This window comes from Agelaius tricolor, unplaced genomic scaffold (assembly GCF_023055355.1).
Source record: "Agelaius tricolor isolate 1412-34295 unplaced genomic scaffold, bAgeTri1.0.p SCAF_70, whole genome shotgun sequence".
Taxonomy (NCBI): Eukaryota; Metazoa; Chordata; class Aves; order Passeriformes; family Icteridae; genus Agelaius; species Agelaius tricolor.
This window is the reverse complement of record NW_027269330.1, coordinates 936,757-1,173,773: the sequence shown is the minus strand read 5'-3', so window position 1 is coordinate 1,173,773 and position 237,017 is coordinate 936,757. Positions and strand designations below refer to the sequence as shown.

At 49.9% G+C, this 237,017-nt stretch overlaps 9 protein-coding genes and 1 long non-coding RNA gene across 20 annotated transcripts; 4 read left to right on the top strand and 6 right to left on the bottom strand.

Moving 5' to 3' along the window:
* Positions 1 to 6,038: 6,038 nt before the first annotated feature.
* AAK1 (AP2 associated kinase 1) lies at positions 6,039 to 61,462 on the top strand. 4 transcript variants are annotated; one of them, XM_071417766.1, is made up of 22 exons: positions 6,043 to 6,438; positions 6,527 to 6,829; positions 25,104 to 25,222; positions 26,635 to 26,743; positions 29,000 to 29,142; positions 32,329 to 32,450; positions 33,797 to 33,878; positions 35,530 to 35,662; positions 36,590 to 36,693; positions 37,576 to 37,655; positions 38,331 to 38,485; positions 38,572 to 38,855; positions 39,035 to 39,238; positions 39,859 to 40,079; positions 40,922 to 41,079; positions 41,582 to 41,689; positions 43,225 to 43,320; positions 47,132 to 47,233; positions 48,089 to 48,190; positions 48,955 to 49,065; positions 50,469 to 50,573; positions 51,612 to 53,628. In XM_071417766.1, the coding sequence occupies exons 2-22, from the start codon at positions 6,667 to 6,669 to the stop codon at positions 51,704 to 51,706; spliced, it is 2,796 nt and encodes a 931-aa protein (XP_071273867.1). In that variant the 5' UTR covers positions 6,043 to 6,438; positions 6,527 to 6,666; the 3' UTR covers positions 51,707 to 53,628. The 4 variants fall into 4 exon arrangements, with proteins under 4 accessions (XP_071273869.1, XP_071273867.1, XP_071273866.1 ...); XM_071417765.1 differs by having other exon boundaries at positions 6,046 to 6,438; positions 38,566 to 38,855; XM_071417768.1 differs by lacking the exons at positions 50,469 to 50,573; positions 51,612 to 53,628 and adding an exon at positions 57,106 to 61,462 and having other exon boundaries at positions 6,039 to 6,438; positions 38,566 to 38,855.
* A 7,872-nt stretch (positions 61,463 to 69,334) lies between these two features.
* On the top strand, positions 69,335 to 76,554 carry NFU1 (NFU1 iron-sulfur cluster scaffold). Of its 4 annotated transcripts, none has more exons than XM_071417830.1 (8): positions 69,388 to 69,449; positions 70,361 to 70,467; positions 70,737 to 70,872; positions 71,405 to 71,471; positions 71,925 to 72,039; positions 72,236 to 72,299; positions 74,676 to 74,850; positions 75,346 to 76,554. In XM_071417830.1, the coding sequence occupies exons 1-8, from the start codon at positions 69,403 to 69,405 to the stop codon at positions 75,391 to 75,393; spliced, it is 759 nt and encodes a 252-aa protein (XP_071273931.1). In that variant the 5' UTR covers positions 69,388 to 69,402; the 3' UTR covers positions 75,394 to 76,554. The 4 variants fall into 4 exon arrangements, with proteins under 4 accessions (XP_071273929.1, XP_071273931.1, XP_071273930.1 ...); XM_071417827.1 differs by lacking the exon at positions 69,388 to 69,449 and adding an exon at positions 69,510 to 69,814; XM_071417828.1 differs by lacking the exon at positions 71,405 to 71,471 and having other exon boundaries at positions 69,335 to 69,449.
* Positions 76,555 to 76,892: 338 nt separating this feature from the next.
* On the bottom strand, positions 76,893 to 77,937 carry LOC139585238 (uncharacterized). Of its 2 annotated transcripts, none has more exons than XR_011676990.1 (2): positions 77,783 to 77,937; positions 76,893 to 77,299 (listed from the first exon to the last, which is right to left on the bottom strand). It is a non-coding gene; the product is annotated as an uncharacterized lncRNA (long non-coding RNA). The 2 variants fall into 2 exon arrangements; XR_011676991.1 differs by having other exon boundaries at positions 77,584 to 77,789.
* On the top strand, positions 77,938 to 107,717 carry GFPT1 (glutamine--fructose-6-phosphate transaminase 1). Of its 2 annotated transcripts, none has more exons than XM_071417787.1 (19): positions 77,938 to 78,079; positions 84,403 to 84,510; positions 84,949 to 85,056; positions 86,366 to 86,491; positions 87,118 to 87,176; positions 87,967 to 88,101; positions 89,342 to 89,403; positions 90,049 to 90,128; positions 92,619 to 92,724; positions 93,676 to 93,839; positions 94,719 to 94,814; positions 95,302 to 95,399; positions 96,447 to 96,567; positions 97,079 to 97,236; positions 98,946 to 99,060; positions 99,701 to 99,828; positions 99,919 to 100,086; positions 100,579 to 100,740; positions 107,154 to 107,717. In XM_071417787.1, the coding sequence occupies exons 1-19, from the start codon at positions 78,073 to 78,075 to the stop codon at positions 107,181 to 107,183; spliced, it is 2,031 nt and encodes a 676-aa protein (XP_071273888.1). In that variant the 5' UTR covers positions 77,938 to 78,072; the 3' UTR covers positions 107,184 to 107,717. The 2 variants fall into 2 exon arrangements, with proteins under 2 accessions (XP_071273888.1, XP_071273887.1); XM_071417786.1 differs by lacking the exon at positions 107,154 to 107,717 and adding an exon at positions 102,063 to 105,895.
* A 7,016-nt stretch (positions 107,718 to 114,733) lies between these two features.
* ANTXR1 (ANTXR cell adhesion molecule 1) lies at positions 114,734 to 161,102 on the bottom strand. Of its 3 annotated transcripts, none has more exons than XM_071417794.1 (18): positions 160,445 to 161,092; positions 152,270 to 152,341; positions 151,444 to 151,515; positions 149,220 to 149,301; positions 148,484 to 148,517; positions 147,722 to 147,801; positions 146,787 to 146,855; positions 145,613 to 145,693; positions 142,293 to 142,353; positions 140,640 to 140,738; positions 137,235 to 137,304; positions 136,252 to 136,330; positions 135,368 to 135,463; positions 126,132 to 126,173; positions 121,971 to 122,066; positions 120,935 to 121,102; positions 118,905 to 118,985; positions 114,734 to 116,108 (listed from the first exon to the last, which is right to left on the bottom strand). In XM_071417794.1, exons 1-18 carry the CDS (start codon positions 160,594 to 160,596, stop codon positions 115,845 to 115,847), a joined length of 1,698 nt encoding a protein of 565 aa, XP_071273895.1. In that variant the 5' UTR covers positions 160,597 to 161,092; the 3' UTR covers positions 114,734 to 115,844. The 3 variants fall into 3 exon arrangements, with proteins under 3 accessions (XP_071273895.1, XP_071273896.1, XP_071273898.1); XM_071417795.1 differs by lacking the exon at positions 114,734 to 116,108 and adding an exon at positions 117,034 to 117,261; XM_071417797.1 differs by lacking the exons at positions 114,734 to 116,108; positions 118,905 to 118,985; positions 120,935 to 121,102; positions 121,971 to 122,066 and adding an exon at positions 122,086 to 123,828 and having other exon boundaries at positions 160,445 to 161,102.
* A 2,677-nt stretch (positions 161,103 to 163,779) lies between these two features.
* On the bottom strand, positions 163,780 to 165,782 carry GKN1 (gastrokine 1). The gene is made up of 5 exons (XM_071417845.1): positions 165,735 to 165,782; positions 165,454 to 165,594; positions 165,209 to 165,319; positions 164,464 to 164,605; positions 163,780 to 164,073 (listed from the first exon to the last, which is right to left on the bottom strand). The coding sequence occupies exons 2-5, from the start codon at positions 165,538 to 165,540 to the stop codon at positions 163,985 to 163,987; spliced, it is 429 nt and encodes a 142-aa protein (XP_071273946.1). The 5' UTR covers positions 165,541 to 165,594; positions 165,735 to 165,782; the 3' UTR covers positions 163,780 to 163,984.
* A 2,314-nt stretch (positions 165,783 to 168,096) lies between these two features.
* LOC139585143 (uncharacterized) lies at positions 168,097 to 181,088 on the bottom strand. Its single transcript, XM_071417613.1, is given in 26 exon segments — positions 168,097 to 168,619; positions 169,199 to 169,337; positions 170,322 to 170,432; positions 170,656 to 170,799; positions 171,242 to 171,336; positions 171,904 to 172,042; positions 172,559 to 172,669; positions 172,887 to 173,066; positions 173,182 to 173,270; positions 173,545 to 173,683; positions 174,186 to 174,296; positions 174,514 to 174,645; positions 174,800 to 174,888; positions 175,300 to 175,438; positions 175,938 to 176,048; positions 176,268 to 176,363; positions 176,756 to 176,895; positions 177,307 to 177,445; positions 177,945 to 178,055; positions 178,275 to 178,427; positions 178,803 to 178,891; positions 179,297 to 179,435; positions 179,930 to 180,040; positions 180,259 to 180,390; positions 180,545 to 180,644; positions 181,048 to 181,088. Coding segments are annotated over 26 exon segments (3,069 nt in total). The 3' UTR covers positions 168,097 to 168,530.
* An 11,348-nt stretch (positions 181,089 to 192,436) lies between these two features.
* Positions 192,437 to 194,990, bottom strand: LOC139585135 (gastrokine-1-like). Its single transcript, XM_071417599.1, has 4 exons — positions 194,598 to 194,990; positions 194,265 to 194,375; positions 193,214 to 193,355; positions 192,437 to 192,701 (listed from the first exon to the last, which is right to left on the bottom strand). Exons 1-4 carry the CDS (start codon positions 194,799 to 194,801, stop codon positions 192,595 to 192,597), a joined length of 564 nt encoding a protein of 187 aa, XP_071273700.1. The 5' UTR covers positions 194,802 to 194,990; the 3' UTR covers positions 192,437 to 192,594.
* A 4,358-nt stretch (positions 194,991 to 199,348) lies between these two features.
* LOC139585142 (probable serine/threonine-protein kinase tsuA) lies at positions 199,349 to 222,537 on the bottom strand. The gene is made up of 41 exons (XM_071417611.1): positions 222,475 to 222,537; positions 220,113 to 220,277; positions 219,816 to 219,926; positions 219,249 to 219,390; positions 218,341 to 218,430; positions 217,590 to 217,723; positions 217,259 to 217,369; positions 216,011 to 216,152; positions 215,481 to 215,833; positions 214,878 to 215,030; positions 214,547 to 214,657; positions 213,895 to 214,036; positions 213,629 to 213,720; positions 212,999 to 213,151; positions 212,668 to 212,778; positions 212,021 to 212,159; positions 211,420 to 211,838; positions 210,813 to 210,965; positions 210,482 to 210,592; positions 209,829 to 209,970; positions 209,563 to 209,654; positions 208,932 to 209,084; positions 208,601 to 208,711; positions 207,954 to 208,092; positions 207,394 to 207,776; positions 206,787 to 206,939; positions 206,456 to 206,566; positions 205,804 to 205,945; positions 205,538 to 205,629; positions 204,907 to 205,059; positions 204,576 to 204,686; positions 203,929 to 204,067; positions 203,441 to 203,751; positions 202,833 to 202,985; positions 202,502 to 202,612; positions 201,850 to 201,991; positions 201,584 to 201,675; positions 200,953 to 201,105; positions 200,622 to 200,732; positions 199,972 to 200,113; positions 199,349 to 199,788 (listed from the first exon to the last, which is right to left on the bottom strand). The coding sequence occupies exons 1-41, from the start codon at positions 222,535 to 222,537 to the stop codon at positions 199,349 to 199,351; spliced, it is 6,471 nt and encodes a 2,156-aa protein (XP_071273712.1).
* A 5,550-nt stretch (positions 222,538 to 228,087) lies between these two features.
* GKN2 (gastrokine 2) lies at positions 228,088 to 231,656 on the top strand. Its single transcript, XM_071417610.1, has 6 exons — positions 228,088 to 228,150; positions 229,106 to 229,159; positions 229,652 to 229,783; positions 230,260 to 230,370; positions 231,108 to 231,261; positions 231,565 to 231,656. Exons 1-6 carry the CDS (start codon positions 228,088 to 228,090, stop codon positions 231,654 to 231,656), a joined length of 606 nt encoding a protein of 201 aa, XP_071273711.1.
* Positions 231,657 to 237,017: the final 5,361 nt, after the last annotated feature.

Here is a 237,017-nt window from a genome sequence, read left to right as displayed (position 1 = left end):
TGTGTTTCTCCATCTTACATTGCCAGGGATGTTTTTAGCCTGGGTATTTTCATCCTTCTGTTTGCTTCCCAGTCTCTTCAGCCCTCAGGACTGGAAGGCTCTGTCACTGCACTCACTGGTATATGCAATAGTAATTATTTAATACCATAAGTTATTAATTTTCTTTACAAATTAGTTAAATATTGCAGCAATCCTCCCATTCATTATTTTCACAGTTTAACCTTTTCTTTCCCCCTGGGAGAGGCACCAAGTAGGAGGAATACTTGAAGATACAAAGTGTTTGTGTGGAAGTTTTTGGCTGCCTGGAATGAGTCATGTAGGTGTATTCCATGCAGCAGCCAGATCTGACACATCACACAGCCAAGTTCCCTGTAATCATGGCTGGTTATGGGTGCTGGCTCCAAAGCCATCTGATCCAGTCACGGATATTTGGACCAGAAAGGAAAACAAAAAGGCACAAAAGCTTCTGAGCATGCTGAGAGCTGTCTGAGCTTCTCTGGAAGGTGGATAGAATGGCAGGGGGTTTAAGGAACTCAGCTGTACCTTGCTCCAGGAGCTGCTCCCTCCAGGAAGGTGAAGGGTTGGTGCTGTATTTTCCTAGACAAGGTTCAGGTGACAAAGCTTTGTCTCTCCAGGGGTCCTTTGTGCAGGGTCTGCTCAACTTTCAGCTTTGTCTTCATCTCTGAGAGGATGGGAAGGCTGTGGTTATTCTCCAGTACCTCCAGCTGAGGGATATCACTGGCTGGCTTAGTGATAGCTTTGCTGTCCTTGCATGAAAAGAGGGACAGCAGGGGACAAGCCCACAGTCCCTCTCCGTGCAGTGACAGGGCACGTTGCTCTTCTGTTCACAGATACTTCATTTCTCCTTTCAATGATTCTAACCAGCCTTGGTTTAAAGCCCTTGACCCCCCAGACTTTACTCAGTTACACACATGCTTCCTATTCCCATTCCATCCTGCTGTTCTCCCATCTACAAGAGACCTAATGAAAGTTAAAGGTCACAGAAAAACAGGGAGGGCAGTGTGCATGAAGTAAATAACTGGGGCTCAAGCAGCAGCCCCTCAGGTAGGGATATTTCCTCAGTCCCACAATGAGAACAGAGCTGAACCTCTAGGAAATGGCAGCACTTGTTTTTGCCTGAAGGACCTGACCTTTTAAATGTGCATCTCAGAGAGCAAAGGAGCCTGTGTTGGAGGAGAGATTTCAGTGTGCCCTTTCACCAGCAGGTACCTGCCTTTAGCTCTAGAGGAGCAGCCTCACTTCACTCACTGAGCTCCAAATTCTGACACTGATGAAGCCATTCACCAATAGAGGGTCAGAATCTGGCCCTTTGGGGATTAAGCCAGTGTTTTTAGGAGGCTCACAAGGGAAGTGCTCATTTTCATACCTGAGCACTGGCAGTTTGCAAGCAGCCCCTGAAAATGGGGTTATTTAAGGGTTGCACAAGGGCTGTGGGAGTGTGTTGGATGCTGTAGCTCAGTCAGTGTTGTCTCCATAGCAGCAGTACCCAAAGGTAGGGTGGAGGCTGAAAACCAGCCCTTGCTTTTCCCAAGCACTGAGTTCTGTGTGCTTTTAGGAGGGTGAATTCTCATTCTGTGCATTAATATCACAATAGTCCCAAAGTGAACTGCAGACATCCAGGGGCACTTCTGACCCTTAGAGCAGGGGTGTGTCCTTACCTGCTGCTCAGCACTGTGGAAGGTGAAACAGCACAAGACTGAGGTGTTTTGGGGAAGAACTCAGGAAGAGGCAGCCTGGAGCTGTTGATCCATGACTGGAGTAGAGCCCCTTTAACACAAAGAGAGGAAGGAAGATGAAACACTCCCAGACCTAGGTAAGCAGTGCTTATTTGAGTGGGAAAACTGAACTATTCCCACTCACATAAGAAACTGGAGTGTTCTTAACTCTTCAGAACCACTAGAAACACTGCTTGTGCACTCAGCATTATCAGGGGAATGTGCAGCACTCTCCCTTTCAGCAATCCAGGCAGGATTTAGAGCCCTGAGCACGGCATACCAGCACTGCTATGGAAGTCAAAGGCTCTCTGGGTGGATTACATAAACATAAATGTCACACAAGGCCGAGAAGGAGCTGGGGAGCAGAACTGATTTGAGACAACCTTTAAAACAAGAGTCCATTTGGACACGGGGAAGCCCACACGGCTGAGACAATGAGCTGTAAGGGGAGACAGCGATGAGCACTGCAAGGATGAGGCAGGCAGGAGTCGAATTGCCGTTCAAGCGCGCTTCAATCAGCAGGTTCCCAAGGTGGGCATGCTCGCGTTCTGCAGGCACAGGAGGGGATCCCAGCTCTCTCGCAGCTCCTCACGCTCACAGCTCTCACAGCTGCTCGGCGCCGGGGGCTCTCCGCGGGGCTGTCCCCCAGCATATGCTGTGCTGACACTGCTCGGAGATGCCCACCCACTCTGCCTTTCTCCTGCTGAGAAACCGAGGGCTGCACTTGGCCACGGGCTCACTCTGCTGTTTTCTTTAGTCACTAAAGCTATAAACAGCAGGCAATGCAAGCAGCCCGGGCCATCGGTGGTCTGATGGCTTCACTGGCTGCCTGTGGCCCAAAGGGGAGCAGGAGTCAGCAAAAACCTCCAGAGAGGGAGGGGGCTTAACCAATGTTTACTTTAATTAGCATACATATCGTTCTGAAGAGGAAATGAGTAGCTTTCACTTTTTTCTTCTTCATTAATATCTGCCTCCATGTAGTTTAATCTCACTTAGCTGCTCTGTAATTTGGCCATGACCCAGCTCTAGGGGATGGAAACAGAGCCATGACTGCCCAGCTCCATGAGAGTGTGCTTGAGAACCGACCTTTTCTTGGGGGTGATGGAGATCAGTGATGGTTTTTCTGGTCATACTAATAGTGTTTGGGGACCACTACTGTGCACTTGGGAAGAAATCCAGAAAATCACAAGCAGAGAGATGATTGAACAGTGGCTCTATTCCTTGCTGGTGAGAAGATTAACAGAGTTTTTTGCAGTAAATGTACATTTAAAGAAACATAGGATTGTGGAATGCATTGGGTTGGGAGGGACCTTAAAACTCATCTTGTTCCAAGCTCCATGGCAGGGACACCTCCCACTATCCCAGGCTGCTCCCAGCCCTGTCCAGCCTGGCCTTGGACACTGCAGGGATCCAGGGGCAGCCCCAGCTGCTCTGGGCACCTGTGCCAGGGCCTCATCCCCCTCACAAATTCCTTTCTTATATCCAATCTGAATATCCCTTCCCTTACTTTGAAACAGTGACCCCTATCACTGCGTAAAAAGGGCTCTCCCAACATCCTTATCAAGATAAACACTGCCGCGTGATTAAGACCTCATTACTATGGGGTGAATTCAGGAAAATGTGACGGTGGCTGCGTTTCCCCTGGCCGGTGAAGTGACAGCGAGCACAGGAAGCTGCGCCAGCTCTGCTCTCTGTCGCTGCCTCTCCCCGAGCTCTCCAGAAGGGGCCAGTGTGCCCTCGCCTTTCGGGGGCCGCAGGAAACCTGCCCAGGCCTGTGTTTTTATTTAGAAAATGCTGAGCTGTCTGGAAAGTTTGATGAAGAGGGATGCAGCTGTATTAATGTGCTTCTTCCTGGGGATTTGAATGCATTTTCTGAGCAGCGCAGGAGGAGCAGGCATCGGGGAGACAAAGTGCAGGGAAGCAGCTCTGCTGACCACACTCGGATATTTTAAACCTCTCGTCATGGGATTTCAGCAGCTTAAAAAATTCAGTGTCTAGGACTGAGTGCATTAGTCAGAGGTTCCTCTCTGCAGCACGACGAGCCTGGGAGCGCTCTGGAGCCGCTGTGGCACGGGAGAAGCCCCAGGCCCGGTGTGCGCTGTGGCCACGGATCAGCTTTTCTGAGGCTCAGGTCCCTCTGATCCCTGTGAAGGTCACTGGGATTGCAGCAGCGCAGCCGAGCCCGGGGCCTGCTGGAATGAAGAATTTCCCCAGCGTCTGCAGCCCGGGATGGCTCCTGCGGTGCTGCTGCTCCCCAGAACGGTCATGGGTGGGGTTTGTGCGCCGCGGGCTGAGCCGCGCGTGGGTCTGGCACCGCCTGCATTGCACTGCAGGTACGGTTAAAAAAAGGAGCCAGGGAGGAGGCTCAGCAGTGCATCTGCAGCTCTCTGCATGCAGTGGCTTTTATCTTCTTCACTTGGAAATGACTCATTTCCCTGTACTGTACAGAGATGCCCAATTTCCTTGGAAATGGTTCAGTTCTGCAGAGTCCCCAGAAATCCCCAGTGATGGGGCCCAGTTTTTGCACTGGGTGTTTTACCTGTCTTGAGAGATGCCTGGGGATTTTCACATTAAAAAATAATTTAAAATAATGGGCAGAAGCAACTGAGACTTTACTCAGTTCATATTTATTCCAAAGGGCACGTGAACCTTCTGTACTGAGCACTGGAAGTTAATTCATCACAGAGCCCCAAAGCACAGCCAAGCATGTTTCATGCAGATTGGAGGCTGCAAATGAAAAAGGACTGTTTGCACACGTGTGCTGGCAGCCTGGCTGAAATCACTGCAGCTCCAGCTCTGTGGAATTGGGGTGTACTTGGAAATGAGGGGCAGCCAGGAGCCACCCTACAAATTATGGGTGACTGAAGGTGGTCAAAGGAGGACTTTGGGGTCTGCAGGGTGGGCTTGTGAGCCCATACCTTTAGGACCTGCTGAGGATGAGGATGGGGAAGAGGTGTAGCATTATCCCCAGTGAAGAGGCACAGAACAACAACTGTAGTGATGTGCTGTCAGATCTGTGTATTGCTAAATGTTGCCACCAGCAATTTTACCTGCCTGTTCTCAGAGCCATATGCATCTTCAAAGCCTTCAAACACTGTGAGGAAAAACCCAATTAGACCCATTTACAACAGGCTGATCCAATCTCGCTGGCATTGCTGGAAGCCCAAAGTGAGGCCAAGGGCTGTGGGAAGGACAAACATTTTTGTCACCCCAAAGTAACCAGACCTGGCCTACCCTGGGGACAGGGGCTGGAGAAGGATGGCTGTAGTTATTACCATCATACAGGAAATAATAGTCATTGGGAAAATGGGAGCATGCTTTGGTTTCCTCTTCCATCCCAGCCAGAGGGGAGGAAGGAGAGTGGTGCTGTCATGAAGGTATTCATTTGGCAGCCAGGTGCTGCTTGGGTTTTGTATTCTGGTGCTTCATTCTGGAAAAACCAAATTTTGCCATTTTAACATTTCCCTCTTCTGTTTGAAATCCCAGCTCCGGCCTTCAGTAGTGCACGAGGAGTCGGCAGCTCTGGATGCCATAAACTGGGAAAATCTCCTCATTTTTGAGGAAAAAATGCTTAGAAGAACCCAAAGTGCATTTAAACTGAGTTTCCCAAGATCTGAGCTAAACTAAACCTTCCAAAGCCTGACCCAATGGCTTTGGGCTCTGGAGGAGCTGCAGTGCCACTGAGGAGCATCTTGCCAGGCAGGAAGGAGGAGGAAGCTGTAATTTAACAGCAAATCCAAGGCACAGGTTTGGTACAAAACCAGCTACCAGGTGTAAAACACTAAGGATATTTTAAGGGCTTGGGATATCTGCTTTCAGGATTTTTTCTCAGGCTCTCAAGGCAGGCGCTAGCAGGGCCTGTGTGAAGATAAGCCTCGTGCTTCAGGTTAATCCCAAGAGGTCACAGAAGTGGCCCTTTATTATTATATCACAAAACCATCGATTTAGCGCATTATTTCAAAGATAAACATAAATACCCGTCACCATGCAAAGCCCGAATGTGGGCCGTGGTTCGTCACGGGCAGGATTTCTGCACTCATCCCTCAGGGCCACGAGGACGCAGAGGCCCCGGGTCCCCTCCGCTGTCCCTGGGGCGGCCTCCGGTCCCGGCCGGTCTGAGGGGCGACCCCGGCCCGGGCGCTCCGCCACAGCCCCCTCAGGCCCCCGCGCCACAGCGGCCCCTGCCGGCCGGAGCCGCGCCGCATGCCGGGACTTGTAGTCCCCACCGCGGCATGGCCCCCCCTCCGCCCGCCACGGGGAACTACCGCCCCCAGCGTGCCGCGCGCGGCGCCGCCATCCCGCCGAGCCCCCGCTCGCCCTCCCGCCGCAGCGTGGGGCGCTCCGAGGGCTGCGGGACGGGACATCCCGGGACGCGACATCCCGGGACAGGGCGGAGCGGGACGGGACGGGACAGCCCGGGGCGGCGGGGCCGGGCCCGCCGCTGGCGGAGGCGCGGGGGCGGTGCTCCCGACGGCAGCCGGGACTTCCTGTGACGGCCCATTTCCTGGTCGGATGGGGCCGGCGGGGGGCGGCGGCGGCGGGGTCGGTCCCTGTCCCTGACGGGCTCGGTGGTCGCCGGTGACGCCGCCAGGCAGCGATGCGGGCCCCGGGCCCTGCCGGCAGCCGGCCCCCGCCGTGACCCGCTGGGGCTGCGCAGGCCGGCCCCGCGGGGCGCATGGAGGCACCCGCCGCCCTCTGCGAGGTACCGGGCAGGGTCTCTGCGGGCCGGGGCTCGCGGCGGGGCCCGCGGGGGTAACGCCGCAGGCCCGTTATCCCCGCCGCTTTTGCAGGTGTGACTCCCCGGGGGACAGCGCGGCTCGGCCCCGCCAGGTCAGCGGCCCCGGGCCCCCTCAGCGGCCGCGGCAGGAGCCGGAGGGCTCGGGACCGACACCGGCATCGCCCCGTGGCCGGCACTGCCGCCTCCTGAGACATGAAGAAGTTCTTCGACTCTCGCCGGGAGCAGGGCGGCTCCGGGCCCGGGGCGGGCACCAGCGGCGGCGGCGGCGGCAGCAGCGGCCCGGGCAGCGGCTACATCGGCCGGGTCTTCAGCATCGGCCGGCACCAGGTCACCGTGGACGAGGTGCTGGCGGAAGGTAAGGTCCCGGAGCGTCCTGAGCGCTCCACGGCTGCGGCTTTCCCTCCCCAAGCTGGAAGGGAGGCCTTGCGCTGTCCCGGGCACCCAGCCTCCTCCTTGACCCCCAGATTCCTGAATATTTCATTGTCCTTGGCAGAATTGCAGTCCAGTGGTGTCTGTAAGCTGATGTGTTTGGTATTCCCATCTGTAAATCCAGTGTGGGTTTGCTAGATTTGGCACTTTTTTTTAATGCTTTAGAAATTGGGGAATATTTACAAGTTGTTTCCCACTTCTCTTAAAGTGGGAGTTAAAAAAACCAAAAGAAACACCTAAACCAAAATTGTGAAATATTTTGGTGCAGAACAAGGTGCTGCAAATAAAGAAAGCAGTGTCCTTCACTCTTAAACTTTGTTCAGCTGTTACCTCCTTTCCTGCCTCAAGCAGAGAGGATTAAAACACTGGAGTAAATTCCTTGTAGCTATGTTATGCACATAGGTAGGCTGAGCAGGACTGGCTGTGACCTGGGATGAGGGATTTCTCTCTGTGTGGGATGTCTGCAAGGCAAAGTGGTGATCCCAATTGCCTTTTTTCTTTTTTTTTTTTCCCAAATAAAACTAAAAACGAATCCTAGGGGTTACAGAGCTCATGACGTGTGCAGGCCTTGCAGTGCAGCGAGCTGCTGGTGGCATTTGTTTAATTGTAACCAGCTCTGCTGCCTGAACTATCATTTTACATTTCATTTGTTGGGGCTGTGAGGAGCCTCCTGAATGGCTCTGCCTGGTAACCTTAGCCTCGACCTTCAGAGGGATGTTGGCCTCTTTAGACCTGCCCCTGGTGCCTCCTGCGCAGCATCCTGGGCAGATTTAGTCCAAACAGTGTTTTGTTTTGATGGCGAGGGAGAGGAGAGCTGCTGGGAGAGAGCTGAGTGGGAGGACCTGTGTTGGCTTTTACAGAAAGAGCCCTAAAATGGAAAAGGGACTCTGTGTACGCTGCCTGTGTTCAGATTTGTAAGAATTCACCATGGTGTACAAGAAAATAGGTCTGTGGCTGTTTTTCAGACTTGGTTTCTGATGTGTCCTGCTGAGAGGAGCACTGAAACCAGGCTTTTACCTAGCAACTACAGTGATTTTTTTTCCCCCCTTGAAATTTGCTATATAGCTTTGCCTGGACTGGTATTTCCAAGGCCCTTCTGGCCCTGGAAGCCGAGGACCTACATGAGCTAAACTTGAGAAGCTGTCAGTCTCCCTTTAATGCAGGATGGCCTCATCCTGGTAACATGGGAAGGCAGAGGCTTTTTTTGCTGATGAGTAATGTGCTGGCAGGTTCTGCCCTGGGAAGAGGAGCCGTGTGTCACCGGGCTCTCCTGCTGCTGCAGAGGTGGAGGTGGGAGCACAGATTGCCTGGGGGGGAAGAGCCTCCCTGTCCTGGGGGAGCTGCTGGTTCTGGGGGCTTTTCCCTGCGTCTCCTGGCTCCTGTCTGTGGGGTGGAGCGTGGCCTGCAGCTCTGGGTGCCTTGCATGCAGGCTGAGCCCCGTGAAACAGTTGCTGTGAGGCACAGAGGGAGTGCTTCTGGTGAAAGGTGGTGCCCAGGTGTCTCCCTCCTGTTGAGACTCTGCTGTGGGCACTGTGAAGTCCTTCTGTGTGCAGAGTGGGGCCTCCCAGGGGCACGAGCAAGGCGGTGTGTTGGTCTGCAGGCTGCTTTGTGGGTTTTTGTGCTGGGGAGCAGCGTGGCTCAGGAGTGCTGCAGCTCTGGGTGTGCTGGTAAACAGCCCTTTCTCCCTGACTCAGCTGGAGACCTGGGGAGCTCGTGGGCAGCCCAGTCCCTGCACTCCTGACGTCTGAAACTCGGCTGCAAAGCCTCTCTGTATCTGCAGTGGTGTTTCAGCAGTGCTGAAGAGGCAACTCCTGGCTATTTCTGCTGAAAGGAAAAGTCCCCTGGGAAGCACTTTGTAGGAGGAGTATCCTGTCTGGGAAGGAAGGACCTCTCATCCCCTTGCTTTAGGAGAGAATGGGGAGGGCTGTGCTTAGGTGCAGCCTGTGAAACATGGAAAAAAAATGAGCTGTAAAAGTGCCTTAAAAGAGAGAACCAATGAAGTGATGAATGGTGTGGAGGAGACAAAACAGAAGTTTTGGAATGGAAGTGTTGGGATTTGGCTCTGCCTGTCAGAGCTGTGCCTGGTCACCCTGAATTCTGCTGAGCAACCCTGCTGATGAGGAGTGTGCCCTGGCTGCAGCAGTGCCTGTGCCAGCTGCCAAATGGCTCCATGTGCCTCTGGTGTAGATCCCCCAAAATACCTGCTGGTAAAGCTGCTCGGTTTAACTCCTGCACCCCTGAAAAATAGTTCTGATTGGATACTTGCCTGTCTGGGCAGGGAGGAACATCCCCTCCTTTTGGAAGGAAGGAGATGGGAGTAATGCAGAAGGAATTTGAGGGGCTGGTTGTGGTGTTAGGACGTGGTGAAGCAGTGGGTTCTTTACAAACAGGGTGTTGCAATAGGTGGTTCCTAGTTGGGTCCTTGGAGCTCCTGCTCTAATCTATGCAATAGCACAAATAATCTCTTGAACAATTCCCCCCAAAGTTTGCACAAGGATTATCTGTGGTGGGAGGACAGTGCTGCTGGCCCTGGGGTCTGCAGGGCCAGGTTTAGTTACACAGTGCCCCAAGGGGTGTTGTGACTGCTTTTGGGGTGAATGGTGCTTCACAGAGCTGAGTCAGGCTGCTGTCTTGCTGTTTTCTTTCTGAAAATAAACCAAAACAGCGCTGGCCCAAATCAGATACTGCTCTTTGGTTCTGCCTGTGTGTAGGGGAAAAACCAAAACAACAGAGCCCCATGCTGGAGCTCTGGGGAGGTTGGTGTCCCTCTGGTGGGGGTCCAAGCAGCAGGAGCATTGAGAAGGATGTTGCCATAAATGAGGAATTTGCTGAGGAGTTTGGGAGAGCTGTGTGTGTGGCAAGGTACCACGAGGCACAGGGGAGCTGAACCAGGTTGGGGATTGCCCCAGTGTCCCATTTTTGAGGGCCTCTGTGTTTTGTATGACTTTACTCACAGTGTTGTGGGAGAGTGCTGAGCTGAGCCAAGGTGTGTAAACATTGATGGGGCACATGTTTGAGCAGGGTTTTGTTTATCTTGCTCTGCTTCTAGCAAAAAGCACAGGCTGAGTTTCTGCAGGCCTGGGAAAAGTTACTTTTAAAATGAGTTCTACTTTTTTTAAGGTCTTTCCCCCTTCAAGTGTGTAAGGGGGTCAGGTTTAATAATTGTTGGATATCTCGCTGGAGTTTTTCAGGTCCATGCCTGTGTGCTGTAGCTAGTGTTGATTTGGAAGCATTTGGTGGTTGGTATTACAAACCAGTGCAAAGTCACAGAGTCATCCTACATTTGCCAGCTGTATTTTTTCCTCTGTTTTGAAAGGAAGGGCATTGTGGGATGCACCTTGGCTTTCCTTAGCAGACCTGCAGGGCAGTGCACGTGCCAGCAGCTGGGAGAGGCTGTGGATGCCCAGGCTGTGCCCTGAGCTGCCCTGAGTGCAGAGGGTTTCTGCTGACCCCTGCCCTGCTCTCCCTTGGCACCTCCTTCCCCTGCAGCACCATCACCTGAGGTCACTGAAAACACACGTGAGCCTCTTCTGAAATAATTTCACTTTAAAGCAAACCCCATCTGAGGAACGTTTTGCAGATTTATGTGATCCTCAACCCAGTTCCAGTGTGGTTGGGTTCCAGACATTGCTTTGAAGTGTATTTTGTGAGTTACTGCTTTCCAGCTTCAGCCAGGGGCCAGCTGCTAATCACCTGAGCAGGGACATTTGGATTAGGAATTAAACTGTTTGTCCTCTTGGAATGGCACATGGGATTTTTATTTTTTTTAATTTTTTCCCTGTTTCTTGTGAGGCAGAACATGTACTCTGCTCTGCCAGGTAGGATGTTGGATTCTGTGTTCCAGCAGTCTGTTTTTCTGAGAGTAGAAGCCAGAGGAACTTGTGAAGAATCCCAAGGGAGTTCTTTGCTAAATGCTGAGGTATCCCAAGTGTTCTGGTGCTTTTAGCAGCACAGCTTTTGCTGGGACAGTGTGTGCTGTGTCCTAAGATGTAATCAGGGAGGAAAAGCAGGTGTTAGTGGATTTAAGTGTGGAAGAAGTTGTGTGGGCCAGAGGCTGGGCTTTGTGGGCCTGTCACAGAAGGGGTCTGGGTTGTGCCTGTGGGGCTGGTGCCTTATGGCAGCTAAAAGCTGGTTTAAAGGCAGTGCTGGCCCAGCCAGGCACCATCCCAGGGAGGAGCTTCCATGGGAAACCAAGGGAGTTTCTGTTTCAGCAGTCCTGCTATGAAGTTGTCAGTATAAGAAAGCCTAGCTGTGGGATTCTGGCTGGGGTAATACATGGTTTAACTCCAGCTGGGGTCCTGCAGAAGTGTTCTGGTAGTTTTAAAGGAACAGGTTGCTAACTCTGGTTGCATGTGCATAATGTTTTTATGGTGGCATGGGCCTTCTCCCCTTTGTGCAGGAGCTTGTCAGCAGCTCGAGGAGAGCAGGTGGGAAGTTACAAATGTGCTGAAGACAAGCTGGAATCCACTCTGCATTTAGCACTTCTTGCCTTCCCAGCTGACCCACCTGCATTAATCATGGCTAACAAGGGGTCAGCCCTGGCTGGGTGCTGCACACTCGTGTTGGGGCTGGGAGCTGCTTCCCTTGAAGGTGACTTTATTCAGGGTAGATGTTCTGGGCAGGCTGAGGCTGTGCCCGTTGGGAAGGCAGTGTGCCAGCTGCAGGGCTGGTGCTGCTTCTCTGGAAAGTCACAACCAATTTGCCTTCTCTTGTGCTAAGTGTTTACTTGTGTTCTGCATGTGGAAGGAGACAGGAAGTCTCTGAGGAGAACATGCCATGAGCAGAATTGGTTTATGGAGGAGTTATCTGCTGATAACAAGAGGTGACTGAGTGAGTTTCCCAGGAAGGGGTGCTGCCTTCCTTGGGTGGGGGAAGCACAGGCTGTCCTTGTGCTGGAAACAAACCTGCTTGCATCAGATACTGGCTGCTGTGCTTCTTGAGAGCAGGAACAATACTGACAGTGATTTACAAGCACAAGGAGAAGATTTGGAAAGGCTCAAGTGAGGCACTGCAAGGTAATTCTCATTTGTGGCTTTTTGTCATTATGGAAACTTTCTCCTTTTGTAGGAGGTCCAGGAATTGCCACTAAATGAAATGAAGGTTATTGTTAGCTGCCCTGAGTGTGATGCAGCAGAGTGAAACAGAGGGGAGCTGCTGCAGCTCCTCTAATGCCAGGAGCTCTCACTACCCAGAGAATCTGAGCCCTGGCACAGCCTGTGGATGTGTCCTTCCACCCCTTTTAGGGCTGCTGGGAGCTCAGATAGGGAGGTGAAGCAATGCAGAGCATGTGTGGCCAAGTCAGGAGTTGATCTGTGCCCTTCCAGACTGGGTGCTTGAATTGCAGTCTGTGTTTCCTCGCTGTGGTTTCACTGGAGCTCTTGGCACACGGGTGATTTGGGTGTGAATTCACACTTGCTCTGTGGCAGAACCCCTGCTGACACCAGGACCCCGGGCCATGTGTTGCAGGATTGGATTAAAGACATTTCTGGAACAAGATGCTCATAGCATCTGGTTTGCTTCATGATTTTGCAGAAAGAAATTACGTACCAGTGACGGGTGATCTCATAGATTAAAAATAAAAAAAGCCATCAGCAGCTGAGTTCCCTGAGCAGGGATTTGCGTGTGCATCCCCTCACAGCTGAGCTGGGAGCTGCCTGGTGCTGTGATGAGGGCAGGTAGAGCTGATCTCCATTCACTGTTAGTCACACTGCAGTTTCCCTTCACATGGGCCTGTGGTAGGGGGCCCCAGAATGTGCCTGTGTGAGCCTGGAGCAATCTGACAAGCTGTTCTCGAGGGTGTGAGAAGAGCAAAATGCAAGATCTTCTGGGGCTCTCTAATTGCACAGCTGTTGTTCAGATATCATCTTCGCTTGTTTCTCCTTCTGCAAGCACAACGATGCTTGCAGGGCTGATGTGTGCTTTTGCTGCACAAGTGGCAGCAGTGAAATAAACTCAGGCTTGTCTCAAGATGTGCAGAATGCTCCATGAGGACACGATGTGCCTGGTTCCTGTGGCTGTCACTGAACATCAGTCTCTCTCCAAGGACCAGAGCAAGCAGGAGGAGCCCTTGCTTTGGTGTGTTATACGTGTTTTTGTGACTCCACTGCTATCCCAGGTCCTGGAGGGGTGCTCTTCAGGTGTTCATGAGAGTGATGCAAAATGTGCACTTCCAGAGCAGTTTGAAATTCTTAAAAGGAATACAAGAAATCAGTGCTGATGTGAAAAGCACAGAAATTAAGACCTTTTGCCTTCTGTGCCTTCTCTGCATGACCTACCTGCTAATTCCAGTTACCTGTTGTGACCCTCTGGAGGATTAATGGCTTCTGGCTTGGGCCACAAAGACCTCTCTGGCACTGAGCTGCTGCTTGTGAGGAGGGAGCAGGATCGATGGGAGAGGCTCCCTTATGGCCACAGGAAGGTTCTTGGTGGCTGCTGCTGGCCCAGGGCTCTGCTCCAATGACTCTTCATGACCTTTGGCAAGGAGTGTGTGACACCAGGGGTACGCAGGTGGCTGCTGGCATGGGCAATACCCTGAGATTGGCAAAGGAAACACTCTCTGCAGTTGGAAGGATCTGTGGCAGCACCTGTGTGTGTGCAGGGACTCAGGTGCTGCCACACTTGCCTTTTCACCCAGCTGCTGGGATCCTGCTGGTTCCTATGTTTGTGGCTTTGATTGGCTGTGTTTGTAAGGAAATGAAGAAATGCATCCCAGGGCCCTGAGGTGGGGTGGCAAGGGCTGGGAGGGAGGGCAGGACAGGCAGGTCACACTGTCCTGTCATCCTTGGGGACATTTCTGGGAAGAGCAAACCTGCTGAATGTCAGAGCCTTTCTTTCAGCCTTTACCTGTTGCTTCTGAGTCAGCAGATGTACTTGGAAATGTGAACATTTCACATGGAAACGTGAGCTTGGGAATGTGAAACCTGCTGTTTCTGTGCTGCACTGCCAGTTGCAGTTTGAAGTGCTGAGCTGTTCTGCAGAACATGAAGGCTCTGGGTGTGAGGTGTGCCCCAGCCTGTGCCTCTGTGCCCCAGCCTGTGCCCCTGTGCCCCAGCAGAGCAGACACACAGATGGTGCCAGGGATGCTTATCAAATTATTTCACAAATGAGAAGCTGAAGCCCATGAAGATGAAGCCATTTGATAAGGGCTGTGTAGCAGAGCAGGGACAGTCTTGTATTAAATGCAAATAGAACTCCTTGCCTGGTGTTTTAATCACAGGGTCATTAATATTCATGTCACCATAGTACCCAGGAACTTTTATCATGGACCTGGGCCCCGTGTCACATTGTGCAAATACAGAACAAAGCCTGTCCCTGCTCCTTGGGGATTCCTGGCCCTTCCCTTGGTACCAGAGCACACTGGTGTGCTGCTGCTGCTCTGCCTGTTCAGAGAGGGTGTGAGGAACAGGCAGCTGTGGTGGTCGGTACAGCTCATCATGGTGTGAGAGCTGACACACAGCAGCTTCTGGAGACTGGCATTATTCAGAGACCACAGAAACACAGACTCAGCCTTGCTCACCCAGCCTTCAGCAGCACATGTGACAGGATTAAATGTATTGGACTTTTAAAAAATTAAAATGATGCTAGTTTTGAAGGGGGACAGGTGGTTGTTTTCTACCTTTTGCTTTTGTTTTAAACTTAACATAAGAAGGCCTTTGAAAGTTTTTCTGCAACTGATGCATTTAGTGATATATTTATTATTTAAGTTGGGATATAAATAAGTAAAGCAGTTATTTAAGTTCATTTGAACTGATGGATTCAATCCCCAGTGGTTCCAGGCTTGGTGAGTAACAGTCACAAGACTGCAGGTTCTGGACCCCTGCAACTTTTCCTGTTCCTGGACTTCTGACAAATGAACAGACAAATAGTTTGTGCCTCTCCCTCTTCACCTGTGCACGTGTGGAAATCTCAAAGCCCTGTTTCATGTAGAGCTGCTATTTTTTCCCATTGAATGCTGAATGATGGATCCTTTGTGCTCCTGGCTGTGCCTGGGGCTGCCTGGTGGGATGGTGGATACCTCTCTGCATGCCTGGCGTGTACTCAGGAGTTGCCAGGTTCACTGCTGTCTCCGGGGCTGGATTGGCATCTGCCTGCAGAGGAATGGGATGTGTCCTTCAGCTGTGCTGTCCTGTTACTCAGGGGGATGGCACTCGGTGGCCCAGGGCTGCCTGTGAGCTGTAGTTACACAGGTACACAGGTGATGACCTGTAGGTATCTGCCCTTCCTGGAGAGGTGAGCCATGCATTCCTGGGGCTGAGGAGAGGAAGCCTCCATGGGCTGCTGTGCAGCTCTGGCAGGATCCTGTGGGCTGTGAGCTCGGGCTCTTCCTGGCATGTGTGGAGTTGTGCCCAGGAGCCCGTCCGGGTGCTGCCTGAGGAACCAGGATTCCTGAACGCCTGACTTGTGTGTTGCTGTCAGCTGTCCTAGGATCCTTGCATAATTGCTTCCCAAATGGGGTGTGCTGTTTCCATGACACCTCTCCACGGCCTGCTCTGCCTGGCCCTTGCAGCCAGCCCAGTGAGTCCCAGCCCTGGCCTTCATCCTGCTTTCTCCCTGCTCTCTGCTTGGCTGGTTTTGCTTTTTGCTCTGCTCTGTGATTCACGGCTTCCTTGCCTTTCCAGGGAAGCTCTTGAGCTGCCTGCAGTTGCTGCAGCTTCTTGCTGGCTTTGCAGTTCCAGCCGTGTTGGCTCAGCCCGTCATGCTCCACAGCATGTTGATGCCAGTGCTAATTTCACTTGGAGATGAACAAGGGCTCAGATGCTATTAGCAGCTGCTGGGAATAATAGCAGCTGAAATGTGCTTTTTAAAGGGCTGACTGGTAACTAAACAAATGATTCTTTTAAATTTTTTTTTAAGCCGTGAGTTATTCATGACCCATTAATTTTTATTTTTTTTCGGGCTTACAGTGGAAGTTCAGGGACTAAAATTGTTACAATAGAGAGGGACTGAGCCTGCCTTGCCAAGTAATCTGTTTGGAGGCAGCGTGTCTTGCTGCATAGTAATAAAACACTGTTCTATCAGCTTTGGGTTTGCAAGTGTGCCTGTCAGGGAGTCATGGAGTGGATGCACAGGGCTGTGCACAGAGCACATGCCCAGCAAATCCCCCCACGTGAACACCTAAACGTGCTTCCTGCTGTGGCAGCCAGCACGGGGCCAGAGCCTCCAGTGAGCTGCTGTTTGTTATGAAATTGCTGTCACAAATACTGCAAACACTGGGAGACTTCAATGCCCCTGACTTGGGGTGTCTGGGCTGCTCTGGGAGTGCCAAGCTCCTGCTGCCCTTGGACTGGAGCTTCTGACAGCAGTGTGGCTTTAATGCACAGCCTGGATCTTGCCCAGTGATTATTTTAGGCTTCTAAAATGCTGCTGCATGGCAGAGATTAATTTCCTTCCCCTCCTTTCTCTGCTGTGTTGTGATTTACAGCTTCCTGTTTGTCCTTCTCCATGGGCCTGGCAGGGAGTTGCAGGAGGATTGTGTGGGGAGTGAGGTCTGTAATGAGTTGGGGTCCTGAAACATGCAAAGAAACGAAGCTGGGTGGTTTTAAGGCAGCCCCAGAGAAGTGACAAGAGGCAGTTATGCTTTTCCCGTGCTGTCCATGCAGTGAAAATGCCTGTGACTGTTTAATTATTTTGTGTCTGTTTGTGGTTGTGAGCATCACAGCTGATAGAATGTTCACTGCCAAAACTGCCACAATCCCTGGACAACCAGTCTTGTTCTCCTGGAATCAGGAGAGGCAGAGGCTGTGCTGGTGTTGTGGGGGTTTCTGGCTGTATTATTTTGCACAGTTCAGGCGCTCCTGGCTGGGGCTGCCACACCAACATTAACCGTGGTGATGTGTCCTGCCTATTTAAAAGGAGGGGGTGGAGCTTGTAAATCTAAATCTGTCCTGTCATGGCCTAGATATTGCAGCAGTGACATTAAGCAAGGGCCCTATAATTATGTTGGTAATATTGGATAATCACATTAGGATTCTCAGCTATGGTAAATCTGTGTAGGGCTGACTGTGGCCCTGCTTTCCCCTGGCTGAGAGTGACCCATGAGCTCTGTGTGAGCTTAAGCCTTTGTTTTACCTGGGGAGAAGTCCTCTGCTCAGATGTGCTGGGTGTTCTGTTAGAGTTTTCCTGGTGGTATTTAAAGGCTAAAGCTTAAGCAGTGCTGGAGCTGGAGGAGCTGCAGCTTTCTGGGGCTGGGGTGGGAAGGGTCTGTGATCAGCAGGGCTTTGCCTGGGCTGTTCTGCTCTCTTGGCATCACACCTTTGCCCTGGTGATGGATGCTGTCTGATGGACTCTGGAGGAATCTTTGAAGCTGGTTCTTTAGGTTTTTTCCCTTTTTCCTCCCGCCTCCCACTGAGTCCCAGCTGCATTTTGTGTGGGCAGGTGCTGGGCTTTGCGTGCCTGGGGAGCTCACGCAGCCTCAGGCTGGCTCAGGGGCTTCTGCTGGCCAGCCTGGGCTCCTCTGCTTGCTGCTTCTGTGCAGATGGACTTTGTGCAGGCCAGATTCTCCCCAGCTCGAAGGGAATGTGTGGAGAATTTCTGGCTGCTTGAAATGGTGACTATTGGAAGGGCAGGGCCCAGCTTTGGGAGCTGTGGGGCTGACGTGTGTTTCTCTTCATGCACCATGAGGCAGTGAGTGTTTACCTGCCCTGCTCAGAGCTGCTGCTGCTGTGAGTATGGACTGGGTGAGCACAGGATCCACCTCAGGTTCCCAGCACTGCTTTCCTCTGGCAGCAGGATGAGGGCTGGGAAGCCCCAGCATTTGCTAGGAAAAAACAAGCTGAGCACATTGCTCTGCAGGGAGGGAAGGGGAGCTGGTGGTTTGCCCAGCAAAGCTTGAGTATTCTTCAGGAGTTTGTCCTGTGCCAGGAGGATTCTGCCTTTGGCTGGCTTGACACACAACCTGTGTCTGTGTCCCTTGTGTTTCTTGCACTGAAGTATCATCACTAGAACCACTCACAAAATAGCTGCGTGTCCTGTATGTTCACTTTAGCTCTGAGCTCTCCTGACTTTTTGCAGTTGTAACTGGTACAGTCTTCTGTAGACTATGTTCACTATTAAATTCCTGATCTTGTTGCAAAAATACCTTTTGAGCTCATTTTCCATTTGGGGAGATGCAGGATTCAGCTGATTCTCCTGATACGGTGCATGTTTCAGGTTTCCTGTCATGAAATACTAGATGTCCTCGCTGCTTTATCTAGGTGCTATCTACTTTCCCTGCAGTTCTGGAGCTCTGATTGCCTCCTACAGCCAATTAAAATGGTCAGAACAGGGCTGAAATTTGAGTTACTGTGACCATTGCTCCTTACACAGACGAAACTCTTTCAGCTGGAGTTAGTGGTGTGCCCTTTCTTTTTTGCCCTCAAGATAAAACTCAAATGTTCAGACTATTTAATTGGCGGTTGATGTTTCAAGATCTGATCTGATAAGTTTCCCAGAGCTGTTCTATCTCCACTCCAGGATGAAACCTTTTAAAGTGCTGTTTAGGGGCATGGAAACAGCCCAAAGGAGCAGATGAAGCCACAGCTGAAAGCTCAGTGAACCACCCAGATTTTTGTTTGGTTTTAGTGTGTTTGACTCTCTGTTCAGATGAGTATGGTCAGGTCAGGCACTGAGAGCTCCTTGAAATTCTGCTTTGGGAGATGCTGGGACAGCCTGAAGCAGTCCCTTCACCTTGGCACTGTTATGCTAGGATAAGTCAAGGGACTTAATACAACAAAAGCCAACTAAGTAAAGCTTGTTATTTCCTTTGAGGTAGAAAGTCTGGGCTGAGAGGGGCCCTGTTTAGTTTAGTGTTATTATCTGCTCTCCTCAGCTGGGGAGGCTGCTGGCAGGACACGAGGGTTTGTTCTGTTCTGGTTCAGAACTGGACTCTGGTTTATAACACACATGTACACAAACACATGCACTGTTTACAGACATTTGGGTGCAGTAAGAGCAGGAGATCCACGTTCAGGCCCTCCTGGAGCAGAGCCTGCTGCTGCTGTTGTGTGTGGGGTGTGTCCTGAGTGTCACCTCTGTCCCCGCTGCCACCTTCAGACAGTTGTGCAGGTACCCCTGACCCCTGTGGGTTTGTGTGACAGACACACCCTGGCAGTGCTTTGTGCTTCAGTGTGCTGACTGTTGACACAGTTTACCCCAGGTGCAGAAAATCCTGTTTTTTTTAGCCTGGGTTATGGGGAGCAAACACTGGTTTTATCTTTATTTTATCTGTGTACTCCTGAGAGGTGATGCAAGCCTGTGCCTTGGGACAGACTGTGTGTTTTCTGTGCCTGCAGCTTGAGGGTGAATAATCTTCACTTATATGGCTATAAAATGGCATGTAAATACCCCACTGTAAGCAGAGGATTATGGAATTGGGTGGCAGAGTGAGTCACAGGCACTAATTAAATCCCAAAGCCCAAGTGTCGTGTCTCTCCAACATGTAGTACTAAAACAACAAAATGCAAGCACAAAGGAGAGCATTCGTACAACCACACTGCTTTGAGTCCTCCAGCCCTGTGGTGCTGGATCATCTGGGAACGAGTGGAGAGCATCCTTCCAGGGGGAAAGATGGGTTACAGCTGCCCTGGCATGTGGGGAGAACTTGGGGTTGAGATCCAGAGGAGATTTTGGAGAGATGACCTGGTGGTGACAGGATGACAGCAGCCAGGAATAAATTGGTGCAGAGCACGTGGGGAGTGTGAGGAGAGCGGTGGAAGAACAGCTCAGAGCAGGTGCTGGGAGGGACTGTGGGCAGTGCCAGTCCTGCCAGAGGGGCTGGCTCAGGTGCAATCCTTTGTGCTTCAGGGAAACCTCCACAGGGTTTCTCCCTGTGGGTGACACGTTCTGCCATGGCCAGGGTGTCAGGAGAGGGGAGCCTTCAGTCCCATCCTGTTGGGATCACTTGTTGCTGTCTCTCAGCAGGAGATGCTGTGGTTTGGGGGTCAGCTCTGGGCTGGAGCCACCTGGAGGTGCAGATTTTGCTTTCTGGAGCCAGGCTGCAGAGCCCCTGTGGGAGAGGAGGTCTGGGGGAGCAGGGCCTGCAGCTCACCCTGCTGCTCTCAGTGGTGTTGGCAAACTGACCCAAATGTTCTCTGGTCAAGTTCTAAGTTTTTTGCCCTTCTCTGTTAATCTTTTCCTACCCCAGTAACATCCTTTTTAACAGCATGGCTTGAAAAGCAGAGAAATTACTTGCAAATTGCTCGTGTTTCTGACTGTCTCCATCCAAAGGAAGGAGGAGCAGAGATAATGTTCCAGGTTGAACTCAGTAAATCATGGATTGTACCAGTGTTGTCTTCCCTTCCTTTGGTATTTTCGTGATGTTGGCTATTACAGCCCTAATGCAAAGTCTGCCTCATTACTGTGCCTTCTGAATTATGCCTCAGATGACTTTCAAAACAAAATGAGGCAGTTGTATTTTCCTGTAAAGATGTTAATGCTGACACACTGTGACTTGAAAGGTGTTGCAGATGCTTCATAAAGCAGAAAAAGCAATGTGCAGTGATCCTGTTCATTCCAACCCCTCGTTCTGGATCACACAGAACACTCCACAGTGCTGCCTCTGGTTTGTGGGCACATTTAGGAATAACAAGGAATAATGCTGGAACAGAAAGCTTAATTTGGAGTGAAATATCCTGTCCTGGAAACAAAGAGCTCCGAAGTGGCATAAAAGTGGGGAAAATGGGATTTGAAATGGTGTGTTTTCAGCAGGTGTGTGCAGCAGGACCCTCCTGCTGGGCAGTGGGAGAGTGGAATAAAGGCAGCAGAAAGAATACATTGGTGCAGATTAATAGCCACAAAAATAGCACTGTAATCCTGATGCAAATCATGGGGAGCTATTATTGAAATAAAAAGCCCATATTAAAATGCAGCAGCAAATATTTACTTGTGTGGAGGGTCACAGCAGAGCGTGGCACGAGGCAGGGTCAGTGGGGCTGCTCCCCTTGGCTCTCCTCCCTGGCCCTGCTGGGTTTGTGGGGCTCTGGTGCTTTTTGTAGGAGCTGCTGGGGAGTCTCTGCAGGCTCCTGCTGGGTCCCAGTGCCACTTCCAGCACTCACAGGAAGGCTTTGTTGGGGTCCCTGCAGCTCAGCTGCTCAGAGCATCACAGGGCACATGGATCTCTGGAAAAGATGCCCAAAACCATTGGTGCTTTGGGATCAAGAACCACATCACAGAATGATTTGGGTTGAAAGGAGTGACTACTGTGTGTACACAACTTGGGGAAAAGCTTTTTTCTTTTTTAATGACTGTATGTGCTCCAGTTAGAGGAGCCAGAGGTGCAGGATGGCTTGCTCAGGACAGCAGCAGAGAGAAAATGGTTCAGGTGGTGCTGCCCAGTGATGGGTGATGTGCAGTGTCTGTGTGACAGCTGCTTGTGGCTGTGGCTGGGGGAAAACCTCATCACTGAGTGTTTTAGTAAAGCTTTGGGCATGGTGAGCTGGAAACACCCCGTGCAAGGGAGTCACCCTGGTTTTCCTGCAGCTGCACCACAGCATCCTGACTGGGGGGAGAAAACAAAACCTGAGCGGGCCTGCCCTTGTACTTGGGAAGGTAAGTGCTAAGGAAGTTCTTGTGGCTGGTGAGATAAGGCAAAATATGACATAATTCTTGATGGATAAGGATCAGTGAGTATTGGAACTGTGCAAATGGAGTGCCTTTGTGCCTGGTTCAGCAGAGCACTTAAAATTAAGTGCCTGCTGGTACAGCTGGAGCTTAAAATGCCTGGCTGGCTGTCCCTGGAGGCTGAATGTTCCTGGGGCAGTTCTGGGGACATCTGAGCAGCACTTGGCTTCCCCTCAGTGCTGGGGCACAGTGGGGTGTGCGTGCAGAGCATGGAGGGGGATCAGGGGGTGCCCTGGTGCCAATCCCTGCAGCAGCAGTGCTGGGCTGTGGGCATGCACTGCACTCAGGGATCAGCTGCAGCAGCAGTGCTGGGCTGTGTGCATGCACTGTGAGGAGTTGTGCATCCTGCTGAAATTACAGAAGGGCTGAAAACACAAGCACCAGAGCTGGCAGCTGGCCAGTGCCCTGACACAAACCTGCATGGAAAATTGCTCTGGCATCTCTATTGACTGGAGATAATTGGAACTTCCCAGTATTTTTTCAGCTTATCCTAAAGCCTTTTAGCAAGAGCAACAGTCAGGCAGCAGTGTGTAGCTTGATAACCATGTTTCCGTGCACTTGAGGGAGGCCTAAAACACCAAAGAGACACAAAAAAAATTTCCCCAGAGAGACCCATGTATCTGGTGGTGGCTCTGAGCTGATGGTGATCCCAGTGCTGGCTGTGTGCTGCCTGCTCCACAATATTCTTATGTCCTAAGGGTGAACACAGAAATAACTTCCCACGTTTTAGAATGGGTATTTTAGCTTTTGCTGGCTGGTGTGAGATGAGAGTTGAATTTCCTTCAGACCCTCAAATCAGAGGCACATGTGCAGGGGAAAGCTGTCCTCTGAGGTGACTCTCAGGCTCAGCTCTCGCTCCTGTCCCTTCTGGCACTCGCAGGTCTCTGGATTTATTTCCTCTGTTGCAGCTGAAGCCCGCGCTGGTCCCGTGCCTTTGCTTTCCCCACGTGCACTGGCAAAGAGGCTTTAGCACAGGGAGACGGGGATGTTCCTGGTGCCTGGAGTACTTTGAGCTGTGCCTGAGCGTGGCCCAGCCTCCCTGGCACGTGCAGCACAGCTCCTGAGCCGACCTTGGCTGCTCAGATCCCAGGGGACCATCTTTGCTCTTGTCTTGCTGCTCTCTGAGAAGGAAACGGTCCTGTAATGTGCAGCTGGCAGGGCTCCATCATAATTGCTTGTAAATTTGTCTTTGATCTGTTTCCTTTCAACTTTACCAGGATTTAGCCAAGTTGGGGGTTGGACTGGAATAATGAGGGAGAAATTGGTTGTGGTCTGGAGCTCTGGAGGCTGAGGAGGCGCTGGTGGTGCTGTAGATGTGCAGTGGGCAAGGAGGAAGGGTTAGGCAGCTGTCAGCAGTCAAAAGATAAGGTAAATGTATTTTTGATGTATTTTTGCTGCTCAGCTCGTGTTTGTTTCTGCTGAGCACAGCACTGTAAACAGAGATCCCCTATCCTGCTGGCCAGAGCTGGGAAAGGGGAACTGAGCCCTGGGGTGGAGCTGTTATTAACAAAACCAAAACTGAGACTGTAATCAACTTTGAAAAAGCAACTCTTTGGGGGTTGTTTTGTTTTGGGTGGGATTTTTCTTTAGTTGTTTTTTTTTCCCTAGTATTTTTCTGAGATCCATGGAAATACTGTATTATTATATTATATTATATTATATTATATTATATTATATTATATACAGTATTATATAAATACTGTATTATTATTACTGTATATTGGAAATACAGAAATTTAAACAAAAAAGGGATTCCAAGCCTGATCTCTCCAATGATTCTGAAAAATATGAGCTGTTAGCAAAGTAGGGTTTGGGAAAATTATGTTGGTTATGGTCCCTTATTTCTTCCTGGCTCCATTGTGGGTTATAAGAGGGGGAAGGAAAATCAGGGCAATGCTGTGTTACTCTTTTCCACAGGCACCCTTTGGGCTGCAGATTCACAGCGGGATGTGCAGATTTGCTCTCCAAAAACGAGACAAATGTGGCTGGGGAGAACAATGAGGCTGCTGCTGTGGGTTCAGGAGCTCTTAAAAACGCCTTGTAATTTGAGATCCTCAACTTGAAGCAGCTTCAGGGAGAGTCAGGGTTATTTTTGGGTCTGAATTGAGCACTTTGCACTGAGGCCCCTCCAGAGCTGCACGGGGGCTTGAGCAGCTGTGGCTGCTGCATGCCAGGGCCATGGCCCACTTGGCTCACTCTGAGTGTCCATTTTGCAGCCTGGCCGTAGTTTCAGGACCTTTAATTGAAGTCTTGATGATGATTATATTTTGTTGTGGGGGGGCAGGGAGGAGCAGTCATTTTTGGTTTGTTTCTTCTTCCTGTCCCATCTTTCTGCTGTGTGAAACTGGGGTTGACCTGCCAGGAGAGGTCACCATGCTGGCAGGTGAGGTACCTGTGTGTGTAACTCCTGTGGAAGAAGGAGCTGTAATGTCATAAAAAGCATTGAAAACAAGCAGGGAGGCTCGTGCATTACACACAGCAGTGTTGTCTGGCCATTTGCTGCTTTTCATTCTTTCCTGTCAGTAAACTTCACCCGAGCGTGGCTTTGTGTGTCATGGGATGGGTGCAAGTGCTGGATAACCACGGGCACAAACACATCTGGAGCTGTGTGTGCTGGGCCCTGCTGCTTTCTGGCACCCTGTGAAGAAAAGGGGAACTCTTGGGGTGTGAATTGGGTTCTGTAGTGTGTACCTGCTGCTCCCCTTGTAGTGGGGCTTCTGGAGACACATAAATCACCCCTGGGCTGGGCCTTTATGATGAGTCCTTGGACATGAAGGAATTTGTGTAAGGTGCTGCTGGGCTGTGGCATCAGCAGTGTCACTGTGCCTCCCTTTTCACCAGTGTGCAGCACTGGTGGCTGCTGGATCTGTGCCACTCTGCCCAAATCCATCCCATCTCCAGAGCCAGGTGTGAAACTTCTGGTGCCTCTACCCCTCCATCCTCCTTCAGCTCCTATTTCTGCCAGGACTGCAAATGCAAACCTGTGTGTTTGGATGGAGAGCTGACAGAGATTAAAGGCTTTCATCTGAAACAAGTCAATTTATCCTGGGAATCCTGACTTTACCAATAGCAATGACCACAGAATGAATTGTGGGTTTTTCCCTTGTTCTTCTGTCCCGATTTAAAAGCATTAACATCAAACTGCATGTGGGAGATGTTTCTTCTGCTTCTTGCACAAATCAGCTTTGTAATGTAACTGAGATGCTTCAAAGTTGCAGAGCCTTTTAAGTTTAGGCCTTTGGTGGTTCAGTGGGTGATCTGTAGCTCTGATTTCTGTCCAAGGCAGTATTGCTGTCCTTCAGCTTTCTTCTTCATAATGGGAATTAATGGAGCAACGAGGGAGTGTCTGGCAGGAGCAGGAGCTGGTGTAATTGCTTGTTTTTATGGAGATGTTAAGTGTTGACTTGGTTGCCATTAATTGAAGATTGCCCCCTTGGATCCCTGTGAGTCCCTGGGATAAGTGTCCAGGCACAAAAGGAGCATTTCCACTGTGGAGGGTGGGAGCTGCTCGGTGCCCCCTGGCCCTGCTGCACCCCCTGGCAGGGACAGGGCTGGCAGCAGAGAGGTTTCTGGTTAATGAGCAGGTGCTCTTGTGTCCTGCACAGGTGGCTTTGCAATCGTGTTCCTGGTGAGGACGAGCAATGGGGTGAAGTGTGCCCTGAAGAGGATGTATGTCAATAACGAGTACGACCTGCAGGTCTGCAAGAGGGAGATCCAGATCATGGTGAGTGCCTGCCCTGGGCAGGAGCCTGGGCAGTGAGCTCGTGGGCTCTGTGCCATCAGCTCACAAACCCTGCCTTCTCCTAGCAAAAATGGCTTTTGTGTGGGAAATCCTCACCTCTGGACTGTGTGAAAATCTAATATTGAACTATCTCAAAAGTTCCTGTTCAGGGGACAAGGAAAATCTGAAAAACCCAGGGAATGCCAGGAAAAGGAGGGGAGAACGTCATGGTTTATTGGGAAAAGGAAGGGCAGGAGATGTGAGCATGGCTGGGGTTTTGGAATTCAGTCTCACAATCTTGAGATCTCAAGACCTCAGCCTTTTAAACTTGATGAGAAAAGGCTGATGATTCTGGTATCTCTGAACTGCAATCAGTGCATGAATGGCAGACCTCCATCCTGAGATAAATCTGTATCACAGCATCTTCTAATCCTGGGTTGGGATGAAGGTTATCTCTGCATCACTGAGGGTGGTAGATTAAAGCAGTATTTGTGGGGTAGCTGCTGCCAGGGCTTTTGAAATGTAAAGTGTTTGTAATAAGCTCTGGGATGTTTCTCCAGATTATTGGGCACAAGGATTTATATGATGGAATAGCTATTTTTAATAGCTGTTTCAAACTTAGCTTCCCTAAACAAAGCCAAAATGGAGATGATCCAAATAGATTTGCCTAATCTTGTTTGCAGCATGGTAAACGTGGAAGTGCCACTTTTGAAGTTGTATTCAAAGATACTGATAAGAATTGAGAGCAGCTGCCAGGTGGGGAAGGAAATATAAAATCCTCATTTTGTGAGTTTACCACACGAGATGCAGGTTTGGGGTGGATGTCAGAAACTCCTACAATTCTGTGTGTGATTCCTGCAGTAGCTTTAAATGAGGTTAATACCTTTTAAGTGAGCTGCTGCAGTTTGTGATAGTGCAGGGAAGCTTTGGGCTACGTGGGAAAAGGTGAGATTAGATCTCACATTACAGCTTGTTTACTTGGGGTTCACTTGCTGCTGCCTTCTCTTGTCTGCCTGTCTTTGGTGCCTTTGCAATGGTGGTTAGTGGAAAGTTAGGGTGGGGCTGCTCCATGGTGAGGATGGGGCTGCTCCATGGTGTGATTTTGGCTGGTAGATGGGGCTGGTCCATGGGTGATTTTGGCTGGTCCATGGGTGATTTTGGCTGGTCCATGGTGTGGATGGGGCTGGTCCATGGGTGATTTTGGCTGGTCCATGGGTGATTTTGGCTGGTCGATGGGTGATTTTGGCTGGTCCATGGGTACATTGATTTTGGCTGATCCATGGGTGATTTTGGCTGGTCCATGGGTACATTGATTTTGGCTGGTCCATGGTGTGGATGGGGCTGGTCCAGGGGTACCTTTGGCTGGTCCAGGGGTACCTTTGGCTGTTGCACGTGTCCATTTGTCTGTCTTGCAGCGGGATCTGTCTGGCCACAAGAACATTGTGGGCTACATCGACTCCAGCATCAACTCCGTCAGCAGTGGGGATGTGTGGGAGGTGCTGATCCTCATGGACTTCTGCCGGGGTGAGTGGGGCTGGGCAGGGGGGGTTTGTCCTTCTGTGCCTGCAGGGGCCTTGCACATCCTCCTTTGGAAGCAGGAGCTGTCCCTGAGCTGCCAGGAAGCTGCTCTGAGCTGGGCAAAGCCAGGACTAGGGCTGTGCTGACTCTGCCCGTGGGATTGGGGCCATCCTTGCTGCTGCCCAGGGTACCCCTGGACCCCTCTGTTGGGAAGGAGAACCCTCAAATACATCTTGCTGTTGTCTTTAGAATGCTCCACACAAGAAATGGCTCCTCTTAAAGCAGTCAGGAATGTAATTTTTCTTCACTTTAATCTCATTGCAAGCTTTGTTCCACATCGGCCTGGCCTAGGATTGTTCTGGAAGAAGCAGGACATGGCTAATGGGAGGCCAAAAAGCATTCCTCTTACCTCTGACCTTTTTGCTTGGCTGTCTGCAGCCAGACAGGCTGTTCCATCTGTCCCAAAGCTTTGATCTTTGTGGCTGGGGTGTGGTGTTTGGAACATGATGCATGTGCTGGGCTCAAGTTCTGTCTTCTCGCAGAAGAGTGTTCAGCAAAAATAATGTTTTGGCCAGGTGACTTCAGGAGCCTGTGGCTGGTTTGGGTGGTGGCAGCTGATGGAAATGGGTATTTTTGGGCCTGTCTGGTTTGAACTCAAAAGCATTATAGCATTTACACACGTGTAGATGTGTGTGAACAGGCCCAGTGCAGGCTTCTGCTCTGCCCCGTCCTCTTTGCTGCTTTGTTTGCTGCAGGAGTCTGGCCTGCCTTGCCCTGGGTTGTTTGCTGGTGAGAGGAGGAACTTTTTGGGCAGTTTTGCTGAAGGAATCACCCATAATATCTCTTAAAGCTTCAAGCTGCTGCTGTTAGCAGTGCTGGCAAATCCCTGCTCAGCCCCATGTGCAGAGCCCAGTGTGAGGGAGGTACAAACCTGAGCTCTCCACAGGCACCCCCAGCTGCAGGACCCACATTTTGGGCTGATGAATAAAGCCCATCTTTCTGAGGAGTTTCCTTCCATCTGGAGGGAGGTGGCTTTCCTCACGTGGCAGCCCTCCCCCTGCAATGCTTGTTACACACTGATTTTTCCCTTGTTACTTTCCTTTTGTGGCCAGCAGTTTCCAAACCAAATCAGTGCCTTTGTGTGCAGAACTGCATTCATTTTGGGTGTAAAATGTTCACAGCTGTAGTATTCATTAAACTGAGCTTTTCTTTCCTACCACGAAAGTTTTCCAGCACTTGTGATGTGGAATGATGCAGTCCTGCTTCACCAGAGCTTCAGAAAGGAGCTTTTCTCTCTGTCTAGGGCATTTAGAGGAGAAAAAACCCTCAGGATTGTTTTGGAAAGGCCTTGACAGCAACAAAACCCCAAAGCTGAGACAAATCCAGGGCTCGTTCATGAAAACTTGCTTTTGTTTGTCCAGAGTTTCCCTTGTTACAGATGGATTTTTAATTCTTTGCAGCCAAGCCACTTAACCTGTGGGTTTTCTGAGTGTCTCCCTTCCTCTCTCCTCTTGCTTACATGAGGCAGACTAATCTGTGGACTGTGGGTGCCCCAAATCCAGCCTTTTATTCCTCTAGTCAGACAAAAGAAATCCTATTTGGAAGAAAAATAAGAAAATTAGTCCAGGGCTCAGTGTCCCTGCTGTGGTGTGGGGACCCCAGAGCTCCCTGTCCCTGCTGTGGTTTGGGATGGTCACAGCTCTGTCCCTCCTGTGGTTTGGGATGGTCACAGCTCTGTCCCTGCTGTGGTTTGGGATGGTCACAGCTCCCTGTCCCTGCTGTGGTTTGGGATGGTCACAGCTCCCTGTCCCTGCTGTGGTTTGGGATGGTCACAGCTCCCTGTCCCTGCTGTGGTTTGGGATGGTCACAGCTCTGTCCCTGCTGTGGTTTGGGGTGGTCACAGCTCTGTCCCTGCTGTGGTTTGGGATGGTCAGAGCTGTCTCCCTGCTGTGGTTTGGGATGGTCACAGCTCTGTCTCTGCTGTGGTTTGGGATGGTCACAGCTCTGTCCCTGCTGTGGTTTGGGGTGGTCACAGCTCTGTCCCTGCTGTGGTTTGGGGTGGTCACAGCTCTGTCCCTGCTGTAGTTTGTCACCCCACACCTCACTGTCCCTGCTGTGGTTTGGGGTGGTCACAGCTCCCTGTCCCTGCTGTGGTTTGGGATGGTCAGAGCTGTCTCCCTGCTGTGATTTGGGATGGTCACAGCTCTGTCCCTGCTCTGATTTGTCACCCCACCCCTCCCTGTCCTGCTCTGTGTCCTGCAGGGGGGCAGGTGGTGAACCTGATGAACCAGCGCCTGCAGAGCGGCTTCACCGAGAGCGAGGTCCTGCAGATCTTCTGCGACACCTGCGAGGCCGTGGCCAGGCTGCACCAGTGCAAGACCCCCATCATCCACAGGGACCTGAAGGTGAGCTGTGGCCCCAGGGTGCAGCAGGGAGCTGCTGGCATCCTCCTGCCTGTCTGCCAGCTGCCCACGCTGTGCTGCTCCTGCTGGTAATGAGGGAAAGTGGGCACAGGCACACCTCTCTGCTGGGAGATTAAAAAAGAAATGAGCCTCTCAGTGCTGCTTACCATATGTTTGCCATCTATAGATCTACTTAAACACAAATGTTTGTGAATAATTGTGGCTTGCACACGTGCCAGAATGTACCTGATGAATTATTCACAGTGGCCTGAAACTTATTTGAGATAGCTCACAGAATTGTTTCCAGATTAAAAGGAGCTGCTTCAGAAGTGTTGGCCTTGGGGCAGGAATCCTTAGGAGCTTTTGAAAGTGGCCTCTGGAGCTCTGACCATGAAAGTGTGTTGTAAAGCTCTGTGTGCTGAGCTGGGCCAGCTTGGGGAAAATCCCACAAACAAAAAGATGTTCCCTTTGCTCTCAAGGAGCTGGAATGAAACACTCAGCCAGGGAGGAGGCTGCAGTGTGCATTTGAAATTTAGATGTGCTTAGTGGGGCAGGTTCTATTTTCAGAGCCCTCACAGATGTTTGTTTGTGCCACTGGCCATTGTTTTACATGCCACGTGTACCAAGGAGAGCCAGGTAGAGCAGGGGAGAACCTCCTCAGGGTCTGATGTGCTGTGGCATGTCTGAAATGACAGTGGAGCCACTCTCAGCCAGTTTGGGCACAGGAGCAGCTCTGTGTCTGTTCCCAGGGGTGATCTCTTACCATTAGGCCTGGATTGAAGGCTGTGAGGTCTGTGGGCAGCTTGCAGGAGTTTGTCGAGGTCAGGAAAGCAGGGTGAGGACCCAGCTGACATTAACCCTGCCCTCACCTTTGTGGTGAGCCCCTGGGGGGTTAATACAGAGCAAACTCAGTGTGTTGCAGGGGAGTAAATCTGGGACATGTGTGCTGGATTAGTGAGTTGCTCTGTGGTGTAACTTTCTGCCTGAGTTGCAGCTGAAATGGGCTCTTGGGGCTGGTGTCCAGCCCTCTGCTGCCTGCCTAGGCCAGGCCGGGTTTTGCAAGGCCTGACTCCGGGTAAGCTGTGCCCAGAGTCAGGCTTGGCTCTTCTCTGCTTGGAGGCGTTTTCTGCTTGGGTAGTGAATTGTTTCTGTCATGGGGACCTCTGGGGATCTAAGCACGAGCACTGAATTAATATTTATATATATTTTGTCTTTATTTGTGTTAAAATGTAATATTGTCAAGGGGCAGTTGCAAAGCCAAGAGAGATGAGGGGCCAGAGAGGTTTAGTACAAGTTCTGTGTGTAAGGAAGAACCTGTAGATGTTTTCTTGGGGTGAATATCACCCTGCTGAAGAGGGGGCAGATGTTGGCTTTGCAGGCAGCTGGGGCCCTGGAGCCCTTTTCTGCCTTGCAGCTCTTTGGTGCTGCTCTGGAGCTGGAGGCTGTGAATGAGCTCTCAGCCATTCACACAAGTGCAGCTGGAGGAGTTTCAGTGGCCCCTGGCTCTGATTTTGAATTAACCCAGAGGCTTTGCCTGAAGCAGAGCAGCCTCCTGTTGGCACAGTCCCCAGCTGGTGGGAGGTGACCAGCAGCTGGGGACAGCAGCCTTTCCCCAGCATTTCTGTAGGCAAGGGGACATGGCACTGAGTGAGGATCCTGTGTCACCCCTGGCTGTGCTCGGGGCTGCAGCTTTCTGAGTGTTTCACCAGAAGAAGGCACCTTCATTCTCCTTTTAAAGCCACTTTTCTCTGGCCTGGCAGTGGTAGCAGCAATTCCTTTTGCTGTGTTTATTTTTTCCTCCTCCTGGCATTTGCTGATCAGACCTGGTTGCTGGATGGTCCCGTGCTGATGCCTGACCAACCTTTCAGGGTGTCTGAGTGGGAAATCAGCCTGCTCAGGCAGATGGAGTGGGAGGACTCCTGGGGAGATGCTGGAGGAGTGCTTGCAGGGAGCAGGGAATAACAGGGCCAGTGTTGCTGTGCTGGGGAGAACATCTGTGTGCAGTGCTTGATTCAGAGCAGATGGATGGCACAGGGGAAGGGGCGTGTTTAACCCTTGGTTTCCAGCCAGCCTTCTCCCCCTCAGCTGCTCTAATTTGGCTGCGTTTTCTGATGCTTAAAATGCTGACTCCTTCTTTTTCTTTCCTTCTTGTAAAGACCATCCTTGATGGGGAGCTCTGCTTCCAAAGGGTTTTGTTAGCAAACGCTTATGTGGTGATTTTTTATTTATTTTGAGCTCTATGAGCAGCATGTTTTATCTCGTTGTTGTATCTGAGCATTTGACACTGATTGAAGATAAAGACATGAAAAATGGTGTGTTCCCTCCAGAGAACATGCTGTTAGTGCTGCTGCACAGATGAGGAGCTGGAGCACAGGGATGCTCTGCCAAAGCAAAGATCTGAACACAGGGGGTTTCATGCATTTAAAGTCAGTGTTGGAACAGGCAATTTCCTTAGGTGGGTGCAAGGTAGAGTTTTGTTAATGCACAGGAGGAGGTTTCTGCTGGTTTCATTTGTTTCTGTTGCCTGATTGAAGGTGCCAAATCGTATTTGAAAGAAAGGGGTCTCAGCAGCCTGGGGGAGCCTTTGCAGCTACAGCCCCTGTTCAGGGCCTGTGGGCACCCAGCAGACTCTGAGAACCAAGCAAATCAATGTGAGCATCAGCTGAGGTTTGTTTTGAGTGAGACCCTCAGGGACAGGTAAGATGCAGGCAAAGACCTGGAGATGTGTTTTAATTTCATGAATATGGAAGTGTGTGTGTGTTATTGTTTGCCTGCCCCATGGACTGTGAGGAGTTACAGCCCTTGGTAAATCTGGGGCAGCTTGGATCTCCTGTCCCCAGTTCAGGTGCCAGAGCAGGGCCACAGTAGCTCAGGAACCTTGAGCTCCAAAGGCACTGGGACACTGAAGTCTTGCAAGAGGCAGGGAAATGTGCCTGCAGGAGGAGAAGGGAGGGCTGGCAGGATGGAAGGCAGTGTTGTAGCTGAGCCTCCATGATTTGATGTCTATTTTAGGAGATGTGACAGTTTTGATGCCTGTTTTCTTTGCTGTCACTTTTAGACTTCAGTGTCAGATATGTCTGATATCTCTTCAGGCACTTAAAACCTTGACTCATCTGAAAAAAAAAAAAAAGCCAAACCCTGAATATTTTTTTGTCTGAGTGATTCTGTGTCTGTCTGTGATGCTCCCAGGTTGAAAACATCCTGCTGCATGACCGTGGCCACTACGTGCTGTGTGACTTTGGGAGTGCTACCAACAAATTCCAGAACCCTCAGACAGAGGGGGTGAACGCAGTTGAGGAGGAGATCAAGAAGTAAGTGTGCTTTTCCTTTGCAGCCCGCTGTGATGGTGTCTGAAGGGTGCTTTTCCCTTGTGCTGGGCTGGTTGTGCTCAGCAGATTGCCTGTGCTGCATGGCAGTGGCTGCTGCTGCAGGTGAGCAGGTGCCTTGGGGCAAGGTGAGACAATAAATTGAGTTGATGTCATTGCTTTGGAGCTGAGGTTAATGCAGAGCAGCAGCCCCTCCTCGGCGAGGCAGTGACCTGTTCTGTCCTGAGCAGGGTCAGCCTGTCTGTCCTTCATCTGTCTTGGCTTCTCTGAGCTCCAGGCTGGGCTGGCACAGTCCCATCCTGGCTGAGCTCCGCTCCCCACGGCTCTGGGCACTGACTGGGGCTGATCTGGGCAGTGCCAGCCCCTGGAGGGGTCCAGTCCAGCTCCTCCCCCTGCCCCAGCACTGCCAGCTGTCCTGGCAGCATCCCTGGTGCCCCTTGGTGCTTTTTAAAAGGGCTTCACCTGCAGGTCAGTGAGCCCTGGGCCAGGGGTGCAGCACACTCCAGGTCCTTGGCCTTGCTTTAGTTCTAACACCATCACTGCTGCAGACTGGCCACTCCTGTTGATCCAGTTAAAAATGGCTACAGATGCCTCTTTTTTTGTTGGGATTCAGCTACACCTGCCTGGATTTCCTGGATTTGTTTGAATGGAGTTTTCAGAGCGCTCCTAATCCAGCCTTGCAGTCCCCCTGGAGTGCCCTACTTGTACAGCTAAGCCTACAAAACCTTTGCCTTTGGCAGTGCTTTCCTGTGCTCAGGGCAAGCAGCAGTGACAGACCTGCTGGCAGGAAATCTCATCAGAGGAGCCTCATCATCTGTGGAACAGTTTCCAGCTTTCCTGTTTGTTGTGATCTCTCAAGATGAGGCAGATTCTCACTGTGGTTTGAGGTACACAGTGACCCATCCCTTGCCACAGTGGCTCTGAGCAGGACTCCTGGTGTGGAAATCTAATTTTTGGGAGCCCCATATCCAGTTACAATCTCTGTAATACAGCTGGGCACAGCCCTGCAGTGAGGGCATTGCAGAGGACATTCGATTATTGACCTTGTTGATGCTTTGAATCCTTGAATGTTTCTGTTCTTAAAATGACTGCACATTTTGTGGTGAATTCTGTGCTTTAGGGAGGATTGTGGTTACTTCCCAGGGCAGTTTGAGGGGTGTTTTACTGTTTGAGGTGTGTAGCAGGTGATGCTGTTTAGAACATTTTTCCAATAGGTATCTTTAGCATCTCTTTCCTTAAAATGAATAAGGAAAAAGTGAATTTTGAGTTGTTTGGGAGTGTGACAAAGCTGCTACCCCCCTTTTGAACCCCTGACCCACCTTCCCCTGCAGGTACACGACGTTGTCCTACAGAGCCCCAGAGATGGTGAACCTGTACAGTGGCAAACTCATCACTACAAAGGCAGACATTTGGGTAAGTCTGGGACCCCTGGGCATCCTTTCACTGCCAGGGCAGGGAGACAGGGCTGGCCTGCTTTTCTGGGAGCCTGGGCAGTTCCTGAAGGCACAGTTCCTCTGATGATGTGTCTGATGGGTTCCTGCTGCAGCAGATGTGTGTGCTCCTCCTGCGTGCTTTGAATTTAGAGATGGATCAAACTCCAGGGCTGAATGGGGCAAACCTGATTTTATATCATAAGAGTTAAACCAGAAAATTCAGAGTGTTGTGGCTCATGGTGCCTGGGCTGGGTTGCTGGTGTGTGGAATCAAAGTTCTGGTCAGAACTGAGTACAAACCTGAGAAAATGGCCCTGCCCCAGCAGCAGCAGCGTGCAGATCTGTGTAACACAGGGCTGAGGTGTCAGCCTGGCCAGAGGCCAAACTCTGCACTGTTTCTGGTGATCAGGGCAATCCTGCCATGCTCTTCCTTCGTGCTGGGAACAGAATCCAGCTGTGCTGGAATCCATTCCTGCCTCACCTGGTCCCCTTTGGTGGGACACACGTGAGGAAGAGTCTGTGCTCTTTGGAGTGGCAGTTCAGCACCTTGTTTAAAGGTGTTTAAAATGCTAACTGGGAGCTTGTTTTGTGTTTTTGGAAGCCCTGATCTAGGAGGTAACATGGTAGAAGCAGAGAGTTTTGATCTATGTTCAATAGTTCTGCATCTGCAGGAGGGAGAATTGCTGGTGAGACATCTGCTGGAAGTGCCCTCAGTGAGCAGCTCCTGTGGTGGGAGCAGGTTGAACCAGGGGTCAGCCCTGGACTGGGCAGGGTCACGGGCCTGCAGGTCACAGCTGTGCCAGTGGGAAAGGACAGGGCCCCAAGGCAGCCAGAGCAGAACCAGGATCTGCTTGAGGAGATCCAAAGGCTCTGCTCTTCCTGGCAGGGCAGGAGCTGTGTTCCAGTGACACTTGGAGCATGTCCAGAGCAGGGTATGGTGCTGGGGCCTCAGCTTCCAGGCCTGCTCCAGTGCTTGTCCTGCTGGGAACCTCCCTCTTCCTGAAATCTTACCAAGGTTGTTTTAAGCCAGCCTGCAGTTTCATTGTGAAATCCTGTGACAAAAAGAGATGAGCTGATGGGGAGTTTCTTAGGATTAGGAAATGTTTCCTGCTCCCCCCTCTGAGGTGGTGGGAGTGTTTCATAATTAGCCCTTTGTGCAAAAACAGTTTTCTTTTGCAATGGGTGGTGGTTCTTGGTGCCAAAAGCAGCGTGGCAGTGGAGGGAAGGGTGGCAGAACCTGGCAGCCTGCAGAATGAGCTGTACTTCCCTGGCATTTATTTATAGCAGCTGAAAGGTTGTTTGGACTTAATCTTGGAAACAGTTTGGGTTTCTCTTTGTCACAATGGATGTATTAATGGTGATGGTTGCCATTTATTTGTGCTGTTGCTTTGCTCTTTGCTCCCAGCGTGTGGCAGAAAGGCTCTGCCTGTTCACTGACACTTGGGGTCGTGTGATGATGAGCAATCCCCCAGAGCAGTCTGACAGAGGAGAGCTCTGCCTGTGCTCATCTCCCCCTGCAGCTGAGCCTGTCCCAGGTCCCTCAGAGGGTGCTGGGGCAGGCCTGACAGCAGCAGGAGCCCGGACCCTGCCGTGCTCCGCGTGGTGAATCCCTGCCCTGTTCTCTCTCTGCAGGCCCTGGGCTGTTTGCTGTACAAGCTGTGCTACTTCACCTTGCCCTTTGGGGAGAGCCAGGTGGCCATTTGTGATGGCAACTTCACCATCCCAGACAACTCCAGGCACTCCCAGGACATGCACTGCCTCATCCGTGAGTGTCTGCAGGGCTCTGCTCCTGCACCCTGCCCCAGCCTGGGAGCTCTCTGCTTTCCAGGGCTTTCCTGCACACAGGGGAGGTTTCAGGGATCTTGGGCTGCTTTAGGAGATCACTTGGAGTGGTCAGGACAGAGATTTCAGTCTGGCCAGGCTGGAGTGAGCTCGGTGGAAGGGCAGCAGCACACACAGCTGTTTGGTGTGAGCCCTGCAGGAGCTTGCACAATCAGCCCTTGGTGCAGAAATGTATTTCTGCTGTAATAAATCTGTTTGGATAAGGAACTGAAAAGACCACAGGGACTTAGGCTAGTGATAAGAATTCATCTCCTGTGAACTGGGAAAGAGAACTGAAATGATTTATAAATATCCCACTGACTGGAGTGCATGTGTAATTAAGTGTACAATGCACTACTCTTGGCAAAGCTGGGGCAGCTCTCTTGTTTCCAGCACAGCTTTTGATTTTTTTCCTTTCCCTAGCCACAGCCTTGACTCACACAGGGTTGGATGTGTTTGCAGAGCAGGCTGGTATTTTCTTTGCTGCTGCTGTGGGCTGTCTGCAGTGGTGCCTGTGGCTGCCCTGTCTCCCTGCCCTGCTGGCACTCCAGCATCATCAGCCCTTTGTGCTTCACCTGGAAGTGCCCAGTCCCACCCAGTGCTGTTCCCTGGCCAGGCAGCCTTTCCCCTCCCTGCCCCAGAGCCCACCCAGTGCCACCCCTGCCATGGCAGGGACACCTCTCAGTGTCCCAGGTGACCCCAGCCTGGCCTTAGGCACTCCCAGGGCTCCAGGAGCAGCCACAGCTCCTCTGGGCACCTCTGCCAGGGCTCCCCACCCTCAGCACAGACAATTCCTGTGTTGTGTCCAGTGTGATGTGCTGCCCTCTCTGTGGTCCTGCTGCTCTGATCTCTGCATCTCCATCTCTTCAAGGGTACATGCTCGAGCCAGACCCTGATAAGAGGCCTGACATTTATCAGGTCTCCTACTTTGCATTCAAGCTGGCCAAGAAGGACTGCCCAGTGCAGAATGTCCAGGTGAGCAGGGGGTGGCCTGAGGGGCAGCTGATGGACACTGAGCATTTGCCCCTGTCCTCTTGGTTGTTCCCCAGTCCTGTAATCAGGAGGGTCTTGTTTGTAACAGCACAGTTTGGTCTGGATTTTTGTGTCAGAAATCAGGGTTTCTCATTCTGTCTGTCCCTGATTTACCTCCTCACCCAGTCACCAGTGTGAGGCCAACCAAGAGATCTTGTGCATGTGAACATGGAAAATTAGGCCATGCTTGGGAAAGCAATTTGATTTCCAGGCACTCTGATCATAGCCTGTGTAATTTGGCCTCCACTTGGGTTTGAGCAGCAGTTCTGGGACATGGCATTTGAACTGCATCAGCATCAGCCCTTACACAACCATCTGCCCCTTCCTGGTGTGTCTTCAGAGACTTCAGCTGGAAAATGCAGTGGACAATTATTTTCTTACATTGTTATGGACACTGTGACAGGCATTTTATTATGTTGTTTTATCATGAATAGAATCAGGGCTTTTCCCCCATGTTCAGGTGCTTATTTATGGTCTTTCTGAATAAGAGGTAGTTTGGGTTCTATTATGCCTGTGTTTTTATAGCATCATTAATAAATTTTGTCACTACTGTCCCCTGGTTGTCTTTTAAACCCAACTTGTGCTGTGGAGCTTTGTGTTCATATTCCATGTTCAGTGGTCAAAGAGCTGAGCCCTCTTTTCTTCCCCCCAGACTCCTGTCTCCCATGACTTAAAACCTTGTGCTGTTTGTTATGTGTCCCCTTGAGGAGTAATTGCTTTGGGAATCCCCAGATCTCTCTGTTTTATTGTGATGTTTTTGCACATTATTTCTGACTCTGTTTTCTGCCCTCAAAATACCAAATTGGGCATTTTTGGGATCTGCAGAACTCTCCAATCCCTGCTAAACTCCCAGACCCAGTTAAAGCAAGTGAAGCTGCTGCAAAGAAGAGTCAACCAAAGGCCAGGTAACTCCACCTGCTTTTTACTCCCTCTTTTGTTGCCTGTTGCCTCTGCTGTTTATTAGCAAAGGTGGATTCAGCTGCTTCCTTGGGGACTTCAGTTGCCAAGTTATTCTCCCTGACTCAGAAACAATCTGATATCAGGTTCATTAGTTATCAGTTTGGTATCTCCAAACCACAGAAGGCTGGGGGCAAGGCTGCTCCTCTCTCTTGCTGTGCATTTTTGGAGCTCAGTAAACCCTGAGCAGAGATCAGGAGAGTTCAGTGGCCTGATTCTGGGGTGGATGTACCAAAGTTAAAGTGCATCTAAAGATGGCAGTTCACACAACTCTGCCCAAAGGGACCAGCTGCTCATGAGCTGCTTGGTGTCCTTCATGTGCTCATTCAGAAGTCTGGGTGGTTTCAAGCAATATGTTGTAGGAAATAGTTGGATGTAAGCTGAGTGGTTTTGACAAGTCCCAGCTGTCCACCAGCAGAAGATGCCACGACTGGCAGAGAAGCCAGAAGGACAGGGTTGGATTAATTGTGGTGAATGCATGCAGGAGCTTTCACTGTGCCTGGGTGCCCACGAGTGTTTTACCTTTGTCACTCACACCCAGCTGAGGTGTGGGTGAGCGTTTCCCCCTGCTGTGTGTTCTGTGTCCCAGCTCACTGCCCTTCCTTCTCCTCCTTCCCTGACAGGCTCACAGACCCCATCCCCACGACAGAAACGTCCATAGCACCCCGGCAGAGGCCTAAAGCAGGCCAGACCCAGCCCAACCCTGGCATTCTGCCCATCCAGCCAGCCCTGACGCCCAGGAAGAGAGCCACAGCCCAGGCAGCCATTCAGCCCCAGGGTGAGTGGTGTGTCCGTGTGCTCCCTGCCCCCTGTGTGCCTCAGGCACTGAGCTAACCCTGCCTTTGGTTCTTGTGCCAGCTGCAGGCCCGGCTGCCCTGGGCAGTGCCCAGCCCTCCAGCACCCCCCAGGCTAAAGCAGCCCCCCAGCAGCCTCCAGCCCAGCCCCAGGCCAAGGCAGCAGCAGCGGCCCAGGCACAGCCCCAGGTGCCCTCCACGCAGCCCCAGGCCACCCCTCAGCATCAGCAGCAGCAGCAGCAGCAGCTTTTCCTGAAGCAGCAGCTCCTGCAGCAGCAGCAGCAGCAGCAGCAGCAGGCTGCCTTCTTCCAGCAGCAGCAGCAGCAGCAGCCACAGATGATGCAGGCTCAGCAGGTGGGTGTGTGCACCAGTTCATCACATCTGTGTCTGCAGGGCTGTAGCTCTGCGTTTCCTGCTCTTTTAGGGGGAAGAGGTGCAGCTTGTAGGAATTTTCTGTGTGTCCCCAGTCCTCTAGCAGGATTTGCTCTAGGTCCTCCACACCTCCAGCCTCTCAACCAGCAATTGTTTCCCAGTTCCCAGTGATGCAGCAAGGAGCGCCCGCGCAGCAGCAGCAGCTGATGCAGAACTACTACCAGCAGCAGCAGCAGCAGCAGCAGCTGCTGGCCCAGCAGGCAGCTATGCAGCAGAAGACCACAGCAGCAGCAGCAGCTCAGCAGAAGCAGCAGCCCCAGGCCCAGGCTGGCACAGCACCCCCAGCACAGCCACAGGAGCAGGGGGTGAGACCTTGGGGCACTGGGGCTTGGGTACAAATGCTCCTCTGCCAGCTCCTGAATGCTGATCTGAGCCTTTCCACTTCTGCTCTGGGTCGCAGCCTCACTCCCCCTGAGCAGGTTTGAGCTCAGCCAGCCTTTGCCAAGTCCTAATGGAGGTTTTACCTCCAGAGCTGCACCACAGAAGGGGAGAGACTGCCTGTGCACTAATCCTGAAACACTGCAGAGCAACAAATCCCTTTATCTGGTTTTTCCCCTCCAGACCATCCCCAGTCCATGGCTGCCATGCTGGGTGCTGTTTTCTCCCCAGTCCATGGCTGGGGCACTGGGTGCTGTTTTCTCCCCAGTCCATGATGTGGACACTGGGTGCTGTTTTGTCCCCAGTCCATGGCTGGGACACTGGGTGCTGTTTTCTCCCCAGTCCATGGCTGGGACACTGGGTGCTGTTTTCTCCCCAGTCCATGATGTGGACACTGGGTGCTGTTTTCTCCCCAGTCCATGGCTGCCATGCTGGGTGCTGTTTTCTCCCCAGTCCATGGCTGGGGCACTGGGTGCTCCACCAGGAGCTGTTTTCTCCCCGTGGCTGCCGTTCTAAGCGAGGTCCCTGTGCTTTCCTCCCCTGGCAGGCGCAGGTGCAGGCTCAGAGGCAGCAGCAGCAGCAGCAGCAGCAGGCTCAGGGGCAGAAGCTGGGCTCCCTGACGCCGCCCTCGTCGCCCAAGGCGCAGCGCGCGGGGCACCGCCGCATCCTCAGCGACGTCACCCACAGCGCCGTGTTCGGCGTGCCCGCCAGCAAATCCACCCAGCTGCTGCAGGCTGCAGCTGCTGAGGCCAGCCTCAACAAGTCCAAGTATGTGCCAGGGCCTGGGGTCAGCCCCAGCAGGTCTGAGTAGGTGCCAGGGCCTGGGGGGTCGGCTCTTGGTCAGCCTGAGCAAGTCTGAGGTGCCAGGGCCTGGGGCTCAGCCTCAAGACATCCAAGTAGGTGCCCAGGGCTTTTGGGGGTCACTCTCAACAAGTCCAAGTATGTGCCAGGCCCTGGGGGGTCAGCTCTTGGTCAGCCTTAACACATCCAAGTAGGTGCCCAGGGCTTTGGGGCTCAGCCTCAGCAAGTCTGAGTAGTCCCAGGGCCCCATGTGGGGTGTGGAGTGAAGGCTGGGTCAGGCTCTGAGAGGTGTTGGATGCAAAGCTCTGAATGGAGGTAGGCACAAAACTCTGAGTGAATCTTTGCCTTCAAGACCTCAGTTTAGGGCTTGGCAGGAAGCACTGGGAAGTGTTTGCCCCTCATGAGTTGCCTGAAGTCCCAGAAAGCTTTGGGTGACCAGGCCCTTCTCTGGCTCCCAAAAGGCCACAGCCCTGGTGTGCACTTGAGTCTCACTGCTTGACACCAGCACTTCCTGAAGGTTGGACTTGATGGTCTTGGAGATCTTAATGGAGCTCTGATTCCCTAGGAGTGTTTGCTAGGTCACTTTGACAGTGTCTACAGGCAAGAAGCCTTTTGGCTGCTGGTTTTAACCCCTGAGATGCTGGTGCTCAGCCTCAGTGCTCCCAGGCTTCTGAGCGGGGACTGCAGTAACTTACACTGCATGTTTTGATTGGGAAGTCATCAGAGTGTAGTGGCTTGCAGCAGCTGATGGTGCTGGCCAGGGGGTTTCAGGTGGGTTAATGGCTCTTGTTTGGGGTGACCCCATCCAGATCTGCTTCCACCACGCCCTCGGGCTCGCCAAGGACCTCGCAGCAGAACGTCTACAACCCCCCTGACGTGTCCACGTGGAACCCCTTTGATGATGACAACTTCTCCAAGCTGACAGCTGAGGAGCTGCTGAACAAGGACTTTGCCAAGCTGGGGGATGGTAGGTGCCTGGGTGCTGTAACACCTGCCTGCTCTGGAAGGGAAGGTGCCATGGGCTGGGGGTGCTTTTGGGCAGGCACTGCTCAGGGATTATTGGGGATGCTTTTGGGCAGGCACTGCTCAGGGATTATTGGGGATGCTTTTGGGCAGGCACTGCTCAGGGATTATTGGGGATGGTTTTGGGCAGGCACTGCTCAGGGATTATTGGGGATGCTTTTGGGCAGGCACTGCTCAGGGATTATTGGGGATGCTTTTGGGCAGGCACTGCTCAGGGATTATTGGGGATGGTTTTGGGCAGGCGCTGCTCAGGGATTATTGGGGATGGTTTTGGGCAGGCACTGCTCAGGGATTATTTGGGATGGTTTTGGGCAGGCACTGCTCAGGCACTTGTGGAACAGTGTCCTGGAAATAGAGATGAGCAGCCTGCTTTCAGAATAGAATAGAACAGAAGAACAGATGTTTCCAAATGGAGGTTTCCCCCTAACTCTGGGTGTGCTTTGCAGGAAAAGCTCCAGAGAAGGCAGGCAGCTCCACAGAGAACCTGCTCCCAGGGTTCCAGCCCGCAGCCCCCACGGATGCCTTCGGTGGCTCCTCCTTCCCTGCTGGGCCAGGTGAGCCTGGGGGCATGGACAGCATGGGAGGGCAGCTCCTGGTCAGAACCTCTTTGAAAGGGAAGGAAAACTGGTACAAGCAGAGTGTATGGGCACTGAGAGCTGCAGGGAATGGGGCTCGCACTTCAGGAGGGGAGGGAATGACACAGTTGGGTGGCAGAGACTGTGTGGAGGCAGAGGTGGGGCTTGTGGTGAGGGAAGAAGCTGAGCCCTGAGTTCCCAAGGAAGGTTCTTAGTGTGAGGAGGTTCCATGGAGCTCATCACAAGGAGTAAAACCTGCCATGTGCAGTGAGGGAGCTGGCTGGGGGTGTTGGCCAGGCCTGCTGCTCTGTCTGGAGGAGCAGAGGAACGAGGATAACACCTCTGCAGCAGGGAGAGCCCTTGGAGGGGAGCACAGCCCCATAACTGACACGTGGAGTGATGAAGGCAGTAATTTCTGCACTGGCTGGGCTGTGTGGCTCCCCCTTGGCTGCTCTGAGGAGTTTCTCTGCCTGTGGGGCCTTGTCTGGTTCTCCTTTGGCCCTTGTGTCTCAGGGGTTTGCTGTGAGTGGCCCCTTCTATGCCAACCACCCTTGGTGAGTGCTGCTGCTCATTTCTACTGCTTCAGCTTCAGTTCTCGCTGGGGGCAGCTCAGACCTGCCAAGCAGAGGTGGAAAGCTGCTTCCAGGAGCTCCAGAAGCCAGGGATCCTCCCCTGGTGACAAATACTCCTGGCTGATGCCTCCCCACCGAAACAAAACAACTCTTGGTGAGAGGAGCCTGGGAAAAGGCTGAAGAATCCTTTGTGGGGCAAGGAGTGACAAATCCATTTGTGCTTATTTCTGTTTATAAAAGGAGGTTCAGGGGAGCTCATAACTGAGCCTGCTGTGTTGGTTCTTAGCAGAGAGTTAGGGAGTTGAAGTCCCTGGCACAGGAGTGCTCCTGGGGGGTTGCTTTCTGGGTTTGTCCAGCTGTGAGCAGTTTCTGGTGTTCCATCAGCCTGCCTGGGTGATGCTGAGCAGCAGCAGCAGCAGCTCCACGTTGAGCTGTAAGGCACCTTCTGCAAAGCCTGAGGAGCATCTGTGTGCCCTGGGCCCTGTGGCTGCTGTACCATGGTCAGTTCCTGCAGTGCTTCCCAGTCCTGGGGCTTGGCATGGGAAGGAACCTTGGGAATTTTGGGGCTGGGCACTTCCAGCCCTTCTCTTTCTTTCCTCAGAGACAGGAGCCTGTCCCAGCCTGGTGCTGCACAATTTTATTGCAGATTTTATTGCAGACTGTGTGTGCTTTGTGAAACCTTTCACCTTTTGTGCTGCTGTGAAGGCAGATAGCAGTTCTTCCCTGCCAGGAAATGTTCTGAGATCTGTGGGTCAAACTGTGCTGGAGAGCTGCATGGTAACAGGAGTTTTGTTTGGGTTTTTATTCTTTTCAGTGGCACACTTGGTCAGAGTGTGCCTGTGTGTGGCTGTGCCTGTGCTGGGGTTTGTTGTGTGCTTTCTCCTTTTCTCTGTTCACTCTGCCTTTTCTTTTCTTTTCTTTTCCTTCCCTCTTCTCTCCCAGCTGAAAAAACGAAAGACATTCTGAGTCTGGACTCTAGCCCTCCTCTGCTGACTGTGCCTGATCCTTTCACTCCTCTCCCGTTATCCGACACCCCAGGTAACCCGAGCTGGGGCACAGTCCTGCCCTTTGTTCTGCCCTCTGGAGCTCCTGCTTCTCTTGGGCACCCCTGGCACTGCCAGGCTCTGCTGGCCTCACTGCACTGGGGCTTTGCAGGGCAGGGCCTGGGCTGATCTCAGAAATGGGGCTGGGTCCCTTCAGGGGCTCCCAAAAGGGGTGGGAGGGCTGGAGCACCTCTCCTGGAGGGAAGGCTGAGAGCTGGAGTTGTTCAGTCTGGAGCAGAGGAGGCTCCAGGGACGCCTCAGAGCCTAAAGGGGTCCAGGAGAGCTGGGGACAAGGCATGGAGGGACAGACCCAGGGAATGGCTCCCAGTGCCAGAGGGCAGGGCTGGGTGGGAGCCTGGGAATTGGGAATTGTGCCCTGAGGGTGCCCAGAGCAGCTGGGGCTGCCCCTGGATCCCTGGCAGTGCCCAAGGCCAGGCTGGGCACTGGGAGCAGCTGGGATGGTGGAAGGGGTCCCTGCCATGGCTGGGGTGGGATGGAATGATGGTGAGATGGGCCTTAAGGTCCCTCCCAACACAAACCATTCCAGAGAGAAATGATCCCCAGGTGATTAATTACCTGCCTCTGACTTTAAGCTGTTTTCAAATGGCTTCCAACCATGGAATTGTAGGTTTTATTACTGTTAATCTTTCTTTCCTCTAAGAGTCAGTGTTTCTTTGGCTTCCAAAGTCTGTTGCAAATCTGAGCATCTTGAGAAGCACAAGTTCCATGTGACCTTTTCTGATTTGGCAAGGTTTTCCAGTGCAGTTGGTGCTATTTCATTTACTTTGCAGTGCTGCTTCTGAGCCTTTTCTGTGCACATTTCTGACTGCAGCAGCCAACACTTTTTAGCACAGATTATGTAAGTGCTTAGGAGCTTATTTGCAAATCAGTGGGATTGGGAATGTGGGGATGTTTTTATCCTGCAGCCTCTCTGTGAAGGTGTGAGGCAGGTCCCACGTGTGAGCCCCAGAGCACAACTGCAGCTCCCATCCTCGTCCTTAGCCCAGCCCTGGGTCTTGGAGGACCCAAAAGAGACAATTTCATTTGTTTGTTCTTTTTGAAGGAAAACCTGAGGTCTCATGAATATTTCCAAGGACTGGGGCTACAGAGCAGCCCTTGGCTTGGGAACTGAGAGGGTCTGCTTGTAAATTCAGCAGAAAGGACCAAACTCCTGGGTTTGGGCTCAGGTTTTCACCTGGCCAAAGCTCAGCTCAGGCCACCAACCTCCTCCCCTTGGCAGCTGGAGGTGCAGGTGGCATCACCTGAGTGCCTGTCAGACCTTGCAGAGGCACAGCTGCAGGGGTGGTGTCACTGTGTCCCTCCTCTTCCTCCCCTGTGTCATGGCTGCAGCTCTTCATGGAACTGTAACTAGGAAGAGGAGCTGGCAAGAGGGATGTAAAAATATGGCAAAACATCTGTTAAAACAAGGGAGAATTAAATATTCATGCTGAAAACATATTTCCTTGTGTATGTGCAGGAAAATGAGCCAAGTTGCTCTTAATGAGCTGATTTCAGGCTTCAGCTCTGACTGATCCTGGGCTTGGTCAGGGGAGCTCTCTCTGGGTCACTGACTGATGGAGGGAGGGTATTTTATTTTTTTGGGAACACAACACTGGATGAGATGTTTTTAATGACCATAACTCTGCTCCAGGCCCATAAATTCTGAGTAGATAACTGGGTGCCCAGCTCTGCCTGGGTGTTTAGAAGAGCTGTGATAAACAACTGTACTGCTGCTGAGGCTTTATTTGCACCAAGATGACACATTGAGATAAAGTGATTGCACATGCTCAATTGGGCATGCACAGCAGCTGTGGGTGTGCACTAATGATCTGAGTTTGCATCTTGAGTTGGGAAGATGCAAAAGGGCAGCTGCTCATGTGGGAACCTGATGGATTTATTGCTGTGTTCACTGGGAGCACAAGGTGGGGGTGTGAGGATTTAAAGCCACAAAGCCAGCAGACCATGAGAATCCAGCTAAATGAGTGTAAAGAGCATCCAGTGTTCTTCTGCCTGGGCTTTCAGCTTGATCTTAGGGGAGAATTTACTGTTTTACAAATATTTGAGGTCTTGAACGTGAACCTGAAATTGCTTGTTTTGCTCTCTTAAGGAGCCACTGTTTGTCAATGTTTAAAAAGAAATGACACAGAGCCATCAGAAGGCTGAGTGGCCTAAGGGCCTCAGCCTGCACTGAACTGCTCCTTTTGTACACTGGCCTGCACAGGTGGGCCTGACTGGTCATTTAATCAGTGCATTTCACCTGAAAGAATAATTAATAGTATGATTGGTCATTTACTCAATGCATTTCACCTGAAAGAATAATTAACAGTATGATTGGTCATTTATTCAATGCATTTCACCTGAAAGAATAATTAACAGTACGATTGGTCATTTACTCAATGCATTTCACCTGATTGAAAAAGTTACAAGATGCCCATTTGTAAACAATCTTTGAGAATAACAAGAAAACCCAGATATTAGGAAAACAACACCTGCAGGTTATCAGAATTTGCTATCATTGTTTATCTCCAGCTCCCTGAAGTCTCCCAGGCCAGTTCTGGGAAAGCTTTTCTCGCTCTCTGAGCAGGCTGCCACATCCACAGCTGCTGAGTGCTGTCCTGTTACTCTGTGATTCCATTTCCCTTTGCTGCCCTTCTGTCCCTGCCCGTGTTGTGTGGGACCCAGCCCCGTTTCCCAGGCAGAGAAATGTGCAGTGCCTTGCCTGGCCTGGGCCATGGCTGGACACCAGGCAGGGCCGTTTTCCCTGCTCAGGCTCCATCAGTCCCTGGCAGAAGCCCTGGGCAGTGCCAGATCCCTGCCCGGCGGCGATGCCCTGCCCTGGCAGGATTTTCACAGCTGTGTCTCTCTCTCCCAGCCGGCCCCCAGAGGAAAGGACTCTGCTGTGTGCTCTGCTGAGCTGGGCGTGCTGCCCAGGGCAGCCCTGCAGTGGGTGCCAGCCCTGCAGTGAGTACAGCCCTGTGTGTGCCCCCCGTGCCTGCTGGGCACTGCGTCCTCACCCTGGCACACAGCTCTGCCCTCTGCTCCCTTTTAACGTGCAGCTGGTCAGGAGTTCTTTCTAATAGCCTGCTCTAACCCCAAGCCCCTTTGCCTCTCTCATCTCTTGATTGGTATTTCTGATGTTGATATTGTTGATATTACCTTGATTGGTGTTTTTCCCTAACTCTGGTGTTTCCTAAACTGCTTCCTGAGTGTGTGTGGCTGGAGGGGTGTGTGGGCAGCAGTAAAAGCAGCATGGCAGCAGAGTCTGTGGCACTGGAGGCTGCAGGTGCAAAGTCTGAGCAAACTGACTGAGTAAACTCCATCAGGGGTGTGCATGTGCTGGAAAAGGGTCTGAAGGAAAAGCTGAGCTGAAGGAGCTGGGGATTGGGTTAAAGAGAATCTTTGCAGTGAACCAGGTGAGGGCCTGGCACAGAGCAGCTGTGGCTGCCCTGGATCCCTGGCAGTGCCCAAGGCCAGGGAGGCTCGAGGGAGGTGACTCTGGCATGGCAGGGGTGGCTGAGCTCTGACTCTGCAGCCCAGGGCACTCAGGGCTCTGCTCAGAGCTCTGATTCTGCAGCCCAGAGCACTCAGGGCTCTGCTCAGCCCAGGGCACTCAGGGCTCTGCTCAGAGCTCTGATTCTGCAGCCCAGGGCACTCAGGGCTCTGTGCTGCAGCCATTTCCCACCCGTGGTGCAGGTCCTGCTTTGGGGCTCACACACAGCACTGCCAGCCCTCATTAATGGTGTCTTCTTCTTTCTTCTGCTTTTCTCACTGTTGCCTCCTTTCCTCCTTTTTCCTGCTTGCCCCAGAAAAACTGATTGAGGGCCTCAAATCTCCCGAGCCTGCGCTGCTGCTGCCCGAGCTGCTGCCTCTGGCTGACCCCTTCGGCAGCACGGCAGACCCTGCCAATGGTAACTGCCCCCCTGTGCCCCCCCTGTGCCCCCTGCATGCTCCCCTGGCTCCCAGAGCAGCCCCTGGCTGGTGCTGGGCCTGAGCTGCCTTTTCCCTCTGGGGTGGGCACTGAGCAGGGGGAGTTTGTGGCTGCTCCGCTCTGCTGGGTCTTGGGTGTTCTCTTGGGAGGAGAAGGTGATTGCTAGTTGAGGATGGCAAAAACGCCTTTATGTGCTCAGGAGTTGGTGTTTAAGCATGGCCCAGGCACTGAGCTGGGCTGGGCCCTTGGTTCTCAGCAGGATGAGGAGGAAGGGGAGGGTTCCTGGAGCTGGGGATGGAGGTGGGCAGCAGCAGCTCCAGGCAGGGCAGGGCTCTGGGTGCTGCAGAATTGGGTTTACTTGCCAGGTGCCCTGCAGACAGGGAGTGCAGGCTGCAGCTCGTGGCCATGAGCTGCTGCTGTGGGGTAGGTGTGACCTGGGGCTCTGACAGAAAGGAAGGACATGACTCCTGTAACAGTAAAACTTCTGCTTTGGCAGTTTCTGGCAGTTGTCTGAATTTTAATGATCAGCTCCTCTGAATGCAAGGGGACTCCAGCGGTCACTGCTTTCCTTTTGCTGGCCAAGGATCTTGTGGATATTTCCTTCCTGTTCAGCTGCAAGGCAGGTGTTAGCACCTGCTGTTCCACTCTCTGGGTATTTCAAATTGGGCTTGTACAAATCCAAACAAACAAAAGCCGAAACCAGGCTTCAAAACCAGCCAAACCCTTGAGCTGACACTCGCTGCAGGTCAGGAAAGGATTCAGACAACTCCTGCCTCAGTTTCCTCCTTCTGCTTTTCCTTGCAAACCAACCTCTGGCTGCTGTGCCCGTGGGAAGGCCAAGCTGCCGTGGCTGTGGAGAGCCTGATCCCGGGGCTGGAGGCCCCCCTGGCCCAGCGCCTCGTGTCCCACAGCGACTCCGTGGCCTCCAACAGGACAGGTTGGTCAGGCCCGGGGCTGGGGGTGCCACTGCTGTCCCCTGGGAGCTCTGGCTGTCCCCTCGGGGGCTGCTCTGCCACTGGGGCTGCTCTGGGCTTCCTCCTCTCCTTGTGGGAATGGAGAAGGTTCTTCCCCAGAGGGTGCTGGCACTGCCCAGGCTCCCAGGGAATGGCCCAGGGGCTGCCAGAGCTCCAGGAGCCTTTGGACAGCGCTCCCAGGGATGCCCAGGGTGGGGATTTGGGGTGTCTGTGCAGGGCCAGGGCTGGGCTCTGATCCCTGTGGGTCCCTTCCCACTCAGGAGATTCTGTGGTGGTGTTCCCTGAGCCCACCCTCCCAGAGCTGGAGGTGCTGGTGCTGTGCTCCATGAAGTGGTTCAGAGCTCAGGAGCAGTCCCTGGTTTGTCCCAGGGGGGAGCAAAACAGCTCCTGGCCCTTTCTCCCTGTGCAGCCTTGGTTGGGCCCCTTCCCACTGCAGAAGGACTTGAGCTCTGCCCAGAGGTGTCTGCTGGGAGTGCCCTGGGCCTGCAGCTCCTCTCTGCCCCTGTCCTGGCTCTGTGGGATTGCCCTGCTCAGCTCCAGAGGGACAGAGAGCCCTGCTGGAGGGGCTCTGTGCCCTCCCTGGGGGCACTGGGATCTCCTCCATCCCAGTTTCTGTGCTGGCTTTGCTCCCACCCTGCCTGTGGGTGAGGGGAATGTGGCAACGACGAGAGCTTAACACTGTTTGTGTCCTGTCCAATGCCACCCTGGGATGCTCACCTGGATGCAGACTCTCTCACTGGGGAAGACTCTCTGCTTGACTGTTCTCTGCTCTCTAACCCTGCTGCTGACCTCCTGGATGAGTTTGCTCCTGTAGCTTTCACAGCTCAGCCTCACAAAGGTAAACTCTGCTCTCAGCCCTGGCCCTCCTGCTTCACAGGGACAGCTGCTCTGACCCGTTCTGGTGCTTTATTGGCCCCAAGGCACTGCTTTGTTTTCTTCCCAAGCTGCTCAAACTTGGCATGTGCACTGATGTACTAAGGGAGGGGAAAAAATCAATTAAAGACAGAGTTTGTGCAAAGTGGTGTTGTTTTCCATGGGGGTGGGCTCTGTGTGCAGCCCTTCCTCACTGAGTGCACTCTGGGTTTGCTTTTTCCATGTGCCATTTGAGACTGGTGGGTTTTTCTGCATTATTAATTCCAGAGGGGAGCCTGATAATCATCTGGCACAAGGTTTTGGAACAAAAGGAATTTTTCTGTGGTTTTTGGAGTTGGCATCCCAGGCTGATGAACTCTTCCAGCCCTAGAGGACATTGTCCTTATCAGGAGAAGTTCTTGAGTCCAGCTGTGGTGTCACAGCAGACGTGAATGGGAGCCTAAGGGGGAAGGCCAAGGGGTTCCCTCAGGGTTGTTTTCCCTGGGTCTGATCCCCCAGAGCAGTTCCACAAGTCCTTTCTTGCCTCACCTCTCCCCAGACCTGTTCAGTCTTGGTCAGACAGGGATGTTCTGTTCATGGAAACTGTTGGGTTGATGTGCCCTTGCTGGGCTTTCAGGAACATTTCATGCAGGAGCTGAGGAGCAGATCTGGGAGGGTATTTGAGGTGTCTGAAGGAGCAAGGAGTGATGCCCAGGGAGTGTGAGAGGCTCTGAAAACACATCATTGCCTGATGAGGTGCATAAATCATCTCATCCCTGGAGATGGTTGGCAGTGCCTCTCCCACGTGTTGAACTGCAGCTGATGTGGTTTGAATCAGTGGAATTATCTCCCAGAACTGCCCTAGGGGCCTCTGGAAGGCCTCTCACAGCATCTGGGCACTCTCCAGGCAGGTCAGCTCCTTGGAAATCTGCCTTCATGTTGCCCTTCTTGTTTCATTGCTCGGGTAGAGCTCGGGGTTTGTCTCAGGTACATGACTGGGGTTTCCTCTGGGGTTTGTTCTGTTCCCCAGCCCTTTTCCTCTCCCTGTGCACGAGAGCCAGCCTGAGCTCTCGCCATGCCCATGACCAAGAGCACCTTCAGTCTCTGGCAGCTTACCCAGGCCTGTGCCACAGCTTCCAGCAGAGCCCTCAGACTGCTCAGGTTCTGTTCTGGGTCCTGCCTGGTTTGCTTTGATCCCCTCCACTTCTGTGTTTCATGGCCTCTCTTCTTTCCTGCCCAGCCTTACCAACTTCATTTCGCTTTTTAAATTGAACTCCTGCTTCTAAACGCTGTCTCTGAAAACATTAAGGTGTTCTAACACTTCTGCAATTCTAACCAGCCTCTCTGCTGTCTTTGCTTCTTTACCCTTATTTCTCTTCTATGCTGCAGAAGATACTAACCTGATATCAGGCTTTGATGCTCCTGAGGGCTCTGAAAAAGTGACAGAAGATGAGTTTGACCCAATTCCAGTGTTGATATCCAAAAATTCACAAGGTAAGCCAGGATGTGGGAGTGAAAAAGGGAAGGAAAAAAGGCAAGCAGTGGATCTGTAAATTAGTTTTGGGGCAGTGGTGCTGCAGCAGATGGTTCCAGTCTGTGGAATAGGGGTCTGGTCCCTGTCCCACCTCCCTGAGGAGCTCTGGGGCCTATGGGGCAGGGAGTGGGCACTGCTGGGCTGACAGAGCAGCTGTGCTGAGGCCCTCGTTCCCCAGGGAAGGATCACTGGGCTGGGTCCCCTCTCTGCAGTCACCCCTCTGGAAGGATTTTGTGATTTCAGCCTTTGATGTACCTGGGGAGGTGTAAAGACAAATCCACGACCTTTTTTTTTGTGTGTTTTTTTTTAAGGCTTTTTTGCCTTTTCTTTTTTTCAGTTTGGTCACAGAACCTTTTGGCTTCCCTGACTCCCATTTTTGGTCTCAGCAGGAATGTGCTGAACCCTGCTCTGCACCAGTCTTGGCTTTCAGAGGCTGACACTTGTTAGGAACAGTTCAGACATTACAAACTCCTCTGGAAGTCAGGGATTTCTCCCAATTCTGGGCCAAGACAGCCCCCCCTGGGGGGTTTGAACCAGATGGACTTTAAGGTCCTTTCCAGCCCAAACCATTCCCTGGGTCTCTCCTTTAGTGCCCAAGTCCCAGTCCCACGATAGCCCAGTTCTGCTGGGAGCAGCTCAAAGCACCCAAAGGTGCTCCTAAAATAGATTTCAAGATTTAAAATTCTGGCCTGTCCTTTCTGTGGGCTGTGGGAGTCCTCGAATTTGTTTTAGAGATCCCTTAGCAAGGACAGGGTTCTGGATAAGCTTTGTGGAAAGAATGGGTTTGTAGGGATTTGCTGTTCTGCTTTGGTTTGGGGGGAGAGGGTGAGCAGCAAGCAGGGGATTCATTGCTGTGCTGGTAAAATAACGAGAAGAGCTTGAGCAAATTCTCTGTTTTGCTTTGACTTTTTTCTTTCCTTCTTGATCTTGAACTTGTGAAACTGTCGTGTGTGTGTGTGTCCTGCTCAATACTGAATTCCTATCTCTCACACTTTCAGGTGGGCATTCTAGAAACAACAGTGGAAGCTCTGAGTCCAGTCTTCCCAACATAGCCAGGTCTCTGCTGCTGGTGGATCAGCTCATAGACCTGTAGCAGTGACACAGTAGCAGTTTCTGTAACGTACCCACACCTCCGGTTTCCTTGCCAGAAGAGTTTCCTTCCTTGTGCTTCTTTGGGGCTTTTTTTCTTTTCTTTTCTTTTTTCTCCTTTAATTAAGAGAAAAATCTGCCAACAGGAGACAGTGACCCAGCTCTCTGCCTGTCCTCCCGTGGCCTGGGGAAGGTTCTGGCTCAGCTCTCCAGGCAGCCTGGTGGGGCCCTGTGGGTTCCCTCTGGGTTCCTGTCCCATGGCCAGGGGAGCCCCCTGAGAGCCCCCCTGGCCCTGCTCAGGGAGCTGGGGCTGCTCTGTGACCCTGCCCCAGCCTCCTGGCCCCGAGCAGGGCGTGAGCAGGGCAGCCCCACCTTTGCTTTGTGCTTTGGGCTCTGGTTCTGGTTCTGTTCCCCATGGCTGGGCAGGGGCAGGGGATGGTGGCAGGGCCATCCTGAGCTGCAGGACACGGGCCAGGAGAGCTGGTGGCTCTGAATTGCTTCAGAGGAGGGGGAAGCCCCAGGTTCCTCCCGGCCATACTCTGGTGATGGTGCACATGAAGAGTTTTCCAGCTGCCCCCAGCTCATGGTTTGCTGTTTGACAATCCTGCTGGGATCAAACTGCTCTTCCTGGGGGAGGGAAAACAGAGAAAAGGAAAAAGAAAAAAACCCCAGATTGTTAAAGCTGCAGAAATGACCCTAAGTGAAGCGTGACGAGGTTTTGAACCAAATCCATGTGAGTATGGCTGTGACCAGTGTTTCACTGACCTTTTTTGGGGTGAAAAGGGCGCTGTGGCAGCAGCAGATGTATTTTCTGTGACTTCTTTTCTGTGTTTGACTGGAAAAAAAGAAACTCCCCTCAACCTCCTGTAAATGGTGTATGAAACAAATTGTCCTACGGCTGTTTGTCTATTTTTAATCCTGGTTTTAGTCAAGCAACTGGTATCTGTTCTGGGTTCTCCATTTTCTCTTGTAACTGCTATAGTGCACCCCGGTTCAGTATGGAGCCATTGTTTCAGTAGACAAAGATTCCTGTGGGCCTCTCTCCACCCCAGTCTCTGTGACCACGCATGCCCTGGGTTCAGGTGGTTTGAAATCAGTGCTGCTACAACTCGATGGGTTCTCCCTTTTCCTCCCCCCTTGCTTGGTTTGTCCGTAGCTGGATCCGCTCAGCTCGTTCTCCTTGGCTTCCCGCCGAGTCTGGAATTTCTATCTCGTGTTTGAAAGCCCTCTCTGAGCAGAAGGACTCTCTCTGTAGTGGAATTCTCCCCAGCTTCCTGCTCCCCGTGTTTGTGTTTGTAGCTGTATTAGTGGCGGTGCAGTTCCCCCGTGCGAAAGTGCGAGCGACTGAATGTGTCTGTGCTGACCTCGCTGGGAAGGGAAGAACCCCACGTTTGTGACTCCTCCTCTCCTCTCTCCATCTCCTCCCCCAGCCCAACACTTAGTTGAACAAATTCTGTACATAGAGCTCCCATCGGTTGTGTCTCTACATTACTCTTCTTTTAAAACCTACACTTAATAATAAAAGTATTGCTTACGTGTGTTGTATCATTACATGTGTATACTGCACTTTCCAAGAGAAGCTTTACATGAGAACTATGGAAATGACCTTAGTAAAATTGTGGATAGAACTTTATTATTTTTTTGTTTTATATTCCTAAAGCACAGGCGAGCTGGACTGGAAAACACGAAGATGCTATAGATAGAAAGTTATTGTATAGTCAGATACTGAGATTATATGAAAAGAGAATGGATTTTAAAAAGTAACCATCTACTGTATATTAGAAACAAAGATTTCTGTGAATTAAAGTACTTTTAAAGAATGTTTAAGATTTTAAATCTAATGGCGCTTGTTCAAGGGTTCTGGAAAAAATGACAAATGCACTGGGTTGTTAATAATGCTATTAAATAAGCAGATGTGAATGTTTATTTTATTGCTTTTTCAAGTAGCTGTTCCTGGGTGTGGGTGGAAATCTGATATTTTAGAGACTGTTCTTAGACCTCCTTCATCAGCAAATACTCACCATGTGCTTGCAGAGCGAATGGAATTGAGAGATGAGTGGAGACTGGGGATTCATTTTAACTCTCCAGAAACTGTGAGTGTCCCGTGGCTCTGGGCTGGTGCTGGTGCTGCTCAGAGCTGAGGAGTTTGTGTGAGAGCCTTGCCGCTGTCCCACGGACAGGTTTGGTGTCCCTGGGGAGGATCAGTGCTGTGGCTTGGTTGGAGCCTTGGCTGGGGCCAGGGGAGCTCTCCTGGCCCCTCTGAAGGGCTCAGGGCTGTTCTGCTCTGCCCATGGCAGGGTCAGACACAGCCACAGCACCTGCAGCCATTTCCCTTCGCCTCAGGGCCGTGCTCCGGGTGCAGGAGCGAGCTCTGGGTTTGGGTGGCAGAGGTTCAAAGGAATGGTTGGAATTTTGGTGTTGGTCACTCTGAGGGGCTCAGGCTGGGAAGGGCCCCTGCCTTTGGAATCCTCCTGTTCATTTTTAACCAGATGAGTTCAGTCAGCCTCCTCATTTCTGACACCACCCACTGTGCTGGGAGCACCTGTCCCAAAGCAGGAGCTGCAGCTCTCTGGCTCTGGGCTGTCCAAGTCTTGTCAGGATCCCCTGGGGCCTCCTTGGCCAGGGCTTCAGGTGCTGTGCAACGTGCTGGGACAGTGGGTGGGAGAATCCTGGCTTTGTGACAGATCTTCATCCTCCTCCAGCCTCCTCATCACAGGCCAGGGCAGCTGGAGCCAATCTGTGTGGAGCAAAACCATTTTTAGAGGGAGCTTCTTGTAAAGGAGCCATAACGGTGTTCTTTGGCCTAAAAGCTGTGCAAAACCACCTTATTTAAAAATTCACTCACTGTGCTGGCCCTGGGGAACCAGGAGGGGCTGCTGGCTGGGCTTGTGCTGGGGCCATCCCTGCTCTGGGGCCATGTCCCAGAGTGAAGCTGCTCCTGGTGTGCAGGGTCAGGGCAGCTCATCCCTGCTGGGCTGTGGGTTGGTGTGCTGAACTCCTGCCAGAACTGCAGCATTAAATTCCCCATCCTCTGGGACTGCAGGCTCTGGATCTGCCTCCAGGTGTCCCACTGCGAGTGGCTTTGAGCAGACACCTGATCCTGCCAATTGTGCAGTGCCACAGGTGGCACCGACCTCTGGGGCTGTGCTGTTCCTCCTTGTGCTGGCTGGGGACAGTTCTGGGCTCTTGTTTAATGGGATTGCTTCTAGAAACTGGAACAGTTTGCTCTGGGAATTGGAGTAGAAGGAAAACCTGCACAGTGCGGGGATGAAGGAGTGATGAGCCTTAGACCCTTTAAAATTCCAACCTAGTAATTCTGCTGCTGGTAACTGTGCTGGTCTTGAGCTGCCCTTTCCTGGATGCTGAGTCCTGCCTGACCCTGCCTTGATGAAATCAGGGGAGTTTCCTGGTGGAAGGGGAGCTTTGGACTCCAGGAGTTTCTCTGTCTCCCCTGACCTTTTCTTTTTGGGCTCTGCTCCAGAAGTGAGATCATCACCATTGTGGTGACTGCTCTGCCTCTTGTTAACAGGGAGTGAATATTTTCTAGTTTTCCTCTTGGTTATTTCAGTGCTCTGCCACTTCAGGGCACTGTTTTCCTTGGGAGCTGGGGAAACTCCAGGTTTCCTGGGGTGAAGCTCTCTCAGTTGCTGTCTGGATGCCTGCAGAGTGTGTTCCTGGGGTACTGAGTGATCAGAGGGTTTTAAAGGTTCTCCCTCTTGAGAAAGAGCCTGGGTGTAGTTTGGAATCTTCTTTGGTGTGTATATCTGACCCTGGAATCAAATATTACACACACTGCTGTTGTGCAGGAGAAAACTGCTGTGAGCATTTGGTGCCCTTTTCACATCAGTGGGCAGAGAGAACATCAGAAAAAGGGATTTTTCCCAGAACAGGGCATTCTGCTTCTTGTGCAGTGTCCCCACATTGAGAGCTGTTGCTGCTCAGCAGATGGGTTCAGATGCTGTCCTGCCTGTCCTGCTCTGTCCCAAATGGCTGGTTTGGCACAGTCAGGAGGTGGCAGCCAGCTGTGCAGTTGTTGTGCAGAGCGGGCCCTGGCTGCCCTGCTCTCCATGCCCAGTGCCCTGGATCAGGGGCAGCTGGTCCTGCTCTGGCTCAGCCTGGCTCTCAGGGTGTCCCAGTGACCCCTGGCTAGGCTGGCACCCGTGCTGCTCCTGGAATGCGAGTGGCCCTGGGGGAAAAGCAGTGTGGAGAGCAGGGTGCAGGAGAGAGGGGATTCTGGGCAGTGACCGGCCCGACGTGCTCGTACCTGCGCTGCCTTTCCCTAGCAGAGTGCTGTACCCAGGGGCAGAGTTCCCAATAAACGCTGCTTCTGATGCCTCACGAGTGCCTGCTGTGTCTTTCCTTGTGAGCAGTGCTGGAGGAGGGGGTGTTTGGTGTCTGTGGTGCCCGAGGGCTGTCTGGGGGTGTAAACATGCACAGTTAACCCGGGCAGGTTTCCCTGGGTGAGGTTCTGGCACTGCAGGGTGTCTTGGTCGGTGCCTTGCTGACACCCTGGGTACCAACCAGCCTCCTCACCCTCCTCGTTCTTCCTGCAATTCCTGCTGTTTTAGTTTTCATGTGATTTTCTCCTATCCTCTTGCTAACGAGTCCAATGACACTTCTAAGCTGCCAGTAGTTCTGTGAAGGTAAGAGATCTTCTGTTTTGTCTGTGTGAGTCCTAAGGCAAACCCGGCCTCCTGGTGGCTCCTGGAGCTGGGGAAGGGCAGAGCAGCCTCTCCCTGCACTGCCTGGTTATGCCAATGCAGAAACCAGCCAGGTCATTGGAGCTCTGAGCCTTGATTTGAAGTCATGCTATGGAGTGCTTAAAAACCATTTGTCTGGCAGTGGTTAAAAAGAATAGCTGCTACTAAAATAGCTGCTACGTAGGATTCACTGAAAGCTGTGAGCTGACCTTCAGTCCTTGAAATGGGCCTGTTATTTTAGCAGGTTTTGGGGCATCCCCACCAGCAATTCCACGTATCTGTGGGCTGGCCCCCAGGAAGAGAGGCCAGGCCAAGCAGTAGATGTGCTGGGGGAGCAGCAGTGCAGGATGGAAGGACAGACCTGTCTGTCTGCTGGAGCTTCCCTCGGGCAGCAGCGTTGGGAAGGGAAAAACTCCATGCTGGTGGCTGTTGTCAGGGGTGGGTGGGAGAGAAACCTGGTGGGATGGTGCTGAGGGTGCTGTGTGTGCCCATGCGTGTGTCAGACATCTCCCATCCTCTCTGCAGTGGTACCCGTGTTGCCAACACTTCCCTGGCATTGTTTTTACATTGATTTGCCCTCCCTCTCCTGCCCATTTTCCATTCATGGTGGTGGTTTCCATCTGAGCAGCGTGACGTTCCTGTGCAGGGTACCTTGCTGTGGCTGCTGAGCTGCCTCAGTAACTCCCTTCTCTTGTGTCTGTAGGTGTGCAGAGGGACCCGGGCCGGTTCCCAGCCGTGGCTCTCGAGCTCTGCAAAGGAGATCCTGGCGCTGATGGACTCACCTTGTACAAGGGCCAGCCCGAGATGCTGGAGGTGAAAGTGCAGCACAACTCAGAGTACCTGGCCAGGGATGGTCCTTCAAGCAACAGCTCCTTCTACAGCAGCGAAGGGGAGGGGACCGACCACGAGGGAGATATCCTGGACTGCAGCGGCTCCAGGCCTTTGCTGATGGATTCGGAGGAGGAGGAGGAGACGAGCAGGTTGTGCCCAGGGCTCCTGCAGCCTGTGCCCAGGCACGAGGCCTCCAAAGAGGATCCCCAGCCCCAGGCCAGGGCAGGGGAGCCGCTGTTCCCGGCCTTCCAGTCCCACAGCGGGGAGGTTTTCAACGAGCCCGACGTGTTTGCCACGGCTCCTTTCCGGAGCTCCAGGAAGGTCCCCGATGAAGTGGATGTCTTTACCAAAGCTCCTTTTATCTGTAAGGGCAACGCAGCTCTGCGGCACCCAGAGGAAGCAGATGTGTTTCTGAGGGCCCCTTTCACCAAGAAGAAGAGCGTGGAGGAGCTGACTCCCCACAAGGAGCCGTTCTCAGCGCCCGCTTTCCTGAGCCAGGCGGGCGACGGCCGAGCTCAGCCCCCGTTCCCAGGCCTGGACCCGGCAGCACACGGCCCCGTGGCCTCTGCGAGATCCCCGCACGCTTGTGCTGGCTTTTCTCAGCCAGGCAATGTCCAGCCCTGCCCCGCCAGAGCTGTGGAGGCCCAGGAGGGCAGCCCCGGCAAGGCGGCGCTGCCGGAGCAGGGCGACGCGCTGGGCTGCGTGGCCAGCCAGCCCTTCCGTCCGCAGGCCCTGGCCAAGTATTCCCGGCACTACGGCCCCGAGGATGGGCCCGAGGCCCAGCCCATAGCTGCTTACAAAGTGGTGTCTCAGACCAACAGGCAGGCCATAGCGGGCTCTGTCCCTCTTGTCCCTCTGTCCGCCAGGACTACGGAGCTGCCCGGCGCGGATCCCTTCGCCTCGGCGCCCTTCCCTTCCAAAGCCGCCAAGCAGAAGCCTTGACGTGCTGGGGGCTGTGCTGGCTGCAGGAGCACCCCGGGAGGACCTCGCACCTCTGAGCTGGACTGAATGACATAGCAATATATACATATATATATATAAAGTAATTATTATTTTTGGTCAGAACTCTATTTGCAGTGATACATAGGTGAAGCATTTAAGTTATGTTTGTCCGAATGCCTGGCTCTCAGGATCCTCGTATCCTTTCCAGTTGCTTCTCACCTTCCTCCTCTCACTGTCTTCACTCCATTTATTTCTTTTTTTTTAGATGCTTTTCTCAAACCAACAGTATTCCATATTTTCTGGTCCCGGGTGGAGAAATGCACTACAAGATAAATTACAAAGGTTTATTAATTACAGAGCCAGTCAAGCAGGACTTGCTAATGCTCTGGAAAGGACATGATTTCACAGGTGAAAGGGTTGTTGTGACCTTTGCTCTCGGAGATATTCCTGCTGCAGCTCTGGGTGTGCAGGTGGGTGCCGTGCCCACAGAGCCAGAGCCGTGCTGGGATGTCTGGTGCCAGTCTGGGCAGTGCTGGTGGAGCAGAGCCAGGGCAGCAGCACAGCTTTGCTCTCCCAGGATGGGAGCACCAGGCAGTGCTGCTGCCCCAGGCTGGAGGCAGGGAGGGTGTTGTGAAGCCAGTGAAGCAATCAGTCTGTTACTGTTGCTGGAAAATCAAAGGGTCGTGCAAACAATCAGGCAGAGCTTTCACTTTTACACTTGTATTTCCTGTCTGGTCTATGCCAAAGTGTAGGACATGGAAATCTACTTATGGTGAAGGAGAAATGTGTATTTACAGTATTAAAAGTAGACCTTATGGGACATTTGTGATGTAAACAGCTCCATAACCGTCCTGATGTACCTCATGTGCTGTGACTCAGCAGAGGCCACAGCCCCCTTAGACTGGTTTATACTGGCAGAGAGCTTCAAAGTCAATTCTGCCTGTTGCTTTCCTGTTGGTTAAGGATGAACCCAAACAGAATCCATTTGCTCTCCTTCTGATGTGATGTTTTCTATCCTGTTCCCAAGAACAGGACTGTGATGATGGAGGCATGGACTCAGCCTGGCACAGAAACTGAGGCATTTATTAGGAAAGGCAAACTCTTTTTATACCCTTCTTCAAGATACAGTATTTCCTTAGATGGTAACTCTCACTGTGACACACATTGCCACTTCTGTAAGACCAAATCAGCAAGTCAAAGCACTTGATGGCTTTGGTGGTTTTGGTGCATCGTGGTGGCTGTGGGGCTCTCTGCCCTCCATCACCACCTCCTGAAAACAGAAGTACTGTAGAGAACTTTCTGGGTTTCCCTTGAGATGTTTCTTCAGCAAAGCTGACGCTTTTATTCTGTTTTGTTGTTTAGTTTTCTGTTTAAATATACACCCGAAAGGTGGTTTTAGTTTTAATTATGTGCTCCCCCAAGTCGGTTGTTGCTGGAATCAGCGAGAGAGACAGAGAATGACTGTGACAGCAAACTGTGAATTCAAGGAGAGCGAGTGTGAGGGTCACAGGCACACTGAGCCAGGAGCTGCCCTTGAGCTCTGGGATGTGCTCAGAAGCTGCTGAGGGGAGGCCAGGCCTTGGTGCTGTGGGATGAGCCTGTGCAACAGGGAGATGCTTTGCTCCTGCGTGAGCCACGGGGGTTCAAGGCGTTGCCTCTGCTCACTGCAGCTTCTCCTTCCTTCTCTTCATTTTTACTTGAAAAATTGCCTCTGAATGCTTCAGTGCAGCTTCTGCCGGCGCCGCGTGCAGGTGCATGGAGCCTCAGCTGGAGGAGCCTCAGCCTGACCCTTCCTGCTGGGAAGGGAAGGTGCCCGGAGCTCTGCAGCTCCTCTGCAGCCCTGCTGGGCCCAGGGCAGGCTCAGCTCCCAGCTGGCCTTTTGGAATGCACTTTACACCAGGGGTAGGCTGACTGTGCCCCAGAGCTCGGGATCCTGCAGACACATCCAGTGCTTAAACGGTCTGAAATCTCTTCTGGGAGTGGAGGCAGCTCCTTTGTATCTCTGCATGTGTCTCATAAGGTAATGGGACTTCTGGTGATGGCCAGAAAACTCAATTCCAATGCCTGTCAACGCTAACACCGGTCTCATTTCCAGCCTGTGTTCCTCCTAATCCTGCACTACCACTGCTGCAGCCTCAGCGTGATGGGTTTAAGTGGAAATTCAATTTCCATAGCATCTGAAGCTTACTGTTTTAATGAATGTGGAAGAATCATGCTAATTATTTGCCACACAATCAGTGATCTTAATGAAGTGAGACTTATACAGGCTCAATGGGGTGTTTTGAAATCAGTTTTATGAAAAGAATCACTGGTTTCACATCTTTTTGGATGCTGTAGTAAAAGGTGTTCACTGCCCTGGGTCCTCTGGTTATCACATCCCTGTGACAATCCTGGATTCCTCCTGGGAGAGGGGCTGGCTCCTGGTTCTCACCCACTGAATGCACTAAAGTCTCTGTTCCAAGTGATCAATCAGAGTTTCTGCGTGAGTAGAACGAGCAGCTGGCTCTGTGCTCACTGCCGTGAATGCTGCAGGACTTGGGGACTGTCCCCGTGTCCCCTCTCCTGCTGTGACCCCGACCCCGTGTGACACAGCAGCAAAACCGGGTGAGATCTCCTTAAGTGCTGAACTCCACCACTCCAAAGTGCTAATCGGTTACTTTAACTCAGCTTCCACCAAAGACTCTTGTGCTGGGGAGTTGAATTTTTGTGGGTTTTTGTTCCTTTCCTCACAGTGTTAAATCAATGCCTTGGAGCACACTGACAGACCCCAAAGCACTTTCACAGTAGTGTCATGACACTGAAACCCTGCTCCAGTTCTGAAACACATTCCTGATGATCAGCTGCATTAGCGTTTCTAGAAATAACCCCAGCCTGCAGTTTCTGCTGTAGGTGGGTGAATACCCTCACACACACCCAGGAATCCCCCTGTGCAGTCAGAGGGACGAGGCTGCTCAGCGTTCCTGATCCCTCGCCTCCAAAGGGATGGGCTGGGAGGGCAGGGGGCTTGCTGTGGTGTGGGATGCAGCTGGTGGAGCATCCCAAACACTGAGTCTGGCTTTGGAAAAACTCCTTTGTGTCCAGGAGGAGCTGGGGGTGTCCGTGGTCCCCACAGTGACCCACAATGAGACACTTGTGTCCCCCAGTCCCCTCTGTTCCCCCCATGCCTGGCAGAGCCCCGGGCTCCAATTTTGCACTCTTTGGTTGGGATCGTCTGTTCCTGGTAATCATGAAGAAATGTTCCGCTTGTAAACTTATGTACATTTTATTAAAACTATATCTGATGACAAGCACCATCTCCACTGTGCCTTCCTTCTCCCCTCCCCGGGGAAAATATTTCTGCTGGACACAGGGAAGCTGGGTTTTAATGAGTTCTTCCTACCTAAGTGCTGAACTGGGTTTGGATGTTTAATCTGGCAGCTGTGAAGTCAAACTGATCTTGCTGCTTTAAGCAGAGGATATTTCAGTTTGTATCCAGTTTATATTTCAGAGAGAACCCTTCCCATCAAGGGCAGGACAGAGCCCTGAGCCCTCGCTGTGTGCTGGTTAAACGTGGTTTTTGGTATCATTCAGCTGCCAAGACTCTCTTAAGTGCAAAATATTAATTGGGCTTTGCTACGCTTGTTAATTTAATTTCTCTCTTGGTGTAAATGTCACGTCTCATGAGGTGGGACAGCCACCCGTGTTCTAAGACCAGCGGGTCGCTGGCTGAATGGCACAGGCATAGCTAAAGGATTTGGACTTTCTTCTTTGCAAATCTGGCCTCTGACTTCATCCCAGTCTCTTAGTTGAAAATTATCAAAAGATTTTTGTGAGTTTTCTAATTTTGGGATTAATGCTGGGGAATTTTCAGGATTTAGTGTCTCTTTTTGGGTCGAAAAATCTGTCCCAGACACTGGGGGGACTCTGGGGCTGTTTGGGAACTGTTCTTTTTGGAAATTCTTTTGTGCTAGGATCAAAGGGTTGGCATTTGCAGGGGAAAAATAATTCTCTGTCCTGTATTAATTAAAGCAGCTGTCATATTCCAGCCTCCCCCTCCTCGTTACACGGTTTGCGTGCGTGGATGTGGCTGTGCAGACGAATCGTGACACAAAGTAGTCCCACTTGGTGCTAGGGGTGCGGAAGGCGAAAACGCGGAGGGATACCAGCTGTCGGTTAAGGATACACGCAAGGCGCTGCAGTTTTCCCCTGCTGTGGTGCCGTGTATGGACCCAGTGGCGGCGGAAGCGGCATGCCCGGGCACAGGGGTGCCGGCTGTGGCCGGACAGCGGCACGCGGCGGCTCGGAACCGGGACCGGGCTGCACCCAAAGGCAGTGCGGGGTGGCGGCGGGGCCGTGGGGATAGAACCGCGCATGCGTGCGGCTGATCCCGGAAGCGGCGCTGTGGTTGGATGAGTCGGCGCGGAGCGATATCGCTGGTGCGGGGTTTGTAGCAACTGCCCATGCGTGGGTCCCGTCACTATGGCAACGTGGGGACAGCCCTGATGGCGGCGGGGGGGGTGGGGGGTGCGGGAGGCGGCGGAGCTGCGGGAACGGGAGCCGGGGCTGCGGCTGCGGAACGGAACGCCGGGACGCCCGTGGTTGCAGGAGGCGGTGGAGCCGCGCCATCCAGCAGCTCTGAAGAGCGGGGCCGCGGTGGGGAAGGCGCGGCTCGGCCCCACGGGCGGCGGCGGAGCGGCCTCGTCAGCAGGAGATGATCCTGGGAGGCGGGAGGAGCGGCGTGGAGGCGGCGGGAGTCTGCTGCGGGGGGGGGGGGGGGGGCATGGCGGGCGCCGGGCCAGGCGGCGGCTCGGCCGCGGCGTGCAGCCGCTGGGGGCTGCGGTGGCTGCCGGCCCGGCGGGCAGGGGCGGCGCTGACGGGAGGCGGGGCTGGAGCGGCCGCAGGCACGGCAGAGGCTGCAGACCCCGGTGTAGGCGCCGCGGCGCCGGCACGGGGGGGCTGGAGCGGCCGCAGGCACGGCAGAGGCTGCACACACCGGTGTAGGCGCCGCGGCGCCGGCACGGGGGGGCTGGGCGGGCTGGGGCGCCCCGGTCCCAGCGCAAGCGGGGCCGTGCCGGGACCGGGGGATTGCTCCCAAACGCTGGCAGGGACAGGGTCAGCCATGGGCGTGTGCGCTGCCACGGGGCCCGTGGGCAGCTCAGGGTGCGCTGCAGGTGCTTGGAACGCCGGGGGGGGGCGGGCTCCCGCGGCAACGCGCACAGGGGGTGCTGGGGGCGCAGCGCGGCCGCGCCAGGCGCGCTCGGCACCGCAGATCCGGGAGCCGCAGGGAACGGCAAAGACGCAGCAGCGATGGGACGCGGGCCAGCACCGGCCCCGCTGTGTCGGCGAGGGGGGCGTGGGGGGGGCAGGAGCGGCCGCACTGGCAGCGGGGGGGAAGCGGTGGAATCGGGGGCGGGGCCGCGGTGACGGCGGTGGGCGGGACTGAGGGGCGGGGCCCGCGGTAGCCGGGACGGCCGGGACCGACGGGACGGCAAAGGCGGGGCTGGTGGGAGGGGCGGGGGCGGGGCTGCGGGTGCCGGAGCTGTGCGGTCAGCAGGGGGGCGTGTCCCGCTGGAGACTCGCGGCGGGAAGGGGCGGGCCCGCAGGAGGGGCGGAGCTCGGCGGGGCGGCTGCTGCAGGCAGCACCTGAGGGCTGGGACCGGCCCCGCGGCAGCCATGGCCCGGCAGGAGCTGCAATTAAAGGGTTTAAACACCTGCGTCCCAAAAGTCTCTGATAAACACGGCTGAACGGCCAGCATTGGGGAAATTCATTAAATTCCATTCTATGAGGGCTAAAACTCCTGTTGTGGTACTTTACGGCAGTCGCGTTTTACAGCAGTCGCGCTTTACGGCGCCTTTTGCGACAGTCGCGCTTTACGGCACATTTACGACACTTTTACGACAGTTTTGCTTTACGGCACCTTTTACGACAGTTTTGCTTTACGGCACCTTTTACGACAGTTTTGCTTTACGGCACCTTTTACGACAGTCGCGCTTTACGGCACCTTTTACGACAGTCGCGCTTTACGGCACCTTTTACGACAGTCGCGCTTTACGGCACCTTTTGCGACAGTCGCGCTTTACGGCACCTTTTACGACAGTCGCGCTTTACGGCACCTTTTGCGACAGTCGCGCTTTACGGCACCTTTTGCGACAGTTTTGCTTTACGGCACCTTTTACGACAGTCGCGCTTTACGGCACCTTTTACGACAGTTTTGCTTTACGGCACCTTTTACGACAGTCGCGCTTTACGGCACCTTTTACGACAGCTTTGCTTTACGGCACCTTTTGCGACAGTCGCGCTTTACGGCACCTTTTGCGACAGTCGCGCTTTACGGCACCTTTTACGACAGTTTTGCTTTACGGCACCTTTTGCGACAGTCGCGCTTTACGGCACCTTTTGCGACAGTCGCGCTTTACGGCACCTTTTACGACAGTTTTGCTTTACGGCACCTTTTACGACAGTCGCGCTTTACGGCACCTTTTGCGACAGTCGCGCTTTACGGCACCTTTTACGACAGTCGCGCTTTACGGCACCTTTTACGACAGTCGCGCTTTACGGCACCTTTTACGACAGTTTTGCTTTACGGCACCTTTTACGACAGTCGCGCTTTACGACACCTTTTACGACAGTCGCGCTTTACGGCACCTTTTACGACACGTACTACATTCGCGCTTTACGGCACCTTTTGCGACAGTCGCCTTTTCCAGCAGTTTTACGACAGTCGCGCTTTACGGCACTACCTTTTATGGAACTTTTACGGCACTTTATGGCACTTTACAGTTTTTATTTTGTTTTTCATTTATTTTTAATTTTTCAAATTTTATTTCTTATTTAATTTTTATTTTTAATTTTTCTATTTTTAAAGCTTTTTATTTTATTTTTTTTATTTTTTATTTAGTTTATATTTTTCTATTTTTAAAGCTTTTTATTTTATTTTTTAAATTTTATTTATTATTTAGTTTTCAGTTTTAATTTTTCTATTTTTAAAGCTTTTTACTTTATTTTTTAATTTTATTTTTATTTTGAATTTTTTTATTTTTAAATCTTTTTATTTTATTTTTTAATTTTATTTTAAATTTTATTTTTATTTTTAATTTTTCTATTTTTAAAGCCTTTTATTTTATTTTTTAATTTTATTTTTTATTTAATTTATATTTTTTATTTTTCTCTTTTTTAAGCTTTTTCTTTTATTTTTTAATTTTATTTTTAATTTTTAATTTTTATATTTTTAAAGCCTTTTATTTTATTTTTTTAATTTTATTTTTTTATTTAATTTATATTTTTAATTTTTCTTTTTTTAAAGCATTTATTTTAGTTTTTTTATTTTTATTTTTTATTTAATTTATATTTTTAATTTTTCTCTTTTTTAAGCTTTTTATTTTATTTTTTTTAGTTTTATTTTTTATTTAATTAATTTTTAAAATTTTTCTCTTTTTTAAACTTTTTATTTTATTTTTTTAATTTTATTTTTTATTTAATTTTTATTTTTAATTTTTCTCTCTTTAAAGCATTTATTTTAGTTTTTTATTTTTATTTTTTATTTAATTTTTTTCAATTTTTCTTTTTTAAGCTTTTTGTTTTATTTTTTTAATTTTATTTTTTATTTGATTTTAAATTTTTCTATTTTTAAAGCTTTTTATTTTTTTTTTATTTTAATTTTTATTTAGTTTTCAATTTTAATTTTTCTATTTTTAAAGCTGTTTACTTTATTTTTTAATTTTATTTTTTATTTAATTTTTAATTTTTCTATTTTTAAAGCTTTTTATTTTATTTTATTTGGTGCTGTCCAGACCAACTCAAGCTGGTGATTGTGGTGGTGTTTGAGGGTCTTGCACTACCTTTTATGAAACTTTTACGGCACTTTACAGCACTTTACAGTTTTTATTTTGTTTTTCATTTATTTTAAATTAATTTTGTTATTTTAATTTTATATAATTTTTATTTTTAATTTTTCTATTTTTAAATCATTTTATTTGGTGCTGCCCAAACCTGCTGTAGTGCATTTTTATACTTTGTAATACTTTGAAGTCATTTTGTTTTGTATCCCCATATTTTTCCCAAATGGTTTATCCCAAACTGTACCCCCCTCCCTTTACCTGTGTTATCCCTCTCCCGGGATGAGATCATCCCCAAACCCCACCCTGGCTCTCTGTCAATCACTCAGATCCCATCCCCTCCATGCAGAAGTTTTGGTCCAAGTGTCGAGTGATGAGCCAGAGGCCAGGGGTCAGCCCCCCAAGCCTTGCCCCATACACTGTCCTGTATGTCTGTCCCCCAGCATCCATCCCTTAGGGTCACTTAATGGTTGGTAGGATGTTCTCTACTTTTGGTTTCCACCTCCCTTTAAATGTAACCTTGGCACATCTCCCGGGGCTCTCGGCAGGAGCCCCCTGAGGGGCAGGAGCTCCTCTGGGACTCCTAATAAAGCCCTGGATTAACCCCTGCTAAGAGTCGGCCCTTTATCATCTACCGATGTCTCTGGTGTCTCTGCTGCTGCAAAGGCACCAGCCCAGGTGCCCTCAGCACCCTCGGGGCACACACAGAGAGTGTCTGCCCCCAGCCCAGGTGCCCTCAGCACCCTCGGGGCACAGAGAGTGTCTGCCCCCAGCCCAGGTGCCCTCAGCACCCTCGGGGCACAGAGAGTGTCTGCCCCCAGCCCAGGTGCCCTCAGCACCCTCGGGGCACAGAGAGTGTCTGCCCCCAGCCCAGGTGCCCTCAGCACCCTCAGGGCACACACAGAGAGTGTCTGCCCCCAGCCCAGGTGCCCTCAGCACCCTCAGGGCACACACAGAGGGTGTCTCCCCCCAGCCCAGGTGCCCTCAGCACCCTTGGGGCACAGAGAGTGTCTCCCCCCAGCCCAGGTGCCCTCAGCACCCTCGGGGCACACACAGAGAGTGTCTCCCCCCAGCCCAGGTGCCCTCAGCACCCTCGGGGCACACACACAGAGTGTCTCCCCCCAGCCCAGGTGCCCTCAGCACCCTCGGGGCACACACAGAGAGTGTCTCCCCCCAGCCCAGGTGCCCTCAGTACCCTCGGGGCACACACAGAGAGTGTCTGCCCCCAGCCCAGGTGCCCTCAGTACCCTCGGGTGTCTCCCCGCTCTCGGCCGTGTCGGGGCTGCCGACTCAGGACCGGCCCAGGGTCACTGAGAGGCTCGCACGAACCCGCTCGGCCGCTGATTGTGGTGGTGTTTGAGGGTCCCCAGGACAAGGGAGGAGACAAGAATCTTGACTCCACCTTTCAGAAGGCTGAAATATTATTTTATAATCTCTATTATATTAAAAGAAAATGAGATATTAGAACTATACTAAAAGAGCAAGGAGACATCAGAAAGCTGGAAAGGAATGAATAATAAAAACCTGGGACTGCTCACAGCCCCGACGCAGCTGGACCATGATTGGTCATCAAGTAGAAACAATGCACAGGAGACCAATCCAAGATGCCCCTGTTGCTAAACCATCTCCAGCCCACACTCCACAGCCAGCAGATTGTTATTGGTTCCATTTCTGTTCTGAGGCTTCTCAGGAGAAAAATCCCAGCAAAAGGATTTTCATCAAACACGTCAGTGGCAGGTGATGGCACAGGCAGCATCGGCCAGCCGAGGTCACTGTGTCATCCCTGCCAGCCCAGGTGTCACAGCAAGGAGCAGAGAGTTCACCCTGTGCTCAGCCTGCAATACAGAGCAATACAACACAACACACATATTAACACAAGATGATAACCTTTTCCTATTTTCATTACATGTTGATTTTTTGTTACAGAAAACCCAAAACAACAAAAGCACACAGAAAACAACACTCATCTACCATTAACACCCCCTTCAGATGACACACGAACTCACCATCCCTCTCATCACAACTGCTAAATTACACCTCAGCAATCATTGGTCCTCAGGAACGTGGTTCCCGGGAGCCTCCAAAAAATCCTCCTGCCTGACGAAAACCCCGGTCCCTGGACGGTCCGCGCCCAAACTTTGGCGATCAACAGACCGACCCACTGCTGTAGGTGGGTCAATACCCTCACACACACCCAGAAATCCCCCTGTGCAGTCAGAGGGACGAGGCTGCTCAGCGTTCCTGATCCCTCGCCTCCAAAGGGATGGGCTGGGAGGGCAGGGGGCTTGCTGTGGTGTGGGATGCAGCTGGTGGAGCATCCCAAACACTGAGTCTGGCTTTGGAAAAACTCCTTTGTGTCCAGGAGGAGCTGGGGGTGTCCGTGGTCCCCACAGTGACCCACAATGAGACACTTGTGTCCCCCAGTCCCCTCTGTTCCCCCCATGCCTGGCAGAGCCCCGGGCTCCAATTTTGCACTCTTTGGTTGGGATCGTCTGTTCCTGGTAATCATGAAGAAATGTTCCGCTTGTAAACTTATGTACATTTTATTAAAACTATATCTGATGACAAGCACCATCTCCACTGTGCCTTCCTTCTCCCCTCCCCGGGGAAAATATTTCTGCTGGACACAGGGAAGCTGGGTTTTAATGAGTTCTTCCTACCTAAGTGCTGAACTGGGTTTGGATGTTTAATCTGGCAGCTGTGAAGTCAAACTGATCTTGCTGCTTTAAGCAGAGGATATTTCAGTTAATATTCCAGAGAGAATGCTTCCTATGCAGGGCAGGACAGAGCCCTGAGCCCGCGCTGTGTGCTGGTTAAACGTGTTTTTTGGTATCATTCAGCTGCCAAGACTCTCTTAAGTGCAAAATATTAATTGGGCTTTGCTACATTTGTTAATTTAATTTTTCTCTTGAAGTAAGTGTCCATTGAGAGAGATTTTGTGCTGTCTTCTGGCTCTGCACAGCTCCTGACAGGAGGGGACAGCCAGGGGAGGGGACGGGAGAGGGAACGGCCTCAGGCTGGGCCTGGGGAGGCTCATGCTGGAAATGGGGAAAATTCCTTCCTGGAAATGGGAAATTTCCTTCCTGGAAATCGGGAAAATCGGTGTTAAATTTTTCCTTTCTGGAAACTGGCAAAATTCCTTCCTAGAAATCAGGAAAATTCCTTCCTGGAAAGGGCTGCCCACCCAAGGACAGGCTGCCCCGCGCAGGGCTGGAGTCGGCACCCTGTGTGCGTGTGGCACTCGGGCCCAGGGTCCGTGGCGGCCTTGGCCGTGCGGAGAGCGGCGCTCGGTGTCCCGGCAGCCCCGGTCGGAGCCCGTTCCCTCACGCCGCCGCCGCCATGCCCGCTGTCCCCCTCAGGCGCAGCCGCCAGAGGGCGCCGCGGTGCCCGCTCGGCCGCGGGGAGCGCCAAGATGGCGGCGGCGCGGCGGCTCTGCGCGGCGGTGGGGCTGGGCGGGCGGTAGGTGACCGCGGGGCCCGCGGCTCCCGCTGCCCCGGTGCGGCTTTTTCCCGGAGGGAGCTCGGTTTATTCCCGGAGGGTGCCCCTCACGCCCCTTCCCCACGCGATTGAAAGGGGGCTGCGTCGCAGTTAGCGGCACCGCGACCTCCCGGGCCGCCCCGGCTGCTCCTTGCTCTTCCCCTTCCTTTTTCCACCGCGGACGGGGGTGACGCTTCTTCCTGGCAGGCAGCGGGAGGCTGTTTCTCCTTCTCAGCCCGTTCCAGCCGCGAGCTGGTAGTTCTGCAGTTCCTGGGTGCTCGGTACACCTGGGGAGAACCATGAGGGGTAATTCCCCTCAAACCCCTCTCGAGATGCTGCACCGAGGGGTAATTCCACACACACATCCTGCACCGAGGGGTAATTCCACACACACATCCTGCTCCGAGGGGTAATTCCCCTCACGCTCAGGACACTGCAGCCGGGTGTAATTCCCCTCACATGTGCTCACATGCTGCTGTAGGGGATAATTCTGCACCCCCCCGTGTGCACAGGATCGGGCAATGAGGAGCTGTTACACCCTTCCCACTCCTGTATGTTCAGGGCTGTGAAATAAGAGGAAATCCCTCCCTCACGGTTAGCTCAAGATCAAGCAGTGAGGGGGATTTAGAGGACCCTGTAGTGCTGGGCACTGTGAAATGGGATATAATCATCATTAGCTAAAGGGAGCTTCCAGGGCACCTTCCTTGCACATCCTGTTGTGGTTTCTACTTGCTCCCAAGCCCACAAAAGTAAGCAAATAACGCAATTTAGACCTTTTCTGTGTTGGTGTGTCATGTGCTCACAGTAGGGATGTTCATTTCGTGAGACAGAGCTTCTTTGGGACAGTGGAAATGTGGAATTTGGAAATTGTTAGTAAAGGTATTTTTCTCTAGGTTCTGTCACATGCTGTTAAAAGATCATAATCTGACAACTCGCCAGCCTTTCCACCAGCTCCTGCAGAAGAAACCATCTCTTCCATCTGCAGCATGGCATCGTGCAGGTAAACACCAGTTAAAAATACACAGATGAGCACATTGGGGGTTCTTCTGTCCCGTGGTAATGCTGAAAGTTTGCTTTTTAGTAAATAAACGTTAGCAAAAGAGCCAAGGTTCCTTTCATCCTGCTGTCTCCTGTGAGATGATGTGCCCGTGTTCAGCAGGGTTCCCATGGGCTGGGATCACCCTGGGCTTGCTGAGTAATCAGGACTTGACTTCCACTTAAGCTCCTTAGGTTTGATTATATTACTTTTCTTTGTTTTTGTCTTTGCAGTGAGAGGCATGTTTATTCAAACCCAGGACACACCAAATCCAAACAGCTTGAAGTTTATTCCAGGAAGGGAAGTGCTGGGGTCCAGGACTATGGAGTTTTCCACGCCAGCTGCAGCCTATTGCTCACCTTTAGCAAGGTATTATTATTCCCTTTTAAACAGAGTTTGGAATAAAAATTTCCAAAGAATTAACAGAAGCTCCCTGGAGGAGAGGAAGGGAAGAGAATTATTTGATTATTTCAGATGGTTTGGTGCACTTGCATAATTCCATGGTTTAAGTATTTTCAAAATCCAGCTGATTTAGTGATGCAGATGCTCAGTGCACGTACACCCGTTTCATGTGTAGAAATTCTTTCAAGTGGGTATTGTGAAATGACTTTTATCATGTTCCATTACACATACTTTTGTGGTAGGATTTCTGATTCTTTCATTCATTGCATTTTTGATGATTTCCATTCTTCCAAGAGAATATATATTTTTTTTTCCCCTGTAATTACAAAAAACACTCTTAGAGCCTTACACTGTATTTACTCCAAGTACACCACAGTTTAATATTTTTTTCTGTAGATGAAATTGTTTGGTAACCATATTGTTAATTGGTAAAATTAAAACTTAACTTGTCAGATTGAGTGCATTTTTGCCCACTTTTCCCCCCTGGTGTCCTTAACAGACAGTTATTCCGGATTGAAGGAGTGAAAAGTGTTTTCTTTGGGCCAGACTTCATCACAATCACCAAGGTAAGCAGAGCAGGGATTCAGCTGTGCTCAGAGATGAGCAGATCCAGGCAGGCACAGTGGAGTTCCAGAGAAGTGTCCACGAGTGCCTTTAATACAGAACAAAATAAGTTCAGGGAATGATAAATAGCTAAATTGACAATCTTGAGTCTCTGAAAGAGTTGATAAAAATATCTGTCAAATGATAATGCATTTTGGAGACTTGCACACCTTTTTAGCCAGTATTTTTAAAGCACTTGCTTGGCTTGCAAACAAGGAGAGCCTTCTTTGGCTGCCACAGTCTGAGTCTGACTGAATGTCTGTTTAAAGCTGGACTTGAGAGAACATGAACCCAGTCTGTGCATCAGCTGGGACAGTCCCTGGTGGCATTTGAATGTGAGGATCTCTGGGAATGTAGCAGCAGCAGGCACGTTCTCTTCCTCATTCTTTTTCCTTCCCCTCCTCTGATTCTCACAGGAGAGTGAAGACCTGGATTGGAACTTACTGAAACCAGATATTTATGCAACCATAATGGATTTCTTTGCCTCTGGCTTGCCTGTAGTGACTGATGAGGCACCCAGGACAGACACAGGTAAATCAGATCTTCAGGGGCAGGCCAAGTCTGCCTTTGGGTTTAGCTTTTGTGGCATGCAGAAGAGCCTCCCCTTCTCCCTCAGAAAAGCAGGCAGGAGAATTTAAATTTAAAACCCGTTAAGGTGACTGCAGGCAGGAATTTGCAGCCTGGAATTCTCCCAGTGTTCTGACTTGCACGTTTTTCTTTTCCTAAGCTGCTTCAGAAGAAGATGATGAAGTTGTACTGATGATTAAGGAGCTGCTGGATACAAGAATCAGGTAGTTTATATTCCAGAGGAAGATCTCCTGGAAAATCCTGGCCCTCAGCAGATTTTGGCCTTGCACTCTGATTTTATTGGTGCTTTAACACAGCTTGAATTTAGAAATGGTGGTGACTAATGGAGTCTCAAGAGTGGCTGTGGATCCTGTTGTTGACCTGAGGAGTATTTTGGAGCTCATTAATTGCCTTCCAAAGCAAACTGAAAGCAAAAGCAACTTGACATTTGAGGTGCAGGGGAAGATGTCTGATGTCTCTGTGATATCTGATGGTGCCATCTTCCCCAGCTCACAAACTGCAGGGACCAGAAACTGTATTTTTTATTTATTTTTTTTTTTTAGCAGCTGCATTGAAACTGATATCACGTTATTTACAAATTTTATCTCAGAGCAGACACACGGTGCTGGTTAATTTTCCTGAAAAAGCAGGAAAAGTAGAAATAAGCTGGAACATCTTTCCCCAACATTTGCACTGAATGTTGAAAGCAGAAGCCAGGTAGTGTTGTATAAAGCTGACAGAAATGTCCATGCTCCTGCTGGCTGCCTGGCTGTTCAGTGTCAGCCCTTGATCTTCCAGGGCCCTTTTGTAACAGGTGTGGAATTTCTGCCCAAAATTCTGCTTTTCCCACCTTTTCATTTCTTCAGTTTCCTCCCCCTGTACCCATCAGTGCACCAATAAGGTGTTGATGAGAATATCAGCAGTGGTGTAGCTTCCTTCATTTTCTAGCAGGGCATTCTCAGAAATTATCCATCAGCCAGGCTACACATAGAGCATTTATTGTCCAGCAGATCCAAATTAAATGCAGAGGAGTTGTCAGAAGGTGCAGGATGGGGGGAATGTACATCTAAAAGGTCCTGTAGTGTGTCAAAAAGTTAATTCAAGTAAGCAAAATGGAATTTTAAATCATGATCTTTGGCTTTCTGGAACGGAGATAATTTGCTGTGGTGAGTTTATAAATGTGTCAGGTTCACAGATTTTTCTGTGAGGACTGTAGCTCTCAGAGAGTTATTTTGGAAATCAGTATAAAGAGCTTCTGTTAGAGGAACTTGATGGTTTTAACTTGGTCTGGAAAAATGTTGCTATGGGGACAGGGCTACAATGCTGGGCATTTGTGGCTGCAGAGGGGGAGCAGGCTGCAGAAATGCTGTGGCTCTGGGGTGAGCTTATCAGGAGCAGCTTCCTTCACCTGGGAGCAGGATTAACCTTTTAGAGCTGGGGTTGTTTTCTGCCCTGCACAAATTGTGGAGAAATGCATATTTATTGATGGAAGCAGGGCTTCTTATCACAGGTGACAGCTGTGCTGCACCCGGGGGGGGACACACCCCACACCCATGAGGTGTTTGTTGGCAGCACCTGGGGCAACCACAGCCAGGGCAGGCTGAGCTCTGCCCCAGGGTGTTCATTCACCCTAAAATCTCCAGGTAAGGCTGAGCTCTGCCCCAGGGTGTTCATTCACCCTAAAATCTCCAGGTAAGGCAGGCTGAGCTCTGCCCCAGGGTGTTCATTCACCCTAAAATCTCCAGGTAAGGCAGGGCAGGCTGAGCTCTGCCCCAGGGTGTTCATTCACCCTAAAATCTCCAGGTAAGGCTGAGCTCTGCCCTGGGGTGTTCATTCACCCTAAAATCTCCAGGTAAGGCAGGGCAGGCTGAGCTCTGCCCCAGGGTGTTCATTCACCCTAAAATCTCCAGGTAAGGCAGGGCAGGCTGAGCTCTGCCCCAGGGTGTTCATTCACCCTAAAATCTCCAGGTAAGGCTGAGCTCTGCCCTGGGGTGTTCTGTATCCTAAAATCTCCAGGTAAGGCAGGGCAGGCTGAGCTCTGCCCCAGGGTGTTCATTCACCCTAAAATCTCCAGGTAAGGCAGGGCAGGCTGAGCTCTGCCCCAGGGTGTTCATTCACCCTAAAATCTCCAGGTAAGGCTGAGCTCTGCCCTGGGGTGTTCTGTATCCTAAAATCTCCAGGTAAGGCAGGGCAGGCTGAGCTCTGCCCCAGGGTGTTCATTCACCCTAAAATCTCCAGGTAAGGCAGGGCAGGCTGAGCTCTGCCCCAGGCTGTTCTGTACCCTAAAACCTCCAGGTAAGGCAGGCTGAGCTCTGCCCTGGGGTGTTCTGTATCCTAAAATCTCCAGGTAAGGCAGGCTGAGCTCTGCCCCAGGGTGTTCTGTACCCTAAAATCTCAATGCCTACAGAGGAGGTTTCTGTGTTAGCTAGTCCAGCACAGCAGGAGTTGTTGGAAATGTGGACCAGGTGGTTGTAAGAAACAGTGACTAAACCCCTCTGTGTCCACAGTTACTGTAAATGTTGAATGTTGCTTTCCTGAGGGTTTCTGGAAGGATCCCTGTTCCAGCTCTGAGCTTTAGGGTGAATGTTGTGTTCCCCCAGGCCCACGGTGCAGGAGGATGGCGGTGATGTCATTTACAAGGGCTTTGAGGATGGCATTGTGCAGCTGAAGCTGCAGGGCTCCTGCACCAGCTGCCCCAGCTCCCTCATCACCCTCAAGAGCGGGATACAGAACATGCTCCAGTTCTACATCCCTGAGGTGGAAGGCGTTGAGCAGGTGGGTTGGGAGACATCACTGAGGTTTCCTTTTCAGTGGCAAAGGAGCTCTTTGTCCCTAACCCTAACCCTTTCCAGCAGGCTGGGGGCAGTTAGGAAAACCAGGGCTGTGTGGATGCAGGTGTTCCAAGGCAGCTGGAGAACCCAGAGCTGGACACACTTGCTGATGCCTTTGTGCTTTGGTGACTGCATGTGATAAAAAGCAATGACCTTTGTCCCCTGGAATGCAGATTCTTTGGGTTTCTCATGAAATATCTGATCTCTGGAGCCATTGTTCCATGCCCTTTGTGGTGGCTTGACCAGCTCCTATAATTAAAGCTCATTTCCTCCTGGCATTTTGGATTGCCAGTTTTTCTTACCTTCCTCCTGAGCCCGTTGTTCAGTGGTGTGGAATAACTGCTGCTCTCCTTGGGCCCAGCAGGGATTTAATGTAATAAGTCCTGCAGGACTGAGAGCTTAACCTGTTTATCTAAACTGCTTCTGGGTTTGGTTTCAGGTTGTTGACGATGATGATGACGCGGAGAAAGAAGCAAATTCAACTTGAGCTTCGTCATCTGTGGCCAAATAAACATTCACCTCCTGCTGTATGTAAACCACCTTTGTGCTGAGGAGCAACCAAGGCTGCCTTGTCAGAAAAACAGTTGTAGCTACTGTGAGAATGCACCATCAGTTCAAGCAGTTCACCCACTAATTTATTAAATGCCCTGGATTACAAAAAGGTTCTTCTGCTATGTCTTTAGAAAGGAATGGTGGGCTCAGAAAACAGTGATGTGTTTGTTGTTTTTTCATACAGATCTTCAATACTGGAAGAAAGAGAAGGCAAAGTTCCTTGGCTTTTTTGTGCAATAGCAATATTAAATGTTTATTCCCCCAACCTGTGGGACTGACAGGACTGGCTGCCCTTACTCTGTAAGTGGGAGCTTCAGGAATGTTAATTTTATCAAGTCTTGCTAAAAAGCTGCTGATTCCTATCAAACTTTTGTGAAAGATAACCTATAATATCAACTGTTCATTTTGGGGGCTGTAACACTGCCATGGCTTTGTGGAAAGTTACCTCCTTGCTCATTACCACTCTGCAAACCATAGCAACAGAAACAAAAAAGGTTTGTTGCAAAAATCATGCCTTCTAAAGCAAATGTTAGAAAAGAACGATCCTTATCAGCTTCAGCAAGTAGACTGATGAGTTCATCTAGCAGTAAAATCGTCCAGCCACCATGCAGCAGCTGATTTCTCAGCACTGGGAGGAAGGAGGGCCTGTGTTTGTGCTGCTCCTCCACATCCTGTTTGCCTGGTACGTGGCAGAGCAGGGCTCCTGCAGTCCTGCACACATGGCAGGGGCTGTTTGCTGTTCTGAGTTGGAGCACATCAATGGGGCTTTGCAAGGAGCTCTGTTTACTTTGTGTGTGGGGAATGGTTTCTTCCTGGTGCCGGCTTTGTCACCAGGAATTCTGTTCCTTCCTTGTGCTGCCACCACGGAGCTGAGGTCGTGCTCCTCGTTGGCTTGAGAGCCTCTGGTGTGTTCCCCTCTCTCACCCCTTCCCAGTGTAATTATTCCACTGATAAGGTCCCTAACCAGGCTCAGTTCAGCCAGTGGAGAATCCCCTCTGCAGCACCACGTCAGCATGTGGTAACTGTCAACTACCTATTACTTGGTAGAAATTTAAAAATAAATATTTTAGCTAAATAAGCTAAATATTTACTCAGATTTCAATAATAACCCGCAGTTGTTTGACTCTGGAAATCGGTGTGAAACGACCACGTTTTCTTTGAGTCTCTGGTGAAGGACTCGGGGGTATTGATGGCAGAATTCCCTGCTGCAGGGCAGGGAGGGTGTCCTGCTTTGAAGCTGCAGGCTTCTCGTGTTCCTGAGACCTCCTCCTCCTCTCTGCTCTGTGCCCAGCCAGGTTCTGGCAGCAAGCTCAAAATACGGTTCTGTGTCCTGATGTTGTGGGTTGTTTTCTGAGCTTTTGAGGGAAATAGTTCTTTATTGAAATTTTAGTGTCATATAAAGTAGAATGAATGGCATTTCTCTTAAGGCATTGCTCTCTTTTGTAGCCTTAGGTTTTTATTAAATTTCCAGGCAGGGTTTGATGGGGGTGGCTGCAGACAGACAGACAGACAGACAGCCAGCACACTGAGCTCTCCAGCTGCACGGATGTCACGCCTTGGTCAGCTATGCCTGTCCCAGTTTGCTCTGCAGATTCATCTTAATGGTTTCTTTCTGTGCCTCTGAATGGGAGCTGTTGTCGAGCGGGCTGGGGAAGGCAGGAGGCAGCTCGGGGAGCCCGCGGCGCCGCTTCGTCCCTGCCTCGGTCGGCACCCGCTGATCGCCGGGCACCGGGAGCGCCCGGGGGGATCCGTGCGTGCTGCCCTGCCTGGCGTCAGTGGGAATTACCGGGGCAAAACACCTCCCGTCCTCCGTCCGGGGCCGGGAAATGCCGGGAAGGGTTCTGGGCAAAGGGATACACTGTTCTGGGGTTAGGAATTACCGGGAAGGGACTGGGAACGGGCATCCCCCGGTGTGGGGCTGGGAATTACCGGGAAGGGTCAGGGAACGAGCATCCCCCGGTGTGGGGCTGGGAATTACCGGGAAGGGACTGGGAACGGGCATCCCCCGGTGTGGGGCTGGGAATTACCGGGAAGGATGCGGGAGCGATCATCCCCCGGTGTGGGGCTGGGAATTACCGGGAAGGGTCAGGGAACGAGCATCCCCCGGTGTGAGGCTGGGAATTACCGGGAAGGATCCGGGAGCGGTCTCCCCCGGCCCGGTCAGGGGGCTGGGAGTTACCGGGAAGGATCCGGGAGCGGTCTCCCCCGGTGTGGGGCTGGGAATTACCGGGAAGGATGCGGGAGCGGTCTCCCCCGGTGTGGGGCTGGGAATTACCGGGAAGGATGCGGGAGCGGTCTCCCCCCGGTGTGGGGCTGGGAATTACCGGGAAGGATGCGGGAGCGGTCCCCCCGGCCCGGCCAGGGGGCTGGGAATCGCGGGGTCTCTCGGGGAGCGGGCCCATCCCCGTGTGCCGGGGGTGTTTCCGCCCCTCGGCCCGCCCGGCCCCCGCGGCGGACGCGGCCCCGGCAGCGGCTGCCACGTCCCGGGGCGGGCGGGCGGCGCGGCCAATGGCGGGCGCGGCCGGGGCGGGGCGGGCCGGGGCCTGCGCCGGGCCTGGCGCGAGGGGCGCGGCCCCGGCGGCACAGACAGCGCGGCTGCGGACCGGGACGCACCATGTGCGGTGAGCACCGGCCCGGGGACGCCGCGGGGCCCGGCCCGGCCCCGGCGCGGCGGGAGGAGCCGCTGGGGCGGGCGCGGTGAGGCCGCGGCCGGGCGGGGACGCGGGCACGGCCGGGCCGGCTGAGGGGAGAGCGGCCCGGCCCCGTTATCCCGAGTGCGGGCGGCGGCTCGCTCCGTGCCGGGGATTTAAAGGGCCGATTGTCGGCGGAGCGTGGCGACAAAGGGCCGGTGCCCCGGGCTGGGCGCTGTGCCCTGTGCCGGTGCGGCTGGCCCGGGGACACCGGGGGAACGGGCGCTCCGGGGCCGCTCCAGCCGAGCCTCTGCTGCTGTCGGAGGCACCGCTCCCACCCGGTGCCGCTGGTGGTTTTTGGGCGTTGCTGCTCCGGTAATTTGTCCTCCGCAGGTCGGTCCGGGCTGGCCCGGTGTGGCACGGAAGGGTCCGGCCTGGCCCTGACCGTGCCCGAGCTCGGCCCAAGCCCGGAGTGAGCTCGGCCCGAGCCGGTCCCGGTCCCGGTGCCGGTCCCGGTCCTGGTTCTCCGCTCCTTCCACTCCGCTTCCCATGGCAGTGCAGCCACCCTGCCCATCCTTGGCGCACAGGAATGTCAATTATCCTTTCCCTATTCCCTTCTCTTCCTGTTTTTCCATGGAAATTTATGCAACAGCATTCGCTTGGATTTTCCTATTTTCTTTCCACGCTACCTTCTTTTTTTTCCCCTGTATTTTTGTGTGCAAAATTACGCTCTCAGCGGGACTGTGCGTTTTACACTTAACGTGCAAGTTGCCATTTCTCTCATTGTTTTTGTGGGATGGAACCGGCGTTGCCTTCAAGCTGTCAAACTGTGGAGAATCAGTCAGAGACTCGTACCTCAGCTCACATTTAACACCGTGTTAATTCCTGTTTGAAAGTACAAAGCGGAGCAAAGCTAAGAATAGAAAGGATAATTATTATTATTATAAATAGCTTGCTGCAAGAATAGGGGTGGTTTTGGTGCCTCGTGCTTGCCGTATTCGAGGTCCGGCCTTTGAAATGTGCAATATTTACATCTGCTCTTTGTCTTTTCTGCCTTGAAAACACCGGGCAGTTCCTCAGCTGTGCTCAGGATTTAAGGTGTCTCCCCCCTTTTGGATACAAGTGAAGTTCTTCCTGGATGTTGAAACATTTCACAGGAAGAGTGAGGAAAGCACAGGGCATTATTGTCTCTGTTGCTGAGGGCTGCTCTGGGATGTATCCTGGAGTGAGAGAGTGATGGTTTGTCTGGGTCTGATTTCCCAGGCTGTGGCAGCTGCAGGGCCTCAAACACAACATTTCTGTCATGGAATTGTGGCTGGGGATGGACAGACCTGGCTTTATCCTGCCACCCACCTTCACAGTTTTACCCAGTTCACACAGAAAGGTTAAGGTGGGTTTTAAAAGAGATAAATGTGACAATGGTGCTGTTGTTACCTGAGTTCTCAGACACCTCAGTCTGTGGCACTGAAGGGATTCCAGCCTCCAGACTGGAGTTATCAACACAGTGTTTTCAGCCTGATGTGCAGGTTTGTGACTTACAAAATCTGATGGGCTGGTGCTGCTGGACAGGTAAAGGAGAGGAGCCTCCAAGTGCTTTGGTGCCTGCTGTGAGCACTGTTTGGATGTGCTGGGTTTGTTTCTAACAGTGAAAACCAGGGTTTGTCCTTGGCTGTGTGTTACACACCTGCAGTTCGAGCACCTGGCCAGGTGTGAGCTGGGTGTGCTTTGGTCCGAGGGTTCAGTGGCATCTGCGAGACACTTCAGGAAACTGGTTTTTCCAGGGCTGTTCTGTAAATCAGTAAACCTGTCATCTGCCATGGCTGAATTGAATGAGCAGAAGGGACACAGAGTTCAGGTCTGGGGTTGGGACGGCAGAATCCAGGTCTGGGATGGCAGAATTCAGGTCTGGGGTGGCAGAATCCAGGTCTGGGATGGCAGAATCCAGGTCTGGGATGGCAGAATTCAGGTCTGGGATGGCAGAATCCAGGTCTGGGATGGCAGAATTCAGGTCTGGGATGGCAGAATTCAGGTCTGGATGTCAGAATTCAGGTCTGGGGTTTTAGAATTCAGGTCTGGGATGGCAGAATCCAGGTCTGGGGTTTTAGAATTCAGGTCTGGGATGGCAGAATCCAGGTCTGGGATGGCAGAATTCAGGTCTGGGGTTGTGGAATTCAGGTCTGGGGTTGCGGAATTCAGGTCTAGGACAGAAGAGTTCAGGCCTGGGGTGGCAGAGCTCAGGTCTGGCTTTACTAGTGATTCCTGAAGATAAAGATGGGCTTAGGAAGGACTTGGGTTTCTAGTTCTGGGCTTGCATGTACCTCAGTGGGGACATTGGGCCCCTCCTCATCTGTTGCCCCTGCTGTGCCTGGTTCTGCCTTGCAGAGCTGTGGCCCAGGGTGAGTCCTGGGGCTGCTGCTCTGCTTGTTTACTCTGGGCAGGAGAAACCCTGCCCCTTTTAGCTGGAGAGGGAGCGTGGGCAGCAGGCACCAGTGGACAAGTGTGGATCCCCACTGGGTGGGTGTTTTTCTGGTTTTGCTTTTTCTCCCAGCCCGGAGGTGATGAATTGAGTGTCAGCTCCCAGACACAACAGTGGCCTGGCCCTGTGCTCCTCAGACTGGGCAGAAAAAGGGACCTTTTGGGACTTCAGGAGCTCCTCCAGCAGGGCTGAGCAGCAGCTCTGGCATCAAGGATTCCTTGGAATTGCCCGGTGGATGTACTGGTAACAAGGTCTATGGAAATGAGTGAACAGTAATAGGAAAAGGAATTTGGGAGTAAACCCAGCCTGAGGGCTTTTCTGCTTTTGTAGGGAAAGGATTGCAAGAAGCAATTCCTTCAGGTATCTCAGTCATTTACCTGGAAGGGGTAAAAGCATTTTATTTGCCTGGGAATGTGAAATTAAGGAACCTGAACTCCAAAAATGTTCGTGAGGAAAATAAAGTTCTCAGAAGAAGTATTGTGACTGTCAGCCATAGAGATCAATAATGCCCTGGAAATGTTGGAAATGTTACTCTGTTAAAATGACCAGCTCTTTAGAGAGAATTCTTTATGTAGCTGGAGGCCTAGGATTTGTGCTTGAGTGTTAAAAATCAGCTCTGTGAGAGAGCTGAGTGTCAGGAGCAGCCAAACGCCTGTTCTGGTGCTTCCCCAGGTGAGGTGTTTAAGGCAAACCTGCAAGAAAGGAAATGTTTTATATTCTAAATTATATTGTTCAAGGGATTGCACTGGAGAGAATCCATTTCTGTGGATCTCAGTGTGGTCCAAGAGCTGCCTGATGAGCTATGAGCTTTGGGTTGCTCTTTCCAGTCCTCACATGCAAAGTTCTGTGTGGGGTGAGCAGCTGAAATGTTTTATTGTGCTGTGGAGTGTCACTTCTGCCCTAATTCTGAGTTGCACTGGGGTTGAGACTGAGTTTGTCAGAGTGTTCCAGACAGGGGAGCTGTGATTTCTGCCAGCTGGGGATTCCTGCACCCCTGGCTGCTCCCTGTCCTCTTGTATGGGAATTCCTGCACCCTTTGCTGCTCCCTCTCCTCTTGTTTGGGAATTCCTGCACCCTTTGCTGCTCCCTCTCCTCTTGTTTGGGAATTCCTGCACCCTTTGCTGCTCCCTCTCCTCTTGTTTGGGAATTCCTGCACCCTTTGCTGCTCCCTCTCCTCTTGTTTGGGAATTCCTGCACCCCTGGCTGCTCCCTCTCCTCTTGTTTGGGAATTCCTGCACCCCTGGCTGCTCCCTCTCCTCTTGTATGGGAATTCCTGCACCCTTTGCTGCTCCCTGTCCTCTTGTATGGGAATTCCTGCACCCCTTGCTGCTCCCTCTCCTCTTGTTTGGGAATTCCTGCAGCCTTTGCTGCTCCCTCTCCTCCTGTATGGGAATTCCTGCATCCCTGGCTGCTCTCTCTGCTCTTGTTTGGGAATTCCTGTCCCCCTGGCTGCTCCTCTCCTCCTGCAGCTGGGGATTCACCATTGCAGAGCTGCAGCAGGAGGAGGTTCCCAGGGCTGGGTTTTTGTGCCACCTCCAGCAATGCCAGCTCAGAGTGGTTCAGTGTCCCTGGAGGTCCTGGCTCCTCTTGGGGCTGGTTCTGTGGGCAGGTGTGGAAGGCAGTGCCTGGACAAGCATCTAAATGCACAAAACTGAAACCAGAACTGTGCTGGGCACCTGAAACTCAGCTCTGGGGAACCTTCTGCCCCAAGTTTGTGCATCCTCAGCATCCTCAGCCCCTGGCATCCAGGCTGGAGGTGCCCAGCTCCTTGGAGTTCCACCCAAATCACATTTCCACTGAGTGATGTCAAGGAGCTGTCGCTGTGAGGGTGAAATTGTCCCTGCTGGAGGGCTCCTGGCAAGGCTCTGTGCACTGTCTGTGTTTTCATGCCTTGGTTGATTTGGGTATCAGCTCAGGGGGAGGGAGAGCAAGGCTTGAGCAGGGCACTGTGGCTCTGGGCTGTGACAAAAGCCTTTTCTGGGCTGGGAGGTGCCTTTGGGAACTGTCCTTAAAATTAGAAGTGGTTACAAGGTGTGATTGCTCAGATGGGAATGATCCAGCAGTTAAGAACAGAGAAAATGCTGTTTTCTACGTGGGGATTCCAACTTTCCCCAGCTGTGAAGTATTGCATCATTACAGGACGTTTGGAAAGGGCAAAATTAAACACATTTGTAAATATTTCCAATAAATGAAGTTTATTTGCACATAGTTCATGATGATAAGTATCACAAATGGGTGATAAGCCTTCAAATATTGGATATTAGCCTGCAGATTAGTAAGTCATGCATTCAGGAAGACTTGTGTTCTTTTACAGGAGCCTTATGGTCTCACTTTTTACTTTAATGATGCATCATTTATGCATATTCTATTTTTATTTCATTTTTTCCTGTTTTCTCCAAGGTGAATTTTAAACATCCCTGTCTTACTTGCCTTCTCATTTGTAAGATGTGTTGCTCACGATGAGTACTTAGAATTTGATCTTCCCAGTGGCATCCCCACTATCATTCTCCCTATTTTCCTCTCAGGATCTAAAAGCTGAACTGAATCAAAACCGAACCTCCCAGGGTCTGGTTTTTGGAAGAGCATGTCCATATTTCACAGCATTAACACTGCATTTGTGTTTATTCTGGTTTCCTTCTTTTCATAGTCTGTTTTCTGAGAAGCACTGAATTCCTTGGGTTGGTTTTTTTGGTGAGGTTTGGGGTATTTTTGTGTCATTCTTAGCCTTGGATTCAGGGTTTTTTTTTCCCCCCCAGGCCTCATGAATAATCTTAATATAACTGTGCTGTAATTAATAGCTGTTAGCAGTGCCAGGCTGGCTCCTTCCTGGAGGGAGTTCAGTGTTTGTGTGCACTGCAGGCAGGGCTGAACCCTCTGCCTTTCTGCCTTTCCCTCTCCTCCCTGTGGGGAGGCCGCTGCCTCTTCGTGCCCCTCTTGTTGTGCTCTGCCAGCATTTGGGATCTGGGACAAGGAGCAGGCTTTGGGCTGTTGGGTGGGGTTTTCTTAGTGCAGGTGTGACTGAGCTTGCTGAAATCTGCAGAGAAAGCAGCGTCTGAAGGCACTGTCTGGGTTGGGTTCAGCTTTAACAGAGGTGTCCACAGCCAGCCCTTCTGGGGGGAGGCAGATGGGCTTCAGAGCAAGCTGCAGGGCCAGAAGCCATCCTGTGCTTGGGGAGCATTCCCTGGCACCCTATATCCCTGGAATCTGGAATCCCATGGGCATGGAGCATTCCCTGGCACCCTATAACCCTGGAATCTGGAATCCCATGGGCCTGGAGCATTCCCTGGCACCCTTTATCCCTGGAATCTGGAATCCCATGGGCATGGAGCATTCCCTGGCACCCTATAACCCTGGAATCTGGAATCCCATGGGCCTGGAGCATTCCCTGGCACCCTATATCCCTGGAATCCCATGGGCATGGGGCATTCCCTGGCACCCTATAACCCTATAACCCTGGAATCCCATGGGCCTGGAGCATTCCCTGGCACCCTTTATCCCTGGAATCCCATGGGCATGGGGCATTCCCTGGCACCCTTTATCCCCGCCATGCTGTGATCCCAATCCATCCCCTCACACCTCTCATCCCTTGTTCCCAATCCATTCCCTCTGTCCCAGTTTGCTGTTCTCTGCTTCCCCTCCACCTTCCCTGCAGCCCTCCTCCTCTTCCCCTCCTGGCACGACCCAGTGCCCCTTTCCCAGTTCCAGAGGTGCCCCAGGGGTGGGGCTGGTGCCCATGGGGTGGGACTGGTGCCCATGGGGTGGGAATGGTGCCCATGGGGTGGGACTGGTGCCCACCTGAGCTGGGTCCTGGTGGCACTGACTCTCCTGTCCCCCCCAGGCATCTTTGCTTACCTGAACTACCATGTGCCCCGGACCAGGAGGGAGATCCTGGAGACCCTCATCAAGGGGCTGCAGCGCCTGGAGTACCGGGGCTACGACTCTGCAGGTACCTCAGCTCTGCTGGGCTCTCTGGGGGGCTTTCCCTGGGTGCTGGGAGTGCTTTCTGCTGCTGAGGAAAGCTGGAACACAAACTGGATGTGCCTGTGGGCAGAGGTTTGCATTAACTTCAATATGCAGATTTCTATAAGCATTCTTGATGTTTGTGTTTGGGGTTTTGTTTTCTCTGTTAGGGGTTTTTTTGTTTTGGTTTTTTTTTTTTTTCTTTCCCCAAAGGTTTTAAAAATACTGACAAGATGACAAAGGGAAAGCTGAGTTCTAATCTAACCTTAGTTCTAATCTAAAGGGTTTCTTGCCTTTATGTGGCAGCCCAGCTCTGGGAGAAAGGGCTCAGGGAGAATCAAAAAGGGCAGAATTTGTTGACAGAAAATCCTGTAATAACTTCTGCACTTGACCTTCTTTCCCCATGTCCCCCGGGGGGGTTCAGGTGTGGGACTGGACGGAGGAAATGACAAAGACTGGGAGGCCAATGCTTGCAAAATCCACATTATCAAGCAGACGGGGAAGGTGAAGGCTCTGGATGAAGAGGTTCACAGTAAGTGCCTCCCTTTCCTCCTTTCCCTTGCTTCTGTTTTGAATAGCCCCTGATTTAGCCACAAACACGAATTTCCAGAGGTGTAAAGGCTCAGGGATGAGCTGTGAAGAGCTTGGTGATCCTCTGGTTGTTGGTGTGGACTTACAGAGAAATCCTGATTTTTCCAAGAGAAATGATTTGCAGCTACTGAAGTAAAATAGATCTGAAATACACCGTGGGAAACAGACAGGAAAAACTCCAAAACAAACAACCAAAAAGCTCCTTGAACTGGGGATAGAGGGATTAGCAGGAGATAATTATCAAGACCTAGAGCTTGGGCAGAAGGAGAAATCTGGAGGAACCTCCCCCTGTTCCCTGTAGGAATCTCCTTCTGCCCTTTATTTAAACCTTAATTCATTAAATCTGAGCTCAGTGCAAAGATGCACGAAGGTGTTGGGGGTGGAATAGAGGCTGGCTGAGGGTGGGGAGATCTTTTCTTCTCAGCTTCACACTCAGAAGCTGCTGTGTTGGTGAAATTGGAGTCTTTTTAACCCATTCTCGTGTTCACCTGAGGCACAGAGTGCTGAGCGTCCAGGGGCAGGTGGGTCAGTGTTATCTCAGTGTAAACCAGCAGCCAAAAAGCTCAGATGTGGTGGGGTGTGTGCTACAGAACCAGGGGATGGGCAGAGCATTCCTGAAGGGAGGTTTGAGAAGAAAGAACGAAAGGAAACATCAGGATGCACAGTTTTGAAGAGATTGTGGAAACACTTGTGGAGTGTCAGCAGGACTTTTTCCCCAAGAAATTTTTTTTTCCCAGAGATATTTTTTTTCCCAAAGAATCTTTTTTTTCCCCAAGAAATCTTTTTTTCCCAAAGAATCTTTTTTTCCCCAAGAAGTCTTTTTTTCCCAAAGAATCTTTTTTTCCCAAGAAGTCTTTTTTTCCCCAAGAAGTCTTTTTTTCCCCAAGAAGTCCTTTTTTCCCCAAGAAGTCTTTTTTTCACCAAGAAATCTTTTTCCAAAGAAATGTTGCTGCTCATGGTAGCTTTGCAGAGACAGGGGTTAGGGGTGCCTGAATAACCATAACAGGATGGCAAGGACCCAGGCTTGGGCTCTCCCTTAGAGGCTGCTTTTTGTTTGGGCACAGTGAGGGGTGCAGGGCTGTTTTCTGTGTGTGTCCCTCAATCCCCCTGAGGTTTTGGTGGTGTCTGGTGATCCCAAAGGTCTTTTCCAGCCCCAGTCCGTGTCCTGTGGGCTTTGCTGGCCCTGCCGGCATTGCTGCCCCGCTGAGGCTCCCCGGGCAGCCCCTCAGGGCTGAACCTTTGCCGTGCAGAGCAGCAGGACATGGACCTGGACATCGAGTTCGACGTGCACCTGGGCATCGCCCACACGCGCTGGGCCACGCACGGGGAGCCCAAACCGGTGAACAGCCACCCGCAGCGCTCCGACAGGAACAACGGTCTGGGGCTGCCCTGGGGAGCTGGGGCTGGACTGGGGAGCTGGGGCTGCCCTGGGGGAGCTGGGGCTGCACTGGGGGAGCTGGGGCTGCCCTGGGGGAGCTGGGGCTGGGCTGGGGAGCTGGGGCTGGACTGGGGAGCTGGGGGGCTGTGCCTGCTCTTGGGGGGCTCCTGGGGCTGGCCTGGGGGCTCCTGGGGCTGGGCTGGGGGCTCCTGGGGCTGGGCTGGGGGTTCTGGGGGGGCTGGGGAGCTGGGGCTGGGCTGGGGGAGCTGGGGGGACTGAGATTCTCTGCTGCTCCTCCTGGGGTCACTGCCTGCTCCTGGGACCAGGCTGGGGGTTCTGGGGAGGCTGGGATCCTCTATTGCTCCTCCTGGGGTCACTGCCTGCTCCTGGGGTTGGGCTGGGGGTTCTAGGGGAGGTGGGATCCTCTATTGCTCCTCCTGGGGTCACTGCCTGCTCCTGGGGCTGGGCTGCTCCTCTGGGGGCTCTGGGGGTGCTGCTGGCCCTCCTGCAGCCCTGGGGTCCTCTGGGGCTCCTCCTGGACTCCTGGGGGGGCTGCTGGCCCTGGGTGTCCCAGGCAAACTGCTGCCAGGCTGGGGCTGAGCAGGGCCTTTCCTCTGTCCCCAGAGTTCATTGTCATCCACAACGGCATCATCACCAACTACAAGGACCTGCAGAAGTTCCTGGTGAGTGGCCCTGGGGGTGAGACCCTCCCTCCCTCCTTTCCCTTTGCTCTCACACCCTGCCCAGCTCACTCCTGTTGTATTCTCACTCTCCCTTCCCCACTTCCATTCCCCACTCACCCCTTCCTTCACTCACATCTCCACTCACTCCTCTCTCCTCTCTCACAGTGATTTCCCTCCTCACATCCCCTCTCACCTCCGTTCCTGCACTCCCATTTTTGCACTCCCACCCATATTTGCTCTCACAGACTCTCCTACTCTGGGAGTTCTCACATTTACACCCCCATTCCCTCCCTGCCCCACTCCCCACATTCCCTCATTCAATATCCTGGCATTCACACCCTGCTCACACCCCACAACCCCCTCCTCATCCTCACTCCTTCTCCCAAGGAGACCTTCCCCCTCAAACCCCCTCCCTGTGTCCCTCACACTCCTTCTCACTGCCCTCTCCTCATATTCTTGCAATTTAAAAGGCAGGAGGGATGGAAGGAAAATGTGAGAAGAGAAAAAGAAGGGGAAAAAAAGGCAGGAAAGTAAAAGGAAGAGGAAAAGCAGAGTGAAGAATGGGGGAAAAAAGAGGGGAAAAAAGAGTAAGAACAGCTGCAGTATGGAAGGGGGAAAGGAGAGGGAAGGAAAGGAGAGGGAAGGAAAAGGAAAGTTGAGGGAGGAAGGCAGGAGCAGAGAAATGGAAAAACATGAGAAAAAAGTAAGCAAAAGGTGAAGGCCAGGGAGTAGTGAGAGCAAAGAAAGGGAAGGAAGGGAGGCTGGAGAGCCACAGGAGCTGTCCCTGCAGGAGAGCAAGGGCTACGAGTTCGAGTCGGAGACGGACACGGAGAGCATCGTCAAGCTGGTCAAGTACATGTACGACAACCGCGACAGCGACGACATCAGCTTCTCCACGCTGGTGGAGAGGGTCATCCAGCAGCTGGTAACCATGGGGCATGGGGGGCATGGGCATGGGCACCACCCAGGAACACCCCTGCACCCAGCACTGCTGCTGTGGGGCTGGGCACTGCTGCCTCTGCCTGCCCGGAGCAGGGCTGGCTTTGCTTCTCTGGGCTGTTTGTCAGTGTTCAGCTGGGAAAGGGCTCAGCTCCTGGGCATGGCAGCTCTGGAGGCTGCCAGCCCCTGGTGGGGTGGTGGGAGTGGGGAGGGAGAGTCTGTGCTGCTCCCAGTCCTTCCCAGAGCTCCAGAAATCCTGGGACAGTCTGTGCTGATCCCAGTCCTTCCCAAAACCCCAACCTGGGAGAGTCTGTGCTGCTCCCAGCCCTTCCCAAATCTCCAGAAATCCTGGGAGAGTCTGTGCTGATCCCAGTCCTTCCCAGAGCTCCAGAAATCCTGGCAGAGTCTGTGCTGCTCCCAGTCCTTCCCAGAGCTCCAGAAATCCTGGCAGAGTCTGTGCTGCTCCCAGTCCTTCCCAGAGCTCCAGAAATCCTGGGAGAGTCTGTGCTGCTCCCAGTCCTTCCCAGAGCTCCAGAAATCCTGGGACAGTCTGTGCTGCTCCCAGTCCTTCCCAAATCTCCAGAAATCCTGGGACAGTCTGTGCTGATCCCACTCCTTCCCAGAGCTGCTCCCAGTCCTTCCCAGAGCTCCAGAAATCCTGGGAGAGTCTGTGCTGCTCCCAGTCCTTCCCAGAGCTCCAGAAATCCTGGGAGAGTCTGTGCTGATCCCAGTTCTTCCCAAAACCCCAACCTGGGACAGTCTGTGCTGCTCCCAGTCCTTCCCAAAACCCCATCCTGGGAGAGTCTGTGCTGCTCCCAGTCCTTCCCAAAACCCCAACCTGGGACAGTCTGTGCTGCTCCCAGTCCTTCCCAAAACCCCAGCCTGGGAGAGTCTGTGCTGCTCCCAGTCCTTCCTGCAGATCTTTGCCTCTGCAGGTCCCCTGAGTGCACCCTGAGCTAAAGCAGGAGCCCTGGGGTAGCCAGGGGAGTCTGGGTGTCTCTCTGCGGGTTCAGGAGGCTCCAGCAGTGGCTGAGGATGCACTGCCAGGCTCAGGGGAGGGAAATCCTGCCAGGGTGGGGGGGCTGGAGCTGCAGGCAGTTCTGGAAACATCCGTGAAGCCTCTTGGGTGTCTCTTCTGTGTCCACAGAAACACAGGAGCAGTTTCTGTGCTGGGAACACTGACACAGTGCCTGGGCCTCAGCTGAAGTTTGTTTTTCTTGTTGCAGGAAGGTGCTTTTGCCCTTGTGTTCAAGAGTGTTCATTACCCTGGGCAGGCAGTTGGTACCAGGTGAGTGTCCCATGGGAAGGGACATTTCTGCACCCTGCCTGGTGCTTGTGTTTGTACCCCCAAGTTAGAAGGCAGAGGGGAGATCATTCTCATCACACTGTATATGCTGGGACAGGGTGGTTGTTGTTTTTCATTTCCTTTCTCTTGTTTTCCATCTGTCACGACAGAAAGCTCCCAGAAGTGTTTTGGAAGTGCCTCACTGACCAGCTGTAGCACACCTGGTCTAGAGCAGCTTTGTTTTGGTGTCCTCTGGGGATGATCTGAAGGGAGAAGGTTTTACCTTTTCCTTTGTGCTTGCCCCTGTGGCAGCACTTGGGCAATTCCTCCACTTGGCCTGCAATGTGGGCCAGCCTCGTGTCCAGGTTTTCTGTCCCACTTTTCAACACCAGCACCAGCCAAAACCTGTATGTGGGTGTGTGCAGTGAGGGGCAGTCCCTGTTCAGGGCTGCAGTGACTCTGGGCGAGTTTCTCCAGCCCTGATGCAGCTTCCTCCCGTCCTTGTGTTCTTCGTCCTGGGATTCCTTCTGTGTTTGCAGCAGCTGCTCTGGGGGTTCTGGCTGTGCCCCAGTGCAGCTGAGGGGCTCACAAGGGCCTGGGGGGCCGTGGGGGTGTCCCCAGGGCTGAGCTGTCCCTGTGTCCCTGCAGGAGAGGCAGCCCCCTGCTCATCGGCGTGCGCAGCGAGCACAAACTGTCCACAGACCACATCCCCATCCTCTACAGGACAGGTGAGTGGGGACAGCTGAGCCCTAAACCTGACCCTAAACCCTAAACCCTAACCCCAATCCACAGACCACATCCCCATCCTCTACAGGACAGGTGAGTGGGGACAGCTGAGCCCTAAACCTGACCCTAAACCCTAAACCCCAGCCCCAATCCACAGACCACATCCCCATCCTCTACAGGACAGGTGAGTGGGGACAGCTGAGCCCTAAACCTGACCCTAAACCCCAGCCCCAGTCCACAGACCACATCCCCATCCTGTACAGGACAGGTGAGTGGGGACAGCCCCAGCCCTGGGGACCTTACTGAAAATTCCTGAGAGTGACTCTGTAATTCCCTGTGGGCAGAGGGGTCTGGATTTGTGTTGTGAGCAGTGCAGGGGTCCCTGCTCCTGTCCTGCTGCTCATCCCCTGCTGCAAGAGCCAGTGCCAGCAGCTCTGCCTTCTGGCTGATTAGCAGTAGCATTAATGTATTTGTGTAACACTGTGGTTTTTTATTCAATAGCTCAAATTTGGTTTGTTTGTTTTTGTTTTTTTTTTCCCAATTGCACTTCCAGCCGTACAATCTATGGATCATTCTTTTGATGGAATATCCATAAAAATGGAGGAAGGTGCCCACCAGAGAAAAAAAGCTAACACTTGAAATTTCAGACAAATCCTCCAGCTCTTTAGGAGAGGAATCATAAATATGCATTGTCCTTTTAATATGTGGCTGTTGCTTTCCATGTAGTGCAGTGAAACATGTGGGAAAATCAAAATTCCTTCCTGATCAGAAGCACCACGAGCAGCACACAGGAAAATCCACCTATCCCACTTCAAATATTGGGACATAATGCTCAGCATATGTGCAAAAACTGATGACAGTGCAGCTTGTACTGAGTGTTCCTGCAGCTCTGGCTGCAGAAGGAAACAGTGAATTACCTTAAAAATAAACCCCACTAAAGCAGGAGGCTGCTGCCAATCCTGCTGCAAGCACTGCCCAAAATTCCTGCTGGGGTTTGGGTTGTAAGAGCCCCGTCCTCCCCCTGAGCAGGGTGAGAGCCTGAGCTGCAGCCCCTGGAGGCTGCACTAAGCTTGGCCTGAGCTGGGCCTTCCTTCCCCTGTGCATTTATCAGGGGAACCATCTGGCTCTGTCCTGAAGGGCTGGAAAGGCCAGCCCAGCTCACATCTGAGAGGATGTGCCTGCCCCTGCAGAAGCTGTCCTGCAGGAAAGCAATGCCACATAATGAAGGCAATGCAGGGAAATGCTGTGTTTTGAGAACCCAAATTTGCATGTTCTGATCAGGTCTGGGTGTTTCTGGTGGGGAGTGGCCACTGGCAGCTCTGCTCTGTCCCTTCTCAGCACCAAATCAGCCTGTCCTGCCTCAGCTCAACAACAAGGGCACTGTTCTCCTCATTTACTGGCTTGATAACTGGACTGGAAGGCTCTGACTCGCTGCCTGAGTGGCTCTTCTCACTGAGTATCAACATGAAAGCAATATTTCCCCTTCACGTTTCCACCTGCAGAAGTGGAAGCCAGAGCACCGCGAGCTCTGCTTGCATCCCTGAATCAGATCAGTGTCTAGCAGGTGAAACAGCACCAGGACTGTGCAACAAATATAGAATGGAGGAACTCCAGTGTTGCTGTTCTTCAGCAATAGTCCCATTTTGGGAGATAAGCTGATTAATCCACCCCCTCCCTCCCCATACCCTGCACAATGACTGGCAAATCATTCTGCTGGAGGCTGGTGCTGAGCAGTAGGTGTTGGGTGCCTCATCTGCATCCCTGATGAGCTTCAGCACTGAGCAGCAGTTTGGAGGAGGAGGAGACAGTGTTGGGAATTTCCAGAGTACTCCAGAAAGGATCCCTGGTGGAAGGCTGAACTTTGAGGACAGGTTTTTCCCAAGCTGGCTCTCAGTCCTGTGTCCCCCTGGTGAGCCCAGGGGTGATTTCCTCCTGAGCAGGGTGAGGTGGTTTTGTTTGCTGGTGCAGGAACAAGGCCGAGTTCTTAATCCTGGATGTCCTGAGCTGTGTCTGCCAGTGAGCTCAGCCAGACAGAAACAGGTTTGGGTTCCACCTGTGGTGCTCAGGGTGGGCACACAGAGGATTCCCCCAGAGCTGAGGGTAACAGACAGAGAAGGGGCAGTGCTGCTCCATTCCAGAGAGGAGCATGGGAGAAACTTAAAATGAAAACAGGGCAGGTGTAATGGGGAAATGTGGCTGCTCATAAAGCACCTTGAATTCTCTGCCAGTGGAGCCACACAAAACATTCATTTGGATTTTCTCCTGATACTTTCCTCTAAATTTCAGAGACACTAGTAACACACTTGCAGGCTTGATAAAAAGCAATCAAACTCTTGCAAGCCAACCGAGGACGGGCACAAGTGCTGCTGCTCCTTTTGCTGTGCAGGCATGAAAATAGTGCTTCATGTTGGTGCCGTGCTTTGGGGGCTCTGCTGGTGTCACCTGTGCCCGGGGCTGTCACCTGGGCAGCCCCTGAGCCTCCTGTCTCCTAGGGAAGGACAAGAAGGGGAGCTGCAACCTGTCCCGAGTGGACAGCACCACCTGCCTCTTCCCCGTGGAGGAGAAAGCTGTGGAATATTACTTTGCTTCTGATGCCAGGTAGGGCTTTCCAGCACCTCTGGTGCGGGGAGGAATGTCCTGTTTAAAGGAGCAAGGCATGGGGAGGCTGGGCTTTCTTTGTGAATTACTTTGCAAATTACTTTACAAATGCTAACCAAAACAGAGTTGCTGTTAAAATAATGAGCACTGGCCTTGGAATAGAGTGTTACCATTCTTCAGGCTCATTTGTGAGTAAGATTTCCCAGTGATGGGAAACCTGAGGGAGCCCTGACCTAAATTAGCAGACGAGGTGCTAATTATGAGAGAATTGTGTTGATTCTCCAGGGATCTCTGCACCATCATCAATATATTATTATAATATAGTATAATATATTATATATCTGAATATATAGTATAATAGAGTATCTATTATATACTATATAATGTAGTATAATATGTTATATATCTGAATAGTATAGTATAATTATTTTAATAAAGCAGTGGATCAGCCCTCTGCAATCATGGAGTCAGTGCTAATTATTCCTGTTCAGGGCACCATTGCCACGACAGAAATGCACAGTGTTATCTTTTTATACTAAAAACTCCCTGTACAATATTTCCAATTACTTCCCAATACCCATCACCTATGTTAGACAGTGAGCTTCTACTCTAAACCAATCTAAAAGTGCCACCATCACAGCAGAAGATGGAGGCCAAGAAGAAGAAGGAGAAAGGCTGGACAGGCCCGGTTTCCTCCATCTTGCCCCCTGAACCCCCATTCTAAAAACCCCCAAAATCTGTTTTTCACCTTGTGATAAATTCACTATCATTCTACTTAAACTGTTGTGGCTTGTAATTCTTCATTATAAGGTTGGTAATTATTTCCATGGGTTAAAATCAAAGTCACAGGGGTCTTGGGCTCTGAGCCAGGCTCTCTGAGCCCCTGGCAGGGGTTTGGGCAGTCCAGGGCAGCCAGAGGGGTGTCCTGAGCTCAGTGTGATGTCCCCACAGCGCTGTCATCGAGCACACCAACCGTGTGATCTTCCTGGAGGACGACGACGTGGCGGCCGTGGTGGACGGGCGTCTGTCCATCCACCGCGTCAAGCGCACGGCCGGGGACCACCCGGGCCGGGCCGTGCAGACCCTGCAGATGGAGCTGCAGCAGATCATGAAGGGTGAGAGCTCCTGCCTGCCTGCCTGCTGGGCTGCTGTCACCCTGTGCCACCCCTGCCCGAGTGGGGACAGGAGCCCGGAGCGTCTCCAGAGGTGCCACAGCCTGCTCTGGTGCTGGAGCATCCTCATGGGGAAAAAGTCCTCACAGGTCATGGGATTTCCCCTCTAGTCCACAGTTGTGGGGCTCAGGATTTTACCTCCTGCTTGGGGGCAACATCCTGAGCTTGGGGCTGCAGTCACCCTGTGCCACCCCTGCCCCAAGTGGGCACAGGAGCCTGGAGCGTCTCCAGAGGTGCCACAGCCTGCTCTGGTGCTGGAGCATCTTCATGGGGAAAAGGTCCTCACAGGTCATGGGATTTCCCTCTAAAAATCTTCATCTTGGGACTGCAGTCCTTTTTGGAGACAAAATCCCCAGTTTGGGGCTGCAGTCACCTGCTGCCATCCCCGCCCTGAGTGGGGACAGTCTCTGCTCTGCTCTGGTCTGGAGGTGCCACAGCCTGGTTTGGTGCTGGGTCATCCTCATGGGGAAAAGGTCCTCACATGTCATGGGACTGCCCCTCTAGTCATTGACACCTTATGAGGAGAGCTGTGGGGCTCAGGATTTTGCCCCCTGCTTGGAGCCATCTGGTTTTTCCAAGACTGATCCCTCACAAAGTTGCCACTCTGGATCTGCCCTTCGCTGACACCTTCCAGGAGCTTGAATCAAGCTCTCACCATGAGCTGGTGTTTTGGCAGAAAAAGAAGGATCAGTTTAATAATCTTTGGCTGGTCCAAGCTTTTCTCTACATACACAGGAAAAATGGCAATTAGCAGGAGGTAATTTAAAATTAAAGTTACCAGGTGGTAAAGTGTTCTAATTTGTTTTCCATCTTCCTTCATAGGTAACTTCAGCTCGTTCATGCAGAAGGAAATATTTGAGCAGCCAGAATCTGTTGTTAATACCATGAGAGGAAGGGTCAACTTTGATGACTACACAGGTAATTGAGCTGGAGCCTCCCTCACTGGGTGTCCATGGTGGCTGCAGGGCAGGGAGGGGTGGAAACCTTGCTGGGCTGGGATGAAATCTGTGTCCAGTGCCTCCAGAATTCCATGTGCAATGAAATCTGTGTCCAGTGCCTCCAGAATTCCATGTGCAATGAAATCTGTGTCACAGTGCCTCCATAATTCCATGTGAAATGAAATCTGTGTCCAGTGCCTCCAGAATTCCATGTGAAATGAAATCTGTGTCCAGTGCCTCCAGAATTCCATGTGCAATGAAATCTGTGTCCAGTGCCTCCAGAATTCCATGTGCAATGAAATCTGTGTCCAGTGCCTCCAGAATTCCACCTGCTGCTGGCAAGGTCCCACTTGTGATGGTTTTTTGCACATCTGGTGATGGAGATGGTGACATTCTGTTAGCAGCAGTGATTCTGGGAGCCTCTCCTCCCTGCTCACCCTGACTGGGCTCTCTGCTCTTGCCCACAGTGAACCTGGGGGGGCTCAAGGATCACATCAAGGAGATCCAGAGGTGTCGGCGTCTGATCCTCATCGCCTGTGGCACCAGCTACCACGCAGGAGTGGCAGTGAGTGCTGGGCCCAGGGCCACAGGCAGGGGCTGGGCTGGGCTGCAGGGACCTGAGGGACACCCCAGGGACACCCCAGGGACACCTCCCACTGTCCCAGGCTGCTCCAGTGTCCAGCCTGGCCTTGGCATGAGGGCAGCCACAGCTGCTCTGGGCACCCTTCTCCCCACCCTGCCAGGGAAGAGCTTTGCCCTAATAATCTCATCTCATCTCATCTCATCTCATCTCATCTGCCCTTTTTCGGTTTAAAGCCTTTCCCCTCTGTCCTGCCACTCCATCCTTTGTCCCACGTCCCCCTGCAGGAGGCTCTGAGCTCTCCCTGGAGCAGATTAAGGATTGATTTCAGGGTAGGGATTGGTTCTTAACCTCAGTCAGGTTAGGAGTAAGCAAGTGCACACAGGTGAGTGAAGGAGGGCCCTTGTGAAGGCTGCAAACAGCAGGCTCAGTTCACAGCAGCAGCAGCAGGAAATAAAAGCTGGTGAAGCTGAGCTTGGGGCAGTGGTTCCTGTGACTTCCATGGCTGTGGAAGGCTTTGGGAAACAAAAGCTGCTCTTTAAAAAAGGGCAGCTGGCAGGGGAGGGACGCTGCAGGAACAAAATGCAGGGGCTGCCAGGGGCCAGGTGGGGTCCAGCAGGGCCTGGATGTAGGCTTGGGGCTTTGGGTTCTTCAGGCTGGGACACACTCAGGACACCCAGCATTACATAATTTATGTGGGGGGTTATGTAAGCAGTGAGACTTACTTAGAGAAATCTCCATTTGAGGGAGGAGTAGGCCCCACAGACCAATGTGTTTTCCCCCCATACCTCCCTGCCCAGGTGAATTTTTATTAAAAATCAAGTTGGTGGTGGTGCCAAGGCAAGGTTGCTTCTCACAGGGGTTGGTGGTGACTGGAGTGTGGGCAATATGAGCAATTAAAGTGTAATCCAGCACTAATTGTCACATGGAGTTCAACAGTAATATTTTCCAGTGTGTGTGGCAGCTAGAAAGCTTTTTTTGTGCCTTTATAAACATGATGTAATCCCTGCCTTCCTGCCCCTGCCCTGCCAGACCCGCCAGGTGCTGGAGGAGCTGACTGAGTTACCTGTCATGGTGGAGCTGGCCAGTGACTTCCTGGACAGGAACACGCCCGTGTTCAGGGATGATGTCTGCTTCTTCCTCAGCCAGTCAGGTACTGCTGGGCTCCCCTCCCTGCCCAGAGCTGAGGGGGAGGCAGAGGCCACCCTTGGGTGCCTCTCTGGGGGACTGGGAGGGCTGGTGTTGGTGCCTTGGCAAGGCGCCCTAGAGCTGAGTTACAGAATAAAGTGGGGAATTATTGAAAGGATCTCCTCCATGGATCCACCTTGGGCGCTACAGGAGCCTGGCCCAGATGAGTTTTTATTAACCAGGAAAATGAATAAAGTTGATTTTTGTGAAAGGGGGACAGCCCCAGAGCTGCCTTGTGTTAACCAACAGCTGCAGGTGGGTTCTGGGTGGCACTGACCTGGTCAGGGCTCACACTGGGCGTGCAGGGGCTGCTGCACCTCCCTGGGGCTGCCTCTGGGGCATTTCCCAGCAGCAGCAGCAGCAGCAGCACTGAGCACCCATCCCTGTGTCCCCCCTTTGTCCCCCCTGTGTCCCCCCTGTGTCCCCCCTGTGTCCCATTGTGTCCCCCTGTGTCCCCCTGTGTCCCCATGTCCCAGGGGAGACTGCAGACACGCTGATGTGCCTGAGGTACTGCAAGGAGAGGGGAGCCCTGACCGTGGGCATCACCAACACCGTGGGCAGCTCCATCTCGCGCGAGACCGACTGCGGGGTGCACATCAACGCGGGCCCCGAGATCGGCGTGGCCAGCACCAAGGTGGGCGAGCCCCCAGGGCTCTGGCTGCATTTGGAGTGGATTTATTTTATTTTATTTTATTTTATTTGATTTGATTTTATGTTATTTTAATTTTATTTATTTATTTATTTATTTTTAACCTTTATTTGATTTTTTTATTTATTTTTTAAAATGATTTATTTTTAAAATTTGATTTTTATTTTATTTTTATTTTATTTTGTTTTATTTTATTTTTAATTTTTAAAATTTGATTTTTATTTTATTTTACCTTTTAAATATTTTTAAAATTAATTTTTTTAATTTTTAAAATGTGATTTTTATTTGATTTTTATTTTTATTTTATTATTTTATTTTTATTTAAAAATTATTTTATTTTATTATTTTTAATTTTTATTTTTAATTGTTGCTTTATTATATTTTCTTTATTTTATATTATTTTAATTTATTTTATTTTTATTTTAATTTTAATATTTTATTTTTAAAATTTCATTTTATTTTATTCATTTTTTATTTGATTATATTTTTAAATTTTTTAATTGATGTTTTAATTTTTAATTGATTTTGTTTTTTTTTTTTTTATTTTATATTTATTTTATTTTTATTTTTTAATTTATTTTTTTAGATAAGATAAAGGAAACTTTGTTTGCATGTAACTCCCTCACTGGCTGTGCTTTACCAAAGAAAATGGGATATTAAAACTATCCCTTTAACAAATGGGGGAAATGTTTTTGTACAGAATCCCACAGTTTGTGTCCAGGTAACAGGATTGTTCTGGCTGGGGGAGATGCAGTATAGGAGAACTTACTTTGCAGCCTTTCATTTGGGTGAAGTGCTGAAATCTGCTTTGGTTCAGTTAAATTTAGAGACGAGATGATGTCAATCTGTTACATAAATTCAGCCAAAAACCACATTTGAGTTTAACAGTTCATGGGGGAATTTGATAATGGAAAATTCATGAGTCTCTTACAAGAAACTCTTGAAGGAGCTGTTTGTCCTGTTGTTTTCACATGGCCAGCACTTCCAGCTTGGAGAGAAATGGAATTTTTCATTTTTTCTCTGACCATGTGGGGTGTCACCAGAGGCCAGACTGCAGCTTCAGGGTCCCTCAGGTGTCCCTCAGGTGTCCCTGTGACCATTCCTGCCCTGCTGTGGCCCCTCCTGTCACCTGCCTGGGCAGGGGTTGCCCCCAGAGGCAGGGCAGGAGTTCAGGCTCAGGTTTAGGCTGTTCCTAAAGAAGGGAGCTGGGACATCACAGCTGCCTTTGTGTTCCCCTGAGTGTGGCCCAAGGAAATCCCAGCTGGCTGGGAGTGGTGCTGGTGATGGGCTTGCCCCAAACACCTCCAGGCAGCACCTGCTGCTCTCAGGAGCCACTGGCAGTGAAGCAGGACAGGGGCACGGTCACAAAGCAGGGCTGGCAGTCAGCAGGGGATGGAGAATACAAAATCAGGGGATGTGGGATATAAAATCAGGGGATGTGGAATATAAAATCAGGGGATGTGGAATATAAAATCAGGGGATGTGGAATATAAAATCAGGGGATATGGGATATAAAATCTTGGTTGTTGTGTCTGAATCCCCTGGGGTGTGAGGAGGTCACTGGTGAGCCCTGCCCGATGAGCCCAGGTCCATTGCTGCTGCTGGCTGGGAACCAAAGCTGCCACTTGGAGAGCAAAAGCTGGGCTGAGATTTCCCGTGTTTGGTGCAGCAGTGGTGTTCTGTGTCCCCTGCAGGCCTACACCAGCCAGTTCGTGTCCCTGGTGATGTTTGCCCTGATGATGTGTGACGACAGGATCTCCATGCAGGAGCGGCGCAAGGAGATCATGAGGGGGCTGAAGGGGCTGCCAGGTAGGGCCTGGGGCAGGGGGAGCCCAGCTGGGCTGGGCCTGCAGGGAGGGACTGAGCTTAGGGCTGGGCCTGCAGGGAGGGACTGAGCTTAGGGCTGGACCTGCAGGGAGGGACTGAGCTTAGGGCTGGACCTGCTGAGCTTAGGGCTGGGCCTGCAGGGAGGGACTGAGCTTAGGGCTGGGCCTGCAGGGAGGGACTGAGCTTAGGGCTGGACCTGCTGAGTTTAGGGCTGGGCCCTGCAGGGAGGGACTGAGTTTAGGGCTGGACCTGCTGAGCTTAGGGCTGGACCTGCAGGGAGGGACTGAGCTTAGGGCTGAGCCTGCAGGGGGGGACTGAGCTTAGGGCTGGGCCTGCAGGGAGGGACTGAGCTTAGGGCTGGACCTGCTGAGTTTAGGGCTGGGCCCTGCAGGGAGGGACTGAGCTTAGGGCTGGGCCTGCAGGGAGGGACTGAGCTTAGGGCTGGGCCCTGCAGGGAGGGTGGCAGAGCTGTCACAATTCCTCACAGCCGCGTTCCCTCAGGTGTCCCCGGGCCACCAATGTGGGCCAGTCAAGCTCTGAGCCCGGGGTTTTGTGGTCCCTGCTGGCTGTGGGGGTGAGGGGGGTGTGAGCACACTCAGGCTGGGCTTTCCCTCCCCTCCAGACCTGATCAAAGAGGTGCTGAGCATGGATGATGAGATCCAGAAGCTGGCCACGGAGCTGTACCACCAGAAGTCTGTGCTCATCATGGGCCGGGGCTACCACTATGCCACGTGTCTGGAGGGAGCCTTGGTAAGGGCCTGAGATTAAAGAATCCCCAGAGCTGGTTAAAAACCACGACAGGGCGGCTCAAAGTGTCATGAATTCTTTCCCCCCCTGCAGAAAATCAAAGAAATCACCTACATGCACTCGGAGGGGATCCTGGCTGGGGAGCTGAAGCACGGGCCCCTGGCCCTGGTGGACAAGCTGATGCCTGTGATCATGATCATCATGAGAGACCACACCTATGCCAAGTGCCAGAACGCCCTGCAGCAGGTCATTGCACGGCAGGTGAGGCTCTGCAGAGCTCCAGAGGGGCTGCTTCTGACAGGAAAGGCATTCACAGCCCCCATTCTGCTCCCCTGGGTGTCTGCAGAGCTCCAGAGGGGCTGCTTCTGGCAGGAAAGGCATTCACAGCCCCCATTCTGCTCCCCTGGGTGTCTGCAGAGCTCCAGAGGGGCTGCTTCTGACAGGAAAGGCATTCACAGCCCCCATTCTGCTCCCCTGGGTGTCACTGCCCACCTGTGGGCTCCCTGGGTGCTCTGGGCATCTCACAGCAGTCCTTGCAGCAATTGCAGAAGCCTGGCATGGTCTGTTAAACCCTTAAATACCCCCCAGGGCACCTGAAGCTGTTTGGTTCTAAATCAAGCAGTAGATTTTGCCACTGGCAGGGAAGAACCCTCCAGATGTGCTTCCCTTCAGGGTAGAACCCTCCAGATGTGCTTCCCTTCAGGGAAGAACCCTCCAGATGTGCTTCCCTTCAGCCCCTGCCCTGTGTTGCAGGGCCGGCCCGTGGTGATTTGTGACAAGGAGGACATCGAGACCATCAAGAACAACAAGAGGACAATCAAGGTGCCGCACTCGGTGGATTGCCTGCAGGGCATCCTGAGCGTCATCCCCCTGCAGCTGCTGGCCTTCCACCTGGCCGTGCTGCGGGGCTACGATGTGAGTACTGCACCTCCCGGGGCTGCAGGGCTGCTGCAGGGCTGCTGCAGGGCTGGGGGATGCTGCAGGGCTGCTGCAGGGCTGGGGGATGCTGGGGGATGCTGCAGGGGCTGCAGGGCTGCTGCAGGGGCTGCAGGGGTTGCAGGGCTGCTGCAGGGCTGGCTGTGACCGTGTTCACTGGGGCACGAGGATGAGGGGAGAGATGAGAATGTTGACTCCATGTTTCAGAAGTGATATATATTATCATTTAAATATAAATAATATATATCATAATATAGATCATAATTATGATATAGAATATATATCATAAAATATATTTTATATTTTATATCATAAATAATGATATTTTATATATCATAAAATATATATTAAAACTATACTAAGAGAATAGAAGAAAGGATTAGAAATAGAAGGCTGGCTAAGAATAGAATAGAAGAATGATAACAAAGGCTTGAGACTGAGACAGTCTGGACAGCTGGGCTGTGATTGGCCATTAATTACAAACAATTCTATGAGCCCAATCCCAGATGCAGCTGTTGCATCCCACAGCAGCAGATAATCAATGTTTACATTGTGTTCCTGAGGCCTCTCAGCTTCTCAGGGGAAAAAAATCCTAAGGAAAGGATTTTCCATAAAAGATGCCTGTGACAGCTGGGGGATGCTGGGGGCTGCTGCAGGGCTGGGGCTGCAGGGCTGGGGGCTTCTCTGTGCACTGCTTGAGCTGCTGCAGGGCCCAGGGCCAGCTGTGCCAGCTGTGCCCAGCTGTGGGCAGTGCAGGACTGCAGGAGGCTGAGCTGGGCTGTGTGCTGGGGGCAGGCAGGCCCTGCAGGGCTGCCAGGGAAGGGAAGGCACAGAAACACTGCACACCCTGCCCCAACCTCTGCAGGGCTGCAGGGCCAGGCCCTTCTGTGCTGGGGGGAGCTCAGAGGCCAAACTGCAGCTTCAGAGTCCCTCAGGTGGCCCTCAGTGTCCCCCAGGTGTCCCCCAGAGGGTTTTTGGCAGTTGGGGGTTGCTGTTTGACCTGAATGCAGAGCCTGGCCCTGCCTGTTGTCAGTGACCCCTGAGCACTGGAGCAGCCTGGCCTGAAGCTCTGCTCAGCTCTGGCCCAGGAGCTGCACCAGCCAGGGCTGTGGAGTTTTGTTTTCTGCACTGATTGGCCTGAAGGAAAGTGAGGATGTGTTGGACTGTTTTCAGTTGGAAGGCAGACATTCCACAGGTTACAGAGTTCTACACAAACAAACAAACAAACAAACAAACAAACAAACCAACAAAGCAAGTGTGGAAATACTCACCAGCCTGTTCTTTCTCCTCCCTCTCTGCAGGTTGATTTTCCAAGAAATCTGGCCAAGTCCGTAACTGTAGAGTGAAAGATCATCTGAATCATAGGGGCAAAGGGGAATTAAATGAAAAGACTTTTTTTGGTACCAAAATAACTCGATTTTAAAGCCCCCTAGGTAAATCTTATTTTGGTAAATCGCTGTTTGTGTACAAGATCACCACAATTCCATTACATTAGTGATTGTCCAGTTGATTCCACGTGCTACATCAATAGCTCTGGGGTTGTTTTGGGTTTTTTTTTATCAATAGACTTCCATGAAAGATGTTCAATGGTTTTCCTCAAAGATTGCTGAGTCCTCCAGGTGAGGGGTTACTCTGAGCTGCTGTCACTGTCCCTTCCCAAGGTGACTCACCCCAGTCACTGCTGGGAGGGCTCTGAGGGGGTTCTCAGTGCCCTGTGGTGCCCTCAGGACAGCAGGACAGCAGGACAGCAGGACACACAACTGGAACAAGAGCCTGGGCAGGATTCCAGCAGTGAAGGGAACTGCAGGCAAACCTTTGGGGTGAGCTCAGCCCCAGGAGCAGGAGGGGATTCAGCACAGCCCGGGCAAGGGCCCAGAGGGGTTTTATCCATGCCAGATCCAGGGCAAGTGACAATCCTATGGCCAGGGGGACCCAGCAGGGCCAGGGCTGGGGGCACAGGGGTGGCAGGGCTGGCTCTGAGCTGCTGCTGCTGCTGCTGCTGCTGCTTGGGGCTGTTCAAACAGGGGAGCTTTTGCTGTGCTGAGGATTTCCCCTGGAACTGGGAGCACACCTGAGTGTGACAGAACTGAGTGTGACACACCTGAGTGTGACACACCTGAGTGTGACAGATCTGAGTGTGACACACACACCTGGCTGTGACACACCTGAGTGTGACAGATCTGAGTGTGACAGATCTGAGTGTGACACACACACCTGGCTGTGACACACCTGAGTGTGACACACCTGAGGGACCCAGCTCTGTGGCACACCTGAGGGGGATAAAAAGGCTCCATAAACCTGACAGAAATAACCTTTGAAAATTACCTTGGTAATTAAGGAGTCACCTAAAGAAATTGCCTTGGTAATATTTCTGTGACAAGCTTGAAGAGAATAAAAAAATGGCACAGAAAATACTCAAAATGACACAGAAAATACTCAAAATGACACAGAAAATACTCAAAATGGCACAGAAAATACTCAAAATGGCACAGAAAATAACCTTCAGGACTGAAAGCCTGACTGTTTCAGAGTCACCAAAGGGCAGTTATTATGTGTTTCCTAATGGGGGAAGGTGAATTTCCTCCCACCTTGCTGGGATATGAATTGGCTTTCCATAGGCACTGTCAGACCATGCCACAAGGTATAAAACAGTGCTGGGAATATTCCAGGTGCTTTACTGCCCTGAAAATGCCTTTAGCAAATGGGGAGTGCCCAGTTCCCCTGGCACAGGGGTTGTTCCCAAAGACTCCCTGGAATTCTGCTCTGTACAAACCCCCAGGGACTCTTGGGCTCGGTTCAGTGCCAGCTCAAGGCCCAGATGAATTGAAACCAATGAAATGAAATGCTGAGTGCCTGGAAAAGCTCCTCAGGGCCAGTGCATGTGTTTGTTAACCTGTCCCATCTGTTGGTTTGTGAGCACATCGTGCTGCCAGCGTCCGCTTAAGGACAAAAAGTGGAAACTGCTGCATTTTGGTTCAGCAAAGGCTCTGAGTGAGGCCCTGCCCTGCCCCAGCTGTGCCTGAGCATCACCTGCACCCCTCCCTGCAGGGGAGGATGGAGGGCAAAGCAAACTGTGCAGTGCTCCCAGCTGGGGGAGAGCTGCTCTTCCTCCTCCTCCTCCTCCTCCTCCTCGGGTTCCTCCAAGGCCCTGCAGGGCTGGGTCCAGGCTGGGCTGCCCCCGGCCCAGGGATGTGCAGTGCCCCATCCTTTGCTCTCAGAACAGCACCTGTTAATTAATATTAATTAAATATTAATATTAATTAATACATATTGATTAAAATCCCCAGGAGAGGGGATGATGTGAGGCCCTTCCTAGTCCCCCTGGCACAGAGCAGGGGGCAGCCAGCCCTGGGAGTTTCAGTGCAGGAGTTTCAGTGCAGGAGTTTCAGTGCAGGCTGTGATGCCCTGCGAGAGCCAGAGAGGACCAAAGATGGGAGTGAGGAGTGCCCAGCGTGGCTGTGGTGTGTGCTGAGCCCTCTGGGTGTGTGCTGAGCCCTCTGGTGTGAGCTGTACCACAGCAGCCCCTGCCCTGGTGGCTCAGGGACAGGCAGGGCCCCCTCCTGCTGCCTGGTGCCCAATCTGCCAAGCCCAGGGATGCTCTGCAGCTCACCCCAGGGAGGAATTTCCCTGCTGGGAGCTGTCAGCACCTCCTTGTTGTTGTTGGTGAAGTGGGAGTGTACAAAGGACTCTTTCTGCCTCTCCTTACCTCATTCTGCCCCCCTGTTGCATCTCTGAACAGATGATGTTTCTCTTTCCCTTAGAAAACACTTTTAGGATGTCTCGTGGTATTTATTAACAGCCAGTCAGTCTTCTGCTCTCCCAAATGAATGTTTTGCTTACTGAGCCAGTGAAACTCTCTCCTTTCTCGCTGAGGTGTTGAAAAGTTCAGGAGCCCTGTCTCTAAAATTGAGCCACAGGTAAACACGACCGAGGCCTTTTCCACCTGGGGCTCCTGCCCACCGTGGTCAGGGATTATCCTGGTGTGAGCAGCTCTGCACAGGCTCACAGGGAAGCCCTGAGCTCCTGGGGGGGTTTAATTCCCCAAAACTCAGCAAATTCCCCAAAGCTCAGCTCACCTTCCTGCCCGCCGGTTCTCACACTGATTCCACACTCAAATTAAGCTGCACGTGGAATTTGCTGCAGCCAGAAAGGTTTTTTTGGTTTTTTTGTTTGGTTTTTTTTCCCCCTGGCTCTGCTGCAGTTTTTTTTTCCCCCAGATTTTCTGTGCAGAGCCTAGCAGGGCCTGGGGCTGGGCAGGGCATCTCCTGCTGCCCCAAAGCTCCCGGACACCCCGAGCTGAGGGAGCCGGGACAGCTGAGGAAGGACAGAGACGCGGGCTCTGGAGAGGAAGGCTTCTCCCCAGCCTCCCTCTGAAATGAAATCTGCCCTCTGCAGTCATTCCTGCCTCTCGAGGAAGGAAGGGAAATCCAGTTTTTCTGCACTTGAACAGCCAGTTTGATCCTGATTCTGAATTCCTAACATTACAACTTCAGTTTCCGAGCCACCAAGGTCTTATGCGAGTGACGATTATCATTTTATTTAAGCAACAAGACAAAGGGCAGGGAGTTTTAGTGCAGTAAAATCATTAATGATGAAATAATTTTGACACCAGCTGGGCTGATTTGGGAGCTCTGCTCTGCCATTTGCTGCCACTGCCAGGGATCCACAGCTGGGTGGATGGAGGGAGAGGATGAAGTTAAGCAGCTCGAGCAGCTGCTCAGTGTTTAGCTGTGGCTGATTTTAGATCCTACCTGAGTGTACCAAACTTGCCTCAAAGCATGGAGTCCCTCCTCTTCACCAGGACAGGAAGAAGAAGAAACAGAAGTATTTGGGTTGGCAAAAAAAAAAAAAAGAAAGAAAAAAAAAAAAAAAGGAAAGAAAACTTTATTTGCCTTCAATTCAGTTTCTGTAAATAGAGATTTGAGTGGCAAACCCAGATTTCTCCCTTGTAGATTCTGTGCTGTACATATCCAGCTGGCTGGGGCTGTGGGACCAGACTGTGTTTGTCGTGTGCTGTAGCAGGAGATGTCTTATTCTGTCTGTAGTGTTTTATTCTCATTTGGGTTTTGTCTCTTTGCTTACTTTTTTTGTATCTCACCCTTTGAATAAAATCAAGTGCCCTACATTAACCAAATGGAATTTCTGGTCTTTAGTTAAATCCACTGAGGACAGAGGTGACCCCTGGGGAAGTTTAGGGCTGGGGGGACAAAGCAGAAAAGCTCAGGGCTTAATTCACCCCTGTCCTGCCCCATGGGGCTGCTCTGGGTCACATTCAGCATTTCATTTCTCACGTTTCACCTGCCCTGGCCTAACGCTCCAAGAAAGGCTGCGAGAGCCCCCTGAGGCAGACCCTGCACCTTAATTCTCACTGAATTATTATTCAATGATCACTGGGGCAGCAGCACAGCCCATCCCTGCCACCCACATCCCACAGGCTGGGCTGGAGCGCGAGGGCCAGGGCAGAGCAGGGGGCTCAGGGCTAAAACACACCTGGGTGCCTTCATCAGGGAATGCCAGGGGGACAGAACCGCGGAAATCCAGCCCTGGAAATCCAGCCCTGGAAATCCACCTCTGGAAATCCAGCCCTGGAAATCCAGCCCTGGAAATCCAGCCCTGGAAATCCAGCCCTGGAAATCCACCTCTGGAAATCCAGCCCTGGAAATCCAGCCCTGGAAATCCAGCCCTGGAAATCCAGCCCTGGAAATCCATCCCTGGAAATCCAGCCCTGGAAATCCAGCCCTGGAAATCCACCCCTGGAAATCCACCCCTGGAAATCCAGCCCTGGAAATCCACCCCTGGAAATCCACCTCTGGAAATCCAGCCCTGGAAATCCAGCCCTGGAAATCCATCCCTGGAAATCCACCCCTGGAAATCCACCTCTGGAAATCCAGCCCTGGAAATCCACCCCTGGAAATCCACCTCTGGAAATCCAGTCCTGGAAATCCACCTCTGGAAATCCAGCCCTGGAAATCCACCCCTGGAAATCCAGCCCTTGTCTCGTGGGTTCAATTCCTCAGGGTGACAGAACCCTGGAAGGTGGAGCTGATGTTTTTAGGGCTGCCTGTCCCTTTAGCAGGTGCAGTTGGTGTTTTTAAGATCCCTTTAGCAGGTGGATTTGGTGTTTCATGGTCCCTTTACAGGTGGATTTGGTATTTCATGGTCCCTTTAGCAGGTGATCTGGTGTTTCATGGTCCCTTTAGCAGGTGGATTTGGTGTTTTAAGGTCCCTTTACAGGTGGATTTGGTGTTTCATGGTCCCTTTGCAGGTGCAGCTGGTGTTTCATGGTCCCTTTAGCAGGTGGATCTGGTGTTTCATGGTCCCTTTAGCAGGTGGATTTGGTGTTTTAAGGTCCCTTTACAGGTGGATTTGGTGTTTCATGGTCCCTTTTGCAGGTGGATCGCATCGCTGCCTCCCGAGACTGAGCCCGGCCCTGCCCTGGAGCTGCTGAGGAGAGAGAGCAGAGCCAGGGGTGAGCGGGGCAGCCCCACCTGCCCTGGGGTGACACCAGCCAGGGGTGACATTGGCACTGAGGTGATGCCATCCCAAGGGTGGCACCACCCCAAGGGTGACACCAGCCCCAACTCTCTGCTCCCCAGCCCCCTAAATGTGAGCACTGAACAAAGCCCAGAGCCACCCTGGGGGAGGTGACACAAATGGGGAGGTGACACAAATGGGGAGGTGACACCCCCAGAGGTCACTGCTCGCTGCTTGGGTTTGCACTGGAGCTCTCCTCCTGGCTGTAGTTTTAAGCAATAAAAATCTGCAGGGATTCCCTTGGTTTGCAGAGCACAAGGGGAGTGTTTTGCCCAAAAAGGGGGAGCGTTTTGCCCAAAAAGGGGGAGTGTTTTGCCCAAAAAGGGGAGTGTTTTTCCCAAAGGGGAGTGTTTTGCCCAAAAAGGGGAGTGTTTTGTCCAAAGGGGAGTGTTTTGCCCAAAAAGGGGAGTGTTTTGCCCAAAGGGGAGTGTTTTGCCCAAAAAGGGGAACATTTTGCCCAAAAAGGGGAGTGCTTTGCCCAAAAACGGAAGTGTTTTGCCCAAAGGGGAGCGTTTTGCCCAAAAATGGGACTGTTTTGCCCAAAAAGGGGAGCGTTTTGTCCAAAGGGGAGTGTTTTTCCCAAAAAGGGAGTGTTTTGCCCAAAAAGAGGAGTGCTTTTCCCAAAAAGGGGAGTGTTTTGCTCCAGAAATGCCAGTTTGTCTCTGCTTGGGTGGTTCTTCTTTCCCTGCCAGGACACAGAGCTGAGCTCCCCTCCCTTTTCCCCCTTTTTCCTGCTCAGTTTTGGGGGTTTGGGCTCAGAATTCCCCCCCTGAGCTCCCCTCCCTGCTCCCCCTTTTCCCTGCTCAGGTTTTGGGGTTTGGGCTCCCAGTTCCCCCCGTGTCCCCTCCAGGCAGAGCTCAGGACCCCAGTCCTGTGGTGGCTTTGTCACCAGAGCCTGGCTGGACAGTCCCGCCCCTCGCTCAGCGCCCCAGGTATGGGGACAGCACAGGTGATAAATAATTGGGGTCACAAATGCCCCAACCCAGCCAAAAAAACCCCTGAGATCCCCACAGCAAGATCTGGGAGCAGGGAAACCTTGCAGGGTCCACAGAGTGCCCATAAATAACCACAGGGTCCCAAACAGCAACAGGGACCCCCATATTCAATTCCAAACTGGGATGGTCCACGGGAACGTTACCATGGGAATATTGCATTCCAAACGGGGATATTTCCATGGGAATATTGCATTCTAAATGGGGATATTTCCATGGGAATATTACATTCCAAACGGGGATATTCCCATGGGAATATTGCATTCTAAACGGGGATATTTCCATTGGAATATTGCATTCCAAACTGGGATATTCCCATTGGGAATATTGCATTCTAAACGGGGATATTTCCATTGGAATATTGCATTCCAAACGGGGATATTCCCATGGGAATATTGCATTCTAAATGGGGATATTTCCATGGGAATATTCAATTCCAAACTGGGATATTCCCATTGGAATATTGCATTCCAAACTGGGATATTCCCATTGGAATATTGCATTCCAAACTGGGATATATCCATGGGAATGTTCAATTGCAAACTGGGATATATCCATGGGATATTCCCATGGGAATATTGCATTCTAAACTGGGATATTCCCATGGGAATATTGCATTCCAAACGGGGATATTCCCATGGGAATATTGCATTCCAAACGGGGATATTTCCATTGGAATATTGCATTCTAAACTGGGATATTCCCATGGGAATATTGCATTCCAAACTGGGATATATCCATGGGAATATTCAATTGCAAACTGGGATATATCCATGGGATATTCCCATGGGAATATTGCATTCCAAACTGGGATATTCCCATTGGAATATTGCATTCCAAACGGGGATATTCCCATGGGAATATTGCATTCCAAACTGGGATATATCCATGGGAATATTCAATTCCAAATGGGGATGGTCCATGGAAATATTCCCATGGGAATATTGCATTCCAAACTGGGATATTCCTATGGGAATATTGTATTCCAAACGGGGATATTCCCATTGGAATATTGCATTCTAAACTGGGATAATCCCAAGAGAAGATTGCATTCCAAGTTGGGATATTCCATGGGAATATTGCATTCCAAACTGGGATATTCCCACTGGATAATATTCAATTCCAAACTGGGATATATCCATGGGAATATTCCCATGGGAATATTGCATTCCAAGCTGGGATATTCCACGGGGATGCTGCTGCTGTCCACATTATTTCACATACATCTCACATTTCACGTTTCACAGGCTGAAGGAATGCAGACATTCCCAAGGCTTTTCCTTTCCCAGACATTCCCAGGGCTTTTCCTTTCCCACAGACTTTCCACTGAGTCAGAAAATCCTGGAGAAAGCCCCCAGCAGCCCTGGAGAGCCCCCGGAGCATGGGGACAGCACCAGGAACCTTCTGGAGGCTCCCAAACCCCTGCGGGCGCCAGGGAGGGTTTGGGAGGGCGATTCTGCAATCCCCACTTCCCTTGGGAGCAGCCGTTCCCTCATGGCCCGGCTCAGGTTTCCACTCCAGTCCTGTGGGAGTTTTGGTTTCTCCATCCCTGTTGATGCCTCCAGCTCTGGAAAAGGCCCCGGGGTTTAATTCCTGTGCAGAAACGCAGAATTCCTGCGCAGAAATGCAGAATTCCTGTGCAGAAATGCAGAATTCCTGCGCAGAAATGCAGGATTCCTGTGCAGAAATGCAGAATTCCTGTACAGAAATGCAGGATTCCTGTGCAGAAACGCAGAATTCCTGGGCAGAAATGCAGAATTCCTGTGCAGAAATGCAGAATTCCTGCGCAGAAACGCAGAATTCCTGTGCAGAAATGCAGAATTCCTGTGCAGAAATGCAGAATTCCTGCGCAGAAATGCAGGATTCCTGTGCAGAAATGCAGAATTCCTGCGCAGAAATGCAGGATTCCTGTGCAGAAATGCAGAATTCCTGCGCAGAAATGCAGAATTCCTGCTCGGGTGCAGCTCTGGGCACATCCAGGACGGCCCTGGCTGGACGGGACGCTGACCCTGTGGCATGAGAAACCATTTCCCTCCTTCCCTGCGCCTCTCCAAGATATTTCTGTGGCATGAGAAATCATTTCCCCTCGTGCCCTGCACGTCTCCAAGACGTTTTTCCTTCCCACATCACCAGGAAGGGACCCTCCAAAACATTGAACTATTAAAAACCACTTAAATAATCGAAAAAGTTCTGGCAGCGTGCCGCAGACTTTCAGCCACTGTCTGCATGCAGGGTGATTTATTTTACAGCTCGTGGTGTTTTTTTAACAAGTTCTTTTATGGCTGTTTCTGAAAGGAAAAGATGCACTCCCCAGAGAGGGGATGCTCTGTCTGGCATTTCCATCAGCCCCACACAAACCCTTATCTCTGGCTCGGATTTGGGGCTTTCTCTGCCAACTTTGGGGAGAGAAAAGCAATTTCTTTCCCTGCCAGTGGAAGCTTGGTTATTCCTGTGGTGCCTGAGCCACTTTGTGTGAGATCCATTCGGGGAGGAATGGACACTTCAGGCTCTGTCCCACCCCAAAAAAATCAGGTTTTGTGTCAGGAGTGCTCTGGGTTCTGGGAGGAAAACGTCCAAGTGTGAGTTCCCAGCACAGTGAAAAACCACTCGGTGGAAATCAGCGAAAATTTTCTTTTTTTCCTGAAGATTTTCAGGAAATTGCAAGGAATGGCTCAGAGCCCATGGGAGGTTTGTGTATTCTTTAATAATAATAATAATAACATCGAGGCCAGCAATCAGGAGTAATGACTGGGTTTAACAAAGGACACATTGAACATGCAACACACAGAGGGGTGAAACATCCCTGCACAGCCCCGAGCTGACACCAACCAACCCCAAACCAGCCCCTCTGCTCCCCAAAATCACCCCAAACCTTCCCAAAATCACCCCAAACCTTCCCCAAAATCACCCCAAACCTTCCCCAAAATCACCCCAAACCCGCCAAAGCCCCCAGAGCCCCTCCCCAAAACCAGGGGAGCAGAGGGAGCATCCACAGAGCTCACGTGGGCAAGGAAAATGAAATAAAATAAACCAAAATAAACCAAAATAAACCAAAATAAACCAGAAGCTGAGCCTCAGTCAGAGGTTCAGCCCTTGGAGGCTGCCAGGCCCTGGCAGAGCTGTGAAGGAAGGGCAGCAAAGGCATTTCCCAGCTTTTTTTGGGGAATATTTCAGCCAGGGCTGGGCAGGGAAAGGTCACCCAGGCTACAAATGGCACCACGGGGGTGCTCCAGCTCTTCGACCTCATTTACATGGCATTAATTGGCATTAATTGGCATTAATTGGCAGCTGGCTGGGATCCTGCAGCAAGGTTTCACCCCCAGCCTTCAGTGGAGTCCCCAAATTCATCTTCGGGGTCCAGCAAAAGCGGAGTGGGGGCTTCTAAAGGCGCCTGAGGGATTTGTGGGAGCTGTTCCTGCAGCCAGGTTTGGGCTGGGCCTAAATCACAGCGCCCCAAAATGGGTGGGGAGGGACCTTAAAGCCCACCTGGTGCCAGCCCTGCCGTGCCAGGGACACTTTTCTGTCCCAGGTGGCTCCAGCTTGGCCTTGGGGACATATCCAGGGATGTGGAATTCCATCCCCACCCTCACGTGGGACAATTCCCTCCTAAATTCAAACCAAACACAAAATTCACCCCAGATAGGCTCTGGTTTGGTTTTTGTGGGTCACCAAATCCTATCTTCTGCAGAATTGTGGGGTTTTTTTCCAGCCAGATCCAGGTGCAGAAATGCCCTGCCCCAGTTAATGCCATGTAAAACAGGTGCTCGTCACTACAGGAAATATTTGTACATTTATATATATATATATATATAAAAAAAAAAAAGCAATACAACCATAAAGAAAAAAATACAACAAGCACAGCTTGATACGATAACATGCCATGAAATGTCATTGGCTTTATAATAATTTACTACAACTTGAAAAATGTTCTTTTATCCACAAGGGATGGGAAATGCTTCCATCTAACATATGGTAAGCATGCAGCAACAATATGTACAACAAAAATTTGGAGCTTGTTTTTCATTCTTAAACTGGATGATTACAAAGGGAGCATTTGAAAATTCTGATTTTTCCTAGCCTGATCTAGGCTTTATTTTGCTTCTTTAAATCTGCAGGGGTTGGGGTTTTTTCCCTTAGTTTGGGGAGAATGAGAATTTCTATGTACATCTGCAAAAATGCCATGGAGAATACACAGCTTTTACATTTCCCCCAGCAGGAGGTTTATTGGTTAATTAACCAATTAATTAACCCCCTTATTGGCTAACCAACACTATAAAAATAAAATTCTCAACGCTGTCTTGTGGAAAATCAAATTCCCCCCCAAACATTTTTGAAATGCTGAGGATCTGTGGGGGACAGGGATCCTGTGTTACACGGTCCCAGGTTTCACACCTTCCATGGTGGAACAAATCACAGCAAACCAGACCAGACTCAACCAAACCAGACCAAATCACAGCAAACCAGACCAGACTCAACCAAACCAGACCAGACCAGACCAAACCCAACCAAACCCGACCAAACCCAACCAAACCAGACCAGACTCAACCAAACCAGACCAAATCACAGCAAACCAGACCAAACCAGACTCAACCAAACCAGACCAGACCAGACCAAACCCAACCAAACCAGACCAAACCAGACTCAACCAAACCAGACCAAATCACAGCAAACCAGACCAAACCAGACTCAACCAAACCAGACCAGACCAGACCAAACTCAAACAAACCCAACCAAATCACAGCAAACCAGACCAAACCAAACCCGACCAAACCAGACCAAATCACAGCAAACCAGACCAGACTCAACCAAACCCAACCAAACCCGACCAAACCCAACCCAACCAAACCCGACCAAACCAGACCAAACCCAACCCAACCAAACCCGACCACACCAGACCAAATCACAGCAAAGCAAACCAGACCAATCCAAACCAATCCAAACCAAACCAGACTAATCCAAAGCAGACCAAACCCAACCAAACCAATCCAAAGCAAACCAGACCAGACCAAACCCAACCAAATCAACAAAACCAAAACTAACCCAACCACACCAAGACAAACCAGACCCAACCAAACCAGACCTAACCAGACCAAATCACACCAAACCAAACCAAAGCAACCATACCAACTAAACCAAAGCAACCAAAGCAACCAAACCCAACCCAACCAAACCAGACCAAATCCAACCACACCAAACCAGACCAAAGCAACCGAACCCAACCATACCAACCAAACCAGACCAAACCCAACCCAACCAAACCAACCAATCCAATCCAATCCAAACCAAACCCAACCAAAGCAACCAAACCAGACCAAACCAATCCAAACCAAACCCAACCCAACCAAACCAACCAATCCAATCCAAATCAAACCAATCCAAACCAAACCCAACCAAACCAATCCAAACCAAACCAACCAAACCCAACCAACCGAATCAGACCAACCAAACCAAGCCAAAGCCAGGAGCTCTTTGCCTGACCAGATCCCATCCATCCATGAGGGATCTCACCCCAGCTCGTGTGGAGTGGGGGGCTCTGAGCTTCCCCTGCCCCTGGCAGTGCCCGGGGGGGGCAGGAACTGGGACAATGGGGTGGGGGAGCAGCACAGGGGGCTCAGGGGCTGCTCCGTGCTGCCTGCACACAGAGCAGGGCTCAAAGGGGGCACGGGGAGAACAGGGAGAACAGGGGAGCCCAGAGAGAACGGGGGATCAGGGGATCAGGGAAGCACAGGGGAGCCCAGGGGATCAGGGGAGCACAGGGAGAACAGGGGAGCCCAGAGAGAACGGGGGATCAGGGGATCAGGGGAGCACAGCCTGCACACAGAGCAGGGCTCAAAGGGAGCCCAGGGAGAACAGGGGATCAGGGGAGCACAGGGGGATCAGGGGAGCACAGGGAGAACAGGGGAGCACAGGGAGAACAGGGGATCAGGGGAGCACAGGGAGAACAGGGGAGCACAGGGAGAACAGGGGATCAGGGGAGCACAGAGAGAACGGGGGATCAGGGGAGAACAGGGGATCAGGGAAGCCCAGCCTGCACACAGAGCAGGGCTCAAAGGGAGCCCAGGGAGAACAGGGGATCAGGGGAGCACAGGGAGAACAGGGGAGCACAGGGAGAACAGGGGATCAGGGGAGCACAGAGAGAACGGGGGATCAGGGGAGCACAGGGGATCAGGGGAGCACGGCCTGCACACAGAGCAGGGGATCAGGGGATCAGGGGAGCACAGGGGATCAGGGCCTGCACACAGAGCAGGGCTCAAAGGGAGCCCAGCCCCAGCTCCTCAGGACTCACAGCTTTGTCTCACCTGACCTGGCAGAGGGAGGGAGGCGCCCAGAGCCTCTGCCAGGGGTTCCCTGCTCCCCTTGCCCAAAGGGGCCAGGGCAGGTCTCCACTGAGTCTCTTTCCTCCACTCCCTTTCCTCCTTGAGAGTTTTTTCCTTTCCCACCCCCCCCCCCCCCCTTGTTTTGCTACAAAAGCTAGAACTGGTATTTCCAAAAGCATTTCTGTGCCTGGTAAAAACCAAGGTGAGAACCTTTGCTATTGACAGAGCTGCAGCTACAAAGGTGATTTCTCTGCTGGGGCATTTCCAGAGGGAGTTTTGTGAGAGCTGCTGGGGCTCTGGGGATCCCTTGGGCTCGGGGGGCTGCAGGAGGCAGGGGATGCTCTGGGCAGAGCAGGGGGCAGCAGAAATGCAGCCAGTGCATTTCCTGGCAGTGAGGATGATGAGGGCTGAGCAGGGGGAGCACACGGCTCCTCCTCATCCAGAGCAGGGCAGGCAGCTGCTACTTGTTCAGGAAAGGAAAAGAAAGCAAAACAAAACCACCCAAACCCCTCCCCAAAATCCCAGGTGTCCAGGCATGCCAGGTGCCCAGGTGTGCCAGGTGTGTCCAGGTATGCCAGGTGTGCCAGACATCCAGGTGTCCAGGTGTGCCCAGGTCTGCCAGGGGCCCAGGTGAGCCCAGATGTCCAGGTGTGCCCAGGTGAGCTCAGGTCTCCAGGTGCCCAGGTGCATCCAGGTGTCCAGATGAGCCAGGTGTGCCCAGGTGTGCCAGGCATGCCCAGGTGTACAGGTGTGCCAGGTGTACCAGGTGTGCCCAGGTGTGCCCAGGTGTGCCCAGGTGTACCCAGGCATGCCCAGGTGTACAGGTGTACAGGTGTACAGGTGTGCCAGGTGTACCAGGTGTGCCCAGGTGTGCCCAGGTGTGCCCAGGTGTACCCAGGCATGCCCAGGTGTACAGGTGTACAGGTGTGCCAGGTGTACCAGGTGTGCCCAGGTGTTCCCAGGTGTGCCAGGCATGCCCAGGTGTGCCAGATGTGCCGTCCTGCAGAGCGTCCCGTGGTGGCACAGGGGACCCAGGGGTGGCTCGGGGCTCTCGGTGGCTGCTGTGGCTCCCGGCGTTGGTGGCACTGATGCTCGGGGGGGGTGCAGAGAGGGGAGAAGGTTCCAGAAGAGGCCGGGACGGGGGGGGGCGGAGCTGCTGCGCTGTCCCAGGGCAGGGATGGGATATTGGGGGGGGGGGGGTACAGTACCGAGAGAGCCCCGGGGGTACGGGGGGGACCCCTCAGGCCGTGGGGCGGGGCGGGGGCCGGGACGGGGGCGGGGCCCGGGCGGGGGGCGGGGCCTGGGGCGGGGGGGGCAGCGGGGGCAGCGTGGAGGAGGGGGAGGGGGCGTGGGGGGAGCTGGGGGGAGGGGGGCTGTAGATGGGGGCGGGGCCGGGGGGGGTGTAGATGGGCGCGGGGGGCGGGGCGCAGGGGTAGGAGTTGTTCAGGGGGTACTTGGGGGGCGCCTCCGCGTTCTTCACCCGCGTGAAGTTGATGCAGCGGCCCTGGAACGGAGAGCAGGAGCGGGGGGGGGGAGTTACTGGGGCAGGAATCAGTAATTGTCACCGTCACGGCAGGGGATGGAGCCACGGTCACCTTCCCATCCCACCTTTGGCCACCACCCTGGCATGGGATGGAGCTCTCAGACCTTCCCATCCCACCCCTGACCACCACCATGGCCCAGCTGGGACCTCACAGGCCACCCCATCCCAGCCCTGGCACCACCATGGCATGGGATGGACCTACAGACCCCCCTGTCCCACCACCCTGTCCCACCACCATGGCATGGGATGGAGCTCAGAGACCCCCCTGTCCCACCCTTGGTCACCACCATGGCACAGCTGGGACCTCTCAGACCTTCCCGTCCCAGCCCTGGCCACCACCATGGTGTACCAGGAACCTCACAGACGCCCCTGTCCCACCTCTGGCCATCCCCATGGTGTACCAGGAGCCTCACAGACGCCCCTGTCCCACCCCTGACCACCACCATGGTGTACCAGGAACCTCACAGACGCCCCTGTCCCACCTCTGGCCATCCCCATGGTGTACCAGGAACCTCACAGACGCCCCTGTCCCACCCCTGGCCATCCCCATGCCATGGCTGGCACCTCTCAGACCGTCCCACCCTTGCCTGTGACCGTGGTCCGAGGGGTTTTCAGGATGAAGAAGAGATGGGAACGTTGCCTCCACCACCCTGCATGGCACGGAGCTCTCAGAGCTTCCCACCCCACCCTTTACCAGGCTCAGGGAACTTTAGCTTGGCTGGGCCATTTTCCTGCTCAGAACTGTTCCTGAAGTGCCCCCACTCCCCCTCAGGCTGTCTCCACACTCCAGGGCTCCTCAGGAGCCAGCAAATTGCTATTCTTGCTCTTTGGTGCTAAGCTACAGTTTGTTGTACAGTTTTAAACAAAACCTTTGCCCTCTGAGCTGTTATTTTCTCTTTTTTTTTTCCCCCTCACAAGCTCCACCTGCAAAAGATCCCACTGTAAATACTCAGATGTCAGAATCAGCATTACTGTATCATGGATTCATTCCTTTGGATATGAAATCATCCCCAAAGGCACCAGAGCATTTCTGGATCCTTTCTTTACTTTTGGCCTGCTGAGCACGAGCTCATTTTGTGTTTTACTCTTTCCTCTCCCAAAGTAAATGTTTTTCCTGGTGGAAAAAAAAAAAAAAAGCCAAATGGAGCAGATTTTTGGGGGATTTTTGCAGGTTTTGAATGCCCTGCCCAGCCCTGCATCCTCTGTCCCTGACAGAGAGCCCCAGACAGCTCTGCCAGCTGTGCATGGGGGGAAACATCTGCCTGGGAGGGAAAAGGGCTCCAAAAAACCCAAAATCAGAGATTTCACAGAGCCCTGAACAGCCCAAAATCAGAATAATTCCCACAGTGTTTGGTGAGGAATAATTCCCAGAGCTTTTGGTCAGGAATAATTCCTTCTGTGTTTGGTCAGGAATATTTTGGTGAGGAATAATTCCCACAGCATTTGGTGAGGAATAATTCCCACAGCATTTGAGGAATAATATAATATATAATATATAATATATAATATATAATATATAATATATAATATATAATATATAATATATAATATATAATATAGGTTATTCAAAGAAACAAAGAAGGACTGAAAAGAAAATTTTACAGTGGTGAGATTCCACCAGTAAACTTCCAAAAAACCCCTCTTTTCCATGAATCTTCATGAATTTGGGTAGGACAAGTCTCTACACATTATTTGTTGTACCTTTGCTCTCTTTACACCCTTCTCTATCTGCATTCACCTATTCAAGCACAAAATGAAAATGCAATTTATGCAATGCAATAACAAATTAAACCCCAGTCTGGTCCCTGATTGAGGAGCTCCTGGCCAGCTCTGAGCTTGAAACACGTTTTGAAAACCTCATAAATTCCTGACAGAGCAACAATTCTCAATGAAGTGCAGCTGGCACTGCAGAGAAACAGGAATTGTTTGGGTCCTGTGGGCAATTTGCACGAATAAGGGCTCCTGTGTTCCATTAGAAAAGTGATAAAATTCCCTAAAAATGCATCTCTTACATCACCTCTCTATTTGTGATACGAAAATAACCCCGTTAATGCTGACAGGAATGCAAAGCCAGTCTGCTGAAAACACCAGGGGACCGCAGGAATCCCGTGTGACCTCAGCGCCTCGGGATATTGGAACCATCTGGGGCCATCCGGGACCCTCTGGGGCCATCTGGGGCCATCTGGGACCATCTGGGACCCTCTGGGACAATCCAGGGCCATCCAGGACCCTCTGGGACCATCTGGGACCATCCGGGACCCTCTGGGACCATCCGGGGCCATCTGGGACCATCCGGGACCCTCTGGGACCCTCTGGGACCCTCTGGGACCATCTGGGACCCTCTGGGACCCTCTGGGACCATCCGGGACCCTCTGCTGGTGACCCCAGGGCTCTGCCAGGGGCTGCAGAGCACAGCAGCCAAACCCAGAGGGGACAGGGGGGACAGAGAGACAGGGATGGCAGAGCTGGCAGAGTGACAGAGGGACAGGGGTGATCAGAGGTGGCAGAGGAGGTGACAGAGGAGGTGGCAGGGCTGGCAGAGGTGACAGAGGTGGCAAAGGTGATCAGAGGTGACAGAGGTGACACAGGAGGTGACAGAGGAGATCAGAGGTGGCAGAGGAGGTGGCAGGGCAGACAGGGCTGGCAGAGGTGACAGAGGAGGTGACAGAGGTGACGGGGGGGTGGCAGGGAGGTGGCGGTGCTGACAGGGGAGGTGGCAGGGAGGTGGCAGTGCCGTCGGGCTCTGCAGTCCCTTACCTTGTCCCCGGGCTGCGGGCGCATCACGGACACGCGGTCGTAGCCCTTCCTCAGCAGCACCCAGAGCGCGTCCAGCTTGCCCTGGGGGGACACAAACGGGGGGTTTGGCCTGCCCTGGTCGTGTGTGACAGGTAACAGCATCAGGTGTGTGACAGATCTGTTATGTGTGTGACAGGTAACAGCATCAGGTGTGTGTGATAACAGCATCAAGTGTGTGACAGACCTGTCATGTGTGTGACAGGTAACAGCATCAGGTGTGTGACAGGTAACAGCATCAGGTGTGTGACAGATCTGTCATGTGTGTGACAGGTAACAGCATCAGGTGTGTGTGATAACAGCATCAGGTGTGTGACAGGTAACAGCCCTCAGGTGTGTGACAGGTAACAGCCCTCGTGTGTGACAGGTAACAGCATCAGGTGTGTGACAGGTAACAGCATCAGGTGTGTGTGATAACAGCATCAGGCGTGTGACAGGTAACAGCCCTCAGGTGTGTGACAGGTACCAGCCCTCCTTCCTGGAAATGAGGATTATAAATCCCCAGCGAGGACAGAAATGTCTGTGTGAGTGTCCTGGGCCAGGACTGAGGGTGGAAATGTGAGCTGGGCGTGTCAGAGGGGCTGGGGAAGGGCTCGGTGTCCTCACCCCGAGCTGATTCCCCTGCTCTGGGTGGGATCCCCAGGCCTGTGAGGGGCACAGTTCACATTTGGGGTGTTTGGGGGCTCCTGTGTGAGCCCAGATGCCTGGGGTCTGACCAAGACTCCCTTCCATGGGGCAGAATGCTCCTGTTCCCTTTCCAGGGATCCAGAATTCCCCTCTGGGGTCTCCATCCTGCTGCTCAGCCCAGAGCTGAGCTGGGGCTCGCAGGGGTGGAGGCAGACATGAGAAATGACTGCATGGAACTCGTTTCCAGAGGATGTGGGGGGAAAACTTCCCAAGGTGAGAGCCAGGAAAGTCTGGGATTCTCAAAGGGAGAGGCAAGAAACTTCTCTGTCAGATCCTTCTGCATTTGGACCCAGAACTCCTCAGAGCTGAGGGAAACCACCCCTTGAGCTCCAAGCCATCCTCCCCCTGCAGCAGAGCTGCTGGGAGCCCTTGATCTCCTGTCCACCCTGACAGCTCTAGAAATGAGCACCTTTTCCTTCCATTTCTCCTTCAGGAAACCAGAGGCAAAGCGACAACTTTCCATGGAACAAATTTTAAAAAATTAAAAAAAAAAAAAAAATTCCTCTTTACTCTGCAGTCCCAATTTCCAAGAGCCTGCCATGGTTTCTTGGGGAAAGCCAAGAGCTCCATCTCTGGGAGCCTGTGAGACATCTGGGTGGAAGAGAGGGAGTGTGCATCATGGAAAGGATGATGGCTGGAGACAGGGGATGGCAAAGCTTTCTCCTGGAAGCAGAAACCCTCTGTGCTCTCCACGGATGGGCTGGGGCTCCGTGTCTGGAGCTCCTCCACAGCTCCAGCACAAGGTCACTTGCAGGAAAAAAAAAAATGATATGCAAGGTCTGAAGGCAAACAAAGCCTCGAATCCTGCTGGATCTGAAGCCCAGAGAGAAGAAACACTCGGGGCAGATGACAAACGAGGGAGTGCACGGCTCCAGCCCTGGAATTTCCTCTGAATTCATGGTGAACTCAGCCCTGCACTGACCCTGAGTTACCCCAGTGCTCCTGAGACCTGCTGGGGTCAGGCACAGGCACCTTTGGAGCTGTCTGTGAGCCCAGGTGGGACTGGAGGGTCAGGGGCTGGAGAAGGGACAGGGACACACGGCCAGGCAGTGCTGGGGTGGCTGGGATCCACCTGGGATCCACCTGGGATCCACCTGAGCTTCCCCTGGCAGTGCTGGGGTGGCTGGGATCCACCTGGGATCCACCTGGGATCCACCTGGGATCCACCTGAGCTTCCCCTGGCAGTGCAGGAGGGGCTGGGCTCCACCTGGGATCCACCTGGGATCCGCCCTGGCAGTGCTGGAGGGGCTGGGAAATACATTTTAAATGTCATTTCAACAAAAGGTTCTGCCGGTGCCCCGGCTCACCTTGATGGGCGAGTACCACCTCTGCGGGGCCGAGGCCCGGCGGGTGCTGCTGCCCAGGCTCCTGGGCTCGGGGAACTCGAACTCCTGCTCGGGCATCTTCACACGGGCGTTCTTGGCCTTCTCCAGCTTGGCACCTTCCTCCGTGGAGCCCTTCTCACCCCAGCGCACCTGGAACCGGGGAGCAGGGCCGGGATGGGGGCAGGATCGGGGTCGGGGTCAGGGGCAGGGTCAGGGTCAGGGATGGGATTGGGATTGGGATCAGGATTAGGGGCAGAATCAGGGTCAGGATCAGGGTCAGGGTTAGGATCAGGGGCAGGATCAGAGTCAGGGTCAGGATTGGGATCAGGATCAGGATCAGGACCAGGGTCAGGATCAGGATTAGGGGCAGAATCAGGATCAGGGCCAGGGCCAAGGCCAGGATCAGAATCAGGATCAAGGTCAGGATCAGGGGCAGAACCAGGGTCAAGATCAGGGTTAGGATCAGGATTAGGGGCAGGATCAGGGTCAGGGCCAGGATCAGGGTCAGGGCCAGGGCCAGGGCCAAGGCCAGGATCAGGATCAGGGTCAGAACCAGGGTCAGAACCAGGGTCAGAACCAGGGTCAGGATCAGGGTCAGGATCAGGGTCAGAACCAGGGTCAGGATCAGGGTCAGGATCAAGGTCAGGATCAGGGTCAGGATCAGGGTCAGGATCAGGCTGTGCCACCCCTGCTGCAGGAGCAGCCCTGCCTCTGGGTGTCCCCAGCTGAACAGCAATGCACAGGTTTGTTTCTAGACTGCAGCCCAAATTTTCAGCTCGTCCTTCATGGTGGTTTATGAGAAATGTGGCAGTGGAGGAGCTTTTCAAGAGAACTAAAACCATCTCCTGCTAATTTGTGTGGCAGCGCTGCCCTGTGTCGCAGGCATGGACCAGGACGTTGCTAAACTCCAGGAATCTGTGTTTGCCTCCTCAATATTCCCGCACAAAAATGATTTGGGCTCCTGAAAGCCTCAGGAGGGCTGTGCCTGGCCCTGGGTGCCCTGCTGGGCTCTCCTCACCTCCATCCGCTTGATGCCGCCCACGCCTCGCCCTCCGTAGTAAGAGGCATCCACTGTTGGCCACTTCTTCTTGGGCAGCCCATCATCATCCTCCTCCTGCAAAACAGAGCAGGGCTGCAGCTGCCAGGGGAGCCAGCAGGGATGGGAGGGAATGAGCAGGCTTTGAAAAGAATGAGATTTTGGGATGGGAAGGATGAGCAGGGATGGGAGGAGATGGAAGGGATGGGAAGGAATGAGCAGGGAATGAGCAGGGATGGGAAGGAATGAGCAGGGATGGGAATGAGCAGAGATGGGAAGGAATGAGCAGGGATGGGAAGGGATGGAAGGGAATGAACAGGGATGGAAATGGATGAGCAGGGATAGAAAGGAATGGGAAGGGATGAGCAAGGATGGAAATGGATAGAAAGGAATGAGCAGGGATGGAAAGGGGTGAGCAGGGATGGGAAGGGATGGGAAGGAATGAGCAGGGAATGAGCAGGGATGGGAAGGAATGAGCAGGGATGGGAATGAGGAGGGATTGGAAGGAATGAGCAGGGAATGAGCAGGGATGGGAATGAGCAGGAATGAGCAGGGATGAGCAGGGAATGAGCAGGGATGGGAAGGGATGAGCAGGGATGGGAAGGAATGAACAGGGATGGGAATGAGGAGGGATGGGAAGGGATGAGCAGGGATGGGAAGGGATGAGCAGGGATGGGAAGGGATGAGCAGGGAATGAGCAGGGATGAGCAGGGAATGAGCAGGGATGGGAAGGGATGAGCAGGGATGGGAATGAGGAGGGATTGGAAGGAATGAGCAGGGAATGAGCAGGGATGGGAATGAGCAGGAATGAGCAGGGATGGGAATGAGCAGGAATGAGCAGGGATGGGAATGAGCAGGAATGAGCAGGGATGGGAATGAGCAGGAATGAGCAGGGATGGGAAGGGATGAGCAGTCCCAGGCTGCCTTGTCCTGGTTCAGGCCAGGTTCTGGTCTGTGCCCTGTTCTTTTGCAGAGCATGGACACTCGTGAAAGGACAACGTGTGTATCAACACCAGCACGTGGAAGGGACAGCCCAGCTCCAGCAGGAATGAGGTTTTGGGGTTTCTCAGCCCTAAAGTCACAAAAATGCAATTAACTCCTGTAATGCACCTGGAGCAGCTGCCCATGGGAGCCCATGTGGCTTGTGTGTGTGTGTGAAAAATGAGATTTAAATTGTGTGTCCTGCCCTTGCTCGCTGCAGCATCCCATGGTGACATTCACATTTGGGTGACTTAACACATCAAGAAAATTCCCCTCAGTTTATTTAAAATGAGCCTGCTAAAGCTCCAGCGAAATTCAAGGTGTTTTAAATCCTCTGCCAGGTCAGAGTGTGCACTTAACAGAGCCTTTCCCTTTAATTTCTACAGTTCAGGCTGTGAACTGGCAAAGCAGAAAAGCAGAGTTCATCAAAAACGTGAAGTATTTCCTGTGAAAAACGTGGAGAGAAAAGAAAAATGGTCCCTCTCTCTTTTTTCTTCTCCTTTCTTTAATTTTTCACAGGGATTTGGCTAAACTCCAAAACTTAGGAGCTTTCCAAAACTGGAAAAGCCAAAAATACTTTGAAATTGAAACTCCCCATCAGGAAAACTGAAAAACTGGGTGGTGGTGGTGAGGAGGGGAAGAAGAAAAAAAATCCAAGAAAAACTCCGGTTTTCACGGCAACCAAAAGCATTTCAGTTTATCAAAACACAAGAAACTGGGCTGCAAAACGTGTCCTGAGCCAAGGGAAGGGTGAACAACTGGTCACAAGCACCAGGCTCCTCTCCTCAGGGCTGCTGAGGCTCTTTGCTGCAAATCCAGAACTCGAGATCTCTGCGTGATGTTTTCCATGAGGATTTTTCTTGTGTTTAAAAAAAAAAAAAAAAAGAATAAAAAAAAGGAAAAAGAAAAAGAAGAAAAAAAAAAAGAAGAAAAAAGGGAAAAAAAAAAAAAGGAAAAAAGAAAAAAAAAAGGGAAAAAAAGAAAAAAAAAAAAAGAAAGAAAAAAGTGGAAGCAAAGCCATGGAAATATTTTCCTTCAGCAATTCTCTTTTCTCTCCCCTCGGCTCGGCACAGACTGGACTCCTCACAACAGGAAATACCAAGGTTTGGGAAATTTTCCCCACAAGCCCTGCGAGCCCAGGGCAGCCGCACGCCCCACAAACAAAGGAGTCACAAGTTTGCTGCAGCAGGAGCCTGTTTACATCAAGGGGAGGGCAGGGGGGGTTCTGCAATGCAAAAAGAGCCCCCAGAGCCCTGTCCTGCAGGCCTGGCCGTGTGCCCACCACACTGGGGGAACTGGGAATGGCCGGGAGAGGGAGGAGCAGGGAATGGGAGGGAAAACGAGCCCAAATTTCACATCCAGCGCCCCGGTTTGGGGTGGATTCCCACCCCCTGCCTGCCCCAGCTGTGTTTCCCTCCACCTGAGGAGCTGCAGCTCCAAAAGCAGCCCAAGAAAATCCAAGAGCATTTGAGGATGCTGGGAATTGACCGTGCAGGACTTGGCACCTTCCCAGCCCCACAATCTGCTTTGGATGGAGCTGGAGTTTCTTTTAAGGAGCAAGGAGAAGCAGGACAGAGCTGCATTTCACAGTCAGGGAGCCAGATCCAGGAGTGCTGGGCTGCAGAAAACAAAGATCTGTGTTTATCTCCGAGGCCAGGCTGGGCTCTGGATGCTGTGACCCTGACCTGAGGGAACCTCGTCCGTGGGTAACACAAGGATAATTCAGGCTCCACAAGGGACGGCTGAACCACTCCGGGTAGGAACTCAAACGAAATTTGGCCAGATATTAAAAAAAAAAAATAAAAAAAAAAAGAATTGGACAGCTTCCCCCTCTCCCCACCCTTATAATTATTTTCCCAGTTGTCTCTGCAGTGCCTGAATTTTGTCAGAATTCAGCATTTATGGAGAGCTCTGCCTGCACCAAGGGCTGAGCCACGGCACGAAATTCCCTTCTCTGTTGAGAGATTTCTCACTGAGTTTTAGTGTGGAGGGAGCACAGGGGAAACCCAGCTGCCCTCAGGATCCTTTCTGCCCCTTCTCCCAGCCCAGAGCCCTTCCCAAACCCCATGGCCACCCCTTGGTGCCACTCTGGGGACGCCCTGCTGTTCCTTTCAAGGCTTTGGTGCCTCTAAGGGACCCCAGGATCTTCTCCTCTCCAGCCTGAACAACCCCGGCCTCATCCGAGCTCATCCTCGAGACACAGACGTGAAACTGAAATTCGGCCATCAGGCTGAAATTTGGCTGTGAAACTGAAATCTGGCCTGAAACTGAAATTTGGCTGTGAAAATGAAATTTGGCTGTGAAAATGAAAATTGGCCATGAGGCTGAAATTTGGCCATGAAACTGAAAATTGGCTACAGAACTGAAATTTGCCATGAAACTGAAATCTGGCCAGGAAGCTGAAATCTGGCCAGGAAGCTGAAATTAATTGGCAGTTCCTGGCTGGTGCTGGTTTCCTTGCCCAGCAGTGAGAGTCTCCCAGGGCCTCTGAAGCAGAGTTCAGTGAAACCCCTGAGAGCAGAGCTGCTTCCCCTCCTTGTTAGAGTGCAGTGCGTTCTCCTTCCTCCTGTGGCCTTCAGCTCCCAAACCTGCTGATGCAAGAATTCCTTTTTTTGTTGGTTTTTTTTTGTTTTTTTTTTTTTTTTTGTTTCTTTTATGGCCAAGGATTTCGTGAGAAGGAAAAAATCCAACTGTAACCCTGCTGCTGCTGCTGCAATCCCTCCTGCAGGGGAGGGGGATGTCTGCAACGCCTAAAACAAATGGATTATGGACAATCAACTCCATCTTCTATTTGTCCAGAGCAAAGTGGAAAATCTTTGAGTCGAGATTTTAACAGAGTTAAACACAGGCCCAAGGGCTGTCCCTGCGTGAATCACACCTGAGTGAGGAGGGGTGGCCTGAGCTGCGCTTCCCCACCTGGGAACTCAGGTTTGATCGCCTTCCCTGAGGTCAATTAATCACCTTCACTGAGGTCAATTAATCACCTTCACTGAGGTCAATTAATCACCTTTCCTGAGGTTAATTAATCACCTTCACTGAGGTCAATTAATCACCTTTCCCGAGGTGCTCTAATCACCTTTCCCGAGGTGCTTTAATCCCTTTTTCCTGAGGACACTGACCAAAACCCCGTCCCAAACACAGAGCAGGCTCAGGGTCGCTCACCTCGCTGTCTTCTGCGGGAGGTGGGGGAGGCTCCTTGATGATCTGGAAGGAGGAAAGAGAAGGAGAATCATAAATTCGTGTTTTGTTCCCCAAAGGCACGGGAGAAAACAGCCGGATGTGCTGCTGGGACACCTCCCCAGTGACAGCCTGGAGCTGTGGTGTTCTCTGAAAAATCCTGTCTTGATTTATATAAATAGAAAATTAAAATAAACATAAAGCCATGAATATAAATATAGAAACACAAAATAACAACTATATAAATATTTATATAAATATAAAATAAAAAATAAATATAAAAATAATATAAATATATAAATATATAAATATAAAAATATATAAATATAAAAAATAAACCTAAACATAGATATATACCATAAATAAATATATATATTTATATAGACATATCAATAAATACATATATGTAAATATATGTATGATTATATTTATATAAATATAAATATATACATACATATATGAATAGAAGAAATAGTAAACATAAAAAATATAAATATAAATATAATTATAAATATAATTATAAATATAATTATAAATATAAATAAGCACCCAGATCTATGGCTCACTGAGGTTTCTAATAAGGCAGGGAGAGGCTGCAGCCTGCTCCAGGATATTTCCATAGAAACCATCTCAGTGCTGTGGGTGTGAGGCCATTATTTCATGCAGAAACTTTGCATGCAGGGCTTGGCAGCAGCTGCTGCCAGCGGAGCCTCCAAGAGCAACAGAGACTTTCCAAGGGAGGGCAGGGACAGCGGGGAGTTAAAAAAAAAAAATTAAAAAAATTAAGTTTAAATTTAAATAAAATAAAATAAAACTAATAAAAATAATTGAAATTTAAATTTTTAAATTTAAATAAAATTTAAGTTAAAATAATAAAAATATTTAAGTTTAAATTTAAATAAAATAAAAATTAAAAATATAAAAATAAAAAATAATTGAAATGTAAATGTTTAAATTTAAATGAAATTTCAATTAAAATAATAAAAATATTTAAGTTTAAATTTTTAAATTTAAAAAAAATTAAAGTTAAAATTAAAATAATAATTAAATAAAACTAAAATGAAAAAATAAAAATAAAAAATTCAAATAAAAAATAAAAATTGAATAAAAAGGAAAAGAAGAAAAAGAGAAAAAAAGAAAAAGAAAAAGAAAAATAAAATAAAAAATAAAAATAAAAATTCAGTCCCAGCCAGCAACAGCTTGGCCGTTTAAATGCAGAAAGGGAAAATCTCAATCACATTAAATGGCCCTGAAGTTATAAATATTTACAGCAGTTCCTGTCACTTGTGTTTTCCTCCTGTGATGAGCTCAGTGTTTTTATTTTGCTCTGCAGAGCCCCAGCCATGCAAGGCTGCAGTGATGGGGAGCAGGAGGCTCTGCTGGGGAGGGGACAGGGCAGGAGGGGCTGGGGCTGCCACCACTGCTGGGACACTGGGACAGAGAGCAAAAACCTGGAAATCTGGGACAATGATGAGCAAAAATAATGATAACTGCGAAAATTACCAAAAATTATGAAAACTGTGACAATGACCAAAAACTATGAAAACAGTGAGAATCACCAAAATTATGAAAAGTATTGAAACTACCAAAAACAATGAAAACACTGAAAATGACCAAAACCAATGGGAACTCTGACAATGACCAAAAATGATGAGAACTGTGACAATGACCAAAACCAACGATAACTGTGAAAATGACCAAAAGCTTTCATCCTATGAAAATGACCAAAAATTATGAGAACTGTGACAATGACCAAAAATGATGAAAACTATTGAAACTACCAAAACCAATGAAAACTGCGAAAACGACACAAAATGATAAAAACTGTGCCAATGACCAAAAACGATGAAGACCATGATAACGACCAAAAACGATGAAAGCTATGAAAATGACCAAAACCAATGAAAACTGTGAAAGTTACTCAAAATGATATGGGGTTAAAAATCAGAATGAACCATCCAGTTTTGGTCCAGCTGAGCATCCAAGCACAATTTCTGAGCCAGCACCAGTGCAGATCCCACTCTTGGAAGCGAGGCCGTGGCTGATTTCCATACATTTGCATTCCTCCCCATAGGCACACACGTACACACAGACTGGCTGATTTCTCTAAACAGATCAAGTGTTTGCTATCCCAGGCCAAAAGGGGGGGAAAAAACCCACATTCCTCCCATTTTTGGGTGCTTTGCACTTCTGAGAGCAACCGAGCTGCCCGAATTGGCAGCAGGGTTGGTGAATTTGGACGAGGCTGCAGATGGGGGAGTTCAGTCTCCCGTGCTTTTGAGCCTCTATGACCTCTCAAAGTTCAAATCTTACCAAAAAAAAAAATAGAAATTCTCATTTCTGACTCGCTGAAGTTCAAATCTTACCCCTCAAAAAAAAATCTCATTTCTGACTCGCTGCCCGGGCCTTCAAACAGCACAAAGCTTTTCCTTCTCCCTTTGGGTTCTGACAGCTCCAGCTCTGGGGGCATGAAATCCTCACTCTGGGGCACTGAGACGCTCATTTGGGGCTCAGAAACCTTCATTTTGGGGCTCAGAAACCTTCATTTTGGGGACACTGAGACCTTCATTTTGGGGCACTTGAGACCCTCAGTTTGGGACACTGAAACCTTCATTTTGGGGTGCTGAGACCCTCGCTTTGTGGCAGAGACCCTCATTTTGGGGCACTGACACCCTGATTTTGGGACAGTGAGACTCTCATTTTTGGGGCACTGAGACCCTCATTTTGGGGCACTGAGACCCTCATTTTGGGACACTGAAACCTTAATTTTGGGGCTCCTCGTTTTAGGGCTCAGAATCCCTCATTTTGGGCCATTCAGACCCTCATTTTGGGACACTGAGATCCTCATTTTTGGGACACTGAAACCTTCATTTTGGGGCTCACACTGAGACCCTCATTTTGGGGCACTGAGACCCTCATTTTGGGCCATTCAGACCCTCATTTTGGGGCACTGAGATCCTCATTTTGGGCCATTCAGACCCTCATTTTGGGGCACTGAGACCCTCATTCTGGACCATTCAGACCCTCATTTTGGGGCACTGAGACCCTCATTTTGGGCCATTCAGACCCTCGTTTTGGGGCTCCCAGAGCTGGATAACCCCATGGCAGAGCACAGCAGCGCCATCAGCCACCTCCAGGGAGGTTAAAACCTTTGGGAAGGGCGAATTTCCTGAATTTCCTGCTGCCCTGAGATTCCTGTGGCCGCTCAGGCACAGGAAAGCAGAGGCTGAGCCCGGGTTTTGCAGACTCCAGGAATGTGTCTGGGGTGTTTTCTGTGCTCTCCACCAGCCCTGAGTGTCCAGCAATCCCACAGTGACTGTCCCTGGGGTTTCGGATGATAAATTGGGGCAATGTGGTTCTTGTCAGAGGAGATATCTGCTCTGGGATGGGACAGATCATCGTTTAAAACCAAGCAAACAGTACAAAATAAGAAATAAAGGACTTTGCCTCTAATTAGGACTGGAGTTTGGAAGCATGCTGTTAACTGGGCAGTTTGTTTTTGTCCTTAATTCCCTTCACTGCTCTGGAAAACACCGAATATATATTCTTGCTGTCTCAATAAACAAGGATTTTTAATAGCATTAACCATGATCCATCTGACTAATTCCCTTATTTTTTCCCCCCCTTACGTATTTATAGTTTTGACCTCTCAGTCCTGTGACTGCCTCATATTTGAGCTATGAGCTGGGCAAAGGAACATTTCCTTTTTATTTCTGTCCTATCTTCTGTGTCTTCTCCTTGGAGATCTGCTCCACACTTCAAAGCTAACACAAGCAGGGGCCTGTCCCCATTTCTTCAGCTGCAATAAAACACAATCTTCTCCTTAGAGACAGAAATGACATTTTTAGGGAAATGAAATCTTAGAGAAATGAAATCCCAGAGAAATGAAATTTTAGAGAAATGAAATCTTAGAGAAATGAAATCCCAGAGAAATGAAATCTTAGAGAAATGAAATTTTAGAGAAATGAAATCCCAGAGAAATGAAATCCCAGAGAAATGAAATTTTAGAGAAATGAAATCCCAGAGAAATGAAATTTTAGAGAAATGAAATCTTAGAGAAATGAAATCCCAGAGAAAGGAAATTTTAGAGAAATGAAATCCCAGAGAAATGAAATTTTAAAGAAATGAAATTTTAGAGAAATGAAATCCCTTTTCTGGGCAATGCAGAGCCACGGTGGCCACCTGGAGCCCTTGCCCTCACTCAGTGACTCCAGATTTAAATTCTCTGGGGAATTTAAAGCTAACACAAGCAGGGGCCTGCCCCCATTTCTTCAGCTGCAATAAAACCACAATCTTCTCCTCAAGATAGAAATGAAATTTTAGAGAAATTGAATTTTAGAGAAATGAAATTTTATAGGAATGAAATCCTTTTTCTGGGCAATGGAGAACCACGGTGGACACCTGGAGCCCTTGCCCTCACTCACTGACTCCAGATTTAAATTCCCTGGGGAGTTTTCTGGTTGTGTGATGCTGTTCTCCCTTCTCCCCAGAGCATCAGAACCCAGGGATCTCTGTGAGGAATCTCCATCCCTCACAGGGACGCTGCCATTTTACAGCTCTGCAGAGCCTGTGCATTTCCTCCCCTTCTCCTCCACCTCTTCAGCCATGTGGTTTTAATCTATATTTTCTGCATTTTCTCCATCCAGCTTTTTGCTTCCAAAACTTCTGGTCAGCTGCAGCGCAGGGAGCCAAACAGATTGCTGGGTTCTTCCAAGCTCACTTCCAGAAAACAGCTTTAAAGTTAAAAGCTGCTGTTGGATGCTCAAATACCAGCACCTCATTTATCGGCCAGCCACACCCCTGCCTTTAAAATCACCGGAGTATGAAAATGAGCGAGGTGGGGCAGATTCTGTGGGCAAAGAACCCAGCCCAGCCCCTCAGGCCACCCTGGATGGCTGCAGAAGGGAGGGAAAAAATCAAACTTGGAGGAGGTGGGAGGGTGAGCATCATCCCAGTAAAGGGAGAGAACACCCCAGTAAAGGGGGAGAACATCCCAGTAAAGGGAGAAACCATCCCAGTAAAGGGAGAACATCCCAGTAAAGGGGGAGAACATCCCAGTAAAGGGAGAGAGCATCCCAGTAAAGGGAGAGCATCCCAGTAAAGGGAGAGAGCATCCCAGTAAAGGGAGAGCATCCCAGTAAATAAGGGAGAGCATCCCAGTAAAGGGAGAGAGCATCCCAGTAAAGGGAGAACATCCCAGTAAAGGGGGAGAACATCCCAGTAAAGGGAGAGCATCCCAGTAAAGGGAGAGCATCCCAGTAAAGGGAGAGAACATCCCAGTAAAGGGAGAGAAAATCCCAGTAAAGGGAGAGAGCATCCCAGTAAAGGGAGAGAAAATCCCAGTAAAGGGAGAGAAAATCCCAGTAAAGGGAGAGAGCATCCCAGTAAAGGGAGAGCATCCCAGTAAAGGGAGAACATCCCAGTAAAGGGAGAGAGCATCCCAGTAAAGAGAGAGCATCCCAGTAAAGGGAGAGAACATCCCAGTAAAGGGAGAGCATCCCAGTAAAGGGAGAGAACATCCCAGTAAAGGGAGAGAAAATCCCAGTAAAGGGAGAGAGCATCCCAGTAAAGGGGGAGAGCATCCCAGTAAAGGCAGAGAAAATCCCAGTAAAGGGAGAGAGCATCCCAGTAAAGAGAGAGCATCCCAGTAAAGGGATCTGCTGGGATTTGCTAGGACCTGCTGGGCCATGCTGGGATCTACTGGAAGCTTGTGGGATCTGCTGGGATCTACTGGAAGCTTCTGGGACCTGCTGGGATCTACTGGAAGCTTGTGGGATCTGCTGGACCATGCTGGGATCTACTGGAAGCTTCTGGGACCATGCTGGGATCTACTGGAAGCTTGTGGGCACTGCTGGGGTCTGTGCACTCCTCTCCTCCTCGCCATCGGTGCTGGGCAGTCGCGCACAGCAGAATTGGTTCCTTTGTTTTCCGTTCTCCAGTGAGCCTCCCACAGCCTTTGGAGAGGTTCCTCCTCCTCCTCCCTGTAACATCCTGCACAGGTATCCAGGGGAATGGTGCCTGTGCTGCTGCACCAGGCCCAGCAGGGAGTTGTTGTTGTTCTGATCTGCTAAGCAACAATTGCCTCTACTGTAAAGCGGAGTGCTGGGTTCCAGGCCTCATCCCAGAGCCCTCCTGAGGCCAATGAACTCGGATGCATTTGGAAAGAGCATTCCTCCGTGGCTGGCTGCCAGGGAGATGCTGGGCTCCAGATGAACCTCCAGGGCCAGCCTGTTGACTGCAGCCCATTCACTCCAGGGATGGAGCTGGCTCGGGCTCTTTCCTGGAGAACTGCTGGACAGCAATGACTCCTCTTCAATTAAAGAGCATGCCAAGAGGAATTTCAGGCTTCAGAAATGTGCTTGTCGCTCAGAAACAGATTTATACTCGGCGAGGGAAGAGGCTGGTGTGGTTTTTTTTCCCCTTTTTCCCCTGACACATCCCCGATCACCACGGAGCCGTCCCCGGGCCGGGATCCGCGCGCTGTCTCGGGCGCTGCGGTTTGGTCATCGAGGCTGCAGCCCTGGGCTGCTGGGCAAGGCAGCTCCTGTGCCCTCAGCTCACCCTGGCAGCCCTGCATTGCCCCCTGTGCCACAGCTCTGCTGGGCTCCTCTGCCACCCTGCCAGGCTGGGCACCCCTCCAGGGTTTGTCTTTGATTTCACAGAGTTTTGGGGTGAGCAGAGCACAGGGAGCAGAGCACGTGGCTAAAGAGGTGGAGGGGAAGGGGAGGGAATGCACAGGCTCTGCAGGGCTGTAAAATGGCAGGGACCCTGTAAGGGATGGGGATTCCTCACAGAGATCCCTGGGTTCTGATCCCTCTGCCAGGAGCAGCTTTGCAGCATCCTGGCTGCTGATCCCCTGCCAAACGCACAGGGTGCCCTCCCAGAGGGGTGCAAGAGATGTTGGGAATAAAATCTCCCCAGCAGCTCCCTCTGCCCACCCCTGCCAGGCCGGGCACCCCTCCAGGGTTTATCTTTGATTTTACAGAGTTTTGGGGTGAGCAGAGCACGGGGAGCCGTCCTGGCTGCTGACCCCCTGCCCTCCCAGAGGGGTGCACGAGATTCCCTGCAGCCTCCTGGAATAAAAACCTTCCCAGCAGCTCCCTCTGCCCACCCCTGCCAGGCTGGGCACCCCTCCAGGGTTGCCTAGCTCCTTTCACAGGTTTGAATCTCTCTCAAAGGAGGCTCCTCTGTCGGGTTAACACGATATTTAATACTCTGCTTGGTTGATTTGTCGTGATTTGTTAATAATGGACGGATGTAAGCTTGAGTAGAGGGAGGACCCTGCTTACTCATCCTAGCATTAATTCTCCTATTTAAATATAGGTTAGCCTGTTAATGGGGAGGGAGTCATAAATTCTTACATTTTTGCAGTGTAGAGCTTTAATGCACTCTTTGTTGATGGCTGCTCGAGGGCCCACGGGGTTTATCTTTGATAACCCAGGGTTTATCTTTGATTTTATCATTTTGGGGTGAGCAGAGCACAGGGAGCCGTCCTGGCTGCTGACCCTCTGCCAAACACTCAGGAACCCCTCCCAGAGAGGTGGAAGAGATTCCCTGCAGCCTCTTGGAATGAAAATCTTGGAATGAAACGCTTCCAGGGAAGTGTTTGGCTGCATCTCAGTGAGATAATCCCCACTAACAAACCTTGCTGGGAGGGAATGTGGGAGGTAGAGAGCAGAGTGAGGAAAAGCTTTTATCTACAGCAAAGGCTTCAAGTGGAGAATTTAAATCTGGAAAATATTAAGCTTTTAAAGTGGAGCAGAGACTCCCTCTCTGTGCTGCACCCACCTTGCTTATCTGGGCTGCTTTCCACACTCAGGGCTGTCACCTGAGCACTGTCCTCACACGATTCTGCTGCAGCAGAGCCCTCACACTGGCAGCTCCACATCCCCTCCATGCTTTTATTTATGCCTTTTTCTCACCAGGCTTCGTCTTTCTGCTTCACAGAGATTTAAACCAGCAGCAGCGCTGAGAGCATTTTCCCTCTATCCCCTCAGTTCTCCAGACCCCAGTCTGCACAGGGCACATCTGCATCACTTCCATGCAGATGTGCCAACAAAAAGCTGGCCCAGCTCCCCTGGGAAGGTGCCAAATAGATCTGAGCAAATAAACCTACCACGCTGCTAATCCTCTGGCCAATTTTAGAACTTTTTAAAAATTTTTTTTATTGTTCTGAAAGTCCAAATAAATATTTTTTTTCCATTCTGGTTTTCACCCTGGGATGGAGGTGCCAAACTACTGTGAAGAGAAGCATTTTATGCCCATTTTCAGCCAGGAACAGAAATAGACAATTGAGATTTTTCCTGCAAGGTTTCCGTCCTTGTTCTGGATAACACAGCACGGAGTGGCTGCAGAGCTCTGCCCTGCACTGTTTGCCACAACCTGGTGCAAATTTACACCACCGGGTCTGGGATTTAAAACCAGGAATAACCATGGTGACCCAGAAACTGGGGCAGCCCTAAAAGCAGCTTCTGAAAGGTCCCACAGAGAGCCAGGCTCCAGCCCTGCTGACACTTGTGTGCCCCCAACTCTTGTTCTACATTTGCAGCACAAACAGGACCCAAACCCAGAGCGTGGTGAGCTCTGGAGAAACGAGCCCAGATCCTTGCAGGGCAAGGCAGAGCCAGGGCCCAGCAGGGATGCTCAGGGTGGGACAGACACGCAGCAGCCACGGGACACAAGAGCTCATCCCCAGCCCCGTCATTTCCCTCTTGCCTCCCTTCTCCCCTGCTTTTTCTCCTGATTTCCTTCTGCCCTTCTAAAGCTTTAACTCTGTGGTTGTGCTGTTGAAATTTTGGGAAAGGGCTTGGAGGAAAGACAATGCTCATTCAAAATGCTTTTCAGACACGGCAGTGCAGGAAACACAGCTCATCTTGCAGAACCTGGACACCCAGCAAAGTGTTTTCCTTGCAGCCAAGGCAGAACCAGGACTGCAGCGTGGGCTGGTCAGTGCTGCCCTTCTGCAGGAGCCCCCCATCGTGGCTTAGAAAATCCACACCAGGCAATGGGAGCACATTCCTGCCAACCATTTCCATGCTGTGACCAAAACACGAGGCCAAAAGGCTCCTGACAAGGTTTGGGTGTTGGCTACAAGGGTCTGATCCGTGATGGAGAGAAGCCAAAGCAGAGCCAGAAATCCTGGGATCAGTCCTGTGGAAAACTCTGCCTCCCCCACTTCATTCCATTTACTGAAGTGGTGTTTGGTGATTTGTGCCACTTACCACGGTGCAGCAGAGGGGCCAGAACCACCAGAGCAGAGCCAAGGCCAGCAGGAGGAAGAGGATCAGCAAGGCAATGGCCAGGATGGTCCCATCAGACTGGGGAGAACACAGAGAGCACAGTGTGTGACACGCCTGGGACACCCCTGGGACACCCCTGATATCCCTGTGACACCCCTGGGACACCCCTGGGACACCCGGGACACCCCTGGGACACCCCTGGGACACCCCTGATATCCCTGGGACACCCGTGACACCCCTGGCATTGGTGCAGAAGAAATTTCTGGAGCACCTGGACCAAGACAAGCTGATCTTTGCCCAAGAGCACAGACAAAGTGGGCTGAAGAGAGAAAACCAAGCAGGATGGGGCTTGGTAATAACCTAAAGTTGTAATTGGACCATGAACTCCAAGATGTAAATGGAGCAGAACTTATAAAAGTGACAGACCTTGTGACCTGTCCTGAATTTTGTGACCATTTTGGTTCATCTTGGGTTCATTTTGGGACCATTTTGGGTCATCTTGGGTTCATTTTGGGACCATTTTGGGTCATCTTGGGTTCATTTTGGGACCATTTTGGTTCATCTTGGGTTCATTTTGTGCCCATTTTGGTTGATCTTGGGTGCAGCCCTGGCTGGGCTCTTGTGCTGCCCAAGGTGGATCCATGGAGGAGATGCTTTGAATAAATCCCAGCTTTATTCTGTAACTCTGCTCTAGCCCAGCCTTCCCAAGCCTGTCCCAGCCCAGACCTGGAGCCTGAGGTGTTCACTGAAGGTTTGGCCACATTGTGGGACACAAGACACCCAAAATGTCCCATTGCCACACGTTCAAAGACCCCTCTGAGTTAAACCCCAGCACCCCCAGGAGCATTTCAGGGACCACAACTCACACAGTGCGTGCTGGAGATGATGACAGAGCTGGAGATGAAGCTCAGCCCATCGTTCATGCTCACTTGGAGAGCTGCTTCCCTGGAAAAAGCCAGAAGCAGCTCAGGGCAGCTCCTGCCCAGCCCTCTGTCTGATGCCCTGGCTGCTCAGCAATCCTCCTGTGCAGATCATTCCCAGTGCTGCAGAGCACAGCTGGCACTGAGCACGGGAGGATCCAAATGGGATCCAAATTAGAGAAAAACGGAGACCAGGGAGGAGACCCAGCCCCATCTCCCCATGGGCAGAGTGTTCAGCTGGCACTGAGCATGGGAGGATGGCAGCTTGGGATCCAAATAAGAGAAAATCAGAATTCAGAGAGGAGACCCAGCCCCATCTCCCCATGGGCACAGGAGGATGGCAGCTTGGAGAGAAAAGAGAAAATAAAACCAGAGAGAAAAGCAGAACTCGGGGAGGAGACCCAGCCCCATGTCCCCATGGGCAGGGTGTTCAGCTGGTACAGAACAGGAGAGGATGGGATCCAAATGGGATCCAGGGAGAAAAACAGAATTCAGGGAGGAGCCCCAGCCCCATCTCCCCATGGACAGGGTACAGAACACAAGAGGATGGGATCCAAATGGGATCCAAATGAGAGAAAAACAGAATTCAGGGAGGAGCCCCAGCCCCATCTCCCCATGGGCAGGGTACAGAACAGGAGAGGATGGGATCCAAATGGGATCCAGGGAGAAAAACAGAGCACAAGGAGGAGACCCAGCCCCATCTCCACATGGACAGGGTACAGAACACAAGAGGATGGGATCCAAATGGGATCCAGGGAGAAAAACAGAGCACAAGGAGGAGACCCAGCCCCATCTCCACATGGGCAGGGTACAGAACACAAGAGGATGGGATCCAAATGGGATCCAAATGAGAGAAAAACAGAATTCAGGGATGAGACCCAGCCCCATGTCCCCATGGCAGGGTGAATATCGGGGCAGCAAGAACCTACATGCCAACATCCCTGAGCACAGGTGCTGGGCACAGCAGGTAGGTGTCCTCCACCACGAAGGGCTTCTCATCTGCAGAGGGGAGAGAGGGGGGTTAGTGCCAAACCACCCGCACAGGCCTCAAAGAGCCACTTTAAATGAGGGTTTTCCTTGCCATTGGTGCATAAATGGGATGGGGGATGAGGACATTAGGATATCTGTACGCTACAGAAGTTAGGATAGAGGTACATTAGGATATAGGTAAATCAGGATATCTGTACATTACATAAATTAGGATATAGGGGTGTTAGGATATAATATAATATAGGGATATAATAGGGATATAATATAGGGATATTAGGATATGTGTTCATTAGGATATATGTACATTATAGAAGTTAGGATATATGTGCATTGGGATATCTGTACATTACAGAAATTAGGATATAGGTGCATTAGGATATCTGTATATTAGGATATCTGTACATTACAGCAGTTGGGATATCTGTATATTACGGAAAATGCTGCATTTCAAGGCAGAAGCCTCTGAAGCTCAGTTAAACCCTGCAGTCTGAATCACACTGCTGTAAAAATGATGAGAGGAACTGCCCAGAGGGCTGAGGAGCCCTGGGTGATGCTCCTGCTCTGCAGCCAGAGCTCGGGGACACTGGGGACACTGGGGACACTGGGGACACTGGGGCACCCCAGTGGCTGCCCAGCCATTTCCCAGCTCTCTGGGTGTGCTGTGCTGGCACGTTGCTCCCCCTGGGCTGTCCTCACCCTGATTTATGAGCATATCATGAATTTATCACGTTGTCTCGGCGTGCACATGCCAAGGAAATGAAGATCAGTGTCTTGTTTTCCCTTTGCTGAGGAGAGGAAGCCAAATCTGCTCCCTGCCAGCACCCACAAAACAAAAGCTGCTTCACCCTGCCAGGCCTTTCACTCAGCTCTCTCAGGTTTTTGTTTCTCTTTCTGTGCCTGCCCGCTGCCATCGGCCTCTCTGGAGGCTCTATCAGCCCTGGCTGAGCTCCAGGCTGGCTGCAGGCACACATCAGTTTGTTTGGGGGATGTTTTGTGCCTCGCCACAAAAATGAGCCGTGCTCCAAACAAAGGAGCATCCATTCGGTTTGCATAACTCTGGCCCATCTGACTCCTGCCTGAAAACTCACCCAGGGGAAGCAAACAAAGCAGAATTCTCATCCCCTGCTCTGCTGTAAAACCCCCCAGATGACCCAAACTGGGCAGTCCTGGGTCTGAGCAGATTGCAGGAGGGTCCAACCTCCCCAAAAACAGCCCTGGGCTCTGTGCAGGTACCTCAGACTCCTGCAGTCCTGTCCTCAGTGCTCCCGCACCTGAGCAGCCCAGGGCAGCCTGGCAAATCCATTCTTGCCAGCGAGAGGGAATCATTCCTCGTGCCATTAGCAGGGGTGGGACCTCCTGGCAAGGCAGGACTTGGAATATTTCCTCACCATCGTAATAAAAAAAAAGTTTCAATGTATGCAGGATGCTTTGAGAGCAAGCCTCAAACAAAAAAAAAAAACCCCTCAAAAAGCAGCAACAAAACCAAACAAAACAAAGGGGAAAAGGGAAAGGAAAGGGGAAAGGAAAGGGGAAAGGAAAGGGGAAAGGAAAGGGGAAAGGAAAGGGGAAAGGAAAGGGGAAAGGAAAGGGGAAAGGAAAGGGGAAAGGAAAGGGGAAAGGAAAGGGGAAAGGAAAAGGCGAAAGGGGAAAGGAAAAGGGGAAAGGGAAAGGAAAAGGGGGGAAAGGGAAAGGAAAAAGGAAAAAAGGGAAAAAGGGAAAAAAAGGGAAAAAAAGGGAAAAAAAGGGAAAAAAAAGGGAAAAAAAGGGAAAAAAAGGGAAAAAAAGGGAAAAAAAAGGGAAAAAAAGGGAAAAAAAGGGAAAAGGATGGGATGGGCTTGGGGAAGCAGGCAGGGAGTGCAGCAGCTCCAGCCCTGCTGCTGATCACGCCTCTGCTCGGCCAAATTTCCCTCACGCTTTCTGCAGATGGTCCCTTTTATTCTCTGTCCCTTAGCTCTGAACATTCAGAGTCTCTGCTCTCTCACCTGCCCCTTTTCCCTGCCAATAATCCCAATAAAACCCCATTAGCTCATGCCTTTAACCTCAGCACGTCCCAGCCCTGCTCACTGCACCTCATCTGGGATAATTTAAGGTTTCAGGAACTGTTGGCTCAGTGTTATCTTTAAAAATACCTCCCTCCCTGATGCAATCAGAGCTTTGAGGCAAACAAAGGCAGCTGAGCTTTCCAGCCTCCAGGAGGTTTCCATAAAATCCTGGTTCGGCTCTCTCAGGGACAGGGTTTGAGTTGTGTCACCTCAGATGAGCCAAAACCGTCCCTCGTTCCCTGCCCCACCTACCAAGGGGCTGCTAAATGAAATATTATCGATCACGATTGTCCTTGGAATGCGCTGCTGTAAGAGCAAGCAGGAATTCTTCACAGCATCCACTGTACATTTATTTCTGTTTCATTTCCAGCCTTTGCCCCAGCAAACTCCCCCTGCTCCAAAGAACGCTTTACCCAGGGGCTCAAAACGCACCCGAGCCTTGAGATCTCCACGTTCCAGAGCTCATGAATGCATTTATCCCACACTGAGCAGGGGCTTCCCCAAAGCAACCGGGAATTTGCTGAGCAAATCCCAGGACGGGAATACCCTGCTCAGCAGAGCTGCAGGAGCGGGGCACTGAGCACCCCAAAACACAGGGAGGGGAGAGAACCACACCTGTGAGCACCCCAAAACACAGGGAGGGGACAAACACACCTGTGAGCACCCCAAAACACTGGGGAGGGGAGAGAACCACACCTGTGAGCACCCCAAAACACAGGGGAGGGGACAAACACACCTGTGAGCACCCCAAAACACAGGGAGGGGACAAACACACCTGTGAGCACCCCAGCCAGACACTGAGGGATGCTCTGAGCACCCCAAAACACAGGTGAGGACAGAACCATGCCTGATTTCCCCTTATGAGCACCCCAAATTTCAGGTGAGAGTAAAACCACACCTGATTTCCCCTCTGAGCACCCCAGCCAGGCACTGGGGGATGCTCTGAGCACCCCAAAACACAGGGGAGGGGAGAGAACCACACCTGATCCCCCTCTGAACACCCCAGCCAGACACTGGGGGATGCTCTGAGCACCCCAAATTTCAGGTGAGAGTAAAACCACACCTGATGCCCCTCTGAACACCCCAGCCAGGCACTGGGGGATGCTCTGAGCACCCCAGATTTCAGGTGAGGACAGAACCCCACCTGGTCCCCCTGCTCAGAGCCCAGCTCGGGCTCCCTTTTACAAACCACCCCCGTTGCCCCTGCCCATGGACATCTCCTCATTCTGCAGCCCTGCTCTCCCAGCCCCAGTGCCCGGGGGCAGCAGGGGGAGCCCGGGGCAGGGGGTTTGTGCTCCTTACTGAGGGTGAGGGTGTCGTTGATCCTGAAGCTGCAGAGCACCCTGTCCACGTTGCGCGCGTGCCGGAATCCGTTCCCCCTGACCACCACCTGGAAGGACTCTGCCAAAAGAGCCACAGCGCACCGGGCATGCACAGCATCAACAAAACCACCCCACAGACAGCAGAGGGTCACATCCAAACAGGACACACAGGAGCCCTTTGAATTTACTGGAATAAAGGCAGAGGCCATGGGACATCCCCTGGGGTCTCTCCAAGTTTTGGAGGATGCAGCCTCCCTTTTTATCCCAATTTCCAGCCACATTTCCCTTCTCTCTTCCCTCATTTCTGAGGTGCTTGAGAGGTTCAGACCTCCCAATATGCCTGATGCCAAGGATTCCCCTCTAATGTATAACCCTCCCTTTAATTTTTAATTCTTGTTAGGAAAATCAACCCACGAACAGCAGAGGTTCATGTCCAAAAAGGAGACAGAGGAGTCCTTTTGCTTTATTCCAATAAATGCAGAGGCCATGGGGCATCCCCTGGGGTCTCTCCCGTTTTTGGAGGATGCAGCCTCCCTTTTCATATCCCAATTTCCAGCCACATTTCCCTTCTCTCTGTCCCCATTTCTGAGGTACCTGAGAGGTTCAGACTCCCCAGAACACCTGATCCCAAAGATTCCCCTCTGATGTACAACCCTCCCTTTTCATTTTTAATTCTTACTGAATTTAGGGGTTTTTTCTTCCCCATTGTTTCTTTCACCTTTAACATCCAATTCCATTTATCAGCAAACCCAAAGTTTATTTGTAAAAGCAAATATCCTTTTCCCTTCACCAATCAGTGGAATCTTCCTCACTGTTCCTCTCATTTCTCAGCGCTGGTTTTATCTATTTATGGGGGTTTTTTGTTTGTAAAGACAAACCCCTCATTCCTCTCAGGCAGGGAGGCAGCAGAAGCTACGTTTCCAACGGGTTTTAAATGGTGAAACAGCCAATTTTGGCAGTTGAAAACCCCCCCAATGAGCATTCATGACTGCTGTGTGTTATAAGTGAATTAGCCAATTTGATTAATGAGCAGAATTTATGGTGGCCAGTGGCACTTCCATCATAAAAGGGATTTATTTATTTACCTCCTGCAGGCCAAGGGCAAGGACTGTGCCAGACTTGGAGGTCCTGAATTGAGGATCCAAAGATCTGCTGGATTTTCCAGGGATTGCTGCTCTTGTGGAGCAGCTTTGGCAAACCCCGTGCGTTTCCTCCCTGGGCACAGCTGTTCCTGCCCCTGCCCTCCCACAATGGCAGGGATGAGATCAAAGCCCTCAGGAAGTGTTAAAGATGGTTATAAATGATGTTTTCAAGCCACCTGTGTTCTAGAAGCACCCTTGTTTATTTGCACTGGAGTGTGTAAATATATTTTTAAGTGCATCACACAGCCAGACTGGTGTGACAGAAGAACATTCATGGAAAACTTTGGAATTCAGGCCTTTTCTGTAAGAAAATTTCATTTGACACCACTTGGCAGAAGTAGGGCACACTGCCCTGAGGTGAAAAAGAAATTCACCCCAAAATAAAGGTGAAGCATGGTAAATAGTGAATCTGGCACTCTGCAGCAATTAGAGATGAACTGAAAATTGTTATTTTTTAGGCAATGGAGAGCCACGGCCTCGCTCATACTCACCCCCTGCACAGATACTGGAGGGCTCTGCTGCCAGGATCTCTATGCAGGATTTCTTCAAAATCTGAGAGAGACAAAACGTGAATTCCTCAGCCTGGTTTCCATGGAGACAGAGATGGAAATAAAGAAGTGACAATGACCCTCGGACCCAGCAGAGCAATCTGGGCTGGGGGCACAGCTCCAGCTCTGGGCTCCCCACCCTGCATCCCCCAAACCGGTCCCAGTGCCCCCCTGGGGCTGTGCCAGGGCCCTGTGCCCCATTTTCTGCAGTAATTCTGGAATTTTTGCTGATTATCTGCAGCCCCCAGGGCTGTGGAGGCATCACCTCCCTCCCCGGGCAGCCCCAGCTCCCTCCCACCCAAACACCCCCAGTTTAAGCTGAACTGTTCGGCTTTGCCTAAATCAGCCCAGAAATCCCCGCAGAGCCACCCCAGGGGCTGGGAGTTCTGTCTTTAACCTGATTTATGTCAGCTCACCCGAGGCTGCTCAGACCAAAGCTCAGACAATTCTCCAACGTTTAAGCCAGGTTGAAGCCAGGCCTAAGGAGCAGAGAGTCCTTGGGAGGGCTGGCCCTGGCTTTAGGCACTTTTTGAAGGGATTTCCTTGGCTCAGGCTTGGCTCTCAGGGCAGAGGCATTATTCATTATTTATTTTATTAATTATCTTTATCTTTATTATTATTATTTATTTTATTTTTATTTTATTTTATTATCTATTATTATTAACTATTATTTATTATCTATGGCATTAATTATTTATATTTACTATTTATTTTTTATTTTATTATTTAGTTTTGTTTATTTATTATTTATCATTTATTATCTATGTTACTACTTATTTTTATTTTATTCTTTATTATTTTTTTAATTATTTAGTTTTATGTATTATTTATATTTTTATTTTATAATTTATTTAATTAATTATATACCAATTATCATTTATTCTATTATTTATTATCTATTATTAATGTTATTAATTATTCATTTTTATTATTCATTATTTATTTTTATTATTCATTATGTTTCTTTTTATTTTAAATTTTATTTTAAATTTATTATTTATTTTATTATTATTTATTATTATTTATTTATCATTTCTCATTTATTTATTCCCTCAAGGGGCTGCAGCTCCCCAGGCTGTTGTTCCCTGCCCTGCAGAGCAGCCCCAGCTCCTCCTGCCCAGCCTGAGCTGAGCCTGGGCAGAGCTGGGGGCTCAGCAAAGCTCAGCTCAGCTCCAAGAGGCCAGCAAATGTCAGCCAAGCATCCCTGGGTGACTCAAATCCAGCATGAAAACTATTTTCCCGACTTTAAATTGAAACATCTGTAAGGGAAGAACAGCAACCAATGCAATAAACCCTGCAAGGAAAAAGAGAATTTTTGGGGTTTGTTTATACCTAATTGCAAAAGCCACTCCTAGAGCCAGGCCTTGCTTTTTGGAACGTTTGGACAGGAATTTGAAGGATTCACACATCGAGGCAGAAGCTTTACTCAGAAAGCAGAGCTGAAAGTACCGAGGGGCTGAAGGAGCAGCGTGCCCTGAGCTGGTGCAGCCCGACAGGCGAGGAGAGAGGAGATCTGCAGGAACAAGGTTTTACAGGAACAAGGTTTTGCAGGAACAAGGTTTTGCAGGAACAAGGTTTTGCAGGAACAAGGTTTTACAGGAACAAGGTTCTGCAGGAACAAGGTTTTGCAGGAACAAGGTTCTGCAGGAACAAGGTTTTACAGGAACAAGGTTCTGCAGGAACAAGGTTCTGCAGGAACTGCCGAGCAGGAAAAAGAGAAAGTCAGCAGCTGAGAACAGAACTGAAGAATTGCAGACAGGAGAATTTGAAATAGAAGAGTTCAAAGGAGACAGAATGAGGAAAAACACAGAGAATGTGAAACACAATCAGCACTTTTTAAAATGAAGTAAAATCCCCCCATGGTTAAATTTGAGGTGAGTGACTTCTGCTCAGCCATTTACAAACATTCCTGCTGGCTCAGAGGGGGAATGGCAGGTGGATGATGCAGGTATCCCAGGCCAGTCCCTTTACATGGCCCTAAAATCTGTCCCTAAACACTTCCACAGTGCCAGCTGCAATATTTATTTTGATTTAGGTTGAGTTTCCAAGCACACGCCCTGACTTAGAGTGAACATCGGGCAGAATTAGTGCAAAAGGACCAAAATTGCAATGGCAGCACAGGGGTCCTTTTGGCAAGGGAAGAGGGACCTGATTTTCCAGCTGGAAGAGGAATCCACAGATTGTTTGTTATCCTCTGGGGGCGATCAATGCCCTCCTTGCCATTCCTTTCACCCACAAAACCTCTTCCTTTCTCCCAGGCTGCTGCAGGGATCCATCCCTGCCCTTCCCTCCTTCCCAAACTGGGAATTTTCTCTCCCCTCTCAGCTGGAGCAGCTCCTGGCTGGCCTGGAGGCTGAAAAATCTCAACTGGAAGGGGAGGCAGAGCTGGGATTCATTAAAAACAGCTGCAGAGGGAATGCAGGGCTGGGAGGCCAAGCATTGCTGCGCTGTTGTTGTTGTGCTGCTCTCTGAAATAAATGAAATGCGGCACCTGATTGTCCCAGAGAGCTCAGGCAGTGCCAGGAAAACCAACAAAGCAGGGCTGGGTTCCATGTGCATGTGAGAGCACTGGGGAAAAAATGGGGGGAAAAAATGGGGGGGGAAAAAATGGGGGGAAAAAAATGGGGGGAAAAAATGCGGGGGAAAAAAATGGGGGGGGAGGGAGACAAAACAATTCCTTCTCCAGCTGGGGACCAAGGACAACCACCCAAAGCTCAGGCCCAAGAGCACAAACAATGTGAATTGAAGAGGAAAAAACAAGCAGGATGGGACTTCATAACCTAATTGGATAATTAACTCCAATATGCACATGGAGCAGAACTTATAAAAGTGACAGACCTCATGACCAGTTGCCCATTTTGGTTCATCCTGGGTCCATTTTGTGACCATTTTGGTTCATCTTGGGTCCATTTTGGGACCATTTTGGTTCATCTTGGGTCCATTTCGTGCCCATTTTGGTTGATCTTGGGTGCAGCCCTGGCTGGGCTCCTGTGCTGCCCAAGGTGGATCCATGGAGGAGATGCTTTGAATAAATCCCTGCTTTATTCTGTAACTCTGCTCTAGCCCTGCCTTCCCAAGGCACCACAGGGAAAGGGGAAACCTGGGCCCTATTGACAAATTCCACCCCAAAGCAGCATTTTAGCACAGAGCAAGGCTGCTTCCCTTGGCCTGAGTGCTTCAGTGAATTATTTTCCAGCAGGCTCTGGTGAAAGCCAAGCTCAGGGTGACCCCAGGAGTGCGAACAGTGGGTGGAAAATACTCACAGAGTCAATGATGCCCTGCAGGGCCTCAAAGCCATCGTTGACAGGGAAGACATGATCTCTGCTGTCAGCAATCCGGGCCAGCTGCCACAGGGGGAGAAATGGAACAGAAATGCAGAGGGTGACATCAATTAGCCTGCAGGCAGATAATTAAGACTTCTCCAGTTTAACTGGCTCGCAAATAAAACCCTCCAAGACTCAGCTGCTCTCTCTGGGTTGCCCCCGTGCTGCGGTTTATTGAGCAGGAAAATGTTTGTCCTGTTAGCATGATTGGCTTTTTAAATCAGGGATTTTTCAGATCAGGGATCAGAAGAGCCTTGGAGACAAGGCAGAGTGTGGCTTTCACTGGTGCCCAGGGGCTAATGATCTTCAGGGCAAACAGGAACCCAAAAAAGGTTGGGCTCCACAATCATGGAGGCATTTTCCAACCTTGACTCTTCCACTTCCATTTCAATTCTCTGAAATGCTACCACAGGCCTGGTCCAGCTCTCCTGTCAGGCCAGGGATTCGATACTGGGCCCAGGGAGAGACCAGGGGATGTTTTCTGAGTGGAGGCTGAAAGGTCCCAGAGGAGCATTCAGAAACCTCTGTGACGATGAGGAGGAGCCTTCCTGAGGAGGTGGTGAGGCCAGGGCAGCCAGGCCATCACTGCCAGCGGCACACCAAGGGTTAACCAGAGCTCCCCATGCATCTGCTGGAGCAGGCTCAGCTGCGAGGCCAGGGCTTGTTCCAGTAAATCCCCCCTGGCAGGGGCACCAGGGCCTCTCTGCAGCTTCCAGGAGAGCAGAGATTGCTCCCCAAGCCCTGGGGCTGCAGGCAGGGGATGGCCGGGCTGAAAGGGACCAAACCCAGCAGGACCCGGCTGTGCCAGGGGCTCACTTCAGACAGGAGCAGAGGGAGAGGAAAGCCCCAGGAGGAGCCTTGAGCAGGGGATTCAGGGCTGTGAGCCCCGTGAGCCCCTGGCCAGGCTCTGCCAGGCTCCCAGGGCTGGGGCAGGCACAGGGGCAGACTCTGAGAGAAAGGGACCAAAACCCAACAGGACCCGGCCGTGCTCACTTCAGACAGGAACAGAGGGAGAGGAAAAGCCCAGGAGGAGCCTTGAGCAGGGGATTCAGGGCTGTGAGCCCCGTGAGCCCCTGGCCAGGCTCTGCCAGGCTCCCAGGGCTGGGGCTCTCACCTGGGTCTCGTTGAAGTCCTTCACCCCCACGCAGTACACGGTGGCCCCCAGGTCCCTGGAGCGGTTGGCCTGCAGGGGACAGAGGCACAGCAGGGTCACCAGCGGGCTGGGAACCCTTAAAATCACAAAAACAGCTGCAAAGCCAGGCCTCAGAGCCCCAGAGCCAGCGGAGCTGCAGTTAGAGCCAAGCAGGAGCCACGAGATTGGTCAGCAGAAAAGTTCTGTGAGACGTAGAAAGGACAAATGTTGGTTTTACTCTACAAACCCATTCTCCTTGCTGCTACTGGATTTAATGCTGCACTTTGGACAGACTGAGAGGAAAAGTTCCGTCCATAGCAAACCCGTGCAGAAATTCCCTCTGCCAGGTTTAGATGGCCCTGGTTTGACTGGCAAGTGCCAAGTGCTCGTCTCTGCAGGGAGGGTGTGCAGAGGAACCTTCTGCAGCAAAGCTCTCAGGCTCACCCCACTGTGTGACATTTTGCACGGTTCACTCATTCAATGGGGATGCTGAGAATGTGTGCCTGAGCCTCGGGGATGTTTGTGGCAATGCCAGGCTGGCTGATCTGAAGGATTTTCTGATGTGGCAGAAGCCACCACCCTCCTCCTGCAGCTGTGACTTCGTGTGAGAGGGGGGGGAAAGTGAAAGTGAGAATATTCAGCATTTCCCAGAGCAATCCAGTAAAGACTGAAACTTTTCAGCTGTGAACAATTCCTCCTCCTGCGTTTATTTTTAACTGGAGGTTTTAACCCCTCTCCTTCCCCCTGAACAGGCTCAGCTGGGGTGGCTCAGAGGCTGCTGCTGTCACTGGGTGTCCTTCAGATTCCTGCCTGCAGAGCACCAAAGTGGAGATTTCTCAGTGGGCAAAAGGCTTTTCCTCACCCTCTGCCTTCCCAGCAGCCAGCCCAGACATTCCCCTGCCTATGCAGTCACTTACCTCCCTCTCAGAGTAGAAAAACAGATCCTCGTGGAGCTCCCCGTCTGTCAGTGCAATGATGACACTGGCAGTCCTGTAACCTGAACACACAAACCTCCTTAGTACTGGCTTTGTTAAACCACCTCAGAAAGCATCCTTGGGTTTGCTGAACCACCTCAGAAAACAACCTTGGGTTTGCTAAACCACCTCAGAAAGCATCCTTGGGTTTGCTGAACCACCTCAGAAAACATCCTTGGGTTTGCTAAAGCACCTCAGAAAACATCCTTGGGTTTGCTAAAGCACCTCAGAAAACAACCTTTGGTTTGTTAAACCACCTCAGAAAACATCCTGCTGGCATTGCAGGCCAGGGAATGAGGCTGCAGCCACCAAAATCCCAATTTGCTCCTGGTTTTATTCCTGCTCTCAGTTCCAGAAATCCAGAGGGGCTTTTTCAGCCGGTGACAAAAATCTCATTTGGGATTTAAACAAAGATGGTGGGGAAAGGGCCAAAAAATCATCAAGATTCCTGAGCAACATTTCAGGAACATCATTAAACCTTTGCAGCATTCCCTTCCAAACCAGAAAGTTTTTACATCAGTTACAGGGAAGGAAAGGACATTTTTTTCAGTTGTCTGCACTTAACGCTGGTTTTAATAATTGCTGGTTTAAAAAATCTTTTCCCTAACGGCTTCTCCATTTATTTGTGATTCAGAAGGAAGAAGAATATCAATCAAAAAAGAAAGAGAAAAAACCCCATTCAGTGGATCAAGAAGGGCCTCTCACCGTGAACATTCTCGTGGTAAATCTGCTCACTTGCCTGAAATCAGAGCAGAAGATTGTCAGTAATAAACCAACAATTGGTTTGTTTGGTCCCACCAGCCAAAGCAGCCCCAGAGCTGTGTCCCACTGTTCTCCTCTCTGAAAACCCCATCCCCTTTCATCCCTGAGAAATATCCCAGGCCAATATCCCTAAATATTCCTAAACATCAGTGCTAAATATCCCTCAGCAGCCCCAGATCAACGATTCCTAAATATTCCTAAACCTCAGTGCTAAATATCCCTCAGCAGCCCCAGGTCAACCATTCCAGCTGCAAATAAAGCATCAGCTCAGTCTGTGCGTTCCCATTTCAGGGATGGGGCAGCTCTTTAACAGCTCAAACCCCTCCCAAACCCCACGTGGGAGGCAGTGCAGGAGCTCAGCTTTGGAGAAACTCCTGAGCTTGTGAAAATACGTGAAAGCCATGCCCAGGAGGAGAAGGGAACGGTGTCTGCAGTTATTTGGGCACCCCAGGTGTGAGCTGTGGCCTCTCCCCACCCAGGCCAGGTGGGACTGACCCCTTCCCACCCTCCTGGGCACAGAGCCTCAGTGCCACTGAAAGAGCAGAAATCAAGAAACGAGCAGGGTTTGCAGCCCCAGCCCCGAGCCCCTGCAAAGGGACACAGGTCCCTCTCCCCCAGCAGGGAATTCCCAAGGGTTGTGCAGCCCCTGGGGAGCAGAGCCAGCCCCTGCCCCAGTTACCCTCTCAAATCCTTCGTGCATGTACGTGTCCCCTCCTGGCAGCACCTTCTGCAGCTCCTCCAGGCCCTGCCGGATCTGCTCCCTGCAAGGAAGGCAGGGCTGTGACCCCCGGGAGAGAAGGACCAGGGAGCAAAGCCACCAGGGTGTCCTGATGGCACTGTGACACCCAGGACCAAAGCCACCAGGGTGTCCTGATGGCACTGTGACACTCAGGAGCAAAGGACCAGGGTGTCCTGATGGCAATGTGACATCCAGGACCAAAGCCACCAGGGTGTCCTGGTGACACTCAGAGAGACCCAGGAGCAAGGCCACCAGGGTGTCCTGATGGCACTGTGACATCCAGGACCAAAGGACCAGGGTGTCCTGGCAGGCAAAGCCACCAGGGTCTTCTGATGGCACTGTGACACTCAGGAGCAAAGGACCAGGGTGTCCTGGCTGGCAAAGCCATCAGGGTGTCCTGGTGACACTCAGAGAGACCCAGGAGCAAAGCCACCAGGGTGTCCTGACACCCAGCAGAGGTGGGTGATGGACCCAGGGTGTCCTGGTGGCACTGTGAGAGCCAGAGAAAGCCACCAGGGTGTCCTGGCTGTCAAAGCCACCAGCATGTTCTGATACCTAGCAAAGGTGGGTGATGGACACAGCATGTCCTGGCTGGCACTGTGACAGCCAGGACCAAAGCCATCAGCGTGTCCTGATGGCACTGTTACAGCCAGGAGCAAAAGGACCAGGGTGTCCTGGTAGCACTGTGATACCCAGGAGCAAAGGACTGGGTGTCCTGGTGGCACTGTGAGAGCCAGGAGAAAGCCAGCAGGGTGTCCTGGCAGGCAAAGCCACCAAAGTGTCCTGGCTGGCACTGTTAGAGCCAGGAGCAAAGGACCGGGTGTCCTGGTGGCACTGTGACAGCCAGGAGAAAGCCACCAGGGTGTCCTTGCTGTCAAAGCCACCAAGGTGCCCTGGCACCAAGCAGAGGTGGGTGATGGACACAGCATGTCCTGGTGGCACTGTGACACCCAGGACCAAAGCCACCAGGGTGTCGTGGCACCCAGCAGAGGTGGGTGAGGTACCCAGGGTGTCCTGGCTGGCACTGTTAGAGCCAGGAGCAAAGGACCAGGGTGTCCTGGTGGCACTGTGTGACAGCCAGGACCAAAGCCACCAAGGTGCCCTGGCACCAAGCAGAGGTGGGTGATGGACACAGCATGTCCTGGCTGGCACTGGGACATCCAGGACCAAAGCCACCAGGGTGTCCTGGCACCAAGCAGAGGTGCCCCCAGGCTGTCCTGGCATGCAGGGCACAGAGGCTGGGCCAGCCCAGGGTCCCCCCCGTGCCTCTCCAGGCTGGTTCACCCTCTGCACCCCTGGCCCTGCAGGAGATGCTCAGCCTGGCTGGGTTCAGGGACATTTCCAGGGCTGGAATTGAGGGTGCACTGCCCGGAGGAAGGCAGCCAGCTCCCTCCCCTCCCCTCTGGTGTGTGATTTCAGGCATCCGAGATGTAAAACACATGCTGCCTTACACACTCCACACATGTGGAACATATATTTCTGCTCCACGTGGCAATGAAGTTAACAGAGGAAGCGAGAGAGATTTAGGGACCTCATCCAGCTCTCCTTGCAAGGCAGAATAATTAAAATAAAATAAAATATTAAAAAAAGAAGAAAAAAAATTAAAATAATAATTAATCCTGTAGATTTTTCTGGGATTAACTTGGGGGTCTGTAAGGGGGTGGCAGGGACACACTTGACAAACAAGGCAATCTGGTATTGCCAAAAAATCCACCCCAAACTCTCTTTGGCTGTGCCACACCTTCAGGCCCTGAGGAAATCACATTTCCCTCCAGCCAGGGGTGTGGGTGGCACCTCTGCCTTCCAAGCTGCTTTTAAGGGAAGGGAATTTCACCCCTCTGCAGGAGACACTCCCAGAGATGTTCCAGCCTCTGCTCCTCTGACAAAATCCTGAATTTTGCAGGATTTTGTGCAGGCTCCCCCAGGGAAACCAGCGTGAGCTGGAACCCTGACTGAAGGACATTTATTTGGGAGCTGAAATGAATCCATTAATCAGGGAACCTCTGCCCTGAGAGCCCTTGGGGCATTCTAGCAGGGCAGGGTGGGAAACTGGGGAGCACAGAGGAGGCACAGCACGTTCCCAGTGGGATGGGAAGCACTGAGGAGGGCGAGGGAAGCCACGAGGACACAGAGGCTGCTGTTAGACCTTCAACCCTCTCCTTACCTGTCTTCTGTTAGCCTCATCAGAATTGTCCCTCGGGTTGAAAAGACAATGAAGGACATCCTCAGCTGAGGGCTGGAGGAGAGAAAAAAGGGGATGAATGTGGAGGTGAGAGCAGAGCTCAGGGTGCGTGGCACAACCACACCCAGCCCAGCAGGATGAAAACGTGCTTAGCCCCGGGCTTTGTTAGTCCAGGCAAACCTTGGGGAACCCCTGTAAAGGATCTGGGGAACATTTGTACCACAGCCTTGGGATTGCGAGAGCCAGAAGAGCTAAAATGCATCCTGAGACAAGGGAGGGCTCAACATGGGTCATGTTTGTGACAACAGCTCCCAGCCCCTGTCCCCAGGGGCTCCTCAGCCAGGGCCTGAGAGCCACAGGCTGTGCCTGCAGCCCCAAACTCCTGCACCTCAGGGACAGGAGGATCTGAGCCAGGCAAGGCAGGCAGGAATAAATGGAATTATTTTATCTCCCACAGGTCTGAGCCAGGCAAGGCAGGCAGGAATAAATGGAATTATTTTATCTCCCACAGGTCCGAGCCAGGCAAGGCAGGCAGGAATAAATGGAATTATTTTATCTCCCACAGGTCTGAGCCAGGCAGGGCAGGCAGGAATAAATGGAATTATTTTCTCTCCCTCTTGCCCACAACAGGAGGGTGGGGAGGAGCAGTGAACGGAGGGTGGGAGGAAAGCACCAAGAGCCCTTTCCCCACCACATTTCCCCATGGAGCAGCACATGAGGGGCTGGGCTGGCAGCCCCAGACCCCTGCAGGGAGCTGCAGGACTTTCCTCACCTGATGAACCTTCCTCACCTGATGAACTTTCCTCACCTGATGAACTTTCGGGCCAGGTGCTCCACAAAGTGGTAGATCTCGTTCCAGTGGTGCAGGACACTGCCTGACCTGGGGACACAAGGGTGACAGACAGACAGACAGACACGTCAGGGTCACTGCTCTGCCCCACGCTGCTCAGGGAGGAATTCCCTCTGTTCAGCACTCACTGCCCAGGCTCTTCCTCCAGAGAGATCAAACTGGGACTGACATTTCCTACTTAACTTAAAATCAAAATAATTCCCACTCCTGTGACCGTGTTCACAGGGGTCCCAGGATGAGGGAAGAGATGAGAATGTTGACTCCATGTTTCAGAAGGCTTGATTTATTATCTTAACATATAATTATTAGTAGTATCTTATAATAATTTTATAATAGTATAATATTGATAATATTTTATAAATATTATAAATATTTATAAATTATAACATATAAATAATTTAATAATAATATTACATTATAATATTATGAATATTTTATAAAATAATGTTAATATTTTACTATAAATTATTTTAATATATAATTATTGTATATAATATAATATTTATATATAATATAATATTTATGTAATATATGATATTTATTATTTTAATATTTAATTAATATATAATATATATTAAAACTATACTAAAAGAATAGAAGAAAGGATTTCATCAGATGGCTGGCTAAGAATAGAAAAGAATGATAACAAAGGCTTGTGACTGACTGAGACAGTCTGGCCAGCTGGGCTGTGATTGGCCATTAATTAGAAACAACCCCATGAGCCCAATCCCAGATGCACCTGTTCCATTCCACAGCAGCAGATAACCATTGGTTACATTCTGTTCCTGAGGCCTCTCAGCTTCTCAGGAGGAAAATTCCCAAGGGAAGGATTTTCCATGAAATCTCATGGCTACACCCTCCAGCAAGGCTCCGAGGCTGCCCTTGGCCGTTGGGCTGGGCTTTAACACAGCCTTGACCAAATGCAGCCCGTGTGAGTGAGGAGCTGTCTCTGGGCAGTGTTTTAGACCAATTCCACCCTCTCACTCCAAACCACTGCACAGAGCGCGCAGCTCAGGCATGTTCTGAGAGTTACAGCTGGAGGAACAGATTATTCAACTCCTCCAGTGTTTGCACTGAGCCAGAGACCACGAGGAGTGAGACACCTCAGTCCACATCTCAGCTGCTCTGGTTAATTCTTTCACACCTCAGTTAAAGACAAAACAAACTCATTCTGCTCCTCAGGAGAATAAAGCACAGGATGTAATGGGCTTGGATTATTCTCCTTTATGCTGTAAGAATGACGAAAAAATTAGGTTAATCAGAATCTTTCAGCACAAAATGCCCCTTCTGGCATAAACACTTCTGTGAACACTGGAATATTAACATTGGAAAAAAAAAAATTTCTTTCCTGGAGTTGGAAAATAAATGTGTCATCACTTATTCAATTCATTGAGTACAATTAGAAATATTTACAGGGGAAATAACCATTCCAGCTCCAACAGAAATCCATTGATCTGCAGCCTGAGGAAGAAAAGGTGAACGTTTGAGATGGTTTTTCACTTCCCAGGAAGAAAAGGCAAAGGAGCTGTCCTGGCTCAGCTCTGGGAGTGCCAGGGGAGAGGCAGAGCAGGTCCTCAGGCTGGGTGCTCAGGAATAAACCCAGCATATAAAGCTATGGTTTATTGCTATTTATTATGATTTATTTCATGCCAGGGGACAGGCAGAGCAGGTCCTCAGGCTGGGTGCTCAGGAATAAACCCCAGCATATAAAGCTATGGTTTATTGCTATTTATTATGATTTATTTCATGCCAGGGGACAGGCAGAGCAGGTCCCCAGGCTGCTCAGGGAATAAACCCCAGGATATAAAGCTATGGTTTATTGCTATTTATTATTATTTATTTCATGCCAGGGGACAGGCAGAGCAGGCAGGATCACCAGCAAATGCTCTCAGTGCTGAACTCTTCATTTCTGTCTTTCCTCGGACCAGGACATGGCACAAGGGCTCATCCCCACACACAAATGTTTATTAAAGAGGAACAAAGGAACACCAAACAGCAAAGCTCTTGATAAACCAACTAAACCACAGGCAGTGGGAAAATTGGAATCGTAAGAGGTGAGGGGTGACAAGATCAGGACTTGCTCTCAGGCAGGAAACTCAAGCCCCAAATCGAGAGAGCAGAGACACTCAGAGCTCAGCCCCAGGTGCAAATTCCCCCTGGATGGATGGGATAACTCAGAGAGCTTGAATTCCACAGGCACTCCAGGCCCAAATCATTTCCTACAACGGGCCTGGAAAAGAAGTTTCTATTGTCTTTAGGTGGTGAGGCATAAAAACCACTTGAATTTATGGCAAGGGTCACATCAGTCTCCAGGAGGCTTGGGGAGGCAAGGTTGGTTAATCAGAACCCAATCAGTGCCTGCTTCAGTTACTTCAGACCAAAAATTCACCTCCCAAAAGCACCTCAGGGAAGATTCCCACATTTCCTGACCCATCTGGAGGCAGGCACGAGGAGCTGGGAGCAGCAGCCCCTGCCCAAATGCAATTTCTGAATCACACTTGAGAATTCTCGCGTTCTTCACTCGGCCTAAAATGGACAAACCCAATAAAAAACAACAAAAATGGAGAAAATAAATGAAACCAACAAAAATGGACAAACCCAATAAAAACAATAAAAATGGAGAAAATAAACGAAACCAACAAAAATGGACAAAATAAACGAAACCAACAAAACCGGACAAAATAAATGAAACCAACAAAAATGGACAAACCCAATAAAAACAATAAAAATGGACAAACCCAACACAACCAATAAAAGTGGACAAACCCAGTAAAAACAACAAAAATGGAGAAAATAAACGAAACCAACAAAACCGGACAAAATAAATGAAACCAACAAAAATGGACAAACCTAATAAAAACCAACAAAAATGGAGAAAATAAATGAAACCAACAAAAGTGGGCAAACCCAACACAACCAACAAAAGTGGGCAAACCAAATAAAAACAACATAAATGGGCAAACCAAATAAAAACCACAAAAATGGGCCAACCCAAGACAAGCAGGATTTCTGCAGCCAGAGCAAAGCTCACAAGAGCAGCATCAGCTCCCAGTGCCCACCTCCCTGGGCTGTGTCATTCAGCAGCCGCACTGTAAATGACACTTCCTTTGCACAGGGAGCCAGGCCAAGAACTCTGAGCAGGATGAGCGTTTCTAAAGTCCAACTGTAAGATAAGAAAAGCCAATTTTCAAATAGTTCTCTCCTCATATTCCCCAAAGAACCGAGACGAGCAGCGAGCCAAGGCTTTGCAGCTGAATGGCTGATGCTGTAAACTTGCAATTGAAGAAAAGACTCGTCCTGAGGATGCCAAAATCTCTTCTGGAGGAGGGCCCAATAGATGGAAATTAAACCCTGTGACTGTGTTCAAAGGGGGCTGAGGATGAGGGAAGAGACGAGGATCTGACTCCATGTTTCAGAAGGCTGATTTATTATTTTATGATATATATTATATTAAAACTATACTAAAAGAATAGAAGAAAGGATTTCATCAGAAGGCTGGCTAAGAATAGAAAAACAAGAAGGATAATAAAGGCTTGAGACTGACCAGAGAGTCCGAGCCAGCTGGGCTGTGATTGGCCATTAATTAGAAACAACCACATGAGCCCAATGCCAGATGCACCTGTTGCATTCCACAGCAGCAGATAATCAATGTTTACATTCTGTTCCTGAGGATTTTTCAGAAAAAATCATGGCTACAAAACCCAAGTAAACGATTCTCTCTAACAAGGGGAGTGAGGCCTTCTGTGGGCACCTGCACTGGCGTTTTGTGCCTGCCAGGTGTGCAGAGACCCTGCAGTGGCCCCTTCGGCAGTGCCCTCCTCCTCCTCCTCCTCACTGGGACAGGGTGCTCCAGAACCCAAAGCTGCACTTGCAGCAGCTCAAGCCTCCCTAACCTGCTCCTTCTTGCCCTTTTTAGACTCCACTTTTCCGTTTCTGCTGCTGCCCCTCCCGGAGCACCTGTGCCTTTATCCAGGTCACAATCCGGGGATATCAGAACCCAGCCCACGCTCTCACACCAAGGCCTCCCGTGAGTGAAGGGCTCTGCAGCCGGCAGGAGGACATGGAGACACTTGGAGACACTTGGTTCAGGGGCTGGTGTTGGTCCAAAAACCTCCTTGAGCTCGCCTGTGTTTGGGCTAACTCCCAGAGGTCTTGGAGATGCCATTCACCTAAGGAGCTGTGCAGCATCTCTTCATTGAGCTCCTCAGAAACAACACAAAGGAGCCCAAGAGCATCCTCTGCCTCCCCAAAGCCTGCAGGAGCGGTTGTGAAAGGCCTCCAGAGCACGGAGGCTCTGAGGGGTGATGCAATCCTTGGAGGAAATGCTGATATCTCGTGCCACAGCAGCCAGCTCCCTGCCAAACCCTGCAGGTCACAGATCCACGGGGCTCAGGTCAGAGCAGGACAGACCCCTCAGTCCAAGAACATTCCTCTCCTCCTGGCTGGCAGGGGGTGTGCAGAAAAACAACTAACAAACAAGCAGCCGTGACTTAATTTCCATTAATCAGCAGATAAAGCGCAGAGTGCTGCAGGCACTCGCCGGGTCCTGGCTGCAAGGGAGCTCCTGCCCATTCCTTCCACCAGGAATGCTCATCCCAGAGGCATCCCTGGGTAAAAAAACCACATCCACAGGTCCTGACTGGCAGGGATTTCACACATGAGCTCAGCTCTCTGCAGTTGGCAGAACTGGGAGTTAATTACGTTCCTTCAGGCAAAAAAGACACCAAAATGCACAAATTCCTCCACCCTGCCTTGCTGGCATCCCTCAGCCCTCACGCTAACAGGGAAAAATCATCCCTCCACGTCCTTGCAGGCTCCTGCCATCCAAAAAAATGCACACCTTGCTCTGGGTGCAGGCCTGGTCCTGGGGAAACCCCAAATATTCCAGTGGTGCTGAGAGAGGGGAGGTTTGCTCACTGCAGGGCTGGGGTGAGCACAGGCTGCAGGAATTCATCACACGGAGAATATTGGTACAAAAACTGGACAATTTGCCCAGTTTGGGTTTTTTAGCAGCATCTGTCTGCTCCCTCATTGTTCTGTACCTGAATTGATCTGAATTTGTTAATTCCTGGGCACCAGCTCCTCCAGCACGTGGAGCCTGAGCCCACGAATCCTCTCAGCAGCACAGGAACACAAGAGGCTGGAGCAGCCAGGAAGCCAGGCCCAACTTCCACTGCACTGGGCTTATCTTGGTGTGACCCTCACCTGAGCAGCTCAGCACCTGCACAGAGCCCAAACAGCACAGAGGACACAACCCCAAAACAGCCAACAGCTCCTCTAAAGGGCAAACAGCAACCCCAAAACAGCCAACAGCTGCTCCCAATGACAACACAAAGCTGCTCCACAAATGACAACACAAAGCTACTCCACAAATGACATAAAACTACTCCACAAATGACATAAAACTACTCCCAATGACATAAAACTACTCCCAATGACAACCCAAAGCTACTCCCAATGACAACCCAAAGCTACTCCACAAATGACACAAATCTTGAGGCCAAATTGAGAAAGTAGACACCGTTTGAGATTTTGCCATCCAAGAACACGAGGCATGGTCTCTGGAAGGTTCCTCACCTCGTGGGGTGGAACCAGGTGATCTTTAGAGGCCTCCCAGCCCAAACCAATCTGCGATTCCATCAAAGTGTTAAAGGAAACGTGAGGAGCAGCTCCACCACAGGAAAATCTCTCAGCAGAGGTGAAACAACCAGATCCGGGGGTGCACCGTACTCAGGAACAGCTGAAAAGCCAAAATGCTCCTCCAGAATCCCACTGGAGGCCAAGGAAACTCTTACAGCAGATCCTGTTCATTTCTGCACCAGAAAAATCCCAGGAATAGGAAAAAAATCCCAGGAATAGGAATTCTGAGCTGTCAAAGCTGGGCTTTTGTTGGGTACCTTGACACCGACACTGGGGCCAGCCTGACTGCTTTAAAGCTTGTGTTTGCACCCCAATCCACAATCCTGTGAGGGAGGCTCACAACTCATGGATTTTAGTGGGGGGACAGCTCAGAACTTGAATTAAGGACAGAACTTGAATTAAGGACCTGCTGAAGCTACATTAGCTCAGAGGTGCAACACAGCACATCCATGAGATGTGAGGAATCCTTCAATCCTGCTCAGCCTCCAGGGAAACGCAGCTGACAAAAGCTCTCTGCAGCACAAATCATGCTCTGGGTTTGTTTAAATTCAGGGTTTTTTTTTCCATTTGCAGCAATAGACTTGTTCCAATTAATGACTGGAAATGAATAGGCCAGGTAGATGTTTCCACTGAATAAAATAAATAAATCTTGCCCCTGGAGCATCAGGACCACTGGCACTCTGAAGCAGCCAGTGTCTCAGCACTGGGTTTTGCCCAGGATTTTGTAATAAAGGGTTATGTAATTCCAAGTCATTTCTGCTGATGGAATGTGGGAGCTGCTGCAAAACACTCCAGAGGATCAGGCAGAAACTTCGTCTGTGAGCGCTTCTGGCAACTCGCAAATACTTTCCTGTCTCTGAAATTTATGGTTGTTAATGTCAGTGCCATGGCTCTGGCAGGCAGCACCTCCACCATTTCCAAGCCTTTGGTTCAAAAGAACTGCTCTTGATCAAGAAAATCAGGACAGCCATCTCAGCTAGTATTTTTTAAAAGTTTTTTTCCTTTCTTTTTTAATCGCTGTATTGCTTTAGTGAGAAGCTTTCCAAAGCTCAGCACAAAATGATTCCACATTGCTCCATGCACATCTGCAAAAAGCAGCAGGGGCTGCAGTGCCAAGGAGGTGACACTGCCACAATCAGCGATGAAAAAGTGAGGCAGGAAGTTATCTGCAGCACAAACAGCCAAACAGGCAAAATATGCATTTGATTAACAGAAGAAACAAAGAAAGTGTGACTCAGCTCGGGCAAACAGAGCTCTTTAAATGAGGCACTCGAGCTGTTCTCCATGCCTGCAGCTGAATTCGGCCCCTCCGAAGGGAGCAGCTCCTCTCTGGGCTGGTTTGTGCCTGGAGCTGCTGCTGGGGGCACAGGGGCAGGGACCCAGCTCGGGGCCAGGGGCAGAGCTCCCTGAACGTCCCTGCAGGAGCAATTCTGCATTCCCTGAATGTCCCAGCAGGGACAATTCTGCATTCCCTGAATGTCCCTGCAGGAACAGTTCTGCATTCCCTGAACGTCCCTGCAGGGACAATTCTGCATTCCCTGCATGTTCCCAGCCTGGAACTGGTGCTGCAGGAGCAATTCTGCATTCCCTGCTCGTCCCAGCAGGGACAATTCTGTATTCCCTGAATGTCCCAGCAGGAACAATTCTGCATTCCTTGCATGTTCCCAGCAGGGACAATTCTGCATTCCCTGCACATCCCAGCCTGGAACTGGTGCTGCAGGAACAATTCTGCACCCCCTGCTCATCCCAGCAGGAACAATTCTGCACTCCCTGCTCATCCCAGCCTGGATTGGTCTCTGCAGGAACAATTCTGCACCCCCTGCATGTTCCCAGCAGGAACAATTCTGCACTCCCTTGCATGTTCCCAGCCTGGATTGGTCTCTCCAGGAACAATTCTGCATTCCTTGCACATCCCAGCCTGGATTGGTCTCTGCAGGAACAATACTGCACCCCCTGCTCTGGTGGGAGCCCTAGAATTGGTCTCTCCAGGGCCAATTCTGCACTCCCTGCATGTTCCCAGCCTGGAATTGGTCTCTCCAGGGCCAATTCTGCACCCCCTGCATGTTCCCAGCCCTGGAATTGGAGCTGCAGGAACAGTTCTGCACTCCCTGCATGTTCCCAGCAGGAACAATTCTGCATTCCTTGTACATCCCAGCCTGGATTGGTCTCTCGAGGGCCAGTTCTGCCCCCCCGGCTCTCGGGGAGCCCCAGCGCCCCCGGCTCACGGGAGAGCAGAGGGGACCCTGGCGCTGCCCTGCTCTGAGAGACTCGAGTTGGGCACACACAAAGCTCCCGCCCTGTGAAATCCCCAACGATGCCACCGCAGAGCACAAAGGGGTTTAGGCACCGGAGCCAGCAAAGAGCTCCCGCAGCAATAACAGAGCGAGAGGTGCCCTGGGGACACAGGGACGCCTACAAACCCCGAACCCAAAGGAAACCTCCTCGGTAGCAGCCCAGAGCTCGGTGGGAAAGAACAAAGCGGGAGGGACTCACTTGTCCAGGATGAAATACAAATCAAAGCCCCCATAGCAGGCAGGACCTCCGTTCTCTCTCCTCCCGCCGTGCCCGTCGCAGGTGAGGGTGAAAACTGCCAGGAAGGCGCACTGGAAACCAAACCTCCAGATGCTCAGCTTTGCAATGGCCATTATATCCAGAGAGGAGGAGAAAAAGAAATCTCTTCTTCCGAGGCTCCTTTATTTCCCCGGTTTCCCCACAAAAGCCATCCAACGACCTGCAGGAGGTTTAGGCGTGCGTTGTATTCCTCAAAACTCCACTCGCAACAGTTGTCCACAGGAATTGCGAGGCTTTCCCCCTTGTTTCCCTGGCGCTGCTGTTTCTCGGTTTCAGATTTCAAGATGCACAATTCTGTATTGCACTTTTTTCTTTTTTTTTTTTTTTTTTAAAGGGACTTGACCCTCAGTCTCCCCGGCAGCCCTGGGCGAGCAGCGGCATTGTTTACCAGGAGCAGCCTCCTCCTCACAAATCTCGCTTTGTCACGGAGCTCAGCAAATACGGGGAGGGTTTGTGGCTTTCCTCCCCCCCTTTAATTATTATTGTTATTATTGAAAATGGCAAGCTCTGCTTTTCCTCAGCAGGGGAAGCTCGGAGAATGCCCTCTCGTGGCCGCAGCTGCCGAGCGCTCCCAGCACGGAACCCCAGCCTGGAGTTAGGACGGACCTAAAGCCCGGCCCATCCCAGCCCTGCCCTGGCAGGGACATTTCCACTGCCCCAGGGTGCTCCAAACCCTGTCCAGCCTGGCCTTGGGCACTGCCAGGGGCAGCCACAGCTGCTCTGGGAATTCCATCCCAGCCCCTCTCCCAATATTTCTCCCCAAAATCCCATCCAAACCTGCCCAGGGAATCCTGGAATGGTTTGGGTGGGAGGAGACCCCAAAGCCCATCCAGCCCCACCATGGGTCCCACACTTTCCATAGACCAGGGTGCTCCAACCTGGCCTTGGGCACTGCCAGGGATCCACAGCTGCTCTGGGAATTCCATCCCAGCCTCACAGGGAGGAATTCCTTCCCAAAACCCCACCCAACCCTGCCCTCAAGGCCATTCCCCCCATTCTGTCACTTCATCTTTATTTCCACACAGGCAGAGGAGATGTGCAGGGACATCTTTGCTCCCCACACAGAGAGAAGAGATGCACAGGGACATCTTTGCTCCCCACACAGAGAGAAGGGATGCACTGGGACATCTTTGCTCCCCACACAGGCAACGTCTGAGTTTAAACACCTTTAAAACCTTGGGGGCAGCTCCTCAGGAGTGAGAGGCCATGCCAGGCTTCCTGCCTTGCCTTTTCTCACTCCTGAGCCGTGCTCAGCAGTGCCTGGGCTCATCAAAGCCTGCCCCAAATCCCCACCCTCGCCAAAATCCAAAGGCTGAACTCCCCCTGTTCCAAGGAAACCCAGTGGAGAATGTAAATCCATGTACAGGACATTACCTGTCCTGTCTCCTTCCACAAACAGCACCCCAGGCTCCCAAGCAGGCAGGAGAGCTCACAGGGAGCCCCAGCCCCATCGAGGGAGCCCCTGGCACCTCCAGCTCAGCTCTTACTGCCCCAGGGCTCCCAGATTTCCCTGCCAGACCCTCAGGGCACAGCAACAACCCCAATCTCCTAAGTGCCAACACCTGGTGAGCTCAGTGGGGCTTTCAGGGGATGCAATGCACTGTGCCAGGCTTTCCAGCTGCCCTGCCCTGCTTGAAGCATTAAATCTGCCTTTAAAACATCCCTAAGCAAAGCTGGAGGAGGAGATCAGATTCTCTGGGTAGCTGTGGGGTCAGAGTGACACAAGGAGAGCTTGGGGAGAAGCCAGGGAATGAAGCATCAGATGGAGCTGGGAGTGCTCTGAGGTGGAGGGAGCTGCTGACCAAGGGGAACTTTATCTGAGCTTTATCCTGAAATTCTGAATTCCTTCAGGACCAATCCTCTTCATATGCCTGCCTTGGGAGCGTGTATTTTTGTTTATGATCTGGTGAGAGCAGCACCAACACTCCAGCTCACGTGGGACACGGGAGGGCTGCTGGAATTTGTCTGCCTTTTCCCCCCTCACTAAAAATACCAGAACCAAAAGCATTGTGGAGATTGTAGGTGGTGTGTGAGAGGCCTCGGGAGGGCTGAGTGTGCTCTGGGTGTGTGTGTGGGAGGATAGGGAGGTGTGAGGTGTTTTAATTGCACACAGCAAGGTGAGGCTCCAGCCGCTGCCTCTGGAGCACCTTTGGGTGGTTCCCTTGGGCTGTGGCCTGGCTGATGGGCAATGGCTTCTGTCAGCTCCTAAAAATTACATTCCCCGTTCTCCAGGGGACCTCAGGGAGCCGTCCCAGCGCCCCGTGGGAGCTGCCCAGGCTCCAGCGCTGTTCCCTGTGCAGCAATTCCTGCCTGAGCTGCCCACGCTCCCAGCGCTGTTCCCCCAGTGCAATTGTCCCTGTGCAGCAATTCCTGCCTGAGCTGCCCACGCTCCCAGCGCTGTTCTCTGTGCAGCAATTCCTGCCTGAGCTGCCCAGGCTCCAGCGCTGTTCTCCCAGTGCAATTGTGCAGCAATTCCTGCCTGAGCTGCCCAGGCTCCAGCGCTGTTCTCCCAGTGCAATTGTCCCTGTGCAGGAATTCCTGCCTGAGCTGCCCAGGCTCCAGCGCTGTTCCCTGCACAGCAATTCCTGCCTGAGCTGCCCAGGCTCCCAGCGCTGTTCCCTGTGCAGGAATTCCTGCCTGAGCTGCCCAGGCTCCAGCGCTGTTCCCTGTGCAGCAATTCCTGCCTGAGCTGCCCAGGCTCCAGCGCTGCTCTCCCAGTGCAATTGTCCCTGTGCAGCAATTCCTGCCTGCTGCAGCCCCCTCGGAGCCCCCGGCTGCGGCTGCAGAGCTGCAGCTCGGCCCAGCTGAGCTGGAACCGGCACCACTGCACTGCCCTGGTGCTCCGCAAGGGATCCGGAGCCTTTCCCATCCCTCTTGTGCAACTCGAGGCTGACACTCAGTGGCCGAGAGGATTTTTTCCTTCCCTGGTCTGCTGTAATTATTCAAAGATTTAAGCAACGAGAATCCCAGCCTTGCTTTAGGTTAGGGACAGAACAACTCTGTAAATCCCACAAAGGAGACTCCCCTTCCCATAAAAAAAAAAAAAAAAAAGATAAATTCATTGTTTTTCACTTCTTTCTATCTGCCTTTTGTGCCCCCTGGATTTTTAATGAGAAGCATCTTTCCCCAGGCAGGGAAGGAAGGTCCAAACTGTGAATTTCTTGTTTGTGCCACACACCCTGGGGGCTGCCCAGCTCTCTGGCTGTGCTGGGATGAAAAGAGCAATGAAAGGGGCAAAAATGGGACGAAATATTTTCGTGGAGGAGTTCTTAGATGAAAAAGGGTAGGGTAACGACAAACAGGCTGGAGTTATTCCATGATGAAGGAGTTTAATTGATAGCTCTGCTCACCAACTGATCTGCTCCAGCACTCCATCCTCAGGAAGGAGCCTCAGGAAGGAGAAATGCCGGGGAACAATTCCAGCAGGGCTGGATTTGGGCAGCAGCTCAGGAAGGGCAGGATTCACACAAAGTTATCGTTGTGGCAGTAGGTGAGGGCCAAATATTGGAGGACATCGAGCTTGAGGCACGATCCAAGATTGAATTGGGGTTCTTCAAAAACAAGGAAAGAAAAACAATTACCAAGAGACAGACTGAGATGCTGGTAAGGGCTCTGGGCCAGGTCAGCTCTGAGCTGAAGGACAGAGGTGCTTAGAAACCCCCTTTTTATTGACTGGGCATTTCAGGGCTGCTCAGTGTGGGCCAGAACACCCTGAGCCCCAAATTAAGCCTCCTTCAGCTGTAAGGATTTGCTTTGGGTCACTTATGGGGGCTGTGACCCCACCCTGTTCCAGTCCTGATCTGCAAAGGTGCTGAACCCTTTGTGCAACTGCTGAGGCCCCTGGTTCCTGTGGGTTTTGAGGTGGAAGAGCAGCAATTGTGCATCATTCATTCCCCAAGGAAACAAACGTTCAGAGGCAGAATTCCTCTGCTTGCACTCACCCTGAACTTCATAGGCCACGTAGGTTGAGAGGCCTCTGCACAGAGAGGAGGTGTCTGGTCCATAGGATTCCAGGTCACGAATGGCTCTCCTGACGAGGCTGAATGTGATCTCCTTTGAAGGGGGTCTTGGGTGCTTCTGGTTCTAAACATCAACACCAGCACTCAGCAAGATCAGTGCCCTGCTCTGCTCAACTCCTGGCACACTCCTAGTTTTAGTTGTTATTAATAATAATAGTAATAGTAATAATAGTAATAGTAATAATATTGTTAATATTATTAATAGTAATAGTAATAATAGTAATAATATTATTAATAGTAATAGTAATAATAATTACTATTACTATTATAATATTATTACTATTACTAAATAATATTACTATTACTAATTCTTATTCTTATTCTTATTATTCTTATTATTCTTATTATTCTTAATAATAATAATAATAATAATAATAATAATAATAATAATAATAATAATAATAAACAATGTGATAAGATTCATCTAACTGAGCTACAAAATTGGCCAAACATGTAAACCCTCCGCTGGAAGCATCTGAAGAAGGGTATTGCAATTTTCAAAAGCTGAAAGTTGCATTGCTGTAAAATGTCACTGAAATTGATAAAAATATCTAATTAATGATGTGATGAACCTGCTCTTCAAAGTAGCTGTTGGTTTTGGAAATAGCAAGACCTTCACTGTGCATTAAGTACAACTTTCCAAGCCACTGCTCCTTTTCAGTCTTACCCTGATGTCTGCAGCCAGCTGGGGAAGTCCATCGAAGCTGGGCATCTCTGTTCTGTTCATTATGGAAATGTAGCAAGCTCTCTCTGGCAGCACTTTGGTTGCCATAAAGCCCTGTCAAATAAAGTTATTGACCACGTGGAATTTAATCATTAATACTGGAATTTCATACCTATTAAAACAAGTAAAAAAACCCAGTTTTTACTGAGTGTTTGAGCTACTCTGAACAAGCCCCTCCCTGCACTCACTGTGTCATAGTTCCAGATGGTTTTCCAGTACCCATGGTTGGTCTTTTGCTCAATACTTGCCACCAGCCATTTCCTATTGATGGTCATAATTTGGTAGCCTCCACTAATGGAGATTTTCTTGCTTATTTCAGTCTGTTGATGCTAGAAAAACAAATGAAAGAACACTTGGGCTTTCAAGTGATTATCGCCCCAAGGCTTTGGGAAAATGAAAGGTTCAAGGATTTCTCTGAAGCAGGGAACACAGAAAGAGCAGCATTGTGGAATTGTTCATTTGTACTCACATGATCAGCAAGGGCTGGGGTCAGGACCAGTCCAAGAAGGACTGCAGTCCAAATCTGAAATGAAAATCAAATACAAAATGTAACTGCAGCTCTGGCTGACAAATCTGGTCATGACAATCCTCCTTTTCTATTCCTAATCTGATGTTCAAGGGTCCTCCTTGGATCCTGTTTTTGCTTTCAACCCGGGATTGCACCAGTGCCCCCAAAGGGAGGCACCCTTGCTTTACCCCAGGGGCTGAGCTGCTCCTTCTGGAGGAGCTCAATGTCCCCAGAGAAAGCCTTGGTGCTCCAGAGAGGCAGGAGCCCTTCTGAGAGGTAAAGGAGTGGGTTTGAATCAAAGCTTCAGTTCATAAGGAAGAAAAGCATGCATACTTACAGAGAGATGCATCCTGACTGCAGAGCTGATGCTGCTGAAGGCAGAATAAGTGATGTGAGCCTCCCACCTTTTATTTGTTTTCAGAATTAGGTGTGGAAGGGCTGAATGCTGCAATAAAATTATTTTGTCGTTTGTTTCCCGGCTGCATGTCCCTGATAATTATTTCCTGGTGTAACTACTTGATCAATGTGGGGATTGTACTCTTGGAAATTTTGATCTGCTGGAATCTGATGATTATGAGGTAGGAATCTGTCGGTAGGGAAAAGAATAAATAGGTTTTATTGCCTCCTCCAGCAATGCCACGTGTATGATGTTTCTCCTGCTCAGGTGGTACTCCAGTGCCAGAGTGGTGTGAGCTTCCATTGTGGGGCTCCTTGGAGCTTTCCTTGATGTTCCAGTTTCTGGGATAGATTAAAGGAGGGAAGGGTTTAGCTTTGTGGGTTCCCAACAGAGTTTCTCTCAATAAAGCATTGGCTGCAGGAGCCGGGTTTTGGGGGATTATTGCCCCAGGTTAAAGGGGAGGTGGCTTGTGGCTCAAAGGGGAGGCTGGGAACCCCACAAGAGCCATCAGTGCTTTTGTGTCAGGCTTTACATTCAGCCTTTACCCCAGCCTGGTTTTCATGACTGTTCTGGGAGAGGCAAACGTGGGAGTGACACTGCTTATATCAGGAATATTGGCTCCCTGACCCAGGCAGGGAACAAGGGACAATCACTCACTCCTGACAGCCTTGGAACATGATCTGCCTGGATCACAGCCTGAGTGGAACAGGACCATTGTTACCAGCTGGGACAGGCCAGGGTGGAAATCTCCTGGGAATCAAGGACAATCATGTCCTGGCTCCACAAACAGCAGAGCTAAGGGGGCCTCTCAGTGCCCTGGACTGCAGTGGGCTCCTCAAGCCTCTCCTGTGGACTGGGACATGTCCTGAAGCTTGCAAAGCCTCAGGTTTGCAGTCCTCAAAATTTGATTTCCTGAAGACTGGGCTGGAATCCTCCACTCCTGGAGCCTCAACCCTCACCCACTGAGAAATGCAAAGGCATTTGACCCCTTTCAGTGAACTCAGGGGAATTTTTAACAGGTCCTTTTGCACACACAGATAGAGATGTAAACAGCTCTGGGCCTGTGTGGGTGCATGAGCAGTGATTAGGGTATGAATGTTGCTATCGAGAATCTATATTTCAGTCTTTGTTGTAACTGTAATAAACACTATTGAATCACCTTGTAAATGAGTCAGTGTTTAAATGCTCTTAAACCCTCTGCACCCTCACCCTTTGCAGCCCTGGGCTCTGTGTATGCCATTCTGAAGGGATTTTAATTTGATTTGCCTTTGCAGGTTCCATCTATGCAGTAAGCAATAGACCAACCCTTGCCACTGAATTCTGTTAACTTCCACAAACTGATCTTGAAACCTGCTGCCAACTGATCTGCACTCTTGCTTTTTATACATAATATCCCAAAGTTAAATCTGAAAATGGGTTTGCCTTATTGGCAGGTGCCCTGTGTTCACAGAAGCATGACGAGGTTCCTGGGGAAGTGCTCTGATAAGAGGAGGCTTTGATACCTGCCTGATTGAATTCATGGCATAGAGGGAGCTGAGAGAAAAGTGGTCATGGTAAGCTCAGTGTATTGAACAGCCACTTTTAAAGGAAAAACAATGATCACCAGAAGCAGAGCAGAGATTCCCAGTAAAGTTGCAGTGATGCTTTGTGCCAGTGTGCACCAGGTTATGGACTAAGGGCTGATTTGAGTATGCCAGAAACTGAGGGATGTGGCATGGCTGGTGTTGGTCCTGAAGGCAGATTTGTATTCACCTGGACAACCTGGGGCATCCTGCCAAAAGGAAATAATAATCTTGATTGTAAAGATTTGAGCAACAGGAATCCCAACCTTGCCTCATTTTAGGAACAGAACAGCTCTGTAAATCCCACAAAAGAAACCCCCCTTCCCCTAAAAAAGGCAAATTCAATGCTTTGCCCTTCTTTCTTTCTGCCTTTTGTGGCACCTGAACCAAGATTCTTAATGTGAGGCATCTTTCCCCAAACAGGGAAGGAAGGTGCTGCCTGTGACTGCCTTGTTTGTACCATCCACACCCTGGGGCTTGCCCAGCTCTTTGTCTGTGTCCTGTGTTGGGAGCTGGCAATCAAAAGAGCATTTGAAGGGCTCAGATGGGGCAGAAGGGAGACAAAAATATTTTTGTGGAGGGGTTCTTAGATGGAAAAGGGTAGAGTAATGAGAAACAAGCTGGAGTCAATACATAATGAGGGACTTTATTTGAAAGATGTGGTCAGCAGTTAATGTGTGTCAGCATCTACGTCCCCAAGACCATCTCTAAAAGGAGATGTGAGGGAAGAATTGCATCAGGGTTTGCCTTGGGCAGCAGCTCGGATCCTCTGTTCTTGATTGAAGAAAGATAAGGTTTTCAGGCCTTGATATTTCCACCACAATAATTCAGATCCACAAGTTTGAGGACATCAAGAGAGATACACGATCCCTGATTCAGCTGGGGTCCTATACAAACAACATCAGAAAAAGAAAAAAAAAAAAAAGAAAAAAATAGAGACACTGGCTTAAGTGATTTTAAGTGCTCTGTGCATTCACTGACAGCCCTTAAACCTGGCACATTGCACTTGCCTTTCCAACCCCTTTGAGCCCTGTCAGCTGCCAAAGCAAGCCTAAAGCAAAGCAAGCAGTGAGTACGTGGAACTGCTGCTGAGCCAGAAATGCAGCAGCTGGAGCCTGAGCTGCAGAGTGTTTTCCAAAGGAGGGCTGGAGACCATCAGCTTGGAGAGAGGCTCAGAGTACTTGGATGGTGCCTGAGGATTAACTGCTCTGAGTAAAAGAATTACTTGAACATATTTCAAAAGAATGCAGTTTTTGATCTCAATAGAAGAACCTCTGTGATTGACAAACTGACACAGATTCAGTAGATTTACACCCATCTCCACAACAGCAGCTGCTCTTCTACAAGGATGCATGTTTGTTGCTTACTTTGTGTCCATGTCAAGGTGGAAGAGCAGCAATTGGTCATTCCCTAGGGCAAACAAATGCCAGGTCACTCTGAGACAAAATTCCTTAGCTTGCACTCACCGTGAACTTCATAAGCCATGTAGGTGGTGAGTCCACTGCACATTGAGAAGACATCTGCTCCGTAAGACCCGAGGTTGCTGACCAATCCATTGGTGACAAAGGTGATCTTCTTGGTAGGTCTTCCAAGGCCAACCTGGTTCTACACAAAAAACAACATTCAGCAGGGTCAGGGTTGGGATCCGGTTCCTGCTGGGGCTGTTCCTCTCTCTGGAAGGATGACTCAGGGCTGGGTGTTTCAGCCCCAGCTGCCTTTAGGGACACCTTTCAATCCCTGGGAGGCTGTGGGACCCCTGGCAAGCCCTGCAGGCAGCTCCAGAGGCAGATGGTTCTCAGGGAGCCTGAGGGGAAGTGGCGGCGCAAGGAAAGCGCTGATGAAGAGGAGTGAGGCCTCTCTGTGGAGCCAGGGCTCCTTCCAAGGCCCCTGCTCAGTCCCTGCCCTCGCCCCTCAGGGCCATCAGCTGGCAGGAGAAGTCTCCTCCTGATTCCCTTCTGCCCTACAGGCCTTCCTGCTATTTGAGCTGTGTTGTTTTACATACTCAGTTCTCAGATTTCAAGGGAAGCTTCTTTTTAGCAAAGGTGAATATGTTGAAAGCTGAGATAATTTGTATAATGTCTGTGCTAATGTGAATGGCTGAACTGAAACATGGTGTACAGTCCTCTTCAAAAAATTTAAAAGCTTACCAAAATATTTTTCTATAAAATTGAAATACTTTTATTCCTCAATTAGATATTCTGAAGAAAAAATATTTTTCTAGACTTTAAGAATGAGACTTTATGAAAGATACTTAGCAAAGAATCTAAAGTCTGAGTTACTAAGGTAGTATAAAAAGTCAATTGAAATAATGATTTAAGTAATTATAAAAATAACCTAACTAATCTGAGACTTAGACTCAAAATTAACCTGCACTAAAGGCATCCAAACTAGGATATTGTAATTTTTGAAAGCCTTCAAATGATGTACCTGAAAAATATCACTGAAAACATTAATGAAAACAACCATTAAAATGGCTTTTAATTTACCATTGGTTGTGAGGGTTTTGAAAACAGCAGTGCTTCAGGCAAAAAAAAGGAATTTCAAATTCAGTACAAAAATATTCCAAGCAACTGCTGAATTGAATCTTACCTTGTTCTCTGCAGCATATCTGACAAGAGCATCAAAAATGGGCATCTCACTCCTGTTCATGGTGGAAATGTAGCACGTTCTCTCTTGCACCAGTTTGGTTGCAATGATGCCCTGTAAAAATAAAACTTATTGAGCACTTGCAGTTTGGTTTTCCACTCAAAGGGACAGGATAGACTCTGACTAACAAGAGTCACAAATGCTGAGAGGTTCTGCCCCTAATCTTGGACTCAGGATGGTGACAATATAGAAACAGGCCCTGTCCCAGGGCCAGCTGGGCCAAGAGCCAGGCTCCCAGTAGAGCTTTTGAAGGAGCCCCCTCCTCCCTGGCACTCACCGTGTTGTAGTTCCAGATGGTTTTCCAGGAGAACTGCTCACTCCTTTGCTCGAAAATCACCTCATGTGTTTGACTGCTGAGGGTCATGTTTTGGAAAACACAGGCACCAGAGAAATGGCAGTTGTGACCTGGAATCTGCTGAGACTGAAAAGCCAAGGGAAAGCAGATGTTTCACCTTTGAAGGGAGACAGTGATGTGCCCAAAGCTTCTGGAAAATCCCTGCTACAATGGAAGAATGCTGCCCCCAGGAAGTGCTGGCACTGCCTTCAGTCTTTTCCAAAGCACCCAGAATCAAGGGTGCAAGCATTACTTTTTAAGCATTCAGTGAATCATTGCTGCATCTGACACCTGCCAGCTGGTGCCTTTAGAGGTTGATGCATGCCAGAGCACTGGCCAGAGGAAATTCACCCTTAAGGTCCTGAACAGAAACCTCTGCTGACCCATTGCTCTGCTTCAGCATCTGTACACTCAGGCAGGAACCTCTCAAAAGAGGAGATGTCAGGCAAGAAGGGCATCAGGTTTGGCTTTGAGCAGCTTTGAGCCCCCCAAATTGGTTCAAGAAAGGGAAGGGCTAAGGTTTTCTCACCTGTCCATTGCCATGGAAATTACCAGTGCAGTAGTTCAGATCCACAACTTGCAGGACATCCAGGATAATGCATGATCCCAGATTCACCTGGGGTCCTTGCAAACCTGGAAAAGGAAAGAAAAAACACCATGAAGTGATCCCAAAGACCTTGGCTGCCTTTTTACAGAATGATGGTGGTGTTGCTCAGAGCCAGCCAGGTTCAGGAGAGTTGCTGCTCTGGGAATATTTGAGCTGTATGAGGGACAGATTCTCTTGGAGTCCCCAAATAGCACTGGCTGTGTGGCTCAGCCAGGAATGCTCACAAAGACCTGATCTTCAACACCCTTAGGGATTTCCTGTGCAGAAATTGGGGCTCTATTGCATTTGGTTCTGGGAGTCCCAATGGCTGGGCATTGCATGGTGAGGCTGCTGCCAGTTGATGGGCCCAGACTCATTAAGATTACTGAAAGGAGCTGTAAGGTTTGCTTTGGGTCATTTATGAGGGCTGTGACCCCACCCTTTTCAATCCTGATCTGCAAAGATGCTGAACCCTTTGTGCAACTGCTGAAGCCCTTGGTTTCTGCCTGCCTTGAGGTGGAAATGTAGCAATTGTGCATTGGTGATTCCTCAGGAGAGAAAAATGCCAGGTCACTCAGAGACAGAATTCCTTTGCTTGCACTCACCATGAACTTCATAAGCCATGTAGGTGGTGAGTCCAGTGCACATAGAGAAGACATCTGATCCATAAGACCTCAGGTTGTTCACCAATGCACTGGCAACAAAGGTGATCTTCTTGGTAGGTCTTCCAAAACCAATATGATTCTAAACATGAAATTACAGCAATCAGCCAGGTAAGTGTCAGGAGCTGTTTCCTGCTAGGCATATTCCCCAGGGGAAAGGCTGTGGAATAAGGAGATGCTCTCTCACACCCCAAAGGAAAAGGGAGTCTGGCCGGAGCAGCTGCAATGCCAAGCTCTGAGCCGGCCAACGCAGTTTGGTACTGAAGAGTCTTTGGAGGTATCTTTGAGAAATTGGCATGCCAAGAGAATGAAGGCCCATGAAGGGCTCCTCAGTGAAAGGCTTTGCCCAGCAAGCTGCAGAGCTCAACATCCTCAGAGAAAGTGGAGATAAGAAAGAGAAAGGTGCAGCCCCGTTTCAGCTTTCAGCAAATTTGGGCTTGGGATTTTCCTCTGAAAAAATCCCAAGCCCCACTAGTGTTGAGAGAAAGAAAACCCTGCCACTTGTGACAACATTCTCCTGTCCAGAAGGAAAAAACCAATGAAAAAATGGGCCAATGAACTCCAAGGCCATGAATCTGCTACACGTTTGGAACCTTACCCTGCTCTCTTCTGCCAGGCGGGCCAGGTTATCAAAGCGGGGCATCTCATTTCTGTTCATGGTGGAAATGTAGCAGGCGTTCTGTTGTGTGACTTTGGTTACAATGATGCCCTGTGAAATGAAGTTATTGAGAACACGAACTTTAATCATTCAAGCCTTGGGATTGTAAAAAACCTTTCTTAAAACCAGAACAAGCGCAGGAAGTTTCTACTTGAAATTGTGCACTCAAAATGGTCAGAATAAGGAAACAATCACCATCCCTGGGTCAGCTGTACCTGCTGCCAAACTCTGTGGATGCTTTTGAAGGAGCCCCCTCTCTGCCACTCACCGTGTTGTAGTTCCAGATGGTTTTCCAGGACCCAGTGATGCTCGTTTGTTCAATGATGGCCACACGCCATTGCCTGTTGATGGTCACAATCTGGGACTGGCCACCAATGATGACCACTTGTGTGTTGTTGAAGATGTTGCCTTGAGTGTTGTTGAAGATGCCACCTGGAATCTGCTGAGACTAAAAAGCCAAGGGAAAGCAGATATTTAGCCTTTGAAGAAAGGCAGTGATATCCCCAAAGCATCTGAAGCCCCCCCCATTTAGTTCAAGAAAGGTAAGGGTCAGGTTTTCTCACCTGTCCATTGCCATTGCCTGTGCAGTACTTCAGATCCACGACTCTCAGGACATCCAGGGTAATGCAGGATCCCAGATTGACTTGGACACCTTGCAAAGCAAGAAAGGAAGAAACACAACCCCATGAGCTAATGCCTGAGACCTGGGCTGCCATTGAAATTGTCAGTCAGCTCTGTCCTGAAGGACAGCTGGGGACACGTAGGGAGACACTTTTTATTGCCTGGGCATTACAGGGGACCCCAGAGTCAGCTGAAACACTCTGTGCCCAAAATACAGCTCCATGAATCTTCTCAGAATGGAGCTGTGAGTGTTTTCTTCAGGTCATTTATCAGGGGCTGTGACCCCATCCATTGCCTGCACTCACCGTGAACTTCATAAGTCATGTAGGTGGTGAGTCCACTGCACATAGAGAAGACATCTGATCCATAAGACCTCAGGTTGCTGACCAATCCATTGGTGACAAAGGTGATCTTCTTGGTAGGTCTTCCAAGGCCAAACTGGTTCTAAACAGCAAATACCAGCATTCAGAAAACTCAGTGCTGTGATCTGGTCCCTACTATGCATATTCCCTAGGGGAAAGGCTGAGGAATAGGGAGATGCTCTCATGCACCCCAAAGGGAAAGGGAGTCTGGCCAAGAGCAGCAGCCATGCAAAGTTCTGAGCTGACCAATGCAGTGTGATACTGAAATGTCTGTGAAGGACTTTGAGATCTTGGCATGCCAAGAGAATGAAGGCCATAGAAGGCCTCCTCAGAGCAAGGCTTTCCCCACCATGCTGCAGAGCTCAAGATTCTCAGGTAATGGGGAACTTCTGGACGGAATATTGCAGCCCCTTTCTTCTTTCAGCAAAGCATTCTTATGGAAAATTCCCAAGCCCCACTGCTATTGTGAGAAAGAAAATCTTGCCACTTGTAAAAATCTTGTTTGCTCCTGCAGATACAATTGCACGAATATATATCCCAATTAACTCCAGGATCAGGATACTGCTACCACTTGGGAACCTTACCCTGCTCTCTTCTGCCAGGCGGGCCAGATTATTGAAGCTGGGCATCTCATTTCTGTTCATGATGGAAATGTAGCAGGTGTTCTGCTGAGTGACTTTGGTTGCAATGATGCCCTGTAAAATGAAATTATTGAGTACTTGGATTTCATTGTTTCATGCCCTGATATTGGAGAAAACCCTCTGTTAAAACAGAAGAGCAGGCCAAGAGTTCCTACCTCAAAATTTGCACTCAACACGGTCAGAAGAAGGGAAGAAGCCCCATCTCTGGGACAGCTCTACCTGCTGCCAGTCTCCTCATTTGTTTTTTGAACAAGTCACCCATGCCACTCACCGTGTTGTAGTTCCAGATGGTTTTCCAGGACCCAGTGATGCTCGTTTGCTCAATGATGGCCACACGCCATTGCCTGTTGATGGTCACAATCTGGGACTGGCCACCAATGATGACCACTTGTGTGTTGCTGCCCTGCGTGTTGTTGAAGATGCCACCTGGAATCTGCTGAGACTAAAAAGCCAAGGGAAAGCAGATATTAAGCCTTTGAAGAAAGGCAGTGATATCCCCAAAGCATCTGAAGCCCCCCCCATTTAGTTCAAGAAAGGTAAGGGTCAGGTTTTCTCACCTGTCCATTGCCATTGCCAGTGCAGTACTTCAGATCCACGACTCTCAGGACATCCAGGGTAATGCAGGATCCCAGACTGACTTGGACTCCTTGCAAAGCAAGAAAGGAAGAAACACAACCCCATGAGCTAATGCCTGAGACCTGGGCTGCCACTCAAATTGTCAGTCAGCTCTGACCTGATGGACAACTGTTCTTAGGGAGACAATTTTATTGACTGGGCATTACAGGGGAGCCCAGTGTCAGCTGAAACACTCTGTACCCAAAATAGAGCCCCATGAAGCTTCTCAGAATGGAACTGTAAGTGTTTGCTTTAGGTCATTTATCGGGGGCTGTGACCCCACCCTGTTCCAGTCCTCATCTGCAAAGATGCTGAACCCTTTGTACAACTGCTGAAGCCCCTGGTTTCTGCCTGACTCAAGGTGGAAGAGCAGCAATTGTGTTGGTCATTCCCCAAGGGAAACAAATGCCAGTTCTATTAGAATTCTTTTGCTTGCACTCACCATGAACTTCATAAGTCATGTAGGTGGTGAGTCCACCGCACATAGAGAAGACATCTGATCCATAAGACCTCAGGTTGCTGACGAATCCATTGGTGACAAAGGTGATCTTCTTGGTAGGTCTTCCAAGGCCAAACTGGTTCTAAACATCAAATATCAGCATTCAGAAAGATCACTGTTGGGATCTAGTCCCTGCAAGGCATATTCCCTAGGAGAAAGGCTGAGGAATAGGGAGATGCTCTCATGCACCCCAAAGGGAAAGGGAGTCTGGCCAAGAGCAGCAGCCATGCAAAGTTCTGAGCTGACCAATGCAGAATGGTACTGAGTAATCTCTGTAGGATTTTGAGACCTTGCATGTCAAGAGAAACAAGGCCCTTGAAGGGCTCCTCAGTGAAAGGCTGTGGCAAGCAAACGGAAGAGCTCAACATCCTCAGAGAAAGTGGAGATGAGGAAGGGAATGGTGCAGAAAATTCAAGTTGCAGCAAAGCATTTCTCTGAAAAATTCCCAAGCCCCTCTAGGGTTGATGAAAGGAAATCCAGCCAGTTATGACAACATTCTCCTGTCCAGAAGGAAAAAGCACATGAAGAATGGTGCCAATGAACTCCAGGGTCAGGATTCTGCTGCTCCATGGGAACCTTACCCTGCTCTGTTCTGCCAGGTGGGCCAGGTTATCAAAGCGAGGCATCTCATTTCTGTTCATGGTGGAAATGTAGCAGACATTCTGCTGAGTGACTTTGGTTACAATGATGCCCTGTGAAATGAAAATATGAAGAAATCGCACTTTAGTCTTTCACACATTGGAATTGGAGAAATCCCTTTGTTTAAACAGAAACAAATTCAGAGCATTCCTACCCCAAATTGTGCTCTCAACTGGGACAGAATAAGGAAACAAGCCCCATCTCTCTGCCAGCCCTATCAGGAGCCAGTCTCCTCATACACTGTGTGAACAAGTCCCCTCCCTGCCACTCACCGTGTTGTAGTTCCAGATGGTTTTCCAGGACCCAATGCCAGCCTTTTTCTCAATGATGGCCACACGCCATTGCCTGTTGATGGTCACAATCTGGGACTGGCCACCAATGATGACGACTTGTGAGCTCCCCTCACCACCAGGAATCTGCTGAGACTAAAAAGCCAAGGGAAAGAAGACGTTTCACCTTGAAGGGAGACAGTGATATCCCCAAAGCTTCTGAAAAATCCCTGCTACAATGGGAATCCCTGCTGGCCTCTGGGATGTGCCATCCCTGCACTCTGTCTTTTCTAAAGGACCCAGAAGCAGGGCTGTGGTGCTGGGCAGAGGGTCTAAGGTGGACTGACCACAGTTAATCCATGCTCAATGTCCTGGAGGGAATCCTGTCCTGACCCATTTTTCTGTTTCAGCATCTGCACCCTCAAGCAGGAACCTCTCAAAAGGGAAGATGCCAGGGAAGAAGGCCATAAGGATTGGCTTTGGGCAGCAGCTCAGGTTCCTCCCGCTTTGATTCAAGAAAGGTTAGGGTCAGATTTTCTCACCTGTCCATTGCCATTGCCTGTGCAGTACTTCAGATCCACGACTCTCAGGACATCCAGGGTAATGCAGGATCCCAGATTGACTTGGACTCCTTGCAAAGCAAGAAAGGAAGAAACAAAACCCCATGAGCTAATGCCTGAGAGCTTGGGTGCCATTTAAATAATCAGTCAGCTCTGACCTGAAGGACAGATGGTGACATTTAGGGAGACACTTTTTATGCCTGGGCATTACAGGGGAGGCCATAGTCAGCTGACACGCTCTGTCCCCAAAATTAAGCCTCCTTAAGCTTCTGGGAAAGGAGCTGTATGGATCATTTATGGGGGCTGTGACTCCACCCTGTTCCAGTCCTCATCTGCTAAGATGTTGAACCCTTTGTACAACTGCGGAAACCCTTGATTTCTGCCTGACTCAAGGTGGGAGAACACCAATTGTCCATTGGTCATTACCTAGGGCAAATAAATGCCAGATCACTGAGAGACAGAATTCCTTTGGTTGCGCTCACCGTGAACTTCATAAGTCATGTAGGTGGTGAGTCCACCGCACATAGAGAAGACATCTGATCCATAAGACCTCAGGTTGCTGACCAATCCATTGGTGACAAAGGTGATCTTCTTGGTAGGTCTTCCAAGACCAAACTGGTTCTAAACATCAAATACCAGCATTCAGCAAGATTACTGTTGGGATCTAGTCCCTGCAAGGCATATTCCCTAGGAGAAAGGCTGAGGAATAGGGAGATGCTCTCATGCACCCCAAAGGGAAAGGGAGTCTGGCCAAGAGCAGCAGCCATGCAAAGTTCTGAGCTGACTAATGCAGAATGGTACTGAGTAATCTCTGTAGGATTTTGAGACCTTGCATGTCAAGAGAAACAAGGCCCTTGAAGGGCTCCTCAGTGAAAGGCTGTGGCAAGCAAACGGAAGAGCTCAACATCCTCAGAGAAAGTGGAGATGAGGAAGGGAATGGTGCAGAAAATTCAAGTTGCAGCAAAGCATTTCTCTGAAAAATTCCCAAGCCCCTCTAGGGTTGATGAAAGGAAATCCAGCCAGTTATGACAACATTCTCCTGTCCAGAAGGAAAAAGCACATGAAGAATGGTGCCAATGAACTCCAGGGTCAGGATTCTGCTGCTCCACGGGAACCTTACCCTGCTCTGTTCTGCCAGGTGGGCCAGGTTATCAAAGCGAGGCATCTCATTTCTGTTCATGGTGGAAATGTAGCAGGTGTTCTGCTGAGTGACTTTGGTTACAATGATGCCCTGTGAAATGAAAATATGAAGAAATCGCACTTTAGTCTTTCACACATTGGAATTGGAGAAATCCCTTTGTTTAAACAGAAACAAATTCAGAGCATTCCTACCCCAAATTGTGCTCTCAACTGGGACAGAATAAGGAAACAAGCCCCATCTCTCTGCCAGCCCTATCAGGAGCCAGTCTCCTCATACACTGTGTGAACAAGTCCCCTCCCTGCCACTCACTGTGTTGTAGTTCCAGATGGTTTTCCAGGACCCAATGCCAGCCTTTTTCTCAATGATGGCCACACGCCATTGCCTGTTGATGGTCACAATCTGGGACTGGCCACCAATGATGACGACTTGTGAGCTCCCCTCACCACCAGGAATCTGCTGAGACTAAAAAGCCAAGGGAAAGAAGACGTTTCACCTTTGAACAGAGACAATGATATTCCCAAAGCTTCTGAAAAATCCCTGCTACAATGGAAGAAATGCTGGCCTCTGGGAAGTGCCATCCCTGCACTCAGTCTTTTCTAAAGGACCCAGAAGCAGGGCTGTGGTGCTGGGCAGAGGGTCTAAGGAGGACTGGCCACAGTTAATCCATGCTCAGATTCCCGGAGGGAACCCATTTTTCTGTTTCAGCATCTGCACCCTCAAGCAGGAACCTCTCAAAAGGGAAGATGCCAGGGAAGAAGGCCATAAGGGTTGGCTTTCAGCAGCAGCTCAGGTTCCCCTCGCTTTGATTCAAGAAAGGTAAGGGTCAGATTTTCTCACCTGTCCATTGCCATTGCCTGTGCAGTACTTCAAATCCACGACTCTCAGGACATCCAGGGTAATGCAGGATCCCAGACTGACTTGGACTCCTTGCGAAGCAAGAAAGGAAGAAACAAAACCCCATGAGCTAATGCCTGAGAGCTTGGGTGCCATTTAAATAATCAGTCAGCTCTGACCTGAAGGACAGCTGGTGACATTTAGGGTGACACTTTTTATGCCTGGGCATTACAGGGGAGGCCATAGTCAGCTGACACGCTCTGTCCCCAAAATTAAGCCTCCTTAAGCTTCTGGGAAAGGAGCTGTATGGATCATTTATGGGGGCTGTGACTCCACCCTCTTCCTGTCCACATCTGCAAAGATGTCAAAGCCATTGGACAACTGCGGAAACCCTTGATTTCTGCCTGACTCAAGGTGGGAGAACACCAACTGTGCATTGGTCATTCCCCAGGGGAAACAAATGCCAGGTCTGTTTGAATTCCTTTGCTTGCACTCACCATGAACTTCATAAGTCATATAGGTGGTGAGTCCACTGCACATAGAGAAGACATCTGATCCATAAGACCCGAGGTTGCTGACCAATCCATTGGTGACAAAGGTGATCTTCTTGGTAGGTCTTCCCAGGCCAAACTGGTTCTAAACAAAAAACAGCATTCAGCAGGATCAGTGTTGGGATGTGGTGGTGGCTGGACATACTCCCTAGGGGAAAGCCTGAGGAATAGGAGATGCTCTCTTGCACCCCAAAGGGAAAGTGATTCTGACCAAGAGCAGCAGCCATGCAAAGTTCTGAACTAACCAATGCAGTTCGGAATTGAAAGGCCTGCAAAGGACTTTAAGGACCTGGCATGCCAAAAGAATTAGGCCCTCAAAGAGCTGCTTAGAGAAAGTGTTTTCAGCAAGCTCCACAGCTAAATGTTCTCAGAGAAATCAGAACTCAGAAAAGGAAAGTGCAACCCTTTTCCTCTTTCAGCAAAGCATTTGTGTGGGAAATACCCAAGCCCCACTGCTGTTGTGAGAAAGAAAATCCTGCCACTTGTGAGAACCTCATCCTGTCCAGAAGGAAAAAGCACATGAAGAAATGGATCAATGAACTCCAGGGTCAGGACTCTGCTACTCCTTGGGAACCTTACCCTGCTCTCTTCTGCCAGGCGGGCCAGGTTATTGAAGCTGGGCATCTCATTTCTGTTCATGATGGAAATGTAGCAGGTGTTCTGCTGAGTGACTTTGGTTGCAATGATGCCCTGTAAAATGAAGTTATTGAGTACTTGGATTTCATTTTTTTCATGCCCTGATATTGGAGAAAACCCTCTGTTAAAACAGAAGAGCAGGCCAAGAGATCCTACCTCAAATTGTACACTCAACATGGTCAGAAGAAGGAAAGAAGCCCCATCTCTGGGACAGCTCTACCTGCTGCCAGTCTCCTCATTTGTTTTTTGAACAAGTCACCCATGCCACTCACCGTGTTGTAGTTCCAGATGGTTTTCCAGGACCCAGTGATGCTCGTTTGTTCAATGATGGCCACACGCCATTGCCTGTTGATGGTCACAATCTGGGACTGGCCACCAATGATGACCACTTGTGTGTTGCTGCCCTGCGTGTTGTTGAAGATGCCACCTGGAATCTGCTGAGACTAAAAAGCCAAGGGAAAGCAGATATTAAGCCTTTGAAGAAAGGCAGTGATATCCCCAAAGCATCTGAAGCCCAGCCCATTTGGTTCAAGAAAGGTTAGGGTCAGGTTTTCTCACCTGTCCATTGCCATTGCCAGTGCAGTACTTCAGATCCACGACTCTCAGGACATCCAGGGTAATGCAGGATCCCAGACTGACTTGGACTCCTTGCAAAGCAAGAAAGGAAGAAACACAACCCCATGAGCTAATGCCTGAGACCTGGGCTGCCATTGAAATTGTCAGTCAGCTCTGACATGAAGGACAACTGTTCTTAGGGAGACACTTTTATTGCCTGGGCATTACAGGGGAGCCCAGGGTCAGCTGAAACACTCTGAGCCCAAAATTCAGCCTCCTTAAGCTTCCTGGAAAGGACCTGTAAGGATTTGCTTTGGGTCATTTATGGGGACTGTGACCCCTCCCTGTTCCAGTCCCGATCTGCAAAGATGCTGAACCCTTTGTACAACTGCTGAAGCCCCTGGTTTCTGCCTGACTCAAGGTGGAAGAACACCCATTGTCCATTGGTCATTCCCTAGGGCAAACAAATGCCAGGTGTGTTAGAATTCCTTTGCTTGCACTCACCATGAACTTCATAAGTCATGTAGGTGGTGAGTCCACTGCACATAGAGAAGACATCTGATCCATAAGACCCGAGGTTGCTGACCAATCCATTGGTGACAAAGGTGATCTTCTTGGTAGGTCTTCCCAGGCCAAACTGGTTCTAAACATCAAATACCAGCATTCAGCAAGATCACTGTTGGGATCTAGTCCCTGCTAGATATATTCCCTAAGGGAAAGGCAGAGGAATAGGGAGATGCTCTCTTGCACCCCAAAGGGAAAGTGATTCTGACCAAGAGCAGCAGCAAAGTTGTGAGCTGACCAATGCAGTTCGGAATTGAAAGGCCTGCAAAGGACTTTAAGGACCTGGCATGCCAAAAGAATTAGGCCCTCAAAGAGCTGCTTAGAGAAAGTGTTTTCAGCAAGCTCCACAGCTAAATGTTCTCAGAGAAATCAGAACTCAGAAAAGGAAAGTGCAACCCTTTTCCTCTTTCAGCAAAGCATTTGTGTGGAAAATACCCAAGCCCCACTGCTGTTGTGAGAAAGAAAATCCTGCCACTTGTGAGAACCTCATCCTGTCCAGAAGGAAAAAGCACATGAAGAAATGGATCAATGAACTCCAGGGTCAGGACTCTGCTACTCCTTGGGAACCTTACCCTGCTCTCTTCTGCCAGGCGGGCCAGGTTATTGAAGCTGGGCATCTCATTTCTGTTCATGATGGAAATGTAGCAGGTGTTCTGCTGAGTGACTTTGGTTGCAATGACACCCTGTAAAATAAAATTATGGAGCACTCTCACTTCCTTCTTTCAAGCCTTGGGATTGAAAAATCCCCTTTGTTTAAATAGGAACGATTGCTGGGATTTCCTACCCGAAATTTTGCACTCAAAGTGGTTAGAATAAGGAAACAAGCCCCATCTCTGGGACAGCTCTACCTGCAGCCAGCGTCTTGTGAACAAGTCACCCATGCCACTCACCGTGTTGTAGTTCCAGATGGTTTTCCAGGACCCAGTGATGCTCGTTTGTTCAATGATTGCCACATGCCATTGCCTGTTGATGGTCACAATTTGGGACTGGCCACCAATGATGACTTGAGTGCTGTTGAAGATGCTGCCCTGCGTGTTGTTGAAGATGTCACCTGGAATCTGCTGAGACTAAAAAGCCAAGGGAAAGAAGACATTTCATTTCTTTGAACAGAGACAGTGATGTTCCCAAAGCTTCTGAAAAATCCCTGCTACAATAGAGCAAGTGCTGCCCGCAGGAAGCCTCAATTTTTTCCAAAGGACCCAGAATCAAGGCTTTGGCAGTGGCCAGATGCCCTAAAAATTCATGTCATGGATTCAGTGAATCATTGCTGCATCTGACAGCTGTCATTTGGTGGCTTTAAATGTTGATGAGTGCAAGAGCACTGGCCAGAGTAAATCCCTTCTCAAAGTCTTGGGTGGAAACATCTGCCAACCTATTGATCTCTTTCAGCATCTGCACCCTCAAGAAGGAGCCTCTCAAAAGAGGAGATGCCAGCCAAGAAGGACAACAGGGCTGGCTTTGGGCAGCAGCTCTGGAAACCCCAGCATTTCATACATAAAAGGGAAAGGCTAAGGTTTTCTCACCGGGATATTGCCATTCCAATTGCCATTGCCACCGCAGTAATTCAGCTCCACAATTCTCAGGACATCAAGAGTAATGCATGATCCCAGATTCACCTGGGGTCCTTGCAAAGCTGCAAAAGAAAAGACAAAACCCCTAGAGCTGATGCACAGTCAGATGGGCTGTGACATTCTGGAAGAATCCTACCATGTGTAGTTCATTAACCCTGGGGAATGGGATCATTGCCCCAGGGGAAAAGTTACAAGGGAGGAAGCCACTTGGTTTAGCACAAGGCTTTGGTGGCTGCCTGGGTAAACTCAGCAAGCTCTGACCTGAAGGACAGCAGTTCTTAGGACAACCCTTTTCTCTACTTGGTATTTCAGGGCAGTGCAGGGTGGGCCCAAATTGACACCCCATTAAGCTTCCTGGATAGGAGCTGTAAGGGTTTGGCTTGGATCATTTATGGGGGCTGTGACCCCACCCTGTTCCAGCCTCAATCTGCCAAGGTGCCGAACCCTTTGTGCAACTGCTGAAGCCCTTGGTTTCTGTCTGGCCCATAGTGGGAGAGCAGCATCTGTGCCTGAGTCATGCCCCAGGAGACAATAAGGCCAGGTCAGTAACACTCAGAATTGCCATGCTTGCACTCACTGGGAACTTCGTAAGCCATGTAGGTGGTGACTCCACTGCACATAGCCGTGATTTCTATTCCATAGGAGCTGAGGTTGTTGACCAGTCCATTGGTGACAAAGGTGATCCTCTTGTTGGGTCTTCCAAGACCCATCTGGTTCTAAACAGCAAAAACCAACATTCAGCAAGATAATACAGAATAATGTAACTGCAAAATATTACCAAAAGTCTCAGCAATAAAATGTCTTATTATTTTCCCATTGGTTAAGAAGGTTTGTAAAATAGCAGTGTCTCAGACAAAAAAAATTAATATCAACTACAGTAATATATTTTGAATCTTACCCCATTCTGTGAAGCCATGTGGGCCAGATTCTCAAAGCTGGGCATCTCATTTCTGTTCATAACAGAAATGTAGCAGGTGTTCTGTTGCACCAATTTGGTTGCAATGATACCCTGTAAGAAAAAGTTATTAATCACTTGCAATTCTGTTTTTTAAGCCTTGGGACTGGAGAAAACCCTTTGTTAAAACAGGAACAAATGCCAAGGGTTGCTGCCCCAAATCATGGGCTCCAGATGTACAGAATAAGGAAACAATCCCCATTCCTGGGCCAGTCTCCTCACATGCTTTGTGAACAAGCCTCCTCCCTGCCACTCACCGTGTTGTAGTTCCAGACAGTTTTCCATGAGAACTGGTTGCTCCTTTGTTCAATAACCACCACACGTGTCAGACTACTGAGAGTCAGATTTTGGAAAACACCACCAACAGAGACCTGGCAGTTGTTACCCGACTGCTGAGACTGAAAAGCCAAGGGAAAGAAGATGTTTAGTCTGAAGGGAGGCAGTGATGTCCGCACAGTTTTAGAAAAATCCCTGCTACATTGGAAGGGCTGCTCTCTGCTAAGCGCCATCATAATCTGTGATTGGCCACTAGTGATGGGGACCTCAGTCTCTACCCCAAGGATGACTTGCTGCTTTTCTATTTTATGCTGAGACTCAATTAAAAAATGAGACATTTTTAGATTTTCAAGCTAGTCAGTGATCTCCTAAAATTTTAACAAAAATCTTTCCTAGACTAGAAGTTCTAGCACATAGAGAGTGCCAGATTTTCATCTGTCAGAGAAAATTTCAATTTGTTCCCTCCAAAGGGGTGGTGAAAGAAAAAGAGGATCTCATGAAGAAGGGAACACAGAAAGAGCAGGAATTGTGGAATCGTTCATTTGTACTCACGTAATCAGCAAGGGCTGGGGTCAGGACGAGTCCTAGGAGGACTGCAGTCAAAATCTGAAATCAAAAACAAATACAAAAGTGTAACTGCAGCTCTGGCTGACAAATCTGGTCATGAGAGTCCTCCTTCCCTTTTCCTAATCTGATGTTCAAGGGTCCTCCTTGGATCCTTTTTTTGCTTTCAACCCGGGATTGCACCAGTGCCCCAAAGGGAGGCACCCTTGCTTTACCCCAGGCTGCTCAAAGTAGACACACTCAACACTTGCCCTTTCAAGAGCTGAACCCCAAGTTGTTTCTCAGAGCTGTGCAGGCACACACAGGTATTTCACAAGTGTGAGGAGAAAGCTTTTCCATTTCTTCTGCTCTGGCATTACAGGGAAGGGCTTGATGCACCAGTGCAGTGCTCCAGTGGTGCAAAAGCATTGACAATAAGCCCTTCTGAGAGATAAAGGAATGGGTTTGAATCAAAGTTTCAGTTTATGAGGAAGAAAAGCGTGCATACTTACAGAGAGATGCATCCTGACTGCAGAGCTAATGCTGCTGCAAGTAGGAAGAACAATTTGAACCCTCCACCTTTTATATGTTTTCTGAATTAGGTGTGGAAGGAGTGAATGTTGCAATAAAATTATTTTGTGATTTATATCCCTGCTGCATTTCACTGAAAATTATTTCCTGCTGTAACTACTTGATAAACACAGGGATTATACTTCTGCAAATTTTGACCCGATAATTATCAGATAAAGCTCCATTTCTAGTAAAAAATTAAATATGCTTTGCAGTAACTTTCTGACATGTACTAATTACTTCTGAAACTTTACATCAAACTTACAATCAGAGATAGCCTTGGCTTTAAGCAAACAAAAAAACCCGCTTTCAATTAGTCTGAATAAATAAAAGCCTTTGCACTTTCCAAATTGCACTTTATGTTCTTTGTAACCATAGCACACACAAAAATACGTGCCCCAAGTACAACATGGCCACTGAAAACTGTTTTACCAGAATCACAGAGGACCCACAAGAATCATCAGGTCCAGCTCCTGGGCCTGCACAAGAACAGTCCCCAGGAGTCCCACCCGGGAATATTGTCTAAACACTCCTTTGTGGGGGGATAGAATGTGAGAAAATAAAGATAGTGCAGAAGGTAATCTTACCCCGGAGGAGTTGCAGCCGTACTAATTACCAGAGATTAGGAGCAGGCCTGCCCTTAACAGGCCACTGCTGTGTACCGTGAGGATGAGTGCTATAAAAGAGGGGGTTAGCTGGGTGAGGAGAGAGATAGAGATTGTTGGCTGTGCAGAGGAAGGAGTCAGTGCTGTGAGGAGATACCCATGAGAAATCACTGAGGAGGTATGGGACTTTTGCAATATGATGACAACACTCCTTGAGCTCCATCTGGCTTGGTCCTGTGACAACTTTTCTGGGAGCCTCTTCCAGCTCCCAAGCACCCTCTGGGTGAAGAACCTTATTCTAATATCCGACCTAAACCTCCCCTGACCCAGCTCCAGCCATTCCCTCGGGTCATGTCACTCATTACAGACAGGAGACATTGGAGAACTGCTTCTCCATAGCTCCTCTGGAGGATGTTAAAGAGCTCCATCTCCCCTCAGCCTCCTCCACCAGATACCCTCAGTTGTTCCTGCCATGGCTTTTCCTTGAAGCCATCCTCATAACCCAATGCCAAGTTTTCAATTGGATTCTGTGAACAACCCGGCTCTATGGCATGGAAGCTACTCAGCTGCAACCCAGCAGTTTGTTTTAAAAGGCAGTATGGCTAGGTGTGGGGGCTTATGCACAAAAATGAGGTCTACATGCTGTTGCACGTGCAGTATGAAATTTATTTTTTTTCAAAAGTTTCACTTTTTGGATCAGCAAGCCCGAAGTGGTATTTTTGACGCATACAGCTACACCAAACGGGCAATGCATTCAACAGGCGGCTTTACAAGCAGCAGCGTCGGTGTGGATTTATGAGGCGCGGACCGCGCTTTCCCTCCCTCACTGCTGCCCTACGAGAAACACCGAGAAAGCCCCTGCGCTGCCTGCAAGGAATTCACCCTTTGCTCAAGGAATTCACCCTTTGCTCAAGGAATAAACCCTCGTGCTTTTGCTGCAGTGCTGGACGGCTCGAGAGGGCCGGAGGGAGTGGGGCTGAGGCGGTGCCGGGCCGTGAGGGGAGCGGAAAGGGCGGGAAAGGCCCTCAGAGGCAGCAGGGGAACATGGGAGGGGGGAAAAAGGGCGGGAAAACCCCTCTGAGGTAGCGGCGCCTCAGCGGACCTGGCAGAGCGGCGCTGGCACATTTATATCCTTGCAGCTTGGTTATTTTACAGTTCTTGAGGTAAATTTTACTCACAAGAGCAGCGCTGGCACATTTATGTTGTTGTAGCTTGGTTAATTTACAGTTCTTGAGGTAATTTTTACTCACAAGACGGGTATTAGGCCTGCTGGTGGTGTGTCCAATCAGAATATCTCTTTTGTGTAAAAAACAAAAAAGCCCTCAGAAATCTAGTTCTTTCAAAATCTCCAATTTGTCTTAAAGTACATGAGGGGATTAAAACACATTTATTAGATTGTGTGATGGCATTTTAATTATACTCAAGTCACTCTTGAACATTTTTTGTTCACAGTTTTTCAGGTGTAAACTTTATATTCTGTCTGCTGTAGGATGAGCAGAAAAACAGATTTAAGATTGGATAAAATCCTGACACTTTGTTACACTGGGTGGAATGTTTATGGGTTGTGCTCACAATTTAAATTCAAATGAAGCTCAGGCCTCACGCCTTGTTGAGAGAGATCTTTTCTGGCTCAGGTAAGGGACTCCAATCTTCTGCACTGTTAATATTTCTAGGCCTGTGTATTTAAATAGACATTTTGGGAGTTGCAGTGTTGATGTCTCCTGAGCCTCACTGGAGTCTTTGCTGTCATGTCCCTATTTAGAAATCTCTTTTCCAGTCTCGTTCTTTTCTTGATCAGTCAAAACCTGAATCAGTTTAAATTCTCTACTTAATGGCATGACAATGCTTATTTCTAAAATAAGCTATTGCAATATGTTGGTAAGATGCTAAAATAAAAATACCTTAGTTATGCTGATCTCTATAAAACTAGACTTTAGTTCACCTGATTTTAAATGGTTAATGTAGAAGATATAGCAAAGTAATAGGCAGTTAATTTATCTTAACTTTCAAGTGTGAATTATCTTGCTCTAAGAAGTTTGAGCCTGATAAGAACTTTGATCCTGAAAGAAAAAGAAAAGCTGATTAGACTGAGAAAATAAGAGAACATTGTAGTGGAAATTTTTCCAACTTAGTGTTGGAAATGTACCAGGAAAAGTCACTTAAAAACTGAACTGCATCATTCTAAACGTATACAGGGAGCACTTGTTTATTTTGGAACTCCTGGGCTGTCAGTAGCAGACTCACCAGGAGCTGGGCTTGCATTTTCCATGGGCTCAAGCTTTGGAGTCTGTTCCTGGAGATAATGAAGTGATTCTCTCTGGGTGACAGTTGGTAGGCCCAGGTCCCTGAGCATCAAAGAAACAAAACCAGAAAACAGCATTTAGGAAAGCCAGCACTGGAATTCTGAACCTGTACGCACTTCTTTGGTATGGGGGAAGGGGTTATTCCTGGGCAATGCAGCTTTTGAAGGAAATTTTAGAGCAGCTCAGCCCTGCTGAGAGAGTTCTCTTCAGTTCTTGGAGCCTTTTCTCCTGCTCCTGTGTGTAGGAACAAGTGCTTTTCACTGACCATCTTCTGCCCCACTTTCAACCACCACCCTACCTTGTCTCCTGGAGGTGGTGTAGGAAAAGGTTTGCCAAGCCAAAACCTCTTGCTGGTTGTAGCAATGATGCAGGTGTTCTTTGAAAACACCTTGGTTGCAACATAGCCCTATTAACATTAAACAAAAACCCCTTTTTGTTGCAAACAATTTACAGGGAAAGAGAAGTGCGTTGCTAGAGAGAGGCAGTGGTTAAAAGAAAGGCTTCCTACAGTGCAAATAGTCACAGGGAAAGAAAAATATTGGTCCTTTCAATTATATTGTTTAGGCAAATGTGTCATGGGGGCTGACAAGAGACTTTGCTAAAAGGTAAATTGCCTCCTCCAGTAATGCCACGTGTATGATGTGTTCTCCTGCTGAAAAGCTAATGCAGCACACAGTGTACCAGAAAGAGTTACAAGGCTGAAGGGGCATGTTTTTAAGCATCTCCTCTGAAATCTGGTGAAGTTTTCAAGAATCAAGGAATCAACCAGGTTGGAAAAGGTCTTTGAGGTCACAGAGTCCAACCAATGACCTGACACCTCCTTGTCAACCACTGAGTGCCACATCTGGTCTTTTCTTAAACCCTTCCAGGGACAGTGACTCCACCACCTACCTGGGCACCCATTCCTATGCCCATCACACTTTCTGTGAGGAAATTCCTCCTAATGTCCAGCCTACCCTTCCCCTGGTGCTGAGGCCTCTTGTCCTATTACAAGTTACCTCAGAGCAGAGATCGACCCCGCCTGGCTGCATTCTCCTTTCAGGGAATTGTAGGGAGTGGTAAGATCTCCCCTGAGCCTCCTCTTCTCCAGGCTAAACACCCCCAGGTCCCTCCACATAGGGCTTGTGTTCCAGACCCTCTGCCAGCCTTGTTGCTCTTCTCTGGACACACTCCAGCATCTCAACCTCCTTCCCTTTTATGGGAAATGATAGGTATACTTACAGGGAACTTCATTTGGATGGCAGGCCAGGCCAGCTCTGCTGCTAATTGATGTGTACTCTTGCTTTTTATACATAATATCCCAAAGTTAAATCTGAAAATGGGTTTGCCTTATTGGCAGGTGCCCTGTGTTCACAGAAGCATGACGAGGTTCCTGGGGAAGTGCTCTGATAAGAGGAGGCTTTGATACCTGCCTGATTGAATTCATGGCATAGAGGGAGCTGAGAGAAAAGTGGTCATGGTAAGCTCAGTGTATTGAACAGCCACTTTTAAAGGAAAAACAATGATCATCAGAAGCAGAGCAGAGATTCCCAGTAAAGTTTCAGTGATGCTTTGTGCCAGTGTGGCAAAGGGCTCAGCCTGAAGTGCCTCTGGCCAAAAGCACCGTTCAAACCAGGGGGTGCTAATCTTGCAGTGTTAAAAATGTTATGTGAGTCCCTAGAGATCACGGGGTTGGCTCTAAATCATAGGAATTGCTGAGTTCTTTTGCTGCCCTTCCTTTCTGAGCTCATTCAGGATCTGCTTTCTTCTTGTCAGACATGGCCCTTAATCTTCACAGAGCGTCTTCAGGAGAGTAGCACTTGATTATGGACTAAGGGCTGATTTGAGAAAGGGACCAGAAACTAGAGGTAGCAAAACGTGTGTGAGGGAGGAGCAGTGACATGGGGCCTTTTATATCCCCTGTTATTTAGCAAGTAAATTTTAATCTTTCTCTGAATTTGTCATAGAGGGCCATGGCCCCAAGACCTGTGGTAATTTGGATTTGCTTTTTTGCTGTGCCTTTTCCAGGTTCTGGAAACAGCACTCCCAGAGGAGCTCACTTCCCAACTCCCCACGTGCTTTGTATTTGACAGCAGTTCTGCCAGTCCCCATGCGCTGATTGTGCCCCTGGCTGCAGCTCAGGGTGGGTTTGCACACTAAAGCTTCCTCTGCAGTGCCAGACTGGGGACTCAATGTCTGTCTGATCTAAGTCTCTGAACACTTCTCCTCCACCATCCATTGCCAAGGATCATTATTGCAGCTGCTCCTGGAAAAGCCAGGGGATCTTACTTTGTTTGGGAAGGGGAGGCCCAGCTGTCACTTGTGCTGCTCTGGGCCACGCTCTGTCCTTGTGCTCCTTCCTGCCTGGTGCCTTGCTGGAGCTCTGTGAGTGCTGAGGAGGTGCAGCAGTCTGCCAGCACTGTGAGCAGAGCACTCAGCTTTTCACGTTTCACCTCCACTTCATCCTTTACTCCACGTGTCAAATACAGTGAATGAAAATGATAAACTACCAAGGGGGAAGATTTATAGCTTCTAATCAGCCTGATTTGTGGATGCCCACTGGAGACAGGTTATGTCCTTAGTTTCCAAGATACCAAATACACATCAAAGTCTTATTTCCTATGTTATGTATGTTTTGTAAGAAAGTGCTTTTTTGGCCTCTGGAAATTCCGTGAATTGAGCCCTCCTCAAGAAAGGCAGACAAACTGAGCTGTACAATCCTCCTCCCTGCAGTGTCATTAGCCATGAGTTGGAAAGCAGTTTTGTCCCTGGTTTCCACCAATCCAAGGCAACTTGGCCATTACAGAAATGCATCACCCTTGGAACCCTGACCCTCCACATCTTCCATCAGCTTCTGAGTGCTCGAGCAGTCTGTGTAGCAAATGCACAGCTCAGGCCCTTGCTGTTCAGCACTGCTTATGTAACTAGTGACAGCAGTAGAGTAGCCAGGGAAAAGGGCAGGTACTGTATGGGCCTTTGCATAAAAGCCCCTGTTTTCTTTCAGTACAGGTTTATCTCTGTGTCCTTTCCAAAGCTCTGCTCAAGGCATTCTGTTTCTATAGTAAATTCTTGTCCCACTGTGCAGAAACCTCCCAAGGGTAAGAAAATTTCAGATTTCACCCTTTCCTCAAATTCCAGTTTCATTCTGTGCCCACACATTTTCAGGTGTTTTTTCTGCTCCTTGCTGTCTAGCAAGAGTAAAACTGATGAAATTATTTCTGGTTTCATCCTTGAAGCTGGAGCTTGAGGGGTTTCTTTTAACTATGGAATATGATTAATTCTGCCCTTGAGCCACAGTTTTCTAGGCTATATCTTGCTGCCTTTATCTAGAGCATGGCTCACCCACCTGAGTGCAAATGGGAGCATGCAGAATTATGTGGGTTTTTAGAGGTGTCGCTTCACTCTTTACCTTTTCTCCCACTACCTGCTGACTCTCTGATAAAGTAAATATTTATGAAAAGTACATGGAGAAAAACACCATGTGTCATCCATGAGAGTTTATTGTGATCATATAATCTCAGCATAAGTTGATTGAATCTTCCTTTTACATGTTTAAATTTCTGGTTTTTAATCAGACTTGAACTGAAATGCTGCAATTTTACTTTTCACTTGATCCTCAGGGTTCTCCTGTTTACCTGGTTTTTAGTGGATGACTAGTGGTTTTTACTGTCAAATAATGGGTCAAATTTTTCTGGCATTTTTATAAGTTAAGAGTAATTCTGTAGCTTTATAATGTAGAAGTAGATGGGGATTGACATTTTGTCAAGTGCTCTTGTTAGCTCAGCAGAAACATGACTCTATTCCTAGCTTGATTTGTGTCCACTTCATACTACTGAACACTGGGAGGATCTCAGAGAGAGAATCTGGAATTTGCTGTCAGGAAAGAGACATGTTCCTGGCAGCAAAAATGGAAGAAATCTTTCATTTTGTAGGTACCATTACTGCATTAAGGAAGAAAGCTTTTTTTTTCTTTTATCTTTTTTTTTTTTTTTTTTTTTTGCATGTCCATGTCTGAACTAAAGGCATTCGGGAGGAGATGAGTGGGAATCTTAACACTGTCCCAAGGGATCAACAGTTGTGTTTACACTGTGTATGAATCTTTGGAGCACATTTTCATCCATGTCGGTGTTCAACGCAATGCCCTGGAGCCAGTCTTTGCTATGCACTGGAAAATGGAGGGCTCTATAAGAACAACATGGTAAGTTCCACAGAGATTCCCCTTCCCCTAAAAAAGGCAAATTCACTGCTTTGCCCTTCTTTCTTCCTGCCTTTTGTGCCACCTGAACCAAGATTCTTAATGTGAGGCATCTTTCTCCAAACAGGGAGGGAAGGTGCTGCCTGTGACTGCCTTGTTTGTACCATCCACACCCTGGGGCTTGCCCAGCTCTTTGTCTGTGTCCTGTGTTGGGAGCTGGCAATCAAAACAGCATTTGAAGGGCTCAAATGGGGCGGAAGGGAGACAATAAAAATATTTCCATGGAAGTTTCAAAGGTGATTGAAGGGTAGAGTAATGAGAAACAAGCCAGAGGTCATCTATGCAAAAGGTTTTTAATTGAAAGCTCTAGTCAACAAATTATCTGTTTCAGCTTCTGAACCATGAAGAACAAAACTCTTGAAAGAAGAGATGTCAGGGAAGAACGGTATCAGGGTTGGCTTTGGGCAGCAGCTCTGAAGGCTGGATCTTGGTTCAAGAAAGGTAAGATTTTCCGAGCTGTCCATTGCCATGGCAGTACTTCAGCTCCACAAGTCTCAAGACATTAAGTGCAGTGCATGATGGTTGATTGTATTGGGGTACTGTAAAAAAAAAATTTAAAAATTACAATTAGTTCAGGGGGAAGATATTCTTAGGTAATCGATAAGAGCTCATTTTTTTTGCTTGCAGGGAACTAGGGTGTCCATAGCTGCTGTATAAGAAATCATTGAATAGACAAAGAATCTCTTTGCAGTCATGAAACAACACTGGATCTATAATACAGAAATGAGAGTGCTTAGATCTACCCTTTCTCTTAGTGTAGGCATTTTTGCAAAGGATAGCAGTGTGTAAAATCCTACACAATAACTGAAGCCACCTTAAACTTCACAGAAAGGGGTAGTAGTAGTATAGATCAGGTCATTTAAGGAGGCTGAGACTCTGCCCTCGTTTCAGTCCTGAGCTTTGGAGATGTCAAACCCTTTATGCAAATGCTGAAGCCCTTGGTTTCTGTGCAGCTCAAAGTGGAAGAGCAGCAATTGTGCATCATTGTTCATTCCCCAAGGGAAACAAATGCCAGGTCACTCAGAGACAAAATTCCTTAGCTTGCACTCACCGTGAACTTCATAAGTCATGTAGGTGGTGAGTCCACTGCACATGGAGAAGACATCTGCTCCGTAAGAACTGAGGTTGCTGACCAATCCATTGGTGACAAAGGTGATCTCCTTGGTAGGTCTTCCAAAACCGCCAATCAGGTTCTAAACATCAAATACCAGCATTCAGCAAGCTCTCAGGAGCTGGGTCCCTTCTAGGCCTCTTCCTAGCACTGCAATGATGACTCAGGGCTGGGTGTCTGAGTCCAAACTGCCTTTAGGAACACCTTTTAATCCCCTGGGGGCCTGTGGGACCACTGGTAAGCCTTGAAGGCAGCTGCAAAAGCAGAGCTTGTTGTAAGGGAGTCAAGCCTTGAGGCAAGCCATGATCTATAGCTAAAGCTGAATCTTTTTGCTTGCCTTTACTGATGACACTCTGCTGGTTTTCTTCTGCCCCCTAGTTGTTCTTGTTCTTTAAAGCCTTGATTTTTTAAGGACTCAGTTCTGAATCTTCAGTGGAAGCCAGTGCCTACCAAAGGTGAGTATGCTAAATGCTGATACCATTTTTAAAATGTCTGTGTTAATTTAGTGGGTGGAGCTCATGCTAACATGGAAGTTATTTGCAAACATTTTGAGAAATAATTTAAATTTTCCAGCTTATTGGGATATTTGTTCTTAATCAACTACACCTAAACCAAGAAATTAAGTTTTTTACCATGCAAGGAGTGGAAGATTATAAAGGGTAACTTGCCACACATCAACATTCTTGGGGCATAAGAGTATTAAAAAGAGATCAGTATAAAAACTCATTGCAAACTCTGTGAAAATTACCCAGGATATCTACAACATTAATTAAAAATGAGAAATCTTCACCTTAAAGAGCTTATTCTTATTGTTGAACCTTTTAAAATAAAATATAATTCAAAATAAATTGAACTGCATAATTAACAGTGTGATAGAAATCACTTCTAAACACCTAATGGTTTAAAAGGCTTCCAAAATAGCAGGCTTCCACATCTATTTACTTTCAAATACTGAGCAATATTACAAGTGACTCCTCCATTACATTCTTACCCTCCTCTCTGCAGCCACTCTGACAAGTGCAGCAAAGGTAGGCATCTCATTCCTGTTCATGGTGGAAATGTAGCATGTTCTCTCTGGCATCACTTTTGTTGCAATGATACCCTGTAAAATAAAATTGTTCAGCACTCACAATTCAGTTTTTTCCAACTGTTTAACATTTGAATTAAGTTTGTATTGAAACAATAGGAAATGCTGAGAGTCTCTACCCAATATCATGGACTCAGAAGCGTAGCATAAAGGCGACAATCCCAGTCACTGGGCCAGCTGTATGAGCAGCCAGTCTCATTGTACACTTTTTGAACAAGACCCCTCTGTGCCACTCACCGTGTTGTAGTTCCAGATGGTTTTCCAGGACAAATGGTTGCTCTTTTGCTCCATAATTGCCTTCTGTGTTTGGCTATTGATGCTTATGCTTTGTGAGACACCAGAGATGGAGATATGAGAGTCCCCACCAGAGATGGAGATGTGGGAACCTCCATCAGTGATGATTTGTTGGTTGTTATCTGACTGCTGAGACAAGAAAACCATATGAAATATTTTAAGACTGTGCAAGTAGCTAGGTCTCACAACATATATTTACAAAAAATCCTTGCAAGAAAAGAATTAGTGCCCTGATATAGGGAGGGATGGCAGTGGAGATGTATTTTCAAACGAGGAAGAGATATTTAAAATAAAAAACAAATTAAAAAAAAGGCTGTGGCATTAGGCAGAGGCCAAAAGAATTCTTTTCATGGATTCAGTGCATCATTGCTGCATCTGACAGCTTCGTCTCTTGCCTTTAGAGTTTGATTCCTGCTAGAGCACTGGCCAGAGGAAATCCATGCTCAAGGGCTTGGATGGAAAGCTCTGCTCTCTCATTGTGCTCTTTCAGCATCTGCACCCTTTTAAAAGAGGAGATGCCCGGCAAGAAGGGCAACAGGGTGGGCTTTGGGCAGCAGCTCAGGATTCCTCTATTTTGTTCAAGAAATCTAAGGGCTAAGGTTTTCTCACCGGGAAATTGCCATTCCAGTTGCCGTTCCAGTTGCCATTCCAGTTGCCATTGCCATTCCAAATGCCATTCCAGCTGCCATTGCCATTCCAATTGTTGTTCCAATTGTTGTTCCAGTTGTTGTTGCCAATGCCATTCCAATTGTCGTTCCAGATGCCATTGCCATTCCACTGGTTGTTCCAGTTGTTGTTCCAGATGCCATTCCATTGGTTGTTCCACTGGTTGTTCCAGTTGTTGTTCCAGTTGCCATTCCACTGGTTGTTCCAGTTGTTGTTCCAGTTGCCATTCCACTGGTTGTTCCAGTCGTTGTTCCAGTTGCCGTTCCACTGGTTGTTCCACTGGTTGTTCCACTGGTTGTTCCACTGGTTGTTCCAGTTGCCATTGCTATTGCAGTACTTCAGCTCTACAACTCTCAGCACATCGAGGGTAATGCATGATCCCAGAGTCACCTGGGGTCCTTGGAAAGCTGCAAAAGAAAAGACAAAACCCCATGAGCTGATGCCTTAGACCTTGGCTGATGTTCTGCAGGGGGGGTTTCTTTGGGTTTTGAGGTGGAAGAGCAGCATCTGAGTCACGGCCCAAGGGAAAATAAGGCCAGGTGAGTAACACTCAGAATTGCCATGCTTGCACTCACTGGTAACTTGGGTAGCCATGTAGGTGGTGACTCCGCTGCACATAGCCGCAATCTCTGTTCCATAGGAGTAGAGGTTGTTGACCAGTCCATTGGTGACAAAGGTGATCCTCTTGTGGGGTCTTCCAAAAACGCCAATCAGGTTCTATACATCAAAAGACAGCAGTCAGCAAGCTCATTGCTGGCACCTGGTTCCTGCTAGGCCTGTTCCTAGCTCTAGGAGGAGGGCTCTGGACTTGTGTTTGATTCCCAAGTGCCTTTAGGGACATCTTTTAATCCCCTGGGGGGCCTGTGGCACCACTAGCAAGCCTTGAAGGTAGCTTCAAAGGCAGAGCTTGTTCTACAGCAGTCAAGGTCTAGAGAACTTGAGGGGAAGGGGCAGCACAACAAAAGCCCTGAAGGGCACTACAGAGAACAGATGTGCCCAGAAAATTGCACAGCTCATCATCCTCCGGGTAAGTGGGGAAGAAATAATGCTGCCCCTTTCTTTTGGCAAACCATTCCTACAATAAATTACTAATCAGCATTGCTGTTCAGTGAAAGGAAAGTCTGCCACTAGTGACTACTTGATCTTCTCCCGAAAGAAGAAGCACATGAAGAAATGGCACAATGATCTCTGGGGCCAGGAACCTGCTGCTCCTTTGGAACCTTACCCTGCTCTCTTGTGCCAGGCGGGCCAGGTTATCAAAGCGGGGCATCTCGCTTCTGTTCATGATGGAAATGTAGCAGGCGTTCTGTTGTGTGACTTTGGTTGCAATGACACCCTGTAAAAGAAAAGTATTCAGCACTCACAATTCAGTTTCATCCAAGTCTTAATGTTGGGAAAAATTCAGCATGGAAATCCTAACAAGTACTGGGTGTTAGTATCACAAACTGTGGACCCCAAACGTTCAGAATAAAGGAACAGTCACCATTCCTGGGCCAGCTGTACCAGCAGCCAGACTCCTTGGATGCTTGTGAAGGAGCCCCCTCCCTGCCACTCACTGTGTTGTAGTTCCAGATGGTTTTCCAGGACCCGCTGATGTTCCTTTGCTCAATGACGGCCACACGCCATTGCCTGTTGATGGTCACAATCTGGGAGTGGCCACCAATGATGACCTGAGTGTTGTTGAAGATGCCACTGGGAATCTGCTGAGTCTGAGAAGCCAAGGGAAAGCAGAAGTTTTGCCTTTGAAGGAAGACACTGATGTCCCCACATTTTCTGAAAAATCCCTGCTGCAATACAAGAAGTGGTGCCTCCCTTGTGCGTGCCTGCCCGGCACTCAGAGTTTTCCAACGAACCCAGAATCAAGGCCCTGTCAGTAGGGAGAGGCCACAGGAATTCTTTCCATTAATTCAGTGTATCATTGCTGCATTTGAAAGCTGCCATCTACTGCCTTCAGTGGTTGATGCATGCTAAAACACTGGCCAGAGGAAATCCAAACTCGAGGGCTTGCTTGGAAACCACTGCTCACTCATTGCCCTTTAAAGGCATCTGAACCTTGAAGCAGGAAGCTCTCAATCAGGAGATGCCCGGCATGAAGGGCATCAGGGTTGGCTTTGGGCAGCTGCTCAGGTTCCCCCCATTTGGTTCAAGAAAGCTAAGGGCTAAGGTTTGCTCACCGGGAAATTGACACTGCCATTGCTATTGCAGTACTTCAGCTCTACAGCTCTCAGCACATCGAGGGTAATGCATGATCCCAGAGTCACCTGGGGTCCTTGGAAAGCTGCAAAAGAAAAGACAAAGCCCCATGAGTTGATGCCTAAGATCATGGCTGATGTTCTGCAGGGGGGGTTTCTTTGGGTTTTGAGGTGGAAGAGCAGCATCTGTGCCTGAGTCACGCCCCAAGGGAAAATAAGGCCAGGTCAGTAACACTCAGAATTGCCATGCTTGCACTCACTGGTAACTTCGTAAGCCATGTAGGTGGTGACTCCGCTGCACATAGCCGTGATGTCTATTCCATAGGAGTTGAGGTTGCTGACCAATCCACTGGTGACAAAGGTGATCCTCTTGTTGGGTCTTCCAAAAGCACCGATCAGGTTCTAAACATCAAAAACCAGCATTCAGCAAGCTCAGGGCAGAGAGGTGGCTCCTGCTAGGCCTGTTCCTAGCTCTCGGAGGACAACTCTGGACTTGTGTTTGATTCCCAAGTGCCTTTAGGGACATCTTTTAATTCCCTGGCGGGGCCTGTGGGACCACCAGCAAGCCTTGAAGGCAGCTACAAGGGCAGAGCTCATTCTAAGAGAGTCAAGGTGAATGGAACTTGAGGGGAAATGGCAGCGCAAGGAAATGCCTTTAAGGGCTTCACAAACAACGAGTTTGCCCCGCAAGCTGCACAGCTCAACATCCTCTGGGTAAATGGGGGAGGGAATAATGCAGCCCCTTTCATTTGGAAAAGCATTCCTACAACAAATTACTTATCCGCATTACTTTTGAGAGAAAGGAACCTCTGCCACAAGACACAATCTGATCCTGCCCCAAAGGATGCCGCACATGAAGAAATGGCACAATAATTTCCAGGGCCCGGAATCTGCTGCTCCTTTGGAACCTTACCCTGCTCTCTTGTGCCAGGTGGGCCAGGTTATCAAAGCGGGGCATCTCGTTTCTGTTCATGATGGAAATGTAGCAGGCGTTCTGTTGCGGGACTTTGGTTGCAATGACACCCTGTAAAAGAAAAGTCTTCAGCACTCACAATTCAGTTTCATCCAAGTCTTAATGTTGGCATCCAATCGAGGTGGAAACCATAATTAATGCTAAGTTCCACTGCCCCACATTGTGGACTCCAAATGTTCAGAATGATGGAGCTATTGCCACCCCTGGGCCAGCTGAGCCAGCAGCCAGACTCCTTGGATGCTTGTGAAGGAGCCCCCTCCCTGCCACTCACCGTGTTGTAGTTCCAGATGGTTTTCCAGGACCCACTGAAGCTCCTTTGCTCAATGACAGCCACACGCCATTGCCTGTTGATGGTCACAATTTGGGACTGGCCACCGATGATGACCTGAGTGTTGTTGAAGATGCCGCTGGGAATCTGCTGAGACTAAATAGCCAAGGGAAAAAAAGATATTTTGCCTTTGAAGGAAGACAGTGATGTCACCAAAGCTTCCAAAAAAATCCTTGCTGCAATGGAAGAAGTGCTGGCCCTCAGGTAATGCCCATGGCTTCCCTCAGTCTTTTCTAAAGAACCCAGAATCAAAGCGGTGGCAGTGGGCAGAGGCCCTAAGAATTCTTCTCATGGATTCAGTGAATCATTGCTGCATCTGCAGCTGGCTTCTGCTGCTTTTAGAGTTTGACTCCTACTAGAGCACTGGCCCGAGCAAATCCAGGCTCAAGGGCTTGGATGGAAAGCTCTGCTCTCTCATTTTTCGCTGACAGCACCTGCGCCCTCTCAAAAGAGGAGCTGCCTGAAACGAAGGGCATCAGGGTTGGCTTTGGGCAGCAGCTCAGGATCCCCCCATTTGGTTCAAGAAATCTAAGGGCTAAGGGTTTCTCACCGGGAAATTGCCGTTCCAGTTGCCATTCCAGTTGCCGTTCCAGTTGCCATTCCAGTTGCCATTGCCATTCCAATTGTTGTTCCAATTGTTGTTCCAGTTGTTGTTGCCAATGCCATTCCAATTGTCGTTCCAGATGCCATTGCCATTCCAATTGTTGTTCCAGTTGCCATTCCAGTTGCCGTTCCACTGGTTGTTCCAGTTGCCGTTCCACTGGTTGTTCCAGTTGCCGTTCCACTGGTTGTTCCAGTTGCCATTCCATTGGTTGTTCCAGTTGTTGTTCCAGTTGTTGTTCCAGTTGCCATTCCACTGGTTGTTCCACTGGTTGTTCCACTGGTTGTTCCAGTTGCCATTGCTATTGCAGTACTTCAGCTCTACAACTCTCAGCACATCGAGGGTAATGCATGATCCCAGAGTCACCTGGGGTCCTTGGAAAGCTGCAAAAGAAAAGACAAAACCCCATGAGCTGATGCCTTAGACCTTGGCTGACGTTCTGCAGGGGGGGTTTCTTTGGGTTTTGAGGTGGAAGAGCAGCATCTGTGCCTGAGTCACGCCCCAAGGGAAAATAAGGCCAGGTGAGTAACACTCAGAATTGCCATGCTTGCACTCACTGGTAACTTGGGTAGCCATGTAGGTGGTGACTCCGCTGCACATAGCCGCAATCTCTGTTCCATAGGAGTAGAGGTTGTTGACCAGTCCATTGGTGACAAAGGTGATCCTCTTGTGGGGTCTTCCAAAAACGCCAATCAGGTTCTATACATCAAAAGACAGCAGTCAGCAAGCTCATTGCTGGCACCTGGTTCCTGCTAGGCCTGTTCCTAGCTCTAGGAGGAGGGCTCTGGACTTGTGTTTGATTCCCAAGTGCCTTTAGGGACATCTTTTAATCCCCTGGGGAGCCTGTGGCACCACTAGCAAGCCTTGAAGTCAGCTTCAAAGGCTGAGCTTGTTCTACAGCAGTCAAGGTCTAGAGAACTTGAGGGGAAGGGGCAGCACAACAAAAGCCCTGAAGGGCACTACAGAGAACAGATGTGCCCAGAAAATTGCACAGCTCATCATCCTCTGGGTAAGTGGGGAAGAAATAATGCTGCCCCTTTCTTTTGGCAAACCATTCCTACAATAAATTACAAATCAGCATTGCTGTTCAGTGAAAGGAAAGTCTGCCACTAGTGACTATTTGATCTTCCCCAGAAAGAAGAAGCACATGAAGAAATGGCACAATGATCTCTGGGGCCAGGAACCTGCTGCTCCTTTGGAACCTTACCCTGCTCTCTTGTGCCAGGCGGGCCAGGTTATCAAAGCGGGGCATCTCGCTTCTGTTCATGATGGAAATGTAGCAGGCGTTCTGTTGTGTGACTTTGGTTGCAATGACACCCTGTAAAAGAAAAGTATTCAGCACTCACAATTCATTTTCATCCAAGTATTAATGTTGGGATAAATTCAGCATGGAAATCCTAACAGGTACTGAGTGTTAGAATCACAAACTGTGGACTCCAAACGTTCAGAATGAGGGAGCAATCACCATTCCTGGACCAGCTGTGCCAGCAGCCAGACTCCTTGGATGCTTGTGAAGGAGCCCCCTCCCTGCCACTCACCGTGTTGTAGTTCCAGATGGTTTTCCAGGACCCACTGATGTTCCTTTGCTCAATGACGGCCACACGCCATTGCCTGTTGATGGTCACAATCTGGGAGTGGCCACCAATGATGACCTGAGTGTTGTTGAAGATGCCGCTGGGAATCTGCTGAGTCTGAGAAGCCAAGGGAAAGCAGAAGTTTTGCCTTTGAAGGAAGACAGTGATGTCCCCACATTTTCTGAAAAATCCCTGCTGCATTACAAGAAGTGGTGCCTCCCCTGGGAGTGCCTGCCCGGCACTCAGAGTTTCCCAATGGACCCAGAATCAAGGGCCTGCCAGTGGGCAGAGGCCACAAGAATTCTTCCTATGAATTCAGTGAATCTTTTCTGCGTTTGAAAGCTGCCATCAACTGCCTTCAGCGGTTGATGCATGCTAAAACACTGGCCAGGGGAAACCCCTGCTCAAGGCTGTGGTTGGAAACCACTGCTCACCCGTTGCCCTTTAAAGGCTTCTGAACCTTGAAGCAGGAAGCTCTCTATCAGGAGATGCCTGGCATGAAGGGCATCAGGGTTGGCTTTGGGCAGCTGCTCAGGTTCCCCCCCATTTGGTTCAAGAAAGCTAAGGGCTAAGGTTTGCTCACCGGGAAATTGACACTGCCATTGCTATTGCAGTACTTCAGCTCTACAGCTCTCAGCACATCGAGGGTAATGCATGATCCCAGAGTCACCTGGGGTCCTTGGAAAGCTGCAAAAGAAAAGACAAAGCCCCATGAGTTGATGCCTAAGATCATGGCTGATGTTCTGCAGGGGGGGTTTCTTTGGGTTTTGAGGTGGAAGAGCAGCATCTGTGCCTGAGTCACGCCCCAAGGGAAAATAAGGCCAGGTGAGTAACACTCAGAATTGCCATGCTTGCACTCACTGGTAACTTCGTAAGCCATGTAGGTGGTGACTCCGCTGCACATAGCCGTGATGTCTATTCCATAGGAGTTGAGGTTGCTGACCAATCCACTGGTGACAAAGGTGATCCTCTTGTTGGGTCTTCCAAAAGCACCGATCAGGTTCTAAACATCAAAAACCAGCATTCAGCAAGCTCAGGGCAGAGAGGTGGCTCCTGCTAGGCTGTTCCTCTGCAATGATGACTCAGGGCTGGGTCTTTGATACCCAACTGCTTTTTAGGAGGCCTTTTAATCCCCTGGAGAGGCCTGTGGGACCACCATCAAGCCTAGAAGGCGGCTCCACAGGCCGAGTTCATTCTAAGGGAGTCAAGGTGAATGGAACTTGAGGGGAAATGGCAGCGCAAGGAATGCCTTTAAGGGCTTCACAAACAACGAGTTTGCCCCGCAAGCTGCACAGCTCAACATCCTCTGGGTAAGTGGGGGAGGGAATAATGCTGCCCCTTTCATTTCGAAAAGCATTCTTACAACATAGTTCTAATCAGCATTTCTTTTGAGAGAAAGGAAACTCTGCCACAAGGCACAACCAACCAGATCCTGCCCACAAAGAAGCAGAACCTGAAGAAATGGCCCAGTGATTTCCAGGGCCAGGAACCAGCTGCTCCTTTGGAACCTTACCCTGCTCTCTTGTGCCAGGTGGGCCAGGTTATCAAAGCGGGGCATCTCGCTTCTGTTCATGATGGAAATGTAGCAGGCGTTCTGTTGTGTGACTTTGGTTGCAATGACACCCTGTAAAAGAAAAGTATTCAGCACTCACAATTCATTTTCTTCCAAGTCTTAATGTTGGCATCACATCGAGGTGGGAACCATAATTAAAGCTGAGTTCCACTGCCCCACATTGTGGACTCCAAATATTCAGAATGAAGGAACAATCGCCACCCCTGGGCCAGCTGAGCCAGCAGCCAGACTCCTTGGATGCTTGTGAAGGAGCCCCCTCCCTGCCACTCACCGTGTTGTAGTTCCAGATGGTTTTCCAGGACCCACTGAAGCTCCTTTGCTCAATGACAGCCACACGCCATTGCCTGTTGATGGTCACAATTTGGGACTGGCCACCGATGATGACCTGAGTGTTGTTGAAGATGCCGCTGGGAATCTGCTGAGACTAAATAGCCAAGGGAAAAAAAGATATTTTGCATTTGAAGGAAGACAGTGATGTCACCAAAGCTTCCAAATAAATCCTTGCTACAGTGGAAGAAGTGCTGGCCCTCAGGTAATGCCCATGGCTTCCCTCAGTCTTTTCTAAAGGACCCAGAATCAAAGCGGTGGCAGTGGGCAGAGGCCCTAAGAATTCTTCTCATGGATTCAGTGAATCATTGCTGCATCTGCAGCTGGCATCTGCTGCTTTTAGAGTTTGATTCCTGCTAGAGCACTGGCCCGAGCAAATCCAGGCTCAAGGGCTTGGATGGAAAGCTCTGCTCTCTCATTGCTCTCTTCCAGCATCTGTGCCCTCTCAAAAGAGGAGCTGCCTAAAAAGAAGGGCATCAGGGTTGGCTTTGGGCAGCAGCTCAGGATCCCCCCATTTGGTTCAAGAAATCGAAGGGCTAAGGGTTTGCTTACCGGGAAATTTCCATTCCAGTTGCCATTCCAGTTGCCATTGCCGTTCCACTGGTTGTTCCAGTTGCCGTTCCACTGGTTGTTCCAGTTGCCGTTCCACTGGTTGTTCCAGTTGCCATTCCACTGGTTGTTCCAGTTGCCGTTCCAATTGTTGTTCCACTGGTTGTTCCAGTTGCCATTCCACTGGTTGTTCCACTGGTTGTTCCACTGGTTGTTCCACTGGTTGTTCCAGTTGCCATTGCTATTGCAGTACTTCAGCTCTACAACTCTCAGCACATCGAGGGTAATGCATGATCCCAGAGTCACCTGGGGTCCTTGGAAAGCTGCAAAAGAAAAGACAAAACCCCATGAGCTGATGCCTTAGACCTTGGCTGATGTTCTGCAGGGGGGGTTTCTTTGGGTTTTGAGGTGGAAGAGCAGCATCTGAGTCACGGCCCAAGGGAAAATAAGGCCAGGTGAGTAACACTCAGAATTGCCATGCTTGCACTCACTGGTAACTTGGGTAGCCATGTAGGTGGTGACTCCGCTGCACATAGCCGCAATCTCTGTTCCATAGGAGTAGAGGTTGTTGACCAGTCCATTGGTGACAAAGGTGATCTTGGTGTGTCTTCCAAAAACGCCAATCAGGTTCTATACATCAAAAGACAGCAGTCAGCAAGCTCATTGCTGGCACCTGGTTCCTGCTAGGCCTGTTCCTAGCTCTAGGAGGAGGGCTCTGGACTTGTGTTTGATTCCCAAGTGCCTTTAGGGACATCTTTTAATCCCCTGGGGAGCCTGTGGCACCACTAGCAAGCCTTGAAGGCAGCTTCAAAGGAAGAGCTTGTTCTACAGCAGTCAAGGTCTAGGGAACTTGAGGGGAAGGGGCAGCACAACAAAAGCCCTGAGGGGCACTACAGAGAACAGATGTGCCCAGAAAATTGCACAGCTCATCATCCTCTGGGTAAGTGGGGAAGAAATAATGCTGCCCCTTTCTTTGGGCAAACCATTCCTACAATAAATTACGAATCAGCATTGCTGTTCAGTGAAAGGAAAGTCTGCCACTAGTGACTACTTGATCTTCTCCAGAAAGAAGAAGCACATGAAGTAATGGCACAATGATCTCTGGGGCCAGGAACCTGCTGCTCCTTTGGAACCTTACCCTGCTCTCTTGTGCCAGGCGGGCCAGGTTATCAAAGCGGGGCATCTCGCTTCTGTTCATGATGGAAATGTAGCAGGCGTTCTGTTGTGTGACTTTGGTTGCAATGACACCCTGTAAAAGAAAAGTATTCAGCACTCACAATTCAGTTTCATCCAAATATTAATGTTGGGATAAATTCAGCATGGAAATCCTAACAGGTACTGGGTGTTAGTATCACAAACTGTGGACTCCAAACGTTCAGAATAAAGGAACAGTTGCCACCCCTGGACCAGCTGTACCAGCAGCCAGACTCCTTGGATGCTTGTGAAGGAGCCCCCTCCCTGCCACTCACCGTGTTGTAGTTCCAGATAGTTTTCCAGGACCCGCTGATGTTCCTTTGCTCAATGACGGCCACACGCCATTGCCTGTTGATGGTCACAATCTGGGAGTGGCCACCAATGATGACCTGAGTGTTGTTGAAGATGCCGCTGGGAATCTGCTGAGTCTGAGAAGCCAAGGGAAAGCAGAAGTTTTGCCTTTGAAGGAAGACAGTGATGTCCCCACATTTTCTGAAAAATCCCTGCTGCAATACAAGAAGTGGTGCCTTCCTTTGGAGTGCCTGCCCAGCACTCAGTTTTTTCCAACGGACTCAAAATCAAGGCCCTGTCAGTAGGGAGAGGCCACAGGAATTCTTTCTATTAATTCAGTGTATCATTGCTGCATTTGACAGCTGCCATCTACTGCCTTCAGTGGTTGATGCATGCTAAAACACTGGCCAGAGGAAATCCAAACTCGAGGGCTTGCTTGGAAACCACTACTCACCCGTTGCCCTTTAAAGGCATCTGAACCTTGAAGCAGGAAGCTCTCTATCAGGAGATGCCCGGCATGAAGGGCATCAGGGTTGGCTTTGGGCAGCTGCTCAGATTCCCCCCCATTTGGTTCAAGAAAGCTAAGGGCTAAGGTTTGCTCACCGGGAAATTGACACTGCCATTGCTATTGCAGTACTTCAGCTCTACAGCTCTCAGCACATCGAGGGTAATGCATGATCCCAGAGTCACCTGGGGTCCTTGGAAAGCTGCAAAAGAAAAGACAAAGCCCCATGAGTTGATGCCTAAGATCATGGCTGATGTTCTGCAGGGGGGGTTTCTTTGGGTTTTGAGGTGGAAGAGCAGCATCTGTGCCTGAGTCACGCCCCAAGGGAAAATAAGGCCAGGTGAGTAACAGTCAGATTTGCCATGCTTGCACTCACTGGTAACTTCGTAAGCCATGTAGGTGGTGACTCCGCTGCACATAGCCGTGATGTCTATTCCATAGGAGTTGAGGTTGCTGACCAATCCACTGGTGACAAAGGTGATCCTCTTGTTGGGTCTTCCAAAAGCACCGATCAGGTTCTAAACATCAAAAACCAGCATTCAGCAAGCTCAGGGCAGAGAGGTGGCTCCTGCTAGGCCTGTTCCTAGCTCTCGGAGGACAACTCTGGACTTGTGTTTGATTCCCAAGTGCCTTTAGGGACATCTTTTAATTCCCTGGCGGGGCCTGTGGGACCACCAGCAAGCCTTGAAGGCAGCTACAAGGGCAGAGCTCATTCTAAGAGAGTCAAGGTGAATGGAACTTGAAAGGAAATGGCAGCGCAAGGAATGCCTTTAAGGACTTCACAAAGAATGAGTTTGCCCCGCAAGCTGCACAGCTCAACATCCTCTGGGTAAATGGGGGAGGGAATAATGCAGCCCCTTTCATTTGGAAAAGCATTCCTACAATAAATTACTTATCCGCATTACTTTTGAGAGAAAGGAACCTCTGCCACAAGACACAATCTGATCCTGCCCCAAAGGATGCCGCACATGAAGAAATGGCCCAGTGATTTCCAGGGCCAGGAATCTGCTGCTCCTTTGGAACCTTACCCTGCTCTCTTGTGCCAGGTGGGCCAGGTTATCAAAGCGGGGCATCTCGTTTCTGTTCATGATGGAAATGTAGCAGGCGTTCTGTTGCGGGACTTTGGTTGCAATGACACCCTGTAAAAGAAAAGTCTTCAGCACTCACAGTTCAGTTTCATCCAAGTCTTAATGTTGGCATCCAATCGAGGTGGAAACCATAATTAATGCTGAGTTCCACTGCCCCACATTGTGGACTCCAAATGTTCAGAATGAAGGAACAATCGCCACCCCTGGGCCAGCTGAGCCAGCAGCCAGACTCCTTGGATGCTTGTGAAGGAGCCCCCTCCCTGCCACTCACCGTGTTGTAGTTCCAGATGGTTTTCCAGGACCCACTGAAGCTCCTTTGCTCAATGACGGCCACACGCCATTGCCTGTTGATGGTCACAATTTGGGACTGGCCACCGATGATGACCTGAGTGTTGTTGAAGATGCCGCTGGGAATCTGCTGAGACTAAATAGCCAAGGGAAAAAAAGATATTTTGCATTTTAAGGAAGACAGTGATGTCACCAAAGCTTCCAAAAAAATCCTTGCTGCAATGGAAGAAGTGCTGGCCCTCAGGTAATGCCCATGGCTTCCCTCAGTCTTTTCTAAAGGACCAAGAATCAAAGCGGTGGCAGTGGGCAGAGGCCCTAAGAATTCTTCTCATGGATTCAGTGAATCATTGCTGCATCTGCAGCTGGCTTCTCCTGCTTTTAGAGTTTGACTCCTACTAGAGCACTGGCCTGAGGAAATCCATGCTCAAGGGCTTGGATGGGAAGCTCTGCTCTCTCATAGCTCTCTTCCAGCATCTGTGCCCTCTCAAAAGAGGAGCTGCCTAAAAAGAAGGGCATCAGGGTTGGCTTTGGGCAGCAGCTCAGGATCCCCCCATTTGGTTCAAGAAATCGAAGGGCTAAGGGTTTCTCACCGGGAAATTGCCATTCCAGTTGCCATTCCAGTTGCCATTGCCATTCCAGTTGCCGTTCCACTGGTTGTTCCAGTTGCCATTCCACTGGTTGTTCCAGTTGCCGTTCCACTGGTTGTTCCACTGGTTGTTCCAGTTGTTATTCCAGTTGCCATTCCACTCGTTGGTCCAGTTGTTGTTCCACTGGTTGTTCCAGTTGTTGTTCCAGTTGCCATTCCACTGGTTGTTCCAGTTGTTGTTCCAGTTGCCATTCCACTGGTTGTTCCACTGGTTGTTCCACTGGTTGTTCCACTGGTTGTTCCAGTTGCCATTGCTATTGCAGTACTTCAGCTCTACAACTCTCAGCACATCGAGGGTAATGCATGATCCCAGAGTCACCTGGGGTCCTTGGAAAGCTGCAAAAGAAAAGACAAAACCCCATGAGCTGATGCCTTAGACCTTGGCTGATGTTCTGCAGGGGGGGTTTCTTTGGGTTTTGAGGTGGAAGAGCAGCATCTGAGTCACGGCCCAAGGGAAAATAAGGCCAGGTGAGTAACACTCAGAATTGCCATGCTTGCACTCACTGGTAACTTGGGTAGCCATGTAGGTGGTGACTCCGCTGCACATAGCCGCAATCTCTGTTCCATAGGAGTAGAGGTTGTTGACCAGTCCATTGGTGACAAAGGTGATCTTGGTGTGTCTTCCAAAAACGCCAATCAGGTTCTATACATCAAAAGACAGCAGTCAGCAAGCTCATTGCTGGCACCTGGTTCCTGCTAGGCCTGTTCCTAGCTCTAGGAGGAGGGCTCTGGACTTGTGTTTGATTCCTAAGTGCCTTTAGGGACATCTTTTAATCCCCTGGGGGGCCTGTGGCACCACTAGCAAGCCTTGAAGGCAGCTTCAAAGGCAGAGCTTGTTCTACAGCAGTCAAGGTCTAGAGAACTTGAGGGGAAGGGGCAGCACAACAAAAGCCCTGAGGGGCACTACAGAGAACAGATGTGCCCAGAAAATTGCACAGCTCATCATCCTCTGGGTAAGTGGGGAAGAAATAATGCTGCCCCTTTCTTTTGGCAAACCATTCCTACAATAAATTACAAATCAGCATTGCTGTTCAGTGAAAGGAAAGTCTGCCACTAGTGACTACTTGATCTTCCCCATAAAGAAGAAGCACATGAAGAAATGGCACAATGATCTCTGGGGCCAGGAACCTGCTGCTTCTTTGGAACCTTACCCTGCTCTCTTGTGCCAGGCGGGCCAGGTTATCAAAGCGGGGCATCTCGCTTCTGTTCATGATGGAAATGTAGCAGGCGTTCTGTTGTGTGACTTTGGTTGCAATGACACCCTGTAAAAGAAAAGTATTCAGCACTCACAATTCAGTTTCATCCAAGTCTTAATGTTGGGAAAAATTCAGCATGGAAATCCTAACAGGTACTGGGTGTTAGAATCACAAACTGTGGACTGCAAACGTTCAGAATAAAGGAACAGTCACCATTCCTGGGCCAGCTGTACCAGCAGCCAGACTCCTTGGATGCTTGTGAAGGAGCCCCCTCCCTGCCACTCACCGTGTTGTAGTTCCAGATGGTTTTCCAGGACCCGCTGATGTTCCTTTGCTCAATGACGGCCACACGCCATTGCCTGTTGATGGTCACAATCTGGGAGTGGCCACCAATGATGACCTGAGTGTTGTTGAAGATGCCACTGGGAATCTGCTGAGTCTGAAAAGCCAAGGGAAAGCAGAAGTTTTGCCTTTGAAGGAAGACACTGATGTCCCCACATTTTCTGAAAAATCCCTGCTGCAATACAAGAAGTGGTGCCTCCGTTGTGCGTGCCTGCCCGGCACTCAGAGTTTTCCAACGAACCCAGAATCAAGGCCCTGTCAGTAGGGAGAGGCCACAGGAATTCTTTCCATTAATTCAGTGTATCATTGCTGCATTTGACAGCTGCCATCTACTGCCTTCAGTGGTTGATGCATGCTAAAACACTGGCCAGAGGAAATCCAAACTCGAGGGCTTGCTTGGAAACCACTGCTCACCCGTTGCCCTTTAAAGGCATCTGAACCTTGAAGCAGGAAGCTCTCTGTCAGGAGATGCCCAGCAAGAAGGGCATCAGGGTTGGCTTTGGGCAGCTGCTCAGGTTCCCCCCCATTTGGTTCAAGAAAGCTAAGGGCTAAGGTTTGCTCACCGGGAAATTGACACTGCCATTGCTATTGCAGTACTTCAGCTCTACAGCTCTCAGCACATCGAGGGTAATGCATGATCCCAGAGTCACCTGGGGTCCTTGGAAAGCTGCAAAAGAAAAGTCAAAGGCCCATGAGCTGATGCCTAAGATCTTGGGTGATGTTCTGCAGGGGGGGTTTCTTTGGGTTTTGAGGTGGAAGAGCAGCATCTGTGCCTGAGTCACGCCCCAAGGGAAAATAAGGCCAGGTGAGTAACACTCAGAATTGCCATGCTTGCACTCACTGGTAACTTCATAAGCCATGTAGGTGGTGACTCCGCTGCACATAGCCGTGATGTCTATTCCATAGGAGTTGAGGTTGCTGACCAATCCACTGGTGACAAAGGTGATCCTCTTGTTGGGTCTTCCAAAAGCACCGATCAGGTTCTAAACATCAAAAACCAGCATTCAGCAAGCTCAGGGCAGAGAGGTGGCTCCTGCTAGGCTGTTCCTTGCTCTCGGAGAGGACAACTCTGGACTTGTGTTTGATTCCCAAGTGCCTTTAGGGACATCTTTTAATTCCCTGGCAGGGCCTGTGGGACCACCATCAAGCCTTGAAGGCAGCTCCAAGGGCAGAGCGCATTCTAAGGGAGTCAAGGTGAATGGAACTTGAGGGGAAATGGCAGCGCAAGGAATGCCTTTAAGGGCTTCACAAAGAAAAAGTTTGCCCTGCAAGCTGCACAGCTCAACATCCTCTGGGTAAATGGGGGAGGGAATAATGCAGCCCCTTTCATTTGGAAAAGCATTCCTACAACAAATTACTTATCCACATTACTTTTGAGAGAAAGGAACCTCTGCCACAAGGCACAACCTGATCCTGCCCCAAAGGATGCCGCACATGAAGAAATGGCCCAGTGATTTCCAGGGCCCGGAATCTGCTGCTCCTTTGGAACCTTACCCTGCTCTCTTGTGCCAGGTGGGCCAGGTTATCAAAGCGGGGCATCTCGCTTCTGTTCATGATGGAAATGTAGCAGGCGTTCTGTTGCGGGACTTTGGTTGCAATGACACCCTGTAAAAGAAAAGTCTTCAGCACTCACAGTTCAGTTTCATCCAAGTCTTAATGTTGGCATCATATCGAGGTGGAAACCATAATTAATGCTGAGTTCCACTGCCCCACATTGTGGACGCCAAATATTCAGAATGATGGAGCTATTGCCACCCCTGGGCCAGCTGAGCCAGCAGCCAGACTCCTTGGATGCTTGTGAAGGAGCCCCCTCCCTGCCACTCACCGTGTTGTAGTTCCAGATGGTTTTCCAGGACCCACTGAAGCTCCTTTGCTCAATGACAGCCACACGCCATTGCCTGTTGATGGTCACAATTTGGGACTGGCCACCGATGATGACCTGAGTGTTGTTGAAGATGCCGCTGGGAATCTGCTGAGACTAAATAGCCAAGGGAAAAAAAGATATTTTGCATTTGAAGGAAGACAGTGATGTCACCAAAGCTTCCAAAAAAATCCTTGCTACAATGGAACAAGTGCTGGCCCTCAGGTAATGCCCATGGCTTCCCTCAGTCTTTTCTAAAGGACCAAGAATCAAAGCGGTGGCAGTGGGCAGAGGCCCTAAGAATTCTTCTCATGGATTCAGTGAATCATTGCTGCATCTGCAGCTGGCTTCTCCTGCTTTTAGAGTTTGACTCCTACTAGAGCACTGGCCCGAGGAAATCCAAGCTCAAGGGCTTGGATGGAAAGCTCTGCTCACTCATTTTTCTCTTTCAGCATCTGCGCCCTCTCAAAAGAGGAGCTGCCTGAAAAGAAGGGCATCAGGGTTGGCTTTGGGCAGCAGCTCAGGATCCCCCCATTTGGTTCAAGAAATCGAAGGGCTAAGGGTTTCTCACCGGGAAATTGCCATTCCAGTTGCCATTCCAGTTGCCATTCCAATTGCCGTTGCCATTCCACTGGTTGTTCCAGTTGCCATTCCACTGGTTGTTCCAGTTGCCGTTCCACTGGTTGTTCCACTGGTTGTTCCAGTTGTTATTCCAGTTGCCATTCCACTGGTTGTTCCAGTTGTTGTTCCAGTTGCCATTCCACTCGTTGGTCCAGTTGTTGTTCCACTGGTTGTTCCAGTTGTTGTTCCAGTTGCCATTCCACTGGTTGTTCCAGTTGTTGTTCCAGTTGCCATTCCACTGGTTGTTCCACTGGTTGTTCCACTGGTTGTTCCACTGGTTGTTCCAGTTGCCATTGCTATTGCAGTACTTCAGCTCTACAACTCTCAGCACATCGAGGGTAATGCATGATCCCAGAGTCACCTGGGGTCCTTGGAAAGCTGCAAAAGAAAAGACAAAACCCCATGAGCTGATGCCTTAGACCTTGGCTGATGTTCTCCAGGGCGGTTTCTTTGGGTTTTGAGGTGGAAGAGCAACATCTGTGCCTGAGTCACGGCCCAAGGGAAAATAAGGCCAGGTGAGTAACACTCAGAATTGCCATGCTTGCACTCACTGGTAACTTGGGTAGCCATGTAGGTGGTGACTCCGCTGCACATAGCCGCAATCTCTGTTCCATAGGAGTAGAGGTTGTTGACCAGTCCATTGGTGACAAAGGTGATCTTGGTGTGTCTTCCAAAAACACCGATCAGGTTCTATACATCAAAAGACAGCAGTCAGCAAGCTCATTGCTGGCACCTGGTTCCTGCTAGGCCTGTTCCTAGCTCTAGGAGGAGGGCTCTGGACTTGTGTTTGATTCCCAAGTGCCTTTAGGGACATCTTTTAATCCCCTGGGGAGCCTGTGGCACCACTAGCAAGCCTTGAAGGCAGCTTCAAAGGCAGAGCTTGTTCTACAGCAGTCAAGGTCTAGAGAACTTGAGGGGAAGGGGCAGCACAACAAAAGCCCTGAAGGGCACTACAGAGAACAGATGTGCCCAGAAAATTGCACAGCTCATCATCCTCCAGGTAAGTGGGGGGGGAATAATGCTGCCCCTTTCTTTGAGCAAACCATTCCTACAATAAATTACAAATCAGCATTGCTGTTCAGTGAAAGGAAAGTCTGCCACTAGTGACTACTTGATCTTCCCCATAAAGAAGAAGCACATGAAGAAATGGCACAATGATCTCTGGGGCCAGGAACCTGCTGCTCCTTTGGAACCTTACCCTGCTCTCTTGTGCCAGGCGGGCCAGGTTATCAAAGCGGGGCATCTCGCTTCTGTTCATGATGGAAATGTAGCAGGCGTTCTGTTGTGTGACTTTGGTTGCAATGACACCCTGTAAAAGAAAAGTATTCAGCACTCACAATTCAGTTTCATCCAAGTCTTAATGTTGGGAAAAATTCAGCATGGAAATCCTAACAAGTACTGGGTGTTAGTATCACAAACTGTGGACCCCAAACGTTCAGAATAAAGGAACAGTCACCATTCCTGGGCCAGCTGTACCAGCAGCCAGACTCCTTGGATGCTTGTGAAGGAGCCCCCTCCCTGCCACTCACCGTGTTGTAGTTCCAGATGGTTTTCCAGGACCCGCTGATGTTCCTTTGCTCAATGACGGCCACACGCCATTGCCTGTTGATGGTCACAATCTGGGAGTGGCCACCAATGATGACCTGAGTGTTGTTGAAGATGCCACTGGGAATCTGCTGAGTCTGAGAAGCCAAGGGAAAGCAGAAGTTTTGCCTTTGAAGGAAGACACTGATGTCCCCACATTTTCTAAAAATCCCTGCTGCAATACAAGAAGTGATGCCTCCCCTGGGAGTGCCTGCCCGGCACTCAGAGTTTTCCAACGAACCCAGAATCAAGGCCCTGTCAGTAGGGAGAGGCCACAGGAATTCTTTCCATTAATTCAGTGTATCATTGCTGCCTTTGACAGCTGCCATCTACTGCCTTCAGTGGTTGATGCATGCTAAAACACTGGCCAGAGGAAATCCAAACTCGAGGGCTTGCTTGGAAACCACTGCTCACCCGTTGCCCTTTAAAGGCATCTGAACCTTGAAGCAGGAAGCTCTCTATCAGGAGATGCCCAGCAAGAAGGGCATCAGGGTTGGCTTTGGGCAGCTGCTCAGGTTCCCCCCCATTTGGTTCAAGAAAGCTAAGGGCTAAGGTTTGCTCACCGGGAAATTGACACTGCCATTGCTATTGCAGTACTTCAGCTCTACAGCTCTCAGCACATCGAGGGTAATGCATGATCCCAGAGTCACCTGGGGTCCTTGGAAAGCTGCAAAAGAAAAGTCAAAGGCCCATAAGCTGATGCCTAAGATCATGGCTGACATTCTGCAGGGAGGGTTTCTTTGGGTCTTGAGGTGGAAGAGCAGCATCTGTGCCTGAGTCACGCCCCAAGGGAAAATAAGGCCAGGTGAGTAACAGTCAGATTTGCCATGCTTGCACTCACTGGTAACTTCGTAAGCCATGTAGGTGGTGACTCCGCTGCACATAGCCGTGATGTCTATTCCATAGGAGTTGAGGTTGCTGACCAATCCACTGGTGACAAAGGTGATCCTCTTGTTGGGTCTTCCAAAAGCACCGATCAGGTTCTAAACATCAAAAACCAGCATTCAGCAAGCTCAGGGCAGAGAGGTGGCTCCTGCTAGGCCTGTTCCTTGCTCTAGGAGGAGGACTCCGGACTTGTGTTTGATTCCCAAGTGCATTTAGGGACATCTTTTAATTCCCTGGCAGGGCCTGTGGGACCACCAGCAAGCCTTGAATGCAGCTCCAAAGGCAGAGCTCATTCTAAGAGAGTCAAGGTGAATGGAACTTGAGGGGAAATGGCAGCGCAAGGAATGCCTTTAAGGGCTTCACAAAGAATGAGTTTGCCCCGCAAGCTGCACAGCTCAACATCCTCTGGGTAAATGGGGGAGGGAATAATGCAGCCCCTTTCATTTGGAAAAGCATTCCTACAATAAATTACTTATCCGCATTACTTTTGAGAGAAAGGAACCTCTGCCACAAGACACAATCTGATCCTGCCCCAAAGGATGCCGCACATGAAGAAATGGCACAATGATCTCTGGGGCCAGGAACCTGCTGCTCCTTTGGAACCTTACCCTGCTCTCTTGTGCCAGGTGGGCCAGGTTATCAAAGCGGGGCATCTCGTTTCTGTTCATGATGGAAATGTAGCAGGCGTTCTGTTGCGGGACTTTGGTTGCAATGACACCCTGTAAAAGAAAAGTCTTCAGCACTCACAGTTCAGTTTCATCCAAGTCTTAATGTTGGCATCCAATCGAGGTGGAAACCATAATTAATGCTGAGTTCCACTGCCCCACATTGTGGACTCCAAATGTTCAGAATGAAGGAACAATCGCCACCCCTGGGCCAGCTGAGCCAGCAGCCAGACTCCTTGGATGCTTGTGAAGGAGCCCCCTCCCTGCCACTCACCGTGTTGTAGTTCCAGATGGTTTTCCAGGACCCACTGAAGCTCCTTTGCTCAATGACGGCCACACGCCATTGCCTGTTGATGGTCACAATTTGGGACTGGCCACCGATGATGACCTGAGTGTTGTTGAAGATGCCGCTGGGAATCTGCTGAGACTAAAAAGCCAAGGGAAAAAAAGATATTTTGCATTTGAAGGAAGACAGTGATGTCACCAAAGCTTCCAAATAAATCCTTGCTACAATGGAACAAGTGCTGGCCCTCAGGTAATGCCCATGGCTTCCCTCAGTCTTTTCTAAAGGACCCAGAATCAAAGCGGTGGCAGTGGGCAGAGGCCCTAAGAATTCTTCTCATGGATTCAGTGAATCATTGCTGCATCTGCAGCTGGCTTCTGCTGCTTTTAGAGTTTGATTCCTGCTAGAGCACTGGCCCGAGGAAATCCAAGCTCAAGGGCTTGGATGGGAAGCTCTGCTCTCTCATTGCTCTCTTCCAGCATCTGTGCCCTCTCGAAAGAGGAGCTGTCTGAAAAGAAGGGCATCAGGGTTGGCTTTGGACAGCAGCTCAGGATCCCCCCATTTAATTCAAGCTAAGGCCTAAGGGTTTCTCACCGGGAAATTGCCGTTCCAGTTGCCATTCCAGTTGCCATTCCACTGGTTGTTCCAGTTGTTGTTGCCGATGCCGTTCCAGTTGCCATTCCAACTGTTGTTCCAGTTGCCGTTCCACTGGTTGTTCCACTGGTTGTTCCACTGGTTGTTCCAGTTGCCGTTCCAGTTGCCATTCCACTCGTTGGTCCAGTTGTTGTTCCAGTTGCCATTCCACTGGTTGTTCCACTGGTTGTTCCACTGGTTGTTCCACTGGTTGTTCCACTGGTTGTTCCAGTTGCCATTGCTATTGCAGTACTTCAGCTCTACAACTCTCAGCACATCGAGGGTAATGCATGATCCCAGAGTCACCTGGGGTCCTTGGAAAGCTGCAAAAGAAAAGACAAAACCCCATGAGCTGATGCCTAAGATCTTGGGTGATGTTCTGCAGGGGGGGTTTCTTTGGGTTTTGAGGTGGAAGAGCAGCATCTGAGTCATGCCCCAAGGGAAAATAAGGCCAGGTGAGTAGCACTCAGAATTGCCATGCTTGCACTCACTGTGAACTTCATAAGCTGTGTAGGTGGTGAGTCCACTGCACATAGCCATGATGTCTGCTCCATAGGAGTAGAGGTTGTTGACCAATCCATTGGTGACAAAGGTGATCCTCTTGGTAGGTCTTCCAAAACCACCGATCAGGTTCTATACATCAAAAACCAGCATTCAGCAAGCTCAATGCCAGGAGCTGCTTCCTGCTTGTTCTATTCCTAGCTGTGGAATGATGCCTCGTGACTGGGTGTTTGGGTCTAAAATTTTTTTTAGGGACACCTTTTAATCCCCTGGGGGGCCTTGGGACCAGTGGCAAGCCTTGAAGGTGGCTCCAAAGGCAGATAGTTCTAAGCCAGTCAAAGTGCAGGTAGCCTGAGGGGAGCGGCAGCACAAGGAAATTGCTGATGTGGAGAAGAGGTGTGTGGCCGCTCTGTGGAGCCAGAGCTCCTTCCAAGGCATGTGCTCTGTCATTGCCCTTGCCCCTCTGGGGCACCCAGGCTGTCAAATGGAAGGCTGGCAGGAGAAGTCTCATCCTGCAGCCCATTCTAACCTGGGACCACAGAGGGCAGCAGCAAGTCCAGGCAGATACACTTTCTCTCAGACTATTTGCAGGTGGTACTTAAGGCCCCTCACTAAGAACCCTGGGTGCTCGAGTGGGACACTTCTTTCTGAAAGCCCCCCGTGAGCTTCATTTCACATCCTTTCTCCTTTCCTCCTGGAGTGCTTTGTTGCCTGGCCTAAGGCATTGCCTGCTTTCTTGCACTTTCCTCTGAGACCCTTGGTTCCCTCTGCTCTCTCAGCCAGGGCCAGAGGGCTCCTGTTGTGGCTCATCCCATGAATGAGGGATGGGGAGATGTTCTCTCATGCCGCAGTTCAAAAGGGAGTCCGGCCATGAGTAGCTACAAGGCTAAGTTCTGAGATGACCAATGAATATTGGTAGTGAAAAGTCTGTGAAGGACTTTGAGATCCTGGCTTGCCAATAGGATTAACTCCCTTGAAGGGCTCCTCAGAGCAATGGTTTGCCCAGCAAGCTGCACAGCTCAGTATCCTCAGAGACAGTGGAGCTGGGTGAGGGAATAATATAGTCCCTTTCTTTTGGAAAAGCATTCCTACAATAAATTCCTAATCAGCATTACTGTTGAGAGAAAGGAAACTCTACCACTGGAGACAACCTGTTCATGTCCAGAAAGAAAGAGCTCATGAAGAAATGGACCGATGCTCTGTGGGACCAGGAATCTGCTGCTCCTTGGGAACCTTACCCTGCTCTCCTGTGCCAGGCGGGCCAGGTTATCAAAGTGGGGCATCTCATTTCTGTTCATGGTGGAAATGTAGCAGGTGTTCTGTTGCGTGATTTTGGTTGCAATGACACCCTGTGAAATGAAAATAATTTAGCGCTCAAAATTCAGTATCTTCCTGCAGTTTAAACTCGATAAAGTCGGGATGGAAAGCATAATAAATTCTGGGAATTTCTACCCTGCATTGTGGACTCCAAACATCCAGAATAAAGGGACAATTGCCATCTCTGGGCCAGTCGTACAAGCAGGCAATATCCTTGAATGTATTTAAACAAGCTCCATCCCTGCCACTCACCGTGTTGTAGTTCCAGATGGTTTTCCAGGACCCGCTGATGCTCGTTTGTTCAATGATTGCCACACGCCATTGCCTGTTGATGGTCACAATTTGGGAGTGGCCACCGATGATGACCTGAGTGTTGTTGAAGATGCCTTGAGTGTTGTTGAGGATGATGCCTGGAATCTGCTGAGACTAAAAAGCCAAGGGAAAGAAAGAAGACATTTCATCTTTGAAGGGACACAGTGATGTCCCCAAAGCTTCTGAAAAATCCTTGCTACAGTGGAAGAACTGCTGCAATAGAAGTGCCCTCAGTCTTTTCTAAAGGACTCAGAATCAAGGCTATGGCAGTGGGCAGAGGCCGTAAGAATTCTTTTCATGGATTCAGTGAATCATTGCTGCATTTGACATCTGTCATCTCTTGCCTTTAGAGATTGATGCATGCTAGAGCACTGGCCAGGGGAAATCCACACTCAAGGGCTTGGTTGGAAACCACTGTTCACCCGTTGCTCTCTTTCAGCATCTGCACCCTCAAGCAGGAACCTCTCAAAAGAGGAGATGCCAGGCAAGAAGGGCATCAGGGTTGGCTTTGGGCTGCAGCTCAGGATCCCCCCCATTTTCTTAATGACAAGTAAGGGCTATGGTTTTCTCACCTGTCCATTGCCATTCCAATTGCCATTCCAGTTGCCAGTGATATTCCAGTTGCCATTCCAGTTGCCATTGCCATTCAAATTGCCATTCCAATTACCATTCCAATTGCCATTGCCAATGCCATTCCAGTTGCCATTGCTATTGCAGTACCTCAGATCCACAGCTCTCAAGACATTGAGGGTAATGCAGGATCCCAGATTCGCTTGGAGTCCTTGGTATACAAGAAAGCACAAAACAAAACCCCATGAGCTAATTCTAATGACCTTGGCTGCCCTTCTACAGGAGGGTGGTGGTGTTGCTCAGAGCACACACAGGTATGAAGAATTGCTGCTCTGGAAATGTTCGAGCTGTGCAAGGGACAGAGTCTCTTGGACTCTCCAAAAAGCACTGGCTCGGTGGCTCAGCCAGGAATGCTCACAAAGACCTGATCTTCAACGCCCTTAGGGATTTCCTGTGCAGAAATCGGGGCTCTATTGCACTTTGTCCTGAGAGTCCCAACGGCTGGGCATTACATGGTGAGGCTGCTGCCTATCCATGGGCCCAGTTACATGGGCTGTGACATTCTGGAAGAATCCTACCAGGTGTAGTTCATTAACCCTGGGGAATGGGATCATTGCCCCAGGGGAAAAGTTACAGGGGAGGAAGCCACTTGGTTTAGTGTTGTGAAGCACAAGGGTTTGGCGGCTGCCTGGGTCAACTCATTAGCAAGCTCTGACCTGAAGGACAATGGTTCCTAAAACAAACCTTCTTCTTGACTGGGTATTACAGGGCAGCTCAGGTGTGGGCCAAAACACTCATTAAGCTTCCCAGAAAGGCGCTGTAAGGTTTTAATTTGTGTCATTTATGGGGGTTGTGACCCTGCACTGTTCCAGTCTTGATCTAGAGAGGTGCCAAACCCTTTGTGCAACTGCTGAAGCCCTTGGTTTCTGTCTGGCCCAAAGTGGAAGAGCAGCATCCGTGCCTGAGTCATGCCCCAGGAGGCAAAAAGGCCAGGTCAGTAACACTCAGAATTGCCATGAATTCACTCACCATGGACTTCGTAAGCCATGTAGGTGGTGACTCCGCTGCACATAGCTGAGATTTCTATTCCATAGGAGTTGAGGTTGTTGACCAATCCACTGGTGACAAAGGTGATCTCCTTGGTAGGTCTTCCAAGAACACCAATCATGTTCTAAACATCAAAAAACCAGCATTCAGCAAGCTCAGTGTCAGGAGCTGGTTCCTGCTTGAGATATTCCTAGCTCTGGGAATATCTCAAAGTTGATTCCCAACTGCTATTAGGAACAACATTAATCCCTTGTGGTTTGTGGGACCACTGGCAAGCCTTGAAGGCAGTAGCAAAAGCACATGGTTTGCCCAGCAAGCTGCAGAGCTCAACATCCTCAGAGAAAGTGGAGCTGGGTGAGGGAATAATGCAGCCCCTTTCTTCTTTTGGCAAAACATTCCTACAAGAAATTTCCAATCTACATTACTGTGGAGTGAAGGGAAATCCTGCCACTAGACATAACCTGATCCTCTCCAGGAAGAAGAAGCAGAAGGGGAAATGAGCTAATAAACTCCAGGGTCAGGAACATGCTAGTCCTTTGGGAACCTTACCCTGCTCTCTGCCGCCAGTCGGGCCAGACTATTAAAACTGGGTATGTCAGTTCTGTTCATGATGGAAATGTAGCAGGTGTTCTGCTGCATGACTTTGGTTGCAATGACACCCTGTAAAATAAAAGTATTTAGCATTCAGAACTCAGTTTCTCCAACTGTTGAGGTTGCAAAGTCAGGATGGAAGCAGTAACAAATACAGAGTTTCTACCCCACATCATTTACTTCAGATGATCAGAATACAGAATCAAGCCACATCCCTGGGTCACCTTTTTAACAATCCCACTCCCATCCACTCACCCTGTTGTAGTTCCAGATGGTTTTCCATGATAAAGTTTGGCTCTTTTGCTCGATGATTGCCACTCTTGTTTGACTATTGAGCTTCACGGCTTGTGAGATACCGGTGATAGTGATTTGAGAGTCGCCACCAAAGATGATTTGCTGGTTTCCATTTGTCTGCTGAGACTGGAAAACCAAATGGAGCACTTTTAGATGGTAACATTAGTCAGTGTTGTCTCCGTTGCTGTTAAAAACCCTTGCTACAATAGAAAAAGTTCTGTCCCCCCCCAAGACCCAGAAATGGCCTCAGTATTTTCAAATAGACCCAGAATCAAAGCATTGGCATTGAGCAGCAGCTGTAAGAGTTCATTTCAAGGATTCCATGAATCATTGTTGCATCTGACACCTGTGATTTGGTTCCTTTAGAGTTTCATCTGTTTGAGAAGACTTCAAATCTTTTCCTTCAAAATGTTGGAAAAAGAATCGAGATTTCATGAAGCAGGGAATAGAGGCAGAGTAGCCATGCATGTGGAAATCGTTCATTTGTACTCACGTAATCAGCAAGGGCTGGGGTCAGGACCAGTCCTAGAAGGACTGCAGTCCAAATCTGAAATGAAAATCAAATACAAAATGTAACTGCAGCTCTGGCTGACAAATCTGGTCATGACAATCCTCCTTTTCTTTTCCTAATCTGATGTTCAAGGGTCCTCCTTGGATCCTGTTTTTGCTTTCAACCCGGGATTGCATCAGTGCCCCCAAAGGGAGGCACCCTTGCTTTACCCCAGGGGCTGAGCTGCTCCTTCTGGAGGAGCTCAATGTCCCCAGAGAAAGCCTTGGTGCTCCAGAGAGGCAGGAGCCCTTCTGAGAGGTAAAGGAATGGGTTTGAATCAAAGCTTCAGTTCATAAGGAAGAAAAGCATGCATACTTACAGAGAGATGCATCCTGACTGCAGAGCTGATGCTCCTGCAGGTAGAAAGAGCAGTGTGAACCCTCCACCTTTTATATGTTTTCAGAAATCACAGTAGAAATGCTGAGTGTGCAATCAAATTATTTTGTCATTTGTTTCCCTGTCATTTGTCCCTGAAAATTATTTCCTGGTGTACTTGATAAACTTGGGGATTGTATTTCTGAACCATTTGACCTCCTGGAGTCTGATAGTTATCAAATAGGAATCCATTTGCAGTGAAAAATTAAATATGTTTCTAGTATTTTTCTAACATGTACTATTTACTTTTGAAAATTCACATCAAACTTACGACCGGAGATATCCTAGGGCTTAAACAAGAACATAAAAAGCTTTGCATTAGACAAAATATGTGAAAGCCTTTTTACCTTCCAAAATATACTGTATGTTATCGGGTCACCATAGCACCCACTCAAATGTGGCAGTGAGGGCTGAGGCATCTGTGCCTCTGTGGACTTGTCAAAGCAGCCCTGAGGCATTTGCACCTTTCCAGCTTTATTAATTTACACTTGTTGGCAGATTTTTCCTCTTAAGTGCATGAAGGTAAAGAGTTTTGCAAGCAGCTGGACCTTGCTGACAGTGTTTTACTCTCCTGGGGATGGTATTGCAGCAGGCATTGTAGTAGGTATAGCACTATTTTCTTCTAGTATTGATGAATAATTACTCAAGGCAGCATGTGAACTCTCCCTGAGAAGTTGTACTGGAAGAGGTTTAAATGCCAAAATTGGGATTTTGCAAGAACATTAGTTTTGCAACTTGTCTTTGGAATTGCTTCTGCTTTTTCAAAGGGTTTGTAAAAACACAGCACAGACCAGTGTAGATTGATGATAAATTTTACTGATACTCAACAGCTTCCATACAAAGCAGAAGAAATATAAATGATTGGAAATATGATCAAGAGAAGATTATCAAGGAGAAAAATCTTACAAATAGGTACACAGTTCTATGAATTTTCTTCTGCAAACTTTGTCAGGAGTAACCACAGTAATAAACAGGCAGTTCATTAACATTAAATTTCAATCATGAAATATTTCACTCCAAGAAGCTTCATCCTGATGAGAAGTTTGATCCCCTTAAAAAGTTTGATCCTGAAAGAAGAAGAAAAAAACAATTAGATTTGGACTGAGAAAATATGAAGGTAAAAATGTAGCTGAAATGCTTCCAACTAGTTGCCTAAAAATTCCAGATTTATGTCAAGAGCTAGAGCCCAGAACCTTCCTGAGAATGGCTGGGCTCCAGGTCACTCAGGAGAGCGACAGACCTGCATTTCCTGAGGTGTGTGTACATGGATGTATGAAAAGCCACAGAAAACACAGGGTCTCAGTAAGTGACGTGCTCATGTTTGCTTGAATCTTCTTTTGTTAATCCTGTCAACCTGTGCACGTTTTGGAACTCCAGGGCTGTCAGCAGCAGACTCACCGGGAGCTGGGTAAGCGAGGAAGGAGGGAATTCCTCTGCACAGGGCTTGGATGCGTTTTCCATACGGGCTCAAGCTTTGGAGTCTGTTCCTGGAGATAATGAAGCGATTCTCTCTGGGCGGCAGCTGGTAAGGCCCAAGTACCTGAGCATCAAAGAAACAGCCAGAAAACAGCATTTAGGAAACCAAAACTGGAGTTCAGGACTGGTGATACACATATTGAGAAGGACCTGGTGGGTGACAGGCTGGACATGACCCACCAACGTGCACCAGCAGCCCAGGAGCCCCCCAGTGCTGGGCTGACCCCAGCATGGGCAGCAGCGCCAGGGGGATTCTGCCCCTCTGCTCAGGTGAGACCCATCTGCAGAGCTGGGGCCCAGGAAGGACCTGGAGCAGCTGGGAGAGCCCAGAGGAGGCACCAGCATAATCAGGGGGAAGGAGCAGCTCTGCTGTGAGCAAAGGGTGAGATGATTGGGATTGCTCATCCTGGAGAAGTTTCAGGTGACCTCATCATGGCCTTCCAGTACCTGAAGGAGCCAACAGGAAGGACTGGGCAAGACTATTTACAAGGGTCTGGAGTGAAAGGACAAAGAGAAATTGTTTCCCACTGCCAGAGGGCAGGCTTAGATGGGATACTGGGAAGAAATTCCTCCCTGTGAGGGTGGGAAGGCCCTGGCACAAGTTGCCCAGAGAAGCTGTGGCTGCCTCATCCCTGGAAGTGTCCAAGACCAGGCTGAACAGTAATTGGCATTGTTCCTGGGCAATGCAGCTTTTGAAGGAACTTTTAGAGCAGCTCAGCCCTGCTGAGAAAGTTCTCTTCAGTTCTTGGAGCCTTTTCTCCTGCTCCTGTGTGTAGGAACAAGTGCTTTTCACTGACCATCTTCCGCCCCACTTTCAACCACCACCCTACCTTGTCTCCTGGAGGTGGTGTAGGAAAAGGTTTGCCAAGCCAAAACCTCTTGCTGGTTGTAGCAATGATGCAGGTGTTCTTTGAAAACACCTTGGTTGCAACGTAGCCCTGTTAAAGTCAAACAAAAACCCCTTTTTGTTGCAAACAATATACAGGGAAAGAGAAGTGCGTTGCTAGAGAGAGGCAGTGGTTAAAAGAAAGGCTTCCTACAGTGCAAATAGTCACAGGGAAAGAAAAATATTGGTCCTTTCAATTATATTGTTTAGGCAAGTGTGTCATGGGGGCTGACAAGAGACTTTGCTAAAAGGTAAATTGCCTCCTCCAGTAATGCCACGTGTATGATGTGTTCTCCTGCTGAGGGCAGGTGAAGGAATTTGCTGCTGAAAAGCTAATGCAGCACACAGTCACCAGCAGAAACAATCCCAAGGCTGAAGGAGCACATTTTCAAGCATCTCCTCTAAAATACAATGAAATTTTGTTGAAGCTTTGGTGGTTTTTAGAAAACGTTTGTCTCTTTTGCCATTTTTCTTGTGCCATGGTGGCAGCTACTTACAGCCTCGAAGTCCCAGATGGTTTTCCAGGCCTCAGACCCATCCTTTGGGTTGGTGCTGACCCTAATCCCAGAGTAGATTGAGTTTTCACTGGGCTGCCCATTAAAGTCGTTGTCCATGTTCTGAATTTTGGAAAAGATTAAAAGAGGTAAGGATTTAGCTTCCCGGATTCCAGCAGTGTTTCTCTCCATAAAGCATTAGCTGCAGTAGCTGTGTTTTGACAAATCACTGCTCTTGGAGATCAGATTAAAGGGGAGATGATTTCTTGGCTCAGAATGAAGATGGGAAGCCTTTACTTTCTAAGTAATCAAAAGAATTCCTTACTGTTCTTTCCCCTACAGGATCTTGCTGGCACCAGATTACTTAAAGTATTCTACTGTATTTTGTGGTCAGATCAGTCATGTTAATATTTGTTTCTCTCCACACCATTATTTTCAGTGTTTATGCTCAGCTCAGGACAGACTTCCCTGATTCCATGTATGGGAACTGTCTTTTCCTCCTTGATACATCAAGCATGGAAATAATTTCTTAGTTATCGTAGAAAAATTAAAACGCAATTTTCTTCTAAATATCAGACTTTAAAAAGCAGCTTCACTTCCAGAAACACATTTCTCAGAGGTAAGAGCTAAAGCCAGTGGTTCCTGTGGCAGTGGTCAGTAGCTGTGTCTAGTTCTGTACTTACAAGGTCAGCAAGAGCAGGAGCCAGGAAAACTCCAAGGAGAGAAGCAATCACAATCTGAAATGAACATTTGGAATTCAAAACATGTGAAGATCATCAAGACATCAAATTATTTGCTGTCTTAAAATAATTTTGACTTCCTGTTTACTGTGTGTACAGACTCAGCACTTTCTGCAGTGGGGTACAGCTGAAGAGGATTGAAATATGCAGGAGAATTATTTGTTGATGAGTTCATAGAACACATGCATAGAAATGGCTCTTAGCCCCAGAACTGCACCTTGCCCAGGCAAGAAGGGAGTTCTGAAAACTTGCCCAGCCCCAGTTCAATAACTTATCAGAAAAAATGTACTCTGAAATATTTTCTTTGCAAGAGTGAGCTTTTCACCTCGAGCTTTTGATGTCAGACATGGAGCAGATCTGAGAAATGCCCATGTGCGCCTGTTGTGAAGAGCTGAAATGTGGGTGCACATTCATGGGTGCACATTCCAGCTCTGTGCCTGGAACACAGCAGAAAAGGCACCTGAGCATCTTCACAGTGATCTCATCCTCCAAGCACAGGACTAATAGTCTAAAGGGAGGCACAGGCACTTCAGAAAACTGGGACCTCAAACATTTGTTACCCCTTTGTAAAGCCACAGAGTTTCAACAACTCACGAGCTTGCTGTTGCTCGGGTTTGAATGAACCACTGCTGATTACTTTTGGAGAAATTTCCTATTGTTATGGTGAAAAATTCTTTTGGGATAACTATTGTGAACAATTATTTTCTTGAAGACAATCCTATGAATATTGAATCAGTCCCAGATTTTATCCCCTCCAAAGGAGGATTTTAATGAAAAAGGTCCAAGTCGGACTCAGAGTATTTAAAAGTAATGCTTGGGAATTTTTCCTGCACCAGTTTCAGGCTGCTGTAAATACCTCAGTGTCACCATCCTGCACTTGGAGTCTCCCGTGTCACACTCTCAGCAAACAGCTGAGCCCTAACTTTATGTGACTTGCTGAGACTGTTGATTTGCCTCTGAGCGGTGAAGGAGAGAATCTTGTCCTGTGGACGTGTCACGAGTGTGTGTCGCCCCTGGAACAGAGCACTTCTCTCTTTCACTTTGAGCATGTGGAGCTCCATCCCTGCCAAATGGGAGCTTTCTCCCCTGCAGTCCCCACCCCTTTGGCATTTTCACTTTGAAAATGCCCTTTGGCATTTCACTTTGTCAGAAATCACTAAGAGTTCACTCAGTGCCAAGAAAAGCTCAAAACCATTTAAAAGCTGCCCAGCCTTAAGAGTTTTATGAGAAAGTGATAGGTATACTTACAGGGAACTTCATTTGGATGGTAGGCCAGGCCAGCTCTGCTGCTAATTGATGTGTACTCTTACTTTTTATACATAATATCCCAAAGTTAAATCTGAAAATGGGTTTGCCTTATTGGCAGGTGCCCTGTGTTCACAGAAGCATGACGAGGTTCCTGGGGAAGTGCTCTGATAAGAGGAGGCTTTGATACCTGCCTGATTGAGTTCATGGCATACAGGGAGGTGAGAGAAAAGTGGTCATGGTAAGCTCAGTGTATTGAACAGCCACTTTTAAAGGAAAAAGAAATTATAAGCAGAAGCAGAGCAGAGATTCCCAGTAAAGTTGCAGTGATGCTTTGTGCCAGTGTGGCAAAGGGCTCAGCCTGAAGTGCCTCTGGCCAAAATCACCATTCAAACCAGGGGGTGGTAATCTTGCTGGGTTAAAAATGTTAAGATTCTGCTTGTCAGACAGAGCCCTGAATCTTCACAGAGCCTCTTCAGGAGAGTAGCACCTGACTATGGACCAAGGGCTGATTTGAGAAAGGGACCGTACATTTGAGGTGGCAAGGTTCACTGAGGGATCCTGAGTCACAGCTTTGTAAGCTAAGCCTCACTCTGCCTGGGGACTGGCCAAGGTGAAATTAGAGGGGTTTAAACCCTTCTTAGGCAGCTCCTTCCTTCAGCTTCAGATTGGAGGGTGCCTCTAGGACTGTGGTGCTTGGGTTCAAACACATACCTGTTGATTTTAGGGGTGTTCCTGGGAGATGTGTGATGAACTGTGGGCAAAAAGTCTCCAAAAAGCAAGGCTTGCCTATTGGAATTATATCAAAGGCTTTGCCTGAGACAACCAGCTCAGGCTGTGTCACAATCACGTTAATTAGGCAAATGCTTTTTAGAAATTAACCTTTAGTTTTTGTCCTTGTCTGATGGGATCAGCAGAGTTCAGTCAGTGCAATGCAAGGTGCAGATCATGGCTATTGTTGTAGTTTTCCTGCAGTAAACAACTGCTGCTCTCCCCTGCTGCTCTGCCCTTACCTGTGCCTCAGCACTTGGGTGCTGAGGGAAACAGGAGCTGTGGCTTCTCAAGTGTTCTTCAAACAAAATGAGTACATGAAGGCATAAACACTGAGGAAAAGTTAAATTAACCTTTTTTTTTTTAACTTGTGGTGCCTGAACCCTGTTAGAATCCTGCTGTGAAATACTTACTTGACTGTCGAAATCTATTCTGAGTATTTCTGACATACCTGTAATCTTAAAAATAAAGATTCTTTTGAGAAGAAGGGACAGAGCCAGCTTTCAAGAGAAGTGCAACATCAGCCTAGTCTAACTGGGTTTAGCAGAATTTTATATCTGTTTATGTGTTTTCTGATATATTGCTTAGCAGCACAGCATTGTTACACTTGAGATAACATTTTCTCATGTGGACTTAGGTGGCATAAAGCAAATGTGTGCAATTTCCTTTTTTTTCTTTTTCCATTGAGGCCTGTTTGCTGGCAGATATTTCTGTACAATCTCCTTCTCCTTTTTTTCTGATAAGAGAAATTACAGAAATGTGTTTGCTGTTAGTTCGAGTTCTTTTACTGGGAGGGAACCAGCCTTGATTATTGACCTTCCAGCAGAAAGCAGAGTGTGATTCATCCAGGTGCCAGCACTGGCTGGTGCAGGATAGCAGATGAGGAGGAGTCCAGGCAAGGTCAGAGTCTCCTGGGAACGCCAGAGAACGTTCTCATGGCGACATCCTGGCCGTTGGCATTCTCACAAAATGCAGAAATCAGTGGGAATTCAGGATGGGAATCCCCATCCTGCTCCTTTTGTCTGTGACCCTGTGCACAGCACGGAGCCCCTGGGTTTTGGTGTCACTCCCTGGCGAGCTGAGCCCAGGAGGTGGCCCAGGCTGTCCTGTGAGGCACAGCTGCTGTTCCCAACTCTGCCCCTCACTTCAGTCCATGCGCTCTGCCCACGGGGGGAACTGACCAAAAATGAGCAGCACCTCTCGCCAGGAGTCCCTGCACACAGAATGGAACGGAATCGCGGAGTCCCACAAAGGTTTGGCTTGGAAGGGCCTCAGAGATCCCCCACTTCCAGCCCCCTGCCATGGCCAGGGATGCCACTCACTGTCAGGTGGCTCAGGGCTCCATCCAATATTTTCAATTAAAGAAATGGCTGAAGAATGGCTCTGTTTGTTGGCTGACATGGAGGCCACCATGGCACAGGTGTTTCTTCTCAGCATTTCTCTGCAGACTATCAATCAGGCTGTGAGGGATTGTGTTTCAGAAGACAAAATGCAGTTTGTGTGAATAAATAAATAGCAGTGTTATTACCAATGACATTTAATTCTAGACAATATCCTGTTAAATATTTAAAAAACCAGAACCAGCAATACTGAAGTTTAAACCAGTGAATAATGGCCATTTGCAGAGTGATTGATTTACTGAGACTTACTGAGTGCTTTAAATATATCTGGGTCAGGTTATCTGTGCCAACCCAAAATTCAGATAGGAGGCTTACGACATGTAGATATGGACTTGTTCGAGTCATGAAGGAAAGTTCTGTCAAGTGTTTCCCACACCTCCTGCAAGATATAAAAGTTGAAGGTCTCTGGGATTTCCTTGCGTTCTTACCTTCTGCCGCCTCTTGCTCTCATCTGAAAGAAAAATGAAGAGATTTGTGAGTATATCCATTTCTGTTGGACTTTTAATAATAATGTAAGTTCCTCGCTTTAAAAAACAAAAGGATAGAGAAGAAGATGCTCAAGTAAGTGGTACAATACAGTGGCACAATAATATGATCTTGGGTTGTTTCTTTGGGTGGAAAGAGGAGAACTTGCATTTCTTGGGTCAACAAAGTCAGGGGAAGCCTCATTGAGCAAAGAACGCAGAATTTGGTACAGTTCAGAAGGGGAGTTTGGTTATGATTTAATGATTGCAGTTGAAGAGGCAAATCAAGAGGTAACATGGCATCAAGGAGGGACTTCTGAAAACTGCAGAAATGCCATAGTTAAGTTATTCTGCTTTTTCAGCTACAGGCAAAGGAGAGCCTGATAGCAAAAACTTTACAATGAGGAACTGTAGTTGTTTTCAGCTAATATACCTGCTAAGTGGGGGATTTTTCAAACTGATGCTCCAGCTCCTTCCCTCAGCTCATGGACTGGGTGATTTTATGGCACTGCCAGGTGTTTCTGACGAGTGAGAATTCTGCTTCCTTTTACAGGCTGCAGTCCTCATTTGCCTGGGAGTCTTTTGGGCTCAGACTTCTGCATTGAACGTGAGTAGAGTGATGAGCCTTGTCCTGCACATGGGTATTTGAAGTGTGTTGGATCCAGGGCAGGGGGAATAGAACAGGAAGAAAACCACAGAAAAAACGAAAACCACCAAGTTGTTTATTGTCAAGTGTAAAAAAAAAGAGCTTTTGCCAGAGGTTCTGTACAGGTGCAAAGTAAAGAGTCAGGGGGACAGAGTCCCCTTAGCTCAGTCAAACATTTGGAGACTGGAGCAGTCTCCTGCCAGTCCCTGCTGCCCAGAATGACTGGGATGTCCCGTGCAGGTTTTCCCCAGCCTGCAGGAGGGCCTGTTTTATAACTGACCTCCATCTCAGGAGCCTCCTCAGACTGCTCCAGGCACAGTAAATACCAAATCCCACGAACCCAGGGTTCTTAAGGGGTTTGGTATTTACATGAGCATAAAGCATTGGGGGTTGTTGTGCCTGCTAAAGATGGAAGCCAGGTGATGAACGCTGATTTTGTGCTTTTTACCAAAGACCTTTGTGCTGCATGATCCCATCAGCAACTATGTCACTGGCACCATGACCATCCACAGCGAGGAGCAAATCGTCGATGTCCACGTCCGCTCCGGCGTCTACTCCTCTGACACCATCTTTGACTACACACATGTGAGTAAATCCAGGGATCCACCCCAAATGAACCCCTGAGGACGTTTTTAAAGTCAGAAATTATTTCAGAGTATTCTCACCACATCTTGCCCCTGAACACTGTTTCTTTGAGGACTCCCAGCACCTTTGCTCCTCCTTTCTTCACCCGTACAATGGGGCAGTTTAAAAGACTTGTAATGAAACTTGTGGTGGCAGTTCCTGGAAGTGAAGAAGGTCTCTGACCTCAGTGGGGCTGGAGGTGGGGATGGACAGCAGAAATCTGTCAGAAATGATGCTCTCAGTCTCAGGGACAGGCACCAGGACAGGCTGGCTCCATTCCCCAAAGGAGAGAAAGGAGCTGCATTCATTCCACAGCAGCAGCCTCTGCAGCCACTTGCTGCTCCTTCCAGGGTGCCCCAAAGAGTAGAGAGCACCAGCTAATGTCAGCATTATTTAAATCATTTCTGATGATTTACCCTCCATTCTTTCCATCCCAGGGGTATATTGCCACCAGGTTGTTCTCACGAAATGCCTGCTTTATCATGAAAATAAAGAAGGAAATCATCCCAGACCTGCAAGAGATTGGACGTTTGGCTTTTGAGAGAGAGGTGACAGTGGGGAACCCTCTGCTGGCAAGGAAGGGGTGGGAGCAGTGTGGGGACCCTCACAGGCAGCTCAGGAATGACTTGTGCTGCCTTAGCCATGATGGAGCTGTTCTGACAGGACACAGCTTGAAGGGAATATCATGCAGAACATTCTTTTAAGATAACAAACCATAACGGCCCCCCTGCAGTTTTACAGGGGCTTGTTGAGGTGTCTCAAGCTGTACAATCCCCTGTCCCTGGCACTGATGTCATTTGGCCATTTCCAGGTGATCACAATATAAGTTCAGGCAAACTTTCCCTTTATTCATTGTCCTGCTGATAATCTGACCTTGACATTTCCTGAAATTTATTTTTTTTTAGAACAGAAAGTAGAGATCAATTTACTTTGACCAGATTTTGTCTTCCTTATTCAGGCTGAGGTTTCAGAAGGAGACTGGAAGAATTGCCTGGAGGTGAACTGGAGTTCTGGCCCAGTAGCACATTTACAGCAAAACCTGGTGCCAATAATGTAACTTATTATTATGGCAGCAATACAGCTCAGGCTCGCTGTGTTGGCACAATTAATATCTAGTGAATTTTGTTACTGAATAGATTGATTTTTATTTTTTTTTTCCCTTTATCTAATGTTCTTTTATGAGGCAAAGGAAGGTGATTTAGGGTTTGGGAGCCTTCTCAAAGGGCATCCCAATAGAGAGAAGCTAAAGTTACATTTCTGATGGTGTTTAACCTTTTCTTCTCAGACCATGAGGGATGTATACTCTCCCAATAACGTGTGGGCCCTGTTCCAAGCTGGCAGCTCCAGGCTGGGGCATCTGAAGGACTGGGTTCTCTATGGGAAGCACATTGAAAGTCTCTGCACGGGGCTGCCTCTCTACGAGCTCGTGGCCACTGAACGTAAGTCACAGGTCAGGGCATTGTGGCCCTGCCCCAGGGCACTTCCTCCCCTTTGAACCCAAATCCTCCTGCTACCCTGGAGCTGTGCAGACATTTCCTCCCCTTGAGCTGCACCTCAAATGCTCTGCACAGTTGTGAGACAAACAGAAGCCTTGAACAGGGCCATAACTGGGGGTTGAGATTTGTGTATTTGAGGCTTTTCCTAGCTGAATACAGGGATCTCATCTGGTAAGGAGATACTGATACTGAGATATATACTGATGTAAATACTGATACTATCTTCCTTCTCTTGGGATTTTTTAGCACCAACAAATGATGATGGCTGTGCCAGTGCCGGCATTCCAAGCATTTTGGGCCTTAAAATCTGTGAAGAACTCATTGCAAATGAATATTGACATTTCTGTTGCAAGGAAATGCCTTTTTGCATGTTTTAGTGATGGTAACCACGTTCTCCAGCTGGAACAGAACTCGGGTATGAGGCTCAACCTGCCTATGCAAAGCTTTGATGCATAACAAGCCTATGACATACAAATAAATACAATGCTTTAATAAATAAAGAGAATGCTTTGTCTGCTTCTTCTACCCAAAATCAGAACACAATGGCAGTGGGCCTTGTGAGTTGTCCTGCAGAAAAGACAAATTCCCCCCTTGGTCCATTCCTGTGCTGGGGCTGCAGCATGGCCCAGGCATTGGTTTGGGCTTCATAAAGAGCAGAAACAGAAACAGAATCGATTTTTCCAGTGGAGAACTTCACTTTGGCATCAGCATCCAGGTGTTGGCTCACCTTGTGTAGCATGGCTGGGGGAGGGAGCAAGCAGGTGAATGAAGATAAAGGGAGGGAGCAGATCCACACATTTGCCAGGCAGCTTGAATCCTGCAGGGCCAGTGGAAAATTGCAGCAGTTTGAGTGAGTGCAGAGATTTTCCAGCCTGGGCACAGGACACTGTCCCAGCCCTAAGAGATTTGTGCCTTGGAATAAAGTTTTCCTTTCACACAAAGGCACAAAGAGCTGGGACCGCTGGGTGAGGGTCCCAGGTGTGCTCTGTGTCAGGAGCTGATGGAAATCCAGGATGGGGCCACCTGCCTGCTCCGGGGCAGATCCCAGGGAATGGTTGAGCTCTCACAGCCTTCCCTCCAGGGCCTGGAAGGGCTGTGTGTGTTTGGGGATGAACACTGAATGTTACTGAATGTTTATTGGAGCCTTGAGTGGCTGCCAGAGGGCAAGAACTTCCTTTGGAGGAAAATGGCCCCAGGACTGCAGTCAGTAATTCTCAAATCAGGCTCCTGCTCAAACCATCTGCTATTTAATAAAAGAGCATTTCATCACATGGTGAAGCTGTTCTTTTAGATTGAATGTATTCATGACAGGCTGCAGGTTCTTGGTGGTCCACAAAAATGTTTCTGGAGGGTCAAACTTTGTTAATTAAATACAGGAATAGTAGTTGTGTGTTCTGTGGACCCTGAATACCTCATTATCTATCTGCACCTCTCGGGGTGCAGCCCCCAACAAGAGAGGAGGAAGCATGGAAGAACCATAAACAACACAACCCACGTGGCCATGCTCTGATTCCCACAACTTTCCAGAGAAAAACTCTGGAAAAGTTTTCCCTCTGCTCCCAAACTGCAGCTCTGAATTCACAGCCCTTGAGCCTCCTGGCTGGTATCACCAACAGCCACAAAGACCATGCTAGAAAGGGCTGCAGAGCAAAAGAAATTTATTCTTGATTTAAAACAACTAATCACAGGGCAAACAGGAATGTACAGCCAGAGTGAACAAACCAGAGAAAAGGACTTAGGCAGGAGAAAGAAGTTTGATAATTTATTTATTGATACTGTATTTGCCCTTGCTATTTCCTGCCATTTCATTCTTTGTTGACTAGGCCACAGTTTACAATATGCTTTATGGACCTGTCTTGGATTATAATAAATCTGTTTTTCTTATCTTGCAGGTGCTTGATATTAAAACTGGACTACAGGGAAAGCCCGAAGAGGTAAAAATCAGCAACAGGTAAAATATCCCTGAAGATCAGATCCAGCTGTTGCCTGAAGCAACTGCAGTCTGACAATGTCAACCTTTAAATCCACCCTCTGTCAGCTCTCAATGTTCATGATGTGAAGGAAATCTCAGAATCATGGAGTTGTTAAGGTTGGAAAAGTTTAAGTTCATAAAGTTAAGTTTAAGTTCTTCAACCACCAACTCACCACCACCACTGTGGTCACCATCAACCCACACCCCCAGGTGCCACATCCAGGTGGTTTTTGAACACTTCCAGGGCTGGGGACTCCAGCACTGCCCCAGGCAGCTGTGCCAGAGCTTTACAACCCCCACATGAAGAATTTTCTCCAAAATCCACCCTGAGCCTGCCCTGGCCCAGCCTGGGGCCGTTCCCTCTGCTCCTGTCCCTGTTCCCTGGAGCACAGCCCGGCCCCCCCGGCTGTGCCCTCCTGGCAGGAGCTGTGCAGAGCCACAAGGGCCCCCTGATCCCCCTTTGCTCCCTCTGAGCCCCTTCCCAGCTCCCTCAGCCCCTCCTGGGGCTCCAGCTCCATTCCAGTCTCCAGGCATGCTCCATGCTCTCAATGCCCTTCTCGCCATGAGGGGCCAAAAGCTTATTCATATCATTAATATATTTGCATATTAAACCTTTAATTCTATCAATCAGTTAACCTAGAGATGCTCTGTCTGATGTGGAACCCCTGCTGGCCTGGAGATCATCAGTACCAGAATCTTTGGGGATCCCTTGCTGGTAGAGGCTCTTCGTGCGTTCTGATCCTTTGGGATTCTTTTCTGCACTGTGAGGTTTCCCAAGGGAATGGATGGAAAATTCCCAGTGGTTTCCATGGGAGGCACCCAGAGCCCAGCAGCCAATCCCAGGAACAATGGTGGAGTTGTGTTCTCGGTGCACAAAGCCCACAGCTCGTCCCGATAACGGCCCAAGGTCAGGGTGCAGCTGGACAAGGTGGAGCTCCCTGGCACCGAGCACAAACTGAGCACCCAGAGAACAGCACAGCCCTGGGAACCTGCACACGAGAGGGGCAGGGCTGCCCTGCTGCCTCTGGAGCCCAGAGCTGCCACCAAAATGAAAAAGGAGCCTGAGCTTGGATCCTAAAAACACATTGCTGGAAGAGCCTGGAGAGGGAGAAGGTGTCAGGATGAGATCGAGTGCCTTGAAAGCTCCTGATGCTCCCAAGAGCTCCTCTCCACCAAACAGCACATCCTGGTTATTATCTAACTTCATCTATCCCAGTGTCACATTATCTAACTTGCCAGCCATGCTTGTTCTGTAAAAAGCAGGGAATTGATTTGGTGTGGAAGATCACAGAACATTCTGAGCTGGAGGGGACACACAGGGGAGCCCAGTGGCAGGGTCTGGCTGTGCCTCAGTCAGTGCCTGTGAATGTCTTGGCCCATGAGCCAGGCCAGATTTCCAAGGAATTCACCCCAGTCCTGGTGCAATTGTTCCTTTCCACGGGAGAGAGATTTCCATTGTCCACTAGATGGCAAATGGTGACAGCAACCCCGGCCCTCGGGACCCGGGAGATGCGCTAAAAACTGCGACTGCCAGCCAACCACGGCTCAAAAATAACACAGATTGAATCCTCTCACCCTGTTCCCCAGGAAGTCAAATCTGAGTTGGGATACAAGGCATTAGAACTCATTCCTTCAGGTTTCCAATCCAGTGGGATGTTTATTTTCACTTGTAATTACACCCCATTTGGTGATTAACCGAACTATTTTTTGATTCCTTAATGATTTTAATATTTCTCTCTTACATATTTAGATATTTATAAAAATATTAAAATAAACTATAATATAAAATATGAATATTATGTTTATAATTAATATAACACTATTAATTAAATTAATAGTAATAATTAATAATGTTTATAATATTATAATATGTATTTTTAGTATAGAAATATATTTCTATTTATATACTTTTATATATTCTATTATATAATGAGACACTGCCTTTGCATGGCCACATCCTCTGCTGGGTTTGTGTCTCTCTCTCACTCCTGCCAGTCCTTTTCTCTGCCCCTTTTTGCAGCTGACCACGAGGCAGTTCCCACTTTATTTAATTTTCTGAGGGTGTGTGCCAGTTGAGGATGGTGATTCAGACCTACTCAAGGTTGCTCCAGCCGTTTTTTGCTGGGTAGAAAACCAAATGTAGCATAAAGTCAATCCTTTTGTAGCAGTGCTGAAAGAGGAGAAAATATCACTTAAAAACCAGTTTGTAATTGCTGGGGTGAGAACTGATGTGGGCACGAGGCTGCTGTGACAGCTCCTCACAAACCAAGCTGTGGATCCATGAAATTCCCAATTTTGTAAAGACGTCTGAGGAGCTGCTGCCACTTGACCCTCATTTGCTTTGCCTCTTGTGAGCTGTTTTTTAACAGGTGCCAAGGAAAAAAAGCCATTTGGATGAGCTGGTGAAATTCAGAGAGGAATCAGGGCTTCAGTTTGGTTTTCCAGGTGAGGAGCATTCAGCAGCTGCCCTGGGAGCTCTGGCAGACCCCTGAGCAAGGCACAGCTACTCTGAGCACCCTGGACAATAAAGCTGCAGAAACCAGGGGGTAGAGAACATATTTGTAATTTTTGCTGCAATTGAAATCAGAATTAGTGAGGTGTTTGAGCCAGTTTCCCTTAACCAAAAGGATGGAAAATACAAAATTTGATATTCAGCTGCATGGCAGTCAAAGCAAAGAGAGGCCTCTGACAACCTTAATTTACCCAGTGTAATTCCAGTGATAGAATTACAAAAATGGAATATAATACACTTTCATCTTTGAATTTTTAAGGCTAAACTTTAAAAATATTTTTAATGAATCAGTCTTCTCTACTGCTATGCACAATTTGCTTTCCCTTTCTGATTCCAGCCCTAACATTAAATAAACAGAGCAAATATTAGACATGCTTGTCTAATTTTTCCTCATGTTTTGCTGATGTGATTACAAGCTGTTGACTTAGTCATTAATATCTCATGCTGAGATATCAGCTAACACTGCCAGAAAATATTCCATCTCTGCTTAGCACTCAAGTTGTCAGTTTAATAATTCCATGTTATTAATCAAAATTGTCAGCAAAATAATTTCTGCTGACCCGAGTCTGGTTTTTCCCCCATTGCTGAAGATTTGGACTCCTCAGTTCTCAAACCCAAGGACAAAATTTAGAGATTATTCCCAAGAATTTTGTTCATTTAGAGCTTTTAAATGGAGCTCTGATTAGGAAAAGAATGGAATCCCTCAAAAAAGCTGCTTGGACACGGAGCTGACAAGGAGAGGGGACGAGTCTGGGAGGCTTCTGAAAGGTTTTGTTCTGCAGTCTTGTTCTTGTCAGTGTCACTGAGCTGCTCAGAGAGTTTCCTGGAGTTTGACACCCACATGAATACCAAAGCACCACAAAACAACTGCGTGATGAGAGAAAGAATTTTAAAAATGTAAAATTAAAACTTTCTCTTGACCTTTTTCTGTCAGACTGTTCCGTGAAGGGAGTGTGATAAGAAGCCTGCAGAGCCCAAACCCCTGGGATTAAGCAGCAGCTCCTCTCTGTTCATTAGCACTGCTCTCACTCTGTGTGAAGATATCAAAGAGGAATTGATTTATTTTTGACCATGGCTCACCGGGTTTGAATCAATTGAGGACTGAATGAATAAATTGTGTGACCATAACAGGTATTACATTTTTAATATTATGAGAGACTGCGTCCATATTTACCAAGGCATGTACCAAGATCACAGGAGGGGAGAAAAACCAAG

Excerpts from the sequence above, each read along its gene's own strand:
- LOC139585135 (XM_071417599.1), bottom strand. The coding sequence starts at position 194,801 with ATGGTTTTCTTGTCTCAGCAGTCAGATAACAACCAACAAATCATCACT. Across the intron at positions 194,376-194,597 it reads CCATCTGGAACTACAACACG|GGTATCATTGCAACAAAAGT; the intron begins GTGAGTGGCACA and ends TTTATTTTACAG. Across the intron at positions 193,356-194,264 it reads GAGTGGCTGCAGAGAGGAGG|AACCTGATTGGCGGTTTTGG; the intron begins GTAAGAATGTAA and ends TTTGATGTTTAG.
- GKN1 (XM_071417845.1), bottom strand. The coding sequence starts at position 165,540 with ATGACCATCAATAGGAAATGGCTGGTGGCAAGTATTGAGCAAAAGACC. Across the intron at positions 165,320-165,453 it reads CCATCTGGAACTATGACACA|GGCTTTATGGCAACCAAAGT; the intron begins GTGAGTGCAGGG and ends TTTATTTGACAG. Across the intron at positions 164,074-164,463 it reads CGTGGCCTATGAAGTTCAGG|AACCCCAATTCAATCTTGGA; the intron begins GTGAGTGCAAGC and ends TTGTTTTTGAAG.
- GKN2 (XM_071417610.1), top strand. The coding sequence starts at position 228,088 with ATGGAGGCCACCATGGCACAGGTGTTTCTTCTCAGCATTTCTCTGCAG. Across the intron at positions 228,151-229,105 it reads TGCAGACTATCAATCAGGCT|GCTGCAGTCCTCATTTGCCT; the intron begins GTGAGGGATTGT and ends TTCCTTTTACAG. Across the intron at positions 231,262-231,564 it reads CGAGCTCGTGGCCACTGAAC|CACCAACAAATGATGATGGC; the intron begins GTAAGTCACAGG and ends GGGATTTTTTAG.
- AAK1 (XM_071417768.1), top strand. The coding sequence starts at position 6,667 with ATGAAGAAGTTCTTCGACTCTCGCCGGGAGCAGGGCGGCTCCGGGCCC. Across the intron at positions 39,239-39,858 it reads CACAGCCACAGGAGCAGGGG|GCGCAGGTGCAGGCTCAGAG; the intron begins GTGAGACCTTGG and ends CTCCCCTGGCAG. Across the intron at positions 49,066-57,105 it reads CACAGCTCAGCCTCACAAAG|GTGTGCAGAGGGACCCGGGC; the intron begins GTAAACTCTGCT and ends TTGTGTCTGTAG.
- LOC139585142 (XM_071417611.1), bottom strand. The coding sequence starts at position 222,537 with ATGGAAAACGCATCCAAGCCCTGTGCAGAGGAATTCCCTCCTTCCTCG. Across the intron at positions 220,278-222,474 it reads CCTCGCTTACCCAGCTCCCG|TCTCAGCAGACAAATGGAAA; the intron begins GTGAGTCTGCTG and ends TTGGTTTTCCAG. Across the intron at positions 209,085-209,562 it reads ACTGCAATAGCAATGGCAGT|ACTCAGCAGATTCCCAGTGG; the intron begins GTCAATTTCCCG and ends TTGGCTTTTCAG.
- ANTXR1 (XM_071417794.1), bottom strand. The coding sequence starts at position 160,596 with ATGGCCATTGCAAAGCTGAGCATCTGGAGGTTTGGTTTCCAGTGCGCC. Across the intron at positions 152,342-160,444 it reads TTGTATTTCATCCTGGACAA|GTCAGGCAGTGTCCTGCACC; the intron begins GTGAGTCCCTCC and ends TTGTGTCCCCAG. Across the intron at positions 149,302-151,443 it reads ATGAGGCTAACAGAAGACAG|GGAGCAGATCCGGCAGGGCC; the intron begins GTAAGGAGAGGG and ends CCTTCCTTGCAG.
- NFU1 (XM_071417830.1), top strand. The coding sequence starts at position 69,403 with ATGGCGGCGGCGCGGCGGCTCTGCGCGGCGGTGGGGCTGGGCGGGCG. Across the intron at positions 70,468-70,736 it reads TGCAGCATGGCATCGTGCAG|TGAGAGGCATGTTTATTCAA; the intron begins GTAAACACCAGT and ends TTGTCTTTGCAG. Across the intron at positions 72,300-74,675 it reads CTGCTGGATACAAGAATCAG|GCCCACGGTGCAGGAGGATG; the intron begins GTAGTTTATATT and ends GTGTTCCCCCAG.
- GFPT1 (XM_071417786.1), top strand. Across the intron at positions 87,177-87,966 it reads AGGACCTGCAGAAGTTCCTG|GAGAGCAAGGGCTACGAGTT; the intron begins GTGAGTGGCCCT and ends CTGTCCCTGCAG. Across the intron at positions 100,741-102,062 it reads CCGTGCTGCGGGGCTACGAT|GTTGATTTTCCAAGAAATCT; the intron begins GTGAGTACTGCA and ends CCCTCTCTGCAG.